Raw genomic sequence first — 243,793 nt, 5'->3', positions numbered from 1 at the left:
GAAAATATAGCCCTTGAAAACAAATCGAATGCCGGGAGCAAGTCAAGGGTGAATCAAATGCTGCCTGGCATGAATAAAATGCTGCCCGGCAAGAATCAAATGAAAGAACCATTTTTCATTCTACAATCGAATAGAACTATATTCAGTTTACTACTGCAAAGGCACCTTATTGTCCAACATTTTAATGAATGAGAGTGAGAGCCCTTTTTTGCGGCAATCTTGAAATAATTTTATTACACAATTCAGGATGCTGTATACCTTTTGGCAATTTTGCTCCTCGTACATATGGTACAAAACAAAGAAAAACTTTGCACATAAATATAATTTCAAATAATACGAACAATAACAATACCCTGGCACATGGTAAGCACGCAAGCTTGAAATGTCTAGCAGCGCCGCATTGATATGAACGTGAACTCTGCTTCATCATTTTTATCAAGAACTGGAGTAAGAATATTATTATAGAGAGTGATCGCTCTTATTGTGGCTCCGTCAAAGTACAAGGTTTTTCCCTCAAAGTACAAGGATTCTCTGTTACTAACTGTGTGTCGAGTGTCAGCGATTTTATGTACGCAGCCCCACAGTGTGTGAGCAAAAGCGGGGTAATCCTTTTGTACCACAGGCGTATGGCCATAGGGCCGTGAAGAAATGCGGCGTTATATAACCTTTCTTCTTCTACGCACAAAAAAACTTCCATCCCAATCTCTACCTGACCAGTTGCAGCTTTCATATGGCTGCTAGACATGTGCAAGCCATGATACCTGGGCATCATATTAGTAATGCCAACAAAGACATGTTTCAAGGATTCTCTTTCAAAGATAAACACATTGCACAATGTGATTTCAATACACAGTCGTAATAATACAAAAACAATAAGGTACAGCATTATGAGCACAATTTTTTTTTTAACAGCAGACAACTTGTAAATGTGCAGAGCCTTACAATGTAAAAGTCAACATGTATGCCACATATACAATGCAGTACCCTTTCTTTGGCTGTTGTGAGAAAAACGTGCGGAGTATAGAAATGGTTTGGAGTATACCGTCTTTCAAATGGAGCATATATAAAGAGCTGCCAACGACGCCATACAAGACTCGATGAACTACATAGCCGCGTTTTGTTTGGCATTTTTTCTTTTTCACAGGCTACACTTTGAGGCATTGTCAGACACCAATCTGTGCAGAGAACAGTACGCAAAAACCTCATTGTGGCACGCTCTTTGGCACTCAGAATTGTTCGCAGACCAGCTCCAATTCGGCCATAATAAACCCGCGTCCAGAACTGGGCTTTGCTACCCGAACCCCGAATCTTGCGACAAAAGCTAGTCGATCTACACTTTGCTTGCAAACGTTCTTTCAAGGGATACCGAACAAAAAATGTCAGCAGAAAAGACATCAATTTCTATTGGAAGGCGTGACTATTCGGAACAACACAGTTCATTTTGCGGATTTTTGATCAGTCGGCTGCATCATTTCAGGATTGTGAGCTGGCGGGAGCTGCATGCATGCGCAGAGCTGTGCGTCGACGGTTGTGACATCGAGCATGCCGTAAGGGGAAGGCAGGTGCGCGCTTTCTTGTCCCGCTAGTTGCTTTCCTTTCTCCATCTTTATTTTAAATGCAACTCTCCCCCTCCCACAAAGGAGCAGAGACGTGCCCCACCCAGCAGCACTGTTCAATGCCGGTGCCGTTCATACCAACCCTTGCGACCCCAGTGGGAGCGAAGCGGTTCAGAGACGCGGGAGCTGGCTGGCATGCTTCACACGTCCGTTTCGAATGAGTTACACATCACCGCTTCTAGCTTACAGCACCGCCACTAGATGCGCCACTTTCAGCCTGAAAATAAGGCTGTCAACCCAAGCTTTTAGGTGGATTTAAAATCCAAGCAGCAAAAGTTTTGTTCAGTATCCCTTTTAAAGCGTTATGCAGTGACTTTTCAGGATGGTGGTGATCCAGTCTTAAATTCTTATCAGTTGAGATAATTTTGTGAGAAAACAAAAGCTCCAGCTACAAAAGTAATGATGGTTAGATTTCTGCCCATTCACTCTTTCGACAAAGCCGAACGCCATGAAGTGTTTACAGGACAAGCTGTACATCCACGCTGTGAACAGCACCGAGGAAGGATGACCAATGAAAATGGAGCTGTGCAGTTTTTGCGTTGCGTCACCTTGTAGCCCATATTTCTTCAGTAATATCCGCAGCGTGAAATATAATCAACAACTTGAAGTGAATGCATTACTAAACTACATCATAACCACGTAGCCGAAGGCTGTAGTGAAATGCTTGCAGGGCTAATGGCGCTTGTATTGTGAACAGCAATGACGCTGAAACACATAAACTAGTCTTTACAGAGCCTTTCATTGTACACAGAATCTTGAGTTGAAAATTTTGCTCAGTGCTCTTTCAGATCAATGACTAGTTACTAAAGTAATTTGGAACAGTATGACTCTTACACCACCAATAAGACCTAAAAAAGCTGCTTTGAGGCCATCGCTACATCTACAAAACTATAACCATGTCTAGATTATCAAGGAAAAGAATAGCAAAGCACGTTCTGGACGCTTTAGAGCTACACACTCTCTATCAACAGCAACAACAGTTCTATATGGCAATATACGGAAATGCTCATGTCAAGAACAAACTTAAAATATTCGCTAGCAACGCCAAACGTATGCGAGACGAGGCAAAAGGCTGAATTTGAGCAAGCAGAAATGTCTTTTATCACATCTTCTTCTCTTTTTGAAATATGCCATAGCATAATGTTTCTCTTATTCTCTTCCTGTTTTGTGAAAAAACAAGTAGGCCGTCGTAAGGCTCGGGAGGTATGGCTTGGAAAAGTACGCACTACCTATCAGGGACACCACACATGAAAGATTGCGATCCAGGATTTGAACGAAGCTCGTTCTAACAGGCCTACAGTTGAGACTGCACGTACATAGACACACTGTGCAACTCTAATACTGACAACGGCAAGTTTTAGTACTGTGCACACTGAGTCCATGAAAACACAGTCACAGACACAATGTATGCAGTATTAAAACTGGCCAATGCTACAGCTTTTCAGGAGCCATACGTCACATTAACAAGTCCAACCATTGTGTGGTTATCAATCTAGCTACTATAAGACGCAAGTCCCAGAATTTAGCCTTGCACCACTAAATTTACCGTTATCATATGAAGTGAGAAGTCCTCATTTCTTAAAAAAATTCAACACTAGCACTGCTATAGCCATTCGACACTTAAATTAAATGTATAAAAAAATGCATGACCATTCAATAAAAATGGTTTTCGAGCTTCAGAGAAAAATAAAATAATACTAGAAATACTCCTCATTCATATTAACAGCAGACTGATCTGACTAAAAAAAATGTATGTGTTCATCATTGCTTCTATTTTTCTAATAGTATAACTAAAATGCATGCTATAGTCTAATATCTTATGAAACTTTCATTTGTAAGGATTCCAAGTAAGAAAGGATGAGACTTTTCAAAACTAATACCTATACAGCAACAAAATATTCACAGCAAATGCTGTATAAACTTCAGTGTTATTTTTCTAATTCAATGGTAGTATGGCACAACTGCTCATAAAATTTGACAAATTGCTGACATCTTACTTAGCTAATAAAAATTCCTTCCAAGCTACACCTCAGATGCACTCAACAGTTCTTGCACAGAGAGTGCACACGCATACATGCACAAAACAATTGGAACTAATTCCAGTTCAGTGCAACATTGCCATCTCTTGAAAAGTCAACCGATACCACCACCTGGCTGCATGGATAACTGTTCCATAACAGCTTTTTGATCAAAAAGACAGTGCAAAAACTAGATTAATTTTCTGGAACCCATTCAACTAAATTCAGTGCTTCCAAAGAACGATCGACACTCTGCAACTTCAAATTGGCTCATTATGTGACACGGGCTCACAAGCCTTAACAGCGGCATATATGTAAACTTTAGGAAAGTAGCACTTGTAATACTAACAAGCCAGATACTGTAATTAATATACAGAAACTAAAGAACAAGATCTTTGTTGCAGGTTCCATTGAAATCCTGATCGTGCATTTTTAAGCAGCACTAAAGCTTTACTTTTGAAGTTGTAGAAAATAGCGTGCGAGTTTTCCAACTGATGAGGTATTTAAGCTTCACACTGACACCAACCCAGAAATGCAAGAGCTGGTGTTAATTGCCTTATTGCGAAGTCATCACATGGCACCAAAAAAGTCAACACAGCCTGGAAATAGGGTGAGTTTTGATGAAATTGTTCACGGAATAATAAAGAAGATGTATTGTGAATGTTTCTTTTCACTGTTTTTAGCAGCAGCAACAGAAGATGCCATAATGAAGGTACTCATTGTTTCAAGAAATACTGACCCACCAACATCCCGCTACATGTGAAAACTAAGACTCGTTCACCGAAAGCATTAAAATAAATTTAGGAGTTCTTCAACGGTTGTCCCGATATCAGTAGAGAATAATGCATTTATTAGTAACTTCTGGTCTTTGGCTAGTTCAACTCGATCCCACCGAGAAGCGGTTAGAGGTACGAACAACACACAGACAAAGCGGGACCCAGAGAGGCGCTTGCCCGTGTGTGGCTTACTCCACCTGTAATACTGAGCCTCAAACGATTTTTTGTAAGAACTATATAACTTGATTTATGTGATTAATTAAATAGAAAGTTTTATGCTAGTACTTCTTCAAATGAAGCTGTGTGATTAGATAATAAGTACCAACACGATAATACATTTTCAGCATTAAAATACGGATGTTCGTGGCATCATTCACTTATGCATCAGTGGAATGTCAAATACATGGGTAAACTTAAACTGTTTGCCGTGCACACATATGGCAGTATAAGTTGCACATTCTTACAAAAGCATATAAATGCATCGCAGCACGTGCATTTCTTTTTTGTACTGGCATTAGACACCACCAATCTAATCTGGAATGTGGCAGTGAAGTTGACAACACTCGTTTTGTCACCTACAGCTTCCCACACGGCGCAGTGTTGGCGGGGAGTCGTCGTCACCGCGGCAGGTGGCACCAATGGTGCAGAAAAAGATGCAGTCGAGACCACGGTCACCAAGAAAGAGACACACGAGGGATTCAGTTTTTCCAGAGAAATGTGTGAACTGTTGCAAAAATGATACACAAGAGCCATGATCCCACAGATTGTACTCATGCCTGAGCAAGGCGAATGAGACATTGCTCAAGTAGACGAAACTTGTCGTAAATGCAACAACGTGTACGTGACATGGTTTACATCAACAATAACTTAAGAGTTTGAGATTTCGCTCCAAAGCTCACAGAGAAAAACTAAAGACATCATGAATAACCTAAAAGATTGACATTTTGCTCCATAGCTCACTGACAGAAACTTAAGATATGAAAGGAAAAGAATAAACAACCAATCTGCATTATGGCCAATATTCAAATGAAAGTGTCCTAAAAAGCATAATTACATTCTCAGCTGTCAAAACCACGGTCAACAATGAGGCAAAGCATGGTGGGGTGCCCAGGATAATTTTCATTCTCGTTTGCGATTTAGGTGCTTGAAAATCTTCCCATTTCTGTCCTATTGCAGTAAACAGGTCATGAGCTAAGCGGCGCAGCAGCTCTATATTGAATGCGCAAACACAATGAAAAGGCTGCTATTTCATTGTACTACTGAACTGAAATCAATTTTAACAGTATCTAGTGTCAAATCGTAATATGCTGAAACTTTTACACAGCGATAATATAAACTGCCTTCAAGTACTGGCATTCTGTACATCAGTTCATCTGTTTAAGTTCCATTGTACTATCTGCATCAAATGAATCCCGAACAGTGACAAGCATTTGTAATAGCATAGTGCGCGCCATCCAGTCCCCATCGCGGACAGGCACACATATGCATACTGCAGTCTGAGTGGATGTGCGTGCACTCCAGTCATCAGCACTGATGTGCGCACACTACACCGCAACTAAGGCTTGCCGCTGTTCGCGAATCATTTGACACCGGTAGTACATCAGAAAAGCAACTTAATTTGAAATCCTTTGTATCTTCCCTCGATTTAAGGACAGAGTAGAAAGAGTTGATTGTAAACTACATATGTAGACACAAAGTATAAAAACGAGCCAGAAAATTCATCTGTTCTACAGAGAGATAATCGAAATTCAGTCACACTATGATCCTTGCAACCTTTTCTTGCATGTACAAAATAAGTGATAACTTGTCAGAAATGCATCAACATGAGAAAAAGCAGTGACATTTACGTAAGTCATCTAAAGGACAAATGTCTTTTGCAGAAAGATGCCGTCCATCCCACCCAAATTCACTGGAGTTATATAAAAGTTCTTGTCTTAATGACAATCATCACAACTTGATAGGAAAACATAGTTACATACGGGAGAACGCTACATCATTTCTAGTACAACATGTTCAAACACCCCTCTGGAAGAACCGAACCCTCTTCGCAAGAAGTGAAACACCAACACAAGACCACAAACAACTTCACCACAGCGCACGCAAAAGAGTGTGAAACAGCAATACAGTACAACCAGCTCGACTGAGCACATCATCAGAAATAGTGTGCAGAGAGATAAAACAGTGCAGTGGCAACTGCCACGTGAACAAGGTGCATGCAGGCTGGACAAAATAAACATTGCAACGCTTCAAAGCAGAGGCAGACCATTAATGCACGCAATTTGCCTTTCAGTGCGGACCACCAAAGCTCGTCATTGTGCTGCATTCAGCAGTGTATTGGGCGTAACATTCAAAGCTAGCCTCGAAGAATCAGTACTGGACAAGTACTGACTGTGCACAGGGTGTACCATTCAAAGATAGCCTCCAAGGTTGTCAATACAGCCTCAACTAAATAGAACAAACAGTCAATACAAATAAGCTTTTCTAACGAATTATTGTCTATGACGAAATAACAGCAACAATGAAATACTTTAAGAATTTTCCCCATAAAAAAAACAGTAGTTGTTTCACCAATGCGATAATTTAACAGATATGTGTTCACACTAACATAAAAATAAATAAGCTCTTTTCGTGTGCTCTATGACCTTGTTGAATCGAGGCTTCCTTGTACAGGGCGTGAAGCCAGGCACAAATAAACTGGCGATTTCGCGTTAACACTCAGAAAATGATGATGCCATTTTTGGGCTATGATTGTAGCGATTGTAAAGCGGAAGCTCCAGAATTTAGTAAATAATGAAGGACAACACTAGAACTCCAAAGGTAAAAAATTTTTACACTGTCAAAAAGATTGATGCATTCTGTTCATTGTGAAAATTTGTTCTCTCGGCTGATTTTTGTATCTTTTTCCACTTCTTAACTCACTCATTTGAAATAATTGCAATATTTTAGGCTACCACTGTGAATATGATTTCAGCTCACCTCAGTGAATGTTTATCTCTATACTGTATAATCAAGCTAGCTCACCATCATCAAAGCGCACTAGGTTTTCCGTCCAGGTGCTCAAAGTGTTTGATTTTTTAATTATGCCGTACACAGGTTCCTTGAATGAATGTCCAAGCCATGTGTACTTCATGAGTGTTAAACTTTCCTTGGCTTCCCCAGTGGCGTTAGCCATTGTGACTCTCCGCCGACTCTGGTTGGTAGACCAGAGTCTTACTTATTTCTGTGTTCTTGTACAGGGCAAGGCATTGAAAGTTTAGGCGGAATCCTCCAATCTTTGAAGCGATGAGATCTACAATGTTGGGGCTACCTCCGAGTGGTCCACCTTGCATTACATAAAGCGTGCAATGGCTGAACGGTTCATAGCTGGAGCATAACTGCTGACATACATAACTGCGTGCAAGCGGGCTTCAACTGGTGCATGTTATAACCACTCATGAAGTTAAAGTTACATCGGATGAAATGAGCCGTGATTAGCTGAGAGCCAATCGTAACTGCAACATGGCTAATGTCGAGCGCGCCAGTTGGCGTCCAGCCAAGCAATTGTCAAAGCGTCTCAGCTTAAAGAATTAAAAAAATATTCAACACGCACAAGAGCTTTGAGCCTCACAGATTAGTTTTAGACCAAGACTGTGAGTGAATTAACAAGTGCGCCTGGTAAATGATAATGGCAGGCTGAAATCTTTTAATTGCATGACACGAGAACCATGTAGGGGAGTGATGAAGAGGTGGTGGAAGATTCAAAAGAAAAAAAAAACAACTAAAAAGCACAACAGCAGCACAATGATTCTGCATTTGTGCAACATCAAGCATTTTTACTGCATAATAAATCTCACAAGCTCAACTGTTCGTTTCAGAATTTGCAGAGCCAGTGATTGCACAACCACCAAATGCTCAACCAAATGGTTGAGCAGTGAAAGGCTTGTGTTGAAACCCCAGCACTTGACGAAATCTCGGACGTGAAGCTGCTTGTTTTTAAAGCTCATAAATATTTAAGTTTGCTGGATAGTCCCCAGAATAAGTCTCGACCTGGAAATTTTTCAGGAAGACTGTCCTTCCTTAGTGCTGACTTAAATGATTTCCGAGTGAAATATATGGTCACCGATTAAGCCGAAATTAGAACATGAAAATTTTATCCAGTCCCAAACTTCAGTACCTGTTATACATTATAACAAGGCTTAAAAAAAACAAGTAATGCGTTATCGAGCAGGAAACGTTTAGCGCATGTGTTGCGTGTTTGCACACAATTGTCTTTGCTGAAAAACGCTCGCAGGCTCTCATGTAATTCAGACCACGGTGCTGAAGCTGTAAAATCTGTTGCATTTGCCATACATCGACATCGCTCTTAAAGCCTCTCATGACAAGATTCAGAGAGCCCAATGACAGTCTGTACGCTCTCAGCAATAAGCAAGAGGTTTGGAAAAATGGTGATGCAGAAAATCTCCACTCAGAAGATTAGAATAACTGCTTCTCTGTCACACCGGCACCATACGCACTTTCAGGCCATTACTATAACATTGCTTTACCAGCCACAGTTTGAGAGAGGTTTTAAGCAACAAGCTGGTTACATTTATCAGCCCAGATGCACCCAGGCCTACGTCTGTTACAAAGCAAGTCTGGAGCTTCTCTGTGGTACGCACTCTCGAAGCCATTCAGTAACACCAAGTGTAAAATGTTTGTACATGTACGTAGTAGCTACTTCAGCTGCCACAAACCCACTGGGCAGTGAAACTTGGCTCACAGAGTACTGTGGGGCATGTAAGAAAAACAAAAATTCAGTTCTTCACAGTTTCAATGCCAGAACTGACGAGAGACGCACACACGTGCACCTGTTGTATAAAGATACAAGAAGGAGGCGCCAAAGTGTAGGGAACTGTGCGGTAAACGTTGGTTCTGTGGCAGTGTTCCCTTGGAGTCCAGCATGGACCTTAGGCGTGCGCACCTACTAAAAAGTTTCATATGCCATTCGAATCCCAGCAATTCAGCTCCATATAATTTTTTGGAGTACATGCAAATTCTGCATTAGTACCATCGAATTTCCGTAAAATTTTTGCAGACAACCCAAGAAACTGTTGGAATGCATACAAAACATTTCAGTAGGGCAGGTGGCATCAGTGAAGTTACCCGCATCAAGCAGAATCATGACTGGAATGAGCAAGAGAGTGACCTATAACCAGACTTCAGCCCACCTTAGGTTCGTATCCTGGCCGCGAGAAACAGGCAATAAAAACGGTAGCAGCGGCTTGGTCGGTCGGGCGCAGTAACAAGTGAGCAATGCCGCTTGCCTCGACTTATTCTCCAGTTTTGATGTGATGATGTTGCAGATAATGCCAATCTTGTCACCAATACACTTAAAAGCATGGCAAAACAGCCGATAGTGGCACACTAAAACAGAGTGTTAAAACAGATAATGCCGACCACACATCAGTTGCATCTATGTAAAGCGATGCATTCTTGATGTGTTCGATACTTGAACCATTTCTAAACGCATACCGAAACCATTTTTGCGCATTATAAGTACAGCAGACTCCGAGTAATTGTCAATGTTGTCGTTCCAGCTGATAGTTAACGAAAACCTGCATGGCTGATACTTGCGAAGATGTATCCATATTGTGCTCTGACAGATTCATTTATTTATCTGACAGATTCATTTATTTTTCCCTAATACCTACTGCCTCGGTAGAAAATTTTTAACAAAAAGATTAAGCAGTAGATCTCCTCTCACTAGAGAATAATACCCTTTATGACTGAAGTCAAGGTCATGAGGCCAGCTAGAATGACTTCATTTTATGGTTCAAACTTCGGCACACCAGGTTGTAGCAGGCTGTTGCTACAGTATATAGTCTTCATGAAGACTGTCAATCCCGCCACGAAATTAGCTAACTTGTTCCGTCAACAAAGTGCTGGCTCAATAATTTTGATCCAATCTGTGAGGAAACCCCTCCAGAGAAAGAGCTGCCACGTCCCTGGCAAGTTGTGGCAGCGAATTCATCCGGCAGAGGGCGTCGGTTCTCACAGCACGCAGCACTGCTGCGTCGAACTAGACGAAGCCGGAGCCGAAAACCGCCGGCGCTGGGGCCGGACGGGAATCGGGGTCACTCTTTGAGCATTGGGGTGCGGTGACGCGACAATAGCCGTGACGGCAGGTGCGGTTGCCGTCGGGGATGACGCCGGAGTCGACGCTATTGCCACCGCAGTCTCGGGCTCGGGGTTGCTGCTGCCCACATCGTCGGTGGGCACCCCGGAAATCGAAGGTCATCAGAAGGACATCTCGGGTCGCGGAGACGATGGCTCTCCCTCGGGATGGAGTTCTGTCTCTTGCGTGTTGATGTTCAATATTGCCACAACCTAGAAGCCAATGGTGGGCGATAAAGGATGTACCAAAGTGGATATTTATGCAACAAGAATGTGCCGTTTCACAGACTCACTCCAGCGATTAAAGTGGGATGGCTAAATCAGTCCTCACACAATGCCTTCGTCTTATTTTCGTTTTTTTTGGACAGGTGTACCCTTAGTGATTGCACTATGGAGTCTCATTTCCTTATAAGCACAGCAAATTAATATTCATGCAACTTTTAGATTTGACCATTTAGAAATGTGTGCTATGTAAATGTAGATTTTGACATGAGACCTTCCTGTATGTAGCCTTCTTCAGAAACTACTCAAAAATAGTGAATTAGCATCACACTTTGACCCACCTATATAATAGCTATGTGATTGTACATATATGCAAGAACTGAAGTATAAGAAAAAATAATCTGTACTATAAGTGGCTGGAGTGCGCTGCTATTGTCCTTGCTAGGCGGTATTTATTAATTAGCACTGAATCAGTTATTATATATATATATATATATATATATATATATATATATATATATATATATATATATATATATATATATAAATTTGAGTTTAAATATGTGACTGCTCTTCTCTTCGATGCTTGTACTACAATGTGTTTGCTTTTATCTACAGCCCCTTATGCCTGGGCCCAAAGAAGCCTGGACTGTTTTGCAAATAAATGGAGCCTAGTAGAGCAAAGCCTGGCAGAGCAAAAGAAAAAAAGTTGGCTGTTCTATTGCACAAAGCAAATCACAAGCCTATCATGTCATCATGCAGCCTTACTTCCCTGCATGTATTGCATTTGTTTATTGAATGTCTTGCTGCACATGTGTCGCTGAAATGTCACATAAAAACGAACACTTCCCACTGTTTTCGAAGTGCAGTAAAATGACTCGACCAATCATAGCAATACATTTCAACTTTTTAAGCCCCTTGCTGGCCTCTGTTGTAAGGTATGCGAAATTGGGAAAAGAAAAAAAATTACGAGACACATTTAAGGTTTCAATGTGTAGTTTGCTTTACCTGCTTGAACTTCGCTCGGATCTTGTGCAGTTTTTCAAACATGTCTTCGTCTGCGATGTTGACCTGGGGAAAGTTCTTCGTCATTTCGAGAAGCGCTTTCAGGGCCACCATTTTCCTGAAACCAGCAGACACACTTTACACTTATACTTATTTTTCGGAAGTTTGAATAGTTTTAACAGTAAAGTTTTGGTGTGAATAGAATCAAATAGCTAACACTATTATAAAAATATTCAAAATTTTGAGCATTCACACACGTTTAGTGTACTGGAATTTTTTATGAGCAAATTGCATCAATTGTGCTGTCCAAATAACATCCACAAATTTTCCATATCAACTATCTTTTTTCATGTGGTACAAGCAGAATCGCACAAACCTCTGCTTTGCGATTTCTTCACGTTCCAAGACTGTTATCCATGCATGTACGAAACCTTGATAAAATCCGAGCTGAAAGGAGGCACATGAACACAGCAGGTTAACAAAGCAATGCTGCACTACGGTTCATTATCAGCGTCAGCAAATATTGAAAATGAATATACTACTCCAACGTGCTGAAGTGTGCATGGCATTTGTACTGCCTCAGCTTGAAGGTAGGGGATTGAATCCCCCTTTGTATTCTTGAGGAAAATGAATTGTTGCTACACTAGTGCAATGAAATTTCATTGAATTCTTATTGAAATAAAATGTATGCTATTCCAAGATGTCCTTATTATTTACTCATGTTACGGGTATATGCAAACTCCGCATTAACTTTTTAGTTTCTATACAATTTTACGGACAACATAAGAAATTACTGAAAAGCATACAGAGCATTTCAATAAAATAATGAACAGGAGAAAGTCGACTTCATTTTTTTTGCAATATTTGTAGCCCTCTTAAAAACTTCTCTCTTATCCCTGTCAGGCATCATTAAACAATTTTTGCTGCAAACGCATTAGATGGCCTTAAATTTACACGAGGCTCAAGCAAAATACAACAAAAGTAAAGAATTGCCATGGCACCCAACAAAAATACTTATCATAAATGAGTTCCAAGAAAGTACCCTCTTAAAAATGGGCTTCAAATTTTTGAAATCAATACAGCATGCTGCTGATAGCAAACATGTGCACCTGTGAAATGAACGAGTCTAAACAAGCAACTTTTTACTACATAGTCGATGAAAAAGATTTGCAAAGTCTGAGGTAGTTCTGTACTTAATTGTTATATAACTTCCTGTATCAAACAACTAAATTCTGTTCGTAATGAGAACTTGCCATCATCCTTCTTTAGTCACGCCATTTTACTTAGAACTACAAGTGGCCTCAAGTAAGCTATATTCAAGCTATATATATAATACGACATGCTATGCAAATCTGTAGCATATCAACATTCTTTGAAGACAGGTTATACGAACTATGCTTGGTAAATTTTACTTAGGCACTTAACATTACAAAAGAGCACACTCAGATGCAGGCGATGTCATGGCAAAGGGAGAAAAGGAATCCCAGGTTAAATTCAACCAGTAATGGGAGTCATTTATTGTGTAAATAAATCAAAGCACACGAGAATTTTCGCATGCCACTTTTCATGACGACACAGCTACTGTGGCCAGGTACTGGGCCCATGACGTCCTGATCAGTAAAATGATATAATCACTAGGCTACCCATAACAGCTTCCTCACAGATTTGCCTTTCCAGATGGCACATTGCACTCCACTAGACCCGGTGGGCAAGGTATCCACAAACTTCGAAAGCATAACGCCCATTGTCCTGCAGGCTTCATTGATGATGCTTGTACAGCCGCGGCCACGTCTGTGTAGAGCGCGCCAGAAGCCGGTTTTCACTCTGCGGGTGGAAACCCTGAGGGAGTTCCGGGCTCTGAATTGGTGTAACGGGAGCATGCGTGGCCTAGCTGTCAGGCTGAGCATGTCAGAGCCCGATACTGCCTCAAGGTTTCACCCTGCAGAGTGAAAACCGGCTGCTCGCGTGCTCTACACAGACATGGCCGTGACTGTACATTTCTCACTATGTGAATGAAGCCGGCCAGCTTGAGGGCCAGAAGACAATCCTGCTGTCCCAAATTTGTGAAAAAGAAAATTAACAGCCCAGTTAACATGCTACCATAAAAATTTGGTGAATAAGTGCATTAACAAGAAAGTCACAGGAAATAGAATAACTTTCAGCTAGTTTTGCTTTCTCACTCAACCTCACCACTGTTACCCATCACTTAGAGGAGCAGGCGTAGCCCACTGTAGTGACTAAGCCCACATCATCAGCATAACTCGACGCCTGGAATATTGGACTGGGTGCAGATAACAAACAAGCAAGACTTCCTGCACCTGTTGGTCGAAACAGCTGTTCAAAGGTGAGGAAGCATGACACAAGAAACTGACGAAGTAAACAAACACGTAACAGGTGCAACAAACTGCGCCATGAAAACCACGTCCCCAAAAAGATCAAGGTGCAGTTTCATAGTGCACAGGACCAATAAACGATTTCAATGCTACAGAAAGTTGCCCATGGGCAAAGTTACACCACTGCATGGGAGAAGAGGACAGGCCAGTTGCAGGAGAGGGGTGTGGATTGCTTTAGGAAATGCATCTGCATGGAAAATGTATCTGTGATATCTATGCAAAATGTGATTGCCACAGCCCTCTGAATGAACGAGCGAGCTTGTTTAAAAAGATGCGAAAAAAAGTTGGTGCCTATTTACTGGCCTTTTAGCATTCAGCACAACCTATGACAAACTATGACGTATAACACACTGTAAGAAGTTTACAAGCACAAACCTCAGTAGCAATTTGTGCTCCTCGCTGTAATCCGAGTTGGTAGCCATCTCTCCATCCAACTTCCTCTCCAAGGCTGAAACCGCGAGTAAAGCCCATCTGCCGATATCTGCGGTTAAAAGAAGCGTTGTCTCGTGATGAATTTGCCTCAGGCCTGCCATTTTATAACTTCGGCAAAACATGCTAAACATAGCAGTGCGTCCCAGACAGTAGTTGCCAAAGAATTTACAGAAAAATCTTTCGCATGGATGGTAACCAAAGTGGTATGTATAGTTGAGTAAAGAAAGCAAATAAGCGACAATGTAGTCATTGAAAGAAGAGAGGGGGGTTTCAGAAGTTTTTGCTCTGCTAAAGCTAGCTAAATAAAAAATGCTTATAATTCATGGCACCAAGTCTGTGAGACAGCAGAATATGAGAAGTTGGATCAATTTTTCAACACAGAATTCGAGAAAGAAAAATCTGACACTTAATTTATCCTCTTTCAGTGAAACAAAACTTGAGGATTGATGTATACATCAGTCCAAACCTCCTCAAGGCACAGATATTTTCTTCGGAATGCACATATTAGACATGCACAGGTAAAGCACAACACTGATTTCATTCTTAGAATAAAGCTTTGCATTTTAAACGAAAGGAGCCAAACAATGTTAACATCAGTGAATTGGTACACTGTACTTTACATACATGAAAGACAACATTATAATGGGCTTCAATGCATAAACACAGTGCTACTATTAAGGGCAAGAGATTTCCTGTTTGCCTTTTTCAATTAACTTGTTGCCGTGGCTCACAATCATAACTTGTCGCTACGGTAACCTAATACAAAGCTAGAACTTAGCCTACAAAACAGTGTTTCTTATTTACATGAAATTAAAGTTCTCTGTTGCAAAGTGACACTGTGTACAAGATAAATTATGCATATTTCTCCATCACTTTATGCCCGTTAGGGTATTACTTCGTTGATACAACATTCGATGCGTGGGTTTGTAATCACAGTTACTTGATAACATTGACTGCACTGGAAAACTCGGCTCAGCTCAGGAGTTTGAAACACGAAAGGATATGTGGTCACATTAGATTAATGCTATGGTTGTTTTAGTTGTGCCAACAAAGACCGTAACTGTTTTGTAAGTTTCCAGCAGTAGGTGGCAAAGAGCTTGAACTTTGTACTGTCTTCAATTTGATAATGCGCCAAAACTAATGGTGCCAATAAAAAGTTTTTTCACTAGCCTTGGCCTCCGTTTTATACACTACTGCCCGTTATTGCACATATGCAACACCCCATTATTAATTCACAGAATATACCTTCAAGTTTTTTATTGAACACTTGAACTCCCAGTCACTCTAAGAACATGGCCAAGAAATATTTTGAGGTTTAGAAGAGTGTTTTTCATACTGAGAATTAATGGGTCAAAAGCAGGCTTGTGCAAATATTCGAATGCTTCGAATATACAAACGATTATTTTTGAGTTCAAATTCACTTCGATTCGAATTTAAATTATTGAAAATTTCAAAGTATGCGATATAAGCCAATAGGCGTATACTAGTTCGCATGTAATTCCCTGTAAAAGTGCTTTCAATGCAGTGAAAGATGCTAAGCCGTGAAGGCATTTAAACAGATGTATATTTCTCTGCATGTAACCCCTTGTAGAGATAGTTTCACTGCAGTAAAGAAGTGCTAAGCCATGAAAACACCTATCAAAAAAAAATCAGCACTGCCACAAAGCACACTTCAAGGTTAAATGAACATATTACGCTCACATCAATTCATCATTGTTTAAGTTTAAAAGCTTCTTATACAGCCTCATATATTTTAAAACGTAACATATTTTAGAAGTTAACACTTGCATTCTTCCGAAAGTCAAATCCTGCTACTATTCAAGGTTGTTTCCACTTCCTTTGAACCAAAAAGAATGTAATTTAACAGGCCTTGTTTCAATTTAAAAAAAAAAGATATTGTACAGGTTAGTTGGGCTGTGACAAATATGCCAATTTTCTTGATAATATGCTATATATACTATTCGAATTAAATTTGAAATTATTCAACCAAAATCCCTATTTGCTCCGAGCTAGACATTCACACAAACTTAGTTACAAATGTTAAAAATAAAGAGACAACATCCAAGCAGTGTACTGTGTTAACTACTGCGATTGTGTCATTAATGCGCTCTATTTCAATCTCAACTGAACTTTCATGCCTCCGTCTGAGCCATTGCAAGGCTGAGAATGAGAACGGACGAGAAGAGTTGTATAAGAGAATAAAGGAGAGGTCTAAAGGGGTACTGACACGAAATCTTTCGTCTGACTGTTTTGTATTTTTATTGCAATGTGTCGCTGGAGGCCTATCAGTCATAACATGGCACATCACCTGCCAACGCATGCTAGAGATAATTAATTACAGTATGCTTACTACCAACCAGTCTCAGTTTTGCTTTGGCCTGGGAAAGAAATGAGAATTATAAGCTATTGGGTGCAACAAATGCCATATAGCATGCGAAACAGTACACAGAACTGTGATCCACTTCTGTGCTGCCTCCATCGTCTGTTCGTGTTCTTTCGTTGCTGCACGTGCTCCACAAAGTTGTTATCGTCATCGTCGCCTTTATCAATGTCGTATGGTGGGAATGACTTTTTGAGGCCCCCACTCATTTGCCGCGGGCACGGACTTGCGAGCCTGCTAGGACAAGCGCAGCCAAAGGGCTATGGCGACTATGGCACGATCATTCCAGCTGCGTCGGTTCGGAGCTCGGCCGCTGTGGTGACGTCTCAAATGTTGAGGGGGGACCTTCAGATCACCTTGGATTAGACCAATGTTGCGAAGTGCAGTGTATAGTGCTGGATCGTGTACACAAACTTCAAAAATCATATAAGTTATCCTCCAAGCTATAATTGCTATTGAAATTTGTTTGATGATGTACACATGTTCCCAGGAATCGACCCCAGCCATAAAATTTTGTGTCAGTACTCCTTTAAAATGGCTGTCCCTCCTCAGGTGTCATGCCTATTCGCCAGGTATAATGTCACACTTCATATAGAAAATTCCTTCAAGAGTGCAATGCGTCAAACCAAAGCATTCCTTCCACTCCATGATTGAGGCATGTATACGATCAAACTTATCAAACTTCTCACACCACACACAGACACGCACCTTCTTGCACTTAATGCAAAACAAGGGGCTTTAGTTTCACCAATCATCATATACATACTTACCAAGCATTTTTAATGGGCTGGAAAAGGCAACCTCAGACAACTGTCAGCACAAGGCAAATATTCCGGAACAATTCAGTGTTATATGCCAAACTACTAGCTGCTCCATTTTTAGCTGCCTAGAGGCTTCTTGGCAAAACAGCACATCTACAAAAGCACTCTCAGGTTGAGACTACATTATTTGATGGTGTCCTCAACTTGATTTTACTAAACAAATGGTAAGTTTAGTACTTCTAATGCCAAGTTTCTCGCGTCTTTTTCTGCTTCTGCTGTACAAAGAGAGCCTGTATGGAGCTCAAGAATGACAGATAATAAAGAATCTGGAAAACGAAATGGCCGCCGGAAGCAACATGCAACAGACGTCTGAACTTTGCCGGCATACCTCTGATCGCCAGGTGCCGGCCCTTCCTCGGAGTTGCTATGCCTGGGTTTGGGGTAAACCCTAGGCCTAACGCAGCGGCAGTGAAGTTAGCGGTGGCATGAAACAGGGAAGAGAGGAAGGGGCCAGAAGGTCGAGTGAAGGTCACAAGGAAAATGACGAGGAGGTGCACAAGGTTGAGCGAAGCCGTGAGAGGATGGAAAAGAAGGGAGGAAGAGAAGTATGAAAGAGAAAGACAGTGCGTGATGAGACTACTACAGAGCTACGGTGCACGTGAGTACAAAGCAATGAAAACAAAATTAGAAGGTGCGCAGGCCAGCAGCTGCGTGCTCTTTTGACAAATCTGCCATTTGAAGCAAAAACACAGACGTCAATAAAATGAAAGCAATTGTAAGAAGGCGAAATTCACCCAGAATAGATGATAAAATTATCTGTCCTAGTTGGTTTAGCCAGTGTGAAAGAAAAGATAAGCATATCGAAGAATGCTGTGGGACATGGTTGTGCAGTTGATTTAGGCTGTAGCAGCCTCAGACTACAATCATAAAATGAATAAATGCATGAAAATGAAATAATTTGGGTACACAAACAAAAATTGACTTTTTGAATTAGTACTATGTTTATGTTTATAGTAGGAGATGAACTCTTTTAGTAATATTAATAAAATTTGGGCTAACAATTAGTCTTTGAGACTTGGGTTGTACATGCACACAGCAACACAGTCATGTGACATTTAAAATATTGTATTGCATGACTTTACTGGCAGACGATGGTGCGAAGCGCGTCTTATCAAGACCAACTACGGGCAGTCTAGAAGGTCCACGATGACGCCACAAGGCTCGGCCTGACGGTACCGACGTGGACGCGGCCCGCCTCGGTCTGAAAAGACCGGGCTTTGGGACACAAATAAAGTTTTGTGAATGAATGAATGAATTAAAATTCCTTTATGAAGATGTACCAAAAACAATGCTAAGAAAGCTTGAGGAGGAAAAAAAGAAAAACACACCAACAGATGCTAAAAAAGTGGAAAGCGGTGACACAGCATCACATGTTCAGAACTCTGTGGTGCAAAAAGTGGCAGCATTGGACATTAAGAGCGGAAAAAGCATGACTAAGTAGCTGCCCGCTTAAATTCTGAGAGTTGTACCAGAAGTAAAATGCAAGTGAACATAAAGTTATAATTATTGTTTTAAATTAATGCAGAACATTTCAAATCAACGGATGTTCAACTTACTAATTTGTACACTACACTGGAAGCCATGGCCTGCCTCCCAACAGCGCTCCTCAATAGGCTAGGCTAGTCTGTGTGCATGCAATCTAGTCTTTTTAGAAGGCTCAGCATTGACCAATAAGTAAGCAGCCTTTCGTTATTGGAGACATGCTGCCAAGCTTCAATCCCGAGTAGCTGGTGTCAGCTTCAGGTTTGCACAATTACTTATGGAAGTGGTGAAACAAAACATATCAAAGGGAAATAAAGCAACCTATTCCATGCACACAAGTAACACAGCATATATTCCAACAGAGTGTTACGCACGACACTACTCTTGAGCTTGTCTGTTATATATATATATTTTAAAGAGTTTTGTGCAACCCATTCTCGCTCACTTCTTAGCTACTAAGCTAGCCAGTGACACTCAATTGGTGCACTTCACTTCTAGTCCCCCGTCTAGCAATGCATTGTTTCAACAAAATGAAATCAACTGCTGTCTGTTGAAGTCGTCAGGGACGAGCGAGAAGGCAGTATCACTTATTGATATGTGGGGTTTAACATCCCGAAACCGCCATATGATTATGAGAGGCGCCGCAGTGGAGGGCTCCGCAGTGGAAATTTCGACCCCCTGGGGTTCTTTCACGTGCACCCAAACCTGAGCACACGGGCCTACAACACTTGCGCCTCCATCGAAATGCAGCCGCCGCAGCTGGGATTCGATCCCAAGAAGGCAGGACGCTGGGTTACGTGGACACAGGTTTATTCCAAAACCTTCTGGTCTAGGAGCTCTGCCACGCGCACCTTGTGCACACCCTGTCATCATCATCGCCTGGCTTGTCGTAGATAGCAGCATCTACAACATCTCCCAATGCAACGAAGCGAAGTTTGCTGCAGCAGGCGGCTTCACACACGTGCCACATCTGGTATGCCCGTGGGAAGTGTCCTGGCAACGCGAGCCAGTGTCTATAGCAGAACCACTGGTAGTGGGGCTATCTGCATTGTTTTGACTTCGGGAATACGAGACTAGCTGCGTCCAGTTTCTACGCACAGCACCAGTGTTGGTGTTGACCCAATAAGACTGAGGTTCATCGGCTCGGGCTTGTACTGTCCCTTTGCTTATGAGGTCTGTCACCCACACAGCATCTCTATAAAGAAGTTCTGGCAAGTCGCGGACTCTGTGACGTCTGTCGAAGTCTGTCCTTTCACATTTCCTGTATCTTTCCTCAAAATTCCGAAGGCTGCCTTGATCTGGTGATTGGGGTGTCAGCTTGGTGGAACAAAAAGGAAGCCTGGATCCCAGCCGACGACCCATAAACAGTTCGGCAGGGCTATATCCATTCTTCAAAGGAGTCGACCTGTAAGCTCGAAGTGTCAAGTAAAGGTCCTTGGTCTTTGGCATGGATGTCTTGATTTTCATTGCAGCCTCTGCAAGTCTTTACTCTGAGGATAGTGAGGGCTAGATGTAATGTGCTTGAAACCATAGTCTTGGGCAAAGAGTGAAAACTCAATTAACAAAAACTGCGGGCCATTGTCGAGCACCACTTCCTCGGGAATTCCGTGGTGTGCAAAAATTTACTTTCAGTAGTTGATTACGGCTGTGGAAGTCAGCTTCTCAAGTCGAACTAGGTCGGAGTATCTTGAATGATAGTCTGTAGCTATCAACCACCACTGGTTCTTGAAGTGAAACAAATCCATTCCAACGCGTTGCCAACGACTCTCCGGGAATGCAGAGCTTATTATTGGCATTTTCCAGTTGACTCTTATTTCGATGCATTGCTGACATCCCTTCACCAGAGACGAGACGTCAGATCCTATAGTGGGCCACCAGACACAGTCTTTGGCTCAAGCCAATGTCTTTGTTATGCCAAAGTGTCATTCGTGCAAGAGTCCTAGGATTTCTTTTTGGCATAAGTCGGGGACGACAACTCGCACGGCGTGGAGGAGCAAATCATTCTCGACAGTGAGCTGGTGTCGGTGGTCCGAAGAATGATGCGTCGGCGGTGAGGACTGTTTCTTTTGATGGGTCGAAGACTCCAAGGACAGGACGAGATGAGGCACCAACTTCCACCTGTGGATTGCCTGCTCTTGTGGAGCACCCCAAGCAAATTCTTGCTTTTTTGACAACAGGAGTGTGAGTGGCTGAGGAATATCAGAGAGATTGGGAACGATCTCGCAAGGTATGTTGCCCTTTCGAGAACTCTCTGCAGCTCAATCCTGTTTTTGGGACTCTTCATTTTCATTATGGCTTCAACCTTCTTTTCATCGGAACTTATTCCGTCTTCATTGAGCCAGTGTCCTAGAAATGTAAGGTGCTGAACATTAAACACACCCTTGCTGTCGTTGAGTGTCACTCCAGCCTTCGCAAGTGCATGCAGCCCGTTTAGGAGTGTCCCACTGTGCTCTTGGCTGTTGGAACCCCAGATGAGGATGTCGTCCATGAGACAGAGAACTCGACTGATGCCTTGTAAAATGTACGCCATTTGCTCCTGAAAGTGTTCAGGAGCTGAAGCAATGTCAAATAGTAGTAGGTTTAAGTAGAAGTGCCCAAAAGATGAGATGAAGGTGGTGAGTTTCCTTGATTCTTCATAAAGTGGAATTTGCCAAAATTCAGAGTTGGCATCGAGTTTGGAGATCACCTTTGAATAAGTCCGATAGTGTGTTCCACGGAAGGAATAGAATGCCATTCTCTGAGAATGTGGCCGTTAAGCTCTGTAAAGTGCACGCATATTCTCACGTCTCCAGAGGGCTTTGGGAAGACTACCATTGGTGCACACCACTCGGTCAGCTCATCTACAGGTGATATGACACCGAGTTTCTGCACCCTTTGAACTTCCAACTTTGTCTTCTCGTACAATGGAATTAGGATGTGCCTCAGGCAACTGAGTACGAAAGCTTTTGCTCCTGGTTGAAGCTGAATCCTGTGTTCTTTGAGCAGCTTGCAGAGTCCTTGGAACACCACTAGAAATTTTTCTTTCGGGTTCACTTCGTTTATGAAGGTCAGCATCTGTAGGTCTTTAATGGCTTGCTTGCCTAGCAACAGAGAGCAAATTTGATCTTGGACATATATATCTTGAGTAGTCGCGTGGTTGCGACAGATGAGCTAGAGTTGAGCCACTCCTGCTGTTGAAAGAAGCTTTCCATCTGGGCCATGCAGCTAACGAGGAGAAGCTGATAAAAGCGGCCTGTCCTTGAGCGTCAGCAATACGTGCGTCGGGAGGACAGTTTCGTCGGCACCAGTGTCAATTTTGAAGTCAACTGGCTGGCCTTGAACCAAAACTGTTGCTTCCCAGTTTACAGCATCCGTTGTCTTGACTGCTCCAAGAAATCCTTCTTCTAATGTTCCATGCTCAGTTTCGACAAAATCGAGGCGTCGCGACATGCATACGGAGGCACAGTGACCTTTCTTCCGGCATTTTCTGCAGACTTCCGAGCGCGCTGCGCAGAAAGTGCGTGAGTGACGCTCTTGACCACACCAACGGCACCGTTTCTGTTTTTTGTTTTTACCGGAGGGTGAAGATGGCTTGCTTGCCCTGTGTAGATAACTGCCGCTTTTGTCTTGCATTGCAGCACGTCGACTTGTCTGCACACTGTATGCAACTTTGTTCAAAGATGGCATTTCCTGGAGGTTCTCCACTTGTTGCTGACTGACACTTTCGATGTGGCGAACAGAATCTAGAGTCTTTTGTTTCGTGAGCTTTGCGACCAGCTGTAACCTGGCGGATAGCTGCTTGTCTTTTATCCCAACCACGAGGCAGTCGCGCACGAACTCCTCTCGAAGAGCATCGAACTCACAATCTTTCGAAAGTGTGTGAAGCGCATTCACAAAATCTTCGGCTGACCTACCATCTTGTTGCAGTCTGGTGTTGAATCTGGCTCGTTCGAAGATTACGTTGCGTCGCGGAATGAAATACTTGTCGAACTGCTCCACGGCGGCGTCGAATTATTCAGAGTTCTCTTCAAATAAAGCGAAGGTGGCATAGATTTCCTCCGCTTGCTCATTCATAATGTAGAGTAGGGCATCTACTTGATGTTGCTCGGGCTTCATGCACAAGCCTGAAGAGGTTCGGAAACGTTCAAAATGCTGTTTTCACTTTGGCCACTTGTTTGGCGACGAAAAGTTGAAAGCCTCCAGCGGCTGAATAACGAATGATGCCATGACTGGTGCTTTTTGTTAGCGATGACCTTTGTAAAGATGATGACTAGAAGCTGATGTCCCCTGGTGGCACCTCTTTTTCTGACACCATGTTGAATTCGTCAGGGACAAGCGAGAAGGCAGGAGGCTGGATTACGTGGACACAGGTTTATCCCAAAACCTTCTAGCCTAGGATTCCTGCCACACGTCACGCGCACCTCGAGCACACGCTGTCACCAGCTTCGCCTAGCTTGACCTAGACGGCAGCCCCTACAACACTGTCTGTAAATTATTGTCCACAAATCGATAAGTGTTAGCCAATAGGTCAATTGGTGTCAGCAAAGCGGTGTCACTAACTCAGTGTCAGCCAATAAACATCACTGACTCAATCTGTGTCAGAAGATAGGTGCCCTTGCTCCACTGATGTCAGCAGATTTTTCAGTATCAGCCAAATGATGTCATCAACTCCATCAGCATCAACCAGTCACTGTCACCAACATAATTGGTGCCAGCCAATTGACATCACTGACTCTACTGATGGCAGCCTATTGATGTCATAAACTCAGCTGGTGTCAGATGACCAGTATAGTTCGCCAACTTTATTGGTGTCAGCTGGTTGGTGTGATCGAGTTAATAAATGTCAGTCAATCAACATCAACTCCATCGATGTCAACGAATTCACGTCCCCAACCTGAACAGAGTAAAAGGTTAGGAGACCCTTGTCATGTAGGAAGCAGTGGACAATTACTGAACACGAATGGCAAACAAATAGCTGCAGCGTATCACAGTGGCTTTGACCCTGCGTTTCATAGAAGCTTGTCATCAAAAAGACCATGCTGCATTAAAAAAGAAATGAAAGGCTGTTTCTGAGATTGTTGAGTGGGCCTAGACTTAAGGCATATTATAGTACTCTACTTAAATTAGTATACCTGAACCATTTATGTTAATTTGCATGTCCTGCAGGCACCTTGGAAGGATAGTTCTAATACAAATACTTCTCTGGGTACTATTGCACACCTCTGTAGGATGCTTTGAGGCACTTATAAGACAAGAAAGTGCCAGAGAGAGGGTTGCTTACGAAAAACAGATTATGTCCTTTTTTGCATTGACTTTGGTACAACTCTCATTAAAAGCCTAACCCATGACACAAAAAAAAGTAGAGATGTAATGCTTATTGGTAGCATTATTACAGGCCAAAAAGGTCTCACCAGAAGCAAAAAATCAACGCAAAAAACAGGATGAACAATAAGGTGCAGAAAATAAGCATGTCCGAAAATCCTAAAATTCAGGTGGCATAGATGTTTACCACGGAAAACATTTAGACAAGAAGACATGACAAAGGAGGACCATGCATGTAAGGTCAGAGAAAAAAATAGCATGAGCATTCGAAAACAACTGAGGAACTGTGGAAGATTTTCGGCACAGGCCATCACAACTTGCCACTTCACATGCATGGTCAACAGTTTACGTAGACTACAGCGATATCTAACTTAATCAAGATTTGTTTGAGAATTCACCGAGAAGCGAGTTTTTTGTTTTCCTCTCTTTTAGACTGAGAATACTCAGTCTATCAGTTTAGTGATAGCATGTTCATTTTTCATGAGTCTATCCAAAACAACAGATTAGCCTTGCTCTGATATTATGGTGTGAACTCACGTCGCACTTTTAGCTGCCTGCTCGTACAAAAGACAACGTCGATGTTGCATGCTGAATCACAAACTGCGGAAGCCCTGGGGGGCACGTCACCCAAGGCGTCGCATTTTACTGCGCACGATATATCAGTGCTGCTTGAGCTTTTGTGGATTAAGTCATTCCACTCTCACTCACGGTGACAAATGTGCACAAATAGAACGTGCCCGTTAGTCTGCTTTTTGACATCTGCATACTGTTCCGACACAGCATTATGTGCAGTGTCGCCTTGCCATTTTTCATCTCCAAATTACTGAAAAGTTTTGTCTGCTTACTACCCACAAAGAGTGAAACACCTTCGTATAAAACAGCCCTGCATGAGATGACGCATTAGTATATTACTTTGTTTTCTTTTTAGTATATTTTTAAACAACGCCGACCAGAACACCAAGCAACATTCAGGCTGGAATCTGCTAGTTAACATTTATATATCACAAAATAAACACTAATACGGCAAATAGGCAGCAGCCGTTGCCTGGGATAGACATGCAAAGAAATATAAATGGGGCTTACAAAGGGTAATGCAAAAACAGTGCAAGCAGAAAAAAAGACACATGATCATGCCCCTGTGGCATTCCAATGAAAGGAGTACTGACATTGCAAAGGTCGGCTCGCCATTGCTTCCCCTTTTTAAAAGGTCAGAACCCCCTCAACACTTGAAGTGAATGGAAGCAAGTGAATAAGGCAAACATCAATATAACAAATTCTCACCGCTACAACAATGCAAGTGCTACTTCATCTCATAAAAATTTGACTGCGATGTACTATTCCAGTTTTATTTTTAATTTTAGCTCTCATAAAGCAGGTTTTCTAAGTTAACCATGAGTTCTAAGCTAACCATAAGCTAACCATAAGCACTGGCAAGCTTTGTTCTTGCATTCTCTCCAGATGTCACGCAGGAGTGCAACCAACCACCAAACTGACAGAGCAGAGTACTGGTAAATTTTTTTTCTAATGAGCAATGCCACTGCAATTCGGTCTTCTTTCTTGCAACACATGAGAAAACTTATTTCTTGCTCGACATTGCAATATCACAGTAATATAGATAATTCAAGGTAATGCATTTCAGGCTAAAACTTGAACCCAATTTTCGCACAGGATATTTTTGCTACATTCATACTTGGTAAGAGCCATTCTTTTCAGCTGGATAAGTGAGTAGCCCAGTATTTATTGTTAACTGTTGCGTTAACAAGCCAAAATTGTGTTGTGACACACTAGATACTAGGACACGACAGACTAGCTTTTACTGTATTATTTTCCTTCATGTGCATCGAAATCTACCCTGGTTCAATTCTTCTAAAGCAAGCTGGGGTGTACTAAGCGTGAACTGTAAGCGAGTAGTTTGCTGGGCAAGTTCTTTTCTGTCCGTGTTTCATCTGCACTGGCCGTCACGAAGCATAATCTAGCAGTGCTAAAATTTGAAAATGAAAGACTGCTTGAAAATGAAGACTGTCTGCACTACTTTTTCATCTTGCCCCCATAAAATTCAGCCACGGTCACCTGGAATTATATGATTGCCTTCGCACTTAACATATTCTATGTCTCGATGTGGCACGATCACTAAAAGAAGGCATGCGTACAGCTAAAGTACAAACAGCTTTTTGAAATCAATCTTCGCACAATCCATAGAACTTGTTACTGGAAGAATACAATCCTGAACCCGATAATCACAATTTTTATTCCCAACTTGTTCATGGCACTGCATTACTGTCCTAGTTTTGCTTCAACCTTCTGTCTCTTTTGAGGATGTTAAAACTATTACCTTTATCACCCTGTTTACCTTGATGGTAACTTTGTTTTATGTATTTTATTGCTAACAGCTGTGAAAGAATGTAACATGTGGTGTACGAACTGTCTACCCTTTATTACACAGTGAATGCAATGAAGGGATTCTGTAAATAATAAATAAACGAAATTCAGACAGCCCCTATTTCACCATAGTGGGTCCAGAATTTTTAACATTGAAGAAACATTCGTCAGTACTCCTTCACAAAAAAATGACCAGTTGTGCAATTGATTAGGCATGCATGCATAGAGCACAACGAAGGTCTAGCGAGTAGCTCGACTAAAGTCTACAAGTGCAACAGGAATGGAAAGAATGATAATGAAGAAAGATTTGGGCAGCAGACGCATGGTGGTTACCTTGCGTCGACGGGAGGCCCTTCTTCCGAATAGCTCTGTTTCGGTTTAGGGTGTCGACCCCTGAGCCAATCGAACGCAACAACCGAAACACGTCAGACCCAATTCACTGGACCATAATAAGAGGCGAGCTTCAGTTCGTTTTGGCAAGATGAAAAAATGCAGAAGTGACTGGTAAACCAGGCAAGACCCTGCACTGAGACAGTGTTTTGTCTGGCTCGTCCACCTTGTCATTGATTCGGTTTTGCCATAACAAGCGTAAATCAACTAGCACAGTTCGCAACCCTTTGTGAGTTTTGGTTACTTCATTGATTTACATTTTTTAACTTGGTTGAAAAAGAGTCTGTGCTGCATTCTTTGACGAATGCCCTCTAAGAGTTACTGACCACACATACGCCGCACTAAAAAGTTAGACACCAAAACTACAAAGCAGCTCTATGGGAGACTGAAAGGCCATGATGCTAAGGTTTATTCATTAAAGAAAAATAGAATGAATTAAATGATTTTTCATCATATTATTACTTCTCTACACTACCATGTTACTGGACACAAAAGGAAACTCTGCCTGCCTGAGCCTTAACAGAACGCGGACTTTTACAGGATGTAAACTGCTCGCCAATGGGCCTTATGTTTGCGGCCCTATATCGCAAATCCACCTTAGTGGTTATTCGTGATATCCGCTTTGCAGAGACTCCAGTCGCCAAGTCTAAATAAGCCGTAGCATGATCGCCTACGGGGATCCCCTTGTTTCGGCTGGATTACCGCACCTGTAAATGTGCGAGGCCTAAAGCCTCTGACAGGACAGATAGATGGTGCCATGTAGTGGGGCCGAGATGAACCAGGCAAGATAAAATCTGTTATTGCAGTAACATCGTGCATTCTACTGCTGGAATACAGGTTCCCATTCTAATCATTTTCCTCCTCAAAAACACTAGGAAAAAACTAACGTGTCTGTGTCAAAGATTGCACGAAGAGTCCCAAGATGTCAACACTATCATCTGGTAACTCAAAATTTTGACACCCCTCTGCGTATATACCATGATACTGTACATGCTGAAAACCTCTCAAGATATTGCTATAGCAGTGATTCAATCCTATCTAAACTAAGTATAGTTTAAATGCAGTTCTCATCACCATGTGGTGATTTGGCAAACATAAAGGCATGCGTTTACATACCTACGTAAACATTATAGTACGGGAAACAAAAGCTTTGCTATAATATTTGTTCCAGTAACATGGTAAATGCAACTCAGTATTACAGTAACACGTCAGCATTAGAGAGTATACACACAAGATAGACGCCCCATTACTTAAGAGCTTTGGAATTGCACACACCTGAAATGTCACAAGGCTTTGCGAACAATAAACAGAACACAAAGGTGTTGAAGTTTCATACCAGCTCACACAAGAAACATATGCAAGTAAGATTAAGACGAGTGCTAACTTCAAATGAAAGTTCATTCTTGGAATCAAGACCTATATATCACTCAGCAAACACCAAAAGTACACTGTCACCCAAGAACAGCTCATGCCACTCCCACAACAATAATGAATACTCAAAAGGTGCACCACCTTAATTTGTCCCAGCCACGAAAACCATGCAAACATATAGCAATGCAGTTCAAAACGCTACAGCTTGTGACTACGAAATGCATGCTCAAACTCAAGCCTTTTTCACAAGGAAAGCAAAGATGTCGAGTGGGCTGCAAGTGAAGCTAACAAGCAGGGTTAAAGGCTCAAGAAAGGCTGACTGACACACAAGACCGTCTTTTTGAATAAAAAACAAAAAACCTTCCATGACCTCTGTGAACACCTTGCTACAATTCTAGTGCAACAATGTTGTGTCACAAAATGTCCCTAGAGGTCGTGGAAGCTTTCTCTATTTAAAAGAACAGTCTCAAATGTGTCGGCCAGCCTCCCTTGAGCTTTCAACCCAAAGATCTAGCTTTCCTGGCAGCTAAATGGCCTCTTCGCTTTCTTCGTGACAAAGACAAATCTGAGCATGCATTATGTAATCGCAAGTTTTCAGTATATGGTGTGCTTAATTTAACTGCCCGCTGTATAGTTTACATGGTTTTTGTTTTAGAGGGCGATTAGGATAGTGTACCTTTTTGTGATTCATTATTGTTGTGGGAGCGGGCTGAAGAGTTCTGGGGTGACAATGTGATTTTGGGATCTTTGCTGAGTGATATATAGGCATGGATTTCTAGAATAAACATTAGTTTGACGTTAGCGCTCGTCTTGTGTCTCTGTTTCTTGCTTGCGTCTGTTATTCGCACTACCTGATCTAATATGCAATCATGCAAACTCACCCACATTTCAGTTTTCTTATTATTGAAGTGTGGAGCATGACACTGTCAGAGATTAAAACTGTTCAGAATTACGGGCTGGCATAAAGTCGTTCTTGGTGTATACAGAATGCCCGCAAGTCAATCATAATGCGGTACTGTTTAATCTTGCTGCATTGAAATTGAACTGCTTTTTACGGCTGATCAGCACAATTTTTGTTCAATGCTATACAGTTTTAGAATAGTGTGCACAAAGCTTGCGGGCGTAGCGTCAACCTTTGTCGCTCGATGGGAGCTCGCAAGAGGTAAGAGTACAACGCATGCGCAATGCAAATGCAAAGCTTCATGTTGCGTTGTTCTAAAACTATCAACTATCAATTGCATTTGCACAGGGAAACACTTTTGAGAGATCCCAAGCCTAAAAATTTTTTTACTACATAATTTTCTTTGTTTGAATGAACACTCGATTTCACAGCCCGAATGAATGACATTTGTCTAACTTTGCTGGAGCCGTATTTCGCAGAAAGCAACAAATGCTGAACTCATCTGTAAAGCATACTAGCTATGTTAAAATTTCCGGAAGAGGTGTTCAATAGAAATATCTATTGAAGGAACTGATAATAAGTATGGCAGAGTTGAATTAAGTTAATTTTTTAATAAAGTTATCGCATCGTTTTTGGGTTTGCATTTGTTGCAATGACAAATGATTATGCAACTACGACAGAGAGATAAGAACAAGATATAAAAAAATTAAGACAAAGAAGTTTGATTAGCTGGGCATGGTAGAAAAAGTTCTAAGCATGCAATGAAATAGATACTAAATCAGGAAATCAAAACGTTAAACGTCATACGTCAACTGAACTATATCCGCGCAGTGAACTGACTTAATTGATGACCGGTATGAAACACGTCATTTGACGCCAAAGACACCCACCTTTGAAATTCCATCTCGAGAAGTCTAGGAGACCAGACTTTCCAAGCCAATTTGAGTCAAAGACAACGTGCCAGAGGCAAACCGTAGTAACGAGTTTCGGTTGCAATCCCCTAAAACTCTTTAGCGTTGAGCACACATTCAGATTCACTCTCAACTTCACATCACACGCAGCAAGTCGCTAGGAGTGGAAGGAACGCCTGGTGACAAAAAACAAGCAACGCAACACCAAGAGAAACAACGCTGAATCGAAATGCGAGTCCTGCGGTCCATTTCGCGATTAATCCTGCTTCAACCCGATCATCCAAAACTGAGCTTCTGTTGACACAATCGATTCCCGAAACGGAACACAAGACCTACAAACACTGTTTTCTACCTAAACTAAGACACGTTCAACGCGAAACAAACCCCGCTTTCTTCCGAATAAAAAGTCACAGGGACGTAAATATTTAGACGCATTTTTTTCTGTACATTGCCCACTTTCGCGCAGTCAAACAGCGGTTATCTTGAGGCGTAAAGAAACTGTTTAGTTGGGAGATGCTTTCCAAACACTTAGGCTGACAATAAAAGCTAGTTACTGATTGGAAATCAGTGAGCGTGTTCTGCTGAACACCAACACTACAACAGAACAAATTTTGCGCATGAAAAAATTAAGGGACGCACTTTTCTTCGGCCAGCACTATGTCATCCAGCGCATCGTTGAAATCCATCGCCATATTTTTAGTTTCGGGATGAGAGAGGCGGATGTCGGCCATAGTCCGCAATAAAACAGCAGTTGCGAACGCTGACACTTTTTGAATATACTTTAAATCAAACAAATATTTCAAAAATAAATATTACATGTTATTTTAAATTGTCAAATACAAATCAATGAACTTCAAATGATCACATTAAAATCTAAGTTGATTACGAAACTGGCACTAATGTATGAAGTTCATATCAGCAATACATCGGCCATATGAAGTGAGGATCGCGGCGGTCATGTCAATTCGTGGCCGCTGAAATCTAAAGCGTTCGACTCGATGACGGTGAGTTTACGCTGATATCGCTGTGCACGCCTCGAATAGGCGAGCGTGAGCTAATCGTTAAACACCTAGAAGCACCGCACTAGCGTTAACGAAATCTGAGCGATGTCGGGGGGCACGCCTGTCACGATCGAGCTGCGCACAAAACCGAAACTTCAGTTTTACCTTCAAGTGCTGTAGAGTTTCAGCGCTTCATTTGCTACCCAGATCGCGCCTTTGCTGAAAGTTGTATTGAAGGAATACTTAGAGGAAACTTGAAATGTGATCCGCAGAACGCGGAGTGTGTATTTGAGCCGATCAAACGCGCGAGCGCTCAACGCCTCAAGCGTCACGCCGTAAGATGTCACTTTTGATGGATGAAGACTCGCTCTTGTCTCACAGTTGGCGTCCTTACGAAACCGTGTCGAATCATGTAACTGTGTTTTTCGGAGCGGTGGGTCGTTCACTTTGGCGCTGCCGTCGGAAATGCGACGGCAGGCTGCGATGCAAGGATGGACGCTTGCAGTGCAGACCTTGGACTTCGGTTCAGCAGCTTGCAAGGATAGGAGACTGGGTAAATCGTAGTGAAAGTGTTAAAAGGTGATTACAATTTCAAGAGTGCTTGAGCCGATCGCAATCGGTCTCTGCGGCAGTCGCTGCTACGCGGTCATTTAATCCTAGCGCTTTGCCTTTCGATCCTGATCGACTCGATCGCTGCGGTAGTTTCAATCTAAACTTTCCGTCGCGATAGAGCTACGCAGCTGCCGTTGGCAGAATCTGGACAAATGGACTAGGCGAAATAAAATAGATATGAATATTAAAATAAACACCGTAGATTTATAATTATATAGTTATAATAAACAACGTGGAATTTTAATATTTCGCATTATGATTGCTCGATGACCTCTGGCGGAAATTTCGAAGTGCATGCCTTGCAGTTTCTCGGGCACTTGCGAAATTTATTGGTTTGGTCACTGTCCGTGCTGACAGGGACCGATCTTGCGACTTTCAAGCAAAGTGTTCGATGGTATACCCACTGTAGCGCAGTTGGAAGAGCATCGGACGCGTTATTCAAAGGCAGCAGGTTCAGCGCCTGCCACCGGCAAGTTATCTTTTCGTCCACCTTTCTCTCTACTCATTTACATCACAGTTACGACAAATAACATCCCCCGTTCTCGGCTTTCTTGCCCGTCAGTTCTCATTAATGTTGCACCCAACGAAAAAAGGAGAGTCTTCAAAATTTTCCCTCTGTCATTCATTCAGAGTGCACTGTGGTCACGCTTAGCTCCACCATTAAACAAACCACTAAACCACCATTAAACCATTAAAAACAACACTTCATCATTAAATTTCACCCAGCACACTTTCTTTCCAGGGTCTTGCAGCTGGCGCGAAGTCATGATGAAGAACCCTAGCCCATCCAAGAAGACCTGCTCTGCGAGTTCAGCGGTCGGTTACGTCCTGACGGCCACCGCGCTCGTCGGGTGCGCCTTGGTGCTGCTCGCACCTTTCGAGAGGCGGAAACTGGAGACCGAGTTTGTTCCACGGTTTCTGGAGTCGTCGCCCAATGTTGTCGTCCCATCGAGCAGCCCATTGGCGGAGCCAAGGATCGAATCGTGTTCCTACTACACGTGCTTCGACGTCTACAGGTGTGGACACAGGCACGACCAGGTCACGGTGTACGTCTATCCAATATTCAAGTGAGTACTAAATAAAGCACAAGAGATTTCATGCGCAAGCAAAAAACCAGTGTGCCTCTCGAGTTCTTTTCTTGTGCTCATAAACGATTTCATTTGCGCATGCAGGTATATTTTAATGCCTGTATCCGACGCAGCAAACCTTCAATTGAGAGTCAGCACTGTTTGTGTGTGCTTTGTCTTGTTTGTTTTTTGGGGGGGGGGGGGTTCTGCGCTGTGTAATTCAGTTCGTTATAAGTTGATGAGGTAGCTGGGATAATGTAGATAGTATGATGCGAGTGGGATTACAGGATGAAGATTATCTAGGTGGGATTGAGCGTGTGTCTCATCGCTACCCTCATTCACATGTAGCAGCTGAAAATAAAGATGTCTATATACTGTAAATGGCTGAAAAGGTATAATCTCCTTACAAATACAAAAAAAATCACAGGCGAGTGCTCAGTGTCTGCAGCATTAAATATATTTTCAATGAAGCTATGACGAGATGCCTAACGCGAATGTTAACCTGGGAAAAACTTACTGGTTATTATGACAAGACTTGGAAGCATCACCGTATGAAGTGCAAGTTTTCGTGAAAAAGTACTTGGTGAAATCGCTGCTTCAAAAGTACAGAACTAGCTGTAAAAAAGGGTCAGCAAGGTTGTTTATGAGTTGTTGCTCAATAGGGTTAGAAACGGGGAAGAAGCCGTAGTAGAAATTTGCACTACCAGGTTGATTTCTATGATACGACGCTTGTATGTAATGCAATTCCATAAGTATTTTGTTGCTTACAAAGCTGATAACTAAATTTCCCAGCAAATTTGTCAATTTTCTTATTTATCTTTCTTCTCTCCACAGCACCGTTCACGTAAGCATAAACATTGAAACATTGCTTGCCCGTTTTTCCTTCCTATTTCAAGAATAAAGAAACTTAGGGTGGTCTTAATAACACTTCTTTTTCATGTAAATGGGGTGTTCTTTAAAGACACTCTTCAAAATAATAAGGCTTTATAAATAAAAGGTTGTTCCTTATAATTTTGATATGTTGATATGTTTCACTGTAAAATGACACCTAGATTGATGCTGTGGTTACCGTCTTTTAATTTTTGCAGCTATGTTGATGAACATGGAAAGGAACTCGGTCATCAGGCCTCCAGAGAGTTCATGGAACTCTTGGAAGCCATCCAGCAGTCTAGGTTCTACACCTCCAATCCTTCAAAGGCCTGCCTATTCATTTCATCACTGGACACTCTGAATCAAGAGGGTCTGAACCTGAACGCCATATCACAGATACTCAACTCTCTACCATAGTAAAGTTCTTATTTGTTTCTTCTCTTGTTAGTTCCAGCACTGTGTGCTGCCTTCTTTTTCATGTTTTGTGGCTTTGCTGGCATTTATTCAAGTGTTTTGTTTCTCTGACTCAAGATTTGATGATTGTGTGCTTTTAAAAGTGAGACCGATTCATTGGTAACAGCCGCCACGTTATGGGACTCGATATTGAAACTATACTGGGTCATGCTTGTCCAGCTTGTCTATTTTTTTCTCGCTACCGTGATCTTATAAAGATGAACAAAAAGATCAAACGCACTATTATAAGTTGAATGTTCCCTTATTTTCTCATGTGTAACATGCGCACCCATTTCGGTGCTCAAAATGACTTCACGGTGATGCTGCGCGGCAACGCTACTAAAACACTGGTAGCAAGAGGAGCAAGTGACAACGAGAGTGCGACACTAGTGATTGCAACCGCGTTAAAATTAAGTTTTTGCAGCCTTTTAGCGTAACAGCGGAGTCATGTGCATAAAAGTGTAAAATTTAGATGCATGCTTCAAATGTGCGGGTAACATTATGGAATCTTCGCATTTTTATGTGTTGTTGATGGGGATGCAGTTTACAGGCAGAGGCAGGTTATGTGTGAGAAATTACGACATTGTGGTAAGCGAGTATTTTATGATAGCTCCTCTAGATTTTACTAGGAGGCGCAAGTTTCGCACAAGAGTAGAAGAGTGCTGGCGGTATTGCATGAACGATATCGGCTCACATGCACAACTCGCACACATCGGGCTCGGTCTCCAGAGATGCACTGTGCATTGAGGTAATGATGTAGCGAAAGCCCAACTGACCAGGCTGCTAACGAAAACAAACATATGCCCTCTTACGCTCCTTTCAGCTGGCTGTTATGGCAGCTTGAATAAAATACATATTATCTGTTAATATTCTATTGTAACTTGAAAATCTCAAGAAATGTGAAATATCTCTTCTCAAATGTGTAGCTTGTTTAGTGACTATGTTATTTCCTCGATGAGTTAAAAAAGATCACTGGTTCGGCAAAAACTACATTTCAGTAGAAGGCTACATGTAAAAAGTTTCTTGTTCTTGGATTTAGGCACACATTGCTGTTTTATGTAGTGGAAAACACATTAAAACCTGCACGCGTCTGGTTCCATTGTCTTGTCCAGCTGGGACAACGGCACCAACCACCTGCTCTTCAACATGCTGCCTGGAATGTTGCCAAGTTATGCGACCTCACTGGAGGTCAACACCGGTCAAGCCATGGTGGCCGGCGGCGGCTTTGACTCGTGGACCTTCCGCAGATCCCACGATATCAGCATTCCGGTGTTCAACCCGGCAAGATATGAACTCCACCCGTCGCTCGCAAGAAGGTAGGCGCCACTTTTGATAGAGACTTTGGGAGTTGAAGCTGGAGAGCATTTGCATATTTACTCGTGTGATGCCTGCGCTTTTTCTCTTGATCGTTATTATGTTAGCAATAGAACTGTACAGCTGGTAAAAGCTGTCTGCGGTGGTGTCAGACTTCTGGAATGTGTGAGAGGGCGAGGGAAACGGTTGTGGTGCAGAAGAGACATTTTATGTTGGCTCTTCTGTCACTGGCCGTATTGTAAGGATGTTGAAGGACTCAAGGTGTTATAAAACGTATTTACTAAAGGGTGAACCTGTGCCCACAACTCAAAGGGACTATGGTCAAAGACAGTTACAGCAGATCACCAAAGATGTCTCCTTCTTCTCCTTTTTCAAGAGGAGTCCCAAGCCCGTGGCGCACATCAGCCGGGGCCAGCTGGGTTCTCGTGCTATCATCATCGTTTCTGCGCAACACTAGATGGCGCGCATGTATGTCCCTGTGCGCGCGGTGATAGGCGCGTTGTTTGAATGCAGGCAACATGTCGCGGCATAAACCCCCTCCTCATTCGCATCGTCCCAATGCGTCAGGCAATGAATAGATTCGTGGTAGGCGTCACTGGTTTTCCGATGATCTTTCATAGTAAGGCTTCATCCGGACTACATGTACAACCTCTGTAGGGTTGCGGCGTTTTGAGCTCCCGTGCGTAGCGAATCTGACTTGGTACGTTACATCGCTTACACGATGGAGTACTTCGTAAGGCCCGACGTAGCAGCTAAGAAGTTTTTCAGAAAGTCCACGGCGACGCACTGGGGTCCATATCTATACTTTGTCACCTGGTTGAAAATGCGCTTCAGTAGGGTATTTGTTCGGTGCTGTCCTTTAAGGGGGTTCTCAACCACCCCTTGGGCTTGGTGAAAAAAAAAACACATTTTACGAACAACAAGCACTGCAGTGAATGATTTAGCCGCATGTTGTAGTAGGGCATGGTTACATAGAGTTTAGAATTGGAGCGCAAAGTTGCCACTTTCTCAAATGCCTTCTCTACCTACAGAGTTCCCGTCCTCACTTACGTCGGTGGGTAAGGCATTGGTTGTATTTTGTCAAACAGCAGAATAATCTATGTTACGAAATGATTGATGATGACCATACTCTTTATCAACAAAAATTGACCCCACAAATACTGGTGAATAATACACTCGAATAATGATGCTCGGCATACACTTGTCATGACGTTAATTATACACTTGTCATGAGGCTAGATGGCTACTGTTGTTCATATTGTACAATTTTTGTCTTGGCTTTCATTTTATGCCATTATTTATTATGTGCCGTGTGGTAAAAATGCCTTTGATTTGTCCTTTTCCATGCAATTAAAAGAAACTCCATTGAATAGAAAGAATGGTACCGTTTTTTATTGAAAAAGAATGCTCTACAAATTGAGAAAAAAAGGATTTCACTAATAATGGCTCGTTTTTCTTTTCTTACACAAAATGGTTAAAAACTGAGAGAAAATTGTTCTCGCTTGTTGCGATCTTGCGACATGCCGAAAGCAAACTGGTGAATCGAAATGTGATGCTCCGGAAGAGAAAAATATTAATTTCATCATCCGGTGTGGCTATTTGGCAATAACCCGTCAGCATACTGTCATATCAGGGTCGTGACACAGTTTCCACTGGTTCTCGTTCGCCACTTTCCGTCGTCGCAAATAGGTCCGACCGGCCATGGTTGCTAATATCGGCTCAGCCAGGCATTCACTTCGAGTTTCGCACCGTGGTGGCTTCATTGGCCAAGGCGCACCACGACGTGCTGAATCTCGCCGGCTGTAGTCGGGCCTGGGACAGCAGGTTACGTTGTCGCGGCAGCCGGCACTACAAGTACCCGGACATCCTAACGGTGAGCCCTTACACTCATTGTCCGGCCTGACTATAGTCATCGATCTGGCCACTCTGTCCTGCACCCCCATCTCACTCCGAGAACAGTTTGCACTCTTTGGGAAATCTTTTTGTCCTGTAGTAACAATAGTCCTTCTTTGAAAACTTGGCGTTCGTCACTTTTCGATAAAGAATGCATGACCTTAGATAGCTCGCCTGAAAGTTCTGGACACATGGTTTTAAAGCAATGAAAATGAATAGATGACAAGTATTGTTGTGGGACACAAATGCCCGAAATAGTCTTTTTCGTTTTAGGGTGTACCGACTTGCACCCTTTAGGGACTTTTTTTTACGCTGCAGTAACAAACGTTTGGCTTACTTGAGTATCTTTTCTGGAAAACTTTGCTTTCGTGCTTTTATACCAAGAGTGCCACTATGATTGCGACCCTAAAAGTGCTGGGCATACGGTGTTAGAGCTAGGAAAAGCATGCTGAATAGATGATGCTCAGTTTTTTTGGAACAAAAAACTCTCCAGAAAGACTCTGCTGAGAGTTTACAGAAATGCACAGGACATTGTGCCAGGCAAACAGCATGTAATAAGAGAAAAGCGTCTGCAGTTCTGTTGCCGTAGGAGGAATCGCAGAACGACTGTCGATTTCTCAATCGCAGGAGGGCAAGTTCTGCCTGGTCGTCCGTGCGGCCAGGCTTGGCCAGATGGCGCTGTCCGATGCGCTCTCGGCGGGATGCATTCCTGTGGTGGTTGCGGACGAGTATGTGCTGCCCTTCTCGGAGGTGCTCGACTGGAAAAGGTTGGTCTCGTTTGTTGGAGCCAAATGAACAAAAAGTTGTGGCAAATTTGCCAAAGGGTAACTGTCATGAGTGCAAAAGTGTCAGCTGCTCATGCCATGCTCCAGTAACAGCAGTGAATAGTAGCAAGCTTTAAGCTAACACTTTTAAGGAGTGCAGCACAAAGACTACGAGAAAAAACAAGAGGGCTGTCCTCTATGATCTTGAGTTGTAAATGCATTTCCCGATTAGCCCAAGTCATCATGGTGTTGCGATTGAGCCAAGGTTAAACTTCAATTAGGAAACGTTGGCCTGTGTTAGCAAAATTTAAGTGTTGCTGGTATTATATGTCCAAGGGATCCTCTCTTGAAGTTTGTAATAGCTTTTTCATGGAGTGTCCTTCCTTTCAAAAGCAATTGTGCAAATTATGTTTTGTCTTCATAATATATGACAGTATTTCAGTTGTGGGCTTTTTTCTAGCCTATGACAGTTTAAATGCACTGCGTGACTTGGGGGCAATGAAGCAAATTTGCATCACAAGTGCTGCAGTGTAGATTGGTGTTTCTTCATGTCCTTGTTTGAGCTGCACACCGCTTATAGGCGTTCAAACTAGTTTGCCCAGCTCAAAGACTCAAACACTTATTGAACGTAGTGCTCTTTAGATGAGCAGTGCGTTAACTTCTCACAGGATGCTTTATGTTAATCATCTCGTTCACTTCCTACAGAGCTGCCGTACGGATTCGCGAAGACGAGCTAGAAGATGTCATTGGGATTATGAAGGGATTTTCAGAAGCTCGGGTGTCGGAGATGAGGTCCCAAGTGTTGCTGATCTGGGAGCGATACTTCAGAAGCATGGAACGAATTGCCATGACGACACTGGAGATCATCAACGATCGCCTGTTTCCGCATGTTGGCAAAAGTTATGAAGATTGGAACGACTTGCCGCCTGGGGTACGACGCCCATTCCTCTGCTTGGCTTTTGAACTTTTCCTAATCAAAGAACAGCTGAAATTCAGTTCAAGGGATTATTGCAAACCTAAAGTGAATAATTAGTGGGGCCTGGGGGTTCTAAGCTTTGTCGAATAATCATTTTTCTTGTCTATTAAAATGTCTAGTACACACTTTTTTTGTAGATATTTGCATTTTACAGTCAATGTAGAGCAATATGAGCCATCAGTGGCTGAGAACTGTAACTGTCTCTGCGCAACTTACTATAAAACCAATTAGATATTTTAAATCAGCATAAAAGCCTATACATATCCCAGAAATGTTATTGCCATAGGCTATAAGATAATGCATATTTTTATAATTGTATCATTTCTTTGGGTTGATGATAAAATGAGCGGTATTTACCTGAAGTCATGGCTTATTCATTTGTTGGTGGAATAATGGTATTCAGTCTTGGATTATGACTATAGATGAGATGCGGTTGCACAAGTTTGGATTATTTTACTATTCGCACTGCTTAGAGCTTTGTCACAGCCACAATCGGAATCTTATTCTGCAACAGATATCATCAATTATTATGGTCTTGGAAGGTTAAAATTTCTAGAGGGAATCATGATGAAGATGCCTGATTACTGATACTGTAGAAGGATTTTGTTTGACTAACATTTTCCCAGTTCCTAGAGGGATTTCCAAAAAGTTTAAAAATGTTCAGCACATGCTTATTTTTTTCTTGTTAAATGGATTCATTTACCAGCTTTGTTTGGCACATTGTTGTGTAGTTTACCGCTAATGCTTTGATATGTCAATTGCCTTCAAGTGCAATTTTGAAATTAATGCCTTAGAAAGCACAGAGTGTACGAGACACAAAAACTCGTAATTGCGACTTTTCAACAATATTTACAAATAGGCAGTAGAGTAAGCTTTTAATTTATTTTTCACTCACTCTTTGTAATAAATATTGGCAATTCTATAAGATATCCTTGTAGCAATGACACACAAAAAAAGCCATAAACATAAAGCAGTAAAATAGACTAGGTTCGATATTAAGTAGTTAAGGTTGATGAAGGAAGCCGTCTCAACCTGAGAAATACTTCAGTAGGATAAAAAATTTTTTAGACAGTTGAAGTAGCTAGTGAACACACTAACAAACGTACTCTATTCCACATCAAGCTTATTGAAGCCTATGATCGCAGCTTGTGCTGCCGGCACCTTTTGCGATACCATTCGTGGCCCCGCGGAGCCGTGGCTTCACTGCGGTGGTGCTGACCTACGACCGGCTGAACAGCCTGTTCAAGGTCGTCCAGCAGTTGGCCCAGGTGCCCAGCCTGGTCAAGGTCGTCGTGGTCTGGAACAACCAACGAAAGTCGCCACCTCCTGGTAAGCCGAAAATTCCGAATTAGACGCGTTCAGAATCGTTAGCAAGGTACTGGCTTACGTAATGTCATTTACATATTGTGCCTTTGTAGCTGCATAATAGTGGTGCTCTGTATGAGCTGCGACGTGGCAGCTCCGGTTGAAGGGGCTCCCAGCTGGGTCACTGGCAAACGTGAAACCAGTTTTGCAGTGTCAGTCCTGCTTTAACCACAGGCAGTAGATTGCAACTCGCATAGGATGCGGCCGCACATCCTTGATTAAATGTTCAATTTTCGCTGCTCAGTTCGTGTTTCTTCTTGGTGTCCCTTTAAGAACCCCAGTTAGTTGAACATAACCTGAAGCTACACCACTACATGCGTCTCATAACCATACCCGGGTTTTGAGGTGTAATACTCCGAAGTTTAATTGATGCGACGCAATAACGCGATGCAGCATCTTCCTGGCCGAAACTGAGCAAGCCGCTGAAGGTGATCCGGACGAAGGCCAATAAACTGAGCAACCGCTTCTACCCGTACAAGGACATCGAGACGGAAGCCGTGCTCGCCATTGATGACGACATCCTGATGCTCACCTCCGACGAACTGGAATTCGGATTCGAGGTTCGGCTGTTTTCGCGTCCCTTGACTCCATCTCTGCCACGGTCTGAGGGAACTGTGATAACGACAATTGAAGGAAAGATTTACTCCAGCTTGGCTTAGTAGTGCAGTGCTATAGACATTTCGCCACCTATGTAGTTGGTGTCTTTCGAACGCAGTGACATCTGCGCATGCAGCAGAACGTCCTCTCAATTTTCTTGTTAATTTTATGTCAAATTGAAGTAAACTCCTTTTTTTCAATCATGAATTCACCCAGCTTATAGAACATATTGCGTTAAAAACGTGTGCCAAGAAATGGAATAATAGGCAATGCATGCAGTGGATGGCTGATTTTATGTAATAGCAACTCAGTAAGTGGGCTAGTTATTACTTTGTAAAATAGTTAAAAACCAGCGGAAAATATCAAATGCTAGAAGAAAAAAGAGCAGCTGTAAATGCCACATAGCAGTGTAAATGTCTCGTCGTTTTCATTTCTTAGTCTTTTGTGATTTCTGTAGGCTTTTATCCATTACCTGTGACTGAGTCGAATGTGTTCCTTCTCACTCATATGGCAGGTCTGGAGAGAGTTCCCAGACCGAATAGTTGGTTTCCCGTCCCGGGTTCATCTCTGGGACAACACGACTTCCCTCTGGAAGTATGAGTCAGAGTGGACGAATGACATTTCCATGGTGCTCACCGGTGCAGCGTTTTACCACAAGGTAATCACACCTCGATTTGCTAGAGCATAACCCCATTGCAGACAGCAAACCATACTTGTTGGTAGAGCATCGCCTGCACAATGCAAAGGTTGTGGGTTCGGACCCCATTGGCGGGAAGTTCTGTTCACTTTCACTTTGCTTTGTTTTTAAGATTACAAAGTTTGTGTGAATATTTCTTATTTGATTGTGAGCGAAACCGAAGTGAATTCGAATAGTAGCACGATTTGAATAGCAGTTTTGTGTTAGTTATAAGTGGTATAATATGCCACGTTTTAAATTAGCTCGTATAACATGCTTGTAAATTTTAAAAAAAGATTAATCAGTGCGCAGGTATTGTGCTCACTTAACGATGAAGTGTGCTTTGTGGCTGTGTGGATTTTTTCTGAACAGGCAGTTTCACGGCGTAGTAGTTTCATACCGCAGTGCAAACCAACTTTTAGGCGGATTACACGTGGCAAAAAAGGTGTGTTCGTCAGTTGCCAATGCTTAGAAACACTGGAAATAATAAATTTGCACTGAAACGAATTCAGATTTACTGTAAAATTCTTTCTAATGTTCGCAGAGACCTTAATATGACTATGGTTCAGTTGAAATACTATACTTGTGGACAACTTTTCTTGGCAATGCAATGAAGGCTTCAGAACCAAATCGCATGTATCCTACCGCTAATGAAGGTAGTACCACAACTGAGTCCGTTTTCTTCTTTTTGGGGGGGGCGTGAGGTATCTGAAATATGCCTTCATTTCCAACATGTGGCCCTTTTTAGACACCACGCAGCACACACCAGTGAGATATTTGCATTTCTTTTAGTTTTCTCATTGTCATACTGTCCAAACCCGCAATAACAAAACCCCGCGAGTGCGAAACCCCCGAGGCAACGAAATATTTCTGGATCCCCGGCCAACGTTCACAGAAGCCCATGTATTACGTATCTCGCGGCAACGAAATGTTTTTGGACAGCGATCCCACATTAATGAATTTTCTACCACGGCATGGGCCTTATTTTACCCTCCCGCCAAAAGTTAACTGTTGAAAATATGCTCGTATGCGTGTAATGCACACTCAAAATTAGTAAACATTGGCTTTTGTTGCGCTAGCATGGGTACCGCCATTTTTGTTTACTTAAGGGGCGATGCGGCTTTGGGATCGCGAAAAAAAATGGCAAAAAAAAACGATTTTTTCAAAATCAAGTTTTCAGTTTCTGGAACCCTTTTTCTATCTGATTCCAAAATATCTACGCTGAAAACCACGCAGAAGTGCTTCGGAAAATTGATTTCACCCACCTAGGTAGTAAAACTTTTTCATCGCGAGAAAACAGCGATTTTCAAAAAATTATGGCTTCGCAATGGCGGGGCCGGGAGCCGGCTTCTTGGGCTCATCCGAAAGAGCATTTCTCCGTGTTTAACTTTCCCACCTCAGCTAGCTCCTCCCTTTAAAAACAAGCACACAAAAAGCAAATGTTTGAAGGTCGTTTCGAGGCCCTTGATTGGCTGTGGCTGCCATGTTGCCTCAACTCGCCTCGCCATTGGCCCGATGCTCGCTCTGGGAGACTGTCATCTGCTGCTTGTGTGTCGCCAGGACATGGCTCTAAAAAATTGCTACTTCGTGACGTGTTCACGGCTCTATGATCACTTAAGATATAATTACACTTTAGTTAGGAGCAGTAGGCGGATGCGCGATCAGGTTACTACGAGCACGTCGCGTCATCGGAGTCTCGAGACTACGGGCAGGAACGACGTGCTAGCGCACTCGTGGCGACGTGCTTCGTCGCAAGCAATGAAGCTGTAAGCAGGGGAACCGTCAGATTACTACGAGTGGCCGCACCGGATGCACAATCAGATTACTACGAGCGGGCGTGCGGTCTACGAGCGTGGCGCGTCATCGGAGTCAGCTTTAGCCTTAACTCTACTGACAGCGAAACTGCGGGCAGCAGCGAAGGGTGTCCAGCGCATCCAAAACAGCCCGCGGGTTGTTTTGGATGCGCTGGACACCCTTCGCTCCTTCTTCGGCGCACATGAGGATGACGTAGCAATGGACCACTTTTTCCAGTGCGAAGGGAGAGCTTTGAAGTTGTTGCATGGCAAGGGTTGGCAAAGTAAGTTGACCGACTTCTGGCAATAAATTTTCGTTTTGCTGGCCATATCACTGTTTTTATGTCTCATACTCGCGGCAACGAAATTCTCGCGAAACCGAAAATTTTCGGTTTCCCCGGCGATTTCGTTATTGCGGGTTTCGACTGTATTGTGTTTTCATGTGCATGACAAAGTCGCGCCTTTTTCCCGTACCTCTGACGACTAGCGGCGTCCACTTCTCAATGCAACGCTGATCGCACGAAGCCATCACTTTTCATAGCGGTTCTAGACGCAATTTAAACCGGACTACTTCACATTGGAGTACATATGCAGAAGCTCCGCCCCCTCGTAGCTCTCCCTTCATTGCCAAGAAAGGCTTGTACGTGAGTGTAACGATTCTCTCCTTTGCTTTCATTGGGGTATTTATCGATTGTCTTCATATAGTTGTTTCTAGCACAGCCACATATTCCATTCCCGTTTTTTCATTCCATTCACAGCATTACAGCCACGAGTACTTCGACCGGCTTCCCGCCAACATACGACACTGGGTCGACGACCGCATGAACTGCGAGGACATCGCCATGAACTTCCTTGTCGCCAACATCACGGGCAAGGCTCCGATCAAGGTCGCGCCCCGCAAGAAGTTCAAGTGCCCCGAGTGCGCAAGGCTCGACAACCTGTCCAACGACCTGCAACACATGGCGGCCCGCTCCGAGTGCGTCAACGTCTTCGCAAGGGCCTTTGGCGGGATGCCGCTGAAGACTGTTGAATTTAGGGCCGACCCCGTGCTCTTCAAGGACAACTTTCCCGAGAAGTTGAAAAGGTTCTCCAACCTGGGAAGCCTATAAGGCAGAGTGTGGTGGCTCTACCTTACAAAGGTTAGCTATGGACGACAGCGTAGAGCATCTATAGATATCTCTAGACGATGTCCGTTGAAGTCTATCAAGTTTCCAGGAAGACTTTCCCGAAAAGCTGGAAAGGTTTTCTCGTGCGGGCATCCTGTAGGGTATTGTGAGGCGGGACGTCCTTGCAAAGGTGCTTTGGGCAGTGCAGAGCGTCTATAGGTGTCTATAGACAATGTTGAGCGGAGTGTATCTCTAGTTCAGTGTGGGCTCTGCGCTCTTCGGGGTAGACTTTTCAGAGAAGCTGAAAAGATTCTCCTACTTGGGCATTCCGTGAGGCAGTGTGTGATGTCACTCCCTTACGAAGGTTTGTTTGTATGGTGTAGTATGTCTATAGATGAAGTTCAAAGAAGTATATCAAACACAGGGCCAGTTTGGTGCTATTCAAGAACGAGTTTTCCGAGAAGCTGAACAGGTTCTGTAGCTCGGGGCAGCCTCTAAGGGAGCATTTGCTGCCACCCCTTTGCAAAAGTTTGTTTGGGCATTCTGTAGAATGTCTATAGACAAATTCTAGTGATCTCTTGATTATTTGGGGACAGCTCCCGTGCTCTTTAAAGTCAACTTCACCGGAGGTGTTGTTCCGATTCGAGCAGTCTGTAACTCGGTGTGTGATGCCACAGGCTTACAATTATGTTGTGGAAAATCTGTAAATTGTATATTTACACTAGACTTTATAAAAGGTTTAGTGCTGATCCCATGCTTTTCATAGAACCATTCAAAAAAAGTCTGAGAGGTTTTCAAACTTTGAACAGATTGTAGCCGTGTTCAATGACACTGACTTACAGGAACGCTTAGACAGTCTGCCCATAATCTCAGACTTCTTTTAGCAAAGTCTATAAACTACCTGTAGATAATGTTGTTTACATCTGAGCTAACAATATACTACTGCAGACTATCTGAAAATGTGTCCAGAACATGTATAGACTATGACCGGGCCATAGGAAACATACCTGATACCTTTAGTCATAAAAGTTCACAGGTATTGCACTTAAAAAATTACAAGTTTGCAGAAAGGCAAGATTGTCTACAGGAAAGCAGTGATGCATGTGTGCTCTTTCAAAATGCACAGGCACTTAAATCATGAAAGCATAGTCAGAGGCAATAAAACGACCTGGTCACCCGTAACAGGCTATCTAGCTTTTTTGTCCTTCTGACAATAATAGCATAATGTGGTAGGGACACTAACGAGCAGAATAATTTTTTGCGTGTTAGGAAAGTACAATTTCACAATCCTCAAAACGCAACTCTTACCATGAGGCAACGCTTGGTAAGCAAGAAGACATGCAAAAAGAAAATGTGGGTGGAGACACCACTTGCGGATTCCCACACCAAGCGCCATGATGTCATTAATTTGGAATGCATCTACTGGATTCTACTTAGCTTCTGATCAATAGAACTGAAGTACATTGTGGATGCCATAGAGCTAGCACACGGAGTTTCAGAAAATGTCATTGAGCCAGTGTCGCGGGAATACGGAAAATACATTTTGAAATTTACGATGTTGTGCGAGAAAATTTAGGTGGAAAATATAAAATGAAACTTCAACCTTGATTTTCGCTGCTAATAATGAACTTATGATAGTGAAACATATGACAGAGTTCTCAAAGTGCAGTTTGTCAGTCTAAACCAAGTCATTGTTTCCCTTTAGTGTCCCTTTAAATCTAAAAGTAGTCTATGGGTTTTTCTCTGAATTCACATGTGCAAAAGTTGGCACGTGACTTAAGGTTGAAAGCAGTACAGTGACTCACTGGACTCTTAAAATATTCTAGCCCTACTTACGACAAGGACAGTTGACCCTCTTGGACGCTACCAGATACAGAGCGGCAAGCTGTAATCGTAGACTACCACTAGAGTCAGTTGTCATGATGAGTTGTCATCTGTTAAACGAAATCCACGAAACCAGATACAGCTACTGGCTGCTGTGTTGTGCAGTGCAGTGCACCCACGTGGTGAAACGGTTCGCTTGGTTACCCTCGTTCCTGTTACTCTGTGCACTTTTTTCTCGCAGCAGTACACAGTTCATTCTGAAGAACAAGGTGCTGTGATAAGCGAAAGGTATTTCACCAATGTAACTGCAATATGAGGATGTCACTGGCACAGGCAGCTCAATGCGATTCAGGCAGCTTGCCTGCCCCGATATATTGACTGTCTCGATCCCGTACTTTCATATTGCGCATTTTCAGCTATGCACCAATCTGCAAACTATGCGCGTAAGCATAGTTGGCACATGGGTGTCGTAGTTAATTATGTGATTAGTGCTCATGTACCTAACCTATAATGAACCTGGACTTGTGTCTGTCATCAGCTAGCAGCCAGCTATACTTTGCGAGCAGCTAAGTTTCCGTATAACACGTCCCCCATCACGGTATGCGGCCGAAAATACTATTAAGCTTTGTGGTGTGACCACCAGGTGACTGCAGTCTCCCAGTTTGGTTTAATCTAGTGGGTTGCCTGTGACTCTTGGAACGTCCATCCCTGACAGCACTGACCTTCAATATTGCACAGCTGCAAAACCTTGAAAGCAATCGTAGTTATAAAAATAACTGTCATTTCTGTGATAATCGCCAGTTTCTGTAGTTATCACTTTTAGCTTTGCCGACGGACTTACTGCGTTCATTAATTATTGTTCTGTTTTTCAATTTTCCAAGGCTGTCGACAGGCAATAGTGGTTGTCTTGACCGGTGATGAAATGCTTGGAGCAGTCCTCTGTGTGGTCAACGAAACTTTCTAGTTTATTTTCGTGTAGATGTTGAGTTGAGGGAAAGTTAGATGTGAGCGTAGTTTTTGCAAATCGCAACGAATGAAAGCTCGGAACTGTGGACGGCCATTTGCGAAATGGCATGAATCACTTTCTGTAATTAAACAAGTGTGACGCTATTTCTCGACTTGGCGGCTTTATGATCCATTGCGAATACTCCCATCAAGTTACACGGTTTATGAGCTTATGTGAAGCTCTGCTGAAGTGAAGAGTGTACTTAAACGCACATTACATGTCCTTGAGCGCGGTTTGTTGTTAACGACATCTCATTGACTGCACTTTATCTATCTTGTGTAGGTCAATGAAACACCATTTTATTAACTGATACACGGACAAAAATATTTTTCAGCTGTCCCAACTAACTGTACATCGCATTATTTCAGACGAAGTTCAGTAAGCCAGTCAAAGAAATGAAGTGTTTAGAATAAAACTAGAGTCTCTGGTTTTAGCAAAGTAGACTTTGCAGCCATTTTTATGAAAGCAATATCTAACATTAACAAAGATGTATTTGTCACATTCAAGAAAATACGCAAGGCACTTTATTCTTATCGTTGCACGAAAACTTGTAATGCTGTCTTTTGAGTACTTTGCTCTAATATATCTGGTATGGGTCTGATGTAAATGGCATTTTACAAAGAGATGTGTGAATGGATGTTGAGTGATAGCTCGATGACACCTGTTTAATCATTATTGCAGTATTATGCAGGAGAGTTACCTGACCAGCATTTAGGCGTTCTGTGACGTCTAACGTCTTGTGTTGTCATCATTGCTACTAGTAAGCACCTGTTTTGTAATTATCACCTCGTATATTCTTTCCCAAGTCTATATTAGCTTGTTGAGTCTATCACCACTACTTACTGCATCAGTATTGTTTACTGAATCAGCATCTTCATGCAACATTATTTTTGCATTAAAAGTCAACATGATTGTAGCAATTTGTCATATTTTGGTGACACATCTACTGTGCTATCAGGACTCAATTTCATGATGAAAAAATTTCCTTTTCGCATGCGTTAAACGACTTTGAATTGCCATTTCGCTGCTTTAATTTCTGTGTCATTCGAGCAATCGGCTGCACTCTCATGCCAACGCAATGCTGCCTGTAAGTCTGTGCTTCTTTGCGAAAAAAAAAAAATGCATGCAAGTTCACGTTTTTGGCAGCTTCTGTTAATTTCTCTGAAGTGTTCATGCTGTATATGTTAAATGCATTTTTTGTCTTATTAGTTGATTTTTGCATTACACGTGATGTTTAGGAATGTTTATTTTGCATTTGTGATCAGCCTGTGGTCACTCTCGCGAGCTTGCTCTGCAGTCTACAGAATAGAACAGCAGCGTTATTTCTATGAATGAATATCGTTACCTTCACCATAGACAAAGAAAGTGCGTAGTCTTATTTTATAATTAAAAAGACAACAAAACATGATAGTATGCAAAGAGGCAAGTGCTGTTGGTGAACTGTGTTTAAAGTAGGTTTTCGAAGTGTGTTCATTCTATTACTCATGCTAAACACTGCTAGCATGCAACTTATTTCATGCTTGTAGCTAAAGTTCGTTATTCGTTTCTCATATTGGTTAGTTACATTGCTTTTTTAACCTCACAGCTACTCACTAGCACAATCGCGCGCATTGGTTAAGCATACGAGGCATGCACTTCACAGATCTGAGCCGCGAGCTAACGAGCAACCATTCACAGTTGTCTCGTCGGAACATATCATAATAAAGCAAATAAAACTATTTTTCTTCTGAAATGAGCTAATTAGGTATACCAGTGAGTGTGAGAAACAAAAAGTTATCTTCAATTTTGTAATGAAATACATATCTCTGATCAAATCTTGACAGCAATTTTTTTAATGTGAATGATCCTGTTTCCTTAAGAAAGCACAGTGAAGGAGGCGATTTGCTCGAAGACATGGGCTTGCTTATGCGGCTGTCGAGCATGTCATTAAGTGTTTAAAAGAAGCATTCCAAAACATTTTGAAAACATTACAGTCATGTCAAACTCATGTGTTGATCCGTCTTATATATTGAAACGCCATTACTTTTGTCTTATAATGTATCCAATTGTTTTTGGCAAGTGTCATGCATGCAATGAACAATCTCAGTACTAGCAAAGTACCTTTTCTCTACAGCTTTATGTACTTGTAGAACATTGTTATAAAAAGTAATATTCGTAACATTGTTTTCATGCTAAGTATTCACTTTGCACGTGAAACTTAACGAGTCAGACGTCCTTTACCTGTTCTGCATTACAGTAGTATAGTAATCAGCTTTTCGGTGACATATTTATATATATATGTGGATCGAGTGTGCAATACATAAGAAAAATGGTTGACTGAATGCTGCTACACTATGTTCCTTTCTTTGTGCATTCCATTTAGTGGAACGAATTGTTTTGCCTTCTGTACTTTGCATTTGAATTAAGCAATGTTTTTTATTTGTTATGAAGCTAAGTTTCAGTGCTTGTCTGTGAACTAGAGATTTTGTGTATTGAAATAAGTTGAACATTGTTATAACTAATTTAATTGGAGGTAAAAATACCTTTCCTATTAAGTATTTGCTGTAAGCGTATGTGTCAATATCAGAAAGGAAAAAAATGCAGTGGGATTTATGCAAAAGAAGAAAAGTGCGATTCCTCTCACACCCAAATTTTGATGACTCATCAAGCTGATGCGTGGCCTGTAAGCAGTAGTGAATTAGACATAATCATTGCATGATCATTGATACACAGCTGCACAATCTATATGATCGTGATTATATTTATAGAATCTGTATGATAATGAAATTGGCATATTAGCTAGTGGACCAGCAATGCTAATTAACTGGTCAGGATGTGCAAACACACCCTGAATATCCATATTAGCATCAAATGTTGATGCAGAGTTTTCTGGTGCAACATTCCAAGTGTTGCTACAATGTTATGGCAATAATGCAAACCACAAGTTATGCTGTTTTCACATGTTCTCGCCAAGTATTTGTCATTTATTTTAGAACATGTATTTTGAGCTGCAAGCACACCAATATTGTCATTGTACTTGCATTTCACTTCATAGGTCGAATACTCTGTAAACTAAAGTATGGCCAACTAGACTTTCTATTGACTTGGTAACGCAAGTTTATTTGCTACATCCATGCTATGTTATGTCAGATTGCATTCTCTCTTTTGCATTGTATGTCATATTATTACGAACTACTGAGACTTCATTTGCGTATGAATGATGATAAAATTTAATGTGCAGACATTAGCCTAGGTGTTACCGTATTTACTCGATTCTACCGCGCCCTCAATTGTAACGCGCACCCGATTTCCACCGCGAAAAAAAAAAAAAACGTAAGACATTGATGCAACGCGCACCCATTTTTCTCGCTGGCCCGCACGATCACACCACTCGAAAAAACGACTCCTTTCGGGAGCGTCTTCCATTTAAATAAGAGGTACGGGCGAAGCTTGTGCTCATCCGACGTGTAACAGAGCATTGCCGTCACTGTAGTTTTACCGTGGACCGATGTCAGCACGCGAACTTGCTTTGCCCCCTTCTTCTCGACGGTTGTGGTGCCAGGCATGTCGAAGTAAAGAGGCGTCTGATCGGCATTCCCGAGTTGCCCAAGCAGGTAGCCGTTGTTGCGCCGCAAGTTTAGGAGTTTAGGACGAACCTCTGAAAACTGTGAAGCTTTTTATCGTACTCCTCCGCAAAACTTTTCGCATATGCATGTTCCCCTTCGGAGGGAAAAGCCTTTCCTCTTCATAAAGTTAGTTAGCCAGCACCTGCTCGCTTTAAACTGGCTCCGCATTAGACCTTCTTCTAAGACTAATTGCATAGCCCGCACTTGGAGCAGTTCTGTCGTCACGGGCCGCTGTGCCGCTCGCTGCTCAAGCACATACTCGGCGAGCAGCTCTTCAATTTGCGGAAACTGACCCTGCTGTGGTCCACTGAAGCCTTTGCGTGAAGCTTTGCTGTCAACAATCTTCTGCTTTTGTTTCCGCCGGTCCCGCACGCACGTTTCGGGAACTCCGAACGACCGCGATGCGGCCCGATTTCCGTTCGTTTCTGCACACGCGATGACTTTTCTTTTAAAAGCGGCATCGTGGTGCACTAGAGTTTTTGGAGTCGGCCTTTCCATGCCGTCGATGCTAATGCACTACTAGATGACGAACTCCTCAGCACACGTACGAAGTGCCGCACATGGGAAACGCATAGGCAGAAATGGCCGACGCGCCATGCCAACGCACGTAGGGGGCGGCCATTTTGGATTTGCCGATGGCAATAGATTGACCGTAATTTTTTTGTTCAAACTCGATTCTAACGCGCATGCGATTTATGAACTCGCTAAACCGGAAAAAAAGTGCACGTTAGATTCGAGTAATTACGGTATTGCTTTAGGAAATCCTGCCCTATCAACACATATCACCTGGTGTGTATTTAACGAATACGACATCTCAATGCTGTGCAATACGGTTGTTATAGTGACGACGAAACAATGCTGCCAAGATTGTCAACAAGCTCTGTATACAACACACCAAACAAAGTGCTATGAAGTTGTTGAGATGTTCACCAATAAAAACCGAGCATTCTTTTTTGTTTCACAAGTTCTCGTTTCTTTCTGTTTATGTGAATTTTTATCTTACCCATTGAACTGGGCAATTTACATCTCCATCAAAAAGCGATAACTATTGAAATTCTCTTAGTGCCGAGTCAACTTACTCAACTGTCGCTTGTCCAACTGTTTTGATAATAATGGTCATTGCAAGCTGTATCACATATAGACAGCTTATATAACGCAAATCACGAATACGCTCGCTACAAGTAGTGTCATGCTATGAAAAAAACTATTTTCTAAAAAAGTTGCAGAAATGCAAAATGTCGTGCAAGTCTGAAAATCAAGACATGCGACGAAGGCATTTGCCTCCCTTTCAAGTTCCTTAATCTTTAAACTTTAAGATGAGGAACCCGCAGAAATGCCGAAAAAATGAAAGAAAATACTCTTTCAGAAAGTCACCAAACAGCTCTTAGGTCCTCCTCGATCATACACATTCGCGTAGAAACACCACAACACAAAATCGGTGTATAACAGCGACCTAAATTCTGTTCCATACAATGTGCAGAATGTTCAAGTTCTCCAGCGTGCGCTAGAACGAACACACAGTATCTGCTGCAGCTAGCATACACAACTGCGTACGTTTCCAGGATTTTCCCAAGTGCCAGAGGCACACCAGCAGATCCCCTTCCAGTGACGGGCTCCTCTTTTTCTTCTATTTCAAGTACTAGAGGTAACAGAGCACGACTGATGAACCACTTTTCTTCATTTCCAAGTGCCAGAGGCACAGGAGCACATTGTCAAGTGATCGGCCCCTCTTTTTCTTTATTTGCAAGTCCCAGAGGCACAGAAGCACATCCCCTTCAAGTGATCGGCCCTTCTTTCTCTTTCTTCATTTGCAAGTGCCATGGGGCACAGGAGCACATCACATTCAAGTGATGGGCCCTTCTTCCTCTTTCTTCATTTGCAAGTGCCAGAGCAACAGGAGCACATCAACTTCAAGTCATGGGCCCCTCTATTTCTTCATTTCCAAGTGCCAGAGGCGCAGGAGCACATCACCATCAAGTGATCGCCCCTCTTTCTTTTTCATTTACCAGTGCCAGATACACAGGAGCACATCACTTTCAAGTGATAGGCCCCTTTTCCTTTCTTCATGTTCAAGTGACAGAGGCACAGGAGCACACCACCTTGATGTGATAGGCCCCTCTTCCTTTTTTTCATTTCCAAGTGCCAGAGGCACAGAAGCAAATCGCCTTCAAGTGATTTGCCCCTCTTCCTTTTTCTTCATTTCCAAGTGCCAGAGGCGCGGGAGCACATCACCTTGAAGTGATGGGCCCTTCTTCCTCTTCCCTCCTTTCCAAGTGCCAGAGGCACAGGAGCACATCACCTTGAAGTGATGGGCCCCTCTTCCTTTTTCTTCTTTTTTTGCTTCGCAATGCATCTACAGTTATGGCATTACTTGCATGCTATAGAAGCGAAACATCAAAGCGGTTATCCTCAACATTTTTTAGGTTGAATATACGAGGAAACACATGCTACACATAGCAAGACGAACTTGAGTTGCCGCAATGTTCATCGGCATTCCAACGAGTACCCATTAAATCGCAATAGGTGTCGATGCCTTTCACTTACTCTTGAAGTGCGGCTTTCTGAAAAGCAAAAGCTCGTGGAATTGTTTCGAATGAAGACCGTTTTCACGTCACATAGGTGTTTCTTACACGAAGTCACTGCCGTGCATATTAAGCGCCTTGTTTATACGTTTGCAAAGTGTATACCTGGAAAGAGGCCCTATAGTGTTCAAAAGTTGGCGATTAACAATACTGAATGAATAGGGTCACCCAAATATCAAAATGATAAATGCAGTCAAGTTAAGCAAGACAAGAAACAGTGATTTTCCATAGTTGCTTTTAATCTATGTACACTTTATTTCAAGTAAGCTCGAAGTATAGGAAAGCAAAAGAAATTGATCACATCCTCTAAGGTATCACCAAGAATATTTTAAAAGAAAGACTGGAAGAAACATGACAAAAATAAATACTGCATATCTTTGGTGCAAACAATTTTTAGCGGCAGAAACCTATTAACACTTGGAGATAAGTACTCATGGAGTCAATAACTAGGCTAATAAATTACAAATGTAAGAAACTATATCACAAGTTAAACAGCCTCTGACACAAAAAGGACAAAAAGGTGTTTATAGAAATAACAAAATAAATCTGGTAGAAACTCTATGATAGAAAAAAATGCCCTCAGAAGGAATGAATTTTTGCATAGAAAAGCCACAATCTACACGCCGTAAGTTACACAAATGTAGAATCTTATGTCTACGTTCTGCAGAAATAGATGAAACGTAGGAATTGTGTAGTATTCACAACACTTTGCTAAGTTCCATGCAAAATCATGCTATAAGTACTGCGAAGCACCGAACCACTAACCAATTGTGAAAAAATGGCAAGCCTTTTATGGGATCACAGTTATTTCCAATACATTAATGCAATCTTGCCAAGATCGCTAGTACCGAAAAAGTACTAATTCGCTGTTTGGCGTGTCGAGCCAATGGCACCTATTGTCAATTCCACAATGAAGTACATACCATGGCTCTACATGAAGTCATCGACTCCAGTGGATGAATTTTTTTTTTTTTTTGGTTCCAAGTGACCGGACAACTTGGCAGACTATCACAATTAGCACCTAGGCAGAGCACTCGTAACGAAAATGTAAATATTTCACCAGACAACGGAAAGTACACAGAAAATGGAACTACTACCACCACTGTCATCAAGATTTACACAATGATTCCCTTGTGACGGCCGATCGACACTAAAAGGGACGTAACACGACATCAACACCAGAAATCCACACCACAGTGTGCTGTATACTTCAAGAGGCTATGCGATCACTAGGGTGTGGAAACTAGGGCGTCACTTAGTCCTGTTTCTCACAGCCGTCGATTGCGATGCCACGTCACTGCCAAAGTATTGGCAACTGTCATCAGACGGCATTTAATTGTCAGGTTCTCCTCACAAATGACACACCCATGATATTGGTAATGCTACTAGCTCTGCCAGTCATCCTATTTCTGAAGAGAGCATGTCAAGCAAAATGTCTTCTCATTGCAAATGCTGATGATGTGACAATGATGCAACAAAGCATTTTATGGGTGTGCGAACCTGGCCCTAGAGGTCACCAATAGCCCTGTATGCTCAGTCGTTCTGTGTTGGTATGGTTAAAATTACGTCAGCTTTCCTCGCATGTCACAAAGGAGCGAGCACGGAACAGCATCAGTGAGCTTGGAGAGTTGTTCACACTCTAGCAATGACTATAAAAGGCATGGGAGCATGAGGCCAGCTCCCTTGGTTCCTAACACAGTGTGGAGCATCTGGGCAAGAACATCTAAAAAAAAAAAAAAAACAAGGCTATGAACGCATTGATCGCAGACGCACGTCGTCATCTCTCGACCGATTTCAATGCGGGACAGAAGACCCCTCCAATGAAAAATGCAAGCATGGGCACATCATGGTAGTCCTGCCTGCTAAAACAAAGCCAGCATAAAGTCACATCAGCAGAGCAGGGAGATGCTGCCATTGTCAGCACCAAGTAGTAAAAGGCGATTCAGAGGCAAGACAGCCATCGAAGCGATGACACCACGAAATGTTTCCGACCGAAGTTTTGTGCTCGTGAAGGCAGCCTGGAAAACGAGGCAACTTGTAAGACCAGTCTAGCTAACACCCTCAAAGTAAGGCTAGTAATGGTAACTTATTGCGATGGCCAACCAATCACAGTGGGACTCCTGAATGTGAATTATAGCTATAGCAGGGTGTTTGAAGACAGTTATGTGCTTACACCGAGAAATCAATGTACGGCAAGAAGCATTGCTGAAGTCAAAGTTCATTCCAGTATAAGAAAAACAACCCTGCTAGCAAATATCTTGTATAGTAGATTGTTATTGTAACAAAGTTGCATAATAAAAAAAAAATGGTAGTGCTATTCGCAGTTTTCCTTTTACAGAAGACTCTCAATGAACAGAAATCTTCTAAAAACTGCTTCTTAAATAGAATAACCCCCTCTAACACGATTGATTTTGTACATAAATTCTGCATCCATCTTCATCTGTCGGCTAATAAAATTTGCATTAATTGGAACACACTTGTCTCTTTAGGTTCCACTCAACAGAAATCTTCTGTATACACATCATAAACTTTCACTCACTTTGTTAAAACAGTTTATCCTTTCCAACCTTATTTGCTATACACAGCTCATAGCTCTTTTGTCGAGGTGGTTTGTTGACATAATGTGTAATTACTAATTCATATTTTACTTCATAAAGAAACTGCTATCTCTCACCTTTTCATCAATGGTTGTGTGCACATTGATCTTATTGGCAGTGGTCCCTGACACAATGCCGGCATTGTGAATGCCTAGACAAGTTACAGGCTCTGTTGCTCCTAAAAATAAAGTCAACGTTATAGACGAATTTGTGAACAAGAACAGTAGTGCAGTTAAAACCAGGTAGGTCAAAGTATTGTCAATCAAACAACTGCAAAAATATTTCCTTAAATTCTATGCAAAAGTAGGGCATTACACAATGCTAGGGTTGAAGATGTTCACCACTATGTTTCATACATTGAGGGAATGAACACCGCGAACGCTTCCATCACTGGACATATTCTTGCTGAACAAACAGAACTCCTCAAACGAATGTTGTTAAAAAAAAAGGTATTACATGTTACGAAGGCGAAATTGGCAAGTTGTGCTCGTCTCAAGTACAGACAGCTTGTGCAATGGCCTTAGTATTTGCACAACACTACAAATTTATTTTAGGAGAAAGGTTTTTAGCAAGCTACAGAAACACGTTACGGAAATATGACACGGTTCCATTCCGTATCCATGTACAATATTCGTGCATGTGGACTCGTCAGCCAGTTGCGCATTACCGCCTTGCCATAATGTGTTTCGGCAGCTTGCTGCCGAAACACGTTACTGTAAAATCACGGCATTACAGTAACATAATGTTGTGAAGCATACCAGCAACAAAAGAACTACCCTAAACCGCAATGCAGTAAAGAATAATACCAGAGGCCCGTACATACAATGAATTGCAAATAATATAACAAAACTATTTTACAATTACTTTCAAATTTGACACATCATGCTTTGACTGTTGTAATCAACCATATTTCACTAACTGAATGAAAAAAATAATTGTTTCAGCAGAAATGATTATCCAGAACAAGGTTTGATAAATAACCATTGATTTTCCATGACCTTTATCATTAAACAGAGGAAATAACTGACCGATTCTACCGTAAGCTCAATGGATAAGATAGCTTCCAGCTTGATCTGCCATTTCGAAAATGCGAGAAACCATAACGTACCCTTCAAGTTGTGGTGCAACTTTGTATCCACAGCATTCCAGACTGAAATAGAGTGGTCCAGCGATGACGAAATGAAATATGCATCATTGAAAGCCTTGGTCTGGAACATTCAATCATTCAATCAATAAATCAGTTTTTATTATTATAAAGAGAGGATTATTACTGAACATAAAATATAGAGACGAGGGTCGCAAAGTATTAAAGCGCAACGAGACACTCGATCATGGTTACAAATAAATAAAACAAAGATGAGCAAAAGCTTGAACCGTAAAAACATCTAGCAATACATACATGCAAAAAAAAAACAAAAATGCATGGAATCCAAGTGTACGAAATATGTTGAGTACAATATACAGCCTGGCAGTTCTGGTAAACTTAAGAAAAAAAGGGAACATCAAATTTAACAAGTATTTTTTCAATCAGTTTTTGCATTAAATTGAAGAAATTTTACATTTGAGTGATGAGGATAAAGCATTCCATAATAAGATGACGCAGACGTGTGATGATGATTTACTATATTTAGTATGAACTAGGTCACAAAAAATTATTGATAGCCACAAACTTGGTTGTGTTTGAGTTAGTTAATAGAAAATGAATGCATAAAATGAGTAATACATTCCCTAGAGAGTCCTGCTCTGCCAACAAAGCTTGCATAGACAACAGTTTAAGCTACAACACTTATAAATGTTTATTATTATATTCTTTTGCATGATGAAAATAAAGTGAAGGTATTGATTTCGATTGGGCACATATTTTTCATATTGCACGGGCTTTCTTTATTCACAGAAAAATATTGCCCCCATATCTGCATGTTTCACGGTAAATGTCGTTGAAAGACGATAATCTTGCGGGTGGAGAGATGAACAAAACGTTTCTTTGATGTTCTGCACGAGAAAATCGAGAAATTGTATTCTGGAAGGGCTGCATTAGAGAGTCTCGATCCTTGCAGCGAAGGCAAACAAGCGCATTGAGGCACGTTAGACACGAGCGCTATCTGGCAGTTATCTTCGACAACGAAGGAAGGCGTGCGCGCCCACGGAGAAAGATGTGCACCAATCTCAGAGGCGATAAGGTGTAGAACGCGAAGCGACAGGCTGGTGCCACCACCGTGTCGTCTTAGCAAAATGTTGAAAACACTAGCCTTTTTGAGCATCGCGTTGCACTGTCCGCGCAGCGTGATAAATGCTACGGTCCTTATAATTAGTTATGTGTGCCTTCTCTAGTATAAAGCCACACATACAAACTATTGACGTGTTGTTATGGTGCCTCAGATATGCACAATATGTGCTTTTTAATTGACAATTGCACAAGTATGAACGCTGGAACTTGAGCAATACTGGTGGGCGTTGCGAATGGGGTTGACCGTTTGAAGTATTGCTTGGTGCCGTATGGGGTATCGTTACGACGGGTAGACAGACAGACCAAAATTTTTGCATCGAAGTACCCCAACAAAGACTATCGTCTTTAAAAAATGATCACACAATTAATACACTGTTGCAAGTAGCACAGGCAGATGTCATTTCAACATGTGCACATCTCCCAAACTGACATTTTGATAATTAGGCATATATTTTTGAGTAAGAAATATAAATAGAATAATTAATCAAGAGTCATTAATGAAAAAATTAGTAGCAGCTATATTGGTATACTGGGAACAATATGCACTAGGTGTGTTTCATGTAACCCCGTTCCTTTTTTAAAAATGTACAGCATGATAATTCAGGTGCCTTGTATATAGGCACTGGATTTTGACCTCCAAGGTAGTGCCAGTCGGAGATTTCTCCACAGTAGTGCATTGTTGAACAATAAAAATTTGCAGTGTGCATGTTAACTAAAGGCAGACCGCGGGTCTCTGCGTCCGATCGGCAGCGATTGGCGTGTTCCGGTAGGAAACACCGGTGTATCATTGCATGCTTTGCGCCTTTCCCAGGTTTTTCTCCTGCACAACGCTTCGATGAGCACCAGCATCAACTACGCCGCCAATGTAACACACGGTTACTTTTAGTGGGTGATGCTGTAATTTTTTTGCTGACGGAACTATCGCACCTGGTATTTTGTCTAATACAGTGAAACCATGATTTTATGACTTTAAGGGGACCAACGCAAAACTGTTGATTAATCAAAAAACAAAGAATACAGGCAGTGGCACTAAGCTTTGCCCCCCCCCCAAAAAAACGTAGCGATTGCCTGAATGAGACCACGACACAACACTACGCCTCTTGAAGGATGGTGGACTAAATTAATTTTGAAAATGGCAGCATATGGTGGCATTACTTAGTTGGAGAAAGTGTGAGAGAATCTTATTCTCAACTTTAAAAATGCAATCGAATGCGAATCTTTCTTTCGAATTATGAAATAAAAAAAAATTGCCTGTGCAAGAAAGTGAAACTACGATTCAACACAACTTCAGAGAGCATTTAAAAATCAAGGCCACACAGGAAAAAAAGACTACATAAAAAATAAAACTATACTTCTCCTTAACAGGCAGACTGGTCTTTGGGATCAAGAAGTGAAAAAAAAAAATTCATTTTTTAAAATTGAGATATTTGGTTTCTGCAAGTATTTTTCTATCTCTCTGCAAATTTTCACAAACCAGGAAGTGGTAATTTTTTTGTAATGTCATTCTCACTGTCCAGATTCTTGGTGCTGTTGACATGCAGAACTGGCAAAAAAATGGGGAACCGACTCCGGGGCTTCTTTATAATTTGCCGGCACCTGTGTTAGAAGTTCTGCTACGAATTTATGAGCACCTTTATGAGGATTGCAAAACATGTGCACCATGATTGCTTTTTGAAGAAGCTGTGTGTTTTCAGTTTTTTTCTATTTTTCTCAAAAAAGTAAATTTACGACTGTTCAATTTTGAGGCCTCAATATCTCTGCAGCTAGGGCAGGTACAACAATAATTCTTTTTGCAATGGGAACCTGTATGTGTGTAGAACGCAAATATGGGAGAATAATTTATAGCACAAGCCTTCTTAATTATTTACTGATCAAAATTGTAACACAATTCCAACTGCTTTTGAAAATGTACAGTCAATTTGGCTGTAAAATGACCAAAAAAACCTAAAAACAAAAAACTCTTGCAAACTTTCAATCTGTAGTTATTAGTCTATGTTGACATACCTTAAATATCACTTTTATTTAAGCACTTTTTTTTTCTATGGTGGCCTTAAACAAGAGGGGGTGAACTTAAGTTATCTCAGGAACAAGATGAGTAACAGAAAAACTAATTAAATATTTGAAATCAACAGAAAAAACTGCATAATCCTGTGCAGTCTGATCAAGATCACTGAAGAAATAAACAAAAAAATGTCTAAGACCAGTCTGCCCCCTTAATAATGGCTCGTGCAGTGTGTTTGTAAATGGAGCAGAATGCCTCAGAAGCAGTAATTCAAACGATTCATAGTGAGCTATTGGAGTTGTGTTTCATAAAAAGCTGGGCACAGTAGCTCCTTCAAAAAAACAAAAAACCATAAAAAGCACCCCTTTTCCCTGCAGTACGGAAGGAGTTCAAGCAGCAGCTTTCACCTGTAGGATTTCACCGTCGTGGGCCACCCAAGAGCCCAGCATGAAACCGGTCCTGACGTCCAGGACCGACAGCACTCCAGAGCTGTGCCCCACTGCCAGCCAGTTCCCACTGGGACTGACGGCCAGGGATCGGATGACACCGGCAGAGCCAAGCGAGACCCTCAGCTCGTGCGTGTAGCGCATGGCGCGGGCATCCAGGAAACTGTAGTAACAAAATCAGTGACAGAACAAAAATAATAGCACGTTCTGGCAATTCTTTTGACCCTGAACTGAGTTTTCACCCTGAACTGAACTGACCCTGAACTGAGTTTGACCCTGAACAGAAGCAAGCTCTCACAACCATAAAAAAAAAAAAGATTTGGTGCTCCAATTTAAACGCAACAATTTTTTTTACAGCGACACCGTCTTGCTCTAACTTATGTCACCATTGTTATTGTTGTTCCTTTAGTCAGACACACTTACAATGACCCCCTATATAATTATCCCTTATAAAAACCATATTTCAGTGCAATTACAATTTTCCTGTGTTATCCACTTAAACTGCATCCAAATGTAGCGAATCTTCTCGAAGCCGCCTACTTTTACAATGAACACCTTAGGTACGGTCGTGGTAAAAATGTCACGCACAGAAAGCGAAAAAAAAAAAAGTTAAAACAGGCATTTAAAACATGAGAGAGGTGCGCGCGAGCGAACACCTTGCACGATCCTGAGTTATGGTGGCTACTTGAAAAAAGCAGTCACAAAGCAGTGTTGTGTACCGCAATTACTCCTCTGATGATAAATTAAGCCTTTTCGCATAATGAAGCGGTGCCCGCTGCACGTTGAGTGAATTAAATCGCCTTTGTCATGGGTTGACAACATTTCACTGAAGCATGGTATTACTTCATGGTGCTGATTCTTCCTGGTTTGTTGCATGCAGCGTGTCGCCTACTTTGTTCACGCTGTAACTGCCAGGCCGTTTGCTGTGTACCGCAAGGGTGTGGTAAAGAGCAAATGACCTGGCAGTTACAGCGTGAACAAAGTAGGCGACACGCTGCTGCAACAAACCAGGAAGGATAAGCACCATGAAGTGATATCATGCCTCAGTGAAACGTGCGGTAAAGAGCAAATGACCTGGCAGTTACAGCGTGAACAAAGTAGGCGACACGCTGCTGCAACAAACCAGGAAGGATAAGCACCATGAAGTGATACCATGCTTCAGTGAAATGTGCGGTAAAGAGCAAATGACCTGGCAGTTACAGCGTGAACAGAGTAGGCGACACGCTGCTGCAACAAACCAGGAAGGATAAGCACCATGAAGTGATACCATGCTTCAGTGAAATGTTGTCAACCCACGACAAAGGCGGTTTAATGCACTCGTAAACGTGCAGCGGGCACCGCTTCATTATGCGGAAAGGCTTAATTTATCACTGGAGGGGTAATTAGCACCTTTCAATAAAAATGAAAAAGAAAACACACCTGGTTTTAAAGCACCTTTTAATTGTTCAGTCCATGTAATACCAACAACTGATATTTATTTATTTATTTATTTATTTATTTATTTATGTATTTATTTACAGAATTTCTGCTGGTTTCAAAATGAAGCAATTAAGCAGGAGTGGTAAACATATTAATATAGGACACTGAACATTTCTGCAGTATATTGCACACAGGAAATGCCTCGAACACACAGTGTCGAACACAGTAAAAAAGGAAAAATATACAGTGCATAGCATGCAATTGCGCATAGCATAATAGCTATATAAATGTGTACTAACATCACCTTTGTGCTAACGACGCATGAAAGCAAGCGAAGAAAAAAAAAGTGTGTCAGTGTTGCGAAACTAAAAGTACAAATATGGCAGGTAGACGTGCAATAAGTTCTTGAGCTTCGCTAAGAATGATGCCACTGTCGCCGCCTCCACAACCCGACCAGGTGTTGTGGTGTTGTGGAGGTGGCGTGTGGTATAACGAGCACTCTTCACAGCACTTTAGAGTTCTTTATAAACAGCTTCGACTGTAGTAATTGTAGAAGCAGTAGTAGTAGTAGTAGTAGTAGTAGTAGTAGTAGTAGTAGTAGTAGTAGTAGTAGTAGGCATCACTGAGGTCGCGTGATGACCAAAGGGAGGAGAAAATAAATAAAATGAAATGATGATGATGATGCTCGACATGATGATAATGCACGTAATCTTGCTAGCTAATCAGATACGCTCACGCACGTACAACTACACTGTTCGATGTTTTTCATAGCACAGAACTGGCAAAATTTTCTAGATGCGAAGCAGCTTATGGTTGAGTTTAATCCAGTGGTAGCCATGCTGTAAGCGTTCAAGTAAACATTATGCCTATATTACTTGCACTCTGGATGCTGGAAACAGAAGTACATGCATTAGCTAACCCTAAAGTTTTGTGTTTCAGTCCGTAAGTATTGTATACGTCTCAAAATATGGATGGTTACTAATGTAGCAAGGTTCTTATCTGCAGCCCATAATGATGAACTCTCATCGATAAGCTTCACCACAGTAAAAAAAATCAAATATAGTGAAGCCTACTGGCAGCGCAAAAAACCAGTGCACAGTGAAGTGTACCACTTGATGCTCGACTTATCATTAGGTCTGGCTGTTTTGCAATTCCCTTCAGATTGAATGTATCTGAGCTCAAATGAGCATTATATGGTGTTGTTCATCATTTCTATTGCAACAGGAATTATAAGAAAATTCAGTTTATTTCAGCTGTTTGCACTGCCGCTGCCTGCTGTTCAGCTCTGAAGAGAACATGCATCTACATATATATCTTAATTTTACGAAGAAAAGTGGTGCAGAAGAAAATTTTTCTGAAACGTTCACCTGGGCTTTTGAGCCTGCAAGCTTTTGCTCTGACTTCACTTGATCATGAAGGAACACATCATCCAGCATACTACTGGTGAGCTATTTTATACACACCATTTACCGTTAGTGGTACTCAGATCTATGAGGTGCTTCGGCATGGCAGAGGCCTATTCACTATCACTCACTAGATGGCACAAAGGCCATACTTTAAAGGCCATCGCCCGCTCTTTCTTCACCGGAGCTGGGCTGCGCACATCTGGCCCTGTACTTTGACTTACACAGTGTGGTCGCCTATGCTCCTGTGCTTATCAGTGCGGTTCAACGAATTAATAAATACTACATAGTAATATTATTTAACGTTCTACATTGCAAAACTATGATAAGATTGTGCGACGCTGTAGTGAAGGGCTCCATAAATTTCGATCATCTGGTGTTCTTTAACGTGCACTGACGTCGCACAGTACACGGGCCTTTACTATTTCCCCTCCACCGAAATGTGATCGCCACGATCGGGATCGAAGCCGCAACATTCATATCAGCAGCTGAGCACCTTAGCCACTAATCCACCGTTGCGGACAGTGGGCTTCAACAGATGAGTTTCGACTTCATAAATGTTGTGCCTTCATCCGTACGTTTGCATTGAAGCCACAGATCACACGATGGTCACTTCGCTCACTGCAGCAGCTGCATTTGCTAAAGCAGGGAGTTGCTAGCCTTCCATTGTATATTCTAATTTGTTGCTATTGCACTCGATTCACCCTTGTGGCGAAGCTGCGAGTTTGTACTTCCCGAGTACTCACCGAACAGTTGAGTTTGACGTGGCAGCAAGGAATGTTGTGCTCGGAGATGGCATGGCGAGCAACACCGTGACTGGCTGCGTCTTGCTGGTGTCGAACTGCTTCAAACACGACCCCATGAAGGGATCCCAGATCTGAAAGAGAGGCGAGACCTTGTGGCATGTGCGTCTCAGCTGCAATGGCGGCAGTTGTGAAAAAAAAACCAAGACAATTGTAGAGTTATGTAGTATCGCTGATTGTCTTATGCTTTTTTTATTGCGATATGGACACTCTCAGCTGCTTTTTGCTGTCGCCAAATGGCGATGGCGACGGTGGTAACTGACGATTACTGCTGGTGGTTTGCCGATCTCAGAAAGATCATCAGCATGTTCACAGCATTTCTAGCGAGATGGCGCAAAGGGCGCGCTCGGCAGCCCACTTGTGTCGTGTGCTTTGCCCCATGGTGCCTGGTCACTTGTGTGCGCACGCTTATCTCACCACGGAGAAGACTCGTAAGCCTTCGGCTTTCACTGAAATGATAGTGTTAGAGTTATAGGGTGCACAAAGGTCCCTTTACGTGCTGCAGTCTCTTTTGTGAAAAGAACATGATTTTCGAACACAGAGAAGTAACAAACGTGGCACTAGTTCACACTCATCCCATGTATCCATGTATACCCGTGCATATGTTTCGTGCGTCCCTCATGTTTGAGCAGCACATTGAGTGTCGAGCTGTCAACATGGTTAGCTTGCACTCGTCCCGTGTGTGTTCTCTTTGTGCATCCTTTGTGCTTGAGCGGCATGCTACACGTTTAAATCTGGCTGCCATTCCTTACGTGACATTGTAATTCGTTGCTATCGGATTCATTGCTTCGCCCTTGCGGCGAAACTGACTTCTTCACTGAATATTTTCTGCAGTGATAAAACTTTCCAAGGTGATCATTTACACAGAAGAATGCCTTTTCTAGAAATGCAGCTTGACTGAGTCTGTCCCTTATTATTATTAATATTATTACTATTACTATTATTACTACTTTGGGAGGGCAGGAAACTGTGCACAAGCAATTAAAATCAGCAAAGTCAACACTAAGCCATAAATATGAGGCCTGCACCCCGTTAAATAAAATGCACGTCTTGTGGCAAATACCAATAATCACAATGATGCTTATCAATTTTTTTTTATTGATATAAGTCAAAGCTTATGGGAAACTTGACAGTGTTCATTACGAGATGGGGGAATTTCCGTCATCCTTTATCTATATTTTGTTACCTAATAAATGTTCCGACATTTACTAGATGAGTTTTTAAGTTAAACAAGCATTACTGCGATGCTATCTAAGACTTGTGGTATGGCGTGATTTTTGCAGCAACAGAATTCTCATTTAGAGCAAGTCGGAGCATGTAATCTTCCATTTTTTAGCAAATTTCAGAGAACCTCAAGACGTCTTGAAGGAACACGTTCCAACTGAACTAGTATAGAGTAGTGGAATAGCATCTGAGGCCAATTGTTCAGCATGAGTAAACAGGGAGTATTGTTTCAAAAAACATAGTTTATACTTTAGGAAATAACACTAAAAAATATATAGTGCACTTATCAATATGTCACGTTCCTAATATAACTCGGAGCATGTAATCTTCCATTTTTTAGCAAAGTTCAGCGAACTTTAAGACGTCTTGAAGGAACAAGTTCCAACTGAACTAGTATAGAGTAGTGGAATAGCATCAGAGGCAAATTTTTCAACATGAGTAAACAGAGAGTATTTAAAAAAAAAAAAACATAGTTTATACTTTAGGAAATAACACTAAAAAATATATAGTGCACTTATGAATATGTCACATTCTTACTATAACTAGCAGCCTTGATTCTAATAAAATATTAGACGAAATATTGCTTTGCAATCACCTAAGGAATGCCTTTTTACAAGTTAAACTTCCTTCACTATGTTGTAATGTGGCTATAGCTTTTATTTCACATTTACAAAGTTTTGGTCACATCTCTAAAAAAAAGTGTAATTGGATCTGATATTTTGCACCTGAAAAAAATGGATACATTTGAAGTTTGATCCTATGTAGTGCATGAAAATTCCAGTTCCTGGCAGATGCAATCGTATCTTGAGATTTCCCTTAGCACAATTTTTGGCAGTTTTATTGGTATAGCGAGGAGAACTCAGTTTGACACTGTTTAGTGCATCACCTGGGAGTCAAATAGTCATTGGTAGAAGCACTTGAAAGAGGTTCATGTATTCCTGATTTACGTTTACGTATCCTATTCCCTGTTCTGTAATGCTGGTGGGCTGGGGGGTAAAGTAATAATAAGTGCTATGAAAAAAATTTCGGAACAAATAACTATCTCTCACCAGCAGTTTCATCACTGCAACATGTTCAAGCCCATTTACAAACCTGGCTAAGCCAAGAATGCTGCAAGATTCGAATCTCTGAACTCAAGGGACATGGACGTTTCCACCACCATACTCATGTTGTTTTACATTTCACATTCTGTCACCCTCAGCTTTACTACTCTGTATGCACTCGAACTTCGTAATAAAAAAGTTGCATTATACAAGAAAATAAGTTTGTTATATCCAGAAATTCATTATAAAGGTATATTCCTAACACTATGTCTATTGCAAGACTATTTTTCATTAAGGTCATTATAAGCGATATTTCATTGTATCTGTGCTCATTATATTGAGGTTTGAGTGTATTTATTTGGGCCATATTTTTAGGTTTTCATGTGGTTTGTTACTTATCCATTTTATGAGCGTTAAATATTTGATGTTTTCATCAAGCGGCGCTATGCCACCATCATATCACCTTTGTTCAGGTTATTTGTGATGTCACAACCAGTTTTTTGTTTGTTTGCTTGCTCCTTCCCATGCACAAAGCTCAGCGACATTGATGCTACGTTTTCTATGTGCATTTGGCTGCTATCTTGGGCAACAGTGTTAAATAGCAATGATAGTATCTTTGTCGGCACATGCAAGAGTCAAAGATTGGTCACGTCTCCAGGTTCCTGCTTGATATATTTGTTCATTGCTTTCCAGAAAACAAACAGTCAGCAGTCTGCGCTCGTGGTGTTCTGAATGTTTTCCTACTTGTGTCTTCCATCTTCTCGTGCAGCTTAGGAAGTTTTTGAGCAATGAATCAACTAGCCTGCCAGAGCGTTTCACTGTTTTACGAGTAACTTGAAAACCTGTCCAATTTGAAACCTCTCAAGAGACCGCACAAATCAGTCAGTTTACTGACTGTCCAAAACTCACATGCACACCATGGTCGCTGGATCCCACCAGCCTGAGCGATGGTAGGAAGGCGATCGAGGCGATCGACTTGCGGTGGTGCGGATAGGTCCACTGGGGTGCCACAACCGTCGAACCGTCACCGCAGCTGCGAAGCGACCACAGCTTCACCGTTCGGTCACGACTGCCCGACAGGAATGAGTTCTCATTCTCGAGGACTTCGAGGGACCGCACGCTGCCCGTGTGACCGGCGAAAGTCTGCAGCCGGATCTGCTTGAAGTCGAAGTGGCTGTCCTTGACGAGGCTGACACCAATCTCGTGCTCCCAATAGGCCAGCCAGCTGCCCTTCAGGTGGCGCTGGCCATTGGTCATTTTTCTGCACTCACGAAAGACAAAAAAAGCAGTCACAACAAATGAGAAATTGAGCAGAAACCACAGCAGGATACATGCTAAAGACAAGTGACAGTTTAACGGACCAGATGAAGTGTGAGGAGAAATAGCATGGTAGTTACGAATGAATCTAGTCTTACAAAGGCATGCCAGGTAATGCTCCACCCAAGTGCCTCATTTCATAAAAAGTTGACTGGTTTATGGTGAGTTCAAATGGTTCAACATCCCAAAGTAACTGAGGCTATAATAAAGGCCACAGTGGATGAAGGGCTCCGGATAATTTTCACATGTCACAGTTCTTTAATGAAGACTGATTATTAACAGTACCTGAGCGCTCAGTATTTGACTTCAGCCAAGTGTGATCGCCATGGCTATGCACGAACCAATGTATTTCAGGCAATGTATTCCAGTTTAGCATCACGACCACTGAGCAACTGCAGTGGTATCTCTTAGAACTGAACTGACAATGCTCCTCCTAAAAAATCTGGTGTTTCTGTGGAAATACTATAGCACTTTGGACTGTCCAGTTTGCCAATGCGTACGTGCTGTTTCCATTACACCAGATGAAAAGACACTGGTGGAGATACCCTTCAAAGCTTTGTCTGAACACAATGCATTATAGGCACTTTGCTGAGTTCGACTAGTATTCTTATCCACCCCGCCGTGGTGGTCTAGTGACTAAGGTACTCGGCTGATGACCCGCAGGTCGCAAGATCAAATCCAGGCTGCCGCGGCTGCATTTCCGATGGAGGCGAAAATGTAGGCCCGTGTGCTCAGATTTGGGCGCACGTTAAAGAATCCCAGGTGGTCGAAATTTCCGGAGCCCTCTATTACGGCGTCTCTCATAATCATATGGTGGTTTTGGGACGTTAAACCCCACATATCAATCAATTAGTATTTTTATCAAATGATAGCTGGAAAGAAAATCAATTTACAATAACATTTAAGCACAGTAAATGTTGGTGTTTGGCGCCTAAGAACTGCATTATTCAAGTTCTGTTTTATCTGCTTATACATTCAAAACCCGACATAAGGAACTTGGACATAACGAAGTATTGGTTATAACAAAGTAAATGAAGAATAGCCTTGCATGATGATGATATTTGAGGTTTAACGTCCCAAAACCACCATATGATTATGAGAGACGCCGTAGTGGAGGGCTCCGGAAATTTTGACCACCTGGGGTTCTTTAACGTGCACCCAAATCTGAGCACACGGGCCTACAACATTTTCGCCTCCACCGGAAATGCAGCCCCCGCAGCCGGGATTCGAACCCGCGACCTGTGGGTCAGCAGCCGAGTACCTGAGCCACTAGACCACCACGGCGAGGCAAGAATAGCCTTGCAATAACTATAGTTTTGGAAATATATCTTTATAACAACTTTGTAGATCCAATGAACTTATTTTTGTATAAGATGCAGCTTCATTATAATCAGGTTTGTACGTATGAGTGACTCATAAAAACTTACCACTCCTAAGCAAAATTGGCACACAAGACAATTTCTTGCAAACTCTACATAGCTCTTCTTAAAGTGGGTGGTTGTGTCTACAAACTCACCTCATCAGCAGGTTGATATCGTATTTGGGCGCCGCGTCTGGAAGCTCACCAGCCGTCACCAGGTGGCTCTCCTCGCCAAGCTGGACATCGATTCGGTTTCCGACCATGGCCACATTTTTGCCAAACTCCCCGCTCACAATGGCTTCTTCTTGACCTAGGCGCGAAATTCCACGAATCAGTTTCACATTAAAGTAACGAAATTTGTTGCTGGGTTAGTTGAATTATAACCTCATCTGCTGGATAACACAAATTCGATACAGGACAAAGAAGACGCAAAGATGCACAGGACAAGCACTTGCCTTGCATCTGTACACCTTTTTTGTCCTGTATTGGATTCCTGCTATTGAGCAGGTAAGGTCCCATCATCGTTTTTGTTTATATTTTACTTAACACACTTTCACAGCAGTGCAATTACCTAAGGGGGCAGCAGAGTAAAAAAAAATAGTACCAGTCTACTATAACCACACAAAGATGGTCGCACAGTAGCAATTTATGCATAAACAATGCTTTCATAAACATACTACAAACAATGCAAACACAAAATAATGAATAAAAAGCATTGGCCCTGACTTCTGTGTAATGTTTACCTCATAATGGTGAGTGATGCAAGCCCCAACACTGAAGCGACATAAGTCAGACGATAGTACCAGCAACCCGCATTTCTGTTCTTGGTCAACAGTTATTTCCGTCGTCACAATAGAAATACTCGCCTTCACATAATTTTTGGCCATGTGAATGGGAAGCTGCTATAGTATGGTGCCGTAATGAGTGAAGTCCATGCCTTAAGGCATAGGCACAGTTGTGAGCGTTACGAAAGGAAACAATTTATGCTTAAAAGCAGTGTGTGCTTGTGATCTTCACATGCGAATACAGTCGATCCCGGATATACGGAACCCGGATATATCGAATTATTGTATATATCGAACAGTCTAAACATCCCCTTGGAAATCCATAGAAAAGTATAGCGCTGTTGTACGCGTGTATCGAACTCCCGGTCACTGCCACATGTGATATTTCGAACACTCCCGCGCGTCAAGCGCCCGTGCAAGTGCGCTTTGCCGCTCCTCCTGGGAAGGTTCCAGCGACGAGTTCTCGTGCGGGCTCCTGCGCTCGGTTAGAGAGAGGCTCCTTCCCGTCGCTAGAGTGACCTTGGACGCCTCAGCCGTGTGGTAAAGAACGCGGGTGAGCGATTGCGGGCGAGAGACAGTTGAGGAGGAAGGAAAATCCAGTTTCTGCGCGCTTGAGCCTGTTTGCTTGAGCGGCGAAGTGGTCCGCTCTCGCCGCTTGGCCAGTGACAGTGGTTGCTCCGTCGGGAAACTCGTGAAGTGTGGTGTGTGTTTGTTTTGTTTTTGCGGTGCCGGGTCACGTGTTTCGGAGCCATAGACGCAAAAAAACGTAAAAAGTTGGATTTCTCAACGAAGGCAGATATCATTCGACGAGTGGAAGCCGGCGAAAAGAAGTCGTCGGTTGCCAAGGAATTCGGAATTCCTCGGAGCACCTTAGGCACAATACTGCGCCACAAAGCTGATGTGAAGGCGAAGACAGCGCAGTGCGGCCGTTCTGGAGCGTGTCGTGTGCATGCACCGGAATACGATAAGGCTAAGAAAGCCCTGTACGCCTGGTTCTTGGAGACTCGGGCATAAAACATTCCTGTTGACGGCCCAATGCTCATGAAAAGGCAAAGTGGTTTGCAACCGCGCTACGTGAAGACAACTTCACTGGTGGCACAGGATGGCAGCAACGCTTTAAAAATCGCTAGGGCATCGTCGGGAAGAACCTCTCGGGTGAAAGCAAGGCAACCAGCAGCAACAACAGCATTGATAAGTGGCTGTCCGACGAATGGCCAGACATTTGCAACAGCTTTTCGCCGTCGCAAATATTTAATGCCGACGAAACTGCCCTGTTTTGGCAGATGCTGCCAAGCAAGACGTTGGACTTCAAGGGCAGCAAATGCCATGACGGAAAAATGAGCAAGATGCGCATCTCGATTTTGCTCGCTGCAAATATGGACGGCTTGTGCAAACTTCTGCCATTCGTTATCGGCAAGAGCAGATCGCCACGCGGCTTCAAGAACACAAGAGGTCTTTCGGTGCGCTAAGCATCCAACAAAAAAGCATGGATGACACGCAATCTGTTCATGGAGTGGCTCCGGGCATGAGATATCGAGCTGGAGAAGTCTGGCCGCCAAGTCCGTCTCCTTCTTGACAATTGTTCGGCCCACCACGTCACCATCCTACTGAAAAACATCACGGTGAAATTTTTGCCAGCCTACACTACAGCGAAGCTGCAGCCTCTTGACCAAGGCTTTATCAAAGCCTTCAAGGTTGGGTACAGGCGACGACTGGTGCAGAGGCTCCTGACGAACCTTCGTTTGGGAATCGAATTCAAAGTTGACCTTCTTGAAGCTACACAGATGCTAACAGGCGCTTGGAACGACGTGAAACAAACCACAGTCGTAAACTGCTTCCGCAAAGCGGGCTGTGTGGTGACTCCTGACGAGGCGTGTTCGGACATTGAAGATGACGGCGTTGAGTGCTTCGACGATGAATTTCAAGTGCTGGCGACATTTCCAGGTGCCATCCAAGATGGCGCAACAGCACGCGATTTTTTAAGTGCTGACGATGACGCGCAGGCTGTGGCGGATCTCAACGATGCGGAGATCGTGGCGGACATCGCAACTGCCGCTGCCGAAGAAGCAGCAACAAGCGACTCCGATGAAGATATCCACCTGCCTACTGTAGCTGAGCTTGCGTCGGCATTCAGCGTGATTCGCCGCTGTTGTGGCGCAATGGAAGGCGCCGGACTTTTGCATTTGGACAGTGTCAGCACTCTTGAAGACAGTTTATTAAACTTCATGGCGCAAAAGAAGAAGCAGTCCAAGGTCACGGACTTTTTTTATGCCAAATAAAGGGCCGTGGTCGTTGCGCTGTGTTTCGTATTTTCTGTGCTTTGGAGAACAAGTCGGTTACGAACCGCTTGTTACGATCTCCGAAAGCTCTCAGTGATGTGTGGAGTATTCAGGCAAGCTTCAGGTAAGCATATTTTATATTTCAAATTATCGGTATATCGAACTATTTTACGATCCCCTTGGAGTTCGATATATCTGGGATCGACTGTACAACATATATGTACCCAAGAGAAGTGCTTATGTTTGAAAATGTAGTGCTGTCCACACTTTTGGGCTTTTGAAAATGCACTTAGCCTCCATAGCCTTTTGAAAGCATTCCCTTCCGTATTGTTGATGGCTCTACCTTGCTATTCATTTTACACACCTGAGCATTGGTGAAGGGAAAGCTTGCAAACGCTTTTGCTGAAGGTGCCACCAGCGTGGTGGCTTTTCACAATTGCAGTGCTGCACTGCCGACCACTCTGCAGTCATTCAATTCGTGTGAAAGGTGTTTGTCTATTATTGTTATCCAATTATATTGCACACAGCAACATTAAATATGCCAGCATCACAATCAGTCGAAATATGTAACTGCAAATGTGGCTCTAAACTTACAAAATGGGTTGGCTAAATGACTGAAAAATTATTGCAATGTTGTTGCAATATTGTAACCTCTAAACTAGCTTTTTGCCTGTTACCCAGATTGAAAAGTTAAGAAGAGACTCGGAGATGGCAGGTTGTGCTGCTAATCTAGAGGAATGCGTTCACTGATGATGCCCTTGGGCAAGCATGCTGCACCTTACCTGCAGAGGGCATTCGGTAGTGGCCTTTCCTAAATTTCCGGGGACCACTTCCTGCATCGGCTCCAGATTCACTCATGGCAAGAGCCGAGTCGTGAGCGGCACACAGCTCCAGGATCAACTCGTGGTTGGTCAGTGTCTGCTCCATGTAAATACTGAAAAGCGAAGAGAGAGAGAGAAGGACACTCTCGAAATCCACGGACGATTTCTCCTTGAACGAAAAACTGAAGCCTTGAGCACAGCATACGATCGTAGTCAACTTATACGACTGGCAATGTTGGCAATGGCAATGTTGGAGCAAATAAATTGGTTAAATTAACGAATGTTAACAGTAGTATGAAAAAGTCTAGTGTTATTCTTCTACATACATGTTTTGAAAACCACTAAGTATATCAGGACTGTGTACCCCACCTACGCAACCTGAACCGATTTCCAGGACACCGAGTTTTTTCACTCGTTTTAACGGCACAATAATGATGCCCACTTAACCACACAGTTTTCTCTAAAAGACGTAGCTATTATAATCTAATTTTTCATTTTTTTGTTCTTTTTAGACAGAGGCATGTCCCTGTTATAGATCGACAGAAAATGCCATTTCCAGAGCTCCATTTCTTGCAACATAGAAGTGCTCGTAGCTTTCAGTTCTCAAATATGCTTAGACGTTATCAAGAGCTTTACAAAAACTTGCGGCCAATTTGTCCGCACAGTTTAACCCATTTCATGACAACACTGCTGCCAGCAACGCACTAATTGTATGTTGCTGGCAGCCTACTGCCTTTCTCATTTTGAGGGGTAAGTCACCGATGTGGTTCCTTACCCGCCAGCCAGTTTGCACAGTGGAATGAAGGTCATAAAAGCAAGCTCTGCAGTGAACACCTGCTTAACCTCCTCGAGGGCACGCTCTGGTATGTTGCGTTCGTCCCCTGCAAACAGGTACAGCACAGAAATGCAAAACACTAAATCAGACTGGCACATTCAACAAAGCACATGTACTGTTTCTAGTGCGCTACAGCGCCTGACTGATAATCTTTTATATTAATGAACATCTTTTTTTTTTTCTCTACAAGACTGAGTCCTGATATTAATCAGCAGGTGGCGAGTGTTGCAATGCCTGTGCGTTGTGCCAATGTTTCAATGACTCAAAACACAATTTCAACGTCATTAGCAGCATAAACTGCCGTAGACAAAGCCGACAAAGCTCACAGATTTCAAATCATGGTTTCAAGGAGTCATTAAATGTGCGAAAGTGTCGTCAGTATAATGATGAGACTTCTGTCTTCCATTCGAACAAATCCACTACTACTTAAAGAAAGCATGGTAAGTAGGTGGAATGGATGAATAGACACAGTGAACGCAAACTTAATAACAGCCACCATAAAAAAAATGTATCGCATCTGCTGTGACGAGCCTTGCAGTGCTTACACAGGGCACTTCAATTTATCAAGTGACTGATTGACTGATTGATTATTTGAATTTGATTGACGTAATTATCCTATGCAATACCAGAGTCTAAAAGTCTTAAGAATGCAGCACTGGCAGTTTCTGACAAATTACGACTACCTCTCTGCCTTCTAATGAGTCATCTCTCTCTCTCTCTACAATACTACCCGAGTAAAGAGCTAACACATCTCAATGACTTGCTGCATACTTGAAACCTTCACTGCTATCCAGGGCACAATCAGGGCTTAATCCGATAATAAGACTACTTCGGGAATACTTTATGTTTGTGACTACCTGAGGAACTTTATTACACGTGCACATACCCAAATGTAAGTACACGCAGCGTTTGTTACATTTTACAGCCACTGAAATGCAGCCACCATGGCCGAGTATGAGAATGCATGCCCTAGCGTTTAGCAGTTCAACACCATTCTCATCGTGCATTGGTACGTGATTGTTTTAGCTCTCTTAACGAACATCACTCCCATTGGTACGTGATTGTTTTAGCTCTCTTAACGGGGCCATACTCCTAACTGTGCATTCGCAACAGCGTGTACGATAACACTGGCTCAGAAAAACATCAGAATCCCCAAGGGGCCTTACAGATGGCGGCTACCTTGCACTGCTGTGAGAATTCATCGTTTCACTACATGCACTTACATAGCCCCACAGTTGTCTTTCCGCTTTGATCATAATACATCATGAAAATGAAAAGAGTATATTATGCTGCATCATCAGAATGGGCTCAAGCTGGCAAAAGAGCACGTAATTTTAACGGGCAACACTCTCATTTTCTCAATAGCGTGCGAACGCATTTGCCACCAAGTCTGTATATGTAAGTGGTGCCACCTGTTGGCTGCATACCGAACCAAGAAGATTTTGAAGCACCACGTCATAAAACCACAATGCACTATAACATATCAATGGTCACAGCAGTTCTGAAGAGCATACAGTTCGCTCAAGACCAATGTTGAACGCACATTATTGCGGGTTATCACCTACACGACGGAGCACTTTGTTACTCGAGGCCGTACCACTGCCTCGCATCCATCAGATGTAAAAAAAAACGCTGCCTGTATATATGACTTGGTGTTGAAGGCTCAATTCATTACTGTGCGGTACATTCAACAAATGACATTACGACACATCTGGACTCAGCAGCCCTTTGTGTGATGAAAATACATGGGTCAATACAAGGCCATTCATAGGCCAGTTAGCATTAGTAACTGCCCAACAGGTTGGTACTAAAGTAAAAGTGGCAGATTAATCACAGTTGCTTTCTGATTATTTTCTGTGTTTTGAATTTGAAACAATCTCAGCACACAGAGTTTCCTTGCCTCCTCCCTTGACAAATTAAAAAAAAAATGGTTCCACTTACGTTTAATATTAGGCACCACTGGGGACTGCCGAATTCCTAGCATAGGTCATTCACATTAAGTATGCCATAATTACTTCAAATAGCCTAGCCAATTTCCCACTTAACATGGAAGGTATGGAAAATATATCATGTTCACTTTAATGTGCATCAGAATTTGGGAAGGGTGGCTTTACAAATTCAGCTAACAGACATAAAAAGACAATGTAGCAGTTTCATTCATTTCCAACTAACTGCCCCATTCTAACGTCTACCTACATACATATGTCATTTTGCACATTTGAGTCTCATGATTCCCTGCCAAGTTAACACATTCGTGGAGTACAGAAAACTAAAAAGTGAGAAAAAGCCCCACTACAATGTAGAAGAAAATACTGATGGAGTATAAAGATCGAAATGTGGCCAAGGCCTTTCAATATGCAAAGCCTGGGCAACTAGTATGTCCCTCAGTGGTTAGATTGTTAGTTAATCTTTCAGCAGCATGATTGCTGACCTGCTGCACTTAATTCCAGCTGCCAGTTTAAAGAATAGATTCTTTTTTGAAGTCTTAAGCCATGCCTGAATCTGCAGCTACGTTAGCAAACTTAACCATGAGCAGTGTTGCCTAAGCAATGCCTAAAGAAGAGTTTGAGATGGAAATGTTGACTAATCAATGCATTCAACACAAAGACACACAATACATGCGATGGCTGACATCTCTAACCTTATGCCGAATGCAAAGTAAAGAAGCTTATGGTGTTGTTTTCAAACCCAGCATGGACTCTCCATACTTATCAGGAACTAAAGTTTCGACACACATATGCACGTACATAGAAAAGAATGCATATCACACACGTGTTAAGCAGATAGACACACATAGACCTAAACTTCGTGGCTGTTATAGCGTTTTAGACCAGTGCATGAAAAGTCCCGTTTTCAGACGCCACTAGAATGCCACTTATACAACAAGGAGTCAAATCCATAACTTCAATGTGAACAGTCAAACATCACTATGGCAGAGCCACTTTCACATTGAAGCTTGGAAAACTCTCCATGTTGCAACGTACAGAGAAATGCACAGCTTATCAGCTCAATATCACATAGTGAAGGAAGACGTCTTATGAAGCGACACATCTCCACAGTGGGCAACATAATGCACGAGTAGTCAGTTAACCCCTTGCCTTCTGTGCTCTTCGCGACCGTTCCTGCCTGGTATTCTACGCAAAAAGTTTTGTGGCATGAGTCGGTGCGTGTTAATAGCAGTAAAATCTGCAGAAAATATCGTAGAATAAAAAATCTTATTTTCATCTGTTACAAATGATTTACCGCATCAGCTGTTTCAGTAAGATTTCGGTATGTCAAAAACTACAAAGCACATAGTTGTGATGAGCAACTTAGCATTTTGCACGCTCCCATTGGCTCCCGGACTTTTTCCCGTGTGTCTTGAAACTTTAGTACAATTTTGTCGGAGTCGTCTTTGTTTTTTTTGGCAGAATCTGACGAGGAAAATGAGCCCACTCGGTGGCTTGTAAGCGCATCGGTGAGGCCGCGAGAGGCAGGTGTTTGCGCTACACCCTGTGTCAGAGAAGTCGCGAACGAGCACCTTTCTTCTCTAAAAAGACACATACACACACTTAGAAACGCCTCCAACAACGAACAACTATGTCCATCTAGCGGATAATATACGAAGCAAAAGGCAAACACAAAATATTGTGCTGCCTTCTATGAAACAAGGTCAAAAATAAACAATTTTCCAGTGGTCAAGGAGCTTTTGGCCTCGCCAACCTGGTCGGTGGATTTCTGGCCACAGATGTCAATTGGTTAAAAGACACACACACAGACACAAAAAGAGAAAAGTAGACTTTAGCGAATCCTCTAACATTGCACTCATTTGACGTGAAAGATGATGGGTGACAGTGGCTTTTGTGATACTGCAATTACAGTAGAATCTCATTAAACAGAACCTGAAGGGACGAGGCAAAATGTGTTCCACTTAACAGGAGTTTTGTTTATTGAGAAGTGAAGTGGGTTGCAGTATTCAAGCATCAAACCAACCATATCAGAGAAAGTTGTTCCATTTAGGCAGCAGTTCCATTAAAGAGATTTCCATTTATTGAGAGTCTACTGTATTCAGAGACAAACTATAACAGGAGACAATGACAAGAGACAGCGAGAGCAAGTATAACATTTATGACATTGCTGCTTTTCAGAGCACCACTTTAACAGGTGCCCGTGATAGGTGTAGCAACATTTATGAAAGTGCAGCTGTTAGTCGTGCTCGTGATAGGTGTAGCAACATTTATGAAAGTGCAGATGTTAGAAGTCCAACTATGCAAGAAAACATTTACAACAAAGAGTGGAAGGCAGCAGCATTTATAGGTCATCACAGTTTCTCGAAGCACAGCCATGACACAGGACTGTGACAAAAGTGATGGAGAAACATGGCAACATTTATAATGTATTGCAATTGTTGAAAGCCCACCTATGACAGGAAACGATGACAATAAAGAGTGACGCTTATGAAATCACAGCTTCTTGAACAAATATGATACGAGGCAATGACAAAAAACAGAGAGGCAAAATGTGATTTATGACATTGCAGTTTTTTTAAGCTTAATCATGGCAGAATGAGGGGCAGTGACAATTATAGCATGGCTGTTTTTAAAAAAAAGACAATGACAAGCATACCACGACCAAAGAAAAGGACAAGTGACAGAGATGTGACATTTACAACACTGCAGTTGTTTGATGTGCAACTATGGCAGGGCACACTAGCAAAAGACAGCGGAAGGCAGTGACATTTATGACGTCAAAGTTTTTTGAAGTGTAAGCATGACAGCAGGTCATGACAATTGACAGGAAGAGGCAGTGACATTCATGACAATGCAGTTTTTTGGAGCACAAGTAAAACAGAAAACAACATGCAATGATACACAGTGACAAATACGACATGGTAGATTCGGAAATCACCACCATGATAGGAGACGACGACAATAAAAGGCAGTAGGATTTATGACACTGAACTTTTTGAAGCACAACTCTGACAGAAGAACTAGGATAAATTACGAGGGGCACAGTGACACTTATGACATTGAAGTTGTTTTTAGCACATTACCACAAGTGACAATGGGAGGTAGTGAGACACTCATGACAGCATTTTTTTTTTTCGAAACAAAACTATGACACAATATGACGAAAGACAATGCTGGGTATAGCAACATTTATGAGATTGGGATTGCTCACCATGCAACTACGATAATTCACAAGACAGGAAGTCGGAATGCGACATAATAAACATTGATCGCTGTAGAACTGTTTCTGCTCTTTATATTCACACTGCAGTAGCCATTAACACAATCATAAAACATACGTGGAAGCTTAAGCTCAATATTGACGAGGGCGTAGATGACATGACTACGAAAGCAACAAGTGACAGATCCTGCTTTTGTTAAAGCTCTTCTGCACTGAACCTTCACTGAGCAAGTGTAACAAGTCAGGATTAAAGCTTCTATGACTAGGATCTTTTCAAGCATGGAAGCTATGTACAGCTCATATCAAAAAATGACTGCACCAACTATCCTATTAATGACTTTCCTGAAGCTCTTTATGACTGACTGGGCCTTAGCTCCTTTGCGACGAACCTGTGCATTGACTCAGAATTAGGGTCCCGTCAAACATTGCGCCAATGTTGCAGCTGATATTTAGCACGAATGAACTAACCTGCCGGATTCGTTACTCGAAGTATTACACGACTAATGATACATGGGGTTTTATTTTACATCCTCACACCAGTATATGGTTATGACAGATGCTGTAGTGGAGGATTTCAGAAATTTTGACCACCTGGTGTTGTTTAACAATCACTGACATCGCACAGCACGCGGGCTTCTACTATTCCGCCTCCACCAAAATGCGACCACTACAGCTGGGATTCGCACCCATCGGGTCTGCAGCCCACGTGCCCGTGGCATTCGGGGCGGCAGCCGAGCCCCATAACCACTGCTCCGCCACAGTGGACAAGCTTTACATGACTGACTTTCTCTTTAAACTCTTCTGCAGTGAACCTGCACTGAATTGGTGCAACAAACCGGCAACATCAGAGGCCGTAGATGCAGTAGAGTGTTAGCGAATGCTGCGCCTCTGCGCAACGCGGGTGTAGTAAAGCGAGGAGAAAAAAAAATGACGCATGCATGATCGTGCACCTTCTCGTTCATCGTGGGGAGGTGTGAGGGGGTAGGGCGGCGAACCTCGGCACCGGAGCACGGACGACAACTTGACTGGAGTGCCGATCTTCAATTCCTGGCCACCGGCCTCCCGCTTGATGGGGAGATAATCCTCAAACGATCGGGACAGCAGCTCTTCTGCAGCGGTGGAGGAGGCAGGTCACGCACGGGTTGTCGTGAACGCAGTTAAGCAACCCAAACTCTCCAGAGCACTCTGCTGCCAACGTGGCTCGGCATTCTCGACAAAATGAAAGGGAGCCATTACACAGACGCGTACAGTGGGAAGACCATATGCTCAAACCTCATTATAACTAAGTTCTATCATAGATAAAAATACATTTGTTATATTTGAAAATTCGTTATAATTGTATAGTCTTAACACTATCTATTTCAAAAGCAATATTCATTTACTTCGTTGTAACCAATGTTTTCTTATTTTCAGGTTTACTATATCGAAATTTGAGTGTACACTCAAACCTGATATAACGAATTTGGATAAAACAAATTATCACTATAACAGAGGAAATGGCCAATAGCATTGCCACACAGAGTTACAAATAATTGTTCATAACAAAATTTTGAATATAGCAAAGTATTTTCATGACAATTGAGACTTTGTTATGGTGAGGTTTGAGTATCTAAACTAGTCAATCCGAACTATGTCGAACTCGGGCAAATGAAATTATGCATTACATCCCTCCTTGGCAGCAACAGGTAACTTCAACGGGAAAGCTGCTATATGACCAAGCGAGAAGATAGCCGTCTTGGACATGTCGAACTCGGGCAAATGAAATTATGCATTACATCCCTCCTTGGCAGCAACAGGTAACTTCAACGGGAAAGCTGCTATATGACCAAGCGAGAAGATAGCCGTCTATGGACAAATTCAAAAACTATTTTCTTCCTTAAAGCAAAAAAATATATACATGATTATAAAAATTGCTTGTTTGATTTCGATAGACCTAATTTTTAGTAAGAGCACCGCATGGTGTAAATTGAGCCTTAGTATGAACCAAAATGATAATTTTCTGAAATTTGCAATATTTTTAATAATGTTTGTAAATCTCCTGATGTCCAAAAAAATTTTATTGCAAGATATACCTTGCAATTAGCAAGTATAGATTATGCAAATATACATACTTGGCACATTATTACAATAAGAAGAATTCAAACATAGAACATTCTGACTAAATTTCCCAAGGTGTATGTATAATGCAGAAAAATAACACTATTTAGCTTCTAACACTTCACACAGACCCATTTGCTTTATATGTAAACCAAATTTGGCATTGAAACGAGAAACTATACTCTCAGCATAAATTTTCTTACAAATGGCACTTAGATGACATTCGGGGGAACTTAGACATGACTTTCTCAAGACCAAAAAAAGTTTTTTTTCCTCTCCGAGATACTCTAGCAATTCACTATTTTCATAGAATAAATCGGCACAATTTTTTTCGTATACGTTCGCAATGCTTGCCAGAAAGAGAAGTTTGGTGTGGAATGACCCTTATACCGTATTTACACGATTGTAAGACGACCCTTTTTTTCAAATTTGACAATCCAATGTTGGGGGGTCGTCTTAGAATCGAAATCGAACCATATGTATTGTCATCTCGAATAGTTTCCCGCTCAACCCAAAGCGCATAGTTTTCCGCGTGCTTATACAAAAGCTTTTCTTTTTTTAGCATCTACTGCGCGCATTACGAGTGCCTTTATGACGAGCGCACGGCTCTTGAGGGAGCACCGGTAATCGATGGAAGAGCCGCCGTAGGAGGGGTATTGGTAGTTGACGGAAGAGCTCCTCTTTGTGATACAATTTTTTAAGCGGGCGCGTCGCCACGTGCTCCTGTCGTTTGTGTCCACGACCAACTCTCTCGAGTCACTTCTGTCTGACATGAGTGCCGTGACATGAGGACGAAAGTTCGGAATCGGTGAATGTGTGGTGCGGAAGTGGCGGCTTCAGCGCGAGGAAATTTTCTCGTGCGACTCCAAGCGCCGTGGCTTTCGCGGGCCGAAGTCTGGCCGCTTTCCGGAACTAGAGGCGAAGCTTGCAGCCTACGTGAGGTGGTTTTTTTTTTTATTATTATTTTTTTTTTGAGATGCGATTTTGGGGGGGTCGTCTTACATTCGAGTCGCCTTACAATCGTGTAAATACGGTACTTCAGGTACCATTTCCCCGATTTATTTTGTATAGAAGTGCATATCATGGCCAGAAATCAAAGAAAACAAGTAATGTGTTTTCTATAAGAGGGCTGTCATGTTAAGAAAGTACACCGTACTGAATATTTGTTTTTATAGAGAAGCTGTAGTCAAATCTCATTATAAAAAACATGGCTCTAGCACGAAAATAAGTTTGTTTTATCCGAAAATTCATCCAAAAGGTATATTCCTAACACTGTAGTTATCGCAAGACTCTCCTTCATTTACTTTGTTATATCTGGATTCATTACATCGAGGCTTGAGCATAACGAAATCGTTCCTTTGTGAGCGAAACGTAGTCAATAGAAAACTGTCACCATCATTAACGGCCTTTACTTTTGCACACACTTGAATGATATGCAGGTTTCTTGGAACCACCTGTATACAAACCAGTCCAACATCCAACTCTCTTAGAGACACCACTTTGCTAAATAAAGCAAACGTCAGAACTGCATCTTGAAAACTCTAGCAAGCATCCCCCTCTGTAAGTCGATATAGCTGGCAAAGAGACAGGGAAGGGGGGGTTTAGAATGACACTGATATTCATGATGGCGGTCACACAGCTTTTCTGCCAGAAAAAATAAAAATGGAGTGCACGTGAACTTCCCTGGCAGTCTTCTTACTTATCTCGTTCCAGGCATATGGTGCATTACAAGGATGAATAATAAACGCAAGACACAAGTAAACATAGTCACACCATGGAAAGCATTATTGAATGGTGCAACCTACGACGATGAGCCAATGCAACAGCTGTAAGAAAAAAAAAAGCAGGTTTCATAGGCTACGTTTTGCTGTCTACATTATCATAGCTACCACATTGGAATAATGATCTCGAAAGCAATTGTTTTGGTCGCACAACTATGGAAGCGGTCATGGGTGTTTTGCAATTTATGTCGGGAGTGCGATCATTATGTGGGAGGAAAAAACAGATTCTGATGACAAATTAAGCACAGGTGTGTAGATATCGGACTTCTAAGTATAAAGAGATGAGAATCAAGCAGGCCGGAGTTGCGTAGACCCAGTGCATCAACAGGGTGCTGAACAGGAGGTGGGTAAAGGGGGGAATGAGGCACTTTTCCGGAACGGTGCGGATTAGCACTGAAATTGGAGGGAGTGCTTGCTCGAAATTTCATGACATGTATTTAAGACAAGAACAGTCCTTTGAGGCAGAGTGATTGAAAGAATGCCATGGAATCGGCCTTACCTTTGTCACTAGGCGCAGGGACCTGTGTCAGGCTCTGCACTGATGACACCCCACCCGCTGGTGGGAAGGCGCGGTTGAAGGACGCAAAAAAGCGGCGCAGGAGCACTGACAGATGCCGTCGGGACATCTGGAAGCCGATGCGCAGGCCGACGAGGTACAGCGTGTCAGCTATCTTTCGCGTCAGGACCTGGCGGCTGACTACACCTCGCGGAAAGCAGTGCTGGAGAGACGAGGCCAGTTGCACCAGGGGGTACAGTATGTTCTTCAGCACCACTTCCTGAAACATTGCACAAGCCACAAAATATATGAGCCCTTACAGGTAATCAAAAAGTCACAGTTCCGCCAAAAGGGCAAAGCAATGAATGTGACAGCAACATATTCGGATGTTTTACGAAGCAAAGCTTGTATTTTTACTAACAATATTATTTGTAGTAAACATGCGCTTGCTAAGTAACCAAGTTTCATGCGACGCGGCCACAGTAGATGACCATAACAAGGCTCGTGCGTAATGACGGCGTTGATATACAAAGTGAGACTGGCAGTCAACTCATTCAGATCCGATTTCACATAACTCTACAAAACGCTGTTGCAAAAGAACGCGGCCGTTTCAGGTAGACTTTTGGAATTGTTTTTTCATGTTGAGAGTAAAGCCCGTAGAAGCTCCTGCCTGCTGTGGAGGCACAAGGCGCACGCTGATCGTTGCCGCTATAGAGTGGCAGCCACAAATGCCCCCTGCCCCCCCCCCCCCCCCCCCCCGGTTTGCTTGTTTGCTCGCGAGATAAGCGCGTGCACAGACGAGCCTAGCCCATCCTTCCCATATTATATATATATATATATATATGAGAGCGGCGGTGGCAATGGCAAAAACCAGCCAATACTGTTCATATAATCGCTGTCACACTGGAACGGCAACGCAATGATTGTGATAGCAACAAAGTTCAATGTTACATGAAGTAAGGCTTGCATGTTCCGATCTAATTTGGCATAACTCCACAAAATGCTCATTTAAGCAAATACAACCAACTGCAGAAGCGAAACAGTTTTGCAGCTGTTTGTCGTCCCGACATAAAGAAGATTTTGAGAGCACAACTCGTCATGAGCTGTCTACTAATGTCTACCAAGAGAGCACATGCGCCAGCTCTGCTGCCTGCAGCCAAGCATGTGACACAGACACCCACCTGAAGTTGACTCATGAGCGTCGTGTCGGACAGGAACGGGAGCACGTGCTTGACCATTGTTACAGCTCCGATGAGACCGGCTTCTAGGTTGTCGGTCAGGTGTCTCTTGCACATGCACAACTGACACGAGATACAATAGAGAAATGACACACAGCTGTCGCGAGCCCCGAGAAATTGGTGGAAAAGTTGTTCCTCTAAAAGTGTAGAGTGGCTGCTCCATTTTTTTGCGTTATGTAAGGCTCGACTTATGCATACAACACGGTAATTGAAAATGGAACACCCTACTAAAACCAACATTATACCACTGTCACGTGGCCACTAAAAAGCGTTTCGAGCAAAAACACAAATAAAGAAGTTTTGCCCACAGACGCACGGCAGCGGGCGTTCCCTTTTCAGAAGCCATCTCTTCTGGAAATGGCATTTGTTGATCTCTAGCCCAGCCGTAAAAAAAAGTTGCCTCAAAACCAGTGGGTGTCAGCAATTGTAACCGGTGAGAAAAAGAAAGGGGGGCAAATGTTTGTTTCGTCACCTGGGCTCTTCACACAAATAAAATTCACATCTCTTGGAAGACCAAATAAGCCATTTAAGGCTTATTTCCTTGGGCATTATGTCAGCAAGTCGATAGGCTCAAGGACACATGGTGATGTTTAGTGCGTCGCACGCACAGATGCAATAAGCACAGCATCGTAACGTGTATGGCCAACTCCAGTGACTGAACAGTACTGAATGCACGCAGAAGTGCAACGGCTACATTAATTGGATAGGAACATTGGATTTTATATATGGATACATAGGATAAGGACATTTAATTTTATAAATGGATGCATAATTTTTTTAGTGGTTTTGTTTTGAAAGCTAGCCCCACGCTTTTGGTTGTGCATTTGGAAGAAAACAGGAAAAAGACGATCGGTGTCTGGTACGCAACGCCTCTTCATTTAATGCTGTTCAACTTTTAAAAAAAAGGCCACTCACGTAAAAAAGCCCTTGCATCTCTTGTGACGCGGGTTAAACACTATTCAATGTTGCAATGCTCGTGTACAACATCTGGTGTAAATTGATGCACTTGTCCACAACCTACATTACACCAATTAACATGCTACCACCAGTGTTCGCTCAGGCAGGATCTATGGCAGCCTGTTAGATTTCGGGCTGCTGCCAAGATATTTGCAAAAGTCGTGAAGTTTAAGATCTGAAACTGGCTCAAAGAATATGAGATGTCTCAGAAGGAAAGAACCTCACTCATTTTGACACACTGCGAGGGCATCAGAGAATTGATTCAGAGCACTCCTTAGCAGAGAGTTCTAGATAATTTCGATGCCATTATACTCTTGTAACATGGCTAAAGATCTATGGCACAAATCCACATGCAAGAGCCTTTCTGAATCCCTGAGATCTTACTAATAATAAGATTACACCCGAACACTTATCCGTATCACCAACGGAAAGGTACAGCAATGGATCAGCAACATGCTCACGCTTATAAATTTATTACACTGTAGACGCACCAGCTCAACAGCATGGGGCAGGTACTGGCGTGTAATGAAACTCTCCCCGTAAAGCATCGCCAAGTTGGAGAGCGTTTCCAGAACCTTTGCGGCAGTCTGGTCGCCAACTACACCTTGTTCGAAAAGGCTCACATCTAGAAGAGGAAAAAAACAACAACCATAAAACTGCGTGAAAAACAACGAAACGAGATAATAAAGAGAGTACACTGCAGTAAGACACAAGAGGCGCTACTGATTAGAACTTCTAAATGATATACTGCGAAAACTCCGCTCAAAACTGTTGTGTCGAGCAACCCTTGGTGTCATGTAAGCACCCAAGTGAGTGAAGTTTACTGTACATGCCACTGCGGGGTGATTGGTCACTGACCTATCACCTTTCTACCGCCTCCATTATGAAAACCGCCTGCAAATGACGCGGTAAAGCAGCCTCCCATCAGTCTCGCCGAAGCTAGATCTACCTGTCGTCACCCTACATGCACCCCAACCGCTCCACCTCTTCGCCGGTCTGCTGCGAGATAATGCCGCACTCCTGCCTGACAACAAAAATGCCAAGCATACCTGCCCACCCTCCTCTTAGGAATAACTGGTTGCCGATACTTTAAATATTTTGTGACTAGCACGGGAAGCATTATAATAATATTATATCTGGAGTTTTACATCACAAAAACACAATATAATTACGAAGGACATCGTAGTGGAGGTCTCCAGAAACTATGACCATCCAAGTCTTTTTTATGGAGCACTGAGATTGCACACCACACGACCTCCTGCCATTTTCTCTCCACCAAAATATGACTGCTGCAACTAGAATCAAACACGTGACCTTTGGGCCAGCAGCTGAGCAGCATAACAACTGCTCCGCTGTGACAGGCAATGTGGTAGAATTGACATTTACTGAATCCCAAGCATGCTGTCTGTCGTAGCATACTGCAAGGAATGCAATCAACCGTTTGCCATATCTCCTGCAAGTCCCAGACGAAAGCCATGCTTAAAAGCTGAAGCACTTAAAAAAAATGACTTTGAGGGATGTAAGAACAGTTTGATTCCTTCTGAATTCAAAAGGCAATGTGGGAGTTTTCACAAGTGACCGCAAAGAGCACTTTTCGACGAAAAAATACGATGTAGTGGCCGCTGGGCTTCTCAGGAGGCAGAGTGAACACAGTGACATCATGCTTGGTATGCCGCGTCATCAGCAACAGCAGCACCTCTGAAGCGTGGCCTCCTCGATACGTTCCGACAACAACCCGTCGTGAGTTAACCACAGAATCCATGGTGGAAAAATGAGACACTTGCTTACGTATCGCTCGGAACATGGAACGCATTTCTTGCTTCGCTTACGAAATCGCTTGAGCAGAGGGTGAAGGTGCATTCACTCGATTTCATCAACCTTTGCCAGCTATGCTGACAGTGTCTAGTCAAAATGCGATTGTTAAAATTTGCGAAATTTATGCAGTCTCCCACACTACCATACCTGCACTGTCTCGAGACGCTACATCTGCACATGGCTGAGCATGAGCGACGCTCAGTTAAACACGCCTAGTAAGTGGCTGAATGTTATGTCCGAGAGAAGAATGGCTAAACAAGAGAAAATGAAGATGACATAGGTTTTCAAGCGTTCACTCACGGCACACGTGAAGGGGCAAAGCACGACAAACTTTGCTTTCGTATATTCTAAAGCTCCTGTTGCTAAAACGGCGGAAAAATATCTTGCCAACATTGACAGTAATGTTAGTTCTGTTAACCACGAAGTTTTATCGGATTCTAAAACATCTTCAGTTTCCATTTAATGCAATTGCCTGAAATTTTCACTAGACGTGTATGTAACTCTCCCCTTGCAAGCAGCAAAGTTCACGTCCATGGGTTAATACATATACTTCAATTACCGTAATTACTCGAATCTAACGCGCACCTTTTTTCCGGTTACGCGAGTTCATAAATCGCATGCGCGTTAGAATCGAGTACGAACAAAAAAATTACGGCCAATCTATTGCCATCGGCAAATCTAAAATGGCCGCCCCCTACGTGCGTCGGCATGGCGCGTCGTCTATTTCTGCCTATGTGTTTCTCATGTGCGGCACTTCGTACGTGTGCTGAGGAGTTCGTCATCTAGTAGTGCATTAGCATCGACGGCGTGGAATGGCCGACTCCAAAAACTCGAGTGCACCACGATGCCGCTTTTAAAAGAAAAGTCATCGCGTGTGCAGAAACGAACGGAAATCGGGCCGCATCGCGGTCGTTTGGAGTTCCCGAAACGTGCGTCCGGGACCGGCGGAAACAAAAGCAGATTTTCGACAGCAAAGCTTTACGCAAAGGTTTCAGTGGACCACAGCAGGGTCGGTTTCCGCAAAAAAAGAGCTGCTCGGCGAGTATGTGCTTTAGCAGCGAGCAGCTCAGCAGCCCGTGACGGCAGAACTGCTCCAAGTGCGGGCTATGCAGTTAGTCTTAGAAAAAGGTCTAATGCGGAGCCAGTTTAAAGCGAGCAGGTGCTGGCTAACTAACTTTATGAAGAGGAAAGGCTTTTCCCTCCGAAGGGGAACATGCATATGCGAAAATTTTTGCGGAGGAGTACGATGAAAAGCTTCACAGTTTTCAGAGGTTCGTCCTAAACTTGCGGCGCAACAACGACTACTTGCTTGGGCAAATCGGGAATGCCGATCAGACGCCTCTTTACTTCGACATGCCTGGCACCACAACCGTCGAGAAGAAGGGGGCGAAGCAAGTTCGCGTGCTGACATCGGTCCACGGTAAAACTACAGTGACGGCAATGCTCTGTTACACGTCAGATGGGCACAAGCTTCGCCTGTACCTCATATTTAAATGGAAGACGCTCTTGAAAGGAGTAGTTTTTTCGAGTGGTGTGATCATGCGGGCCAGCGAGAAAAAATGGGTGCGCGTTGCAATCGATGTCTTACGTGTTTTTTTTTTTTTTTTCGCGGTGGAAATCGGGTGCGCGTTACAATCGAGGGCGCGGTAGAATCGAGTAAATACGGTAGTCAACTGGGGTGAATTCACTGTTGGCAGCACATATCAAACTGATGGTAGTGCCTGCTCGCCCTACTTACCGCCCTCGAGCAGCGCTCCCTTGGCTGGGCTCAGTTGCTGGGGCCCCATGTAGCAGAGCGTCAGCATGCGCAGTAGGTTCCTACTGAGGTGCTTGGCCGTCAGAACTGGGCCCAGCCGATGCGCGAGCCACACGACACTCTCCGAGGCTATGTCACTGAGGCTGCAGCCACCGCTGTCAGCCGCTTCCGGGGGAGTCACCTCATACGTCTCCTGTTGGTGCATGTGTAAACTTTCACATGTCATTTCTAGCTAGATGATTCCCATACAGGTGGTCAAAGGGGTATTCATACCTCTTTTCAAACGTGCCTTCGCTCTGCCGTAGAAATCTCTTATATGAAGAGATGACTCCGAGCGAGTGAAAAGGTGGTTAGGTATATTATTTTGTTATTAACATCAATTTTCCTATGGTGCACCTATTAGAGCCAATGCTATACATGTTAAGCTACAGTACTAATTCTGGTGACTTGAGGCAGCGGTCTGGCTAGTGATGCCAAGTAAAAAAAAAGTCACAGTTTGACCACATGGGCGGAGCAATGAATGCGACAGAAACAACTTCGAATGTCATGTGAAGAATGGGAAATGACTCGCCACTCGCGAAGCGCCACTCAAGCGCAAAGGACACACGAAAAGTATGCAGGACAAGCGCGAAGTAGCAACAGTCACCTTTCGACACTCTCACCACGCTGCTCAAGCACCAAGAAGAACGCTCAAAAAGAATGCACAAGCATACACAAGAAAAATGTGAACTAACAACTGTCACCGCTGTTACTTCTTCGTGTTCGATCCAGCAGTCTGCAAGTGTTGCCAACTCCAGGGCCTAATTGTTAAACACCGGGCGCGTAGAGCAACCCCTCTGCACCTTCTGACGTGTGTGACATTTGAAGCATTGCTTGCCTGGCGTTTCACATCGTGAATTGCAACGGTAATGGGCCACTTATTAGTGAGCCACATCTCAAGAGCAGTTGAAACAAAAAAAATCTAAAAGTGTTGACTAGAAGATTGCCCCTCACACTTCCTCGCGGGTGGCACTGAAGCACCTCCGAGATTTGCATGCCTTCAGCAGCGAATACTGTATTCACTCGCATAATGGGCGCACTTTTTTTTTTTAGAAAGACCGGCCTGGTGTGCCAATTACGCGAGCTGAAATGTTCGAAAATTTTTTCGACTCGTTTCTCGCGCTTTAAACCTGCACATTTGTAAAGTAAAAGGCGACTTTATCATTTACCAATTAATTCAGCATAAAACAAACATACCTGCGTGCCTTTTAATGAACAAGTAAGAGCCGTCAATTGCACACACACACACGTAAAATTTATTTACACAAAGGTCGTAGGTACTTCTCCTTTTCCCTATTCAGAGTCCAAGCCGGAGAACACATTTTCATCCTCGCTGAGCGGGAATTCGCTTTCGGTGTCCGAATCATCCGCACCCCACAACATGTCATCATCACTCGCATCCGGTGCGTTCGAGACACCCGTATCCTTGAAGCTTTTCCTGACGACTTCGTCGGAGATCGCCTGCCACGCTTCCGCAATCCAAGAGCACTGAATTTACACAGGCAGCCTCTTAATCTTACCACCCGAAGTCAGCTGATGTTGTTTTCCAGCTATCAAGGTGGTATACAGCCTTTGAACATTGTCCTTGAAAGGCTTAGTCAAGGTCTCATTCAAAGTCTGCAGTATAGATGTGTGCCTGCCCGGAATCACTACCAGATCTGTGCGCAGCTCCTTTAGATCGTCTCGTATGCGGTCTACTAGATGCCCATGAAAACTGTTCAGAACAAGCATGAACGGGAACAGCAGACCACCAGGCCGCCGACCCCAGACTGTTTTCACCCAATGCACCATGAGTTCCGCACTCATTCAGCCTTTTTCCTGGACTCTGATATAGATGCCTTGAGAGAAATTTGCCTTTGGGGGGTTCTTACGTTTAAAAATAACGTAAGGCAGTAGCTTGCACCCATTCGTTGTCACCACCAGCATTACGATGCATCGTTGTTTATCAGCGCCAGATATTATAACGATGACGCTCCGTGCACCTTTTTTTCCTCCACTGCAGTGTTCCACGGCATATCAAAGCAAAGAGGGGTTTGATCGGCGTTGCCGATCTGGGACAAAATGAAGTCTTTCTGCTGTCGGAGCTTTATAACGAAACGGTAGGAGTCTATCACTTTGTCCTCATATGTTGCGGGCAAGTGCTGGCACAAGGTGGTCCGCCTACGCAGTGCGAGGCCATGGCGCCACATGAAACAAGTGGTCCATCCGGAACTGGCTTTGAACTCTTTTGCTTCGAGGCACTGCGCTCGGGCTATTCTGCACGCTTTAGTCTGCACAATATCCAATGACACAGCACAGGCGTCTTGTCGTAGCTCCTGTATATATCGGAGCAGTTGCTCTTCCACGTTCGGATACATGCCGGTCTTGGCATTGCGGAAAGCTCGGCGTGTCTTCTTCGTCGCCTTATGTTTTTCTTCTTCATCTCGTTAGTACAAAATACTAGTTTCCCCAACACCGAAATGCCAGCTTGCAGCACGGTTGCCGTGCTCCAGCGCGTACTGCACTGCCTTCAGTGGGGAGATGCGGGTCGAAAAATCGCGTTTTTTGCGAAAATTTCCACTTTTGAGATATTGCTTCTAAAATCACTTTTGATCATTCAACTATCATTTCCCCAAAGGTCATAGCTGAATTCAAACGAGAAAGTGGTAAAAAGTCGATCTGCGCTAGTGAAGGTAGCTGCCGAAGTCGCGAATTCACGCATCCGACGGCTATTTTTGAAAATCCGCCACTCGGCAACACGATGACGTCCGCCATCGGGGTTTGTTCGGTGGTGTAGATCAAGGCTCCTTCTAGTGTACAGGCGTCCCCCTAGTTTCGTATTTTAGTGAGGAATTTCACAAAACAGTCGTTTCCAAGTCGGTTTGCAGCCAAGCTGCAGCCGCTTCGCGCATCTCTACCGGTCACATGGTACGCTACCGAGGCCGCCATTGGCTACATCTGATCGGCCTCGCTCGCTGAGCGCTTGCGACGATCGGCACTTGCCGTGCGTTTCTACGTTTTTCCGAGTTCACCATGGATAACTCGAAGAAGCGAGACTTCCGAGCACGAAAGTTTGCAAGCAAGAACAAGTACCAAGGGCGTCGACGTAAACCGAAGCGCAAAGCAGCGGTAGAAGAATGCGAGCCGCGGGCCACTAGGCCTAATCAAGGCAGCGGGGATACGGCGGCTTGCGGGAACTTTGACGAAATCGACGCCGCGATCAAGTTCATCAGCGCATCAGAAAAAAAGATTGAACAGTTCGAAAGCGAAAGAACGAAGAGTGTTTGTGGCTCTGTGAGCGGAGTATTTTGTGACATCGGCGCACTGACATCGATGGTAAGCCGTGCTGTTTGTCCAACATGCCACACCGCTGGACTCGTCGTTCGCGACACCGCAAGTAAACGTAAGGGCCTCTCTTCGTTCCTCGAGCTGCACTGTGATAACAGTGAGTGTCCTGAGTCAGTGGTTTCTGCCGCGCATAGTTCGCGGCGTGTTCTGCCGGAAAGACAGCCCACCGATGCCGGTGATGACTGGAGCTACCGAAGCGGCAGCTCGCGTGACAGCTTCGCTGTCAATGTGAAGGTAGTTGTGGCTGCGCGTGCAATAGGCATTGGGCATGAACAGCTGTCGCGTTTTTGCGCTATTCTTGGACTGCCAATACCTATGCATCATAAGACTTTTATTGCAATTGGCAAAAAAGTTCATGCTGCAGCTACCAAAGCTGTGCAAGAAAACCTGGCGAAAGCGCGGATGATAACTAAAGAGAAAGTGGATGGGGCTGATGTTGCTGTCATGTATGATGGCACATGGCAAAAAAGAGGGCACAAGAGCCACAATGGCATCGGCACTGCTGTGTCTGTGGACACTGGTTTGTGCCTAGATTTTGAAGTGCTATCGAATTACTGCCTTGCCTGTAGCCGGCACCAGGACTTGGGTGATGAGGAAGAAATATGGCAAGCATTCCACACACCTGTCTGCGAAAAAAATACAGAGTGCTCCTCTCATGCCATGGAGACTGAGGCAGCTTTGCGCATATGGGGCAGGACATCCTCATACACAACACCATTGCGCTTCACCAAGTTCCTCAGTGATGGGGACAGCAAAGCTTATACCGCTGTCGCTGAGGCCAAGGTATATGGTGAAGCTGTTGTGGACAAGGAGGAGTGCACAAACCATGTGGCCAAGCGTCTAGGCACTGCACTTCGGAAACTGCCAACAAGACTTCCACGAGGGAAAAAGCTGACAGATGGCACAATTCAGAAGCTGCAGAACTATTACCGTATTGCAATCACAAACAACAGAGGTGATATTCTGAAAATGCATCGTGCCATCTGGGCCTCATATTTCCATTCATCATCGAGCAACACAGCAGGCAGCCACCGATACTGTCCAGAAGGGGCGACTTCCTGGTGCAAGCATAGGCGAGCTGAAGCGCTTGGGGAGGCCCCACCCGACCACACACCAATCTTGACCAAGGCTCAAGGATTGGCTGTGCTTCCCATTTACAAGCGGCTCACAGATGAAAAGTTGCTGGTGCGTTGTATCCAAGGGAAGACCCAAAACGCTGCAGAATCTTTGAACAGCAAAATCTGGTTGTTGTGTCCGAAGACTAAGTTTGCCTCCCGGACAACAGTGGAAACTGCAGCTGCTATGGCCGTGTTGTGGTTCAATAAAGGACATTCAAGCTTTGAACACGTGCTAGAGGAGCTTGGTGTAGTCCCACCAGATCAACTGATCACCCTGGGCCAATCCCGCGACCAGAGGAGAATCGAAAGAATGTCTGCGTGTGAAACAGCCGAGGCAAGGGCCCATCGGCGGAACGTGGCAAAGAAAGCGCGCCTTGACGACTCCCTTCTCAAGCGGCGAGAAGGATCCACATATGGAGCAGGACAATTTTAGGTGCTCTAGCTGTGTCCCTTCTATGATATCACCAAGTTTTGTGCAAATCGCACTGTGTAATCATGAGTAAACATATTTACAACTTTCAAATGCATTTTTCTCGATTTCCATTTTGAGGTAATTCTCTCATCTTGTGCACAATCTTTTTTAGGCATAAAATAGTCCTATCTTGATGAAATTTTGCACAGAGCTTAATCAGCCACTCTAGAATACAAGTATCTACTTTAGGTTGCATTATACATCACAGATTTTTTGTTACACAACTTGATACACTGATAGAGAGATGTAAAATATGCATTTAGTACTTTTAATTTTTTTTTTTAATGTAGCAAATAAATTTTCTGTTTGAGGTACTTTTCTGTATTGTACTGCTCAAGTGCAGCAGAATGAGCCATTTTGCAATTCTGTGTGAAAATTTTTAGTAAGCTTTATTATGTGCACAAAAAACACTATATTTTGATATCAAAGTTGTAGTAACTCCGGAACTACTATAGCTATCAAACAAATAATTGCAGTTATGAAATCAGCACTGCAAGCTTTACTAACACCTAAAATTTCAAGGAGCTGGGTTATGAAATAAAAAAAAACCTTTTTCGAGTAGCATCTCCCCTTAAATCCAGCCATGTAGCTTGCACACTTACCCATGGTGGAACCTAAGTTGAATACACGACCATAACATACGTACACCACTTGCGAAATGGCATTTCTTTTTTTTCTCTGTCTCTCTCTGAAACGAGCCCCCAGCGTTGTACACGTGACCCCCAAGGAGTGCGGCGATATGGGGGGGGGGGGGGGGGGTATCAGTAATTGATGGAACAGCCTTTTTTTTTTCGCTCATCGATGCTTTCTTTTTTCAAGTTTTATTTCGGCAAACACAGTGATTAGGTCACTGCACTTCGATTTTTTTTTATTGGCTCGTCGATTTGCCTTCTTTTTTTCTTCAGAGTATGGGGACCGCATTCCAACTGTATCGCTGGGGGGTAGAATCGTGTCTGATCATGGCCAAGTTCGGGGTGCTTATTATGAACGGAATTCAAAAAAATGAATTTTCTGCGACTAAACTAGGGGTGTGTCTACTATGCGAGTGCACCAATTATGCGAGTAAATACGGTACTCGCCATTAAACATTTAATGAACAGGGGGCACATGACCAAGCTGTCTAACGAGCAGGCTGCAGAGTGTGAGGAGTCACAGGTTCATATCTCAGTAGCGAACTTGAAAAATTTTTTCTCGTTTCATTTTTCTTTGTGGCTTTAATTTTCATCTACACTCAAACCTTATTATAACAAAGCTGAATCTTACACGAAAATAAGTTCGTTACAACCGAAAGTTTGTTACAAAAGTATATTTCTAACACTATATCTATTGCAAAAGTATTTTTAGTTACTTCATTATAACCAATATTTAGTTATATCCGGAGTTATTATGTCGAAGTTTGTGAGCACACACATACACATAAGTGGAACGTGAAGGCAACGGCAACCGCGAAAATTTGCGAAAAGTGCCCATATGATTGCTATCACAATAAAACTTCTAAAATGGCCACCTATGTATCACCAACGGAGCCCCAAGGCAGAGCACGTGTAGAAGCGTCATGATATTTTACGCGAGCGCATGACAAGAAGGTCATACCGTGTTTCGATTTCAGGGTACAATAGGAACCGAAACTAGATAACTAACCCAAAAATTAAAAATAAAATTTTTTGGTTTTAAAGACTACTAAATCCCCAATATAGCGAACCTGAATATCACAAAATATAGGTTATAACGGAGTAAATGAGAAAAAGTAGAATTGATAGTGTTAGCAATACACCTTTATAACGAATTTCCAGCTATAACAAATATTTTCTCACATAGATGAAACTTTGTTACAATGAGGGTTGAGTGTACAAGACATACACTTAATGTCGCTATGTCGAATGCCCCTGGAATTAAATTACCTTTTCACCAAGGTCTCATAGAGTCCATCAAAGCTCCTTTCATGCCTTGCAAATGAATCCCCAGCAAACAATGTTGCAATTGACAATTAGCCCCCACACCACAAAAATTTAGGTGCCCACAATGGCAGTATTAGTGCCTCAGAGTGAACATGCATGCAGTTGCATGCAAACCCTCCCTTAGGCCATGCGTCACGCCATTAAGCTACACGTTACTACTAATGCAACATCCAACTATACCTCCTAATTTATAGTAAATGAACAGACCGACAAGCAAGCAAATGTTTTTTATGTACACTCAAACTTCATTTTAACGAAATTGCAGGGGGGAGTCGCACTGATTTACTTTCTTCCCTTTCTTTTTTGCGCCAAAAAAAAAACAAACAAACAAAATACATCATTAGAAAGAATGGGGAGGAGGTGGGGTCAGTACAAGGTCTTATAATGGCTTGGAGTGACCGAAGACCCGCAAGTAGGGTTTGCCAACTATAGTAGAAGGTACAAGTCTCAGAGGAGGGGGGCAGCCAAATATACTTGTATCTCCTAAAATTTTGTGTCATCAAAACAACTAGCAAAATCTATTTCTGTCAGAAAAACTGTCATATCTTTTCGTGGGACACACGTAAACCGACGAGACAACGCAACCGGCTACCGGGAAAGCGTCTGTCAAAGCTTTGCTTGAGGCCAACTGAAAACTGAATGCCTGAGTATAGCCAACGTACACAGATCGACAGGAAAAACGTAACTAGATTCTTCAGACAGGAACACCGAAACACTTCTAGCATTTTTATGCCTTTATCGCCTCTACCACTGCGTTAGCCACGTTCTCTTGGGTGGTAATTGCATCGCCCTTTTCGCCGGTGGCGCTTGCAGGAAGCGGTAGTCCCGCTTTAAATCCGTGTGTGCTGACTGCACACGCATCTTCGAAAATATGTCTTTTTTTTGCTGTCTATGATCACATCTGCCGCGACTTGGTCTGCAGTATTTGTGGAAAACAACGTCACTCTGAATGGTTGAGCATTGAACACGCGTGCGCTTTCGAAGTTCTGTCAGTTACGTCGTCGCTACACATCATGGTGTCAAAGCGACCCCGGTTTTGTCCACAGGGGTTGCGGCAAAGGACAACCACAGTTCTGACAGTGCGTGTGCTGGCCGTACGCGTCATTCCAAAGCACGCAGCTCATGCCCTTCGTTCGGCGATTTCGGTACTAAAGTTCATACGTCTTGTCGGGATGAGGGAAGTGCTCGGAATATCCGAATTTTGGCCCAATAGACATAGTGAAATTTAGAAGGGTAATTTCACGAATTCGTATTTGTCGGTCTCGCATCATTGAGATTTTACTACTATATATTAAAGGAACGCCTCCTAAATTCCTTTACAATAAAATGCGATGGGTTTGCTGAAAGCCTGGATCAGATTGGGCGGCATTTTCTGTCAATGCGGTCAGATCCCGCACCGAAATTTCAACATCTGGGAGATTTTTCTAATAACCGTACAAACATAAGAATTGGTCAAAATTCAGGAGTCTCACGGAAAACACGGGAGACTTGGCAAGTATGAAGTTGCATCTTGCACAAAAATAGGTTCATTATATCCTAAAATTCGTATTTAAAGATATATCCCCAATTGCTATCTATTGCAAGACTATTCATTTACTTCGTTATAACCAATCGTTATATCTTTATATCTGGGTTAATTATGTAGACGTTTGATTGCAGATGCGCAATGAGAATTGTAGGGGATTATTCTGAATAACATATCAAGGCACTCACAGTCACTGGTATAACAGGGATTGACGATATCTGCGGTGATGAGTCAGGCCCTTCAGATTCCAGCCGGTCGGGTGGATTCCCAGTGGTTTGTTCTTCCTTTTCAGCCGAAGGTGGCCAAGTCATAATTTCGGGAAACGTTGTGTCCTGCAACCAAGAAGTGAAGAAATTGATTGATTTGTGGGGTTCAACGTCCCGAAAGCACCATTTGATTATGAGTGACGCCGTAGTGGAGGGCTCCGGAAATTTCGACCATCTGGGGTTCTTTCACGTGACCCCCAAATCTGAGCACACAGGCCTACAAGATTTCCGCCTCCGTCGGAAATGCAGCCGCCGCAGCCGGGATTTGAACCCGCGACCTGCGGGTCAGCGGCCGAGTACCTTAGCCACTAGAACATGACGGCGGGGCAGAAGTGAAGAAAGTTAAGATTGTATTTGTATTGGCTTACAGTACACGCAGTCTTACATTTGATGAGTAATTATAGCAGATGCAGGTAATGATACAAGAGATTATGAAAATAGAATTTAAAAAAAGCACACAATGCAAGCAAAACGATTCTCCCCATTCTTTATTCTCGTTTAATTTTCAAATACTACTACTACATTTAGAAGAGTACAGTAGACTCTCAGTAAACTGAACCTGAAGGGATCGGGAAAATATGTTCCATTTAACAGGAGTTCTGTTTTCCGAGAGGTGAACATGAGGGCAGAATACAAGCCCAAAACCAAGCATTGCAGAGGCAATAGTTCCATTTAAGCAGTAGTTCTGTTTAACAGATTTCCCTTTACTGAGAGTCTACTGTAGTTTAAATTCATGTTGGAATGAATGTGAAAACTAATATTTGGTCAAATACTCGTAGTGCTCAAATATTCGCACATGCCTACTGGCAACTACTAAATTTTAGCATTAACATCTAGGGTAAGCACTAGTTAAGTGGGATACTGCACGAAATAAAAATTATACGAACATTACACCCGCAAAACATGAACACAGGTGCACATCAACTGCAGTGACCTGCACTTTGAGGTTGGCAACCATGAGATATGTCTCTGAGGAACATGATATTGTGTCGGTTTTCACTGGTAGGGAATTCCCTCCACACTTGGTTCATGTTCTGATGTAATAACTGAGTTCTTTGCATATTAATATGAATTCTGTTTTCCTAATTATGTGCCCTCTCATAGCCTCCGAACTTCAATGTAACACAACGTATCTCACATCTCAACAACGAATTCAGCGAAAGATGGAGGCTTAATGTGAATGAGAAGCATCAAATGCGTTATAGCAAACCAACGTACTCATGCCGCAATCGCAATTAATGACTCGCACCTTTCTCTCGTACGAATACGAAGCAGACTGCTCCACTTCCTGGTCTTGATCGAGCTCGAACATCTCTGGCTCCCCGAATGTGGCCGGCTCTGGAGAAGCAGACGGCATGTCCCGCTCAGAAGAAGAACTTCGATGGCCGGTACGCATCGGCGATGCCTCTCGCGATGCGGTCGCACCGGACGGGCGGAGTGGGTCGAGTTCCGCGCTGTCCAGATGTGATCCTTTTCGAACGGCCGCACTCGGATTCTCAGGATCTCTGAAAAAAAAAAAAAAAAAAAACATGGTACTCATGTTTTTTGTATTTGTTACAGCACTGCCGTAACAAATACAAAAACAGGATGAAGACAAGACATGTGATGTACTCACAACCGGCCTTTCTATTGAAAAAAAAATTCCCTTTATATGCAGCCAGCATAGTCACGCAAAAAAAGTGTCACGGAGAGTGTGAAGAAAATTGCATCAAGATGATAACAGCAAGAGGAACTTGGCCTTCTGATAAGCACACACAGTGACAAACACATTATTAACTGCACTATAATATGTGTTGTTGACATGTGTTGATAAGGCGTCCAATTTTTTTAGGGAGTTACAGATGCTCAGCAGACGCATTAATCTTTTAATCAGCGGTGTAAAAAGGCCTCAATTAATCCTCTTGTGATTCTACTGTGACGTTGTGAAAGGATAGTAGTATCAATAAAAAGCGGATTGCATCCACGCAAAAGACAATGATTGGCCAGATGATATGTGGTAGCATTAGAGGAGGGGAGCAGACGTAGGCGTTTTTGCAGAATCGCGCTCATGCACCTTCTTGAAAAAATATTGTTTCGCCTCAAAACGTTTATTTTACACGGACAGCACTTGTCCGTGTGGTTTCTTTCATGAGTCCCCGTGTAGAACATCATGCTGTTTCCTATTTAATAATGCAGAACCAACTAGCGTAAAGCTTCACTTCACTAAGACATATTTCTTCTGTGCTCATCCAAACGCAGCAGCAATGCACATTCTCTATGTAAAAAAAAAGAGACGCGAGAGGGCCTCGAAAAGGACTGCATGCTCACACTATCTGGGGTGCACTGTTGTCGCGATAACCTCCCACGGCTTCGACCAGAAGTGTGATAAAACAGTGCAGGAAGGTTCGCATTCCAAGACGTACCTGCATGGAAGTGAAAAAGAGAAAGCAGTGTCTTAGAGGCTAACTGCCGAGAAATGTTATAGCACTTCGCAAAAAGCCCAGTTTCACATGATGCAAATTCATAATTTAGATTACAATATAACACGGCATGAAAAGCTCGCAAAAGAGCCAACTTTGATACCACACAAAAAAAAAACGAAAATTCGAATTCTGCACAGAACCAAGGAGGTTTAAGAAAAGAATGGTGTAGTGGTAATTACATCGCGAATTTGACGCCAGCTTTTTGCCATCTTTTCCCAAGCATATGGTACAATATTAATGTCCAGCAAAGAGCCACATATTCTCCACACGCCTTACTAACTTAATGTCGGTAATTTGTGGTACAAAAGTGCAGTCCACTTATAACGATATCGAGAAAACCTAAAAATATGATCGTTATAACCGGTGATCGTTATATCTGGACTGCCGCCAAAAAATCGTCGCCGGACGTACCTTTTGTAGCTCCAGGCTTCATTTTGCTATTTTCACCAATTAATAAATATTGTAGATAGTAGGATGTCAAAAACAAGACTTTATTTCTTACTCCGAAGAACGCATCACGGGTTCGCTGAGGAAGAGAGACTGACCGACGGCGGGGTGGGAGCAGTGGGAGGAAGAAAGCACAGCCAGAGGTACACAGCCGGAATGCCAACGAGGCCCCGCCCCCATGCCGCCGCGCCGCTTTGCTTCTCGCTTTTTTTTATTTTCTCTATCTTTCTCGCTTTCGTTCGGCAAGCTACGAGTAGCTTGCCGGCTTGCCGTTGTAGAAGGCGGGGAGCCGCGGAGCGCGGCGCTTTGCTTTTCGCATTTTTTTTTAAATTCTCTCAGCCTCTCCGCGGTCGACGCGCGGCGAGGCGCAAAACGTGACACAGCTGGCGCCATCTGTAGCGCGTCGCGCCAACTCGCGATGCTCTCCTCGGCTTTTTGAACGGCCGGGACGCGCTGCCGGCGCTGTGCTGCAGTGGCGGCAGATACGTACTCGCCTACGCTAACTTTTCGTCTTGTCTCGGCATAGTTCGTTTCAGAGGAACTTATCAATCTAAATGTTACGATTATTCTGAATGAAACATGCCATCCACGGCAAACTTTTCATCGTTGTATCCGATATGCGGTGGATAACATATCGTTATATATGGTTTTTTTCCCCATAGCCCCAATGCATAAAATGAGACTGTTAAGTCGACCCATCGTTATAACCGATATATCGTTATATGTGGTATCGTTATAAGTGGACTGCACTGTAGAAGCAAATGCTCAATTGCATTGTAAAGCAATAACATTTGTGGGGGGAATTGAGATCGCACACACAATACACTCAAACCTCTATATAACAAAGCCAGATCAGCCATGAAAATGCTTTGTTATAGTAAAAATTTCTAATAAATGTATATTCTTAACAATGCATCTACAACAAAACTCTTCTTCAATTCCTTTGTTATATAACTGATAATTCATTATATCTGAATTCATTATATCAAGTTTTGAGTGCATCTTCACTTACAATGATGCAAGTGTTTGCCCGACAGAGAACAAAAAACCGAACTGTGCTAATGTCCACTTCTTGCAGACAAGGGCACCTATTCAGAGCAGCGCCGCGCAGGACAAGCGGCCGAAGTAAAGGCTGCTTCGTCAGCCAGGCGACCGCTTTCCCTCCTGACATCATGTGTCGGGGTCACACTGGCACCATTTTCCCTGTTTCCCATTTTTATAGATGCGAAGCAGCTCTTTGACCAACCTGTGTTACGCTGTCCCTCTGTACAAATATGCCACGCGCCGCAGGTGTTGGCACGGTGCCAAGTAAATCATGCTGCTGCTTCGTGTTGATGTTACGCTCCTTTCTCAGTGCACGCTCCCGTCACCGTCTCTCTCTCCTGCCGCGCCCTCGCCGTGATCCCGGAAGCTGCTACTTCATCTGTTCTCCCACAACACCTGCCATGACTACCGCTTGCTAAATGCCGACTTGTCGGTTCACGCACAATAAACCTGACGCACGCCTAACGTACGTGTTGAAACATGTCTGTACATGTCCCCTACAAGACCTACGCCAGCCATCACTTCAAACGAATCTTTAAGCGCTCACCGCAGCACCCGCGTTAGCGACGTTCAACCCGTGACGCCACCCGTGCGCAACACCGCTGCTTTGCATTCCATCAGGGTTCCTTTCGGGGAGCAGGTCCAAGTTTATTTTTTCTCCCCAACTCCGTGTTCAGCAGCAGTGGTCAGCAGCCAAGCACTGTAACCAATTATCTACTGTGGTGGAGAATAAGTTGAGGCAAACAATTTGAGAGTGTCACGCATGTATGCCCAGTTGCATATCACGCCTTGAACTGCATGACTGCCGTGGATAATCTTGTGCAGCCCCCCATTACACATCAACCACTGCAGACAGGACACAGTGTAATCAAGACTGCCTCACTAAGCGGGAGGACATAGTATGCAGCATGTAGGTGCATTCCACAACAGCTGCTACCGACAGACCTCTAATGATACAGCGCTTTATTTCCCTGAATGATATCCAAAGATGCCCTCACCACATATTTTAGTGATGACATCATCACAGGCCATCAGATGACGTGCACTACATGGTACCACTGGTGCCCGCCGCAGAACCTGTTATCTCCCCACTGTCGTTCCCTCATTCTCGCCCCCTCCCCACGATGGGCTTTCATCCTCCACTGCACTGCACGTCCATGCTTTCTCGGCCTTGTTCACTCTGTCTACTACACCAAGGCCGACACTGCTGAACGCAGGAATGGTGTTTAAGAGCTGTGCTCGAAAGCTGCGCTATAGCTGGTCCTACACCGTAGGCGGTTACATTATAACTGGTCTGAGCTGTATAGGCACTTTACATTCCATGCTCCCACATCCTTTCTTGCACGGCGAAAAAACTACAACCCTCACCTGCAACTTGAGCAAGAACGAGCGGTGGAAAAGCCGGAAGTGCCGCACAGTCGGCTGGTCAGTGGAGAGAAGGTTGATGAGCACGGTCAGGAGGCGTTCGGCCAGCACCTTTGGCCCCAGGGCAAGCCCCACAAGGTCAAACAACTGCCACACAGCCAGCAGAGAGGAGTCAGGGCTCGAGAAGAGATCACTCAGGTGGTTCATGACGAGGTCAAGATCGACCTGGCTCAGCTGAGTGAGTAGCGGGGGCAGCTCGCGGGCCACGAAGTACACCTGGAAGAATCAAACAATTAAAGGCTTTTGTGACTATAACTTTCAGGGTGATGCTTTCACTCTCTCCAAACTAGAATGCAGCCACTACATCCAGGAATAGAACCCAACACGTCCTGCTTAGTGCTGAAGAGCAACAGCAACAAAAAATTTGGGGACCCTTAAAGCTTCGCTTTTAGGAGTTGAATGCGATAGCAATTTCCTGTTCCTAGTGTGTACTTCAAAGACAGAGCAAACTTGCTATGGACCCACCACGTGGCCTCAAGAGAATAGACACAGTAGCGTGTGTGCCTTTTGTAGTGGGTGACCAGCTTTAAACCACTAAGCCATTATGACAATCCTGCTTTCTGACGCCCCGTGGCAACGGGTGCTTGTTCCATGCAATTATTATTGCAATATTTCTTGTTGCATTGCGAATGATGTATACAGGACACATATTTTTGTAAAGCATGAAAGCTACTTTCCCTGCATTTTCAAGCAGAGGACATTCTTTTCACTACATTCACAACAGATGTGTGGCTGTGTGGTAAAACATCCGCTTGCCAAGCAAACGATTCGGGTTCGATCCCCCCTTCGGCCCAAGCGACCCTGGTTCGGACCCCTATCTGACCCACGATTTTTTTATTATTCATTTTATTCTATCGTTCTCTATTTTGAGGTCACACATAAGATGATTTTTCGCTCACCATCAGCAACGCAGATACCAACGCCGGAATTTTTGCAATATGAGCTCTTTGCCGCTATCGCGTTGAAATTGGCCCCGTACCTGCGTGCTTCGCTGCAAAGGTCATCGAAAGACAGTAGTCCTTTGTCTGGAGGCGCTGCCTGAGATACAGACGCCATCTGGCAGCAATGTCAAATGTCGAACGCAAGGCCACTGGGGGGTGGCAACACCTTGTCATTTTAGCGAAGGGTAGGAAACACCTGCTTTTTCGTTCATACCGTCGCACTGTCAGCATAGCGTAGTGAACACTGCGGTCTTTACAATTACCAATCAATGCATTTTCTAAATAAAGAAACATGCTACCTAGTACTTACATACTGATGTTACGCTTCAAATATGCGTAATATTTGCTTTTTGATTGACAATGTTCTTAAGTGTGAACGCAGCCAATCACATGAAGATGGGCGGGCATTGGGGCAAGGGCTTGAACTTTTGCCGGGTGGCTGAATTATTTGACAAACAAACAGAAAGATAGACAGACCAAAATTTTTACGATAAAATATCCTAAGAAAAGCTATTGTCTTTAAAAGCACTGAAAATTAAGTGGTAAACCAAAGGAAAGCTCGTGATAGGCAGGCAGAAAGCAAGGTGGCGGATGACAGTAAGAAGTTGGCAGGAATAACGTGACCTCAGCAAGCATAGGACCAACTTGATTGATGAAACACTGGCGAAGAATTTTCGCCGCAGTGGGGATGGTCAGACTGATGACGATGATTATGAAATCATACTTTTAGCACAGGCTGTATATAGCTACACAGCTCGAACTTGTAAATGACTATGCTTGTGCTGCTACCACTTTTATGGTTTGAAGCAAAGCTGAAGCAAAGGAAGCACATTCGAACAGCTGCAGGTTTTGAATAGAAGAGAGATGCAAGCCGTAAGCTTTAAAAAGAGCTTCTTGAATCTGCAAATTTGTCCTATTGAACCTGTATGAGCTGGTATAAGACACTTAACAACAACACAAAAAAATGTCGATACGCAAGCAAACAGTATGCAAAATTAACCTTGAAGTGCAGCTTCGTGGCAGTTGATAAGTCTCTGAAACAAACAGTTTTATGGTACAGCCACTTTTTAATGCAGTAAAACTACTTTTATGAGCAGCTCACATGTGATGAAATTTTGAAAATTTTCAATTAGTGTCGAAGTAAACTCAGATACTATTGATTGACAAGTGGGGTTTAACGTCCCCAAACCACCATATGATTATGAAAGACGCCCTAGTGGAGGGCTCCGGGAATTTCGACCATCTGGGGTTCTTTAATGTGCACCCAAATCTGAGCACATGGGCCTACAACATTTCCGCCTCCATTGAAAATGCAGCCCCCGCAGCCGGGATTCCATCCCGCGACCTGCGACCGGGGTCAGTAGCCGAGTACCTTAGCCACTAGACAACCGTGGCGGGGCAACTCAGATACTATAATATTCTGTTCAATATTCGAAGCGCTCAGACATACACACAGGTCTCTGTTTTTTTCATGGTCATTGAGGTTGTTGCTTCACCTGACATCAGGCCATACCTTTTCAGGCGCTGTCGGCTGCGCATCCAGCTTGGTGAGGAAGTCGTAGAGAGCTGGATAGTAGGTCGGAAACGGGACGGTCGACAGCAACGGCTGAAGTAGCTGGTGAGCAGACGGAGGAGGCAACCCGCCGTCGCAGACGCAGGGGTAACGCCACTCGACACGACCGATTGCTGGCTCCTTTCCCTTGATCGCCGGAATGGGGACCGGTTTCTCCGTCTGGAGCAGAACTTGGACCGCATTGTGAAGAGACCTGAAAAGGGAGGAAATTGTGGCTCCTGAAAAGCGTTCCTGCAACTATTTCGAAGCAAGGAAATGGTTTGGTGGACCACTACACCTCCATTTTCCAAACAGGTCTGCGACTGTTTGAGTAATATTCGCAGTTTCGCATGCCAAAGCCATGATACCGTGAGGCACGCCGTAGCGGAGGGCTCTGCAAATTTCGACCATCTAGTGTCCTTATATGTGCACTGCCACTGCTCAGTACATAGGCTTCTAGCACTTTGCCTCCATGGTGGCAGAGTGCAAAACGCCCGTGTACAGTGTGATGCCAGTGCCCATTAAAGAACTCCAGATGGTAGAAATTTCCGGAATCCTCCGCTATGGCGCTCTCATAACCATATGGTTCTTGGTCGTAAGACCGCGACAATAATTATTACTAGCACTCCATCTCTTTCAAAATGCAACTGGGGTGGCCTTTGGGTCACCAGCCAAGCATCATAACCATTTTACCATGGGAGTGGGCAACTTGCGACTATGGAGAAGGTTAGCAGTACATGCTTTGAAGAGCAAAGAATATTAGTCTCGCGCCATGAAAAAAACATTGCCTATGCCAGCTTAAATTCTCACATCAATCATTGTGATGTTATCGATTCTGACCGCATCTGCTAAAGCCTGTGTAGTTCCTAATTAATAAAAATGAGGCACACTATTTTCTGAAAGAGCCAGAAATTTGACATACCAAGATACATTTTGAGACCCGTGACCGGAGTTTGGACATCTATGTCATGTCTGCGACTGCCTGTGTTTGACTCATACCTCTGCGTGCTGAGAATCAACAGGTAGTTATAATAGTTATAGCGTAGCCTTGGCGTGATAGTGGCGGTTAGGAAATAGCGTTACCGTGTTGCAAACATTTCTTGCAGGCAGCTCGTTATAGTTAAGCGGGATAGCATTTATGTGCCTAATCTGGGACGGTGGCGATCCCTAGCAGGCTGTAACTACATTAAAAAGCAACGACCTAGGAGCAATCTAGAAAGAACTTAAATTAGTTTTCAGAATCCTCCAGTTTCACTGTTTCCAGCCTCGCGTGGCTTAGTGAAAGTTTTGCCAGTAGTTTTAGTCAGCACTAGTGATGTGGTCACATTTCTTCTAGTTCCCCCTCATTCATTATGAACTTTTGAATGGACTTATTTGGCTAATGGCTTACCTAGGCAGCTTCGAGGGCTGGATCTTGAGCACCTGCAGAGCGTGGGTGTACCGCTCGGCAAGATCTCTCGAGGAATGTGGTGAAGTTGGCGAGAAAATAGACATTTCGACAAGCAGGCAGCCCAGCAGGTACATGTCGGCGGCATGCGAGGTCTGGCTGCGACGTCTAGGAAAGCTCCCGTCTTGTTCGTCGTTGCCCGACTGAAGCACGAAAAACGATAAAACAGATATCCGCTTTTGAACAGGTATGAGGCTGCATTTTTATCCTCATCATCTTTTTGTTCACTTCTAACATCTGAAGAATACGACTGCTCACAAGCACTAGAAACACAAAGGTAACACGATCATTCCTGGGCAGGTACGGCATGAAAGCACCTCCACTAACTTTTTTACTAGGACAGGACAGAAAAACTGAGTGACAGCATGGATGCCTACTTATTTGCATAGACATTAAACTATCGACACGTTGACCGACTCTGTAGTCAGTCAACGCGTAGATAGTCCAATGACTACGCAAATAAATTCAATCAACCAAATGTGCTAACAGCTTCCTCTTTTTTCGGGCTGTGCTGTTTGAGGGGTTTTGATCTACGTTCGAGTCGACGTTAATCTCGAGCTACGTTCATGCAACGAAAATATGCAACGTATTAGAAGGGTTCTACTGCTAAGGAAAGATGGAAGAAAAAGTAGTGAGAGGGAAGGCAAGAATGTTAACCAGTTTGGCATGACTTTTATGCTACCCTGCACAGGAGGAGGAGATGGGGGAGATTAAGGAAAGAGTAGAGAACGAATGAGAGGTGGGGCACACACAAACACATAAGGTTACAGCGCAGAGCGGCAGTCTTGTGTTTTATACGGCAACACAATCTACAGCCGCTCATGCGAGCCTGTTGTCCTTAAGGATTTTAGCAATGCCTTGTTTGCTTGAGTTCTCTATGACTTCTCATCAGGATAACATTGGAACATAGTTTCTAGTGTCATCGTTCTGTTGTCAAGACAAGCAAGAGCGCATGAGAGAGATCGTTTCTGCACAGCGTAGCGAGGACAGTCGCAGAAGATATGCTGCAATGTCTCCTCGGTACCGCAGGTATTGCAAAGAGCTTTGTCAGCCATACCTATGCGAAACAAATATGACTTTGTGACAGCCACTCTTAAGTGGCACAGCAAAGTGGCCTCTTCAACTGCTAAAGTTTTCAAATCGTTTATGCACTTGCGGGCATCCAAAATCTCTGAGGATTGTGCTCACCTGAGTGCCTGAGGCAAGACTGATGGAGGGAGGCAGGCTGTGGGGAGGGTGGTGCAGGCAGAAGTTGCACAAAGACTCCAGCTGCTGCAGCTTGGACAGAGGCGAGTAGTCCTTGGGGAGGACGATTACCTGCGTCTCAGCCGGAACGGAACTGCCTGTGGTCGAAGCCAACTGCTGGCCGACTGACCTCGACCTGCGAAGTGGAGTGCCATGGGTGCTTAAATTCTCGATCTGCAGTATATACCACGAGTGTCAGGCAAAGTTACACGGGCATTAATAATAATCGTTCGGAATTTGTGTCCCAAAACCACAATATTGCCACACACACGCAGCTTCTTCTATTTTTATGAATACTATATGGCCTGAAATATGGCCAGGATATTGGACAAAAAAGATTTCAATCTTGGCTTACAAGACGCCCTGCAACTTTCTGAACTTTCTTTCTTTTCTTTTCTACCATTTTAACTGCTGTTGTATCAATTGTTATTTACCACTGCTTTTTGTTGTGCCTTTGGGCCTTGAAAGTATCTTAAATAAATAAACAAACAAATAAATAAATAAAGAAATAAATGCACACTCAGACCTTTTTAAAAAAACAAAATGGCATCTTACACGAGAATAAATTTTTGACATTAAAAATTTGTTATAAAGACATATTCTTAAAACAATATCTACTGCAAGACTATTTTTCATATACTTTGTTATAAGCGATATTTAGTTATATCCGGGTTCATTATATCAAGGTTTGAGTGATGCAACGCCATTGACTAGCCTTTTCGGTAGACGTGAGATGATGAAAGTGAGATGGCGATTTACTCACTTGACAAGCGTCGATGGCTTCCGTTTGCCCTGGCCCGCTTCGGCCGTAGCATCTTCATCACCCCCTTCCTTGGCATCTGGCTGTCATTGGGGAGAGGACAAATAAGGCAAAGTAGAGGACAATGCCTGTATTGAATGAGTTCTTTCGCTGCACATGCTAAGCACACCCAAGTTTTCTGGTTACATGAAACGGCAGAAGGAAGAGCTTGAACAGCTCACTTTTAAAAATCAACAAACTCACAAGACTGAGCTCCTTGTCAACAGCCTCCTGCCGGCTCTTCCGTCGGGACGACACCGAACTTGACAGTGCCTGAAACACAACGCACAGATGATGATGATAAAAAATGCTTTGCTTGCAGTAGGCGTGGATGAATATTCGAGCACATTGGACATTCGAGCATATATTCGAGTATTAGACACGAAAAAATATAGATGTATGTTTGACGGCATGTATCCCACTGAAAAGGTTGTTTTACTGTAACCCGGGGCTACAGTGCAGTAACAATAGTAAAAGTACAGTAGACTTTCATTAAACAGAACCTGAAGGGACCAGAAAAATATGTTGTTTCTTTAGGAAGAGTTCTGTTCACTCGCAGATGAACTAGGCTGCAACATTCTAGTATGAAGGCAATCATATGGTAGAAGTAGTAGCAGGAGCAGTAGTAGTAGTAGTAGTAGTAGTAGTAGTAGTAGTAGTAGTAGTAGTAGTAGTAGTAGTAGTAGTAGTAGTAGTAGTAGTAGTAGTAGTAGTAGCACTAGCAGAACACTCAAACCTCGATATAACAAAACTGAATATGACGAAATATTGGTTATAACAAAATAAATGAGAAGTAGTCTCGCAATAAATTTAGTCTTAAGAATAAATATTTATAATCAATTTTCGGATATACCGAACTTAATTTCATGTAAGATGCAAGTTTGTTATAATGAGGCTCGAGTGCATTATCAGTAGTAGTAGTAGTAGAAAATAAAGAAGCACTTTGACCTTACCCGTGTTTGGGGAGACCCCAGTGCTGTGGCGGTGCTGCTATGCTGGAAACGAAATGTCTTGGGTGCGGAGCAGCGCGACAGATAGAGGCTGGACGCCGCCCGGTGCGGGTGCGGTGTTGTGAAGAGCTGGACCATGCCGCAGCTGTGCAGCGTTGTGTGGCCGTCCACCAGGGGCCGGCACACGTTCTTGCTTTTAATGGCTGCCTGTCCCGTAAGCTGAGATAGCATGCAACGCCAATTTTAAATCAATTTTTTTACACGAACGTGAGGCTGCACGGCATTTACATAATAAATATTTTAACTAGAGCTGTGCAAATAGCAAGCTTTTAGGTTCAAAGCAAATTCGAATATTCAAGTGAGAACACGGCACAGTGTTTGCGTTGTGTTTTCGGCGCCATATAAGCTATCAAGTCTCTGTGGTAGGATTGATGGGTAGAAACCTACGAATGTTTTCTGTAGTGACCATAAATTATCTTTCACTGTGTCCCCCCCCCATGACCAAGGTTATTTATCGCATTCCATTGTCGTGTTGTTGTGTGTACAAAGGACAAATAGGACGATGCATTAATGTCTGATTAAAGGAACATGAAGCATCTATCAGGTCAGGAGAAAGAGCAAATCTTCCTGCTCATTGCAGGGTGTGCGGGTGCTCTCTTGATTTCAAAGGTACGCAAATAATTGGTAAGGAAACCATCCAATACGAACATGAAGTGATTGAAGCGTTTAATATTTGGCAACTTGGTTCGAACAAATGCATTAGTGTACCTTCCCCATCACTACCAAAGAAAGAAATTGCTTTTTTAGAAAAATATGGGTACTGATGTCATTCTCTTCTCTGGTGAATCATGTCTTTTATCTACGATGCATGCACGATTGGCTTTGTTGGGAACTTTACGAGTGATGGTTTCATTAAACCTGTCGCAAGTTACAGAGTCTGTCGTCTGCTCTTACTGTGTACGCGTCCCTTAGCTGGCTTTTCTGTTTCTTCAAGTATGTACCAACAAGCCCAGCAACAGATTCACCTTGTAGCCGAAAGTGATGTCAATCCAGTGATGAAGGTGCTCGGAGACACGCTCGCTTTCAAGCATGGCCATGTGTTTCCGTACAAAGTCTTCAGGACTTGAGCACCAGTTGGGCACTCCGAGGTCTTCCAGGTCATCGTGGATAGACTCAAAGATGGACGGGTCAGTGAAGAACTCCGGGATGCACTCGTCTACCGTCCACTCCTGATTTTCCAAATTAGGCGGGCAAAAGAAGACCTTGGTCAGCTGTACTTAGATGTACTGGTCGTTTAGATATACACTCAAGCCCACATATAATAGTTGCACTTAAAACTAACTTTCACATAAAATGAACTATATCCGCGTGACTTTGGAAATATACATTATTTCAATGGCATAAAATTGCACTCACAACAAAAATCTCTCAGCATCCCCGATTGGTTACAATGAACGGAGTTGGCGCTTGAGTGACTTCCCGGGAAACCACTTTAGACCACTGATAAGCCATTGGCAAGGCGCCCATAGATTCTTATTGTTCAACACTGACCCTGCCTCTGCAGGCCTCTAGTTGTAGCTTTCCCCGACCGTTTTTTGTTATGCCCCTCCTCCGTCCTTCGGCCCCCTGCTACTATTGCCACATGAGGCCCCTGTTTTCACACTGTCACCGATCTTTCGAAGACATGTCGGCGAACAATAGTCTCCCCTCAGTTTTTGATCCCCGATTTTGTTACGCTATCGTTGGCGTCGCCGGCTTGAAGTGACTAAAGCCTTTGCCAACATTGATGGATATCGACTGTACTCTAGTCTACGTCTGTCTTGTCGGCATCGGTGTCGTATCGTTCTAGTGCACATGAGCTTGTGCTACCCCATCGACATTGACAAATTTGCGTTTCATTCCATGTTTAGGAACTGTTCTCGCTCACTTGGCACTTAGCTCAGCATGCCCTCTGCACGCATTCGGAAGCATAAGAACAGCTTGCACACGAAATTAATAGTGAATTCTCAGTCGGAAGGTCGTGCAAGCTCGCTGACACCACAATGCGTTTCTTTGACCTCTGCGCGTAGAGACCGCTCTCTTAAATGTTCCTACGTGGGAGTTGTGCGTTTTGTTGACCTGGCAAGTAAGCTACCCGACCTGTTTTCTTCACAAGTGTTTTGATTTTCAAAGTCGCCTTCACAACTACTTCACAAGTCTGCTCAACGCTCTTTATCGCAATATCCCGCGTCTCCACCGCTCCTCGATGCCAGCCGTGCTGGCTCGTACTCAAAACTTTCGTTTTCTGACTAGAAATGGGCCCAGAGCAGTGCCACGCATGATGGCTTTTACGGATGGCGAATAAGAGGCCTTCTGCGTATTTAAGACTTATAGGTGTTGCATTGTGGAGCGCTTGCTCATATCTGCTGACCACCCAGCAGCCAACTTGATGCATTGTGTTCCTCTATACAGCTGTGGAGATGGTGAAGGCTGCGTGGGCGTTGGTGACAGCTACATGTGTGCGAAACTGTTTTCGCGAGGCTGACTTTGTCGACGTTGAACCCGATTCCAAACCTGAAGCTTCCGCACAGGACCACTCCGGCAGCGATTTGTGGCAGCCCGTCGTCGACACCCACATGGGAGGGCGGGACATCTCTTGCGATAATTTCATTAGGGCCAATAATGATCCAGACACGGCCGAATCATGCACCGATGAGTACTTTGTGAGCAAATTGCAGGGCAAGAGTGATCTGGAAGAATTGGATTGCGAGGACGACGAAAGTTTGGAGCCAGTGCCCACAAGCAAACCTTTAGCAGTTGGCTACATTCCTAGCCTCAGGCACCTTGTATATGCCACGGGCCTCGATGAAGAGCTCGCTGTCGCTTTAAAGAATCTTGAGACCATCTTTATTGCTTCTGCTATTCGAAACACGGGCACCAACATCTTTTGAGGAAAAAAGATTTTGCTTTCACTCGCAACTTTTTTCGAAACTGTGTTTCATTTACTATGAACATCAGGATACATGATTTGATTTGAGCGGTTCAACGTCTCAAAACCACTATATGACTATGAGAGACGCTGTAGTGGAGGGCTCCTGAAGTTTCGACCACCTAGGGTTCTTTAACGTGCCCCCAAATCTGAGCACAAGGGCCTACAGTATTTTCTCCTCCATCAAAAATGCAGCCGGGATTCGATCTCGCGGAACATCAAGATACAGCGAACAGATGCTGCACCATGCTCAAGTTCATTATAAGCAGGCTTGACTATAGTTAGTTCATGGTAGCGTATGGCAGAGCACATCAAAAACAATGACAAAACGAATACATAAATATAGATATAGAAATCTTTGTCGAAACACCAGTTCTAGGTATACCCCATATTACAGAATTTTAACCTCTGCTTGCCTGAGGCGCATTTGTGCAACCCGAGTTCCAATTATGCCTAAAGCCCTTACCTAGGTCAAAGAAAAGAAATTACACCATCTCCCACTAAAGGGAACCGTGAGTAGCATGCAAAGCAGCGCATGGGTCAAACTTAAAGTTCCGTTCATTACGGGCACTTTGTCCGATGTTAATGTGTTCTTGCAAGTGAAGTACACCATGAAGCCACTGTAGTTTCTGTTGCTGTTACTCGTCCCGAACTCTTGTTGGAACACGCCACGCGGGTTCATAGCCTAGCCACGCAGGAGCACATGGGTTCATTGCACGCCTGCAGAATCTCGTTCCTCGACACTATCACGTCATCCTTACATCTCGTCACCATCATGTGAATGTAAGCGGAAGAGGCAACAGCCTCTTACACAGCCACTTACACACGCCCAAATGCGCTAGCGCATTTTCGTAGGGTTGGGCCAGCTGTTGCGCATGCGCAGTAAGGTTTGGCCATGCCCCATGCAGGATTGAACCCGATGTAAGGTGCTTCACATCTAGAAGTTCTACCTATGACATTTGCTACTGTAAAGAAAGCACAACATGTCATGTGGTTTCTTTACTCTGACGATTCACTCAATACATGCACCTTGCTTGCCTCCTCACGCCTGTACGCGAATGCAAGAAAAGTGCCAAAAACAGTTCACTTAGTCAACGAAACACAAACACACCTGCAGCCGTTGTATGGATGCCGGGTATTCGGCAGGAACCCACTTGTGCCGGACATGCTTGCAGAGGATACTCCGAGGCAGACGCCTCGCAAAGTACACGTAGTACGTGATGTCCGCAAGCAGTTCAGACAAATGATGTGGCACCTGGAAAGACAAGCACGACATCCATAGTGAAAGGGTGCAGAGGAAGGCAGTGATAACCGTGTCTCTTACAAGTTCACTGTTTCAATCTACACTTGCTTCACAGGCCCCTAATAGTGAATTCGCGACAGATCAGGGGCACAAATGGGAAAATGGAAAACAACCCCAATCCTTGACTTAGGTGTTCGTTAGTTGCCCTAGCACGTCAGACTTGGTGTGCCTCGGTGTATTTTTTCATTCAACATTTATGTTACGATGCACTGCAGAAGCAGATGTGCAAGGCCACATAGAGAAATGCGCGTGCTTGGGGTATGCTTCCCATAGGTTGCTGACCCCTTATCTGCTCCATAAGAACACTGCGAGCAGGTTCACAGACCTGAACCACTCTGTCTATGGGAAGGTAGCCCTGAGGCTGGGCCGACTGCGAGTGCATGGCCGAACCGTAGGTTGCATCTAGATGGTCGTCGCCCCTCGTTAGCCGCAGCTTGGACTTGCTCAGGTCCCGCCAGCCACCCTCCGGTTGTGACAAGTCCCGCACCCAGGGCAGCACTGGGTGGTGCTGGGGATTCACACCAGTCCGGCCACACAACTGCCAACAAACAGGCAGTCACTTGCACGGCAAACATATTAAGAACTTTTCCTGAAGTGCGATACAGTCAGACTTCATTACAACAAAGGTGCACCTAACATGAAAATAAGTTCGTTATATGTGAAAAATTTTTATAAAAGTATATTCTTCACAATTCGTATTGCAAAACTATTTTTCATTTACTTTTTCATGACCAATATTTCGTTATATCTGGACTCCTTACACCGAGGAATGAGTGTATACAAGTTTCATGCACTCCTTGCCAAACAATAAAAGCATGAACACGGAACTATATTATTACTTTTGTTAACCCGAAAGTGTTTTATGCTGGGGTCCACCAAACCTCCGCTGACGCATTTCCATCACGGATATGACATTGTAAAACATATGCTGCTAGATTGCAAAGAAAAAAAATGAGACGGAAAAGTTCTACTGCGGGGCATCGAACCAGCAACCTCACAATCCACAGCGCGTGGTTCTAGCCACTACACCACGCAGCGTACGTTGTCAAACTTGCTAACAGTAAGCCATTTATATATAAATCACTTCACTTCACAACAATCACGTACTGTATGGCAGTCCTCAGAGCTCTGTGACTTCAGTGCACCTTTGTCATCAGTAACGAGATGGCGCAACATGCTCACGTTGGGCACTCTTTAAAAGGTTGTCACCTCTCGCATTTCGTTGAGTGCTGCCTCCCAAGAGCGTAGCCTCTCCCCTGCGCGAGCTTATCAGACTCGTCATTCGGAAAAGGACAAAGGTCCCTTCGTTTCACAAACGCAAGGCAAGTTGGCTCAGTAAATACTACGCATGTAAAAGAAGTTTAAGCAACCCAAATACCTTTTATAAAGCCTGCTAACCTCTTGGAAACTACCGGTTTCAATTTTTAAAAACCCCACTTGAGGCAGAAAGCTCAGTTTGCACGTCTGGGAAAAAGAGGACTGCTCATCAGTTAATCTCAAAAGCCTGGTGTTTTTCGCTCGATGAAACTGAGATAAAATGATTAGGGCACTAGATATTGTTAAAAAAAGGCCTCATCATTCTAAACAAGCAACGGCTCAAATTTGAACGGGCTGTGCTTCTGCTATGCGGCCACAATGTTACGAGCAGGCATCTGCTTGCTGACCTGTGATAACTTCATCAAACATGAACGCAGAGGTACGGTTCTTGTTGCAAGAGGTCATAAATGATCAGAAGAAATTTTTTCTGGTGTTCGACGCACTGACCTACCAATGGGTCATGGCGAGCTCAAAAAATATGTGAGTGGCCCACTGGTGGGTCACTTTGCACAGAAAACGAGACCTTAAGAAAGTTTGCTGCTGCGAACGTGCTAAAAAAATTTTAGCGTTGTGTCCTTAAATCAATATTAAAAGGGAGGGGGAGGCATGTCCTTTTTGCATCTGACCAGTTCCAGTTCCCGTTCTTACAAGAGCCACTTCTCTCATTTACCTGGTTGAGTGCCATGAGGTAGTCAAAGTTACTAAGCTTGCCCCGGACCCACATGTCGACGAGCTTGTTGAGTGGTGGGAGGGGCTCGACCTTCTCTTCCTCTTGGACGCACACCGAGGGCGTAATGCGAGACACCCGGCGTGAGCCCGAGCTCCTCATGGCGGGCAGCTGGCCGGTCAGTGAAGACTCTACCCACGAGTCAGCTTGCAGCGCCAGCCACCAGGGCGGCGTCGCTTGCAGCCAGAAGCGGTGGTCCAGACTCAAGTCCCTGGCAAATGAAGGAAGAGCGGGCTAAGCACTCGAGCGGTCTCCAATGTTGTCAGTGAGAAAATGTGACTGTAGACACACACGTATGCGTGCGTGCACATGCATTTACACACGCACACACGGCATAGCGCAGCTAACTCCGACCAAGATTCTAAAAAAAAAAAACTTGTGCTCTCGGACAGTTCTACCTGCTGTTTCAGTGGTAGTCAAGTGTACATACACCTTGTATTTTATTGCGATAGCAATTATATGGGCACTCTCAGCTGAATTTTGCTGCTGGCATTGGCATCAACGTCGCCGTCACTCACCAAATATGTATACGTATCAATATATATGGAAACGCAAGAAAGAAAACTGATCTATAAAAAGACTCTGGCGTGCAGAATCAAACGTGGGACCTCTGAAACATGAGTGCAAGGCGTCAACCACTTAGCCATGGTGGAGCACGTCATTCAACGTTCAAACAGAAAGCTATTTATATCCACCACTTACCGCTGGTGACGGGCATCACGGGAGGAACTATCATGTTTTAAGCATTACCAGCAAGATGGTGCAATGAGCGCGCGGAGCCAAATCGTCTCGACGCTGCGGCGCGAGCTCTCATCTCCCACACGTACTTTGCCCCGCCAAGAAGAGAGGGGTGGACGCTCACTCGCGTGCCCTTATCGCGCAGTAGGGAGAATGTACGTCTTGGTTGGCGTTAGGCTTTTACTGGAATGATTCTGTTGTAGTTACTGGGCGTACAAAGGTCACTGCAATCGTTGTAAAGTCTCCCTTTGCGAAAAGGGCACGCTTTTCATACACAGCGAAGTAACAGAGAAGCTTATTCGCGTTAATCCGTACCTGCGCGTACGTTTTCGTGCATCATTTGTGAGTGAGAAACGCGGGGCATGCTTTGATCTGCTCTCCATTCTGCGCGTTAACTTCCAATTTGTTGCTATCGCATTCATGGCTTTGCCTTTGCGGCAAAGCTGCGGCATTTTTTTCATAACTGTTCCAAAATTAACTTACTTTATTGATGATATATCAGGCTTTACATCGTAAAACAATGACATGATTATGAGAGAAGTTGTATTGGAGAGCTCTGCAAATTTTGACCACCTGGCATTCTTGTCAGTGCCAGGGTCAGTGCACTGCCTGTACACTGACATCACATAGTACACAGGCCTCTACCATTTTGCCTCCACCGAAATGTAAGTGGAGTGGGCCGGATCAAACATGCGACCTTCATGTCAGCAGTCGAGCACCATAACCTCCGATCCACCGTGGCATGCTGCGCTTTCCCATTTCCTCAAATAGGTCGTCATTCATGAGGCATCTACTTATGATGCATCACAGGGCTTTCAAAGAAGCAGAGTAATGAGGATGTGCAGCAATAAATACAAAGAGAGCAACAAACAACAAAATATTGTAAAAAGAAATATCGTAAAGGCCTCATTTTCAAGCAGTACGACATAAGTGAATTTGTCACACGCCGTTCATGCAATCAGTTACGGTCCCTGATTGTCATGGTCAGTGCGTTGTTACAGTAGGTCATTATGGCAAGTCACTGAATCGTCACAGCTGGTGCTCGCGAAAGTCGGTGAACAGCAGGTGGTTGTGATGGTCAGCAAATGGTTAGGGTTGGCGATAGTAAGAGTTGGTAAAAGGTTGCAGCCAGAGATTGCGACATGACCTAGGAACGAAATTGGCTCGGTTTCTAGCAAGGGCCCGCATTACCAGATCAGCTGCGACCTTCCAGTCTGCAGCTGACCAGTGTAGCCACTGTTCAACCAAGGTGGACAATTTTTTATTCAGCCAACTTCTTCATTCTAGCCTGGATCAGTAAAATATTAACATTAAGTTGTAGTCAACCTCATATAACTCTACTGTCAAACATTTATTTTATGATGAAAACTGACTGGTTTTTCCTGAGAAAAAATAAAAGCGCTTTAAAAATGCGGAATACGAAGTAGTCACACTGCTACTCCAAGCGCTTCAAAGTGTTTTTGATTAATACACCACTGCATTTGTTCAATGTTCAGGACTTCAAGCTACTCAATAGGTGTGCATAAAGACACACCGTTGACTCATCCTTCCTCAAACACAAAGCCTTACACCGTGTGGCAATGCACAAAAACAGCCGAAGCAACACTTGGAAGCACTCGAATAGTGGAATGTGCGTTTGCTTCATATTTTGAGTTTTACACGTTTCTGTTTCTTCTAAAAAAAAAATTGGTGCTGTGCAGCATGGTGTGGCTGCAAAAGCACTGCCTGTACGACTTCGATTTCAAATGAAAGAGCGCTTTTATTTTTAAATTGAATTTCAAGATATTGCATTTGCAGAAATACGCTTTCTTCATGCCTTGTTTTGGTTTACGTTTGACGCTATTCCAGGCAATTGTATTGGCACATTTGTGGGCCTTATATGTGAAAACGTGTGTAAACATTCTCAGAAAAATTTTGAATTGTGATTATTAGAGGTGCAGAACAAAAAATTTGAAACCAGAGTACAGTGGAACATTGTGTCGTATAGGTGATTTTTTTCCTCCTAAAATATGGGCAACTAAACTGCAAGGTAAAAGCAGTTTGTAAATGGACGTGAGTCCCAGTATGTCGTGAAAAAATTTCAGACTCAAAGCTACAGTTGTTCTTTTATAGGATCAAGTAAAACTTCTATTATCATGTCATTTACAAAAAGTGGTTCTGGCTCAATAGAGAAAAATTTATTTTACTAAGGCGAAACTTTCTTTCCATAACTCACATTGCCTTGTGGCCCTGAAAAGTCAGAAAACAAAACATAGTTTTTAAAGCAAAACAGAAGCAGCTGAGTGGATATGCACAGAGGTTTTTACCTAAACACACCCGTGTACTAATTTATTTTGAATACTTCAAAATTTCAGAACTTTCAACTTCAATTCGAAGTGAATTCAAATAACGTGATATCCATTCGAACACTCAAAACGCTCGGATATCCACCTGCGAATAGAGTTAACATAAGGAACAGACAAGGTGACTCACGCGAGCGTCAATGGTCCAAGGGGCAGGCCTAGATCGTGGACGTAGCGCAACACTCGCAGCAACTGATACACCACAAAGAGCAGCCGCGAGCCGACGAGCGCGGATGCGCTGAACATGCCACAGTGCTCGACAGTGTGCTGCCGGAACTCCAGGAACAGGAGGAACTCAGATGCCGTCTCGAGGGCACAGTAAGCGGGAACGAGGTGCGGGTGCAGAGGAGCTGGCTCGGCCCCTACACGAAGAGCAAATGATGAATGAAGTGCAGGCGGGTCATTCAAAGTGGTTGACTTGAACTTTATAATTAATTTTTCAGTGACTGCCGCAAACGGGCATATTAGTGTTGAAAAGTTGAAAGCAGTCGCGTTTCTACACAGTTACACTTGAAGGAATTCTTATAGCACGTCTGTGCTCTGAGATATCCCGCGGCAAATGCTGTCTGTGCTTTGTATGATTACGCATGCAAGGCAGCGAAGATTGACGCAATGTTCCTCCCCGATGTGATGAACTGCCACGGCTTGCTATCGCCAGCCGGTAGTAAAAGGGTAACTGTTTTCATCTATGCCTTTGCCTTTGACCCGTAGTCATATTAGGAAACGCACGCAACTGCTGCGGCCAACCTGGGAGGAGCTTCGCGCCAGTACTGATTGTTGCACATGCGTAATCATGCCAAGCACAATTAAACTTTGCTGCAGGATATCTCGGAACACAGACATGCTAAAAGGATTCCTCCAAGCATTATTGTGTAAAAACATGACCGCCTCCGACTTTTCTATACAAATATGCACGCTTGCGGCAGTCACTGAAAAGTTAATTATTAAATATTCATTAATTGATATATTATTAGCCACAATTATTGTCTCACTTTGTGTCCCGCTGTATACATAAGTTATCTGCAAAGGTGATTTTCATGTTCTCCCCAGTGCTGAATTTTAACAAAACCATAAAGGTCAACATTGAACACCAAGTGTATCAAGTGGTTTGTTACGGCAGTCACTGAAAAGTTCATTATTAAATCTTCATTAATTGAGCTATTATTAGCCACAATTATTGTCTCACTTTGTGTCCCGCTGTGTACATAAGTTATCTGCAAAGGTGATTTGCATGTTCACCCCAGTGCTGAATTTTAACAAAACCATAAAGGTCAACATTGAACACCAAGTGTATCAAGTGGTTTGTTACGGCAGTCACTGAAAAGTTTATTATTAAATCTTCATTAATTGAGCTATTATTAGCCACAATTATTGTCTCACTTTGTGTCCCACTGTATACATAAGTTATCTGCAAAAGTGATTTTCATGTTCTCTCCAGTGCTGAAATTTAAGAAAACCATAAAGGTCAACATTGAACACCCAGTGTATCAAGTGGTTTGTAATACAGTTGTGCAAATTTGATACATTTATAAACAGTCCATCACAATTTATGCCTGAAGTGATTACGCAGGTTACCTCATAAAACTCTTGCACCCTAACGCTTGCAACATTGCTGGTATACAAGCAAGCCTTCATTCATACAATGATACAAGCAAGCCTTCATACAAGCAAGGTAGCAAGGTATACAAGCAAGCCTTCATACAAGCAAGGCCTTCGATGGCTTTGCATGAAGTGAATAGATGCTTGTTTTCTATGATTGAGACAAATGACAGCTGAAGTTTCTTTCACTACAATCTGTGTTTTGTGACAACATAACTTCTCAAAATGGCAAGTACATGAACTAGATGTACAAGAGGGCGTCACTTCGTTATGCCAATTGAGTTAGGTGCAACTTGTGCGGTGCGACTTATGCACAAAGTGTCAGTGTCACCTATAATCAAAAATACAGTATATGAATAAATCATTCCAAACGATTCGCGTGACACATGTGAGTAAACGGAGTTGTTCAAGGCTAGTGTAGTCACTTACCTTCCGGATTTTCATGTTGTTCCCCCCCTTCGACACATATTATTGGACAGGCATAGAGACGACTGATGATTTCCCGAACGGCACTGTTGTAATCCTGATATAAAAAAAACAAAACAATGTGCCAAAACTGAGAAGAAAAAAATATTCCATGAATATCTCGACATGAACTGCTATTATCAAATTTTACATTTTCATATTTAAAAAGCTGCCCCACCTCAGCAATACCACGACCCCAAAACATGAAGTGAATAGCATTTTACACATACACACACACACACAAAAAAAAACAAAATAACATGAACAAGAAGAGAACAAAGCGCAGGGAGGCATAGACAAGACAAGCACAGACTGTGCCTGTTTGCGCTTTCTTCCCTAGTTGTCATGTTTTTTTTTTTTTTTTCAGAATGCCATTCGCAATGCGATGCCAACTTTTCCGACGCTCCATTCTTCTAAGGACATAAAGCTTTCACTGCTTTTCAAACAATTATCTTTATTAAGAAAGCTAAACAATGTATCACATGCCAAGGGTACTAATTATAGTAGAACCCACTTATTATGATATGAGTTTTAACAATTTCAGTTACAACAATAAGAAGTTGCAGCATCGTCAACCCCCATGTGTTTTCTATGGTGAAATGCATCCTTATTGATGCAGGCTTGTGCACATTTGACTTTGAGGTAAAGGTGCTGCTGACTTCTAAAGTAGTACCCAATTATAGAAGTCAAGGCAACGCATACCAGCATTTGATTAACACGTCTGTAATGAATAGCGATTCCCTCTCGCCTAGTATCTTGTCCCAACTTGCAGGAAGACATTTACCATAACACAAGATGAACAATCTGCAGTCGTAGCAGCTACGAATCCAATACACTACAACCTCGATATAACGAACCTGGATAAAAAGAAATATCTCTAATAATAAAGTAAACAAAAATTAGTCTTGCAATAGATATAGTATTGTATCTTTCTAGTCAATTTTTGGATATAACAAACTTGTTTTAAGATGCACACACCCCCATGAACACACCCCCATGCTTAGTGCGATGCCATAGCAGTTGAGATAATGTGGCAGATGTGCAAAACAGATGGACAGATCACCTTGAACGGTTTGAGCTTGACAAAGTTTTCATTCTCTTTGTCGGCGGTCTTGGAGCTGGAACTGTTCGCCTCCTTCCAGATGTTGCGATAGTTGGTCTCCGAGACGTACCGGATGAGCTCCAAGTAACCCATGTCATGTGACCGACTCCAGGGCTCTTTCAAGCGAAGAGACACATATCTGGAAAAAAAATTTTGATTAATTTTTCTATATTTTTTGTAGCTGTTTAACAATTACCGTTAAGTGCCGAGCAAGTGCCCTCCCCCCCCCCCCCCCTCTATGGTGAAGAATAATTAAGCAAGATTTGGGAGGGAGGTGCTTGCTCAGTCCCGGACCAGTCCAGGACTGAGCAAGCACCGGGACCAGTCTGACCAGCCCGGGACTGATCAATCAGGTATCGCGAAAAAGGAAGGGTGGGCGCTTGCTAGGGTGGGGGACTTTCTTGCCATTCTACGGCAAGTGCTATTAAATGAGATTTGTCTTGTGATGGCTAAGAGTGCTATTCTGACTTTGACATTGCAAAGAGACACAGTGAAAAGCTGGGTCGCCATAAAAGGGTTTGATTCTCATTATTTTCTGTTAACAGCAGCTGCTCTGACGATCACACTGCTCAGCTATGTCGTGCCTACGAGTGAAAGAATGTTTGAAATCTGCCACCTGGGCTGCTAGGCAGGACGTTTAACACACCAAGGATCATAATAGTACACATATGCCAACATTCATTAAGTTGGATGGAAGGAAGGACAGGTGCAAAGGCTTTATTGAAAATCCTGAGGAGCGTGACTCAGAGTGCAGCAGGCTGCTGGCATTAATATACCGAAATTGTTGGGCTCTAACATACCGAAACCACTTCAGAAATTTCAATCACTAGGGGTCCTTTAACGTGCATGCAAATCAAAGTGCACGGGCATAACGCATTTTTGCCCACATCAAAAAATGCCTCGCCTGTGTGGAAAGTGCAGTAGAGTCCGAGAAAAAGCTAGAAAAGTACGATTTCTAGAGCTCATCGTAAACTCTCTTGGGGTTAATGCAGAAAGGTACCCACTACACCGTAATTCATTTGGCTCAAGTAGGGAAGATCCCACAAGTCGTCATTCATTATATCCAAAGAAGCAAGGTACTTGCTACCCCTCTGTAAGGCTTTACGTACAGTTTGTTGATGCATTGGGTGGTGGTGATGAAGGATTACAGCTGAGCCCCTTGTAATGGTTTGGAAGCTTTAAACTAGGGTTCAGTAATCTGGGGCCTGTGGGGCAGTATTATGTGGCCCCCTGCATAACATCACGGCATAACTTGACATCACGACTTCATGCCCTTTCCTTAGTCACTTCCTATCTGAAGGCCTACGAGGCAGTTTGGGCCAAAAAATTTAGATAGAGTTTTCGCTAGTAACCTAAGTTTCAATGCAACTTTGTGAAATGTGCGCTGAAAATAAACATGACTTGTCATCAAGTATTGCAAATCTGTCGACTTGCCAGCTTTTTGTACTTTGCCAGCAAAGCCACGACAAGACGCACCTGTTGTCCATCTTGACGATTCTGATCACGGTAATGAAGGCAAAGTCTTTGGCCATGGTTGGAGGAGTCTCGTGCACCAGAATCTCGCATTCTACGTCAGTCAGGTCATCCTGGTGCACGAACGAGCGTGGCACCGTCTTCCCCTTCACCAGAAGGTTTAGCCATTCCTTGTGCACCTAGGCATCACCGAAGTCCAATGAAAATGAAAGACAGCGGTTGACAAAAAAATTAGCACAGCTTACAGCGAGTTTTGTAAGGCTGGGTCACAGCAGTGTTGGTGGAGTGTTAGTAGACCGATGGTGGATTTGTGCAGTGCATATATTATGTATCAGTTATGCAGTGAAAATGTTGCGTACAATAGACTCTGAGTAAATGAAAATCTGTTAAACGGAACTGCTGCTTAAATAAAACTGCCTTCAGCACAATTGGTTTCATACCTGAATACTGCCCCTCTGTTCATCTCTTACAAATGGAGCTCCTGTTAAATAGAACACATTTTTCTGGGCCATTCAGGTTCCGTTTAACCAGACTGCAGTATTATGGAATTGCTAATATGTTCAGCGTAGTACCTCCCACCCATCGTTGTTATTGCATCCCCTGGTGGATAAATCTGCACATGTGTTTTGGGAGAGGAGGACACAATTAAAGAACAAAGAAAGCATGTGCTCGCTCATTAATAAAAAGTTTTTCTTAGGTTACATAACTTGCCTACTGTACTATGCATGGGTATGCTTTGTCTATCATCTTCTATAATCATTTCATGTCCATTACATGCAATCCCTTTCTTTATCTCATTTTTAGCCTATCTCTATTTTGCTTCCCCTTTTTGTCGGTTCTTTTCACTCTTTATCTTTCTTTTCATGGCTTTGTCTTTTGTTCTGTTTTTTTTCCCAGTCTTTGTATTCTTCTTTCTCTTTTTCACTTTTATCCCTTTGTGTTTCTATCTCCCTTTCCGTGTAGAGACTCTCTTGCCTTCTACCTGTTTCTCTGCTTTTTTTTCCCTCTTTTTACCTCTAGTTCACCATTACTATTTCTCAGTAAATCCCTCCATGTCCTCATTCTCCCGTCCCCCTTTCCCTCTTATAACTCACCTCCTCGCCCTCGCTTTCCTGTCCCAACATACACTCTGCTCTGCCAGCGTGCCTGGATCACGAAGTGGTTAGGACGCTCGCCTTCGAATCAAGGATACATAGCTCAAAACCTAAACCCGGCAAACACCTTTTTCGTCCCAAACTTTACTTTCTTTTTGTTTCTTTTTTTTTTGTAAATACACAGAGACAACTTTGCTATAAAGGCATGTGAGTACACAAGATGTGTCTATGCTTCATCAGCTTTGTCTTAAAAGTGTTTACACAAGTATGAAAAGATTCAAGGATGCTTGGGACTTTGTAATAATGCGAAAGTAAAAGCCTACTTGGGCCTTCTGTAGATTAGCTGCTGAAGTTTCTGCCAATGTGAGCGTAACAATGAACAGCAATAGGTAATAAGAGGCTAGTGTATCAAATGGGCACTTCAGAGCAGGTAATATGTAAATGCGTTGCAGTGTGCATCATGCCACTTCCCCGTTCATAATGCTTGTGAACGCGGATACCGGATGCGCACTTACAGTAGCTGGGAGCGGTGTGTGCATTTGTGCTGTGAATCAAGTAAACGACGATATGTCATTGTAGGTGGATGTGGAAGATATGTAGTGTGATGACTGAAGTGGGCACTGGAAGGTTTGAATCAGGTAGTGTTAAAGGACCACTAGACAACCCCAAGGTCCAAAAATCGTTATAAAGAGAAATATGTGCATTTTTACTTCATGAACACGCTGCCATAAGAATTTTGCCAATACGTGCTATATTAAGGAAGTTGCTGAAGTTCGAACATCGATTTCGGCTGGTTTAGAATTTTCGCATGGCCTTGCCACCCTTCTCCCTCACATGGAGGGGAAGGCGTAGCCTATCCTCATGGGTTCGCTCACTTCCGCAACATGACACAAGGTCAGCAAGTGACCTCTTCGGCGAACTCGATAAGCCGCAACGCACATGCGCTTGCTGCGACGACTTAATGTTTAGTGTTTACCAGGTGCCAGTGCTTCTTCCCTGTCCCGTCGCTCAATTTGCAGCTGACAATAGAGCAACACTCTTGCTCCGTGTTGCCCACATTAAGGGCGAAGCATGTGCGTGCAGGCGCTACACTGAGTGGTAGTTGAGGGAGGAATGTATGCGCCACAACTTCAAGGCCAAAACTATCACTGCAGGGCCAAGAAACAAGGGGCAGTTTCGTAGCTGTGGGTGAGAACAGGAACTGACGCTGACATTACTACAGTTTGTTGAGACCTAGTTTAGACCAATCGACGAGGTGCACGCTGCGTCAAGTCACCGATCGCCCACTTTGCATCACGGCACAAGGAAGGAAGATTTGTCAGGCGTAGGAAAGAAGCATGGGAATTGTTTTTCTAAACGGAGGCTCTGCGCAGCGAGCCGCGCTGTAATATTGAGAAAATGTGATCGCTGCGGTCTAGTCTTCAAAGTGCCGAGCTTGTTTTGGGAGTGTTAAAAGAAGTCAGAGCCTGTTGACGGACCCTTTAATAAGACCGGCAGTTGCAGAAGTCAGAAATCATTTCAACTTAAACAGAATGTGCTGTGCAGAATGCAAGTAATAGTATATGAAGCAGGTGTTCTATGAGCTCACTAAAGCTTAATAAAAAAAAAGCTGACTTGAGAGCTCACACACACATTTTAATTAATGCAATCATAGTACAGCACTGGTTCCACATGGCTTGGGGAGAAGGCAAAGTGAACGTGATTTGAAGGCCCTACAAATGTCAACACAACAGTTCATAAAAGCCGGTTGAATGTATACTATCACCGATTGAAAGTTCTTTAGAAGCCCAAGAAAAAGTTTAAGAAAAGTTCAATAAAAAAACTGACAGAAATTCTGCCACAAGGTTTGACACGACCTCCGCACTAAGTTGATCGTTAACAGCGCATTAGCAGAGTATTGCAAAGTCAGGCACAGAAGCAAAAAGTTCAAGAAAATGTTCAAGTAGGCTTTCACGTTTATATTCTTGGAAAGTGCTAAACATCTCTCAAGTCTCGCTATCTAAACACATTCGAATCTAACACAGTGTTGACATTTGAACAACGTGAAGCGTGTTCAAGTTAGCTAGGGAGCACCAGCAGTAAATAAGAGTGCTAGCTTGTTGGTTGTAAACAATGACATGAGCTATCACATGCTGCACGGTTATGTACTGCTAGATGTCCACTCCATTTCAGAGCAACACACAATATAAACCCCATATTCACACATTCACACATTTGCCATATATTGGCATATGGAACGCATGAACACAATGACATACCCATCACTGCATTCAAATTCGTATTCAGAAATACTGGTTTCTACAAGAAAAAGCAAAAAGATGTGGCGGGGAAGGGCATTGTGTTCTACGATTGGCTCACACCGACATCCCAGAGGGTTGTTGCGCAACCTTGGTACGAAGTTGTATTCAATATGTTACATGAATGTCATTAAAACATCACACGAATGCTCTATCGTTATTCAAGCACAGAAGCCAACACCATTATAGCCACGTCTCCATTACATTGAAGCTGGGCAACCGTAGTTGCGAATGTACAGATTCATATAAGAACTTTGAGCAAAATGAATGGTAATGAATATGTAATACCAACTAGACCACTTAGCCATGCAGTCAAAATGTGCCGAGTTGGTGGCGTTACCACTGCGTTGCAAAGCAGTGTCCATGACGTCAGATGTACGCTGTCAATTATTTATTCATATAGAATATGACACATATAGAATATGTAAATTTGTCAGGACCAACTTGCTTGTTCTGCAATCTCATAAAAAAACTACATAACCTATGGCAGCGACAAAATATTGAACATGCCGTGTCATTTCGATGTACTTAGGCTGGTTGACTGTCTCCAGTTAGAGCCCGGGCTTGTAATAGTGACAAATTGTGTATTATACAGTAACACACATACTTAGACAGGAGTGGCTATTCAAGCACATAAAATTCAAGCTGTTAAAACCTGATTCATAGCAAATGCAATAGAATGTAAGTTTGAAAAGTTGGCATAACAAGCCCAGCAGCGACGGATTCTGGCAGCATAAAAGAAAACTTTCTAAACCTTCGTGAAGTGGGCAAAGTGACATATAGAATAAAAAGCAGCAAGATATTGGCAAGTTCAAATGCAACTTTTGTTGATGTTAGTGTTTTGCTTCCCCAAATGCCGTTCTGCTCATTCGTTTGAGAAAATGCACACATTGTGCATTTAATATTGTGAGAACAAGAAAGTAGGCTCTATTCCAGACTTGACAAAAGCAATTATACGTGACCGTTGCTGATGAAACCGGCTGAACGACACACCCGTCGGAGCACACATCATCATTCGTTTGATTACTCGGCACTGAAGCCCGTACATCTGCGAAGTAAACAATGCATGTCCTGATAATAGTTTATTTTAAAACGAGTTGAAAAAGAGGCTTGTCTGGATCACTATTGCCTTATTCAGGTTCCTCATGGATGTTGCATTTTTAGCCATATTGTAACAATGAACTTTTCATTGGTTTTGAAAATGCCCACACCTAAAAGAGCAGAGGCTCAGAATTAAAATTAAATTTCGGAGTTTGGTGGTGCAGACAGAGACGATGCCAGGATTCCTTTGCTGTAGAGGGGCATTGACGACAAGCAAGTTCCTTCAGGGAAGCAGAGAACCTATGTGTTGCGTTTCGACTATGTCTGCTCTTTGAGGAACGAAGGGGGGGCATCGGCTCTCCCCATGCTCCCCCAGCCAATGAAGCCGCCCCTGAGTGCAAAGTTGAATTTTTTTTTGAAAGCTTAGAGTGTTTAGTAATATGCACATTGCTGACTGCGGCCCACACATATGTTAGTTTATGCACAGAGCTCTTCAGAAGATGACGATAGTTATAGCGCGAGAACATAACGACGACAAATAGACAAGAAGGACACGAGCACTAACTTCCAACCTACGCTCGTGTCCCTCTTGTCTCTTTGTTGTCGTTCTGTTCTCGCGCTATAACTATCGTCATGTCATACCAACTAGCCCAAGCTGCCACACCTCTTGAGAAGCTTTGCAACTATGTCACCGCATGCTTCTAGCACAGCTTCAAGAAAAGAACTACATTGAGCACAAACAAATAAACAGACATGAATATCAGACTGCCGTAAACCATCACGGGTGCAGTGGGAATTTTTCAACAGTGTACTCCAACCCCCCTTCTTGTATGTGTGTGTGTACATGTAAGTGTGCATGTATGTGCATACATACAAAATGCAATATTTCGGAGGAAGGGCAAGCCACTCCTTCGATAGGCACTGTGAGGTGTCAATTCGCACACACCAGCTAATGTATGCGAGCAAAACCGTACAAACAGGCCCGGCTATCTGACAACCAAAGCTCAGCTTCAGTTGCCACTTAGCTCTTTCTTGAGAGTGCCTGCACATTGGACTAAAATCGAACATGACAGCATGACATTTCTTTCAGTCTACTGTTATTGAAAACCAGCAGATAATAGAGCTAAAGAAGTTATAGTGAATGTTAGTCATGTACACTGGGGGTAGGGGGGCCGGCCTCCCTCCCCCCCCCCCCCCATCCTTACTGGCCTACTAAGGGGGGAGGGCGCAAAGCCAGCCCCATGCTGGCTATAATGTGGAGGGCGCCGCTGTGGCTGGGGGGGGGGGGGGGCAAAGTCAGCTTCATACATCTACATAATGGGGAGAAGAGGGGGGCGCTGCAAACAGACCTTGCCCCCTCCCTGGAGGGGAACTTTGTGCACGCTTATGGACGCGAAGGCAGTGATGTGGACGAAACAACTTGGCGCCGGCACTGGCCGAACCTGAAACCTTCAAATAACGCACCCGATGCTGTGACTATTGACATGCGGCGGCGGTCATCCTTTCGTCCATTTTGTCGAATGCATCGGGTATTTATGGGGACGTAAACGTGGTAGTAGTGTCCAAGTGGCATACGATTAGAAAGCATCACTGTACTTACGAGGCAAGTTGCTCTATCGGCTCCGACAGTTCTTACGTGACTCGGTCGAACGCCGACAGTTTCTCTCAGGATTGCCTTGAGGTCCATCGCCTAGCTCCTGGCCAACGCTCGCATGACACTCGCAAATGAATGAGATCCAGTGGACCCACTTTCAAAGAACACAACACGGCGGCAGCTGTTTTGGTTTGTTTACGCTTCAGTGAATAAACACTTGCGGTCGCGTTTCTGTCGAGCGGCTTTTCTCACCACACGCAAGCTCTGTCGGTCGCCTCATTCAACTATCTGACGAGCGTTAAAAGCGGATGAAATAACTGTCTCCACGCATTAATTATGGAACACGTTACGGAAACATAACACAGCCGCTCCTACCGGAGAGCCATCCCTCCATCCTTGAAGATGCGAGGCGATACTCCCCCTTTTCACTGTAAAATCAATCTTTAGTTTCGTATCAGCAGCTTAAGCTATTCAATAGTTGAAATAAACGTTGTACTTGTAAATATGAAATAAATTTTCACACAATGCACGTGACATTAATAGAGCAAGTCAACTTCTAACGCAAGATTTAAAAACTTACGATGCTGCCGCAGTTGCGGAATTGTTCTTTTTGTATCGATTATGCCCGGGTCTTTTGAATAAGCTTGTTCGTGTTGGGCTCTACTTAATAAAAAAGTTCACCTGTATTACATAAACGAGCAATTTAATCGGTATTCAGCAAAAAATACAGTAGAAAAGAGCTAAGCAAAGTCCGCATTTATGTGCATCACGAGCGTATGCAAAATAAATCTGTGACGTCATACTCTGGAGTTTCGCGGTCACACAGTGCCACCTCTCGACGCAGTTTTGAGTAGTGCAAAGCCCTACATGGCGCTAATTCCTAGCACAGTTTGCTGCGCAACCAGCTGCAACTACAGCGTATGAAACAACGGTTGAGTGAAATATTATATGTAGTTGCGTATTGAACACTCAGAAAAAGAGCTACGAAGTTCTCTCCGCTAGTCGGACGCGTCACCTAACCGCCGTGAAATGCTTGCTGGTTCACTATCCTGAACGACGGCGAAAACAAGAGCAGACGCAGCAGCTCTGCGCTCTACGAGAAAAAGACCCCACTCTGCGCTACTGTTGCGTTGTGAATTGGAACGAGCGTAAATGACTTCAGTTTTACTGATTTCCGTGGCTTTCGCAAAGCAGAATGGCGAGAGTGCTAAATGCAGGCCGTTGCGAACGTGTTGGCTGCGTTCTCCACAGCCGTTCGCTTGATTAAGTGTAATATTGTTCTGAGTAGCCTTGACGGAGAACCGTGGTAACATTTATTATGAAGCTTAACAAACCCTCTGAATCTGACCGCGATGCGCGACGTACAACAGTAGACAGGTGACACCCGGGCGCGATAAACATAGCACACGCCACGACCACAGATAATCTGATGTTGTCGCCACCACGCAGCATTACACACTTAAGAAGGCTCTCAGCCCCCGCTTTAACCAGGAAATGCGAACACGTGCGTCATACAGGTAAGTCGCGAAATGATCGCGACCACAATCATTTTTTTTTTTTTGCCGTTGGTAGTGGTGGTGGTGGTGGTGTTGCAGCAGGCGGGGTTAGCCTGGCCTGTATGGCCGGCAATTGTTCCGCCTGATCATCTCCTGAATTTGGAAAATGTCACCACGTGTCAGACAGCCCAGTGTCTCGCAGGAAGACCAACAAAATTTGTGGCACGTTCCTCCTAGTTGCCGCGGGTCCTTCAGGAAAGATGACGTCATCAACTGTCTGGTGCCTACGACAGCCTTTTCGCAAGGTGCGGATCATCGCTGCTCTTTGCACATCAAACTGTGGGCAAAGCCAAATGAAATGTTCAATATCCTCGATGTCACCACAGAAGGCACAGAACGGGAAGCGTATCTCCCAGTCTTGAATGACCAGGCCGGGGTGTATGCGGAGCCGGTTCTTATGCGGTACAACAGCGTCGCTTCTTCACCAGAAAGTCCATGAATTACACATGCTTGGTGTGGAAACTTGTAGATCGCCTTGAAATGATTGCGTATCACATGTTTGTTGTTCGGGTAAGTCTTGGGAGTTCTTACTTTTGGAAACGATGTACGTGCTTCGCATGCAAGGGCATCAGCCTTTTCATTGCCCTCAATGCCAACGTGGGATGGGATCCACTGGAACTTTATATTAAAACTCTTGCCATTTAGGTGTTTGATTAGGGCCAGAGATTGTCTGGTGAACTTTTCTTAAGGTAGGCCACGATGCAGTCTTTGTAGTGCCGATTTGGAGTCCGTCAGCACTACAACATCTCGTGCAGAGAAGGATCGCAATTTTCGCAAAGCCGCCGTGATTGCAGCGCTTTCTACCGTTGTGAACGAAACCACGCGATCCAGGCGGCCCGACCATGACACGCCAAGGCAGGGTATGCAGAAAGCCGCTGCGCAGCTATCCGTTTGTGTGCACACAGATCCGTCGGTGTACACTTGTAGGTGGCTGCGGTACATGGTGCTCAAGTGGTCCAGCGCAAGAAATTTTGCTTCCGCGGCTGGAATGGTGCGCTTCGCTGGTAGATTGGGTACGCTGAAGTTACACGCAACATCCACAAAAGACCATGGCGGGTCCATAGGGCGCCGTTTAGGCAGTTCCAAGCCTAAATATCGAAATGTGTTTAGTGCCGCGTTGAAATGTGAGCCAGTTCTTGCTCTTAGCCGCCGGAGAAGCGCCGTGCCTGCGAAGGACTCGCCCAGTCTTGACAGCTGCGTCAATAAGGCCTGAGACGCCAAAAGGCGGAGCGGAAGAGACTCGGCCTCATTGGTGACCTTCGTGTTTGAAGCCGCCTGAGGGACTCCCATCGCCAAGCGAAGACCCTTTCTGTGCACTGCCTCTAGGCGTTCGAACTGGCTTGGTGATGGTGATATCAGGGGCAGCTGATAAAGAATGCGGCTTGTTATAAGCGCATCACTCAATTTAAGCATGGGCATAGTATTGTTGCCCCAACGGACCCCAGCCATGCGACGAAGAGCGTTGATCCTTTTCACTGATGCAGTGACTGTACCATCAACCGCACGTCGCCATAATAGCTTGTTGTCGATGGTAATGCCCAGGAAACGGACACTTGTTGCACAACGAATTGAGTGGCCTCGAATATTCAGCGACAGACGTGTTGACTTCCGTCGCACTCCCGGGAAGAGCATGAAGGCCGATTTTTCCGCTGATAAAGATAGGCCAAGTGTCAACAAGTGACTCTCAATGATTGAAATAGCGCTCTGTGCTATCCGGGCCAAACGTTTGTGCTGGTACCCTGAGATCCAAATGCATATGTCATCGGCGTAGATGGATATTATAACTGCTTTCAGAGCTAAGTGCAGAGTGTCGAGAAGGCTGGCCATGGCAGCGTTAAAAAGCAAGGGAGATAGAACACTTCCTTGTGGGACGCCGAGGGAAACGCGTCTCTCTTCGCTCGTTAAATTTCCAAGCTTAACACGGACACAGTGGTCTCTGAGAAATTCATGTACGAATCGAAGAGCATTTCCCGACACACCCATGGCTTGAAGCCCGTTCACGATGCCTGCCTGAAGCACACAATCATATGCCTTGGCAACGTCCATGAAGACGGCGAGTGTCGAGAGTCCGCTAACGTGGTGGTGCTCGATGTGGCTTAATAGGTCCAAAACACTGTCCTGGGCACTCAGTCGTGGGCAAAATCCGGTCATACACGATGACCATCGTCTTCCTTGTTCAAGGTACCAGGTTAATCTTGTACATATTCATCTTTCCATCAACTTAGATACGTATGATGTAAGAGATACCGGTCGATATGACGCGAGGCTCGCAGGATCCTTTCCGGACTTTAGGACTGGCACCACCCATGCTGTCTTCCAAACAAATGGGATCTCTCCCGTGCTCCAGACATGATTAAATATGTCCAAAAGGGCACTTTTTCGTTCATATGGTAGATTTGTCAGCATTTGATTGCTGATCAAATCGGGACCCACGGCACAGCGTCTTCTTAATTTGCTAATTGCCATATCCAGCTCTCGAAAGGTGAATGGCGTATCCATCATGTGAAAAAACTGGGGTGACAGAGGAATCGCCGCTCCTGCTGATCTACCAGATGTGTACACGTCTGCGAAATCCTCTGCAAGGGTTTGCAAATCTATCCCTTGTTTCAAGGCGAGTGCTTCGAATGGCCTGTGTGTTCGGATCTTCCCAGAAAGACTATTTATTACTGCCCATATCTTTGTCAAGGGCGTAAACGTTGATAAACTCTCACAGAAAGCGGCCCATTGATTTCGTCTTAATTTTTTGTATGGCGACGAATCGCAGCGTTTATCCTGTTATATTCGGTTTTCGCAGACGGATTTCCTTTTGTTCTCATTATTTTCCGCTCCGCCCGTCTACGTGCTGCGTAGAGGTTCTTCAATTTCAAGTCAGGAGGAGGAAAATGGTCGGGCAGTTTCAGCAACGAAGTTGCTGCTCGCTTGCTTTGCAACATATCTGCGAACAGCTCACCAGTGGATTTGTCCAACGCTTCTCTCTAGATGTCCCAGCGTGTTACATTGCAAAATTGTCGACCAGCAGTTCGAAATCCCAGGATATCGGTGAAGATGAGGAAATGGTCGCTGCCCATCCTGTCTGGAGCCATGGTCGATGATACCAGAAGGTCCGTGGAGTGAATTACAAGGTCTATTGCACTCCATGAATCTGGTGGCCTGAAAAATGTAGGTTTGCCATCGTTCGCCACACATAAGTCGGCAGCATCCGCAGCTGCTAGAAGTTCCTTGCTTCGAAAATCTACACTCTTATCTCCCCAGAGTGGATGGTGCGCGTTAAAATCACCACAGATTATTCAAGGAGCGGGACATCGAGTGCAAAGGTCCTTTAGGAAAGTCTCCATGGAGACCTTTTTTCGTGGGCTTATGTACACCGATGCCACACTCAGTTTTCGGTTTCCCAGGCGCACTTGAACAGCAGCGACTTCCAGTGAGTTGGAACAGAGGTCTTGCACTGGTAAGGCGACGTGAGGTATTTCCCGTTTTATGTATATCATTGCGCTTCCATTTGCAAACGACGTTATGCTCGGGTTGCCGTGTCGGGTGTACCCTGGGAGCGTCCTTGCATTCGGTAGACCGGCTTCGGAGAGGGCTAGAATTGGTATTGGAATGTGGCGCAGGAAAAGGTTGAGTTCGCACAGACGTTTTAGAAGACCGGCGCAGTTCCATTGCATCATTAAGGGCACTTTTGAAGAACGAAATAGACCAGGTGGGCGCGGCATTGCCATTATTCTACTGTGTGTTTGTGGAAGCAGAGCAAAGTAACACTGACTCTACAGCCAGGACTGCTTCCAACATATCCTTCGTTGAACTCGCAGGCATCCTAGCGACGTGTGAACGTAGTGCGGTGAACAGAGCGCGAATAACGTGCTCGAGGTTTTCTTGCTGTTTGCTTCCAGATGGTACTTGAGGTGGGCTCAGTGCATCAGCGTAGGTGCGCTTGGCGGGCTCTTTCGTGATACATTTCTCACCAGCGTTGGGCACTTGCGTTGACTCAGTACCAGCTCTTGTCGGATTTAGGCGCGGAAAATTTCCTGCGTACTCGTTATCCAAACCGCGAGATTGTGGCGTGCCGGACGTCTTCTTTGTGAGCGATGGTTCGTTCACAGTCTTCGGGCCGAGGACAAACGTCTTATTTCTTCGCTGCGCAGCTGTTTGTGCTGGACATTGGCCGTAGCTAGCTGAGTGGTCGCCGCCGCAGTTTGCACACACAAGTTTTTCTTTACTTGTACACGTCTTAAAGTCATGAGGCCCCCCACAGCGCTTACACCTTCGTTCCCCACGACAGTGCTTAGCAACATGTCCAAAACGCTGACATTTAAAACAGCGTGGCGGCGTCTCCACGTAGTCTACCAGCTCGTGTCTGGTGAAGCCAAGGTTGATCTTCTCTGGACGTTCCGAATTGGGAGCGAATGTGAGAACCACAGAGTCAGTGCGCCTTGATTCCCACTCGGAGGATGAGGTTTGAACCTGTCGTGTGATTCTTCTTGCGTGGTATACTCCCTGAGGTCTCAGGTAGGTTAACAGCTCTTCGTCCGAGTACCATCTTGGGACCCCTTTTATAATGCGTGTATTTTTCATGTAGCTGTGTGGTACACGGGCAGATATGGCAAGGCCGCAGATAGTGTTGTTCTCTAGAAGCATATTAGCTTGATGTTCTGTCTCTATATCCAAGAGCAGGGCTCCCTGTGCTGTGAAATGGCTCTTAACTGGGGCTCCACCGAGAATCGTTTCAATTTCCGAGTATAGGTCAATAGGATTCTCTTGCCTCAAGTTAGCTCCTTCGGATGTTGGAGCAATTAACACAGGAATGACCACCGTCCTGTCTTTGCGATGTCGCACAAGGCGGAAACCACCCTCGTCCATGTGTTCATCTGTGAGGTTCGCCCCGTTGTGGTCCCCGACGACAGTTGATTCGTCCTCTGATTCAATGCTGTGTTGTCGCTTGCAGTCAGGTATGCTTGCGCAAACCAGCTGGTGCTTCTGACCTGGTGTCACACCTTGGGAGGTCATGGCGGCGCTCTCCCTGATGCTTGTTTCGTTTCTTCTAGCACCTTTTGACGCGGCGGGCTGCGCAGCACCCGTCGGTCGCCGATACGGCAGGTACCTTTTTGAGTCGTCCAACGTCTTGAGCAGTGCTGAGCCGTAATATAAACAAAAATAAACAATAAATGCAGACAGAGCTACTTAGCCAAGCAGCAACAGCTTCGTCGTCTTCTTCCTCTCCCCTGTGGTTTCTCCGCGATTACCAAAGCTATTTCGGAGGCATCAATTTCGCCTTTCGTTGTACACTGAGAAAGTGGACACGCATGTATCTCCGTTTGCAGTATATACAAACGGAAGACAACCGTCAACAGGGCATTCGAGTATGCGTAATAAATGAGTTCAGTGCACAGAAAGCGAGAAATCCCCAAGGCCATTTGTGCCGGATAAAGCGAGCTTCGTACCTCTGATCGCTTAGATTGTTCGTGGGGACACATCATCGCTTTGACATCATGTGTATGCCCAAGTTTAACGCATTTAAGCGTTACAGAACGCACGTCGGAGTGCTTGCCTTGAGATTTCATGCGATGCTCGCTTGCATTTAAGTTGCCAGTTGCAGCACGCTGAAATATATGAGACGTCTTTTGCTTTGGGCCCACATTTCGTTTTGATGAGCTTCCAACATTTATGCAGCGAGGTTGAATTGAAGGAAGAAGCTAGCCAGGTCCTTGATTTTTAGAAAACTGCGCCTCAAGACCAACGAAAGAAGAGGGTCTATGCGCGTTCACTTGCGGATGGCTCTCTGTGCTCTACCCATTTACGACCGGCGTGGCGATGGGGGCGCTGGTGGCGGCGTTTTTCACAGCGCCGCCAGGGCAGAGTCTCACGTCCATAGGGAAGGCTTTTGATTGATTGATATGTGGGGTTTAACGTCCCAAAACCACTATATGATTATGAGAGACGCCGTAGTGGAGGGCTCCGGAAATTTAGACCACCTGGGGTTCTTTAACGTGCACCCAAATCGGAGCACACGGGCCTACAACTTTTCCGCCTTCATCGGAAATGCAGCCGCCGCAGCCGGGATTTGAACCCGCGACCTGCGGGTCAGCAGCCGAGTACCTCAGCCACTAGACCACCGCGGCGGGGCAAGGCTTTTGTGCAAGGTTCATTCCAGTGGTATAGCAATTAAAGGTTAGATCGTCTATAAAAATGCGTGTGGCGTCGAATGAAATGCCAGAGAAACGTTCAGGCTGATGGCAGGAGCAGAAGTAGTATATTCTTTAGTATATTTCTCTAACCTCGTAGCGCGCTGAACGAGCGCGCCATAATTAATAGGCGGTCGATGAAGATGACGATGGCCGCTAGAGAGCTACCCCTTTTATGAGAAGTTTTATTTAACATTTTCTTAAGCTCCATTCCATCAACTAAGGATATTCAGTTATATGTGTACGCGGACGATATTGCTTTCTTTGCAAGTAATACTGACCTTCAATCATTATACCAGAGTCTACAAAATTATCTCAATATGATAGAAAGATGGCTTAAAAATATTCATATGACCCTGAACGTAAAGAAAAGTGTGCTTCTTGCATTCTCTTTTCTGCAGCCTATCAACATCTCGTTAATGTACAGTAATGAGCTCACTCCGCAGGCGAATTCCCTTAAATATTTGGGCATCATATATAATGACACATTAAATTGGAGAAGTCACATTGATGATGTGTACTTCAAGGCAACACGGGCCATGGGGTGGCTACGGAAGCTTGCAAGCCGTAAAGCGGGTTTAAGAAGAGATGTGCTAATAATGATATATAAACTTTATGTGCGGCCCATCATGGAATTCGGATGTGTATTATTTTCTGGCAGCGCAGCTTATAAAATGAGACCCCTAATACTGCTGGAAAGAGAAGCGTTGCGTTTGTGTCTGGGTCTACCAAAGTTTGTTGCAAATAACGTGTTGTCTACGGAAGCTCGCCTACCTTCTCTGCTAAATAGGTTTAAAATTCTTACTGTGCAAGCATTCTTAAAGATATACAGTTCACACCAAAGACTCTCATTTTACGCTTTCATTCAAGAACCGACTTTATTTTTCTAAACCCATTGGTCACGACTACACACCCCGCAAAGAGTATTTGCAGAAGCGCTACTAAAGCAACTGAATGTAAAAATTAGACATATTGGTCCAATACACAACCTAAAGTCAATGCTTAGCATACAATTCGATGATATATTTCTTTATAACGCGAAACAATTGGCATATAGGTATTTAAATGACCAGTTAGCAGATTATCTAGCTCACCTAGAGATAAGCAATATCACAGTGACTGATGCATCTGTGTCAAAAGAAAAGGCTGGGGTTGGCATCTTCTCTCCTTTTTTGGACTGGTCCTTTTCGATTCGACTCCCAGATTATACCCCGGTATTCATTGCAGAATTATTGGCCATTGTTCTTGCCCTACGCAAATTGCCCTCAAGCGAATCCTTAGCAGTTATCATTACAGATTCGTTATCAGTTTGTAATGCACTTTCTGCGGCAGTAAATTCAGAGCTGATGAATACGTTTCGGCATTTAGTACCGAAAAACGTAAAAAAACTGCATTTGCTATGGGTACCAGGCCACCGCGGATTATATTTGAACGAAATGGCGGACTCTTTAGCAGCAGTATCCCTGGGTGGGCCCACCATCCCAGTTTTGCCAGATACGGCTTACGTAACAGCGCTAAGGTTCCGAAATGCTTGCCTGCAATGGGGAAAAGGTAATTTGGATAAAATCAAAGATTTCGAGCATTTGAGCTATTGCTGGAATAAACAGTGGTGTGTATCTCGCCAGTTAGAGGTCACTTATACCAGATTGCGCTGTGCAGTTCCACAACTAAATTATTACCTTAACAAAGCTCGGCTCAAGGCGTCACCGCTATGCATTTGGTGCAACGAAATTGAAACAATTGAACATTTCTTTTCATTCTGTCATCGTTATTCTTATCAGAGAAAACGATTTTTAGTAGCCCCATTACAAAAGCTAGGAATACAAGTAAATCTACCAGTAATTTTATAACTTGGCGGAACTTCATTTGGTTACTACCACAGGGATGTATGCTCCGCTGCGTTTGATTACATCAACGCAACTAAAAGATTACCGTGCTAGTGAACCCCTACCTTTTCAGATCTTTAGTTTATAATTCGTAGTTATGTCTTTCAAAAACAAAAGATGGTTTGACCGCTTGCTCAGCAAACATTTTTGTTTTTCGGTAGTATTATTTTAAGCTACTTTTTCAGATTGGCTTCATTTTCATTTTAGTTTCATTTAAGTATCCTGCCGCCCGGTTCTTGGCCCATCCCCCTTTGTCGGTAAGCGCCATCCATCAGAGGTCATCAGCATCAGCATCAGAAGGACAGTGATGCAGCTGCCCTGCAAACAGGGCTTATGTTCTTTCTTCATTAAAAGGGGGGAGGGAGATTCATAGTGCAGCAACACATGCTTAAACTTTAGCGGTTGTCAAATGGGTGCCGCATGGCTACGTTGACCTGCCAAGCGGGGCTGAACCTCTCAAAAAAGAAAGGGAGCCCGTCCCCCTGGTCACTCCCCTGGCTTCAAGCCCCGCGCCCAAGACGCAGCCTTTGATGTCAGGCGATCAGGCATATCCTGTGCTTCAGCGGTGGCAAAGAGGTTAGAAGAGCTTAACGCTAGCGCAGTCGCTAGATAGGCAGGTTTCACTCCGTCGATCACCACGACTTAATTCATCCCATCCGGATTAGGTCTTCTAAAAGAATGCGTATGGCCACGAGCGAATAACCAGGGAGGGCAATCTGGCCTCTATATATAGTGGTCCGGACGCTGCAGCCGCCGCCGTTCTGCTTCGTTCATATAAGTAACGTGGCGAGAAAACGGCTCTGCCACGCCGGCCGTTTTCACGTCTTTTCTCGTCTTTTTCTACAGGGATAATTAGGGTTGCCGACTTATTAAGACTGGCAGAGCGGGCGAAGCCACCGCTGGATAAGTCTTCAGCCCCCTCCCCTTTTCCTTAACGGATATGCATCTACGAACATATATGCCCCTTTTCCCCACATGTCACTAGCATCTACGGTACGAGATCGCCTTGTAGTCTAGTAATGTTGCCTGAGTAGAGGTGGCCTTCCTAAACATTGTCACATTGTTTGATTATTGGTGACCCAGACCCACAGAGAAGGTATAGGAACCGGTCCTGGCTCTGGCGTGATATGCTCAAGGATAGACTCTTTTCGAAATAATAAAGTTAGCTTTCCTGCTATGCAGTTTCGACAACTTATGGCGGCTGGCCATTTACTGCAAACAGGACTCTTCAAGCACGGTTAGCTTACGCGATAACGTGGAAAATGTAGACTCGGCTCTCTTGAAATAAACACTCATAGAAGACAAGCCCCAGCACTAGGACCGCATCTCCGCTTGAGACAAGAGAGGTGCTGCGATTACTTGGACAATATTGTCACACACCAAGAGCCGTGAAGACAAGACAGGAACAGCGGGGCAGAAAGACACGAGCGTGTATCTTTAAACGGAGCCCTAACACACACTTCTTTGTTCTCTTTTCCCTTTTCGGCTCGCTAGGGCTTGCCGGCTCACAACTCTAGGTGGCATTATTCTCCCTCCCATTAAAGCATCGACTCGATGCTCATACACCGGGTGACAGGAGGACCCATAAGGGAATAAAAAGAAAGGGAGAAACAATACTTATAGTGCACAGGGCATATGCAGGTGCAAAAAAAAAAAGAAAAATGTCTGTGGTTGGTCATAGGAAAAAAAAAACATTAATACAGTTCAAAGTTCGTTCGAGACCCTATGGACAATGAAAAAGAAATGTTTGCTGCCCTGGCACAATAAGGCGAGTATTACTGCGTAAAATAAGGTTTTAAGCGGACGACATGCACAATCTCTGTTCGTGGTGAGTGGCGCTGGGTTGTTGCCGAGCCTCCGTCTGGAATGACTTCGTAGTTGACCTCGTTCAACCGCCGTATATACTTTGTAGGGTCCGAAGTATACTTGCTCAGGAGTTTCTCGCTGAGACCTCGCCGTCTAACAGGAGTCCAAACCCACACTTGGTCGCCAGGTTGATAGGTAACTGGTCGATGGTGAATGTTGTACCTTCGGGAGTCTTTACATTGCTGCGATCTTATGTGCACGCGGGCTAGTTGACGTGCTTCCTCTGCTCGCTGAATGTAATCCTCGACATCAGGAGTTAGCAGCTCGTGATGGTCGATGTCACAAGGAATCATGGCGTCTAGCATGGTTTGCACGTCTCGACCGTAAACGAGGCGGAAGGGTGCGAACCTTGTCGTTTCCTGGGTTGCGGTGTTATACGAAAACGTTACGTACGGCAGGATCTCGTCCCACGTTTTATGCTGCACATCCACGTACATAGAAATCATGTCAGCCAGTGTTTTGTTTAGCCTTTCTGTCAAGCCTGGGGGTGGTATGCGGTTGTCTTACGGTGGTTCGTGTAACTGAGTTTGAAGATGTCGTCTAACAGTTTTGCCGTAAACGCTGTCCCTTGGTCAGTGATGATGACTGACGGGGCGCCGTGACGAAGCACTATGTGGTGCATGAAAAACTGGGCGACTTCAGATGCTGTACCGCGTGGCAGTGGCTTCGTTTCAGCGTAACGCGTCAAATAGTCAGTTGCGACGATGATCCACTTGTTTCCAGAGTGAGACAAAGGAAACGGTCTAAGAAGGTTCATTCCAACTTGGTGAAACGGCGTACGCGGTGAGTCGATGGGTTGTAGGAGGCCTGCAGGCTTTACAGGTGGTGACTTGCGACGCTGACATTCGCGGCATCCTTTCACGTAGCGTTTCACACAAGCTGCAAGTTTTGGCCAGAAATATAGCTGTCGTACCCGGTCGAGCGTCCGTGAGTATCCCAGATGGCCGGATGTCGGCTCATCATGGCAGGCTAATAAGATATCATCACGAAGGTCTTGAGGAACGACAAGAAGATAAGATCTGCTGCCGGCACCGGTGTTTTTCTTGTATAATATGCCGTGTCGTAAGCAAAATGACGGCCACGTACGGGAAAGTTGTCGAGGAACCGACACGGTGCTGCCTTCTAAATGGTCGATGATGGGCCTTAAATCGGGGTCCGCTCGTTGCTTACTGAGGAGGTCCGCCCCACTGAGAGTCCCCAGGAAGGCACTGTCGTCTTCTACAGCTGTATGGTCGGATTCTAGAGGTGCTCGTGATAGCGTGTCGGCGTCTTCATGCTTTCTACCCGACTTGTATACGATGGTGACATCAAACTCCTGAAGTCGCAGACTCCATCGTGCTAATCGCCCAGAGGTGTCTCGGAGGTTAGCCAACCAACATAAAGCGTGGTGATCAGTCACAACTTTAAATGGGCGCCCATAGAGATGAGGCCTGAGCTTTGTAATCGCCCATATTACCGCGAGACATTCCTTCTCTGACGTTTAATAGTTGGTTTCGGCACGTGATAAAGTGCGGCTCACATAGGCGATCACACGTTCGGTCCCATCTTGTGTTTGCACCAAGATAGCTCCGAGACCAATGTTGCTTGCGTGAGTGCGAACCTCTGTGTTAGCGTCCTCATCGAAATGACCAAGCACAGGAGGGGAAGACAATCGATGTTGCAGTTCCGCAAAGGCAGTCGCTTGTTCGTCAGTCCACAGAAATGGGGTGTCGTCACGCGTAAGTCTGATGAGTGGCTCCGCAATCTTAGAGAAGTTTTCGATAAAGCGGCGATAGTATGCGCAGAGCCCCAGAAATCGTCGAAAACTTTTGTTGTCTGTCGGAGCTGGAAAAAGCGGCCACAGCGGCAGTCTTCTCGGGATCGGGCTGAACGCCTGCAGCGCTCACAACATGACCCAGGAACTTCAGTTCTTTGTAGCCGAAATGGCACTTCTCAGGCTTGAGGGTAAGGTCAGCGGATCGTATAGCTTCAAGAACACTCCGAATGCAATGAAGGTGCTCGTCAAACGTTTTTGAAAAGACAACGACAGCATCTAGATAGACGAGGCAACTTTTCCACTTAAGGTCAGCGAGAACGGTATCCATCATTCGTTGTAATGTGGCCGGAGCAGAACAGAGACCGAATGGGGGAGCACTCGGAATTCATACAGACCGTCAGGAGTTACAAAAGCAGTTTTTTCGCGGTCACGTTCATCAACTTCAATTTGCCAGTAACCACTTTTGAGGTCGATTGAGGAAAAGTACTTTGCTCGCCTCAGCCTGTCAAGAGAATCATCCACTCGAGGCAACGGGTACAGGTCTTTCTTTGTGACGTTATTCAGCTTCCTATAATCGACACAAAAGCGAATTGTACCATCCTTCTTCTTTACAAGGATTACTGGCGATGACCAAGGGCTGCTTGATGGCTGTATTACACCGTCTTGAAGCATTTCCTTCACTTGATTTTGAATCACGCGTCGTTCAGTTGGTGAAACTCGGTAAGGCTGTTGCCGTATAGGGTGCGCGTCGCCGTAGGTGATAATACGGTGTTTGATAATCGATGCCTGACGGATTCTTGATGAACGAGCAAAACAGGCGTGGAATTCTATCAACAAGTCGTTAAGCCTTCGTTTGTTTTCGTCAGAAAGCGTTGGATTTACGTCGACACACTGGAGAGGTGCTTCAGCATTATCGGTCACCTCGGAAGCAAAACACTCAGTCACATTGGTTACTGGGTAGGCATAGGCGATGACAGTACCAGTGAAAAGGTGTCGGTGCTCGTAGCTGAAGTTTGTAACAAGAACCTCGCAGTGGCCAGCCTGGAGGTCTACTAGGCTTCGTGCTACTCAGATACCCTGGGAAAAGAGTAGGGATCGATTGCTCTCCGCCACTATTTCAGCGTGTACTGATTCATTACACGCCACTCGAACCATAACACTTGAGCGCGGTGGTATCATCACATCATCGTCAATTACACGCAGACATATTCGATCGATCGTGGCTGGGATTATGCTCTGGTGTGGCGCTTTTTGTTGAAAATGTGACGAGGCGTTGTCGAACGTCGATGATAGATGGAAGCATTATTTCTTGTCGTTTAGCTGTTTAGCCACTCTGCTGGAATACCTAGCAAGGAAAAGCAGGCAACAGGTGAACAAGAAAACATGCGACCTCAGCTGCTGATAGCAGAAACATTTAGGTGTGATAGCACCATGCTCCCTCAGGAAGTCCATGCCAACGATCAGGTCTCGAGAACACTGACGGAGAACGCTCAAGCTGACAACAAAGGTAGAACCACGAATCCGTATTCGTGCTGTGCAAACGCCGAGTGGCGTGACGATGTGCCCGCCAGCAGTACGAATTGGCCTGAGGTTCCAAGGCATCGTGACTTTCTTCAGGAGAGCAGCCTGTTTTTCACTTATTATAGAAAAATCCGCACCCGTGTCAACTAAATCACTGACTTTGCGACCGTCGAGCAGCACTGGAATGTCTAATGAAATCTTTGTGGAACCATCTGGTGTCGTCGTCGTCGGGGTATCGTCAGTTTGCGGAAGCATCGGTAGGAGGCCTTGAGCTTGTCCAGTATGAGCGGCCTCGCCCCCGAAGGTCGCTGTGGTTAGTTTTCCCGGCGTGGACTGGGTGACCGACCCTGCGCCACGCTCGAATAGGTACGGCGATTACGAGAAAATTGCCGCGGTGACGGGGAGCGTGACTGGTGCAAGGACGTCGAAGTTCCGCGCTGCTGAGCCACATACTCTTCAATTTCAGGGGGCCGCTGACCGAACCTGGGTGGCGGTGAGTTCGTCGAAAATCCACGTAGTCCAAGTTGCCGGTAAGAACAGTGTCGGTAAAGATGCCCAGCTTCGCCACAGTGGAAGCAGAGAGGACGTCTATCTGGCGCACGCCAGACGTCTGATTTCCGCGAAATCAGGCGAGGTGCGCTGTAATATGGCACCGCTTGGACCGTCTGCAGCATGGCTGGGGCCACGGTGGGATGCGGGATTGCGGGTGTAACAGGTTGCCCCAAAGCTTGAGCATACGACATGCGGGGGAAGTCACTGGGTGGTTGATAATCCCGCGTGAAAGGAGGTTCTCTTAAGGCATGCTGGACTTCATCTCGGACTACGCTGGACAACGAAGAGATAGTGGGCTGCGAGGGCACAGACAGCTTCTGGAGTTCTTCGCGGATGACTGAACGTATGATCTCTCGGAAGAAATCCATTTGACCACCGAAAGCTCCCAAGTAGTCCGTAGTTGAAGCGTTGACGTGCCGTTCGTATGACGGGGCCTGGTGCCTAAGAGTGCTTTCGATGGTGACGGCTTCTCTGAGAAATTCGGACACAGTCTTAGGAGGACTGCGCACAAGCCCACCGAAAAGCTGTTCTTTCACCCCGTGCATGAGGTACCGTACCTTCTTTTCTTCTGGCATGCCGGGGTCAGCTCGGGGGAAAAGACGCGTCATGTCCTCGACATACATCGCAACCCCTTCATTCGGCAGTTGCATGCGGGACTGCAGATCGCGCTCAGCTATCTCCCGTCGGTCAGGGCTGCCATATGTCCCAAGAAGTCGGCGTTTGAAGTCTTCCCAGGATGTAAGAATACCTGCCCGGTTCTCATACCATACACGTGCGCCGTCCAAAAGACTGAAATAGACGTGCCGCAGTTTGTCTGCGTCGTCCCACTGGTTGTGCACGGCAACGAACTCGTAATGAACGAGCCAATCTTCGACATCCTCAAGTGCAGTGCCATGAAAGGGATTTGGCGTTCTTGGTGTGAGTAAGGTGCAATGAAGCGGCGTTGTGCCGTTCGTACCGTTTGAGTTGGTGTCAGTAGGGCTGGTCGGAGCTGCCAAGTTGTTTACGAGCAGTCCAAACTCAGGGGATTGCCCTTGGATTCTTCTGCTGGCGCGGTGCACAGGAGTAACCACAGGTACGGCACTTGAGTTCTTGCTATGTGGAGGGGTACGGTGCATAGATTACCCAGCACGTCCACCAGTTTGTCACACACCAAGAGCCGTGAAGACAAGACAGGAACAGCGGGGCAGAAAGACACGAGCGTGTATCTTTAAACGAAGCCCTAACACCCACTTCTTCTTTGTTCTCTTTTCCCTTTTCGGCTCGCTAGGGCTTGCCGGCTCACAACTCTAGGTGGCAATATGCAGTACAGAGAAGCGCACTTGCAAATTACGAAAAGGGTCTATTGGAAATTTTCTTTTCTCTCCCAATGCATCTCCCCGCCACGATCATACATGGGCAGGCTATGTTATTCCTGAATCACTTAATGAATGGTCGGGAGCAATTCAACTGAGCACGTACACTAATTTAACCAAAGCTATATATTTAGTTCGCATATATCCAAGGAGGAAATTTACTGTGACAGTTTCTTCCTTGGACATCTGAATTTCCCTATATTGCCCCTAGAAATCATAGTTTGCTCTCTTAAAATACGGTCAATTCAGGTTATTTACTAGTTACTATAATGTTTTTGATTCATCAATGAGATAGAAAATTTCCAGAGCTCTGATTACAAAAAAGGTTCTTGCCAGTCAGGTTTTTCTGTACACGTCACTTGTATTTTCTTACACCATCAAGGTTAGAAATCTAATTGATATGTTGGGTTTAAAGGTTAAAAATCTATGGCATTGCATAAAAAAGCTTTGAGGCTTACTGCTTGCTGGCATGAATACAGAGCAGACACGGGAGCTTTTTGTTGAGTGTATCAGCATCCGCGTTGCTGCTGCTTTTGAATATCGGATTCTATGTCGCTTTAGGCTTTCACCATCTGTTGTCATATGGGTCGGTTAAAAAAATGGGAGCTCACTCAGAATCACTCAAGGAAGGAGGGAATAAAAAAGAGGGAAAGGAAAGCTAGGGATGTTAGCCAGCCTAGAAGGACCGGTGTACGCTACCCTACACTCGGGAAAGCAGTTTAAAACATCAAAAGAGGAAGAGGAGTCACATTTTACAGTCATACTGACGTCATAAGTCTTTAATCGCCGGTGCGGTGCCTTCAAAAAGATGAGCACTGCTTTCATCGCCTCCACCCGCGATGACCTCTCAGGACGACATTGCTGTGTGGTTTCTGCCGTCACAGACTCACTCGAGAAATATAGTCGGCTCTAAGGGCTCACTCTGACATGACGTGACAAGAACTTTATCGGAGTCCCGTGAAACTTGTATCTAGACTCCAGAAACTCAAACTGGCACAGAAACTAAGCTTTCGCTCATATCATCCCCTAGGGTTACGTTGTCGTTGGTGTAGGCCTACCATCGCCTCGGGGTCTTCTTGCCGCATCAGTTGCCTTTCCCGCTCCAGCAGCGGCGCTTAGCAACTTACGTAAACACGATGCGCAGGTAGTTTTTTTGGAAAGTGTTTGACGACGTACGCGACGGGATTTTGACATTATTCATGTTTCGATCAGCGAGTCGTATTCTTCAAACCATTTTACCTTCCCACACTAACATTGGTTTAGCCCAAAGTAAGGAGAGGGTGATCATGGGAGCACCAGGACGTCAGCGGATAGATAGATAGATAGATAGATAGATAGATAGATAGATAGACAGACAGACAGACAGACAGACAGACAGACAGACAGACAGACAGACAGACAGACAGACAGACAGACAGACAGACAGACAGATAGACAGATAGATAGATAGATAGATAGATAGATAGATAGATAGATAGATAGATAGATAGACAGATAGATAGATAGATAGATAGATAGATAGATAGATAGACAGACAGACAGACAGACAGACAGACAGACAGACAGACAGACAGACAGATAGATAGATAGATAGATAGATAGATAGATAGATAGATAGATAGATAGATAGATAGATAGATAGATAGATAGATAGATACCGTCAAACTCGCCGAAGTTCGCTAAGAAATGCTTCGCATTTAAAAAAAATAATCACACTAATAAAAGAGGACAGCAGGGAGGAGTGCAGATATCTCTTCCGTACTAATGAGCTTTCTGGAAAGCACGGCTCCTTTTCTCGTTCTCATTATTATTACTATTTCGGGTGTGTGAGTGCACGTGGGCTACGGAAGTCCGCGAACGAATTTAACAGCTGTAAATGCGAAGTATACCCACGGAAACGGGACTAAAACAAAAGGAAAATTTCGCACCAAAACTGAAAAAAAAAATCGCCACTTGCAAGCCACTCAATTTCTTTCCCGCTTCTCTATTCTACCTCCACTCGTCCTCGTGAATTCGCACTCATTCGTTCTTCTACAATTTTTTTTTCTTCGTTGTGCCTCGACTCAAACAACTGCACGAGAAAAAAACAAATATACAGAAAACACGAGGAGAATTTCGCACGGCGATCATAAAAGGAACCCTGAGGAAATCCCGCTTTTAGTCTTCGAGGCCATACGCGTCTCCGAAGAACTGTTCTACGTTGCCAGAAGATGGCATCATTCCTAAGGCGGGCTTGCTTGTTCTGAACTCTGCTCTGCCGGCAGTTATTCGACAATCTGGATTGTAGACACCAGCTTAGCGCCATGTATAGCGTCGAATCCCGCTTCCAACCACAATAGGCACACGCACGTTGCTTTTGTAGCATTCTGTTTACTTCTTTTCCTTTTTTTCCCTTTCTACACGGCTGAAGCTAGGAGATTTCCCAAGAAAGGTTAATTGTTTCTCGGTTGCCTTTGAACAAGCCTTGTCCGGTCCAAGTCAGTATAGGATAGGCATATTCTTGTACACATCGTCACACTTCCTTAAAAATTTGGTCGCCTTATTGGGTGTGGAAGGTATACCGAAGTAGCACAAATACGTTATAATAATGTTACTTTTACGTTCAGCTTCAATGTTGAAACAATATTGTTAATGTCATAGAATCTAAATGTTCTGCTAACGTTCTGAATAAACGTAGCAATAACGTTATCTTGAACATGATGTAAACATTAATAAAACGTTATGATAATGTTTGCATAACGTTGAGTAAAACGTAAGATTGACGTTACAATACACATTCTTGTAACATTTTTAAAATATTAAGAATTATTGTAAATTATGCTCATGCAACGTTGAAAACAGGCCCAATGTCAAAAGTCTTTTTATCTGAAAAGACAAACTTGCAAATCGGTGCTGGAGAATGTCATCAACATGCAGTAGGGTATTCTAAAGTACAATAAATTATTGATGGAACGCATGTGCGTCAGTGGCTTGTATATATATGTATGGACTGAACCATACTGTTTCGAAGCACTCTAATCAGCAGACTTTCTACGTTTTGCAGCTGTTTGGCAGCATTAACTCAGCTCAATTGCACGTCTTGATTGCAAATATACTTTATTGCATGATGCCCATATATACTCTATTCCCGGATGCTCATCCGAGGCTTGGATGTGATCAAAAAGCAGGCCGTGGCACTTTGTTCTGCAAAAACAACGAATATTCAGGAATTACTGCAGATAATAAACAAACAAAATAGACTTAGTAGCAGCATAAGCATTGCAGATGCTTTTGATAAGACAACGAAAAACATTCAACAGCACTGCACAATTAGTGCACGTAGCCTTGTAAGTGCTCTGCAAAGTACTTGTTCGCAGCAGCTGTTTAAAAACTCTAATTTCGTCCTACCATCAACAATGATCACTGTAGGCACTGCCTTGCAATAGCGCTACCTTCCTGGTCCACTTCACATTTGATAGTGCCATTGTAGTCCCTCGATGGTATAGGCTGTCACTCGCTGCCTGCCTGCACATGATCGCACTCAAAAAAATTTAAAGCTTTTGACCCACCCCTATATCACCAAATGGAAGCAGATACCTTGCAGTGCTGCTGAAGCTACGCGGAGTACACTGGCAGTAGACTTGTGCAGCATATATACCATAGTTCTGGGCATAACTATTTCATTAGTAATCATCTACAAGGGTTTTAGCTGTGCTTCTTGCATGACACGCTACAGCTATAAGAAGTATGTTTGGCATGTACTTCACAAACTCTGAACTACTGTAGCCATTACCAGCTGGTAATCGTAATAGCCTCCCTAAACAAGAAGACCTACAGCAACATGGCAGCCCCCATGCATCCCAGCCCATCTGCTTTCATCCAAATTTGTGCTTTTTACTGGTGCTCTACCCGGACTGCAAGAAATGAGCGGTATAACCTGTCATCACTTAGTCTCATCTAAACCTGAATACCAGGCATCAGGTAACTATGGCGTGGGAAAAAGAGTGTCATCTAACAACCCAGGGGCCTAGTTGTACGCAATAAACAAAGCTGGTGCAGCCAACGTGCCTAGTAAGACCAATATGTGCACAACACTACTGCAGTGACCAAAACACATCTATCAACCTTGTACGTTTAACTTAAAGCGAAAAAATGCATCACAACCTCCCGTAGACTGTTTCGCATGAAACTGATTTCCACAAGCTGTTGTTATGTGCTGCATTTTTTTCTTTTGATTCAAAAATAAAACATAACTGAGCTCGTAATATGTATACATAATTACATTCTAAGTAAGGTTAATTACGAAAAAGCGTAACTAAAAACATTACCACTTTCTCTTTCTTACAAAAGAACACAGGAAGGCTTGTAAAATAGTTATGCATAAAACCTAAAGGTGGCAAGGACAAAAAGAGTGATAGCTCGGCTGTATGATGGAAAATAATAAAGTTTAGGTTTTTGCTTGCCTTGGACACAGTAAGCCTAGCATTGGCAAAGCGTAACCAATCGACAATTACGTGATTGATCGCAGCATCTGTTGCCTTGCCTGTTGTACGTACAGCAGCTGGAAATAATATGCATAGCAGCCAGGACCATTATTTTTTTTACAAACAGTAATAAGTACACCAGGACATAAAAAACTTGCGTCCCCTTACCAAATACAAGACGGAGAATGTTGAGCTCCGCTGCTCGTCCTTTGCCTTTCCTTCCAGTATAGCTGTATAGTACCGCTACACTGTCATGAAGAAGCCTTTTCATTACTCCTTTCGTGGTCGTGCTTACGTCACAACCTCCTATTTGTCCCAGTTCCTTAATTCACCTTGAATGAAAAGATGTTGAAAGAGATTCACACAATACTCTTGTGGTCCTGGAGAAATGTCAGTAATTTTGAAGCAACACATTATTTTATTGTTGAACACGCTTGCATCACCTGCAATGAAGAGCAACGCTTACCAGTGCACCAAAAATGACACTGCTTTCGAGGCTAGCCTCAAGTGTCCTCAATTCTTCCTCAGTTGTAGCAGGGTAGAGGGGCATTTCATTTACATACATGGCATTTTCAACTGTGGTGTCTTGATTTATAGGCGATGCTCGATTCTTGTCAGAACTGCGCTTTGTGCAGCAAGCTACATTTTTAAATGCTCAACCTGTGGGAGCACATTTGCAAGAACTGATGGAAATAAAGAAAAATGTACAATATTATTGCACTACCATGTCAATTTATGAACAAAAGGAAAGTACAGCATATGACCACAGAAAAAGAAAGAAAATAAAGTTTGACAGATCGGCTGCTGATGTTTGCACTAGAATAAACGGTCAATGATACAATTGGCTATTGATTTGACTAAATTAATGCAAATTATTGCACAAAACAAAAGGATGAGTGAAATTAACTGCTATACTCAGCAACAATGTTTCTTGACACTGCACGGAAAGCTACGGAGGTGGAGCTTCTGCACATATAGCACAACGCGAAGTAGTCCGCTTCGGTGTGTGTCTCGTTACGCTATGGAAAGTGACTGGTGTGGTGTTTCGGTTCTGATTTCATGGCTGCCAGATTCGGTTTCATGTAAAGTATTTGCGCCCTCAGGAACGCTACCTTGTGTATATACGCTGTGTATATACACAGCGTATATACACACACACACAGCGTATACACCGCGTATATATGTGTGATATTGTTACGTGAAGGAGACCGACTCAGAGGGGTAGTCACCGATGTATTTACAGACGGTTAGGCGAGCAGCGCCAGCCACACAGATTAGCTCGTGCCAGTCTATCTGCTTCGTCTTCTTCAGCTCCATGCACTGGCACGTAGCATGACCCCCGGCGGCGGAGGCACCGTCCCGGTGCTTTAAAGGTCGTTATCTGACGCATTATTGTAGGGCTTGATCCGCGAGACGTGTACGATATCACTGGGCCGCATAGTAGATGATGATGGGCAGATGGGGCTGATCTCGTAGGTGACAGGTGTTACTTGACGCAATATACGATAGGGTCCCGTGTAATGAGACAGAAGTTTTTCGGATAGGCCCAGCCGACGATGAGGGGACCAGAGTAAAACGAGGGTACCGGGAGCGAAATGTACGTCTCTATGTTCCGCATCGTACCGACGGCATTGGTTGGTTTGCGACGCCATCAGCCAAGCGCGAGCGAGCTGACGGGCATGATCGGCTCGCGCAATCGCGTCGCGGGCATACTCGCTGGTGGACGAGGTGTGAGCTGAGATGACTGTGTCCAGTGGTAAAGTCGGCTCTCTTCCGTACAATAAGTAGAACGGCGAAAAGCCTGCTGTGTCGTGACGGGATGAATTATACGCGAAAGTTGCGTAGGGTAAGGCAAGGTCCCAGTCTCGGTGGTCGGGCGACACGTACATAGCGAGCATATTTGTTAAAGTGCGGTTAAATCGTTCCGTAAAGCCGTTTGTTTGAGGGTGGTAAGCGGTTGTCAGTGTGTGTTGCGTCGAACAAGAACGCAGAATGTCGGCGATGACTTGGGATAAAAATGTACGGCCACGGTCTGTGAGAAGCTGTCTCGGCGCACCGTGAATCAATATAACGTCCCGTAACAAGAAGTCAGCGACGTCGGTTGCACAGCTGGTCGGTAGAGCTCGCGTAATAGCGTAGCGTGTAGCGTAGTCTGTGATAACGGCTATCCATTTGTTTCCCAATGTTGATGTGGGAAAAGGACCAAGCAGGTCTAACCCAACACGGTAAAATGGTTCCGCGGGTATGTCAATTGGTTGAAGATGGCCAGCGGGTAGCAGCGATGGTGTCTTACGACGTTGGCATAGGTCACATGTGGCGACGTATCGGCGTACCGAACGAGCAAGGCCTGGCCAGAAAAAACGGCGCCGGACGCGCTCGTACGTGCGGGATACGCCAAGGTGTCCAGCCGTGGGAGCGTCGTGAAGTTCGGTGAGAACACAGCGGCGCAAATGCTTAGGCACAACAATGAGAAGGTCGGGCCCGTCTAGTCGGAAATTGCGACGGTATAGCACACCCTTTTGAATGACAAAGTAGCGGACGGAAGCATCATTTGTGGAGGATTCCATACGGCTGATGATGTCAAGCAGCTCTGGATCACGCTTCTGTTCTTCCCCAATATTAAGGAAGTCGGACACTGACAAGATAGAGTTCTCCGTGGGCTCGTCAGTGTCCTCAGGATCGTCGACAGGGTACCGGGAGAGGCAATCGGCATCACGGTGTAGGTGGCCAGATTTGTAGACCACCGAATAGGAAAACTCTTGCAGGCGCAAAGCCCAGCGACCAAGGCGGCCTGATGGATCTTTCAGAGAGTTCAGCCAGCAGAGTGCGTGGTGGTCGGTAACTACCGAAAATGGGCGTCCGTATAGATAAGGTCGAAATTTCGCTACCGCCCATACAAGAGCCAAGCACTCACGCTCTGTTATCGAATAGTTACGTTCAGGGGCGGATAGGAGGCGGCTGGCATATGCAATAACGCAATCATGGCCATGTTGTTTCTGAGCCAGCACTGCACCAATGCCATGCCCACTTGCATCTGTGCGGATTTCCGTAGGGGCAGCAGGGTTGAAGTGTGCCAGAATCGGAGGGGTAGTGAGAAGAGCGACGAGAGTCGAGAACGCAGAAGCCTCTTCGGAGCCCCATGAAAACGGGACTTCTTTCTTGAGGAGCTGCGTAAGCGGCCTCGCTATGTGCGCAAAATTTTTCACGAAGCGTCGGAAGTAGGAACATAGTCCGATAAAGCTGCGTACATCCTTCGCAGATCGTGGTACAGGAAAGTTTTTGACGGCGCTGATTTTTGCCGGGTCTGGTTGTACACCGTTGGCGTCTACTAAATGGCCAAGCACTGTGATTTGATGGCGTCCAAAGTGACATTTGGACGAGTTGAGCTGCAGGCCAGCGCGACGGAAGATTCCCAGGATGGCTGAGAGGCGCTCTATGTGAGTTTCAAACGTTGGTGAAAAGACGATGACGTCGTCCAAGTAGCACAAACATGTGGACCATTTGAATCCTCTGAGCAGGGAGTCCATCATTCGTTCGAAGGTGGCTGGAGCGTTACAAAGGCCGAAGGGCATGACCTTGAACTGATATAGGCCATCGGGGGTGATGAATGCCGTCTTTTCACGGTCCATTTCATCTACCTCTATCTGCCAGTAGCCGGAACGAAGGTCTATGGAGGAAAAATAGTGGGACCCATAGAGGCAATCAAGCGCATCATCTATTCGTGGCAGAGGGTAGACGTCTTTTTTGGTAATTTTGTTTAGGTGTCGATAATCCACACAGAAACGCCATGCACCGTCTTTCTTGCGGACTAGCACTACAGGAGAAGCCCAAGGACTGCAAGATGGCTCAATGATGTCCTTGGCGAGCATTTTGTCGACCTCACTTTGGATGATGTGACGCTCGGCCGCCGACGCCCGATATGGGCGCCTATGAATAGGATGCTCATTACCAGTGTTTATGCGGTGGCTCATACCGGTAGCTTTCCCCAACGGACGGCCGCTGATGTCAAATACGTCGATGTAGGACAGCAGAACCCGGTGGAGCTCATCAGTCTGCTGCGGTGTTAAGTTGGAAGCGATCATCGAAGTAATAGCGCTGTCGGAGCAAGTGGCAGACTGATGTTGAGCGTGGGGTTCAGAAGGGGCGGCCATCGCGAAAACATCTACCGCATTGTCTTCTAAGGTGCAGAGCAACGCTAAAGAGATCCCTTGCGGCAAAACTTGAGGTGTCAAGCTAAAGTTGACAACTGGGAGGCACGTAGAATTTCCTGCGACGGACAGAATGGTGTGCGGTAATGTAATGCCACGGCTTATGAGAACATCGGTGATAGGGGTCAGAACATAGTCACCGTCGGGAACTGGTGGTATTGAGACGAGCTCTATGTAGGTCAGTGTCTGTGGAGGGAGGCGGGCGTGTCCCGTTGTGCAGAGGCGAATCGGCCGTTGTGTAAGAGGTTCTGTTGCGGGCAAGTGTAGACGGAGTGTACTGGTCGAACAGTCTATGAGGGCAGAATGCGCGGATAGGAAGTCGAGGCCTAAGATTACGTCGTGGGGGCATTTATCAAGGACGGTGAAGAGAACAACTGTGTGTCGATCCGCAATGCTCACACGAGCGGAGCACATTCCAACGATCGATGCTATGCCACCATCCGCAACACGGACGAACTGGGTGGTCGCAGGTGTGAGAACCTTCTTGAGCTTGCGGCGAAAATCACTCGTCATCACGGAAAGTTGGGCGCCGGTGTCGACAAGAGCAGGGACATGTAGGCCGTCTACTTGTACGTCTATGAGGTTCCGTTTTGTCGGTATCGTCAAAAGAGGATTTTCGGTCAGTCCGAGCGATGCAGCGCCACCTCCGGGGGCTGCAACGCTTAGTTTTCCGTCGGAGAACCTCGTGGGAAGGCGGGGGAAGATGGTCGGTGGGGCTGTGGAGAACGAGACTGGCGACGTTGGGGGGATGGAGAGCGGGAGTAGCGGCGTTCAGAAGCAGGTTCCTGGGCAAAATGGTCGCGGTTGGTCTCATGGCGATAGGCAGGACGTGCATATAAGGGACGAGAGGACGGTTGTGCAGGAGGACCCCAGCGACTTCTGCAATGGCGAGAAATGTGCCCGATTCTGTGACACGAGAAGCATATCGGCTTGTCATCGTGTGTTCGCCATGCGGACGGATTACGGAACGTTGAGGGAGAGCCGGTCGGGAAGGGACGTGCAGGCGTGTATCGGGGCTGGTAGTCGGTGCGGGTAGGCGGTGAGATAGAGTGAATTCCCAAGCTGGCGATTTCCTGCCGGACGACTGCTTGAATGAGAGGCAACGTAATTGGCGGAGAGGGGTCAGGGGACGTTGTTCCCACCTTAGCTGGAGCAGCCGCTTCAAGCTCCCGCCTGACGATTCGCGTCAAGTTGTCACAGTTGTCTGGTGGATGATATGTGTCGAGACATGAGGACGTCGCAGTGGTGTTCGGGAGGCGCTGGAACTGATGGGAGATGCGTCTGCTTTTAGCTTGTTGGAACCGGCGGCATTCTTGAATGATGGCATCAACAGACGACACATTGTTGAATACCAACAAGTTGAACGCATCGTCGGCGATACCCTTTAGGATATGGGCAACTTTTTCAGGTTCAGACATATTTTCGTCAGCTTGGCGGCATAGTGATAGGACAGCCTGAATATAACCGATGTAGGGCTCCGTGGAAGATTGTGCGCGAGTCGACAACTCATTTTTCGCAGCTTCACGACGACCAGAGATGTTGCCAAAAAGCTCACGGATCTTTGCCTTGAAGCTGTCCCAGCTTGTTATGTCATGCTCGTGGTTATCAAACCAAACACGAGGTGTTCCGTCGAGATAAAAGATGACGTTTGCCAGCATAAGAGTCGGATCCCACCTGTAAGTGGCGCTGACGCGTTCGTAGAGGCGTAGCCACTGGTCGACGTCGGAACCCTCGCTGCCCGAGAACACGCCGGGGTCTTTGAGCGCGGGAAGCGTCACGAATGTTGTTGCGGGCGCTGGGTTGACAGGTCGGGCAGAAGGGGGAGCGACCGGAGAGGATGTAGCCGAGTCTTGGGTGGTCATGTTGTAAGCCGCGAGTGAGCGTCCGCTTCGGAGTTCCGTGGCGAGGACGGGGATCGCACAACTCCACCAAATATGTTACGTGAAGGAGACCGACTCAGAGGGGTAGTCACCGATGTATTTACAGACGGTTAGGCGAGCAGCGCCAGCCACACAGATTAGCTCGTGCCAGTCTATCTGCTTCGTCTTCTTCAGCTCCATGCACTGGCACGTAGCAATATGCACGATACTGGAGGTACCGGTGCGTGATAGCAACCTGCAAAGAGCGGTTGTCAACGCAAACCAAGAGATTTGGCGGATGAGTCGAGAGAAAGGCTTTGAGGTGGTGGAAATAAACAGAGAGGTGCATAGGTGGGGTGGTTTTCAACGAGACAGAATTCACTTCGATGGGCGGCTAGGTCATGAGGTGGGTTGGCGACTTGCAGGACGCGCAGTAGCTTTGTTGGGGGGCAAGCAAGCCCTTCGGGGTGCAGCATAGCTAGTAACGAGGAAAACAACCAGGGAGACTCTTCAACAGGTGTTATGGACAGATACGATTCCAAAGTGGCACAAATGTCTAAGATAGGTAGAGTCCGGGGCATAAATAAACGTAGCCACGAGCGCCGAGCCTATTCAGACATAGGGTATATTAACATGCAGGGTGGTAGGAACAGGCTGAAGTGGGAAGAGATAGAAGAACAGCTATGGGAAGAGAGGCCGATGGTATACGGTTTTGTAGAAACACATCTCAGGGACATGGAACAACCTCCGAACAATCTGGACTACGCGTGGGAATATTGTAATACAAGGCAGCAGAAAGGGGGGTGGTATTGGGGCATTCATTCATAAAAGTACAGACTGGCAAAGGGTCAAGCAGGAGTGCAAGGAACATTTATGGCTAAAAGGGAAAGTGGCAGGTCAAATTACACTCCTTGGTTTCGTGTACTTGTGGATGGGAGCAAAGGCCAGAGAGGAAAACCAGGCAATGGTAGAGTGTATATCAAAGGACATTCAGGAGCTAGGAAGAGAGTGCGAGATAATTATACTAGGAGACATGAATGCGCACATAGAAGATATAGATGGGTATACCGACCCGACAGGCAAAATGATCATGTATATGTGTGAAAGGCTTGATTTGATCATTTGCAACAGTACCGAGAAGTGTGAAAAGCAAATAACATGGGAGGTGGGAAGGCTGCAGTCGACGATATATTATGCACTGATGTCACATAGGATGTATGATAAGCTCAGGGGAATGGACATAGATGAAGGTGGCTCCAGAAGTCTGGGTAGTGATCACAAACGTATCAAGCTAAGTTTTGGAAGAGCAGTGAAAGTGGGAAGGAGACAAGATGAGCAACTACAGGAAAATTTTTATTTAGAAAGGCAAATTGAAATAGCCACTAAACAAATTGAGAAAGTAATCACGGAGGATAATAAGACAGTGTGGACATACACGAATCTAATTAGACTCTTTGAGCTAGAGCTTGCTAAGACGCGTGACAAGTCACCCCGGAAAAGAAGACACAAACCCAAAAGTTCGTGGAATGAGGGAGTTAAGAGAGCCATAGCAAAACGTCAGGAAGCCTCCAGGAAACACAGAAATGCTAAGCAGCGAGGTGAACCGATAGATGAAGTTGAAAGAAATTGGGGAAGCTTTCTAAGCTGTAGAAGCGATGCATCCCTTTTGATCAAAGAAAAGAGTAGAAGAAAGGGAGCTCAGAGGCTGGCAGAAGTACATAAAAAAGATGGAAAGGCAGCTGCGAAATTTCGGAACCATCTAAGCTCCCCAAGAAATGAGACGAGCCTAGAGCAGAGTTTTATAGCTACAGCACAAGGTGCCAGGCTAGAAGGGGACGAAGCTATTGAATATATAAGAACAAGGGTGACAGAAAAATTTCAACAAAGAAGTACTTTATGCACCACAATAGACAAGGACGAATCAAGTGGTGCAATGGCTCCATTTTCACAACGAGAGTAGGAAAGGGCTGAGAAAAGGGTTCCTAGTAGTACATCAACAGGCCCAGATGGCGTTCCAATTAGGCTGATAAAGACATTAGGTCCGAAGTCTAAGCAGGCTTTGAGAGAGGCAGTGAGCAAAATAATAATCGATGGTGAAGTTCCCGATGGATGGAAACTTAGCAGGATGAGCATGATCTATAAAGGAAAGGGGGACAAAGCTGACATAAACAACTACCGTCCTATAACAGTGACATCAGTGGTCTACAGGCTGGCGATGCAGATTATAAAGGAAAGACTGCAGGCATGGATAGAAGATGAGGGGGTGCTGGGGGAACTGCAGAATGGGATTCGGAAACACAGGAGGTTGGAAGACAATCTGTTCTCACTGACGCAGTGCATCGAAATCGCAGAAAAGGAACACAGGCCCCTGTGGCTAGCATTCTTGGATATCAAGGGAGCGTACGATAGCGTGGTTCAAGAGGAATTGTGGGGAATACTAGACACACTAGGCGTGGAACATGTAGTCACTAATCTTTTAAAGGGTATCTATAAAGGTAACAAGGTAGTTATAAATTGGGAAAAACAGGTATCCAAGCCTGAAGAGGTAAAACAGGGGCTTAAGCAGGGGTGCCCCCTGTCACCCTTATTATTCATGATGTACCTACAAGGATTAGAGGCAAAATTAGAGGGAAGTGGGCTGGGCTTCAACCTCTCTTTAGTCAAACAAGGAAAACTTATTGATCAGGCACTACCAGCATTAATGTACGCAGATGATATAGTGCTATTGGCCAACAACAAGGAAGATATGCAGAGATTGATGGACATCTGCGGTAATGAGGCAGATAGGTTAGATTTTAGATTCAGTAAGGAAAAATCAGCAGTCATGATTTTCAATGACAACGAAGGTACTGAGCTTAGGATACAGGAGGTCGCGCTAGAGATAACAGATAAATACAAATATCTGGGCGTATGGATAAGCAATGGCACCGAGTACCTGAGGGAACACGAAGCATACGTGACGACTAAAGGTAACAGGAATGCAGCAGTGATGAAAAATAGGGCACTGTGGAATTACAATAGGTATGATGTTGTGAGAGGAATATGGAAAGGGGTCATGGTTTCTGGGCTGACGTTCGGCAATGCGGTCTTGATTGATATGTGGGGTTTAATGTCCCAACACCATTATATGATTATGAGAGACGCCGTAGTGGAGGGCCCCGGAAATTTAGACCACCTGGGGTTCTTTAACGTGCACCCAAATCTGAGCACACGGGCCTACAACATTTCCGCCTCCATCGGAAATGCAGCCACCGCAGCCGGGATTCGAACCCGCGCCCTGCGGGTCAGCAGCCTAGTACCTTAGCCGCTAGACCACCGCGGCGGGGCGGCAATGCGGTCTTGTGCATGAGATCAGAAGTTCAAGCAAGATTAGAAATTAAGCAACGTGAAATAGGTAGGCTTGCTTTAGGAGCTCACGGGAATACACCAAATCAGGGAGTATACAAGGTGATATGGGATGGACAGCATTTGAGGGCAGGGAAGCTAGCAGCAAGATAACATTTGAGAAGCGATTGAGAGAAGTGAAGGAGGAGCGTTGGGCTAGGAAGGTTTTCAGCTACCTGTACATGAAGAATGTCGATACAAAATGGAGGAAGCGAACCAGGAAGTTGACGGGTAAATACTTAGAAAACAGCAGGTGGCCGAACCAAAAAGAACTATTGGTTAAGAAGAAAGTGAAGGAAACGGAGACTGACATGTGGAAAATGGGCATGATTACGAAGCCCGCACTAGAGATCTATCGAACTTTTAAGCAGGAAATTGCCAAGGAAAGGATCTATGATAATACTCGGGGTAGTTCTCTACTGTTTGAGGCCAGGACGGGAGTACTGCGAACCAAGACATATCGGGCCAAATACGAAGGGGTAGACACAGTATGCAGTGCGTGTGGAGAGGAAGAAGAAACTGCCGAACACTTGATAATGTTCTGTAAAGGGCTTCGCCCTATAGATCAGGATGATGGCGCAGAGTTTTTCAAAGCACTGGGGTTTAGGGACCGAGAGGGCAAAATAGACTTTAAGCAAGTAGACTTAACTAGGAGGTTATCTGATTGGTGGCTAAAGTCAAGGCACGAGTGAAAATTAAACTCTTTACTGCAAAGTACGAATCCTCAAACTCACTTTTTAAGGAAAAAAAATAAATATAGTTTTGGGTTCATTAAGTATTACGGCTTGGTGGCGCTAGCCACCGCCCGATCTAAAGCGTACAGCCATATCCATCCATCCATCCATCCATACGCGTGGCTTCTACGGCTATGTTCCAATACTAACCGTAGACGGCTAAATAGACAGCTAAATGGACAGCGGCCATCTTAAGTCCCATTCGAATTCTCACGTAGCTGGCAAAGTAGACAGCTCCGAGAAGACCGCATTGTAGACAAATACGATGCAGGCCACTTTGCTGTCTAAACAAGATGGTGCCTCAGCGAATCATTCAGATGGAACCACAGATGAACCTTTCCTTCCTCCGTGGATAGATCAAATCTCGCCAGAATGGCCGTTTGCACACAAGCAGACGCTTTCCAAGACGCTCAATGTGAGTAACGTTTATTTGTTTTTGATTTCAACACAAAATAAGGCAGAAATCAGAACTGTTATGTTTGTTTCTTTTAGCTTTTTATTCTCGACGTGAGGTGGCGCATCGTCGCGTAAAAGCTTTCTAAACGTGTTCCATTTTTCGGACAGCATGATCTCGGTGCGGTCTTCTAAGCAGTCTGCGTAGACTGTCTACGTTCTGTCTAAGAATTGGAACACAGCCTACATAATAAACAAGTTGCTGCTTGGCTACCGGCTGCTGCGTTGCCTTTTGTGTTGGCTTTTGTGTTGTCTTTTCGACTTCTCTTTTTAATTGAGTAGATGCCTAACTCTTATGAAGAACCCATACAAACCAGCTCAACTTGCAGCTATTCTAACAATATGTCCTTGCTGTTTAAATTCAACATATTACATCTCACTCATTCGTTTATATCAACTTTTACTTGCCATTTCCACATTGATGGCACTGAGAAGCTCCTGTATTTCCTTTTTTTTGCAAATTCTTCAATGATGGGAGGTCGCGACCTGTAAAATAGAATTTAAAAAATCCATAGGTTTGGTTTGAAAACTTTAAATCGGTTGAGCTTATCAAAAATAAATTTCAGAAACAGCCCGCACAAGAAGCCATAGCCATTCCAGAGTATTTGTCTTAGACTTACCTCCAGCCTGAGAGCAGGGTGCCGGAGCTGGGTCTTCGTAACTTGGAGCTGATGACACTTCGACTTCACAACTCTGTTGCGTTAATATGAAAGTGTCCTCTCTTCGTCCTGAAGTTGTAGATCTTGGTGTGCCACTCATGAAATCAATTATGGCACTGTCTTGCAAAGCCTCCGGCTCTCTTTCTTCGGAACTAACACTTGACGAAGAGTATTCATCCATGGGCCTTGGAGAATGTTAAATTCCCTTCTTAGGCCGCCCCTCATCTTCCGTTGTCAGTCCGTATAGCTGGTTCTCAGCCTTGGCTTCCTGCCTCCTCGTAGTCTCTTGACTGTCTGAGGAAGAATATGAATTATGTGTAGCTGCTCTACATCCCATATTTCCTTCATAACTCATGCACAAAACACAGAAAAAGCAAGAGATCAAGAATGCAGCGAAGTATGTATTCACATTATGTTGGCACACAGCAGAAGTGAGCAGCTTATGTTAAATGAAGAGGAACTTTAACTTGCAAGATAATGACAAAAACATTAACGGCAATAATGGATGGTTGTGCAGGCTAAATACATGGACAAAATAAGGCGCATTCAGGACATAACAGTGCGTATAGAGACATTCAAGACACCACAGTGCTTATAGCGCTGTGGTGTCTTGAATGTACCTTCTTTTGTCCATGTCTTTAGCCTGCACTCAATCATCATGCTACAATACCAACAAGCCCAAATCACCACTCCCGTGAAGGGTGATGATCAAAGCAATAAATTTGTGACACTGGTAACCTAATAGCAGCTATTTACAACAATGTGTTAAGGAGGCAACCTTTTATATGGTCAATGAAAAATTTCAACTGGAATCGCTATCTAAGTTTATTGCGCAAAACTCGTGCTTTCTCAGCTATAGCACTGCCAACCTCCGGACAGTGCCAATATATTAGTCAGTATAGCTGAACAAAATTTACCTGTTGACAAAAGAGCTCCGGAATACTGAGTCCAGTAGGCTTCCGGTCCAACCTTGTTTTTTATAGCTAATGTCACTTTTGTTGCATTTTTGTACGTAGGACAAAATACCTTGTTGCCTTGAACCCAACATGATGGCACTGCAGCAACGTCTCCACTTTCTTTGAAGTGAATGACTGAATACATCTGAAAACATTAAGTAACATTATAAGGTCAGTAAACCGACATGAACTTGCCCTAAAATAACAATCACTCCAGAAGCATAATGAGATTAGGTTGCAGTCTTATAAGTAGCACCAAACCCCGTGTAAACACTGCAAAAAAATATTGGCCCCGTATCTGCATGTTACACTGCAAATGTCGCCGAAAGACTTGCATCTGAAGAGAGTGAACATAATGTTTATTTGATGTTCTGCGCAAGAAAATAGGTGAATGGTATTCTGGAGGCGCTGCGTTAGAGTGCCTCGAGAGTGCAGCGGAGGTGAATTAGTGCATCAAGTCACGTCACACGTGAGACATGAGCGCTATCTGGAAGTTATTTTGGAAAACGAAGTGCACGGTGTAGAACGCAAGGCGACGGGTAGGTGCCACCACCAAGTCGTCTTATCAAAACGTTGGAAACGCCTTTTCGTGCAAGCGTTGCATGGTCAGTGCAGTGTGATAAATGCTACGGTCCTTAGAATTCCTTATGTATGCCTTTTCTAGTAAAATACACACATAGAGAACATTGACGTGTTGTTATAGTGCTTCAGATATGCGCAATAAATGCCTTTTATATTGACAATTGAACAAACGGGGGTTAAGGATATCATAGCTGAAACCAAGAAGAAGAAATGAACATGGGCCGGGCATGTAGCGCGCAGACAGGATAACCACTGGTCGTTAAGGGTAACTAACTGGATTCCAAGAGAAGGCAAGCGGGTTAGGGGGAGACAGAAGGTTAGGTGGGCAGATGAGATTAAGAAGTTTGCGGGTATAAATTGGCAGCAGCAAGCACAGAACCGGGTTAACTGGCGGAACATGGGAGAGGCCTTTGTCCCGCAGTGGACGTAGTCAGGCTGATGTTGATGATGATGATATTGACAATTGCACGTGTATGAACGCTGAATCTTGAGCAGTATTGGTGGGCGCTGCGGATGGGGTCGGCTGTTTGGAATATCGTCTAGTGCCTTTTAGGGCACTGTTAAGAGTGGACAAACAGACAATTGTAGAGACTGACAGACATATATGTGACTAGTAGACTGGTTGACCATGCACTTTTGTTTTTCTTTTTTCCTTCTTCTGAGAGTAGGGTATACCACTCGCATTGGATTTCATATGTGGCGTTTAACGTCCCAAAACCACCATATGACTATGAGAGACGCCGTAGTCGAGGGCGCCGGAAATTTCGACCACCTGGGGTTCTTTAACGTGCACCCAAATCTGAGCACACAGGCCTACAACATTTCCGCTTCCATCAGAAATGCAGCCGCCGCAGCCGGGATTCGAACCCGCTACCTGCGGGTCAGCAGCCGAGTACTTTAGCCACTAGACCACCGCGGCGGAGCACTACTCGCATTGGAGGCAGGCCGTCTGCATCATTTTAGGAATAATTGCGTGTTAAGCCGGAGTAACCCGCTCACAATCAGTTCCTCATTGCTATTACCAGAGTCCTTCAATTTAAGGGACTGTGCTATTACTTGTAAGACTGAGTGCTAGTATAGTTGAGAAAGGTCTTCAAAACAAAACTTTTTGCAAGAATATTGGCTAAACTCGGGGGATACACGTATGACTCTATATACTTCGTGCCAAATTGGATTTTTTTAAGGCAAGTGTCTGCTCAACAAAAAAAAAAAAAAAACGTCCTGAATATTTGGATACAATCTGACTACTTTCTCGTTGCTTCTATATTAACCAAATTACGATTTTCCGTTGACGTCACGGCGGCTAAATTCAGAGTATTCGGCGCAAAAAAAAAAAGCAATGAAGGCCGAGGATTTTTTCAGCTCGAACAATTTTTATCCACTTTGGTAAAACAGTGGTTAATCTTTTCGGCTTGATTAATAAGTGGGGTTTAACGTCCCAAAACCACCATACGATTATGAGAGACGCCGTAGTGGAGGGCTCCAGAGATTTCGAACACCTGGGGTTCTTTAACGTGCACCCAAATCTGAGCACATGGCCCTACAACATTTCCGCCTCCATCGGAAATGCAGCCGCCGCACCCGGGATTTGAACCCGCGACCTGCGGGTCAGCAGCCGAGTACCTTAGCCACTAGACCACCGCGGCGGGGCAATCTTTTCAGCTGAGCGGAAGGTCACGGGTTCTATCCCGGCCATGGCGGTCGCATTTCGCTGCAGTCGATATAGTAGAGGTCAGCGGACTGAGCGATGTCGGCTGATGCTAACGAACACCTGATTGTCGACATTTCCGGGGCCCAACACTGCGGCGTCCTTCACAATCGTATCGTGATTTTGGGACGCGAAACCCTAGATATTATTTATCAGATTGAACAACTGATCTGGCGATTTATGGACATGGCTATGCTCTAGACACAGCAGACGGGCCTTCTTCGAATTTGCAAGGACGGACACTTCACAACGTGCTCGCCTGGTCCGTGTTATTTTGCGACTGACTGTACATTTGCTTAGCGAGTCGAGCGATTGATGATTGATTGAAATGTGGGGTTTAACGTCCCAAAACCATCGTATGATTATCAGAGACGCCGTAGTGGAGGGCTCCGGAAATTTCGACCACCTGAGCTTGTCGAAAGGACCCATCCACAAAAGAAACGGAAATTGCATTTACGCATTTAACGCTTTTCTTTTATTTATTGCTGTTGCCAAGCGCGCTGCGGCAGCCGGTAGGACACAGAAAAGCACTACCGTACCAGATAACGGTTGCGTGGGTTAGTTTACTCGCCCGTCGCGTTGCCAAGGGCTACGCGCTGCAAGGGAACCTCAAGTTACACGTGATAACGGTGAAAGGAGGTTGTGTTATCGGTCCTCTTTGCTATGACAGCAGGTACGTACGAGACTATGGAGCAGCAGCTGACCATATACAACCAGTCCTGTCCTGTGCGCCACTGAAGAAATCGCGTCTGAATCCCCCCCTCCCTTCCTTTCCACACCATGGCGGAGCTACAACGAGTACATCGTTTTTGCGACCATGCCGTCGAAGGCGTCAACTGGCGACCGACCCGCTTTGCCGACGAAGTGCCCAGTTCGCGTGTGTGCGCCCTCTGTCGCACGACTCCGAGAAGCACGGTGCTGCTGGCGTGCTCGCACGTTATGTGCCGATCGTGTTACGCAGCCATCTCCCAGGGATGCGGTGGGCGGTGTCCCTTGGATCAAGAGCAGTTCAGAGAAGCTCAGTGTGTCAACTACGATTTTCTTACCGAAAACGGGAACGCCTTGAAGGTGAGAGGCTTGTTCCTGTTATTCTTCGAGACTAACAGTTTAAGTTTCATTATTTGCCTAGTAAATCTTTACGGGCCTAGCACGGTAAGCATGCCAATTCGTTATCACCGTACTAGTCAAAAGACACAAACGTTTTACTGGTTAGCCAAAGAAACAAGAACAAAGAAATAAATAATCAGTGTGTAATGTGCACACTAAGAAGAAAAAAGGTTATATTACCACCTAGTCCTGACTAGCTGTGTTTATGATTATCTTTAAATAGACTCACTGACTCCCTGTTGAGTATGATTCTACTATGACAGTAAAATGACCTTGGAATGTTCCCGCGCCAATTTAAAGACAGTGATGTTGTACGTAACAAGTGAAGGCTCACAAGAAAAAAAAAAGAGTCAGATGACTTTTTTTCTTTCTGTCGTTTCGCGCAACATGAAGGCTGTGGGATGTTTTCTTTTCATAAGTTCTCCGTCTTTTTGATGACAAAATCTGAGCAAATAATTTTTCAGGTCACTTGCTCATAATTATAGCAATAAAATTATTAACGAAATTCATCCTGTTTTCTTTGTTTATCGATGAAGGTTTACTGCTGGAACGAAACTCGCGGATGCGAGTACGAGGGTGCCGTGGAAGATATGCTGAGACACTTCGAGAACAAATGCATCTTCCACGCGGTGGAATGTTCGCGATGCGGGGAAGCCGTCTGTCACAAGGAATTGGCGACGCACTACATGGCTGGATGCCGTTCTCTCGCGTTTCTTCAGCGCGAATAGAAAACTCGTCTTCGAAATCAAGAGCACTGACACTTCAAGACGTCAAGGATGCCCCGGAAGAAGTGAAGACGCTCTCGAGGAAACCGAACCAGGACCAGGCGATGCCTGTTATTCAAAGCCAGACGAACGAGCTCACGGAACTACTCAGCAGTCAGGAGTCCAGGTTGTCCGACATCACGAGCGAAGCTGGCGCAACTGAAAATGCGGAGACAGTTCAACGCACTGCCGCGTCTTCATCGACTGTGTCGCAGGAACCAACGACTCGGCGCAATCCAGAAGTTGAAGCAAGCCTGTTGTTGGCTTCCTTCACGACGGAAATGACGAGCCAAAAGTGTGAAGTCTTCTCCAGCATTCCACCCGGTGTTCTGAAACGGATGCGGAGAACTTCGACGCAGGATTATCCCCAACACGCCATCGAATATTTTCGGCCTTCCAAGAGTACGTGCGACTTGAAGCTGACCAATCAGCTGTCGACGACAAGTACGTGGAGGGAAGTGCTCGGGAGTGTCAAGTATGTCGTAACTATCGACAGTTCAAAATCTACAGCATTGAATTGGGGCACGAGCTCTTGTACTATTACGGTGTTGCACACCATGGACTCCTACTTAACTATTAAAGTAAAAGACATTTCTCTTTCAGGCGATCGTACGCTCGTTGTGTATATTGACTTTTTCGGAATGCAGGTGGGCTCTCGGAGTAAAACGCCTTGCTTCAGCGTTTTTGCGTTCGACAGGACACGGAGGTTTCTGTGTGCGTTGGATCCCCGTGACTGGCCTTGCCGCTGCGAGGGCGCTCGGCACGAGAGGGTACATTATCACGGCCTTTTCCAAATTGAGCTCGACGACTTGAGGCATACTGGATGCCTGCATCAGGGACAGCTGGAGCTCGAAATTGACCTCACAAACGAGAAAAGACGATGGTGAAACTACACCGAGCTCTTGAAACTGGCTCTCAACAGTCTATTATTATTATTTTTTTTTTCCTTTTCTAGAACCTTAGCTCTATCACCTACCATAAAGTCAATATAAATGAATCACATATCGGCTGAGCAGTGACTGTATGATGCGGGTGATGTTCTCATCACTTCGCGAGCGCATGGAACATGAACTGCGGAAAGTTTGAAGTGTCCTAACTTTAATAAAGTAATTACTGGGAAATGTGTTGCTTCACGTTTATTTTTTGCTATATATAGGCAATAGTTTTCGTCATCGGTGCGTCAGTTCAAATAGTCAATGGAATGTATTGCAATATATATATATATATATATATATATATATATATATATATATATATATATATATATATATATATATATATATATATATATATATATATATATATATATATATATATATATATATATATATATATATATATATATATATATATATATATATATATATATATATATGAGTGTTTGTGTGTGTGCTTAACACAATAATAATGAGATATAACAGACAACAGTGCCAAGGAAAGTATAATGATTGATTTGTGGGGTTTAACGTCCCAAAACCACGATATGATTATGAGAGACGCCGTAGTGGAGGGCTCCAGAAATTTCGACCACCTGGGGTTCTTTAACGTGCACCCAAATCTGAGCACACGGACCTACAACAATTTCGCTTCCATCGGAAATGCAGCCGCCGCAGCCGGGATTCGATCCCGCGACCTGCGGGTCAGCAGCCGAGTGCCTTAGCCACTAGACCACCGCGGCGGGTACAAGGAAAGTATAGGGGAAGTTATTACACCGAATTGTAATGTAAATGTGAAACAAAGAAAAGTGGGTGAAAAGGTAACTTGCCGTGGGCAGGAACCGAACCTGCGACCTTAGAATAACGCGTTCGATGCTCTACCACTGAGCGGCTATCCCCTCACCCACTTTATTGGGTATATATGTGAATTTAAACGTGCGAGTTTCAGTCAGCGCCACCAGTAGCCATGACGGCGAGTGTGGCACATTCTTTATGATCCCGTTTGGCGTCACGTAGCACGTGAGCTTATTGCTAGCTGGCAGCTGACCAATAGTCCCTCGTTTACAACCTAAAGACACCAAGTCTGCCAGTACGAGACCCTCTTGAATGAATATACACTTCTTTCCTTATATATATATATATATATATATATATATATATAGACGTTGCGCTTCGTGATAAATCCATTGCAACGTGGAAACGCTCCCACTTGCAGGGCGCAGAAGTTCACTTAGGCATTAACTCATACTGCAAGCACAGATCCCGCGCCCGAATGCGATTAGCGGCGTATTGAATAGCCCATAGAGCACTACAAGTGTAAAGACGAGAGAGTCGTATCTCTCTCACCTTCACTACTATTCCTGAAGCCGCAACGCCCTCCTCGCCACATATTCCTTCATAACGCCCGTGGAAAACGCCAGAACAAAGCGTTCAATATTTCGCACTTTTCGGCTGCACGCGGCTTTATCCGATTGCGCAGTTGAAAACGCACGCAACGAAACGAAATCAGTTTATCGCCAAATGGTCACGTGAGTGAGAACAACTTTATTATGGTCCAGTGCGCTGAGGTTTCTACGCGTCACCCGGCTACTCCCACGTGGGGACCGGCAGGTCTAGCCTGACGGCCCTGTCGCGGGCACACTGGACGGCCAGGATTTGGTCCTGAAGTTCTGGGCTGCGCAGAAGCGCATCCCACTCGGGTTTGCTAAAAGTCGGTCCAAGCGACCCGCACTCCCAGAGCACGTGTGCTAATGTAGCGGTCTGCCCGCAAGCGGCGCAGGCGGCATCGGGGAATTTGTGAGGATAAACTGCCGGTCACGTGAGAAGTCTGGACGGGAATGCGACTGCGGGGCAAAGCAGGGTAGAAAACAATTCACAACCGGTGTCCCTAGATATGAGCCAGTCGAGAAAATTTTTTTCCCTTCTCCTCTCGCACCTGAAAGGGGAGGAGGATCTTTCTGCTGATTAAATAAAGTATGTTCATCATCATTCTCATCACCCAACGTGACTGCGGGTGTCACGGGTTTTACCGAAGAAACGGGAAACGCCAGGCGAAAACAACGCGCTTTTTTTTCTGCATTTTAAGAGGCGGCTGGAGGGCCATCCAAGCAGTGTGGATAGCAAGTATAATAAATGAGGACTTGGGACAGTGGGTCCCTATGGGGGATCGTGGGTCCCCAAGGGGAATTGTGGGTCCCCAAGGGGGATTGTGGGTCCCCAGGGAGGATTGTGGGTCCCCAAACTGCGTCGTGCACGCTGCTGCCATGTTCAGAGGAGCAGCAGAGTTTAAGAAAATGGGTCAAACGCTGACCGCGTTGGGTCAGACCCTTGAATTTGACTAGACGGCTGCCAATTAAAAAATTGACAGCCGATCCACGAAGTCAATGCTGATGATGGATCGAAATTCTTCAGACGATTGTGACCCCCCCCCCCCAACCCCCCCCCCTCTCTCGCCTCCCAAAGTCGATGCAGGCAGCGTCCGCTAGTGAGTTTCTTCATTGAAAAAAAAAAAAAAACTACTGTTCGCGCTGCAACAACCATTCACTGGTTATGGGCCAAGCACGCTTCCACTGCGCCCCTCTGCTGCAACCATTCACTGGTCGTATATATATATATATATATATATATATATATATATATATATATATATATATATATATATAGGCACTTAATCTTGACCACTAAGGTGGTGGCGGTTACAAATTTCTCATGTGCGTTGTCGAACAATAAAAATTGGCACCGTGCGCATTAAATATGGCCGCCCACATTTTCCTACGGGAGCAAGTCGAGCAAATGCGTCACAGAGTGGGAGCGGGGGAGGTGTATCGCGTGAATGTTGCGTAACTGAGTATGATTTCGGAAGGCTTAATTGTTGTTTCGTCTTTATTCTTATTTATTGAATGAAAGAGAAGCATTGCATCTAACGTCAAGCGAAAGCCATGTAAACATGCCCTTGACTGAATTCCGAACGCGCGATTCATATACGGGGTGGCCAGTGAACGGTTGTGCAGCGCAAACACTCGGTGTTTTTTTTTTTAGCACTTGGTGTTTTTTTTCTTAGCGAACTTTGGTGACTTTGGAGCGTATCTATCTATCTATACGTCTAGCTGTTTACGTTTGCGTGCTCTCGTTTGATTGATTGATATGTGGTGTTTAACGTCCCAAAACCACCATATAATTATGAGAGACGCCGTAGGGGAGGACTCCGGAAATTTCGGCCACCTGGGGTTCTTTAACGTGCACCCAAATCTGAACACACGGGCCAACAACATTTCCGCCTCCATCGGAAATGCAGCCGCCGCCGCCGGAATTTGATCCCGCTACCTGCGCGTCAGCAGCCGAGTGTGTGCTCTCGTTCAAAACACGCGCTCCGCTGTTCGGGTTCCATTTGACGCCGATAGTGCCTACGGTATAAGCAACACCTGTGTTTCGGTTCGACGGGAAGCTACTAAAACGACGGTGTCAGCGGACATCGTGCAACCCTGAATATGGGAGACGCTAGCCATACCGTGCCGAGGCCCGCTCTGCGTCTGCGCCGTCTCGCGGGTGACCCAAAGCACCTGGAGGACTAGTAATGTAGTTTTTTTTTTAAATGCGAAGCATTTCTTAGCGAACTTCGGTGACCTTGAGCATATCTATCTATCTATCTATCTATCTATCTATCTATCTATCTATCTATCTATCTATCTATCTATCTATCTATCTATCTATCTATCTATCTATCTATCTATCTACGACTTTTAGCTCTCCTGACCGTTTCGATAATGGTAGCAATGCCAAACTTAGTATGGCATAACATCGCTCCATGAAGAACATATTTGGCTAGTCACAACATGAAAATCATGGCATGTATGTCATGAATGTCATGACTTACATGTCATGGTCCTGCTGCTCTTGCGGTGGTTTCGTTCACATGGCATGTTGCAAATGATATGGTATGACATGATTGCATGGCGAACACAAGCGGCAGACCCTAACATGAAAATTATGACATGCGTGTCATGTAACAACATGACTACATGCCACGCTCATGATGCGCTCCTAGCCGTTTCGCTAGCATCACATATACTAAATTTGGTATTACGGTACGTGAATAGATAACGAAGGTATGTGACTGGTGCAAACATGATAAACATGAGATGCGTGTCATGTAACAACATGACTACATGCCACGCTCATGATGCCCTGGTGGTCGTTTTGCTAGCTTCACTTATACCAAATTCGGTATTACGGGACGTGAATGGATGACGAAGGTATGATACTGGTGCAAACATCATAAACATGAGATGCGTGTCATGTAAAAAGATGACTACGTGCTACGCTCATGATGCGCTCGCGGCCGTTTCGCTAGCTTCACATGCATCAAACTCAGTACTACGTGACGCGAACGGACGACATAGGTAAATTACACATACTAACGTGATAATCATGACATGCTTGTCATGTAACAACATGACTACATGCCACACTCTTGATGCGCTCGTGGCCGTTTCGATAGCTTCACATGCCAAATTCGGTTTTACGTGACGTCAATGGATGACGAAGGTATGTGACTGGTGCAAACATGATAATCATGAGATGCGCGTCATGTGAGAACATGACTACATGCCACAGTCAAGGCACCAATACGTTTCGACGTGACGCGGTACACGTGCTCGCCGGCGTTCATTTAGTCGAGTCACGCCGGCGTTGCCACGCTGCAGGCGTCGGTCCTGCCATACACTCGCAGGCGCGCGCCGCGCTTCGTTGCTTTTACGCATGCGCGTTCCAGCGCGACCGGCGTCGCTTCGTCACAAAAAGAGGGAAACACGGTGTTGTCTGGGTTATGCATTGGCGCGAAATCCAGCATGTCGCATTTCGCGCCGGTGTCTATCGGGCCGCGCTGATGGACGCTGGTCGTGCCTGGCGTCAGACTATAGAGTGCTCGCGTTTTGCTAACGTAGCGTCGCTGTGCCCCGCGTGCGCACGCGTCAACCCAACATTGGAGTATATTGGGCCCTTCATGATGCGCTCTCGGCCGTTTTGCTAGCTCAACATATACCAAATCTGGTATTACAGTACGTCAAAAGATGACGAAATATAGAACTGGTGAAAATATGATAATGCTGACACGCGTGTCATGTAAGAACATAACAAGTATACCACGCTCATAGAGTGCTCGCGGTCGTTTCGCTAGCTTCACATATACTAAATTTGGTATCACGTGATGTGAATAGATGGTGACGAAGGTAAACAATACATCCAAACGTGATAATCATGACGCGGAAGTCATGTACGGCGTCATTTACCTCCACCTCGTAACGTTGTGCAGATTTTAAAGTTACATATCAACATTTCTCATTCATGCTTCGCATATCATCGATTCCCACTGTACGTGGGATCTGCCATTCTTTTTTTTAATTTTGGGTCTTGAGACACTGCAGCGCAAGCACCTAAGAGTGTTATCAGTCCGGGTGGTAATAAAAAGCCATTAGAAACATGCGTGATTCAAATAAACGATTCATTTAGCATTTTATTTTTATTGCCACCAATGTCAGACACATGGCGACAATAATTCTCCAAGCTTTATACGTTTTTTTTTTTTTTTTTGCGGACGCACACGTCCGCAAAAAAGGGAACAGACTGGTGGAACAGGGGAGAGGCCTTTGTCCTGCAGGGGACGTAGTCAGGCTGATGATGATGATGATGATGATGATGATGACGACGACGACGATAATGATGATGATGATGATGATGATGACGACGTACCTTCGGGTCACGAAGAGAGGGGATGTCGACGTCATCTCGACGAATGACACACTCCCACTTAGGTCGTCCTTGGAAAACGAGGGCACCTGCACCTTCGGTCAATCGTCGTAATCACCTCGAAATTTTGGTGGCGCGCAGTATCGCCCCGTCGTGCGGATTTGCAGGCGTACTCTGGGCGAATATCCAGTGCACAATGCGCGTCACATATCCACGCCGCAGTTCACAGGCGCTGAAAAACACGCTCTTCTCCAGTCGCCAACAAGCACGCCGCGAAATAAGGCTCGGAAATCCATTTCCGTCGAGAGGCACGAACAAGCGAAAGCTCGTCTGTGCAGCGAAACACGACAGTCAAAGCGGAATGACGTCAGAGCCCGCGGCAGGAACAGTAAAGAGGCCCGAAATCGATGCTTCTTTAGTCGGTGTTTCCGCGCTTATCACCCTGTCAGCCCTTGTTCCGTGGTATCGCACCGTGATATCACTTGGTACCGACAGATTCTAGCTTTCGCCTCGGCATAATGATCTTGTCGGTGAATTCGCCAGGGCTGCCAGCTTGATAAGTAGCTGCAGGTTAGAGTGAAGTATGTTTTCCCAAGCTCTTGCCTTCTTTGCACTGGTGCTAGATCGTTCCAGAGCTTTCATTATACTCAGTGAATTGCTTTGTGAAGCAATTGCTTGCTTCACAAAGACATCGCCAGTGAGGAGTTTGCTATTCAATTACCATCATCCCATTTGATCTATTTCCCATTTCTGCCCGAGTAGCAATACTAAACTCAATCAGGCAGTGGTCACTGAAGCAGACAGGCGTAATGTGGTAGTGCCGACAAAAAGCTACATCTCCAGAGATACATATTAACTGAATGTTTAGTAAAAGAAGCGACGCTGGCTTCCTGTTGCTTTTGCGGTTTTCTTTTTCCTGCAAAGAAGTCACATGGATGCGTGAGGTGTAGTAGTCTTTTTGTTTGTTTGTTTGATGTGCTTTCAGTTGCTGAAAAAAATGTCTTGCCGTCCAGAACGAAATGGCGTTTGGTTGCGAGGGTATTCCACCGGGAGGCCTGGCGCCTAGAAGCGACGTGTAAGCGTGCTGGGGCGGCTCGGTGGAACTCGTCGGAAGATATGGATCAGTCGGAAAGACTGAAAGTCGAAGAGGCGGAGGGTGAACTACACTCGAATACGCTTTTCCGGAGCATCTGCGCAGTTACCACGAAAAGCGTTTTTTTTTTTTCTCCTCCAAAAGACGAAATGTGCGCCAAAGATTGCACGCGGCATGGCAAGGAGGGGCACTTTTACTCCTTGTGGAGTAAAGCACCCGTTTTTTTTTTTTTTTGAGTAACTGCAGTAGTGTTCGCGCAGTTTGCAAACGACCAATCGGTGCCTACACGAGTCTGTTTCCTTTCAAACGGTGCCGTAGCGCGTTTTGATGTAGCGGTTCCTGAACGCGCATGCTGACCAAGTGGTCGTGAGTTCGAATCCCGCGTGTTTGCTGCAAGTTTTCCTAAATTTATTTCTGAGTGTGATGCTCGCACATCGATTGTACATGTAATCAAATGTCCGCACGCACACAGAAAAGATAGTTAAGTCAACCAAAACTTGCACAAAATAACTGTTGCTCCTATGCGGAGTAACCTCAAGAGCGCGCTTACTCCTTCGAAGTTACTTTCAAAATGGTGCAATGGGTGCACTCTAAAAAAAATATCCAGTAAAAAGGGTGTCTTTTTGTCCCACAACAATAATCGTCATCAGGCTTGCGTGCGCTTCCTTTCTTGAAAACTCGACGCAGGCCACTTTCCTATCGAGAATGCAATGTAACCCTGATAATGGACATGTCGATCGTGACCGGAATGTACCGGGCGCGGGGCGATAGCGCAAGGATGGAACGCAATATAGATGACGATTATTGTTGTGGAACAAAAAGACACCCTTTTTACTCGCTTTTTTTTAGAGTGTGTGGCAGGTTAGTTACCCATCTAAAAGAGCAGCCTCGATACCTTCTTTTCTCTTTTACTTCTTAGCGTGTAGCCGCACGTCTCGAAAAGCGTAACCGTACAGAGAACCAGCCCGAACAAACTAAAACTAACCGTAGTACCCCTGGCTGCTCACACTCGGGTATCCGAGTTAAGTCAGTCATTTTTTTTCTCATCGTGTTGCTTCTACACCAAAGTTTCAACTCACCCGCCGCATATCTGTTTTTATATAAAACTCTTGGAGTTTAACGTGCCAAAACCACCATATGATTATAAGAGACGCGCTAGTTGAGCGCTCCGGAAATGTTGACCACTTGGGTTTCTTTAACGCGCATCTAAGCACACGGGCCTCAAGCGGCAGCCGGGACTCGATACCGCGACCTGGGGGTCAGCATACGAGTGCCTTTGCCACTAGACCACCGTGGCGGGTGTACACTGTTAATTTTTCATGAAAGGGAACACGGGAGCGCGTGGCCTGTGTGCTCCGGCGGCTGCTGGCAGCACGTTCAAGTGGGAGCGAGAGCAACCGCAGCCTCTTTTCTTGTCATCTCTCGGCGAGCAAAAGAAGCATAGAACCAGCGGCAAGACTGAAACCCCCTTCTCATGCAAGATGTAGTTGTTGACAACCACAAACCATGCACTTTGATGTGCAATTTACAACCACATTACTGACTTGCACAATAGATTGTAAAAAAAGACATGGTGATCACAGGAAATGAGACAGACCATAAAGTGTGGCAACTGTATGCTAGACGACTGCTTAGGCAACATATATATATATATATATATATATATATATATATATATATATATATATATATTCGTATAGGAAAGAAGACGCACGTACGAAGTTATTTTATTTGACCTTTCGGCCGTGGGTCCGGCCTTCATCAGAATACAGTTTATGGCACGAGTGCTGTTTATATACATGTGCATATCAGTAAGATACAAATGTCAAAACCGACATGAAAGGCTATATATGGGCATATATATATATATATATGCAAGTCACACAATATAAAGAGTACCTAATCTACGAGTAAAAAGATATTGCTTCCATGCGCGAGCACGTTGTTTACAAATAAAAGATGAAACGCATAAAAGATAAAGCACATAACATGAAGAGTAGTCCGACCGGTAAAAGCAAGAGAAGAAAAAAACTATAAAATACTAATAAAAATGACAAAGACGTTACAAAGCTGCTACGTAATCAACGGATACAGACAATGTAGTGCGACTTGCTGAGCAAGGTTGAAAAAAGTTGGACAGGGTGATACAAGTTACGCAGATAAGCAACTAAGTTTTCCTACGTTTTCATTCAGACCAGATGCGACGGCGTTGAACTTATAGATGAGGAATGATTCACGGGCTTCTCTATCATAATTTGTGCGGAAACCAGATTCTAGTAATGTGACTTGTAGGTTTTCAAAAGAGTGGCCAGGGAGGTGCACGTGTCTTGAAATGGGCAAGTGGGGCAAGGTGTTAGCATGAGATTTATGGTTGTTAAAACGCAGTCTAAAAGGCCCTTCTGTTTGACCAATGTACTGTATTTCACATAGCGCACATTCTATCATGTATATCACGTTCTTAGAATCGCAGTCAAGATTGCCTTTGATTTTTAAGGAAAAGTTGGAACCAGTACTGGTGACCTGTTGGCATGTGCGCATGTAAGGGCATACTTTGCATCGCGGTTTTTGGCAAGGATGGCACCCGATCGTGTCAGGACTGTTTGCTTTCGATGATGATGACGATGAGAGTATGTCTCGAATAGTTTTAGCTTTGCGATACACTGCTTTAGGTGGTTCGGTGAAAATGTTTCTTAAGCGTTCACTTTGCATTAGAATATTGTGGTTCACTGGATAGAATGAAAGCTCTGGAACGATCTAGCACCAGTGCAAAGAAGGCAAGAGCTTGGGAAAACATACTTCACTCTAACCTGCAGCTACTTATCAAGCTGACAGCCCTGGCGAATTCACCGACAAGATCATTATGCCGAAGGGAAAGCTAGAATCTGTCGGTACCAAGTGATATCCCGGTGCAATACCACGGAGCAAGGGCTGACAGGGTGATAAGCGCGGAAACACCGACTAGAGGAGCATCGAGCCGATGCCACGATTTCGGGCCTCTTTACTGTTCCGGCCGCGGGCTCTGACGTCACTCCGCTTTGACTGTCGTGTTTCGGGTGCACAGACGAGCTTTCGCTTGTTCGTGCCTCTCGACGGAAATGGATTTCCGAGCCTTATTTCGCGGCGTGCTTGTTGGCGACTGGAGAATACCGTGTTTTTCAGCGCCTGTGAACTGTGGCGTGGATATGTGACGCGCATTGTGCACTGGATATTCGCCCAGAGTACGCCTGCGAATCCGCACGAAGGGGCGATGCTGCGCGCCACCAATGTTTCGAGGCGATTACGACGATGAACCGAAGGGGCAAACGCCCTCGTTTTCCAAGGCCGACTGAATAAGTGGGAGTGTGCCAAACGTCGAGATGACGTCGACATCCCCTCTCTTCGTGACCCGAAGGTATGTCATCATCATCATTATCAGCCTGACTACGTACACTGCAGGACAAAGGCCTCTCCCATGTTCCGCCAGTCTGTTCCATTTTTGTTTTTTGTTTTTTGCGGGCGTGCTCCTCTGAACATGGGAGCAGCGTGCACGACGCAGATTGGGGACCCACAATCCTCCTTGGGGACCCACAATCCCCCTTGGGGACCCACTGTCCCAAGTCCTTAATTCTCATACTTGCTAATCACACTGCTTGAATGTCCCTCCAGCCGCCTCTGAAAATGCAGAGAAAAAGCACGTTGTTCTCACCTGGCGTTTCCCGTTTCTTCGGTAAAACCCGTGACACCCGCAGTCACGTTGGGTCATGAGGATGATGATGAACAAACTTTATTTAATTAGCAGAAAGATCCTCCTCCCCTTTCGGGTGCGAGAGGAAAAGGGAAAAAATTATCTCGACTGGCTCATATGCTAGGGACACCGGTTGTGAATTGTTTTCTACCCTGCTTTGCCCCGCAGCCGCATTCCCGTCCAGCCTTCTCACGTGACCGGCAATTTATCCTCACAAGTTCCCCGATGCCGCCTGCGCCGCTTACGGGCAGACCGCTACATTAGCACATATGCTCTGGGAGTGCGGGTCGCTTGGACCGACTTTTAGCAAACCCGAGTGGGATGCGCTTCTGCGCAGCCCAGAACTTCAGGACCAAATCCTGGCCGTCCAGTGTGCCCGCGACAGGGCCGTCAGGCTATAGACCTGCCGGTCCCCACGTGGGAGTAGCCGGGTGACGCGTAGGAACCTCAGCGTCTGCACTGGACCATAATAAAGTTGTTCTCACTCACTCACGTGACCATTTGGCGATAAACTGATTTCGTTTCGTTGCGTGCGTTTTCAACTGCGCAATCCGATAAAGGAGCGTGCAGCCGGAAAGCGCGAAATATTGAACGCTCTGTTCTGGCATTTTCCACGGGCGTTATGAAGGAATGTGTGGCGAGGAGGTCGTTGCGGCATTAGGAATAGTAGTGAAGGTGAGATACGACTCTCTCGTCTTTACTCTTGTAGTGCTCTATGGGCTATTCAATACGCCGTTAATCGCATTCGGGCGCATGAGCTGTGCTTGCAGTATGAGTTAATGCCTAAGTGAACTTCTGCGCCCTGCAAGTGGGAGCATTTCCACGTTGCAATGGATTTATCCCGAAGCGCAACGTCTATATATATATAAGGAAAGAAGTGTATATTCATTAAAGAGGGTCTCGTACTGGCAGACTTGGTGTCTTTAGGTTGTAAACGAGGGACTATTGGTCAGTTGCCAGCTAGTAATAAGCTCACGTGCTACGTGACGCCAAACAGGATCATAAAGAATGTGCCACACTCGCCGTCATGGCTACTGGTGGCGCTGACTGACACTCCCACGTTTAAATTGACATAGATACCCAATAAAGTGGGTGGGGGGATAGCCGCTCAGTGGTAGAGCATCGAACGCGTTATTCAAAGGTCACAGGCTCAGTTCCTGCCCACGGCAAGTTACCTTTTCACCCACTTTTCTTTGTTCAGATTTACATTACAATTCGGTGTAATAACTTCCCCTATACTTTCCTTGTACCCGCCGCGGTGGTCTAGTGGCTAAGGCACTCGGCTGCTGCCCCGCAGGTCGCGGGATCGAATCCCGGCTGCGGCAGCTCCATTTCCGATGGAAGCGGAAGTGTTGTAGGCCCGTGTGTATCAGATTTGGGTGCACGTTAAAGAACCCCAGGTGGTCGAAATTTCTGGAGCCCTCCACTAGGGCGTCTCTCATAATAATATCGTGGTTTTGGGACGTTAAACCCCACAAATCAATCATTATGCTTTCCTTGGCACCTGTTGTCTGTTATATCTCATTATTATTGTGTTAAACACACACTCATATATATATATATATATATATATATATATATATATATATATATATATATATATATATATATATATATATATATATATATATATATATATATATATATATATATATATTCAGAATGCAATACATTCTATTGACTATTTGAACTGACGCACCGATGACGAAAACTATTGCGTATATATAGCATTAAGTAAACGTGAAGCAACACATTTCCAGTGATTACTTTATTAAATTTAGGACACTTCAAACTTTCCGCAGTTTATGTTCCATGCGCTCGCGAAGTGATGAGAACATCACCCGCATCATAGGTCACTGCTCAGCCGATATGTGATTCATTTTTATTGACTTTATAGCAGTTTATAGAGCTAAGCTTCTAGAAAAGGAAAAATAATAATAATAATAGACTGTTGAGAGCCAGTTTCAAGAACTCGGTGTAGTTTCACCGTCGTCTTTTCTCGTTTGTGAGGTTGATCTCGAGCTCCAGCCGTCCCTGATGCAGGCATCCAGTGTGCCTCAAGTCGTCGAGCTCAATTTGGAAAAGGCCGTGATAATGTACCCTCTCGTGTCGAGCGCCCTCGCAGCGGCAAGGCCAGTCACGGGGATCCAACGCACACAGAAACCTCCGTGTCCTGTCGAACGCAAAAACGCTGAAGCAAGGCGTTTTACTCCGAGAGCCCACCTGCATTCCGAAAAAGTCAATATACACAACGAGCGTACGATCGCCTGAAAGAGAAATGTCTTTTACTTTAACAGTTAAGTAGGAGTCCATAGTGTGCAACACTGTAATAGTACAAGAGCTTGTGCCCCAATTCAATGCTGTAGATTTAGAACTGTCGATAGTTACGACATACTTGACACTCCCGAGCACTTCCCTCCACGTACTTGTCGTCGACAGCTGATTGGTCAGCTTCAAGTCGCACGTATTCTTGGAAGGCCGAAAATATTCGATGGCGTGTTGGGGATAGTCTTGCGTCAAAGTTCTCCGCATCCGTTTCAGAACACCGGCTGGAATGCTGGAGAAGACTTCACACTTTTGGCTCGTCATTTCCGTCGTGAAGGAAGCCAACAACAGGCTTGCTTCAACTTCTGGAATTGCGCCTAGTCGTTGGTTCTTGCGAGACAGTCGATGAAGACGCGGCAGTGCGTTGAACTGTCTCTGCATATTCAGTCACGCCAGCTTCGTTCGTGATGTCGGACAACCTGGACTCCTGACTGCTGAGTAGTTCCGTGAGCTCGTTCGTCTGGCTTTGAATAACAGGCATCACCTGGTCTTGGTTCGGTTTCCTCAAGAGCGTCTTCACTTCTTCCGGAGAATCTCTGACGTCTTGAAGTGTGAGTGCTCTAGATTTCGAAGACGAGTTTTCTGTTCGCGCTGAAGAAACGCGAGAACTGCATCCAGACATGTAGTGCGTCGCCAATTCCTTGTGACAGACGGCTTCCCCGCATCGCGAACATTCCACCGCGTGGAAGATGCATTTGTTTTCGAAGTGCCTCAGCATATCTTCAACGGCACCCTTGTACTCGCATCCATGAGTTTCGTTCCAGCAGTAAACCTTCAAAGAAAAACAAACAAAAAAGGTTGAATTCCGGTAATAATTCTATTGCATCAATTATGAGAAAGTGATCTGAAAATTTATTTGCTCAGATTTTGTCATCAAATAGACGAAGAACTTATGAAAAAAACATTCTACAGCTTTCATGTTGCGCGAAACGACAGAAAGAAAAAAGTCATCTGCCTCTTGTTTTTTTTTTCTTGTGAGCCTTCACTTGTTACGTACTACATCACTGTCTTTAAATTGGCGCGGGAACATTCCTAGGTCATTTTACTGTCATAGTCGAATCATACTCAACAGGGAGTCAGTGAGTCTATTTAAAGATAATCATAAACACAGCTAGTCAGGACTAGGTGGTAATATAACCTTTTTTTCTTCTTAGTGTGCACATTACACACTGATTATTTATTTCTTTGTTCGTGTTTTCTTGGCTAACCAGTAAAACGTTTGTGTCTTTTGACTAGTACGGTGATAACAAAGTGGCAGGCTTACAGCGCTGGGCCCATATAGATTTACTAGGCTTGATAATGAAACTTATAATGTTCGTCTCAAAGAATAACAGGAACAAGTCTCTCACCTTCAAGGCGTTCCCGTTTTCGGTAAGAAAATCGTAGTTGACACACTGAGCTTCTCTGAACTGCTCTTGATCCAAGGGACACCGCCCACCGCATCCCTGGGAGATGGCTGCGTAACACCAGAGTCCTTCAATACTTTTCTGGTCACGAAACTTCTCCGTAACGCTATGGGAGAGCTCATAGCCTCCTCTATAACTTTGTGCCCGAGCGGTCGGTCCCTCAGCGCCGTCCCCCGAGCTATTATGGGATGCGAGCGCTCCTGGCGGAGCGCCGAGGCGCAAAACGAGAGAATGGATGGCAGCTATGGAGAAAAAACCGGCTTTGAGTAACTACCGAAAGGGCAAAAATGAAATAAGGAGGGAGGCATTTTACGATAATTCAAGGGGAAGCGCTTTACTGTTTGAAGCGAGATCGGGTTGCCTTAGAACGCGTAGTTATAAAGCAAGATTCAGTAAAGAAGAAGAACAATGCACATGCACCAAACACAAAACTCTTGTCAGACCCATTATCGAATATTCTAAAATTGTCTGGGACCCTTACACAAAGACAAACTGCAATAAAATAACAAAAATACAGCGACTTGGTGCGAGATTTATTTTTAATAAATATAGCCGACATCATTCTCCTACTGAACTCTGTAAAAAAGCTGGACTGGATAGTCCTGAACTTAGGACGAGGATTGAGCGTCTGAAATTCCTCTTCCAGTTAATTCATAATCAATTTAAACTAAACTATTCAGATTACTTCCAGGTCAACACACAAGAACACTCCAGACATCGCCATAATATGTATATACCACCCCTAGTCCCACGTAACGATTGCTTTAAGTTCAGTTACTTTCCACGTGCTATTGAAGATTGGAATATGCTGCCAGAGTCTATAATTGGTTGTTCCTCGCTTACATCATTTGAACAGAATCTAAAACGTTTATTTTCCGAATAACAGTGACATATGTTTTTTTTGCGTGTGTGTGTACTTTTTGTTGGTTGCATGATCCTGCAGTAGTTGTCTTTCAAATCTTCAGCGCGGTGCAAAAGTGCCGCCTCAAATGCGTCATGTGCTGTTCTGCGCGTATGTATTGCATCGCATGTGTGTTCCATTTATGTATGTTATGTATAACTTCGAGTTGCTGGTCACAATAGTACCGAGAAATTATCTCGAGACCTGTACGGTACTTCTTTTTTGCAAATAATTGTTTGTACTTCCACCCTGTAACGGCCCACTTCTGGGCTAACAGTATAAATAAATGAAATGAAATGAAACCTCTGCGCCATCGGATGCATTAATTAGGCACCAGGACAGAGGTGGACTCCTGTATCCGTCAACTGAGCTCGTAATGGTTCTAAATTCTCTAAAGAATTACGCGGAAGTTTTCCTCGCAAGAGCGAGAAAGATGAATCAGCCACTGAAGGCTGCCGTTGACAACGCCGCGCAAATACTACAGAAACGTGACAAACTCAAGTGCTCGACCCCGGGACATCATAAAAAACTTTTGGAGGTTGTGCTCGTGAAGTTTCTCCGCCCACTTTTTCTGAACTTCGCGACGAGTGTGACTGACAAACACGACTTGGCAAAAGATTTTCATGTCAAACCATTGTCTCGAAAAGTGCTCAAGCTTTGAGCGCGAAATCAAATAACAAAGCTCACATTGCATTCTGCATACAGTGCTTGTGTTAAAAATTTGGTGTGTGCGCACTTCTTAACGTATACGCATAATCCAATGCAATGTAGACGGTTTCTAGACCGTCATAAACGCAAGCGTGCATAGGCCGCGTCGTCTGCTGTTATTATGGGATTGGTGCGGCATCTGGCGGCGAGCGCCAAAACTATAAGGGACGGATGGCGCGTATGTATTTAGCGCTAATGCGCGGGCACAAAAAAATATAGGAGGCTATGGAGAGCTTCATATGGGGATCAAAGCTCCCGCGCGGTGGCGCTGCGAGTCTGGTGAAGGCGGCTTGGACGGCGGCGGCCGCATTTGCAGCGTTTGCAGTGCGTTGGAGTGCGAGCTTACTGGTTTGTTTGTTGTGTGGTATAGCTGTCTACACTCATGACGGACGGCAAACTATGTGAACTACCATGCCTCTGACGTGCTGCGTACCTGGTTGCCGCTCTGGCTATCGGAGTTGTACAGAAAAAGCTTCGCTGTTCTGCCTCCCAAGCGACCGCGAACAACGCGACAGGTGGAAGCGAGCCATTCCACGACAGGAGACGGGCGCTTTCAACTTCGAGTCGAAGGCCGTTCGTGTGTGCGAGAAACATTTCGACACCACGGACATTATTCGAGCCGATGAGTTCAGAATAAGTGGACAATCTGTGCTTCTGCAGCGCGAGAAGCCTAAGCTCCGCGTCGGTGCCATACCCCGGATATTTGAAAACCTGCCGGCGTATCTTACGAAGCCCAAGCCACGGTCGCGCTCACAGCGAGAAAATCCACCTGCAAAACGTCGTCGCGTTTCGTCGCCGAACAACGATGGCACTGCAGCTTCTGTGAGCTCCAGCACAGAGCCCTGCGATCCTGAAGCAGCCGGAGATGATGGTAAGCCTCCATTCGCGTTGCCTTGTTTTCTTGTTTCACTATGTTGAGAGCCTGTATTGCCTGTGTGCTGCGTGATGTCGCATTATATTGATCCATATTTCTTCGTTTGACAGGTGGAGTGATAAGCACTGGAAGCTGCACAGAGATGGCATGCCAGACAGAGGGAAATGTCTGCTCCATCTCAGAGCTCCACGCAGTTAAAGACCAGCTTCGAAGCACTAAGCAGCAACTTCGTTTGTGCCAAGTGAAGATTGCGAAATTGACAGTGCAAGCGAATAGGAGCAGAAGATCGCACCAAGACGTTCAGAAGCTTTCGGCTCGCGAGAAGCTCATTTTTGACCACTGGCTCATGAAAGCCAACGCGAAGTCTGCAACAGCTGCGCGGTAAGTTCCAAATACCCCATCACACACGTAACATTGCTATTGGATTGCCCCTTTTGCGTTTGAAAATGTTATCTCAAGGTGTAGCCTTCATTTATTCATCATGTATTTGTATCTGTTGTACCGCAAAACAATATTGTCACGAGGTTGTGATACACGCAGCACTTGAGAGGAAGCACGCAGGAGTCAGGGCGGTGTCAGGCGAACTGTTTATTGGGCGAACTTGTGCCCCGCAAAACAGGGCCAAACACAACTCACAGCAACAGCGGCGTGAACAGTCGTCGGCCGACGGAAAAAAAAAAAAAGACCCCAAGTGGCGCACTGCGCCGGCTTTTTATACACGCGTCGTAACGCGTTCCAAAGTGGCATACAAGATAAACGCGGCCTGCGTTGCGCTTAACAGAAAGTGATAGCGTCTTCCTTCGCAAACGAAAAGAACCGCACGTGTCAGTTTTTTATACACGAGTCGTAACGCGTTCCAGAGTGGCATACAAGATAAACGAGGCCTGCGTTGCGCTTAACAGAAAGTGATAGCGTCTTCCTTCGTAAACCAAAAGAACCGCACGTGTCAGTCTTTTATACACGCGTCATAACGCGTTCCAGAGTGGCATACAAGATAAACGCGGCCTGCGTTGCGCTTAACAGAAAGTGATAGCGTCTTCCTTCGCAAACGAAAAGAACAGCACGTGTCAGTTTTTTATACACGAGTCGTAACGCGTTCCAGAGTGGCATACAAGATAAACGCGGCCTGCGTTGCGCTTAACAGAAAGTGATAGCGTCTTCCTTCGTAAACCAAAAGAACCGCACGTGTCACTACCCCCCTCTGAAAAAGCATCGTCCCGATGCTAAAGACAGAACATAAGAGAGAGTACATGCAATAAATTACATTAACAATGCGTCACAGCTAATCAGCGCGCGTAATAAGGTTTAAGTCGCACCACGTGTACGACTTCGGGTTGTGCACGGCGTCGTTGGGATGACATTAAGCCATCGGGCACGACCTCATAGTTCAGTTCACCACGACGTCGGACTACCTTGTAGGGTCCAAAGTAGCGTCGCAGGAGCTTCTCAGACAATCCCCGTCGTCGTATCGGCGTCCAGACCCAGACAAGGTCACCTGGTTGGTATTCGGTGTGGTGTCGTCGAAGGTTGTAGTGGCGCCTGTCGACCGTCTGTTGGCTCTTGATACGCAGGCGGGCTAGCTGTCGAGCTTCTTCAGGGCGATCCAGGTAGCTGGCGACGTCGAGGTCTTCTTCGTCGGTGCCGACCGGTAGCATGGCGTCAAGCGTCGTTGTTGGGCTCCGCCCGTAGACGAGCTTGTATGGAGCAAACTGCGTCGTTTCCTGCACGGCCGTGTTGTACGCGAAGGTTACATACGGGAGTATGGCGTCCCACGTCTTGTGCTCGACGTCCACGTACATGGCCAGCATGTCGGCGATGGTCTTATTTAGACGCTCGGTGAGGCCATTCGTCTGTGGGTGGTACGCGGTGGTTCGGCGGTGGCTTGTCTGACTGTATCTCAAGATCGCTTGCGTTAGGTCAGCCGTAAAGGCCGTACCTCTGTCGGTGATGAGGACCTCGGGGGCTCCGTGGCGGAGGACGATGTTCTCAATGAAGAACATGGCGACCTCGGTGGCAGTGCCCTTGGGCAAGGCCCTTGTTTCGGCATAGCGGGTGAGGTAGTCAGTCGCTACGACAATCCATTTGTTGCCAGAAGTTGACGTCGGGAACGGCCCCAGTAAGTCCATGTCGATTTGTTGGAATGGCCATTGAGGTGGTTCGACGGCTTGCAGAAGTCCGGCTGGCCTAGTTGTCGGCGTCTTGCGTCGCTGACAGTCTCTGCATGTTTTTACGTAGTGGGCGACGTCGGCAGCGAGGCGAGGCCAACAGTACTTCTCTTGTATTCGTGACAGTGTGCGGGAAACACCAAGATGTCCGGCTGTTGGGTCGTCGTGTAATGCTTCCAGAACCTCTGGACGTAACGCTGAAGGTACCACGAGGAGGTGGTCGGCGCGGAGCGGCGAGAAGTTTTTCTTCAGGAGGACGTTGTTTCGCAGGAAAAACGAAGCCAGTCCTCGGCGGAATACTTTCGGCACGTCGGCGGTCTTGCCTTGCAGGTAGTCCATGAGGATCTTGAGCACCGGGTCAGCTCGTTGGCGTTCCGCGTAGTCGTCGGTACTTATGGGTCCCAGGAAAGAGTCGTCGTCCTGGTCATCTTGGGGCGGCGGATCGACAGGGGCGCGAGACAAGCAGTCGGCGTCGGAGTGCTTTCGTCCGCTCTTGTAGACGACGGTGATGTCAAATTCTTGTAGTCTGAGACTCCACCATGCGAGGCGCCCTGATGGATCCTTCAAGTTAGCTAGCCAACACAAGGCGTGGTGGTCACTCACGACTTTGAAAGGCCTGCCGTACAGGTAGGGGCGGAACTTTGATGTAGCCCAGATGATGGCAAGGCATTCCTTTTCTGTCGTGGAATAATTGGCTTCTGCCTTCGAAAGTGACCGGCTAGCGTAACTGATGACCCTTTCAAGTCCGTCGGTCCTCTGCACGATCACGGCGCCGAGCCCTGTGCTGCTTGCGTCCGTGTGAATTTCGGTGTCAGCTTCTTCGTCGAAGTGCGCCAGTATTGGCGGCGTTTGCAGGCGTCGCTTTAATTCTTGAAATGCCTCGACTTGCGGCGTTTCCCATTTGAAGTCGACGTCGGCCTTCGTGAGGTACGTCAGTGGCTCGGCGATCCGCGAAAAGTTCTTCACGAAGCGCCTGTAATAAGCGCAGAGGCCAAGAAATCGGCGTACTGCTTTCTTGTCGGTGGGTGCAGGAAAGTCGGCGATAGCAGCTGTTTTCTGTGGATCAGGGAGCACTCCCGACTTGCTGATAACGTGGCCAAGGAACAATAGTTCCTCGTAGGCGAAGCGGCACTTTTCTGGCTTCAGGGTAAGTCCCGAGGCTTTGATTACCCGAAGAACAGCTTCAAGGCGCCGGAGGTGCTCGTCGAAGTTGGAAGAAAATACGACTACGTCGTACAAGTAGACGAGGCAAGTCTGCCACTTCAAGCCTGCGAGTACTGTGTCCATAACCCGTTGGAACGTCGCAGGCGCCGAGCAAAAACCAAAGGGCATGACCTTAAACTCGAATAGGCCGTCTGGTGTTATGAAGGCAGTCTTCTCTCGGTCTCTCTCGTCTACTTCGATTTGCCAGTAGCCGGTTTTGAGATCCATCGACGAAAAATACTTGGCGTTGTAGAGTCTGTCCAGAGCATCGTCTATCCGTGGGAGGGGATACACGTCTTTCTTCGTGATGTTGTTCAGGCGACGATAATCGACGCAAAAACGTAGGGTTCCGTCCTTCTTCTTCACCAACACCACGGGTGATGCCCACGGACTCGTAGACGGCTGAATGATGTCGTCACGCAGCATTTCGTCGACTTGTTGCTTGATGGCCTCGCGTTCCCGTGCAGAAACTCGGTAGGGGCTCTGACGGAGCGGACGGGCATATTCGTCGGTTATGACGCGATGTTTCGCGAGAGGGGTCTGACGAAGCCTCGACGACGACGAGAAGCAGTCCTTGTATTGGTGGAGTAAGGCTTTGAGCTCCTTTTGTTGCTGCCTGGAAAGGCTTTGATTGACGTCGAAGGCGGGCGCGGACACTGCTGTCGACGTTGCGGCTCCCTGAGAATCGGTGACGGCGAAGGCATTGCTCGCTTCCACAAATTCGCTTAGATGTGCTACCGTCGTGCCCCTATTCAAGTGCCTATATTCGTTGCTGAAGTTCGTCACCATTACCTTGGCTTCGCCGTTATGAAGCTTGGCTATGCCTCTTGCGACGCACATCTGACGGTTTAGGAGCAGGTGCTGGTCGCCTTCGATGACACCTTGTAAGTTGGTAGACGCTTTGGTGCCGACGGAAATGATGACGCTCGACAGTGGCGGGATGGTTACTTGCTCTTCTGTCACATTCAAGGCATTGTGAGTGACGTTGCAGTCTGACGCCGTTGCATTATCCGTGGACAGCGTGATTGACCTGGATCTTAGGTCGATTACTGCGCCTTGCTGGTCCAGGAAATCCATGCCTAAAATGACGTCTCGCGAGCATTGCTGCAGGACCACAAAATTCACAGAATACGTCTGGCTGTGAATCATGACTCTTGCCGTGCAGGTTCCAGTCGGCGTTATAAGGTGGCCCCCTGCTGTTCGGATATCCGGTCCTTCCCATGCAGTCTTTACCTTCTTGAGCTTAGCGGCGAAGAGACCACTGATGATAGAGTAGTCGGCGCCGGTATCGACTAGGGCGGTGACGCTGTGGCCGTCGATGATCACGTCGAGGTCGGTGGTTCGTCGTCTGGCGTTCCGGTTAGGTAGGGGCGTCGGATCACGGCTGCGTCGGCTTGGTCCGGTGCTGCTATGTCGCGTCGGCGGCGAGGCTTTGTCGTAAAGACTCTGCTCAGGCGGCGTACTGCGACTACGTCGGGAAAGTTCGTGCGTCGTGGTCGTCGTCATCGGCAGCGGCGGCGGCGGCGGAGGAGGATCTTCGGCATTGCGTCGTGCAGCAACCGCACAAAGGAACGGTTGCTGCCTTTAGTTTCCCGGGTAGGGGCTTGGGGATCGGCCCCGGTTAGGGCCGGTGTACTGGCGGCGATCCGGGGAGACGTAGCGGCCAGGCGAAGGTGAACGGGATGGTCGTCGTTGTTGCCACTGCGATCCGGCGATGTAGTCGGCGATGTCGCGAGGTCGCTCACCTGGGCGCGGACGCGGCGCGTTCACGTCGAAGCCACGCAGTCCCATCTCACGGTACTGGCAGTAGCGGTAGGTGTGCCCGGCTTCGCCGCAGTGGTAGCATAGTGGGCGGTGGTTCGGGGTGCGCCAAACGTCAGTTTTCCTCGGCGAGCGCTGGATTACTGGCGAGCGGGAAGGCTTCGGGGGTGGCGGCGGTGGCTGGCGACGAAACTGCGGAGACGTTGGGTCCTGGTGTTGGCGAGGAGCGGCGACAGGTCGTCGTGCAGTAGCGGCGTAGGTCATCGCCTCCGGTTGGGGCTGTGGCCGTTCAGGAACGCTCAGTGAGCGCTGTAGTTCCTCGCGGACTACGTCTTCGAGAGAGGCGACTTGGGGCTGAGACGATGGCAACATGCGGCGCAGTTCTTCACGAACAATAGCGCGTATGGTCTCGCGCAGGTCGTCGGGGCAGAGTCCTCGGACTTCTGCGACGTCTGGCGACATGCGCCGATCGTATTGGCTGGTCCGCATTTCAAGAGTCTTCTCGATGGTGGTAGCCTCGGAGAGGAACTCTTGTACCGTCTTTGGTGGGGTTCTGATCAGTCCGGCGAAGAGCTCCTGCTTCACTCCTCGCATAAGCAGGCGAACCTTCTTGTCCTCAGACATGTCGGCGTCGGCGTGGCGGAAAAGTCGCGTCATCTCCTCCGTGAAGATCGTTACGTTTTCGTTGGGGAGCTGCACCCGAGTTTCAAGCAGTGATGCGGCTCTTTCCTTCCGCACGACGCTTGCAAAGGTGCGCAGGAAAGCTACGCGGAAGTCGTCCCAGGTTCGAAGCGTTGACTCGCGGTTCTCGAACCAAGTCCTTGCGGCGTCTTCCAGGTAAAAATACACATGACGCAGCTTGTCGTCCGGGTCCCACTTATTGAGGGCTGCGACGCGGTCGTAAATGTCAAGCCAGCTTTCCGGGTCTTCGTAGGTCGATCCGCGGAAGGTAGGCGGCTCTTTGGGCTGGTTGACGACCACGGTTGCCGAAGACCTTGCTTCCGTCATCGTGGATGCCGGCTTCGTAGCAGCCTTTGTTTTCTTGCCCTTGTCGGGGAGCGGCAGGTATTCGGGCGGTAGTCCTTGTTGTCTTCGGCTCACTCGAACGACCGGGTCGGCGTCGTCCTCTTGGCGGCTTGGGCTTGGCTCACGGCTGGACGGGGGCGTACGGTACATGGGCCGAGAAGCACCTCCACCAGATGTCACGAGGTTGTGATACACGCAGCACTTGAGAGGAAGCACGCAGGAGTCAGGGCGGTGTCAGGCGAACTGTTTATTGGGCGAACTTGTGCCCAGCAAAACAGGGCCAAACACAACTCACAGCAACAGCGGCTATTGAGGCAGACATTGGTTTGGCCGTTTTGTGTAGAGTTATTTCTAATTTCGGGAAAAATTGCAGGTTTGTTTGGGCAAATATACTTTCTTCAGTTTTTATAACACCATTCTCATTATTTTTTGCTTTGCATGAATAGTTTCCAACACACCCATTGTGGAAAACAAATTTGCAATTCATTCTCTCCAGGTACAAAAAAGAGTGGATTTATGACTGCTTGCTGCTAAAGATAAAGTCCACAGCAGTCTACACTTTTCTTCATGAAAATGAATTTTTGCCCCTTCCAAATCCCCGCACCCTCTATGGCTACCTCAGAAATCTGAAAGCTGATTTTGGCTTCGACAGCACTTTGTTCACGGTTCTGTGTGAAAAGCTAGAAGCAGTTCCAGAAAGAGAGCGTCGAGGTAAAAAGCAGTACTCATTTTTATAATTGTATTATATTCAGCAGCGCAATTGAGACAAGATGTTATCCTACCCAAAACTTTCCAGGAGTGCTCATGTTCGATGAAATGAGCGTCAGAAAAAGCGTCCACATTCGCGAGTCGGACATGGCACTGCTGGGCAAGGTGGATTTCGCCAAACACACACGACCAGGTGACCATGGCAAAGACGGCGACCACGTGCTGGTCTTTCTGTTTCGGGCTTTTCTGGGAGGGTGGTCACAAACTGTGGGCACATTTTGTGCTTCTGGTGCTGCCCCAGGATCAATCGTGGCGAAGCTCCTTTTGCAGTGCATTGTTCACCTTACAAACGCTGGTGTTGTTGTTGACGCAGTGACCTGCGACAACTCCACATCAAACCAATCAGCCTTGAGATCTCTGGGTACGTCTTTTCAAATTTTATTTAGCTGTGGTTAGTGATGTAGTAGAAAAACAAGTGTACTATTAAACTGTTTTTCTCTCAAGGTGTCAACAGGGACATGCACAAGCTTCAAACGTGTTTTGAACACCCGTGTGAGCCCTCAAAGCAAGTCCACGTTGTAATTGATCCACCGCACATATTTAAGTGCATCAGAAACAACTTGCTCAAAGTGGGCAAGTTTTTGGTAAGTAAAAAAAAGTTGCATGTGAATGCCTTGACCTGTACATAAACTATTCAGTTTAAAAATAAAATTTGTCACTTGTCCTTATGTTGCAGCTCCCTCAAGGACAGGAGGTGTTCCACTGTCACTACAAGGACTTACTGGACTATGAAGAAGAACAGGCTGGACTCCGGGCTGTACCGAAGTTAACGAAAGCCCATATTTTCCCCAATCCGTTCCAAAAGATGAGCGTGAAGTTGGCTGTCCAGGCAAGTCATGCACGCAGCTATGTTCAGTGCAAAGTGTATTTCAAAAACATCTGCTCACACGTTTTGGGAAGTAAACTTAAAATCCTTTTTTTCCACACATTTTACAGCTGTTCAGTGAGAGTACTGCTTCGGCCATGGAGTTTTATAGCGAGCACGAAGACTGCAAGAAGCTCTATGGGTCGGAATTCACAACATCGCAATTCACAAGAACATTGAACAAGCTGTTCGACTGCCTGAACTCTCGGAGGCCAGACCATGTTCGATTCAACGAAGCACAACACATTGCTGTGAGATTATTACATGTGTTATGAAGTGTTTTTCGTGTACTATAGATGAAGCATAATTTTATTCCAGGTGTTGAAGGACAGCATTGCATGGCTGGACATTTGGGAGAAATACATCAAGACATTACCGACCCAGAGGCAAGTCTGCTTTCTGAGTAAGCAGACATGTGGAGCCCTCAGACTGACACTGCATAGCTCAGTTGCACTCATCGAGAGCTTGCTGTTGTCTGGGTTTCGTTACGTTCTCGTTGGGAACTTCGGACAAGATCCTCTAGAGGTAAACATGATGACTTTTATGTGTATAAATGTGCTATGAATTTCTCATTGTTGCGATAAATTGATTTTTTCTTTCTAGAGGTTTTTCGGCATCGTCAGGCATGTTGCTGGTGACGGAGGGCAGCCGACTGTGCAACATTTTTTGTTCATCTATCGGATGCTCTCTGTAAACAACCTAGTTCGGCCGCCAAAACAGGCCTCGGTCGAGGGAGGTGGACCCCAGCTGTTGCTCAAGCTCCAGGGCCTCTTTGACAAGGGAAAACCTGCCTCCAGTCAGGTAACGTGCCCCTTGCTTTTATTTATTAGCTCTAGTTTCTTTTTTTCAGGAGCAGTTTCACTACACAAATGACCAAATAACCAAATGAAACATAATGTGTTTTTGCATTTACGAATCTCAACTTATACATTGAAAGATTTGAAACTTGGAATGTATTCTGCAGATTGACATGTTGGCGGTCCTCTTTGATGACGTTCTTGAGGAGCCGGGGGAGGCAGTGAACAATGCATCCGTGCCTGACGTTACGCTCTCCACCAAAGAGTGCATTCTTGATTATCTTGCCGGTTACGTGGTAAAGAAGTTTTCAACGATAAGCTGCACTGACTGCGTGGGAACACTCAAGAGCCAGACACGAGAGCCAACTGACCTAATCCAGAAGAAGTCAAGAGGATTCCTGCAAGTGCCCTCATCCCAGCTTCTCAGCCTGTTGCGCATTGTGGAAGGACATGTTGAAGAACTGACTGTGGACACAGTTGCATGTGCCGATGTGTATGCGAACATTGTTGACCAAGTTTTGCTCGACAGCCGCATTGCTTCTGCTGGTGTGGGCTGTAGGTTGCACTATGTGGGTACCACAGCAGAGGTTGTTCATTTTTTCTTGAGGTGCCGCCTGCACTTTTACACCAGGGAAAAAAACAAGCTGACACGAGCGACGTGGCGAGCAAACTGCCCGCGGCACCAGGAGGCGCACTCACCAACCTTGCCTTGTCGATTCCGTATCCTGACGGTGCAAGCTTATCTAAAATTTTGTAGTTATTCGGTAAGAGGAGACACCGCTAGGGGGCCACGGAGTGCGGACGTGTTGCGCGTCGGCTCCCCAACTTTCCTATGTTTTTGGTGGATTGTCGAATTTATCGTGGAAAACGCTTCTCACCATCGATCGGCGGCAGTTTCAAGGACTTCCCTGACACCAAGTTTTGCCAGGTGGGACCACTTTTTAGCCACTTATTGGCGCCTTTTATTCCACCACGAAAGCAAGAACGCCAAGTCCAGCGTCTCTGCGCACGACGCCATAGGCCGGCCGCTGCGGCGGTGGGGCCTGCAAGCCTAACGTGTCGCCGGACCTCCTTGGAGCTCCCGATCCCCGACGGCAGCGTACAAGGCCTTTGCCAGGGCTAAATGGATGTCGTAGAGGTAGAAGGAGAGGACATTCGGCTGGAAGATTTCGGCGAGGGAGCAGGATGGTGCAGCGTAAAGAGAACGAAACAGGCCGACGGCGCGTCCGAGTCGGCGCAAGACCAGAAGACGGAGACGCAGCAACCGGTGGCTGCCGCGGAGACTACAGGGATTGCCCCGGATACTGCCACAGCGGCGCAGAATAAAAAGAAGTGTGCTCGTTACTTGCAGCACCTCGCTAAGGCGAGCCGAATGCCAGAGCTACCGCCCGATGACTACAGGATCATTGTGCGCCCCCGCGGCGGATTCAACGGGGCTGAATACAAGATAGATCGCATTTACTGCTGCCTTCGTAACGCGGCAGGTATCGGTAGAGAAGCGGCTAGAGAGGCCAGCATCTGCCTCAACGTTAAACAGAACGTCGTGGTGCTCAGCACTCCGTCCGCGGACAGAGCCAAACGCTACGGAGCCATCAGCAAGCTTTGCATCGGGAACCTAGAGTTCGAGGCGAACGCCTATCAGGCCGCCCCGGAGAAGACTTCCAAGGGCCTGATTAGGAACATTTCCAAAGACGAGAGCCCGGAGGACATCGTTAACAACCTAGTGACGCAGCGCAACCCCGGCGTGCTGCATGCCAAGCGAATGGGCACCACGGACAACATCATCGTATTGTTCGACGGTTTCCATGTTCCCAGACACGTATACTATGGACCTATGCTTGTGAGATGCTCCCTCTACAGAAAGCACATCGACGTGTGCTACGCGTGCGGGAGGCTGGGCCATCGCTCCGACGTGTGTCCCAACCCTGCCGACAAGATTTGCCGTGGCTGCGGAAGCAGTAACCCACCGTCTGACCATCGCTGCGAGCCGCGGTGTCAACTGTGTGGCAAGGATCATCTCACGGGTGACCGCGTCTGCAAGGCGAGATACAAGACTCCTTACATAGTCAAGCGTCGCCGCCTAGAGCGAAAGCGGCGTGAAGAAGAGCAAGCGGCCGCAGCGTCCGACAGCATCTACAACAGCGGCATTAGCACCGAAGGCAACGGAGGTTACTACAATCATTATCCGGCGTTTGACAGTCATTCATTCAACGCCACCCGAAAAGGACGCTCAACAAGCCGAGACGCGAGAGGCGGCGGCGGTAAATCCCGGTCCCGCTCTCGCAGCCGGACACCAAGGCCGAGAAGCATGTCGAAGACGCGCGGTGGCGCCGTTCCGGGCGCCGCAGCTGTCAACCAAGGCACCCAACAAAGTCAGCAGCATCAGACGTGGCGGCAACCGCAACAACAAGGACCCATGGGCACATGGCAGCAGGTGAGATGGGCGGATGTAGCCGCCTTTCACGCCGGCGGCGTTGTTTCGGCGGGACGTCCTGGCGGTCCCGCCGTCGGTGGCGGCGGTGGGAGCGAGCTCAAGCTAGCGGTAGAGCGAGCGCTAGAACAACGCCTAGGACCATTACAATCGATAATTTCAGAGCTGAAACGCGAGAACGCCGCCCTTAGAGCGGAAAATTCCAAATTGAAAGGAGAGGCTCCACGAATGCAACAACCGCAGCAACAGTCGACGGCGCCGCCACCACCGACGCCTCGGTCTTCGACTCCGTCGAGACCCGAGGCGGCGGGGATGGACACGGATGACGAGAGCAGTTCGGGAGAGGGGGCAGGCGGACGCGAAGACCGCCCGTGTATCGCGAAAAGGATAGCACTAGATCCTGCCAGGCACGAATCCACACAGCGATTTGGCCGTTATGATAAGCTACAGAAACAAATCGATACTATCGAGACCAGCGTCGATGAACGTTTTGCTAAACAGGTGGCACAGATGAATGACATGTTCAATAGTGCGATAGCTAAGCTCTCTGAACAAATGACACAAATGCTCACCGCGCACACGGCGCGCATAGAAAACATTGAAGCGCGACTCCCGCCATCTGCGGGCAGACCGATTAGAACGGTGAGTAAGCCCTACGCTAGACAGCAACAGAGTCAGCAGCAGCAGAACGCGCTGCCAGACGCCGAGCTGCAGATTCAGCCGCACCCCAGTCGCCTCGACGGCGATGGGCTAAATTAAACACAAGCATCACCATGGCTAGACACGCGCACACTCACACTAACACACACAAACAACAGTACACGATCTGGCAGTGGAACTGCCGGGGATATAGGAGGAAGCGGGGAAATCTCGAGCAATTTATTCGAAGCCGTGAGACGAAACCGGACATTATCCTTTTGCAGGAAACAAATTATCCGGCAAAACTAGCTGGTTACAAAGCCATAAATGCGGCCGCGGCGGACAACAGGCGGAAAGAAAAACGTGCTACACAGCGCTCGGCGCGTGGTGGGGCGCCGGGGGCGGCCGCGGGTCGCCGGGGGCGGGGCGATCCGCTCTCGTTGTCGGCGCGACCGCGGTCGCTGCCGTCGCCCCCGCCGCGTACGGCGCCGGTCGCCGCCGTGCTAGTTAGACGTAACATCACGGTGGCGCAGCGCGAACTTGAGTGCGTAAGGATACCGCATGTTTTTGTAGAATTAATTCCTAAGCGCGGCCGAGGCCTGTTTGTACTTAACGTCTACAGTAAACCCACGCTACAGCACCGATTTGGGGAGATGCTCCGGAGAGCAAGCACGGCCGCCAACGGCGCACCTCTGCTAGTTGCGGGTGATTTTAATGCGCCCCATGGGGCCTGGGGATACACGCGTGAAACGCTCAAGGGCAAACACCTTTGGGAAGACTCGCAAGACCAACGGTTTGAACTGATCGCGAACCCCGCCGATCCGACGCGCCGGGGTAACAGCGTGAGCGCAGACACGCTACCGGACCTCGCGTTCGTGTCGAATGTCACAGCGGCGTCTTGGCAAAACACGCAGGAGGACTTAGGGAGTGACCACTCTCTGATAGAGATTACGGTAGACACGGGCCCGAGCGTTCGTAGAACATACTCTGAAAGCACAGGCCGTAAACTCAAATTAGTGCAGTGTGACGCGTTCCGCAAAAAGAGAGCAGAAGGCGGGCGGGGCGACGAGCCGATCACGGATATAGACGAGTGGACCGCGATGCTCAATAGGGACGTAGACGCGGTAACGTGCGACATCCCGCCCGAAGCGAAGCTCGAAGTAATCGACAGCAGGCTCCTACACATGTGGGAAGCAAAGCAAGCCCTACTCAAGAGGTGGAAACGCCAAAGACATAACTGGGCGTTGAGGAAATGCATAGCACGGTTAGACAGAGAAATTGAGGAACATGCGTTCCAAGTCTGTAGGTCACAATGGGAAGACCTGTGCAACGGCCTCGAGCGACAGATGCGCAGGGCGAGTGCTTGGCGCCTTTTCCGGCACCTATTGGATCCGGAAGATACTCGTGCCGCACAAGGCCATAAAACTCGGAGACTTGTGAACGATCATAAAGGCGATGACCTGCTCGGTGTAATACGTGACCGTTACTTTAAGTCGGCAGAGAGCGTCCAACACCCAGATTATGACGGCGTTGCTAATGAGCAACTAGACGCCGAATTTAGCGAAGCGGAAATTCGGGCAGTCCTTTTTGAACTAAACACCCGATCGGCGCCCGGCCTGGACCGGGTTTCGAACAAGGCTCTCCGCAACTTAGATGACGAGTCAATCTCCCGATTTGTGACTTATATCAACGAGTGCTGGCAACGCGGTTCCCTTCCTGAAGCGTGGAAAAGAGCTCGAGTTATCATGATTCCTAAACCGGGCAAGCAGGTTGCGCTTGATAATCTAAGGCCAATTTCGCTCACGTCTTGTGTAGGAAAAGTTCTGGAGCACGCAGTCCTCAAACGCGTGACTGACTTTCTCGAAGTCCGCGATGTATTTCCGCATACCATGCTAGGATTCCGCCGCAATCTCTCCGCACAAGACGCGTTGCTTCAGCTGAAGCACCACATTGTTGATGACATTACCAGCTCAACCAAGGCGATCCTTGGCCTAGATATTAAAAAGGCCTTCGACAGCGTTAAACACGAAGCAATTTTAAACAGAGTTCAAACATTAGGACTAGGACAAAAAACATATAATTACATACGTGACTTCCTTGCCGGCAGACGCGTACGCGTCGTCGTTGGAGATGTGGAACTGCAAGAATTTGAGATGGGCTCGAGGGGCACGCCACAAGGCTCCGTAATTTCGCCATTACTCTTTAATTTACTTCTATTGGGGCTACCCGAGAAATTATTAGGCATACAAGGATTGTATCACAGTATCTACGCGGATGACATCACCCTCTGGGTTCCCGGCGGAGGTTGTGATGGTCACGTCGAGCGTACGCTCCAGGCAGGTGTAGACGAAGTTCAGGAGTACTTGCGAGGAACGGGCCTCGAATGCTCGGCAACCAAGTCGGAACTTCTAATCTACAAACCTACAAGTAGAGGTCGCAAAACCCCGCGCGACGAGGAAAGGGAGTGCTACAAAATAAGCGTTCTATTGGCAGATGGCACTCCCATTCCACACGTAGACAAAATTAGAATTCTGGGGTTACACCTGCAGGCAAACGGCCATAATGGAGAGACGGTGCGAAGACTACGTCGTTCGGTAGACGACACGATCCGACTCCTACGTCGTATCACGAACAGACGTACTGGTATGCGCGAACACTGCGCGATCCGTCTAGTGCAGGCGTACGCAATAAGCCGTATAACATACGTTGCCCCCTACCTCAAATTGCTATGCTCAGAAAAAAACAAGATCGAATGTATAATACGAAAGGCTTTCAAGAGAGCAATTGGAGTTCCACTGAATGCGAGCACTGAAAAGTTACTAGAACTTGGACTTGTTAGGTTTGGCCTGGGGATTCATCTCTCAATCCCTTCGGCGCCCAGTCTTACCGACGCTGTCAAGTATTTGAGTGATTGTTCCAGACCAGGCGGCGGGCAGAGGCGAGTTCACGTCCTTCAAAAGCGGACCTTTTGTCGTCGCTTCAAGCAGAAGCGGTGACTAATGGACTCGGCGACTCATCGGGCGATGGCAGGGCTGGCGTGGCCGGCGCCGGAGCTGACAGAGGAGCGGTGCTCCCTTTAGATCCCCATTCACCAAGCCGACCGGCAGACTGCCTATGCTCGTCATGCATTGTACGTGCTAGCCGGAGGGCGAGACGTCGTGTCGCCAAGACGCCGCTAACCATTCGAGAGAGGCCAACAGACAGCACCTTCCTGGAGGAGACCAACGGCCACCGCAAATTACCCCGCTAATTGGGCGAGCTGTGCAGTGGGCCCTTTGAAGTATGCGGCCAGGATCGTGGGAACGCTCGTCAAACGGCACACCCACGACGAGGACCAGCCTTGCTGGCGCCACGACAGTGCAGTGTTCACGTGGACCTTGCATGCTCGCCCCCCTCACCTGTGTGTGCGTGATTGGTGTTCGACTCGGAGAGGAGGAGCCCGACAAGGCATAAAACGAAGCAGCAGAGTGCTGGACGGCGCTCTCTGAACCTGGCTCTGAACTATGTAGTGTTCAACCACCACGCTCGTGGTTTGTTAAACCACTATCCCTTCTTTTCTGTAAATAAGTGTAAATAATGTCATAAACCTCTGTTATGTTTCTCGTATCCTCTTGTCAGCGTTCAGTTCCTCCACCCGGCAACATCTTCCATCCTTCCCACATCTTACAACTGGTTGGCAGCGGCGGGATGGACTTCGCGACATGGTGCTGTGCTGTGGTGAGTGCTTGGTCTTTGCTATAACTTTCCAGGCTTCATTTCTTGAGTGTGCATTGATTAGAAGCTGGATTGTGTGTGAGTTAGGGAGATCACCTATTTGTGTGTTAGAGGGATCCCCTACATTTGTGTGAGATGCAGGACCAAAGTACAACGGCAATCATGTCGTGGAAGGCAATGCTAAGAGATGAACTTTTGTGTGTGGGTAAGCATCTAGGCATTGAAATAGAGGAAGGAATGGGCAGGACAGCGATTTGGATGCTGATCTCGCAAAAAGCCAGTGAGGAGGATATTAAAAGCGCAGTAGAGATTTTTGAAAAGCAGGAAATTGAGAAACAAGAAAAGAAAATAAGGGATAGAAAAGAGCGGCTCGATCAATTGGAACAGAAAATCGAGGCAATGAGGCGAAAGAGTCAGCCATTCGAAACTGTAGCGCACGAGAAGTGCGATAATCAAATGAGTGAGGTGCAGTTTAGAGCCAAAGAGAAGGCTAGCACACGTGAACATAGCAGCAGATTCAAAGGCGAATCTAGTTTGGGTGCTGCGAATGATGCTGCGCCAAGTAGAGAGGCCGACGAAGGCCAGAGCAAGTGCGACGAGGTGCTGTGCCAGTTAGCTGTTAGCGAAACAGCAAGGATAGCTGTAGACAATCTGGCACAGACCTCAACTGTGTTTGTCGCAACGGTGGATCTTGCAAACAGTGTGGAAGTACGCAAGGACACCGAAGAAAGCTCAGAAGCAGCGAAAGTAGGTAGCGGGGATATCAGTGCAGTCGCAGACAGCTCTAAGCAATGCGAGCTAGAGTGTTTGCAGGAAAGCAGCTGCACTGTTCCTAAGAGCGTCAAGCTGTCCGCCGATCTAGAGTGTGAGATAGGTGGTTTTTTCGAAAATCATCTAGACGGAGCGGCGTCGACAGCTGACGAGTGTAGTGAGAGTGTTAGCCACCTTGAGCTGCGAGCAGTAGGCTCAGAGACGAGTCGCAGGAAGCAGCGCAGACGCAAGAGACGTCGCAAAGTCGCAGGTGAGACAAGCAGCTCTACGCATGTTCAGAAAAGTTTGGGGCCTATTAGCGCAGCAAGCAGAACTAGGCATTTTGCGTCAGTGACAAAGTTCATTTGTATACGTCTGAACTGCCGGACGAAAGAAAAGGGACCAGCGGGTCCAGCGCAAATGAAATCAAATGGGAGGCGCCAGGTTAGTTGGGTGCGTGAGTACAAAGTTAAGACAAAGGAATCGGCCCGACATGGCATCAGTGCTAGGAAATCCAACTGGCAAAATAGTGTAGCAGGTGGTACAGAAGAACCCTCGAGCGGTAGAGCAGCCGATGACGCAACCCGAGGCGAACTTCCTAGTTGTGAGAAAACGGGTCGCAAGCGTCGCCGTAGACAGGTGAAGGGTACGCGCGCGACAAAGCGAAGGCACGAAGGAGGAAGCAAGCATCGGGGAAAAAGGAAAGAGGGTGGCTCATCGGCCAGTTCAGCGAAGAGGCCTTTGTAGCGGGAAGTAAGGCGCTAGCGGTGAAAGGGTAAACCACAGCGCGCATTCGCGAGACGGTATGCGCAGTGGAGATTTAGGGCTTTTCATGGAAAAGAGTGTAGACGTGGTCCTAGAAGAAAGACCACCATAGCTAAACACCGCTCGGCTAGACCAAATAGGACCCCGTCGCTCTTTCCCTTGCATTGCTCGGGTTCCCTCCGCCGGATTGACAGAGGACGGCCGAAATCGCAAATGAGGCGTAGCGCTGCCGTTCAGCTTGTAGCACTTACGCGACTTCGCCTCGGGCGCCCTCGACATCCGCCAAGTTCTCGACCGCCACGAGTGCGATTGAAGGGAGGGACAACTGTAAGCTGGTGAGTGAACAGGGGAGTGTTCTTAGTAGCATGCTTTTTGATTATTATTGGTTTTGAAGTAATACTCCTTTGTCCTCTCCCAGGCTAGTTTGTTTGGATACAGTTTTCCCTTCTAGATTTTCTAAGGGCTTTGGAAATGTTTTTAGTTGAGTTACAGGGAAATGGCCTATGGTTAGGTGCGCGATTGGTGTGCTGACGCTCTTTGGATGAGAGTATGATGTCGTGCTAGCGCGCACAGCAATGTGCGTTCTTTAAAAACATGGGCTGACATGAAACTACATCCAGCAAATGAGCGTGTTGGTACACGAGTTGCATTTCCCTTTGTTATTTTAGTATGTGCTCAGGGATCAGGTGAAATTCTTTAGCTGAAGCGTTATGTTATATCGAACGTTGAGATTAGAGATGCGTTTTAAGGATTTACACAGTTCGATATCTTAAGAAAATTTACGTTCAGATGAGGGTTTTAGGATACCTAGGTGAGAGAGATATCACCTATGGTGAGGTGCGTGTTGGTATGCTAGCGCTCTTTGGATGAAAGTAAGATGTCGTGCTAGAGCGCACAGCAAAGTCATGTGCGTTCTTTAAAAACATGGGCTGACATGAAACTACCTCCAGCAAATGAGCGTGTTAGTACACCAGGTTTACTTCATTTTGTTGTTTTAGTGATTGCTTATAAGGATCATATGATCGCTTTAGCTGAGGGAACTGCGTTCACCAAATTTTGCGACTAGATATATTTCTGGGATTTATACAACGCAGTTTGATTTGATGTGAGAGAGTTTTGTTCGCGTCAGGGTGTCATAAAAGTATGTACTCTCGACCACACCTTGCAAGTATGTATTGAGAGAATGAAGAAAGCGCCCAGATAACTTGTGTATAGGGTATGGCAGCATTGGTATGAAACCTTTGTATTTGGTTGTGTTTCATGAAATTAGTCAGGAAATTAAATGTCAGTTACAACTTAGTAGTGCGGATGGTTGGAGAAAGCTAGTTGTGAAAGAGTGATTCTCGTTTATGGGGCCAAATTGTATTTGCCTTTGTGTGCTTTTCTCACACGGCAATTTGTTCCATCTTTAGTAAGCATCTCCACAGCCATGATTGTTGTAACTTTGGCGGCACAAAATTGTTTCAAAATTTTAGCGTACAGGTTTCTCTTTTGTTTGTGTTTTGAGAAGCCTGGAGGGTTTTAAGCGGGTCCAATGTGCTTGACTGCAGCATGGTATTGTGTTGTGTTGTTCGCCTTGCTGTTGTCGGTCATTGTGAGCTGGATTGGGAGTTGGTTTCGAGTACGCAGCTGGAGAGAAAAGCCAGGCCTTCGTCCTCGTCACCACCCATTCTCTTCGTGCCCAGCGGTTGGGAGCGCTGGCCAGCCGAGATTTTCCGGGCGGCGGAGGAGCTGTTAGGTTTGGCCTGGGGATTCATCTCTCAATCCCTTCGGCGCCCAGTCTTACCGACGCTGTCAAGTATTTGAGTGATTGTTCCAGACCAGGCGGCGGGCAGAGGCGAGTTCACGTCCTTCAAAAGCGGACCTTTTGTCGTCGCTTCAAGCAGAAGCGGTGACTAATGGACTCGGCGACTCATCGGGCGATGGCAGGGCTGGCGTGGCCGGCGCCGGAGCTGACAGAGGAGCGGTGCTCCCTTTAGATCCCCATTCACCAAGCCGACCGGCAGACTGCCTATGCTCGTCATGCATTGTACGTGCTAGCCGGAGGGCGAGACGTCGTGTCGCCAAGACGCCGCTAACCATTCGAGAGAGGCCAACAGACAGCACCTTCCTGGAGGAGACCAACGGCCACCGCAAATTACCCCGCTAATTGGGCGAGCTGTGCAGTGGGCCCTTTGAAGTATGCGGCCAGGATCGTGGGAACGCTCGTCAAACGGCACACCCACGACGAGGACCAGCCTTGCTGGCGCCACGACAGTGCAGTGTTCACGTGGACCTTGCATGCTCGCCCCCCTCACCTGTGTGTGCGTGATTGGTGTTCGACTCGGAGAGGAGGAGCCCGACAAGGCATAAAACGAAGCAGCAGAGTGCTGGACGGCGCTCTCTGAACCTGGCTCTGAACTATGTAGTGTTCAACCACCACGCTCGTGGTTTGTTAAACCACTATCCCTTCTTTTCTGTAAATAAGTGTAAATAATGTCATAAAACCCTGTTTTGTTTCCGGTATCCTCCTGCGTTCCTCCTTTCGACCCGCAACAGACTGCACAACTCACTCGACGAGTTAATTGAGGCCCATGTCGTTTCGCAAAACGAACGCTTGTCGGGGTCTAAGACGGGTCGACACATCCTCGAGTCACTTGGCATCCGGTACCACACTCAGCAGGGAGAAAAAGCGGATGTTCCTGCCTCGGTTCGCGACCGCCTAATTGTTCCGCCGCTTCCTAAGAATATGCACCCGACGCACCACGTCGGGCGCCGTAACCAGCGAGCTAGTGACCTTCAAAAGAAGTACGGCACTAGCGACGAAGTTGTGTACGTAGATGCCGCGAGATATGGGGACGGGAGACACGCACACGCCGCTGCGGTCGTTGACCGTGCGGGCAAATGCCTCGCGAGCGCCACGGTGACCACGGGACATACGGAGGCGGCCGAAGAAGCCGCGATAGCCCTAGCAATCGCCACGGTGCCGAACGCTACGATCGTAATCAGCGACTCGCAGGCAGCAATCCGCGGCTTCGCGCGCGGCCGCGTCTCGCGGGAAGCGGCCCGCATCCTTAAGATGTGCGGTGATGGTGACTCAGCGTCGCGATCGCCACAACAAACTTTAACAGTCTTCCTCCTTTGGACCCCGGCACACACCGATGTCCCGCTTCCGGGCAACGAGGCGGCCCACGCCGCGGCTCGAGGTCTCACTCGCCGAGCCGCGGCACATTCCGTGGCCGCCGCCTCCGCTCCCGAGAACGGGGCTTCTGATCTGCCGGATCGAGACACTTTGACAGACACGCAGCGACAACACAGACCACAATGGTCGTGGGGTGATCGTCTCATCACGTTCCGAGATATTACGCAACACTACAGACTGGAAAGGCGAAAGTTCCCGCCACCGCATGACAAATTAAACAGACACGATGCCGTAAGCTATCGCTTACTACAAACCCACTCTTACCCCAGCCCGGTCGTCTTACGCCACTGCTACCCGCACTTACACATTACCGATCTATGTAAAGCATGCGGGCACAGAGCAACGCTGCGCCACATGCTCTGGGAATGCGCCGATAACAATGGTCGAGAAACGGCCGCCGTTCGCGATGCGTCTATGGCGGCTGCCAATACCAGGCAACAGGAAGCCTCGAGCTCACTCGTTCCCGCCGCCGTCCCGTCTGCGGGAGCCGCGGGGGACCTTCTCCGTCGGCGACGCCGCCGCTGGGAGGCGGCGCTCAGAAGCTCGGAGCTCAACGACCAGCTCTGGGCTGTCCGGCAGGCCGAAGATGCCGCCCGAGTTCAGGGACTCAGCGCCGCCATCTGAGGCCACCAAGACCAAGCTGCCGGCCAAGTTCTAATAAAGTTTCCTCTCTCTCTATTCGGTAAGACGGTCAGAATATGTATTCATCAATGACGCAGGCTCTTTTTTTCTTGCTCATTGACCACGTTTTCATACACCACAAATTACTTTTGTTCAGAAGCAACTAGACAGAATAAACGTTGAAATGCGAGAAATACCAGCAGCAAACGAGCCAAACCAAAATCTCATAATAAAATGTGATGAGATTTTTCCTTTTAAACCTAAATTTCAATCACACAGTGTCCTAAATAGCCGATTGCAAGATTACCTTGCACCCGTGGAAACAAATATTGTAGTAGCCACTGATGCTTCAGTAATAGATGAGAAGCCTTCTTCACTTGACTGGTCGTTTTCAGTAAGACTACCAGACTTTACACCTATTTTTGAAGCTGAACTTCTGGCAATTGTTCTAGCGCTACGAAAACTAACTTTGCCCACCCACACTGCTTTAATAATTACAGACTACCTGTGCGTATGTACGCCACTGACAGTTTCATCTCAATCAGATGCCTTAAGATCATTCCTTACGCTAATTTCTCCACAGCTTAAGCTCTTAAACTTATTATGGGTACCTGGACATTGCGGGTTAGAGTTAAACGAAATGGCGGACTCGTTAGCTCGAATGGTATTAAATGGCCCAACACTTTCTGTGCTTCCGGTGCTGTCCAGTATAACGGCGATAAGATATCGAAAATTTGCACTCGGGGCTGATGCCATAGAATCAGTAACACCATGCACTGAATTTAGACATTTGAAATATTGATGCAAATCTGGCTGGTGTCATACTAGACAACTCGAAGTCATGCTAACAAGACTGGGATGTCGTGTGCCCCCTTTGAATCTATATTCACACAGGGCTGGTCTTGGAATATCTCCCCTATGCAGCTTTTGTACAGATCTGGAATCAATAGACCAATATTTTTTGTCATGTCACCGTTACAGTCTATTAAGAAAACGTCTCCTTGTCATCCCATTTGCCCTTCACAATTGAGAATATACTCTCCTTTTGGTGCTTCGGTTCTGTGCTACAGCCACAGGAATGCCTTTAATGCCGTTTGCCCTTATCTTCGTGAAACAAAACGAATGCGCCTCTAAATTCCAATTTACTTATTTGTTATTATAATATTATTAGGCAAACTCTAAACATCAATTTTAAACGTGTTCAAAATTTCTGCAATTTCAATTCGAGATATGTATTATTCTGTCTGGTTGAAATGGCAAAAAAAAAAAATATTGCACTCTTTCTGTATTTACATATGCTCAGCCTCCTCCTGTTACGATTAGGTATCAATCGAAAGGCCTTAAATTTGATATTCTCAATTCTTGGCCAATCCCCCATGAGTGGGCAAAAGTCATAGCGGAGGCATCATTATCATCATCAACATGACAGCACTTGAGGCCGAAGCAGTTTTTGTGCTGCCACTCCTCTAAGATCGAGCCCCCCTTTCTCCATGACACTTTTGAGAGATCTGTAGATGTTTATAAGACAGCTCGAGATGTTTAAAATAAACATGTCTCCGAATAGGGAGGTTGTGAAGGACCAGCATTTCACTTCTACTAAGCAATGATTTCCCACAGTGATACACTTCCCGTTTCTTCGCTTAAGCAAACCAACATACCTTAACACACCGACGACATTCCTTCACCCAAGAGAGTAGTAATTAGCCTACCGCGACTTACGAAATATAAATCGTTTAACCGTACACTAATGCAAGATCCGGTGAATTCGGCGCTCTTTTGTGTTACAATGTGATCACATCAAATCGCAAAAACCGCATGATAGGTATATCTATTATGCGGTTTTGCCTACATTGGCAGAGTTCATTAAAAACGCCACTTTCATGTGGCGACAGAAGTGTAGCAAAGCCACTCATGGTAAAGGTTAACGGTTAACCACCACCGCCTCTTTCAAGCGAGGCAAAACTTTGTTGCAGAGATGGAAACTTCGAACAAGAAAGCTGTAGCAAAATGACTCGTCGCCCAGACGGGAAAGAGAGACGTCCGTTTATTGCCAATTCTAGCGGCGAACTGATCCGACCACGTTTACATGCCCCGATTTCCCCTCTGCACCTTCTTCTTCGATAGAGTTTGGCACGCTCCAAGTTCCTCCGTTATTATTTTTCAACATCCTCCCAGGGGGCCCAAGGTGAATCACACGCGTCGAAGGTGAAACTTCCGCGGTAGCATTATGGCCTGATAAAGGTAGGTGGGCGGCTCACTCCATGGCATGTTTTCCGCTCACCAACTACAAGGTTTTGGCGATGACGAACCTTGCGCACGATACATGTTCCTTCGAAAGCCCTGTCAGCGATGGGTGAATGATGGAGTTAAGGCAACTTTCGATTAAAAAAAAATGGCAGCATTTTCACGGAGTGAATGATGGAGAGTGGGCCGAAGAATTCGTCCGCCCATTCGTTCTTGCTTCCGTCCGTCCATGCGTCCGTCTGTGTGACCGTCCATGCGTCCATCAGCCCGTCCGTGCGTACGTCTGTTCGTGCGTCCGTCCCTGCGTTCGTCCATGCAGCCGCCACTGCGTCTGTTCATGCGTCCATCCATGCATCTGTCTATGTGTCCGTTCGTCCATCTATTCAACACTCCAAGTACCACCATCTCGCATCTTTTAATCATATATTCTCCATAGAGAAGCACCGCCATCCAGCGGACATTCCAAGGACTAAACGAGAGGTGGCACACGCACACTTTCTTACGGCTTGCGCTTCGGGTCCACTTCCCACCTTTAACAACCTCGAGTTGATGGTATATACTAGTTCACTGTATTCATGGCACTGCGGCCGAACGCTCGCTAAACCTTTCGAAAACCAAGGAGGTTACGTCCAGCGAGTATGACGTAGCAAACTTTTTCAGTCAGATGGTGCTCAATGTACATGCCAATGGCTGCTAATGGTGATCGCAGCCTGCGCGTTAACTAAAAGCCGAATGCTCCTGTCTCTCATTCCCCATTAGCAGGCATTGACATGTACATTGAGCACTATTGTTTTATTGTTCAACAACGCACAGAAGTCTCTCACCGGCACCACCTTGGAGGTCAAAATGTTATACTTGTTACATACTACGGGGGACGAACGGGTGCCGTTATAAGGAGCTTCGCCCCTAAAACTTTATTGTATATACTAAAGTTACAAGTGAATCAGCTGTGGTTAAACGTAGAAGGAAACGGGATTCGGTGCTGGAGCTCGATCTGCTACGTCCGACGCCACTCATGTCTCGGCTCGCTCTCTCGCTGGCGACGCGTTGCTATGCGTTCCCGGCTCTCAAGTTCACTTTTGTTCTTTTTGAATGATCGTCGAAGCAACGCTTCATGGCAACCGCGCCGATCGGACGCGCTCAGGGCTCGAAGTCCACGTTTACGTAGTGTGGTGTTTTTAGATGCGGAGCATCTAATACTCAAGGCTTGTAGTGCGGCGCCGTCCGCAAGCTTCCTCCTCCTTCTTCCACCATCTGTGCACCCTTCCTCCTCTACACACCGCGTGCGCTTCTCCTCTTCACGAACATTCGCTAGCTGTATAATGTAGCGCGCATGCGCCGTCACGCTTCGAGAACATCGGCAGCTGACGCGCGCGCATGCGCCGTCGCGCTTCAAGAACATCGGCAGCTGACGCGCGCGCATGCGCCGTTGCGCTTCTCCCCCTTCTCGAACATTCGACAGCTGACAGTGCATGCGCCGTCGCGCTGTATATATACTCAAGGTCGGCGCTCGCTCGCTCAGTTGCCGGTCGTCGGTTGGTTTGTACGGCGCGTCGACGTCCAAGGTCACGGTGAAATGAATTCCAACGAATCCACAAACACAATGATCGACGTCCCTTCGACCAGCGCCGCCCTTTCGCATACGTGTGTACATGTTCACTCATTTAACACCCCCTCCTACAACCACGTTAACCAATTTAGCCATCGACCCAAGTAAGTCGCAATTTAACACCCCATTTCAAAACCACGTTAACCAATTTAGCCATCGACCCAAGTAAGTCGCACTTTAACACCCCGTTAACCAATTATATGCTCCGCATCCTCCTCAGTGTTCCCCCGAGGGAAGCTGTGGGCAATTTTTTTTTTGTGCGGGTGGTGAGACGTTGGCAGGAAATCTGGCTGTGTGAAGTCGAGTGGCGCAGGCACGGCCTTCCCGGAAATTGTGCCTGTCCTCAGGCGCACGTGTTGTTCGATGGCGATGATTCCGTAACTTCTAGGAGTGGTTCCTTATGTCTACGAAGTTGCTCCACGTTGACGATTTTCTGGTTGATCTTGCCCGGTTTGTGGGTTACTCTCTGGATCTCGGCCCTGTTTCCTCCAACATGGGACGTTATCTCGAACGGACCTTCATAGCGAGGATCTGAAGCACCTCAAGCGCTCAACTCAAGCAGGACGAGGTCCCCCGATGTCAACCTCGGAGCTCGCCGCTTCTCGTCGTATCGGACCGTTGTTTTGCGCTGGCTCTGCAGTAGCTGCGCTCTCGTTTCGCGCGTCCTTTGCCAAGTCGTGCAGCCTATGAGACTCGTCGATGTCTCCCTCGACTGAGGCGAGGTTGAGCTCTCCTGGCAGTTTTTTGTCGTAGCCGTGCATGAGTCGAAATGGGCTGTGGCCGCTGTGACGATGCTTCGTGGCGTTGATTGCTAGCGTCGCTCGGGGTAGTTCCTTCTGACATTTGTCCTTGTTGTTTAGTATCTTGTGTAGCACCTGCTTGAATGTCCCGACCATTTGCTAAATCAGTCCATTTGATTGTGGCGAGAACGGTGGGGAGTTCTGGTGATTGATTCCCAGTCTGTGATGGAATTGGTTCGTTTTCTTGTTCACGAATCTCTTGGCTTGGTCCATAAAAATGACGCTGGGAACTCCAAAACGCGGAATCCACCGGTTTGACATGAAGTCAAGATAGTGCGTCGATGAGCTATTCGGTACGGTCACGGCGCCCACGCATCTAGTTGCGTGATCGATACACATGAGGTTGTGGTCTCCCTTCTCGTTTAGAGGACCTATGTGCTCCAGGTATATCACCGCGTTTGGCTCCGTAGGTATACCTCGTGGGTTGAGGCAACCTTCATTCCGTGTCGTGCGGGCATTGATAGTCTGGCACGCGTGGCAGGAGTTAACATACTCGCGTATGTCCTTTCTCATTGATGGCCACCGGTACTTTCGCTGGATCAAATCTCTTGTCTTCTCTACGCCTAAGTGGCCATTGATGTCGTGGAAAAAGATCGTCACACTGCTTCGGAGGGCAGCGGGAATGATCACCCTCTGACGAGCCATTCCTCCTTCGAGAGATTTCTTCACCAATATGTCGTTTTCGATGTCGTAGTCTGAAGATTTGTGCTTGGCCTCCTCACTAAATCTTTTGCAATCAGTGCCCCTCTCCTGAAACTCGCGTAGGCGACTGTGTTTGCCGACCACTGCTGCGTAGCAGTGGAGGTGTCGGCTCGAAACGCCCTGGTCGAAAGATTCTGCAGATTCTGAATGCTTCGAGAGCGCGTCAGCAGCAGAGTTTTGGCGTTCTGGCTTGTGCTTGACGTCGAAGGTGTACTCTGCTAAGTCGAGCATCTACCTTGCAAATCTGCTGTTGCTGGCTCTCTCCTGAACAAGGTATGACAAGCTGAAGTTGTCCGTGAACACTGTGAAACGAGGGCCTCCTCTCAGGTAGACCGAAAACTTGTAAGTGATCGCCCAGTGGAGCGCCATGCACTCGAGCATGTTAGAGTGTAGACCACGATCGTGCTCGTTCAGTGATCTGCTGGCATACTCTATGATTCGCTTCTTTCCGTCTTGAGTTTAAGAAAGCAGCGCACCCAGCCCGGTTCGCGAAGCGTCGACGTGAACGTTAGTAGGGCAGTCTAGGCGGAAGCTTGTCAAAATTCGCGGGTACTTGAGGGCGTGTTTTACTGAACTTACAACGCTCACTGCTGAGATTCCGGCCCATGATCTCACAGACTACCATAACCTTGAGGAGTACCTCGACACTTTTTCGCGTGTGCAGACAACTAACTGCAAAAGCACCGGGAAATAATATTGTGGTAGTACCATCGGTTAGTCTGTAAAGAATGTCAGTGCGAAGTGACGAAAAAAAGTTGGGTAAGTTTGAGATGGGGGGATCACTCGAAAAACTTTTAGGGGGAGGGATGTTGTACCCCCCCCTCCTTGGCTACGCCACTGCCAGACCCACACCGAGGATGGAGATTAGCATGTGTTCCACCTCGATTCTGCTGCTGGGCGCTGCAGTTCACCTCATCAGCTTTTGTTGTCGGTCACTACTAGACCCGAGTTTGTTACGCTCAAAGACCAAGACTGCAGCTGAATCTGCAGGATTCCATCTCGTCTAACTTCCTAAAGCGCTGCGTTATTACTAACGCAAGCTATAATTATGACCGGAGATGTCCATTTATATTGGGAGTGTCTGATTAAGGGAATTTTGGAGTCTTCAAGGAGCCACTCAGGCGGCCTAGACCATGATAGAGTCCTCAAGACCAAGGAAAGTTTTCCCGAGAAATAAATTTTTATTGATTCGTATTTACCGGTCATATGTACTGTTTTTAAGTACGCCGAATCACCTGCCGACTGAATATACCTATGTGTGTCATTTACGCTAGAGTGAAGGCTCATTCGCAGTGAATAAAAAGGTGGGACTACAAATCAAGCTAGTAAAACCTGGGCTTTGAAAATGAGCAAGCCAGCTCGTGCCTAATCTGATCAAACACCACGGAAATAAAGCAGGCGCGAATGGCATCGCAAATTTTTTAGGCCTAAAACACAAAACCGTAAAGCATGTGCTTTGAGATAGACAATCTGGGTTTTGTAATCTTTGAGGCCATACCACGCTGCCAACGAGTGTTTTATTTTGTCAGAAGGTGGCAGCACTCCTCAGGCGCGTTGGCTTCAAAAAAAAAAAAAAAAAAAGGAGTGGCAATTCAAACACGGCGCGCGGTCTACTTTCCCCTGTAATGAATCGGAAATCTTGATAGCAGAGACGAGGCGCCGCATATTCTGCAGCATTACGCATCCATCCGCGATAAGCACACGTAAAATCGGACGATAGAACGCCATTTTACTTTATTTCTACTTATATCCTCTTCTGAAACATTCTGCTGAGAGACTTTCTAGCGATTTCGGCTGTTCTGGTTTCTTAGAACAGGCATCGGTCCTCACTACGGGTATAAAAGGCATATTTTGTTGTATTTAGTACAGATATGACAGCGCCGCAGGAGCGCTGGCGCGCGCTTTAAGCTACACTGTGAACTAGAATGAGAGCCCGATGAAGGGGTATAACGTAACGGCACCTCAAGGAGCGGCTGCTTTGTTTGTGCTTCGTTGTTCTAGAACGGCGCAGTTGTCATTAACGAAGCCTTACAGCAGATGCCGGCTGTGCTACAGCGGTTTTGACGTTCTTTATCCAACACCTGAGGAACGCAGTCCACATTTCCTTGACCATGAAACACGTCATTATGGAACCGATCCAAACTTACGTCGGGATTGTCTCTTGCGCGCCCTCGCAGCCCCATGACCTACTGATGCTACAAACACTGTTCGAATTTGGTGCCCAGGCCCCTCTGTGCCTCAAGAGCAATCTTACTCTGGAGGTGCCAGACATTTCACGGACTACAGTTCCCCGGAAATATTGTTCACACTTCCCACTGCGACTAACCTTCGTTCAATACTCCCTGCGCGTCTAAGCCGCTCAAGGGTACTCTTTAACCTTTTTTGGCCAACGACGCCACCGCTTAGACTGCACCGCTCGAACAGTACTCCTCGAATATCTCCACATGCACTGTGTGCGAATCGCTTGAATGTGCCGCTCAGCTTTTCATCACCATCGTGTGACTCCTCGTTAGGGCCAATGCCTTGACACCATCGACCTCAGCGCTGTTTCCAATGGCTTTGCCAGCACTACAGGCGATTGAAGCCACAATGACCGCAGTTGTCTTGAAAGACTACGAAACGGCTTCACCCGGTAGCCGCAGTAAACTCTGTTATGCTTTCGAAGAGCATTCATGCCAACTCGGCTTCATGGCGTCGACATGCTCCAGTTTTTGCAGCTGTATTGCCATCATTAGTTGCCTTCGAACATCCGCCATTCCGTGCCTTTCAGGTCGACGCCACAACTGGGTCACCAACATCAATGCATTTGCAGCTTGGAATGAATGCACTAGAAGTGGTGCGTTGGTATGAACTGCCGTCAAAATTCTCTCGCAGTGCGGCATAGTTACCAAGGTGTACGGCAAGAATACTGAGTGAAGAGAAGCTCCAATTTCGTTGCTGCTTTTGACCGGACTCCTTCGCAGTTATCTGCCACGACTAATCATGCCTGACGCAAACCGAGGATGAGTCTAAAGAGGGGCTCTACCTCAATTCTGCTGCTGGGCGCTGCAGTTCACCACATGAGATTTTGGTTGGCGGTCAATACCATACTCGAGACTCGAGTCCGGTACGCTCGAAGACCAAGGCTGCAGCTTAATAGTCTGGATCCTATCTCGTCTAACTCTCTAGAATGCTGCGTTATTACTAACAAATGTTATAGTTATGACCGGAGTTGCCCATATCAATTGGGAGTGTCTGATTCAGAGAATGTCGTAGGTTTTAGGGAGCAAGTCAGGCTGCCCAGATCACAATGCAGACCTGAAGACAAACGAAAATTTCCACGGGAAATAAACTTTTTATAGGTTCACATTTTCCTGTCACTTGTGCCATTTTTGAGAACGCAAATCGTTTGTCGACTGACTGTAACTACGTGTGTTATTTACGTTAGAGCGAAGGCTCATTCACAGTTATTAAAAACGCAGGACTACTAATGAAGCCAGTCAAGCCCCAGCTTGGAAATTGAGCCGGTTAGCTCCTACCTAACCTAGACTACTACCGTGAGAATAAAAAAAAAAGCGCCAATGCATTGCAGATATTTTGACCTACAACATAAAGCCGGAAAGCATGTGCTTATAGATGAACAAGCTGTGTTTTGTTATCTTTGAGGCAATACTGCGTTCTTAACTAGCGTTCTATTTCGCCAGTAGACGGCAGCACTCCTCAGGTGGGATGAATTGAAAGGTGTAGGAGAGTGCACTCAAACACGGCACGCGGTCCGCTTTGCCGGCAATGAATCGGAAATCTTGATACCAGACACGACGCGCCGCTTATGCTGTAAAATTACGCATTCAGCAGCGTTAAGAACACACACGCTCTCAAGATATAGAACGCTACTTTGCTTTATTTTTACTTCATTTCTTTTTTGAAACTTTATGCTTGGACACTTCCTAGTGATTTAGGTTGTTCTGTCATCTTAGAACGGGCATCGGTCATTGATACGGGTATAAATTGTATATCTTTGTTTTATTAAGTGCAGAGATCACAGCGCCGCCGAAGTGCTGGCGCGCACTTTAGGCTGCACTGCGAACTAGCAGAAGAGCTCGATGAAGGAATACAATGTAATAGCGCCATACGAAGCGGGTGCTTTGTTTGTGACTCGTTCTTTTAGATTGGCGCAGTTGTCATAAACGAAGCCTTACTGATGTCGGCTGGCTGCGTCCACGCTTCCTCGACCTCAAAACACGTCAACGTGAGACCACACCGAGCACACGTCAGGAATGTCTCGTGCGTGCCCCTGCAGCGTGACCTCCTGGTGCTGCGAACGCTGTCCACATTTGGCGTCCAGGCCCCTTCAGTGGCTCAATGGAGCGCAATTTTACTCCAGAGGCGCCGACAGTTCACGCGCTACCGTTCCCCGGAAATATCGTTCACACTTCACACTGCGACTAACACTCGTTCAATCCTCCGTGCGCGTCTAAGCCAATCAAGGGTTCTTTTTAAGCTTCGTTGGCCAACGACGCCACCACTTTGACTGGACCACTCGAAGATTACTCCTCGGACATCACCACTCGCACTGCGTGCGAATCGCCCGAATGTGCCACACAGCTTTTCTGCACCATCGTGTGACTCCTCGTTGGGGTCAATGCCATGACAACATCAACCTCTGTGCTGTTTCCAACGGCCTTGCCAGGAGTGCAAGCGATTGAAGCCACGATGGCCCCAGCTACCTGGCAAGGCCACGAAACCACTCCACCCGAGAGCCGCAGTTAGCTCTGTTATACCTTCGGAGAGCATCCATGCCAACTCGGCCTCATGGCGTCGACATGCTCCAGAGTTTCTGCAGCCACACTGCCATCATTAGTTGCCTTCGAACACCCGCTATTCCGTGGCTTTCAGGATGACGCCACAACTGGGTGACTAACGTCAATGCCTTTGCAGCTCGGAATGATTGCACTAGAAGTGTTTTGGCCGGACTCTTTCGCGGTTCTCTGCCACTACCTAATCATACCTAACCCAAACCGAGGAAAACCTAAAGAGGGGATCTGCCTTGACTCTGATGCTGGGCGCTGCAGTTCACCACATGAGCCTTTGTTGGCGGTCAATACCAGACTCGAGTTTGCTATGCTCAAAGACAAAGGCTGCAGCTAAATTCGCTGGATCTCATCTCGTCTAACTGCCTAACACGTTACGTTATTACTAACACATGCTATCATATGACCGCAGATGTCCATTTCAAATGAGACTGTTTGATTCAGGGGATATTGTAGGTTTCAGGGAGCCAGTTAGGCTGCCTAGATCACGATGGAGACCGGAAGACAAACTAAAATTTCCGCGGGAAATAAATTTTTGATTGGTTCGTATGTACCTTTCATATGTACCATTTTGAAGAACGCCAATGCACCTGTCGACTGACGATAACTGCATGTGTTATTTACGTTAGAGTGAAGGCTGATTCACAGAGAATAAAAACGCGAGACTACAAATCAAGCCAGTAAAACCTGGGTTTTGAATTTGATTGATTGATTTGTGGGGTTTAACGTCCCAAAACCACCATTTGATTATGAGAGACGCCGTAGTGGAGGGCTCCGGAAATTTTGACCACCTGGGGTTCTTTAACGTGCACCCAAATTGAGTACACGGGCCTACAACATTTCCGCCTCCATCGGAAATGCAGCCGCCACAGCCGGGAATCGAACCAGCGACCTGCGGGTCAGCAGCCGAGTACCTTAGCCACTAGACCACCGCGGCGGGGCAAAAAATAACCAGCCGTGTACAGGAATCGAAGGTTTTCAATTTGAGCAAGCGGGCTCCTACCTAACCTGATCTACCACCGCGACAATAAAAACGGCGCGAATGGCATCGCAGATATTCTAAGCCAATACAACACAAGCAGTAAAGCATGTGCTTCAAGATGAACAATCTCAGTTTTGTTATCTTTGAGGCCATACTGCGCACTCTTAGGGTGTGTTATGTTGCCTTAGGATGGCAGCACTCTTCAGGCGGGTTGGCTTGAAAGAAAAAGGGGAGTGGAATTTCAAACACGGCGTGCGGCTTGCTTTCACCGCAATGAATCGGAAATCTCGATAGCAGAGACGAGGCGCCGCATATTCTGCAGCATTACGCATCCATCCGCGATAAGCACACGTAAAATCGGACGATAGAACACCATTTTACTTTATTTCTACTTATATCCTCTTCTGAAACATTCTGCTGAGAGACTTTCTAGCGATTTCGGCTGTTCTGGTTTCTTAGAACAGGCATCGGTCCTCACTACGGGTATAAAAGGCATATTTTGTTGTATTTAGTACAGATATGACAGCGCCGCAGGAGCGCTGGCGCGCGCTTTAAGCTACACTGTGAACTAGAATGAGAGCCCGATGAAGGGGTATAACGTAACGGCACCTCAAGGAGCGGCTGCTTTGTTTGTGCTTCGTTGTTCTAGAACGGCGCAGTTGTCATTAACGAAGCCTTACAGCAGATGCCGGCTGTGCTACAGCGGTTTTGACGTTCTTTATCCAACACCTGAGGAACGCAGTCCACATTTCCTTGACCATGAAGCACGTCATTATGGAACCTATCCAAACTTACGTCGGGATTGTCTCTTGCGCGCCCTCGCAGCCCCATGACCTACTGATGCTACAAACACTGTTCGAATTTGGTGCCCAGGCCCCTCTGTGCCTCAAGAGCAATCTTACCCCGGAGGCGCCAGACATTTCATGGACTACCGTTCCCCGGGAAGGTCGTTCACACTTCCCACCGCGAATAACCCTCGTTCAATACTCCGTGCGCGTCTAAGCCGATCAAGGGTACTCTTTAACCTTCTTTGGCCAACGATGCCAAAGCTTTCACTGCACCGCTCGAACGGTACTCCTCGGACATCTCCACATACACTGTGTGCGAATCGCTTGAATGTGCCGCTCAGCTTTTTATCACCATCGTGTGACTCCTCGTTAGGGCCAATGCCTTGACACCATCGACCTCAGCGCTGTTTCCAATGGCTTTGCCAGCACTACAGGCGATTGAAGCCACAATGGCCGCAGTTGCATTGAAAGACTGCGAAACGGCTTCACCCGGTAGCTGCAGTAAACACTGTTATGCTTTCGAAGAGCATTCATGTCAACTCGGCTTCATGGCATCGACATGCTCCAGTTTTTGCAGCTGTATTGCCATCATTAGTTGCCTTCGAACATCCGCCATTCCGTGCCTTTCAGGACGACGCCACAACTGGGTCACCAACATGAATGCATTTGCAGGTTGGAATGAATGCGCTAGAAGTGGTGCGTTGGTATGAACTGCCGTCAAAATTCTGTCGCAGTGCGGCATAGTTACCAAGGTGTACGGCAAGAATACTGAGTGAAGAGAAGCTCCAATTTCGTTGCTGCTTTTGACCGGACTCCTTCGCAGTTATCTGCCACGACTAATCATGCCTGACGCAAACCGAGGATGAGCCTAAAGAGGGTGTCTACCTGGATTCTGCTGCTGCGCGCTGCAGTTCACCACATAAGCTTTTGGTTGGCGGTCAATATTGAAGACCAAGGCTGCAGCTTAATAGTCTGGATCCTATCTCGTCTAACTCTCTAGAACGCTGCGTTATTACTAACAAATGTTATAGTTATGACCGGAGTTGCCCATACCGATTGGGAGTGTCTGATTCAGAGAATGTCGTAGGTTTTAGGGAGCAAGTCAGGCTGCCTAGATCACAATGAAGACCTGAAGACAAACGAAAATTTCTACGGGAAATAAACTTTTTATAGGTTCACATTTTCCTGTCATATGTGCCGTTTTTGAGAACGCAAATCGTTTGTCGACTGACTGTAACTACGTGTGTTATTTACGTTAGAGCGAAGGCTCATTCACAGTTATTAAAACGCAGGACTACTAATGAAGCCAGTCAAACCCCAGCTTGGAAATTGAGCCGGCTAGCGCCTACCTAATCTAGACTACTACCGCGACGATAAAAAAAAAAGCGCCAATGCATCGCAGATATTTTTGGCCTACAACATAAAGCCGGAAAGCATGTGCTTACAGATGAACAAGCTGTGTTTTGTTATCTTTCAGGCAATACCGCGTTCTTAACTAGCGTTCGATTTCGCCAGTAGACGGCAGCACTCCTCAGGTGAGATGAATTGAAAGGTGTAGGAGAGTGGCCACTCAAACACGGCGCGCGGCCCGTTTTGCCGGCAATGAATCGGAAATCTTGATACCAGAGACGAGGCGCTGCATATTCTGTAAAATTACGCATCCAGCCGTGTTAAGAACACACACGGTCTCACGATATAGAACACTTCTTTGCTTTATTTTTACTTAATTCCTTTTCTAAAACTTTATGCTTGGACACTTCCTAGCGATTTAGGTTTTTCTGTCATCATATAACAGGCATCAGTTATTGATACGGGTATAAATTGTATATCTTTGTTTTATTTAGTGCAGATATGACAGCGCCGCCGAAGTGCTGGCGCGCTTTTTAGGCTGCGCTGTGAACTAGCATAAGAGCACGATGAAGGAATATAATGTAATAGCGCCATACGAAGCGGGTGCTTTGTTTGTGACTCGTTCTTCTAGATTGGCGCTGCAGTTGTCATAAACAAAGCCTTACGGCAGATGCCGGCTGGCCATGCCCACGCTTCCTCGACCTAGAAACACGCCAACATGCGAGCGCACCGAGCACACATCAGAAATGCCTCGTGCGTGCCCTTGCAGCCGCATGACCTCCTGGTGCTGCGAACGCTGTCCGCATTTGGCGTCCAGGCTCCCTCAGTGGCTCAAGAGCAATCTTACTCTAGAGGCGCCGACAGTTCACGCGCTACCGTTCCCCGGAAATATCGTTCACACTTCACACTGCGACTAACACTCGTTCAATAGTCCGTGCGTGTCTAAGCCAATCAAGGGTTCTGTTTAAGCTTCGTTGGCCAACGACGCCGCCACTTTGACTGGACCACTCGAAGATTACTCCTCGGACATCACCACTCAACCTGCGTGCGAATCGCCCGAATGTGCCACACTGCTTTTTTGCACCATCGTGTGACTCCTCGTTGGGGTCAATGCTTTGACAGCATCGACTTCTGTGCTGTTTCTAACGGCCTTGCCAGAACTGCAAACAATTGAAGCCGTGATGACCTCAGCCGCCTTGCAATACCATGAAAAGACTCCACCCGAGAGCCGCAGTTAGCTCTGTAATACCTTCGGAGCGCATTCATACCAACTCGGCTTCATGGCGTCGACCGGCTAAAGAGTTTCTGCAGCCGTACTGCCATCATGAGTTGCCTTTGAACACCCGCTTTTCCATGGCTTTCAGGATTACACCACAACTGGGTGACTACTATCAATTCTCTCGGAGCTCGCAATGCAGGGACGGAACAGCAGAAGTGGTCCTTTGTTATGGACCACCTTCAAAATGTTGCCACCTTGAGGCATAGATTCGAAGGTGTGCAGCAGAAATACTGGGCAGAGATGAACTGCAATTTCATTGCTGCTTTTGGGCGGACTCCTTCGCAGCTCTCGGCCACGACCTAATCATGCCTGGCCGAAACCTAGGAGGACGCTCAAGAGGGGCTCCACCTCTATTCAGCGGCTGGCCGCTGAAGTTCACCACATGAGCATTGGTTGTCGGTCAATACTAGACTCCCGTTCATTACGCTCAAATACCAAGGCTCCACCTAAATCGGCTGGATCTCATCTCGTCTAACTCCCTAAAACACTGAATTATTACTAAAGCATCCTATAATTATCACCGAAGATGATCATGTCTATTGGGAGTGTCTGACTCGGGGAATATCGGAGTCTTCAGGGAGCCAGTCAGGCTGCCTAGATCACGATGGAGATTTCAAGACCAACGAAAGTTCTCTCGAGAAATATATTTTTGATTGGTTGGTATTTACCTGTCGTATGTACCTTTTATTAGAACGCCGACTCACCTGTCGACTGACTATAAAAATCGCATGCCACCCATTTCTCCATGACATATGATCTGCTGAAATTTTCAAGTCTTATCTGTTTTGGCTTCTATCCGGCCTTACATCGCGTGTTTAAATTTCTTTTCAATTCAAGAGTGCGTGCTGCATTAACCATTTTTTTAAAGCTCTCTTCCGAATGACACTACAAACTGGAGCGATAGGCGTACTCCATCCATACCTCACTAAAGAAGACAGCATGGTCAGGAGAAGCCTGCAAAGCCACACGCATATACAAGGAGTATTAATATATGGCCTGTAGTGAACGACACATGGCTACTTGTGTCCTGTCTGCAGCGTACGGGCACCCTAGCACGTTTTCTCCTGGAATGCCAGTGCCATGCAAACCAAGACATGTAACCAGTGGCGTAACTAGATAGGACGGCGCCCAGGGCAAATATATTTCCGCGCCCCTCATTATGCCCGTGATAATGTTTGTTATTATTATTATTAATAATAATAATAATAATAATATTATTATTATTATTATTATTATTATTAATAATAATAATATTATTATTAATAATAATTATTACTACAGCTCCTATTAATAATAATATTATTATTATTAATAATAATAATATTATTATTAATAATAATTATTACTACAGCCCCCCCCCCCCCCCATTAAAAGCGCTAATGTAGGCTTCCGCGATTGCCTACTGGCGCGCGGCGGGCCATTTCGGAGGCCAAGGGCCACCAGTTCTGATTTCGATGAGCTACGCCCGCGTTTTTGTATAGTATTTTTCTTTTTTTATTCAAACTTCCGGAAGTCCCTTACCCGTCATTGTTCTCTTCCAGTCCACACTGCAAAAATCTTGACGGCACGGGCGCTTCCCAGGCCCAAGTTTCTCGTACCTAAGCTTTCGCGCTATTTGTGCATCCCAAGGAATGCAGGGTGAGTACAAAACAAAGCAACCAGCTAGACACCGCGCCCTCGGGTCTGGTATGGGGGTTAAACTGGTCGGAGTGTTCTGCCGTTTCGCTCCGTTCGCTGTTCCATTGATGGAGGTCATCCTTGTGCGGCCGCATTCTTTCAGGGAAGTTCTTGGTTTCTCCAACGTACGAAGCGGGGCAGTCGGCACATGCTGTCGGGTACACTACGCTCTGCGCTTTTTTCGCAGGTGCGTGTTCTTTGGGCCAAAGGATGAACCTGCCCATGGCGGTGGATGGCATGTGGGAAACGTTGACCCCCGCCCTTCTATTGCTTTGCTGGCGCCCGCGATGCAGGGAATCAACAAACGTCGCCGTCGTGTCACGCTTTCTCCGTCTTTCCTCCAGAGAACTCTGCGAATAAACGCCTTTGTTTAGCCTTTGGTGCCGAGGTCACGGATTATATTCGCCCTTCCTTCCGCCGCTGCGTGGACGATTAGTCGTTGGACGATCGGCTATTTCGTTGGAGTTTTCTGTTCTTACTCAAAAAAGGTGCATTCGAACTTTTTTATTTTATTTTGTTTACGTACGTGGTTGGTTTCAGGGAAGCTTTCAGTAAGTGGTTTGGGAGGCTGGTGGGGTTCGCTGAAACTCATCTAACCCAGTGCTGCGGAGCACAAAACAAAGCTTAGCCGAGGGTCATGGGAAGGCACGGAGGTAGCGCAGCAAAATGAAAATAGAGGATCCTTTTCCCGATGCAAAAGCCATTGCGGCAACCCTTTCCTTCACCACCATCCCCACTTCCAGTCGTACATTACAACCTCGCCCCTCCCCCCTTCCAGGCGGTTTTACGGAAAAAAACATTGACAACCTTTCCAGGGGGCGCCAACCCGAGGACTCGGCTTGGCGCCCCCTCCCTAGTGGCGCCCGGGGCACTTGTACCCCCTTGCCCCCCCCTAGTTACGCCACTGCATGTAACCCTAGCCGGACGTGAACCATGCACCAAAAATGAACAACAACCCCCTCATCGAAACGTGGGAGGCCAAGCTCGTACTAGAGGACCTGGGAGACGAGCGACAACTCGTCGCCAAAATCAAGAGGACAGTAGAAGCCTGAGGGTACCCTGACTAGAAGGAATAGTCCCACCTCAGGGTCACAGCGGGTATCGATCGAAACATTGCTTCAAAATAATCGTTCATTTCTTTTTCGCTATCGTCCGAAACAATAACATGGTAACAATGCTTGCATATTGCTAAACGCTATGCGACGCACTTTTCAGTATTGCAAAACATTTTTGAGAGCACATTTTGAGCATATATAGGTTCGTATTTTAAAGGTCACTTGTAGTTTTCACTGAAACCTACAAACTATTGGGTGACCGTGTTCGTCCTTTTCAACTCCCTCCAATTTTATACTTCTGATGAAGGCCTTCGTGAGCGACTTTGGCCAGAAAAAAAAAAAAAAACAGGAACGACGAGCATCGATCGGTTAAGTGGGGCCAGCACTTCTTTAACGTAAGCATGCCGAATCACCGACACAGAAAAGATATCATCTCATGCAACCATCGTTATCAACACGTTGAGGGAAAACCGGATTCACGTCAGACAGTCACGTGTACAACTCGGCACTGCTAGCCGGAGCTGTCGGACACGGCTGTTTCCTTCGTTCTTCGCTCGCCTACGTTAGCGGAGTGTATTTCGCATTTTCAGCATTCGCTTGCTATAGCTACTGCCAATGTAACCTTTGTCGCCTTAAAGTTTAAGCAGAGTTTAAGCATTGAAGGACTCTGGTTTAAGTCAGGGTTGCGATAGGTATGGGCTGCCGTCAACATACTGGAATGCGTGCGCCGTTCCTGTACTTTGTCTCGTCGACCTCGTCCGTGTGTGCAAGTCGCCATTTCAACAGCATGTGCCTTACGTCGTCGTCGACATGGAAGGCTGCCACAACTTCGCCTACACCACTTGTGGGAGCTTCGCGGCTAACAAGTGAGTTTTCTCGCAGGTTCTATTCTCGGTAGCCTTCTGGGAGAGTATCCTAACCAACCATTATCTTTAACCTCATTTCGAAGTAATAATGTCCCAATGCTGAAAACGCTATTCTCCTTGACAGGTTAGGTTCCGCCCACCACTTTAAGTTATTGCGTTAGGCGTAGCGCGTAAGACTTATCTCCCGGTAAACGTATTTTAACGGGGGCGAAATGCAAAGAACATTCCTGCGTGTGGGCTTAGGTGCACCGTAGTTGGGCCCAAATTTATGCGGGATTTATACGGCTCTGCGGAATTTATATGCCCTGAAGTTACTGTGCCTACATTTAGGTGCCCGTTAAAAAACTCCAGGTTGCCGAAATTTCTGGAGGCGTCCTCATCGGTGTCTGATATGATTGTTTTGACACGTTGAAACCCAACAAATATCCTTACCTTGACTCCCGAGCTAGCTGTGTGAGACCATGGGGAGTTTTCCGACGGAAGCATCGTCAAGGGAAACATCTAATACCCATGTGCACAGATGTGATCGTGGTTATCATACCATAGAAGTGCGAAATTTTCGGAGCACTCTAGCGGGGCGTCTCTCGTAATCTTACCATGATTTGGGGAACATTCTAATTACTTTGCCCATTCTAATTACTTTGCCTCCCATTCTAATTACTTTGCCGGGACATACGCGAGCGGGTTTGATCAGAAAAAGCAGGTACGACACGGGCCCGTCAGTGTAATGGCGGCAGCACTTTTTTTCCTAGCCTCAACGAAGCACCGGGACCAAAAAGATATATTCTCATGTTATCGCAATCGGCGCATCTACGGGAAACCGAATTCCACGGCGGACGGTCTCGTGATGAATTCGGCGCGCCTGACCAAAGCTGTCGATCAGTTTTCGGCCGTTTTTCACTCGCCTAAAGCAGCGGTGCGGATTTCCGGTTGCCATAGCGACCGGAGATAAACCTGTCTCGTCTTGAGAATTTCATCGGGCCTCCGATAAATATCGGCTGCTTTCGCTGGACTGAAGCGCGTGCACCGTTGCTGTTCAGTGTCTGGTCGACAGTGTTCGTGCGCACGATACGGGATTAGACGCCGTTCTGGCCAGCGCGTTGCCGGGGTCGACATGGAAAGGTGTGCCATTTCTTCTACACCGCTCTTGCGAGCTTCGCCCCTATAGCGAGTGAGCTCTCATAATTACTTCTCATTAGCCTAACAAGTGTTTAAAGCTTGGCGATTTGGTACGGATTCTAGCAAACTGCGCTGTTCACAACGGAACGAGGCAGATAAGCGCATGTCTACCTTATTTCGTTCGTTCCATGGGGCCCATCTGCTGTGAACTTATCTAAAAGATGAATCTCTAACTTTTGAAGAATGTATCCAACTGAAGAAATATATTCAGCTACATTTGGAAGCAATGTTTTTCGATTTCTGAAACGCTATTCTCGCCGGGAGGTGAGTTTGCGCGCACAGAAGTAAGTTAGGGCGCTAGGCAGGGGCGTAGTGAGAAACATATTTTAAGAGGGAGGGGGGTAGGAAGAAGGGAATACCTCAATTGGCTACGTCACAGGCTTTAGGCGTATTGATACATATAATTATGAGCACGTGGGTTCGTCTCTAGCCCCAGTATTGTAAAGGGGGCACAATGCCCCTGCACGTAGATTTATGTACGTGCCATACTTGTTCCACATTTATACAGAATTGCCCGAATCTGCGTGCGTCATAATCAACTTAATTCTAAAAAAACGGCTTTTTTCTACAGTTTCCTGTAATGTTTTGCACTCGATTATGGCAGTATTTTTTTTTTGCGCGGTAGGTTGGGGATGTTCTCTTTAATTCCTTAAGTTTTTTTTTTCATCCTATATGGGCGTCACTCACTTTTCGATTAGCTGTATTTCGTTATATAAGCAGGTAGCGCTGCTTTCTTGCAATACTTCTAAATGTCACGATAGCTTTGCTTTGTTTCTCTTCTGCGAGTTTGTCTGCCTTACGGCTCCAATTGACCTTAGTATTTTAAAGCTACGTTGTTTTTGCCACTCGTATGAACTTTGTGACCGTAGTATATAGTGTAAGTGCAGAAAACTTAACTAAAGAAATAAATTTATCAATCGTGATAGCCCCGCAGTCAAGCGTATAGTCATCGACGCTGATATATCAATGCTTGTTGGAGTAAGGCAGCATTTACTTAACTGAATTTGTTGGCATGCTACGCCGTTTATACTTCCCGCTAATTCTGTTCAACGAGCGCTTGAATTCATATCAATTTTCGAGTGATGGTCGAAATTTCCGGAGCCCTCCACTACGGCGTCTCTCTTAATCATATGGTAGTTTTGGGACGTTAAACCCCATATATCAACCGTACAAATTACTTATAGCTTCGGGCTGTGTTCTTTTTAGGCCGGCTTTGTAGGCCCGTGTGCTCAGATTTGGGTGCACGTTAAAGAACCCCAGGTGGTCTAAATTTCCGGAGCCCTCCACTACGGCGTCTCTCATAATCATATAGTGGTTTTGGGACGTTAAACCCCACATATCAATCAATCAATTTTTAGGCCGGCTTGCTGCCAGATATCTTTTGTAATGTGCAGTCAAATGGATGCCTCTGATACTTATTACGAGTGCATCCTTTACTTTCTCTATAATTTGGAGATCTATATTTCACGTAAGTCTGCTGTTCTTCCAAGACAATAAAAAAAACGTTATGTAGTGCGTGCGCATTTGGTATATAGTTCCGAAAGATCTGCTTAACCCCGAGTGCAATAGCGGGAAGCATACGTCACGTGCCCTTCTCTGCTCGCAGAAAAAAATATTCGCCAACGTCAAGCATTGAAGCTAACGCAAAATTTGATCACTCATATTTGGCGTGCGTCTTGGTAATCTCGACAAAAATTGTGTAACGAGGCTTGCGAAGGGGGGATCCACTGGTACATATTGGCGTTCAATTTCGGTCAGTATTTTATGGAAGCTTCTGAATTTTCCTCATTTTGAGGTAGGAGATGCGTATCGATATTTCGGATAATATGCCCTTTTAAGAGTTCTACAAAGAAGTGATTACCGCTTCAAGTAGTGACGTGTTTTGTAAATTTTTGAAAAATTTACAGATAAGTGCTTTGCTACGGTCCCGTGCAAAATTTGTGCTTCCTAATCTTGGACTGTCAATGTTGCTAAACCTGCAGGCAAATTCGGGCTGATGCTGGCTTCTCGACTGTGCCCGCTGTTCGGCATGGACGTCTGGGCACAAGCTGTCTATTATGCCAACTTCAACGCTCCTATGAATGGTCAGTGCTACAGAATTACTCTGAACGTTTTTCAAGTGACCCTCCTGTCGTTTTACAGTTGAAAATAAAATTTCCAGAGAAGACAAACGCAGAAAAGGGAGAAAGTTAGGTGGGCAGACTAGATAAAAAAATTCGCATATACGTCGTGGCAGCACAGAGTACAAGACCAGGTTGATTCGCGGATTATGCAAGAAGCTTTCACCCTGCAGTGGTTGTAGTCAGGCTGACGAGGATGACAAATAGCACATTCGCCCTAAACCCAAACCGCCTAAAGGACTTGATATGTATGTGCACACTTTTTACAAATGCTCCGTTGCTTCCTCAGTGCCGAGCGTGTTGCGGTGCAAAGATAGGCTGATTTTCAGAAGTCCTCAGCTCGTTTATACCACTTGACTGCAGTTTGAAGACTTATGGGCATGCCTATACAATGTTTATTACATAGAAGCAATAAAAGAAACCTAGAATGAAATCTGATAAACGATTGGTGCTTGTATTCAGTCTTTTTCCGAGGCAGTTTTAAGCAACGGAATCTCTTCACAGTAGGAGTGTTCGTTAGCTTGCTTTCAGGCTTAGGTCATATTGATGATTCAATATAAAGAAAAAAATATTGTACAGCAATAAATATGCAGGTTTGTGAAAAAAGGCTGTTTCAAAAACTAGTTCGTGTGACTCTGGCTTGATGGATTAAGTAATGTTAGAGCGCCTTTACTTAAATGTGGTAATGTCGGAGAATAGCGTACTGCTTCAGCAGTCCATATCGAGCCCCGCCGAGGTGGTCTAGTGCATAAAGTACTTGGCTGCTGACCCGCAAGTAGCGGGATCAAATCCCGGCTGTGGCAGCTGCATTTACGATGGAGGCGGAAATGTTGTAGGCCTGTGTGCTCAGATTTATGTGCATGTTAGAGAACCCCAGGTGGTCGAAATTTCCGGAACCCTCCACTACGGCGTCTGATAATCATATGGTGGTTTTGGGACGTTATATCGTATATATCAATCAAGCAGGTCATATCAAATATTAGGTTCATGATTTCAGGTGGTAACTGATATCAAAATAATACATATGCATAGTAAAGGTTTTTGTCAAGATATTTTTACGAGTATTTTACAGTTGAGCAAATAACATTATCCCATACATGGATATGCTCTATAGGCCTTCTCTAAAGATTTTAATTGCAGGCACTTAAAAAAGGGTCTACAATAAGTTTAGATTTGCGATTATTTCTGTCCACTGTACTCGTATTAATAAATTCTGTGTAATTGTATTTGCAGGTCCTCAATGACATTATGAAAGTCGATGTAGGACATAAACGGCCATACCATCGAACACTTCACGATGAAATGCTTCACATGCAGCGCCTGCCTGTCCACCCTTGTCTCTTCATCAGGCTCACTCTCAGTGCCCTCCTTTCTCTCTACCTAGAAGTCTATTATTCTGCTCATCTGTCTGTCTGAATTTCACCATCCGCATTTGTCTGTCCAACTGTCTGTTTGCATATCTGTGCGCTTATCTGCTTCATTGTCTGTCCACGTTTCTCTTTCTGCCTCTCTCTGTATGTCCTTGTGACAGCGCTTCAATGTGTCCCTCTGAGGTCTTTAGTCTGTTCCTGACTGCGTATGTCCCTTCATCTGCCTCCGGCTGTCTGTCCTTCGGTCTACATTTATAAACATGTCTGTCTCTGCACTTATGTTCGCGCCCATCTCTGTCTGTCATCGTTTGTCTGCGCATCCATCTTCTTCAATTTTCGTTATATATCAGCCTAGTCTTTTCGAACATCTGTCGACACTCCCGTACGTACAATTTTCTTTCCGTCCATCCGTGTGTGTGTCTGTCCTTTCATCTGTCTGTCTTGTTTTCTGCCCGTTAGTGCGTCTCTTCTTAGGTGGCCTTTCTGCATATCTATACATCTGTCTGTGTCTCTGAATGTCTGTTCCTCTCTTCATGCAATCTTTTCACGACCCGTCTGTGTGTCTGCACGTTTATCCTGCCCGTCAACTAGTCTCTCCGTACGTGGGTTTTTTTTGTGTATATATCAGTCTGTTCATTTGTCTGTAAATCTATATGCGTCTATAACCATCTGTTCGTCCATTCTTTTGGCTGTCTGTATGCATCTGTGTCCTTAGCTTATCCGTCAATCTGTCTCTCTACACGTGGGTTTCCAGTCTACCTGTCGATACAGCCTTTTGTCTGTTTCTACGTATATCTCTCTCTTGCTCCTTTCTAGTTACCATCCGTCTGTCTGCATCTGTTCCTCTATCTTTCTATTTTTGCGTCTATGTTTCTCTATCCATTCGTTCAACCATCTTTGCATCCATTCACCACTGTCTGACTGTCAGTATTCTCGGTGCGAAGCTCCCGTCGGTCGGCCCCCTTCTCTGTAGTAGTAGTAGTATGAAACCACTTCATGTTTGAGCTGCTTAATAGATGGCATTGTATGTGCCATTTAAAATAATTTAACTAGATGGCATTAGAGGTCTTCGCAGCATATTCATGAAGTGAATGATGATGAGTCGGGCAAAGCATACCCGTCCGTCGCGTACCGTTCTCCACGCTCCCGTCCCTCCCTACGCGAAACCATTTGCCTGGCTGCACTCGTCATCATTGACTTGGTGGATATGGTGACATTTTCATTAGCCCTGAATAATGTGAACTGCCCGAATGTTTAGTAGTGACAAAGGGAATCCCTTGACTGGCTCCTAATTGAGATTCACTGGTGCAGCACAGATAACCACTGCCCAAGGCAACGCTAGGGCCTGGATTCTCATGTAGTAATATATAGTAGGCTGGTGCTTGACCTGTGGGAGCTCTCGTGCTAGGCTGTCTTTTTTATTCATCCTCTTTGTCTGTTTTTGTGGGTTTTTTTATCAAAGTTTATTGCTCTTATCTATCTGTCCATCCGTCCGTAAGTCCATCTTTCTGTCCATCCATCTCCTTGATCAATGTCTGTCTGCCCGGTCATCTGTGCACATCTCTCCATCCACACGACCGTTTGACCATCTGTGTGTGTGACGGTCCATTCATACATATGGCTGCAAGTCTGTTCATTTACTTTCTGCCTGTTTTCGCACTGTGTGTTCCTATGTCGATAATGTCTTCCAGTTTTTTCTGCCTGTCTTTCTTGTTGCATCTGTAAATGTCTTTCTCTGTCTGTTTGTCCATCTACCTGTCTCACCTTCTCCCCATCAACCTATCTCTCCATACGTGTGTTGTCTGTGCATCTATAAGTCTGTGAATTTCTGTCTTTCTGTATGAGTTTGTCTCTTCGTCCATTCTTATCACCGTCGATCTGCTTGAGTCTGTGCTTCTATCCTGCCCGTCAGTCTGTCTTTCCGTATGCAATTTTTCTGTGCATCTATCTGTCTGTCCATTTGTCTGTGTGTGCGTGTCCCTGTCGTTCTGTTTTTTCTTTTCAGTGTCAGTTTGCTTGCGCCTGTACCTCTGTGAAGGCAGGAAAGCATCGATGCAAGGTTCATTTTCGACTGATTTCTTGATTCAAGACCGAGCTAAAAGCCAGCATCAAAGAGTATCAAGGAAATGTAAGCTATTTGATGGCATTACTTGTTATGGTCAAGTGTTTCCAATGTTCCTTACGGTCAACAGCATTCCTGTAAGTCTCCTGAGCCTCACTGTAAGGGAAGAGAAATGGTGTCAGATCCAGTAAAGATGTCACACATATCGCTTACATATTTTCTGACCACGCTTTGTTTCAGCCCCACCTCTGAGTATATAACACGAGCACATGTTGGACTCTTCTCTTCCTCAGTTCCTACGCATTAAATGCATCATTTATATATTCGTACATGAATGCCCTACTATCACAAAAACAAGACAATACGGCTGAATCAGAAAAACCAATCCCATGTGCTGTGTGGCTGTCAACTTTTTGCAAAGCAGCTATAGTGCCAGTCTCTGTCTAAATTAAGTTTTGCACGAATTGTTAAAGGCAATCAGTGTTCTGTTTAATTAGGTTCTTGTGCACCTAATATTTGCAGGTTAAATAAGACATATGAATGCATGTTGCACATGAGGCACAAATGTCTCATGATGAATTGCCCAAAGGAGTGGCATAACCCCAGTGTGTACATTTTTCTTTACTCAATGCACTGTTGTGAGCCATTGCTAGCATATCTATGTATCTTTCTAGCACTGTCCATGGCAGGCTATACTAGTGGCTATTTCCCCTTGGCAATTCTGCTTCCTTTTTTTTTCTACACAGACCACATGAAGAGATGCTATGCGTCTCAGTCGTCTGCTCTAAGATGTGTCTCTCAAATAAGTGAGTCACAAAATTTGCTTTTCAAGACTTGTTAAAATAAATCAGCTTATCGATCTTTTGCACAATTTTGTCTTATGCAGATATAGAAAAAAACTATTTCTTTCACAATCACTTGATTTTAGGTACCCGGTTATATTCGCTTTTGCTTCCTAAAAAAATTTGGCCCCCAACGGAACATTGGTATGTCTCAGAGCCAGCAACTGCCAGGCAGTCACAAGATGGGATGCTAAAATATATAGCTTCATCGTTGCATGAACCAGTACATCAACATGAAAGCAGCAAGAGTGCTTGTGAAATATTGGGTAGCAGTCTTGAAACAAAGGCTACTGTGGGCATCAGAGAATGCAGCTACCAGCCATAGTCTGCCAGCCGTCTTGAATTGTGAGCAGGTTAACGATTTGATAGCATTATTACTTAGTCAGGTTTTTTAGTGGTGCTTATATAGAACATTCTTTTCAGGTACTCTCTATGTTGTCTGCAGGAATGCCAACACATGCGATTTAAAATTTAGGGATGAAGCTCTTCAAAATTCTCCGCATTTTTGGTGGTTGGCGCAAGCGTTAAATGTGCATGGCTGGGAAAACAGTGACTGTAACTACTGTCCAACTTTAACAAGGTCACTTGAAGCACTGTTTAGCACGAATGGCATTTCACTGGGAATATTCTGCTTGTGAGAGCCATCCTGTTCATTAGTGGAAACACTACCTAGGTAAGTTTGTTCGAGGACCATTTCCTCTACTTTGATGTAGTGCAGATTCGTTCATTCATTCAAGGTTCTCTGACTCTTACAATGGTCAAGCATCCAAGTGAGCTGCACCTCTTCCGAAATTACAGAAGGGACTAGCCAGGCTATTGTGCAAATTACCTGGTGCATAGGCCAATAGACTCAACTGTCAAGAATCGTCACTTTGTGCTGGTGCATATAGAAGAGGTAAGAAATATTTGTATACGAGTACTATAAGTCGGCTTCTTGGTCTGCTTTTACGAGAATGCTGAAAGGTGGCACGTTCATGTTTGACAATCGGTAGATGTGAAGACAAGCACTCAAAGCCAGCAAGCAGGCATGATAAAGGCACTTGCTCATCTGCGACTTAACTGCCTGAAGTTCGAATGACATTACAAACACGTGCTCTAGTATCTGAAAATACTTAGTTAAACATGGTCAGGACCTTATACGGAAACTAAACAGCTGGCATACTATCAAAGGTGTAATTAAGGAATATTGATTCTACATTTACAACATAGCAAAGGCCCTAAGAATGTTCTTTGAAGCCAGGTTCTGCCATTACATTTTTGCAATTGGCACTGGCAGTTGAAACTGGGAGAACCAAAGTTTCAAATAATTTTATGCGAGCCATTGCTCAATCGTAGGAAAAATCATACACCCTCCACACTGTAAATGTCAAGAGGGTCTATGCTGTGCAGATGCTTTATTTAAAAATTGTTACTCTATGCATAGTTATTGTGTGACAACTCCTAGCCCGCTAAACGACTGCCTGCCTGAAATTGAACATATTACTTAGCACTCATCTTTTTATTGTTCATTCAAGTCTAACAAGCAATAGGGGTGTGTAACATCCCTGTAGTCAGATTTAACACTGCAAAATCATGCCTGAGCCTGAATCGCCAACGTGGTCACGTGCAGTGGACAATAGTACGCGCGTGACCAGTGTTGTGATCTCATACTAGCTTTTGCTGTAAAGTATAGAACCAGAAATTATAGCACAAGCATGAAATGAATATGCGTACACAGAGACATGATTCATGATAAAAAAACTAGGCACGCCAAAGAGGTGAAACGCTGAGTCTCCACTTTGACTCTCGTCATCACGTACCAACTCATTATGAATGTCCTGGAATAATAAACTCGTTGCTGTTCGGAGCATTCAACAATGTAAAAGCCTCCAGTTTCAGAGTACTCTCTGTGTGATGCACTTGTATTTTTGTGCTTCCTAATCTTGATATTTATTGTTGCTAAACCTGCAGGTACAATTGGGCTGACGCTGGCTTCTCAACTGTACTCAAGTGTTCGGCATGAATGTCTGTGCCCAAGCTACCAATCATGCCAGCTACAACTCTCTAATGAATGGTCAGTGCTATAGGAGTACTCTGAACGTTTGTCAAGTGACTTGTTTGTCCTTTTACAATTTAAAATAGGGTTTATGAAGAAGGTAATGGCAGGAAAGGGAAAAAGTTAGGTGGGCCAATTATATAAAAAAATTCACATACATCGTGGCGCCACAAAGCACAAGACCGGGTTAATTGGCAGATCATGCAAGAAGCTTTCGCACTGCAGTGGATTTAGTCAGGCTGATGAGGATGATGACAAACAGCACGTTTGCCATACACCCAAATTGCCTAAAGGAGTGGATATGTAAGTGCACAATTCTCACAAATGCTCCGTTGATTCCTCAGGGCTGAGCGTGTTGCGGTGCAAAGATAGACTGATTTTCAGAAGTTGTCAGCTTGTTTATACCACTCGACTGCAGGTTGCAGACTTATGAGCATGCATATGCAATGTTTATTACCTAGAAGCAAAAAAAACCCTAGAATGAAATCTTGTGAACAGTTTTGGTGCTTGCATTCGGTCTTTCTCCGAGCCAGTGGAAAGCAATGGAATAACTTCACAGTAGGAGTGTTTGTTAGCTTGCTTTCAGGCTTAGTTTGTTTTATTGACTCAATAAAAAAATATTGTAGAGCATTTATCATGCAGAGTTATGCAAAAATGGGCAGTTTCAAAAGCTAGTAGTTGTCTCTGGCCTGATGGAATCAGTTATTGTTAATGCATCTTTACTTGAATGTAGTAATGTCAGAGAATAGCATATCACTTCAGCAGGTCATATGGAGTTTAAGTTCATGATTTCAAGTCGTAATTATTATCAAAATAATACATATACATATATCTATAGAAAAGGTTTTCCTTAAGATATTTTTAAGAGGATTTCACACTTGAGCAAATACCACCCCATGTAAAATCACGCTCTATACCCCTTCTATAAAAAACTTTGCAGCAGTTTCTAGAAAAGTGTCTACAATAAGTGTGATTTGGCTGTTATTTCTGTCTACTGTACTCGTATTATTATATCAATTTTGGGTAATTGTATTTTCAGGTCCTCTAAGTCATTATGAAAGTCAAGGTGAGACATGAACGGCCATACTATCGAACCCTCTGCTATGAAATGCCTCATAAGCAGAGTCTCTGTCCACTGGGTCTCTTTATCAGGCTGTCACTCTCATTGTGCTCCTTTCTCTCTCTAGGAGTGTTATTTTGCCCATCGGTCTGTCTGAATTTGTTACTATTTGCATTTGTCTATTACTGTGTCTGCATATCTTTCCACGTTTGTCTGCCTCATTGTCTCTATGAATTTCTGTCTGCCTCAGTCTGTATGTCCATCTGACAGCGTCTCACAGTGTCCCTATTCTTTCGTCTGTGTCCCTGACTGCGTATGTCCATTCATCTGCGTCTGTCTGTAAGTCTGTCATTCTGTCTACATATAAAATTTGTTCGTCTCTGCATTTAACTGTGAACACATCTTCCTTTCTGTTGTCCATTTTGCAACAGTCTGTCTAGAGTTTTGTTACAATTCAGCATTGTCAGTTCGAGTATCTGTTGCTTCGCCCATACGTGCACCTCTCCTTCCGTCCAGGTGTATGCATGTCTGTCTGTCCATCTGTCTGTCTGTCTTGCCTTCTGCCCGTTAGTGCGTCTCTTCGTACGTTGGTTTTTCGTGTACCTATCCGTCTGTTAGTTTGTCTGTCTGTGTGTATGCGTCTCTATCTGCCTCTTCGCTGTATGGGTCTGTCCTTATCCTGTCAGCGAGTGTGCAGCTCCAAAAGTGGGTTTTCTGTGTGTCTGCAAGTCTAGCCATTTGTCTATTTCCGTGTATGTTTCTCTTCATCCGTTCTTGGTACCATCCACCTGTCTGCGACTGTTTCTCTAGCCTTGTGTCTGTTTGCATATGTTTCTCTATCCATCGTTCCACCACCTTTCCATCCATTCACCACTCTGTCTCAATCTGACTGTCTGTATATTAAGGGCGAAGCTCTTTACGCCATAGGTCATCTCCTCTGTAGTAGTAGTACGAAACCACATGTTTGAGTAGCACAATAGCTAGCGTTGTGTATGCCGTTGGGAATAATTCAATCAGATCACATTAGTGGCTTTCACAGCATATCCATGGGGTGAATGATGATGAGTGGGGCGAAGCGAGAAACCGACCGCCGCGTGCCCGACCGCCATCAGCGCGTGAATTCATCCGCTTGGCCTCACTCCTCATTTTCCTCGTGAATATGCTTGGATCTTTATTTGCCCTGATGGCTGTGCGACTTGCTCAAATTTTCGGTAATGAGAAACTGAATAACTTGATTGGCTCATATTGACGCAATCACTAGTGTATAACAGATAACTACTGCCTAAGAAAATGCCAGGGCCTGGATTCTGGTGTAGTGCTACTTTAATAGTAGACTGGTGCTTGACTTGCAAGAGCTCACTTGTTAGGTTGTGTTTCCGAATTTACCTGTTTGTCTGCCTCCGTTCTTGTGGGTATTTTTGTCAGGGTATCTTGCTCTCGGTGACCTGTCCATTCATCGATCTGTCCGTAAGTCGCCATTTCCATCCATCTGCTCGCAGAATGACTGCCTACCCGTTCATCTGTGCACATGTCTCTCTGCCCACACGACCATTCGACCATGAGCATGTGTGAAGGTCCATTCATGCACATGTCTGCATGTCTGTCTGTTTGTCAACTTTCTGCCTGTCATTGCACTGTGTGGTCTACCATCGGTATAATCTTTCCGCTGCTCTGTCAGTCTCTCTCCTTGCATCTGTAAATCTGTCTTTCTTTCTGTCTGTCCCTGTACCTGTCTCACCTTCTGCCCGTCAAGCCATCTCTTTATACGTGGGTTGTCTGTGTATCTATTCGTCTGTCTGTCTGTCTGTCTGTGTGTCTGTCTGTCTGTGTGTCTGTCTGTCTGTGTGTCTGTGTGTCTGTGTGTGTGTCTGTGTGTGTGTCTGTGTGTGTGTCTGTGTGTGTGTCTGTGTGTGTGTCTGTGTGTGTGTCTGTGTGTGTGTCTGTCTGTGTGTGTGTGTCTGTGTGTGTGTGTGTCTGTGTGTGTGTCTGTCTGTGTGTGTGTCTGTCTGTGTGTGTGTCTGTCTGTGTGTGTGTCTGTCTGTGTGTGTGTCTGTCTGTGTGTGTGTCTGTCTGTGTGTGTGTCTGTCTGTCTGTCTGTCTGTCTGTCTGTCTGTCTGTCTGTCTGTCTGTCTGTCTGTCTGTGTCTGTTTGTATGAGTGTGTAATTGTCTGTTATTTTCACCGTCGGTCTGCTAGTCTGTCTGTCTGTCTGTTTGTATGAGTGTGTAATTGTCTGTTATTTTCACCGTCGGTCTGCTAGTCTGTCTGTCTGTCTGTTTGTATGAGTGTGTAATTGTCTGTTATTTTCACCGTCGGTCTGCTAGTCTGCCTTTATGCTGCCCGTCAGTCCGTCTATCCGTAAAAGTTTCTTGTGTATCTGTTCATCTGTCCGTTTGTCTGTCTGTGTGTCTCTTTTCTTTTTTTCTGCGTTCATTTGCTCGTCTGTACCTCTACGCAGGAAGAAAATACTTTGTGCTAGTGACATTTTGGACAGATTCTTCGATTTGAGACCCAGCTAACAGCCGGCATCCAAGACTATCAAGGAAATGTAAGCCATTAATTCATTTAATATTACTTGTTATGGTCCGGTGTTTGTAATGTTCTTTATAGTCAACAACACTCGTTTCAGACTCGTGATTCTCGCTATATGGGAAAAGAAATATAGTGTAAGATCCAGTGAAGATGTCCCGCATATCGCATACATATTTTCTGACCACTCTTTGTTTCAGCCCCATCTCTGATTAACATGAGCATATGATTGATTCCTCTCTTGGTCAGTTCCTGCATGCCAAATGCATCATTTCTATATTCGAACTTGAACACCTTCAATGCCCAACTATCACGAAAAGGAAGACAAATCTGCTGAATCTAGAGAACTGTTCCCATGTGCTGTGTGGGAGTCAACTTTATGCGGAGCAGCTGTAGTACTGGCCTATGTCAAAATTAAGTTTTGTGCGAATTGTTGCAGGGCAATCAATGTTTTGATGAATTGGGTTCTCGTGCACCTTATATCACCTCGTTGGGGATGTCTGCCTGACTGGCGTCCGTAAAGGCAGTTAAATCATGGACTTGTGTAATGTTCGTACTTACATTAGGGCAGAGATGGGTTTTATCGCATCGAATACACATAGCGCTGCGTTCACGCCTCTATCTTTTATCGCAGTGTTCGGTTCATTTACCTACGCTGGACTTCAGCTTGTAGGCTCGGGCGTGTGCAAATGTACTGTTCACTACATCAAAGCGGAAAGCTAACGCTGCAATAAATTCATGTACTTTCAAAATGTGACGCTTTGAAGCAGTTGCTTGGCATTGTGATAAAAATGAATTCATTGCTTTTAGGATCAAAATCAATCGATGCTCAACATAACAATAGTGTTATAATATCTCAACATGAACTGTTCTCGTGTGCTCAGATTTGGGTGCAGGTTAAAGAACCCCGGGTGGTCGAAATTTCCGGAGCCCTCCATTACAGCGCCTCACAGAATCATATGGTGGTTTTTGGCCGTTAAACCCCACATGTAAATCAACATGAACTGCTGTGAAAAAAACTTGAGGCTGTTTCAAAATGTAGTAGGTATATATCTCTTGCTAAATGGATTCTTAAATCGCTACCACAATTACTTCTGCAGAGGGATGTTAGAAGATGACGTAACACTTCAAATGAGGATCTGGAACAGCAAGGTAAGGAGTTCGCCCACATTATGCTTCCGTTCTCAAGGATCTCTCTTATGGATAGCATGAGTTTGCTTATTAACAAGTTTCAAAGTGCTAAATTTTACTTTAGCAAAACAAAACATGCGTAAATACTTTGTGTGAGGTTGACCTCTATAGAACATGTATAAATCACTTAAGCACTGGTGAAAAATGGCTCGGTAATTACCGAGTACATATAACTATGAATTGACCAGTATTTCTTGCCACTATTCTCATCGAACATGTATTGTCTGCATTTTCATTGGCAGGGTAAATAAGACATATCATGAATGCATGTTGTACAAGAAGCAGAAACTTCGATGCCTTCATGATAAACTGCCCCAAGAGGAGGCTTAATCGCAGTATGTACAGCTTTCATTACTCAACGCACTGTTGTGAGCTATTGCTAGGATATTTATGTATCATTCTAGCGGCTATTTCCCAGTCAGTATTTCTACTTCCTTTTTTTTTATAGACAGACCACACAGAGAGCACACATAAAGAGCAGTTATGCATCTCGGTTGTCTGCTCTAGGATATCTCCCTCAAAAATCAAGTCACAATATTTGCCCTCCAAGACTTTTTGAAATCATTCAGCTTTATGCTCTTTGTTCTTCGACACATTTTTGTCTTATGTGGATACAGGAAAGAGAAACAATCACCTAGGTGTCTGTTATTCTGCCCATCGGTCTGTATGAATTTCTCACTATCTGCATTTGTCTGCCGAACTGTCCACATATATGTCCACAATTCTCTGCCTCATCGTCTCATTGCTTGTCTGCCTGGGTCTGTATGTTGGTCTGGCAGCATTTCATTGTGTCCTTCTGAAAACTTTCATCTGTGTCTGTGACAGCCTATGTCCTTTCATCTGCCTCGGTAAATCTGTTCTTCTGTCTACATTTATTTCTTTTTCTATTTAACTGCGCATCCATCTCTATTTTCGTAGTTTCTGTGCATCAGTCTTTCTCAATTGTTTCAATAATTCAGCCTTGTCTGTTTGAACATCTATAGACACGCCCATACGTGCAACTCTCCTTCCGTTCATCTTTGTGCATGTCTGCCTGCCTGTCCGTCCGTCTGTCTGTCTTGCCTTCTGCCCATTAGTGCGTCTCTTCGTATGGGGGTTTTCTTTGCATCTATCCATCTGTCCATTTGTCTCTCTCTCTCTGTCTCTCTGCCTGTATTTTTGTGCAATATTTTCACTGCCCGTCTGTCTGCGTGTGTCTTTATCCTGCCCGTGAACCTATATCTCCGTACGTGGCTATTCCGTGTATCTTTCTGTTGATTTGTCTGTTGATATGTATGGCTCTACCCGTCAAATCGCCCATTATTTTCACTGTCTGTCTGTATACGTCAGTCTTTAGCCTATCTGTCAATCAGTCTCTTTACGAGTTTTTTGTGTATCTATCAATATGGCCTTTTTTCTGTTTCTATGTATGTCTCTCTTCATCTGTTAGTGCTACCATCAGTTTGTCTGCATCTCTTCCTCCATCCTTGTGTCTATTTTTGCGTCTGTGTTTCTCTACTTTTCCATTTGAGTCTTTGCATCCCGCCACCATCCTGTCTCTGTCAGTATGTTTCCTTAGGGTTGATGTTCCTTAAATTGTGGGTCGTTCTCTCCTCTGTAGTAGTAACATGTAGGCGCCTCCAGTTTGTCTCTCTATAATTGGCATTGTATATGCCATTGGGACTATAACTAGATGGCGTTAGTGGTTTTCACTTAAGCTTTTGGCTCACCGACAAAAAATCGCCAGTCTTTTGCTGTTTCATAAAATTTTTTATCACCCTACACTTCATAATGACCTGATACTCCAGCCTCTGTACATCTCAAACCGTGTTGATCATCGCAATAAGGTAGGAATCGCATCATGTCACACCAGGTCTTTCAGTCATTTATCCCCTGCACATCTCATGATCGGAACCACCTTCCCTCGTATGTTGCAACAATCACCAGCTTCAAACTTTTTCACAAAACATTAGATAACATTGTATAACCGAGAAAATCTGTTACCTATGCTTATTGCTTCTGTTTTTGTATATTTGGAAATAACTATTTTTATACGTTCTGCAAAAATCTTAATATTATCTGTCTTTTATTGTATTGTTTTATTTGTGTTTTTCATGTATTTATACAATCCACTCTTTAATGCCCTTTTGGCCCTGAGGGTATTATAAATCAAATAAATAAAATAAATAATAAATATATATGGAGTGAATGATGAGAGGGGCGAAGCGTATCTGCGCACACAGGTTGGCAGTGAGCCCGTCCATGCATCCCTCCTTGCGTCTGTCCATCCGTGGGTCGATATGCTTGGCATCTCTTATGGATATGCTGAGATTTTCATTGGCCCTGATTAGTGTGTAACTTGCTCGAATGTTTGGTATTGACAAACTGAATCACTTGACTGGTTTTTATTTATTGACACAATCACTGGTGTCGCACGGATAACCACTGCCTAAGACAATGCCAGGGCCTGGATTCTCCTGTAGTGATACATTATTAGTAGGCTGGTGCTTGACCTGCGAGAACTCACTTTTTAGGCTCTTTATTAACCACCCTCTTTGTCCATCTCCCTTTTTGTGGGTCAAATTGTCAGGGTGTCTCGCTCTCATCTATCTGTCTGGCCATCCATCTGTCCGTAAGTCTGTTTTGCTGCCCATCCATCTGCTCGTCCAAATGTCTGTCTGCCCATTGATTGGTGCACATGTCTGTCCATCCACACGATCATTGGACCATCTGTGTATGTGTGACGGTCTATCCATAAGTGTCTGCATGCCTGTCAGTCTTCTTCCTGTCTGCATTTGCACTGTCTATGCTTGCGTCCATATTGTCCGTCCACTGTTCCTGACAGTCTCTCTCGTTGCATCTGTGAACCTGTCTTTCTACCTGTCGATTGGTCTGGCCGTCTACCTGTCTCAGCTTCCACTCGTCAACCCCTCTCTCTATACATAGGTTGTCTCTGTATGTATCTGTCCATTTGTCTGTCTGTATATATGAGTCTCTCTTCATCCGTTCTTTTCACAGTCTGTCCGCTTCAGTCTGTGCCGGTATCCTGAGTGAGTCCGCCTCTCCACGAGTATCCTGTGTATCTATCTGTCTGTACATTTGTCTGTCTGAATGTCTCTGTCAGTCTTTTTTTTTTTAGTATCAGTCTGCATGCATCTGTACCTCCTGGAAGGCAAGATTCGGTGAAAGGCACACTTTGGACGGATTTCCTCATTTTAGACCCAGCCCACAACCAGCATCCTAGACATACCAAGTAAATGTAAGCTATTTATTCATTTGATAGCATTACTTGTTACGGTCAAATGTTTGCAACATTCCTTTCACCAACTAACGATCTTCACTGTACGAGAAGAGAAAAATGGTGTCAGATTCAGTGAAGATGTCACGCATATCAATTACATATTTTCTGACCAAGCTTTTTTTCAGTCCCACCTCTGAGTAAATCACACACGTATATATTACTCTTCTTTTGGTCAGTTCCTGCATGCTAAATGCATTTATAGATTCGAAATTGAACACCTATGTATTACAAAAACAGACAAGGCGGTTAAATCATTCCTATGCAACATTTGTACTTACATTAAGGCAGAGATAAGTTTATCACATCGAATACACATAGCTGTGCATTCACGTCCATATCTCTAGTGGAAATGATCGGTCTTTTTAAGTACACTGGACTTCAGCTTGAAGGCACAGGCGTGTGCAGATGTACTGTTTATTACAAAAAAGCGGAGAACCAACGCTGTATTAAATTCATGTTTTCAAAATGTAATGCTTTAAAGCAGTTGCATGGCATTGCATTAAAAATAACTTCGTTTTTATGATCAAAAAGAATTGATGCTTTAACATAACAATAGCATTATATATTTCAACTTGTTGAGAAAAAAAACTTATGGCTGTTTTAAAAAGTTGAAGGTGCGCATCACTAACTAAATAGATATTTATTTCGCAACGACAATTACTTCTGCATAGCAAAGTTGAAAGAAGATGTAACACTTCGAATCAGGATCTAGAACAGTAAAATGACTTTGCCTACTTTATGCTTAAACTCTCAGTGACCTCGCATATGTGTAACATAAGTTAACATATTAAAAAATTTCGGTGCTAAATCTTACTTCGTCAAAATAAAACGAGCATAATTACTTTGCACGAGCTTTATATCTCTAGAACATATATAAATCACTTAGGCACTGTTGAAAAATGGCTCAGTAAGTACTGGGTACAATATCTATGAATTCACCACAACTTTTTTTGCTAGCATATCTCAATTCGCTAGAATATCTCAATAGCAATTTCTTTTGCCAGCTTTTTCTAGCATATCTATATATCATTTTAGCACTGTCTATGGCAGGCAATACT

The 243,793-nt window shown here is 45.3% G+C and overlaps 6 protein-coding genes across 11 annotated transcripts; 4 read left to right on the top strand and 2 right to left on the bottom strand.

Annotated features, from left to right (window-relative positions):
* Positions 1-204: 204 nt before the first annotated feature.
* Positions 205-31,255, bottom strand: LOC119164456 (protein LTO1 homolog). 3 transcript variants are annotated; one of them, XM_037416646.2, is made up of 8 exons: positions 31,170-31,222; positions 30,510-30,706; positions 27,291-27,350; positions 18,124-18,189; positions 14,538-14,643; positions 12,146-12,216; positions 11,773-11,887; positions 205-10,755 (listed from the first exon to the last, which is right to left on the bottom strand). In XM_037416646.2, the coding sequence occupies exons 2-8, from the start codon at positions 30,521-30,523 to the stop codon at positions 10,666-10,668; spliced, it is 522 nt and encodes a 173-aa protein (XP_037272543.1). In that variant the 5' UTR covers positions 30,524-30,706; positions 31,170-31,222; the 3' UTR covers positions 205-10,665. The 3 variants fall into 3 exon arrangements, with proteins under 3 accessions (XP_037272543.1, XP_075727890.1, XP_037272544.1); XM_075871775.1 differs by lacking the exon at positions 18,124-18,189 and having other exon boundaries at positions 31,170-31,218; XM_037416647.2 differs by lacking the exons at positions 18,124-18,189; positions 27,291-27,350; positions 30,510-30,706 and having other exon boundaries at positions 31,170-31,255.
* A 180-nt stretch (positions 31,256-31,435) lies between these two features.
* sotv (exostosin glycosyltransferase sotv) lies at positions 31,436-61,518 on the top strand. Of its 2 annotated transcripts, none has more exons than XM_075871774.1 (11): positions 31,436-31,534; positions 32,886-33,210; positions 34,299-34,496; positions 35,646-35,849; positions 37,537-37,720; positions 38,368-38,507; positions 39,210-39,435; positions 40,626-40,809; positions 41,239-41,405; positions 41,957-42,100; positions 61,238-61,518. In XM_075871774.1, exons 2-11 carry the CDS (start codon positions 32,909-32,911, stop codon positions 61,271-61,273), a joined length of 1,785 nt encoding a protein of 594 aa, XP_075727889.1. In that variant the 5' UTR covers positions 31,436-31,534; positions 32,886-32,908; the 3' UTR covers positions 61,274-61,518. The 2 variants fall into 2 exon arrangements, with proteins under 2 accessions (XP_075727889.1, XP_037273489.2); XM_037417592.2 differs by lacking the exon at positions 61,238-61,518 and adding an exon at positions 44,670-45,431.
* Positions 55,552-131,396, bottom strand: Wdr81 (WD repeat domain 81). 3 transcript variants are annotated; one of them, XM_075871773.1, is made up of 33 exons: positions 131,357-131,396; positions 124,959-125,134; positions 123,444-123,621; positions 122,345-122,438; positions 120,447-120,678; positions 117,180-117,447; positions 115,518-115,730; positions 115,001-115,144; positions 111,947-112,150; positions 110,925-111,140; positions 110,176-110,244; positions 109,936-110,015; positions 109,116-109,308; positions 107,871-108,070; positions 106,442-106,694; positions 103,931-104,203; positions 100,917-101,011; positions 99,859-100,114; positions 98,532-98,675; positions 89,887-90,097; positions 86,825-86,958; positions 85,320-85,439; positions 84,142-84,418; positions 80,715-80,873; positions 74,536-74,641; positions 73,722-73,873; positions 70,032-70,185; positions 68,108-68,459; positions 64,875-65,005; positions 61,268-61,469; positions 57,740-57,839; positions 56,709-56,809; positions 55,552-56,052 (listed from the first exon to the last, which is right to left on the bottom strand). In XM_075871773.1, exons 2-33 carry the CDS (start codon positions 125,012-125,014, stop codon positions 55,924-55,926), a joined length of 5,496 nt encoding a protein of 1,831 aa, XP_075727888.1. In that variant the 5' UTR covers positions 125,015-125,134; positions 131,357-131,396; the 3' UTR covers positions 55,552-55,923. The 3 variants fall into 3 exon arrangements, with proteins under 3 accessions (XP_075727888.1, XP_075727886.1, XP_075727887.1); XM_075871771.1 differs by lacking the exon at positions 131,357-131,396 and adding an exon at positions 130,988-131,206; XM_075871772.1 differs by lacking the exons at positions 80,715-80,873; positions 131,357-131,396 and adding an exon at positions 130,988-131,206.
* Positions 131,397-167,364: 35,968 nt separating this feature from the next.
* Positions 167,365-169,650, top strand: LOC119165819 (TNF receptor-associated factor 3-like). The gene is made up of 2 exons (XM_037417856.2): positions 167,365-167,726; positions 168,302-169,650. Exons 1-2 carry the CDS (start codon positions 167,439-167,441, stop codon positions 168,491-168,493), a joined length of 480 nt encoding a protein of 159 aa, XP_037273753.2. The 5' UTR covers positions 167,365-167,438; the 3' UTR covers positions 168,494-169,650.
* A 16,007-nt stretch (positions 169,651-185,657) lies between these two features.
* On the top strand, positions 185,658-195,880 carry LOC119165410 (transposable element P transposase). The gene is made up of 10 exons (XM_075871768.1): positions 185,658-186,237; positions 186,351-186,621; positions 193,018-193,106; positions 193,192-193,524; positions 193,608-193,747; positions 193,840-193,992; positions 194,100-194,279; positions 194,347-194,553; positions 194,632-194,829; positions 194,993-195,880. Exons 1-10 carry the CDS (start codon positions 185,778-185,780, stop codon positions 195,878-195,880), a joined length of 2,919 nt encoding a protein of 972 aa, XP_075727883.1. The 5' UTR covers positions 185,658-185,777.
* A 68-nt stretch (positions 195,881-195,948) lies between these two features.
* Positions 195,949-206,983, top strand: LOC142769014 (uncharacterized). The gene is made up of 2 exons (XM_075871770.1): positions 195,949-197,259; positions 206,885-206,983. The coding sequence occupies exons 1-2, from the start codon at positions 195,949-195,951 to the stop codon at positions 206,927-206,929; spliced, it is 1,356 nt and encodes a 451-aa protein (XP_075727885.1). The 3' UTR covers positions 206,930-206,983.
* The last annotated feature ends 36,810 nt before the right edge of the window (positions 206,984-243,793 follow it).

This window comes from Rhipicephalus microplus, chromosome 8 (genome assembly GCF_043290135.1).
Source record: "Rhipicephalus microplus isolate Deutch F79 chromosome 8, USDA_Rmic, whole genome shotgun sequence".
In the NCBI taxonomy this organism is placed as follows: Eukaryota; Metazoa; Arthropoda; class Arachnida; order Ixodida; family Ixodidae; genus Rhipicephalus; species Rhipicephalus microplus.
This window is presented reverse-complemented; position numbering and strand designations above follow the sequence as displayed.

Bases quoted from the DNA above. Each gene is read 5' to 3' on its own strand.
- LOC142769014 (XM_075871770.1), top strand. From the start codon at position 195,949: ATGGATGTCGTAGAGGTAGAAGGAGAGGACATTCGGCTGGAAGATTTC. The intron at 197,260-206,884 runs GTGAGATGGGCG...GCTGTCCGGCAG, and splicing joins CCATGGGCACATGGCAGCAG to GCCGAAGATGCCGCCCGAGT.
- LOC119165410 (XM_075871768.1), top strand. From the start codon at position 185,778: ATGCCTCTGACGTGCTGCGTACCTGGTTGCCGCTCTGGCTATCGGAGT. The intron at 193,748-193,839 runs GTAAGTAAAAAA...CTTATGTTGCAG, and splicing joins TCAAAGTGGGCAAGTTTTTG to CTCCCTCAAGGACAGGAGGT. The intron at 194,554-194,631 runs GTAAACATGATG...TTTTCTTTCTAG, and splicing joins TCGGACAAGATCCTCTAGAG to AGGTTTTTCGGCATCGTCAG.
- sotv (XM_037417592.2), top strand. From the start codon at position 32,909: ATGATGAAGAACCCTAGCCCATCCAAGAAGACCTGCTCTGCGAGTTCA. The intron at 40,810-41,238 runs GTAAGCCGAAAA...AACGCGATGCAG, and splicing joins ACGAAAGTCGCCACCTCCTG to CATCTTCCTGGCCGAAACTG. The intron at 41,406-41,956 runs GTTCGGCTGTTT...CTCATATGGCAG, and splicing joins AACTGGAATTCGGATTCGAG to GTCTGGAGAGAGTTCCCAGA.
- LOC119164456 (XM_037416646.2), bottom strand. The intron at 14,644-18,123 runs GTATGCCGGCAA...TTTTAACCGCAG, and splicing joins CCGGCACCTGGCGATCAGAG to ATATCGGCAGATGGGCTTTA. The intron at 10,756-11,772 runs GTAAAGCAAACT...ATTGGCTTCTAG, and splicing joins TCCGAGCGAAGTTCAAGCAG to GTTGTGGCAATATTGAACAT.
- Wdr81 (XM_075871771.1), bottom strand. From the start codon at position 131,074: ATGGACCTCAAGGCAATCCTGAGAGAAACTGTCGGCGTTCGACCGAGT. The intron at 104,204-106,441 runs GTATGGCCTGAT...TGATTCTTCCAG, and splicing joins AGCCGACAGCGCCTGAAAAG to GTGTACTTCGTGGCCCGCGA. The intron at 101,012-103,930 runs GTGAGGGTTGTA...ACTTCCATGCAG, and splicing joins CGTTCTTGCTCAAGTTGCAG to GTACGTCTTGGAATGCGAAC.
- LOC119165819 (XM_037417856.2), top strand. From the start codon at position 167,439: ATGGCGGAGCTACAACGAGTACATCGTTTTTGCGACCATGCCGTCGAA. The intron at 167,727-168,301 runs GTGAGAGGCTTG...TTATCGATGAAG, and splicing joins AAAACGGGAACGCCTTGAAG to GTTTACTGCTGGAACGAAAC.